The sequence below is a fragment of the Loxodonta africana genome, chromosome 12, assembly GCF_030014295.1.
Source record: "Loxodonta africana isolate mLoxAfr1 chromosome 12, mLoxAfr1.hap2, whole genome shotgun sequence".
In the NCBI taxonomy this organism is placed as follows: Eukaryota; Metazoa; Chordata; class Mammalia; order Proboscidea; family Elephantidae; genus Loxodonta; species Loxodonta africana.
Window position 1 is genome coordinate 37,762,186 of NC_087353.1, and position 230,771 is coordinate 37,992,956.

A 230,771-nucleotide genomic window follows, 5' to 3' on the forward strand; every position below is an offset into this window, starting at 1 on the left:
GATATCCAGTTATGCCAGCACCATTTGTTAAAAAGACTGTCTTTTCCCCCATTTAACTGTTTTGGTGCCTTTGTCAAGTATCAACTGTTCACATGTGGATAGATTTATGTCTGGATTCTCAATTCTGTTCCACTGGTCTATGTGCCTGTTGTTGTACCAGTACCAGGCTGTTCTGACTACTGTGGCATTATAATAGGTTCTAAAATCAGGTAAAGTAAGGCCTCCCACTTTGTTCTTCTTTTTCAGTAATGCCTTATTTATCTGGGGCCTCTTTCCCTTCCATGTGAAATTAGTAATTTGTTTCTCCATCTCAGTAAAGAATGTTCTTGGGATTTGTATTGGAATGGCATTAAATGTATAGATCGGTTTTGGTAGAATAGACATTTCTATAATGTTAAGTCTTCCTATCCACGAGCAAGGTATGTTCCTCCACTTATTTAAGTCTCTTTTGGTTTCTTGCATAAGTGTACTGTAGTTTTCTTTGTATAAGTCTTTTACATCTCTAGTAAGATTTATTCTTAAGTATTTTATCTTCTTGGGGGCTACTGTAAATGGCATTGATTTGATGTTTTCCTTTTCGGTGTTCTTTTTTTTTGGTGTAGAGCAATCCAACTGATTTTTGTATGTTTATCTTGTATCCCGATACTCTACTGAACTCTTCTATTAGTTTCAGTAGTTTTCTGGAGGATTCCTTAGGGTTTTCTGTGTATAAGATCAATTCATCTGCAAATAGAGATACTTTTACTTCTTCCTTGCCAGTCTGGATGCCCTTTATTTCTTTGTCTAGCCTAATTGCTCTGGCTAGGACTTCAGCACAATATTGAATAAGAGTGGAGATAAAGGGCATCCTTGTCTGGTTCCCGTTCTCAGTAGGAATGTTTTCAGGCTCTCTCCATTTAGGGTAATGTTGGCTGTTGGCTTTGTATAAATGCCCTTTATTATGTTTATAATAGGAATTTTCCTTCTATTCCTATTTTGCTTAGAGTTTTTATCATGAAAGAGCGTTGAACTTTGTCAAATGCCTTTTCTGCATCAATTGATAAAATCATGTGATTCTTGTCTTTTGTTTTATTTGTGCGGTGGATTACATTAATTGTTTTTCTAATGTTGAACCATCCCTGCATACCTGGTATGAATCCCACTTGGTCATGGTGAATTATTTTTTTGATATGTCGTTGAATTCTATTGGCTAGAATTTTGTGGAGGATTTTTACATCTACATTCATGAGGGATATAGGTCTATAATTTTCTTTTCTTGTGGTGTCTTTACTTGGTTTTGGTATCAGGGATATGGTGGCCTCATAGAATGAGTTTGGTAGTATTCCTTCCTTTTCTATGCTCTGAAATACCTTTAGTAGTAGTGCTGTTAACTCTTCTCTGAAAGTTTGGTAGAACTCTGCAGTGAAGCCGTCAGGACCAGGGCTTTTATTTGTTGGGAGTTTTTTGATTACCTTTTCAATCTCTTCTTTTGTTATGGGTCTGTTTAGTTGTTCTACCTCTGTTTGTGTTAGTTTAGGTAGGTAGTGTGTTTCTAGGAATTCATCCATTTTTTCTAGGTTTTCAAATTTGAGTATAGTTCTTCATAGTATCTGATATGATTCTTTTAATTTCAGTTGGGTCTGTTGTAATATCGCCCATCTCATTTCTTATTCGGGTTATTTGCTTCCTCTCCTGTTTTTCTTTTGTCAGTTTGGCCAGTGGTTTATCAATTTTGTTGATTTTTTGAAAGAACCGGCTTTTGGTCTTGTCAATTCTTTCAATTGTTTTTCTGTTATCTTTTTCATTCAGTTCAGCTCTGATTTTTATTATTTGTTTTCTTCTGGTGCCTGTGGGTTTCTTTTGTTGCTCTCTTTCTATGTGTTCAAGTTGTAGGGATAATTCTTTGATTCTGTCCCTTTCTTCTTTTTGGATGTGTGCATTTATTGATATAAATTGGCCTCTGAGCACTGCTTTTGCTATGTCCCAAAGTTTCTGATAGAAAGTGTTTTCATTCTCATTGGATTCTCTGAATTTCTTTATTCCATCCTTAATGTCTTCTATAATCCAGTCTTTTTTGAGCAGGGTATTGTTTAGTTTCCAAGTGTTTGATTTCTTTTCCCTGTTATTGATTTCTACTTTTATGGGCTTATGGTCAGAGAAGATGCTTTGTAATATTTCAGTGTTTTGGATTCTGCTAAGGCTTGTTTTATGACCTAATATGTGGTCTATTCTAGAGAATGTTCCATGTGCACTAGAAAAGCAAGTATAGTTGGTTGCTGTTGGGTGGAGTGTTCTGTATATGTCTACGAGGTTAAGTTGGTTGATCATGGCATTTAGGTCTTCCGTGTCTTTATTGAGCTTCTTTCTGGATGTCCTGTCCTTCACCGAAAGTGGTGTGTTGAAGTCTCCTACTATTATTGTGGAGCTGTCTATCTCACTTTTCAATGCTGATAGAGTTTGTTTTATGTATCTTGCAGCCCCGTCATTGGGTGCATAAATATTTAATATGGTTATGTCTTCTTGGTGTATTGTCCCTTTAATCATTATATAGTGTCCTTTCTTATCCTTTCTGATGGATTTAACTTTAAAGTCTATTTCATCAGAAATTAATATTGCCACTCCTGCTCTTTATTGATTGTTGTTTGCTTGATATATTTTTTCCATCCTTTGAGTTTTAGTTTGTTTGTGTCTCTAAGTCTAAGGTGTGTCTCTTGTAGGCAGCATATAGATGGATCTTGTTTTTTAATCCATTCTGCCACTCCCTGTCTCTGTATTGGTGCATTTAGTCCATTGACATTCAGGGTAATTATGGATAGGTATGAATTTAGTGCTATCATTTTGATGTCCTTTTTCGTGTGTTGACAGTTTCTTTTTCCCACTTGATTTTATGTGCTGAGTAGATTTTCTTTATATATTGTCCTTTCCTCATATTCGGTGTTGTTTTTGTTTCTGCTGAGTCTGTATTTTTCCCTTGTATTTCATTTTGATGAGTAGGATAGTTTGTCTCCTTTGTGGTTACCTTATTACCCCTATTTTTTTAAATTTAAAACTAAATTTTATTTCTTTGTATCACCGTATCTTCTTCTCCATATGGAAGGTGTATGATTACATTTCTTAGTCCCTGTTTATTATTTTAATGTTGTCGTCTTTTATATAATAACATCGCCGTTACCCTGTGTTGGGCTTTTTTTTTTTTTTTTAATCTTTGTTTTTTTGGATTTCCCTGTCTGGGTTGACTTCTGGTTCGTCTGCCCAGTGTTCTAGTCTTGGGTTGATACCTGATATTATTGATTTTCTAAGCAAAGGATTCTCTTCAGTATTTCTTGTACTTTTGGTTTGGTTTTTACGAACTCCCTGAACTTGTGTTTATCTGGAAATGTCTTAATTTTGCCTTCATGTTTAAGAGACAGTTTTGATGGATATATGATTCTTAGCTGGCAATTTTTTTCCTTCAGTATTTTAAATATGTCATCCCATTGCCTTCTTGCCCACATGGTTTCCGTTGAGTAGTCCGAGCTTATTCTTACTGGCTCTGCTTTGTAGGTGACTTTTCGTTTATCCCTAACTGCTCTTACAATTCTCTCTTTATCTTTGGTTTTGGCAAGCTTGACTATAATATATCTTGGTGACTTTCTTTTAAGATCTACCTTATGTAGAGTTCAATGGGCATCTTGGATAGTTATCTTCTCATCTTTCACAATATCAGGGAAGTTTTCTGCCCACAAATCTTCAACAGTTTTTCTCTGTATTTTCTGTTATCCCTCCCAGTTCTGGTACTTCAATCACTCATAGGTTATTTTCTCTTGTTAGAGTCCCATATGATTCTTAAGGTTTCTTCATTTTTTAAAAATTCTTTTATCTGATTTTTCTTCAAATATATTAGTGCCAAGTGATTTATCTTCGAGTTCTAGCTTCTACTTGCTCACTTCTGCTCCTCTGACTTTCTATTGAGTTATCTAATTCTGTAATTTTATTGTTAATCTTCTGAATTTCTGATTGCTGTCTATGGATTTTTCTAGTTTATTAAACTTTTCATTATGTTCCTGAATAATCTTTCTAATTTCTTCAGTTGCTTTATCTTTGTGTTCCTGGGCTTGTTCTGTGTGTTGCCTCATTTCCTTCCTGATGTCTTGAAGGGTTCTGTATATTAAACTTCTGTATTCTGCATCTGGTAATTCCAGGAATGCACTTTCATCTAGAAGATCCGTGGATTCTTTGTTTTGAGAGCCTGTTGAGGTGATTACGGTCCGTTTCTTTATGTGACTTGATATTGACTGTTGTCTCCGAGCCATCTATAAGTTATTGTATTAGTTTATGCTTGCTTACTGTGTTGTAGCTGCTTGCTTTGTTTTGTTTTGGTATACCCCTATGGGTTGCTTGAGTGAGCTAGCTTGATTATTTTTGCCTTTGGAGCTCTAGTGTCCTGTCCCCAGCTGGCTAGAGCTGTTATTAGGTATATCAGTCTAGGAGTCCATTCACTTTTCTTGTATGAATTCAGCTCAGTTTTCCAGGTTGCTGATCATCAAGTGTGTGGTACAGGCTCTGTCCTACAGTCTTAGAGGGGCAGGGGTGATTGGCGTATATACCGGTATCTGATTGCAGCAGGGGGTCATGCTCTGAACAAGGCAGGGGGCTGAGAACCAATCCCCGAGTGTCTCTGAGGAAAACGCAACCCTGTTCCCTAGAGTGTGCTGGTGGTTGGGTTCTGCAGAGGGACCATGGGCACCCAAAGTTTTTGGTTGTAAGGACTGGGAGGTACCAGTTATCTTTGGACCCCTGTCAGGGGTGGCTGGGTGATCTGAGTGGAGCTACCAGTCCTTAGGTCCCTGATGTGGGTAGGTGAGGACCTTGTTTAATAGACAAAGCAATGTTAGACGTCAAACACCCACCTCACCACCGCACAGCTGAAATGGTTGGAGTTTGCCAACAAGGGCCCATTCTCCCGAAATAGGCCCACACATTTCCATGCAGAAGGGAAAGGTGCTCAAGGTCCACGAACGGCTTATGCCTGGACAGGAGCCGTTTATATCCTGAGCTCCCCCAGTTAATGGAGCTAGCAAATTATCTTTTCCCCCCAGTTGCAAATTTTTTCCTTCCCCAAGGCCGGGAGGATGGGCTCTAGGTGCTCACCAGGGTCTATTTCAGGCCCAGGGATTCAGCCGCTGAAGCTGGCTGGGGGGTGGGGGGGCACGGTAAAATATACACAAGTACTTAGCTTTTGCCGAGAGCACCGTTTTCCTCAGGTTCTGGAGGTGTGAGTAGGCTGTGTGGCTGGCTGCTTCTTCCTGAGGAAACTGCGGCCCAACACTAGTACCAGCCCGCCGCCGCCGCTGCTGCTCCGGGATTGGTGCCTGAGGGCTCCCCGCGATTTAGGTCCGGTAACTCCTCTCCACTTCTGAACGGCCTCTTCCTCCCCCTGCCCCTCAGTTCATTGTCTGAGCTTGCCTTTGATGCTCAGGGCTCCCAGCTTGTCACAAATATACTCGTTTCACTTGTTTTTTTGGGTCTTTGTCGTAAAGAGGGCTCGACGGAAGCGTCTGTGTATTCTGCCGTCTTCCTCCATGCCATTTTTACAGTGTAGGAAAGGGACTTCAGAGCAAGGTGGCTATATATTAGACAGGGACAGTTTGATTATAAAAAACAGAGCTTTGCTCAAGCACATGCAAAAAAAAAAAAAGGAGAGGGGAGGGCTATGTATGTTAGAAGGCACCTGTGTGTCATGGAAGCCAAGGCCAAGAAGAAAGCCAAACTGCTTGGGGGACCAAGAGGCCAGCCCCTTCCTCTTCGGGACACATTGCTTCTTTTTGTGAACCTGCTTCATTTCTCATTCCCTGCACACCGGCTTTTTCATGTGGGTGCTGGGAAATGATGCCCCAGCCCTGCCTGGCTTTCTGAGCGAGCACTCAGAGGCTGCCCCACTACAGCTTAGGGATTGAGCCTCTGACCCCCTTAGCTTGGACCAGGTGCCCATTGGTGGTCCACTCAGCCACCACCAGAACGGCCCAAGACTCACTCACTGTCTACTTGAGGGTTGTGCCAAAAGGGATGGAGGTGGGACAGACAGCTCCCAAGTGATGGTGTCTATTCGATCTTTTCATAAGAGTATTGAGTTCATTAAATTTCAGACAATTACTGAATGATACAAGTTTGTACTGAGTTAATTCTTTCTTTGCAGACCTGAAAAGCTAACCTGTGTAGAAAAGAAACATCTGTCTGATAAAGAGAAAAAAACAACTGACCTAAGTCAGACTGCTTTCGAAAGGCAGTTTTATTTCTCAAAGCTCAACCAGGAGAATAGAAAAGATGAGAAGAAGGGTCAGGTGAGCAGAGGTCTGGGGGAGCAGGGGCCGGGACAGCACAATTTTGCTGCGCCCACAAGATAGTTACATTGACTCCAAAGTCCCAGCCATTGATGGTTTCCTCCTTCCCTGACAGGCTCTTCAGGGCAGTGGAGGCAGTAGGCAAACAAGGGAGTGAAAAAGTGGAGGCAGAAGGGAGCATTTGTTTTACTCAGAAGAAATGGTGGGATTGTTCTGGGCTTCGTGTGGCTGCATAAGTGGGCACCTTTGGCAGGGAGGCCTTATGTGAAGCAACTCAGGAAAGTAGAAGACTGACTGTACCATCACAGGCTGACTGTCTCCGCATGTGGAACTGGTGGGGAATCCTGGCTAGGGTGGAGCTGCCCCTCCTTTCCCTGAGTTTTTGCCTTCCTGCCATTTTTCTTCCATTTACTGCTTATGACATCCAAGCCAGACCAAAATTTCATGCTCCTTAGTTCAGCCGTAATAGGCGAGAATTTTTAAAAAGGAATTTATACTTAAAAAAATTAGAGGCAAAGTAATAATCCATCTATTAAGAAGGTATTTTGTAAACATGCAGGAATTTTCTGAGCACACACTTTTTTTCTCCAGAGCTCACAGTTTTGCTGACACAATTTACAACTCCCGGTCTGAGCGCATTTCTCTCTCCCTTCCATCCTCTCTCATTCACCCTGTCACCTGAGGCCTGGGGTTTAGGACCCTCCCAGGGCAGGCCATAGGGGGGTTATAGCACCCCCACTTGGTAGTGAGTCAGTTGATAACCTGCCCAGTAGATCTTTGCATTTCTCCTTTCACCAACTGTTTACACACACACACACACACAGGATGAGGAACTATTCCTTCTCTCTAGCTTGAAAACTTTGTTAGATATTTTTTGTGACCCAACCTACCTGATCCCATTGCTCCCCCCAGTCTCAGAGAGGAGAGGATTCTCCTCATGTGTTAAGTTACCACCACCTTGGAGTGTTTTCCTCTGAGCACAATTCAGTCTGAGAGCACAAGGGAGCCCCTTCATCAGCTCTTCATGTGGCTGTTGTCACTGTGACCCCTGTGTTGGTTAGCAGCTGAGCTCTTGAACACTATGCCACCAGGGCTCCAGCCTATGTTAGGGTCAGCTAACTGCTCTTACCATAGATACAAAAGATGGACAATGGCTTAACCTCAGACGTTTCTTTCTCGTACCAGCACTGGGTGGGTCATTAGGCCAGCAGGCTGTCCCTTTCACACAGTCTTCAGGACCTGGGATGATAGAACTTTTGTCACCTTCAGAACTTGGTTTCCAAGGTTGCCCTGGGGGACTTATTCCTGTCAGCCTAAAAAGGGAAGAGATCTTGGAGTTCTGCCCTGGGAGGTATATGTGGGCCAGCCCGGGGGGCAAATGTCACTGCCTCTCATATTTCACATGGCCATCTCTAACTGTGGAGCCCTGATGGTGCAGTAGTTAACAGCTCAGCTGCTAACCAGAAGGTTGGCAGTTCAAATCCACTAGCCGCTTCTTGGAAACCCTATGGGGCAGTTCTACTCTGCCCTATAGGGTCACTCTGAGTTGGAATCAACTCGACGGCACCGGGTTTGGTTTTTCTGCTTGGTTGCCGACTGTAGGGGGTGGGGGCACTGGCAAAGTAGTCCCTGGCTGGTCTGAGCACCGTGGCAGGGGGGCATGCATAGTTCTTTCTGCCGTCCATGGTGTTAGTACTATGTGGAGTCCAAAGATATTGAAGGCCTTGTCTGAGAGCTGCTGAAACCAGTGTGAGAGAGTTCGTTAGGAACCTGCTTGAAACGCAATGAGTATCTCAGCTCTGGGAGGAGGGCTGAGTGTGTGGTGGGATTGGGGGGCGGGGGAGGGAGTTCCTCCCTGCACCCATAAGCCCCCCTTCCCTACACCATACTCAGCAATTCTCTTCCATCAATAGGTCTTAGGAGCCAGACAGCAGAGACCCCGATCTTGGGCGGCTGGGGAACGCCATCGTGGAGGGGGGGCACAGTCTGTAGAAAGAAGAGTCATGACAGCGGAGGTCCTGGCGAAACACCTGGCCTCGCTGCAGGTGGGGGCCGGCCCGGGCAGCTTCGAGTTGTGCCATCTGTAAGGAAGGCGTCTGCAATAAAGCTTCATTGAACTTCAGCGTGCAGTAACGTGTCCCCCTCTCAAGAAGCCAAGAGATAGTTCAAGAAATTTCAGAAAAATAATAGCTACTGTTTATTGAGCTCCTGTTATCAAATCAACGGCACTGGGTGGGTTTGTTATAAACCAAGAACTGTGTGCGGTATCTGATATTCATTTAAACATTTTAACAGCAAGATCATATTATTATCCTCCAATACAGGAAGCTCAGGGAGGTTCAATGACTTGCCCAAGGTCAACCCCATGGCTTGAACATGACAGTGTTCTGTTCCAATTCTGGTCCCTCTGGTGCCAAAGCACACGCTCATTCCACTAGAGCACCACACAGTCTTTGTAATGCTGACCCACTGCTAAGAATTTGGGTCTCCTTCGGGGCGTGTTGTTCCCCTCAGCCCCCCACAACATCTGATCCCAGAGAGCATGGAGGGCTTGCTGGGGACTGCTCACCAGAGGGGAGGTTTCCAGGGCGTGTGGAGCACGTGTGCTCAGCCCCTCCCCTTGTCTTTTACCTGGTCCTTGAGGGTGTGCCTTCCTCTCCCTCCCCACACCCTCCAGGAAATCACCTCACAGTACAGCCAGGAGAGAACTTGATTTCTTAAGGAGTGGACCTGTGTTCCAAGGTCAAAAGGAGTGACCGGGGTTGCTGAGTGTTCTGACCTTAAACATTCTCCGCAGCATCATCAAAGCTGTTTGACTCAGATCTTGCAGGCCCCCAGAGACTGCAGTTGAGGTTGTCCTAAATCTGACCAAAGAACCTGAAGTATCTAGAGACAAAGAAATGGCATTAGCCATAGTTCATCCTAGTGAGAATTAAAGTGCTTGCACTTCTGTGAAAAGGATTGTTCTGTAGCTATGATCAGAACTTGTTTTAGGCATGCCTGGAAACCCTGGTGGTGTAGTGGTTAAGTTTTACGGCTGCTAATCAGAAAGTCGGCGGTTCAGATCTACCAGGGGCTCCTTAGAAGCTTTGTGGGACAGTTCTAACCTGTCCTATAGGGTCACTATGAGTCGGAATCAACTCGACGGCAACAGGTTTGGTTTTTTTTTTGGAATCCATGCCCTGGTGGTGAAGTGGTTAAAGCGATTGCTAACTGAAAGGTCTGCTGTTTTAAAACCACCAGCTACTCCGCAGAAAAGAGATGTGGCAATCTGCTTCCATAGATGTTTACAGCCTTAGAAACCCTATGGAGTCACCATGAGTCGGAATCAACTTGACGGCAGTGGGTTTTAATCCATCAGTGGGGCCCTGGTGGCACAGTGGTTAAGAGCTTGTTTGGTAACCAAATGGTGAGCAGTTTGAATCCACCAGCCGCTCCTTGGAAACCCTATGGGGCAGTTCTACTTCTCCTGTAGGGTCTCTATGAGTTGGAATTGACAGCAACAGGTTTGATTTTTGGTTGAATTCATCAAGGGCAGCCTCATGCTCTGAAAGTCAGCCCATCAGAGGCATACTCCCCGGAACATCAACCACACCTGCCTCCTCGTAGCCAACAAAAAACATACTTCCCAAACCCTACATAAGACCAACAGTTTGCTTTATTCAAGGCCAAGCTGTCCTTTAATTGATGTGTTTTGGTTTCAGATACTGAGTGCTGTCTCCTTTGACACGGTGGCATTTTTAGGTCTGTGTTTTAACCAATTAGTGCCCAGGATCGATATTGGGATGAGTAGGTGATGGATTTAAAAACAAAGATCTTTGAACCTACTGAACTATAACGTCCAGCTCTTCTTTGCCCAGTGATGATGTTTGTACAAAAAGAGGGGCTGTGGTGGAAGCCCAAGCCCTTGGGACACTGGATCCTTCCCATGCCTCCAGCTGCTCTGAGGAGACCTGCCCCTTTGGAATCAGGGTTCCTGCAACCTGAGGGGTTCCTTCCCAAAGACAGCTCTTCCTCCAGCTTCACTCATCACTCCGGGGACTTCATGTATAAGACCTTATTTTTACTAACGTTCCAAACACTTCCACATTTCAAAATTCAGAGGCTGAACAAGAAGCTGATAGGCATGGGGACAAAGAGCCAGGAGGAAAGATGGGTGCTTCTGGAGCCGGGGACCTAACGGATCTGCTGAGTGATGCTCACTCCCTGTGCATTTTCTTTACTGGGATGCTACCTCTGAGGTTCCTACTCAACAGGCGAGCAGAAATGCTCAGAAGGGTGAGTGTAGTTTCCACAGAGATCACCCACTCAAAGAAACTGAGGCCCAGAAACGTTAGGAAAAGTCGCCAAAGTCACAGAACAAGTTACTGGGAGTCATGACGGGCCCTGGGTCACCGACCCCCATCTCCGGCTTCTCCCACTGAACCAGAAAGGAGGTTTGGTTTCGTTATCAGCAGCCTCTGGGGTTTCCCTTTAAGAGCTTTGCACATAGAAAGTAAACCGGCCATGCTTGAGAGGCAGTTGCATTCATAAACTTACATTTTAATTCTTTCTGTACATATTGGCAATGACAAAGCTTAAAGATGCATGTCCTATGAAATACGGAAAAACAGGGAACTTACATAAATAATTTATACTTCAGAAAACTGAAAAATATTTTTCCACATCATTAGAGTTCACAGTATTTAAAGTAAATCGAGCTTTCCCCCTTAGATCTCAAACTATATTGTCTCAGCAGAGAATGATAACATCTAATCAGGAATAAAATGATCAAGTTTCTGGGTTTTATTCAGTGCAGAGTAGACACTATTTCAGTATCAGGCTGCTCAAGCGCCGAGGCCTCGGCATTTCGTCCCAATACTTCGCCTCCTGAGTGGCTGTGACCCAGCAGAGATCACACGCGGTGGAATGGCTAGCTACAGTGCGACCAAAACCACTCCACGATGGACACATTCAAGCAAGTGGTAACGTCCGTGCTCTGATGCCTCATTTCCACGTAATACTTTTGATAGCCCTGAAAATGGAAACCCTGGCATCTAAACACAACTGAAGGTGTGAACACTAATACAAGGCACTGTGCTATGGGTTTGGTTTATTTATAGGAAAGATCATATTTGCATAGATTGCTAGCGATTTAGTGCACAATAAAATAGAGGGTCCTGGCGTGTGTGGCATGGATGAAGCTGCGTGATGCTCCTTCAGCCCAGGGTGAGCACAGTCCGTCCCTCTCCAGCCCCAGCCTTGGGGGGCAAACCTCCTTGTGTCTCCCGAGCCCCTATAGGAGATTTTTTTGCTCAAAAAGCTGCAGATCAAAGCGGACCCAGACCTCCCCCGTGGGGACCTCGTGCAGCAGGAGTCGGCGGGTCGTAGGGCCTTTGCTGTCCTGTTCTGTTCGAATTTTTGCCACTGGAACTTCAGTACGACCCAGGAAATCTGGTGAATAAACATCACATGAGAGTCAAAAATCTTTTTTTTTTTTTTAAATATAAAATTGGAAAAAAACTACCACAGGAGAGGTGTCTGAAACAGGATTTATAAACCTTTCAAATCTCCTTCCACAAATACTTCTTAAGAGTTAATGGATGTTTGATATTGTGATGGTCACACCTAGAACGACAGCAGATTGATGTGGGAGCAAATGCCTATTTGGAGTTCAAGTCTCCTTGGACAGATGGATTCAGCACACGTTAGACATGTGCATTATACACGTTTCCGTTCACATGTGGCTCACGACTACGGCCAGAGACCCGAGGTACACCTGAGGAGCCATACTCAGTGGGCTGGGAAACACTATTTCAAATGGTGTCTCCCCAGAGATCCTAGCAGGAGCCCACCCCCTGTGGAAGCACACACCACTTGCTGCTCAAGTGAGAAGCCGACAATGGGTGCATGTCACTTCCCTTAGTGTCCTGGGGTAGCAATAAGGCTAGGCGCTCTGCATCTAGAGCCTGGTTCTTGAGTACCAGGGAGACATTTGTCCCACAGCCGAGTTATACTTTACCATCTGGAGAAAACTGGTCTCTGTCAAACATGGTGAGACACAGCACATCTTGGTAAAGGTCCTTAATAAAGAACTGGCAGTTAAAATTCCACTTGGGATTCAGCGTGTCCTGGAGGGTCCTGGTGGTGTAGCTCTGGGGGCCCATGCTGATTTCACAGTATGGGTTGCTCTTTCCTGAAACAAACCAAAGACATGTGGCAGGTGGAGGTGAAATGAGCGACACACAGGGCTGCCTGGGGTCCAAATAGATGCTTTACCTCAGACCACGGCAGCAGGGGCCCTGCCTGAGGGGTCATCCGCCCTGCGGTCTAGTAACACCTCCTCCACATTCCCTGGAGCGGAGGGAGTGTTCGGGCTCCAAGGCCAGGTCTGCCCCCACTCTGAGCCTGGGAAAGCAGAGTCCACCTTGCTTTGTGCTTTCTCGACTCAGAAGCACTCGGGAAGGCAGGTGCAGGGTCTTATCGGGGAAACACTGGTGTAATAAACTAGCATATCACCACTTTAGTGGCATTGGAAACACTCTGACTTTTTAAAAGCACCCCACCATTCCATGTTCAGAAGAGCCACCAGCAAAGAGCAGGGCAGTTGCCCTGTTTGTTGAATGAAAGAAGAATTTACCATTTGGTTTACAGGCTTTTAATTCTGTGGCTTCAATGACATGCACCATCAGACGCCCGATGCCGGAAGTCTTTTGAGAGCGGGCTGCGAAGGAGGAAGAGCAGTCAGGTTACTTTCTCCTTTGGGAATGGAACTAGCACAGCAATGGCGCTAAGCTGTGGACAGTCACGGTCTGTCTTCCTAACCAACCGCAACGCTGCTCCAGCCTCACCGGGCACTGCACTGGGCCTGATGGGCCAGCATCTGGCATTTGTGCCTTTGTCCAGCCCGTGTCACCTACTAGGAACATCTTTCCCGCTATCTTAGCCTGCTGGCACCCTACTCATCCTCCAAGATCCAGCTCCAATAGCCCCCCACCCCATCCCTTCTCTGTGTATCCGCCCTCCAGGGCTTAGGAGCACCCACCGCCTGCTGGGTCTGAAATTCTGGGTAATGTCTGTCTCCTCTGCCAGAAAGGGAGCCCTTGGAGAGCACAGGCTGTTTTTTCCATCCTTGTATTTCCCCCTCAGTAGCTCAGCAAATATTCATAAAATAATAATACGTTGTACTTGTTTAGCATTTAACAGCAGCTAGCATTTGGTACTTACTTTGTGTGAGGCATGTGCTAAGACCTTTACATATAATCTGTCCTGCACAGTTACCCTGTGAGGTAGCTCTTTATAACTTCTTGTTGCTGTTAGTCACCATGGAGATGATTCTGACTCACAGTGACCCCATGAGTGCAGACTAGAACTGCTCCATAGGGTTTTCAAGGCTGTGACCTTTAGGAAGCAGATGGCCAGGCCTGTCTTCCGAGGCGCCTCTGGGTGGGTTCAAACCACCAAACTCTCAGCTAGTAGTTGAGAGAAAAGTGAGGCTTAGAAAGAACTGCAATGTACTCAAGTCATGGAGTGTCTAAATGCCAGGGGCAGAGTTCAACATGTCTGTCTGATACCAAAGTCTATTGTCATAACCACTCACCACGATTCCAATTAAATGTGAACACTTCAGTTTATAAAGCAGTTTCTTTCACTTAAGACTTTATTCTACTTAAGGAGATAAAAAAAAAAATTTTTTTTTTTTTTAAGGAGGTACTCAAACATTTTTAATTTGGACACAAATCAGCCAGTAAACTCAGATTATCTTGGTAACATGAACCCTCAAGGGGTTTAAAAGCCAACAAAAGGCTACTTGGTGAGCTATCAATTTTTCAAAACTCAGGTCAAGTATAACCTTCTTTAAGAGATGTGGCAGCCTTCCCCCATTTGTACCCACCCATCTGCCACAGGACTTGGACTCAGCTCCCGTTGAAGGCAGGGCTGAGCTTTCGTCATCTTTGTGGGCCTAGTTAGCCCTAGCACAGGACCTGACACAGAGTAAGTAATAAATGTTTGAGAAATTGAATACATGGAAAATGCACAACAATACATACAGATACTGATGCTAAGCAAAAATAATATATATATAAAACTTTGATTTATATCTGACCAATTAAGAGATTACTGTATGCTTTATGGAATGATTCAATCACTGATTTTCAATAGCAAGCTTTTAAAGTACCATTAAAATGAGGTTCAATTAAGAAAAGCTGATTTACACATACCTTTTCAGGAGCATTTAACAAAATAAGGGAAACCTGAGTAAAAAAACATAAAGAGCTGCAACTACAGCAGCCAGGAACATGAGAGTGAGGACTGGACAGGGAGGGAAGACCTCATGGAGGTGGGCACTGGGCGGGGTTTGAAGATGGAGGCAAGGGGCTGGCTCGGCTGGGGGAAGAGGCTGGCTCGGGGAAGAGGCTGGCTTGGGAAAGAGGCTGGCTCGGGGAAGAGGCCAGCAGGGAAACAGGAGTGAAGAACTAGTGGTAGAGGATGAAGGACCGAGACTCTGACAGACAGGAGCTGCGGTGCTCACACTAGATGACATCCACGTCCATGTAGTTGGCGAGGGCTGGGGAGGCCCACAGGAGGTGGGACACAGCTGGGGGGCAGGTAGCGGCCGAGTCAGCTCTGCTGTCTATCCCACAGCAAGTGTCCTCCTCCAGGCCCATCCCACATTCACCCAGTGGGGAGGGCTGAGGCCGGAAGTGGACAGGGCCATGGTCTCTGCAGGACCCACCCCGTCTGAAGTCCTGCAGGGGGCTGGTTCTAACCCTCAAGGGCACTGAGTACCTTGATATGCCTTCTCTCGTTTCTTCTTTTCAGTGTCAATGTACTGCTCAGAGGCTGCTTTGATCTTCTGGACCCAGGCTGTCCTGCAGGAGAAGAGCACGCAGCCATTGGGCAACGTTCATAGGCACCTCATGGGTTCCACCAGGTGCCCCGGAGCTCTGTACGTGGGTTTCTCTCTTTTGCTAACTTCAGCTTTAACAAGTGTACTTTCCAACCATAAACCTAATATTAATTCAACTGGAAAGTTTGTTAGCTAATTAAGGACTAGTGGTTAAGTGCTACGGCTGCTGATCAAGCGGAGAAGGTCTAAGAGAGCTTCCTGACCGCTTACAAGACACTAGACACCTGCGAGGTGCTGAGGACACAGAGACAGAAGGTGCAGTTAGCCGCATAGCAACCACTCAGCACAAGTGGGTCCAGTCACAGAGAACTGTGTACCTGGAAAAGGAGCAGCAACTCCCTCAGTGCGGCGGCCCTGAGGCTCTGCCCTGAAGGAGGCAGGGCTGGCCAGGCAGAGAGGAGGAGGCAGGCATTCCACATAGGGGCCACCCGGAGGGCAGCCGCTGGGGGGGCGCACAGGCCCTGTGGGCAGAAGGATGGGGACTGATGCTGGAGAGGCACGAGGGGATGATCTGAAGCCAGGACAGGAGCTGTGTTTTCTCCTGAGGGCAGTGGATGAAGGGCAGCTACTGAGAGATTTTAGTAGGGGAGTGAAGTGGTTAGACCTGCCCTTTGGGAAGGTGGTGAGGGAGCACCCTGAGGAGAGACTGAAGCCTTAAGCAGGGAACGTGTTAGGAGGTGGTGAACCAGGGCATCTAAGCAAGGGTCCATCAGTGGGGATGGAGCAGAGGTGACTTGTTAAGAGAGGTTGAGAACATAGAATAGGACATGAGTACAGATTGGAGATAAGTTTTATGGCAGAAGGAGATGTCCAGGAGTTCTCAAGGAAGGTCACACGTGGTCAGGACTGACCTCTCATTAATGTTGTCTGTTCGGAGAGTGTAGACCCGATCAATGTGAGAAATGTGGAAGACAGGCTCATCGCTGGAAGGGTCTGTGGGCAGTTTCACCAAGACTTCATTCAGGAAAATGGGCTGAAAAAATTAGGGCCAAAACACAGGCTGTGAGATGGGCCAGAACACTCCACCCACCTGTGTCCAGAGACAGAAGTCTCTTTGTTCTGGAAACCCTCGCTGAGAAGCAGAAAGGGGTCTCTCTTTTAAGATCTTTCACCATGACAAAAGAAACTACTTCCGTTTTGTAAAAGTCAACATCCAGGTGGATTGGGTGTTACTGAACTGGGGCTGGGAGCCCTGAGTGCCCATACTTCGGATGTGGCAGGGTTTCCCTTGTGCACACTGACCCTTGACACTTGGCTTCAGATTCGATTTTCCAGAGAGCCCTGGTAAGAAATGTGGACACAGGTGGGGCCACGTTCACGTTTGTGACTCAGAATCTCTAGATTGCACCTTTCTTTGTGGGCAAACGCACACACGACTCAGTGCCAGGGAGAGAGCCAGAATCCAAAGCTGGACTCCCAGGGTATGGCCATCAGAGGGCAGTGAAAGCCCAATAACACTGGGGCGTCTCCGCTTGGGAAGTGACAGAGGAACTGAATCTGTCTTCACTGGTGAGGGGAGTTCCATGAGGACAGGAAAAGCTTGGGTAGAAGGAGGTCCTTAAAGTAAAGGCAAAACCTTGTTATGCCCCTGATGCTAATGCTAGGAAAGACATACTCACTGTCTTATACATTTTGAACTGGGCATTGGATTTAGAGCTGAAAAGTTTCTCAGAGCCCGAGGAAACAGCAAATTGCTTGACCATGTAGGTAAGAAGCAGGAAGTCATTGAAGAGGAATCCGTGCAGTTCCTTATTGCTCTTGGTCTTATATAATTTCCCACTGTGCAGAAGCTTCCGTGGCCCCAGGCAGTTGGTGAGGGAGTTGAAAATAAGTTGCTTAAAGAGAAGGAAACCATCACTTTATAACTCCTGGAAGCTAGAAGCCCCAATACAAAACATGCCAGACCCCCGTGAGAGGCCAGTGCCCTGAACCTGAGGGAACTGTGGTAGAATGGTCTAGTGTGTGGCTATAACTCAGTCTCCTGAATCATTCACCTTTATACAAAAGGTCCTTACATTTTTTTCTCTTATCTCAAACCAGCCCAGTGAAAATGGTTAGTTATACCCACAGAATACTGGTTCTACCAGCTGAATTCAAAGAACTCAAAACAAAAATAGGAACTCTTTACAAGAAAGGAAGATGACACCCCAAGAAGGGGTATCTTTGTCAGGGCAGGATGGCTGAGCTGAGACCCAGACTGTCTACACCAGGTGAAGGCCCGTCCTGGCTCCCACCCAGAACCTGCCCTGGTGGCATCCAGCCCTGTACCACAGCCTCACCTCAGCCAGACCTTCACACTGAACATGTGCCTGGATCCATTCCAGCCGGTCTGAATTTTCTTTCTCTCGAACTCCCTCATTCACTTGAGAGCAAAGCTCCTCTGCCCGCTCGAGGGCCAGCTTTAGAGAGGAATGGTCTACGTGACTCTCCGGGGTGTTCTCTAGAATCTGGAGAAGAGTGGGGCTGTATCACATATTGTTTCTTACACCCACCAAACCACCCAACCATTTGTCCATCCAAAACCCAAGTGCCTAGGATGTGCTAAAGGAGCCCTGGTGGCGCAGTGGTTAAAGTGCTCAGGTGTTAACTGAAAGCTAGCGGTTCAAACCCACCAGTCACTCCATGGGAGAAAAGACCTTATGATCTGCTCCTGTAAAGACTATAGCCTAGAAAACCCTGTGGGGGCAGTTCAGCTCTGTCACATGGGGTCATTATGAGCTGGAATCGACTCAATGGTACACAACAACAAAAACATGATGTGCTAGGTGTTACGTGAGGCACTGGAAACACAATGATGAACAAGAGAACAGTTTCTGCCCTTCAGAAGCCCACAGTCCCAGGAGTTCTTGGGGAGACAGGGACAGGTTACAGTTACAACATGATGTGACAACTGGTATAGGGACCAAACCAAACCACCAAAAACCCATTGCCGTTGAGTTGATTCCAAGTCATAGCGACCCCATAGGACAGAGTAGAACTGCCCCATAGGGTTTCCAAGGAGCGGCTGGTGGATTCGAACTGCTGACCTTTTGGTTAACAGCCGTAGCTCTTAATCATTGCACCACCAGGGCTGTTTGCTCTCTGACAAGGTCCTAGTAATGGGCCTTAGATTAAAGGGCTGCTTTTCCCCAGTAATTTAAGCAATGTACCCTCGAATGTAAACTGGCTGCCATTTTGAAAAGTGTGTTAACCTATTGAATAGCAATGGTTCATAACATTTTTTGGGTCACTGATCCTTTTGAACAATCTGATGAAAGCAATGAATCCTCTGTCTCAGGACAAACACAATAAAATCACATCGTCAGCATGTAGGAAAATACATTCAGTTCATTCTGAAGTGATTTCAAACCACTAATGCTACAAATGTAAATGGATAGAAGGCAAAATACAACTTCGTGTGGTCCCTCTAGAAGTTAGGTTGTCCTTCAACAGACTGTTCCTGCTTAGACTACACCTGCTCCTCACTTATCAACTTTCTTATTATCCAACATTTCACTTTTACAACAATAGTAATAAATCAACTGTCCAACTATTTTGCACATTAACGACATATGGCACTAATGAACATCAAGGTGTGAGGTGAGAGTAACACTAGCTATGATGATTATCTGTCAACTTGACTGGACTTTGATTCTCAGTGGCTTGGAAGTTATTTCATGATGTAATTTGACAGTTATGTGATGATGTAGTCATCCTCCATTTTGTAATTTGATGTAGTCATCCTCTGTTTTCACATAATGCCAATTTTTGCATAACGACCTAGTCTTTGGAAGCTAACCATGTTGGTAAGTGAAGAGTGGGTGTATTCACTCTAGTAGTACAGGTCCTTTAATGACAATTCCAAAATGCAAAAAAGCTCTGAGATCCCAAGTTTCTTTTCAGCACTCCTTTGGTAATAAAACCTGACCTGAAATGAAGAGATGCTACTTACAGTCTTTATTTATTCTACTTATTCATACATTTCACTATAGAAATAGTAATGTGTTTGATTATAGGTACTGCCCCATTCTCTACTGGGGGTGTTATATAATTTATAGTATTTGAATTATATTTTGAATTCTAAACACATCTGGCCCAAAAGGTTTCAGATAAGAGACTGTGGACCTGCACTGAAGAGTAGGTTTGATATAAGCATCTATAACATGAGGTGTACATCAACTTCATACAATGAAGACTTCATACAGACCAAAGGTTAGAGAATAATCAATAAAAACAACAGTCTTATGTTATTCCTATTGTTTTCTCTATAAGATGATTAAAAGCATATCAATTATTATCAGTGGAATAATACTTTGTAAAGTCTACTTTCTCTTTAGAACATATAGTGGGTTTAAGAGGCTCAGATTATTTAAATCAAAAAGAAAGATGGGTGGGCTTTTACAAGGAATGTTTAGTTCGCGAGTTGGAATGGGGTGTGTGAAGTGGACGATGATGAGCTCTGTTTAGGACATGCTGAGTTGAAGACTCTAGATAGGGTTGGACAGGACATCTAGACAGAGGTGTCCAGTTGAGACTGGAACCCAATGTTATGCTAATGGTTGATCTGCCCTACTTCTGGGTTCAAGATCGCTCCATAACTGGAGGCCTTACCCTGCCTAGACAGGCAGATGAATGACTCTGCAAGGCCAGAGGAATTTCCTGGAAGGGAGGATGATAGGCTACCCAAGTGACATTGATGCCTCTTTTATTTGCCCACTGCAAGGATTCAGCCCTTCAGGGCACAACCCCACCCCCAACGCCATGTATGCAAGAACCTGGTCCATCAGCAGTAGGCTCACGTTTGCAGTCACGCCATGTGGTAGGGGTGGGCTGGCTACTCAGGGGCTCTCTATCTGGCCACTGTGAGAATCCAGCCACCTCCTTGAGAATCTGGTCTTTGTGAACCTCAAAGGGTCCTGCTTCTAGGCCACATAGGGCTGCCCCATTTTGAGCACTCACACTTCTGATGAGGAGAGGGTAGCGGGTGATCCTCTGCATGGGCTTCAGCAGGAAGCTTGACAGGGGCATCCCTTTACATCGAGGGTCAGATGCCAGCTTCTGCAAAAGCAATTGAGAGGCTTGTAAAGAAATTATACCCCCAATTAAAACAAAGGAAACATTGGCCATACTCTTGACTTTGACCCCTTTTTAGATTTCTAATTTCTTTTAATAACTCAGGATCCAAATGATAGGTGTCAAATTAACAGCAGGAATATCTCACCTCAGTGCCAAACCCAGTGGATGCTTTTCAGTTCCTTCTTATAGCTTTCCATGGCCTATGCAATGATCAGACCCTCCTTTGCTTCTATGCACCACTCTCTCCTGGTGTCTTCCCAGCCCACTGGCATTCTCAGTTCTCTTCAACACACTCTTATCCTTTGCCCACTCTTACCTGCAGGTGCTGCCCAAAATTTCCAGCTGTTGAGTCTCAGCGTCTGTAGCCCAGACCCTCTCCGCTGCTCTACACTTGCCACATTACTCTCCTCACCGGGATATTCCAAAAGCACCTCAGTCTCAACACGCCCAAACACCAACTGCTCATCTTCCCTTGTCAACGCCAGCCTCCCCACCTCTATCCCTATCTGAGTTGGTAGCAACATTCCGCACCTGCACACGCACGTAGGAGTCAGCATGGACTCTATTTTCTCTGTCTCCTCCATAGCTCTTGATTTCCCACACTCTGCATCCCCACTGTCCCTACTTTACTAGCAACAATCACTCCCATTTACTGAGCACCTACCGTGTGTCAGGCAGTGAACGTGATAGGCTTTGCACATACTGTCCCTTCTGCTCTTTCTTCACTTGGCTAATTCATACTTATCCCTGAGGGCTCAGATTACAATTCCCCTTCTTTAGGCTCTCCCATTCCTCAACATCCCTCCCTTTTAGTAATCCTTTTCTGTGCCCCCATAATAATCCATGTCTATCTTTATCATAGAGTCCCTGGGTGGTGCAAATAGTTAACACTCTGAACTGCTAACTGAAAGGCTGGAGGTCTGGGTGCACCCAGAGGTACCTCAGAAGAAAGGACTGGTGATCTATTTCTGAAAAACCAGCCATTGAAAAACCCTATGGAGCACAGCTCTACTCTGACACACATGGGGTCTCCATGAGTTGGAGTCAACTCAATAGAAACTGGTACTGGTACCTTTATCATAACACCATGTGTGACCTGGGTAAGGCAAGCAGATGTATCATTTTTTAGGTGTTTCTATCCCCCACCAATCTGGAAGTTGTCAAATACGAAATGTAATGCAAGAAGAGCAATATCCTAGGCATTAATGAGCTGAAATGGACTGGTATTGGCCTTTTTTTGTTTTTATTGTGCTTTAGGTGAAAGTTTATGCTCAAGTTAATTTCTCATACAAAAATTTATACACACATTGTTAGGTGACACTAGTTGCAATCTTTCCTGTAATGTGACAGCACACTACTCATTTCCACCCCAGGTTTCTCATGTCCATTCAACCAGCTCCTGTCCCTTCCTGCCTTCTCCTTCTGCTGCTGGACAGGAGCCACCCATTTGGTCTCCTGTATCTGCTTGAACTAAGAAGCACACTCTTCATGAGTATTATTTTATACTTTATAGTCCAGTCTAATCTTTGTCTGAAGAATGGGCTCTGGGAATGGTTTTAGTTCTGGATTAACAAAGCATCCAAGGGCCATGAATTCAAGGGCTCCTCCAGTCTCAGTCAGACCATTAAGTCTGGGCTTTTTACGTGAATTTGAGTTCTGCACCCCACTTTTCTCCTGCTCCGTCAGGGACTCTCTGCTGTGTTCCCTATCAGGACAGTCATTGGTGGTAGCTGGGTACCATCTAGTTCTGGTCTCAGACTGATGGAGTCTCTGGTTTATGTGGCCCTTTTGTCTCCTGCGCTCATATTTTCCTTGTGTCTTTGATGTTCTTCATTCTCCTTTTTCCAGGTGGGTTGGGACCAATTGACGCATCTTAGATGGCTGCTAGCTAGCATTTAAGACCCCAGATGCCACTCACCAAAGTGGGATGCACAATGTTTTCTTAATAAACTTTGTTCTGCCAACTGACCTAGATGTCCCCCCAAACCATGGTCCCCAGGCCCCAGCTCCTGCTACTCTGTCCCTCGAAGTGTTTGGCTGTATTCAGGAAACTTCTTAGCTTTTGGTTTAGTTCAGTTGTGTTGACTCCACTGGTATTGTGTGTTGCCCTTCCGTTCACCAAAGATGATTCTTGTCTACTACCTATTTACTGAATTCCTCCTCCTTTCCTCCCCACGCTTGTAACGTTACATCAAAGAATATTTTCTTCTGTGTTTAAACCTTTTTTTTGAGTTCTTATAATAGTGGTCTCATACAATATTTGCCCTTTTGCGACTGACTAATTTCACTCAGGATAATGCCTTCCAGATTCATCCATGTTGTGAGATTTTTTGCGGAGTCATTTTTTTTTATCATTGCATAGTATTCCATTGTGTCTATGTACCATAATTTGTTTCTCCATTTGTCTGTTGATGGGCACCTACGTTGTTTTCATCTTTTCACTATTGTGAACAGTGCTTCAGTGAACATGGGTGTACATATATATGTCTATTCATGTGATGGCCCTTATTTCTGTAGGATATATTTCAAGGAGTGGATTGCTGTATTGTATGGTAATTCTATTTCTGGCTTTTTAAGGAAGCACCAATCGATTTCCAAAGTGGTTGTACCATTTTACACTGCTACCAGCAGTATATAAGTGTTTCAGTCTCTCCACAACCTCTCCAACATTTATTACTTTATGTTTTATAGATTAGTGATAGCCTTGTTGGGGTGAGGTGGTAGGTATCTCACTGTAGTTTTGATTTGCATTTCTCTAATGGCTAATGATCGTGAGCATTTCCTCATGTAACTGTGAGCCGCCTGAATGTCTTCTTTGGTGAAGTGTCTGTTCAAATCCTTTGCCCATTTTTAAATTGGATTACTCGTCTTTTTGTTGTTGAGGTGTTGCAGTATCTTGTAGATTTTAGAGATTAGACTCCTATCAGATATGTCATAGCCAAATTTTTTTTCCCAGTGTGTAGTTGTCGCTTTACTCCTTTGGTGAAGTCTTTTGATGAGCATAAGTGTTTGGTTTTTAGGCACTCCCAATCATCCAGTTTCTTTTCTGGTGTTTGTGCATTGTTAGTAATGGTTTGTATTCTGTTGCCATGTATTAGGGCTCCTAGTGTTGTCCCTATTTTTTTCCATGATCTTTATTGTTTTAAATTTTGTATTTAGGTTTTTGATCCATTTTGAGTTAGTTTTTGTACATAGTGTGAGGTATGGGTCTTGTTTCATTTTTTTTTTTTTTTTTTGTAGATGGATATCCAGTTATGCCAGCACCATTTGTTAAAAAGACTGTCTTTTCCCCATTTGGGAACCCTGGTAGCGTAGTGGTTAAGTGCTATGGCTGCTAACCAAAAGGTCAGGAGTTCAAATCCGCCAGGTGCTCCTTGGAAACTCTATGGGGCAGTTCTACACTGTCCTATAGGGTCGCTATGAGTTGGAGTCGACTCGACGGCAGTGGGTTTGGTTTCCCCATTTAACAGACTTCGGGCCTTTGTCAAATATCAGCTGCTTACAGATGGGTGAATTTATGTCTGGATTCTCAATTCTGTTCTGATGGTCTATATATCTGTTGTTGTACCAGTACTGGGCTGTTTTGACTACTGTGGAGGTATAATAGGTTCTAAAATCAGGTAGTGTGAGGCCTCCCACTTTATTCTTCTTCAGTAATGCTTTATTAATCCAGGGTCTCTTCTCTTTCCATATAAAGTTAGTGATTTTTTACTCCATCTTGTTAAAAAATGTCATTGGAATTTGGATCAAGGTTGCATTGTATCTGTAGATTGCTTTGGGTAGAGTTGACATTTTCACAACACTGAGTCTTCCTATCCATAAACATGGTATGTTTTCCCACTTTTGTAGATCTTTTTTGGTTTTTTGCAGTAGTGTCTTGTAGTTTTCTTTGTATATGTCTTTTATGTCTTTGGTTAGATTTATTCCTAAGTATTTTATCTTCTTGGGGGCTACTGTAAAGGGTATTGATTTGGTGATTTCCTCTTTGATGTTCTCTTTGTTGGAGTAGAGGAATCCAACTGATTTTTGTATGTTTATCTTGTATCCTGATGCTCTGCAGAAATCTTCTATTAGTTTCAGTAGTTTTCTTTTGGGTTCTTTGGGGTTTTCTGTGTATAAGATCATATCAACTGCAAATAGGGATACTTCTACTTCTTCCTTACCAATTTGGATGGCCTTTATTTCTTTTTCTAGCCTAATTGCTCTGGCTAGGACCTCTAGCACAATGTTGATTAAGAGTGGTGATGAAGGGCATCCTTGTCTGGTTCCCATTCTCAAGGATGATGTTGGCTGTTGGCTTTGTAGAAATGCCCTTTATTATGTTGAGGAATTTCCCTTCTATTCCTATTTTGCTGAAGGTTTTTTATCATGAAAGGGGTGTTGGATTTTGTCAAATGCTTTTTCTTTATCAATTGATAAGATCATGTGGTTCTTGTCTTTATGTGATGGATTACATTGATTGTTTTTCAAATGTTGAACCATCTCTGTATACCTTGCATGAATACCACTTGGTCATGGTGAATCATTTTTCTGATATGTTGTTGAATTTTATTGGGTAGAATTTTCTTGAGGATTTTTTCATCTATGTTCATGAGGGATATTGGTCTGTAGTTTTCTTTTCTTGTGGTGTCTACCTGGTTTTGGTATCAGGGTTATGCTGGCTTCATAGAATGAGTTTGGAAGTATTCCATCTTTTTTTATGCTCTGAAATACCTTTAGTAGTAGTGGTGTTAACTCTTCTCTGGAAGTTTGGTAGAATTCTCCAGTGAAGCCATCAGTTGCAGGGCTTTTTATTGTTGGGAGTTTTTTTTTTTTTTTAATTACCTCTTCAATCTTTTTAGTTATAGATTTAGTTTTTTGAACTTGGTTTGTGTTAGTTTAGGTAGGCAATGTGTTTCTAGAAATTTGTCCATTTCCTCTAGGTTTTCAAATTTGTTGGAGTACAATTTTTCATAGTATTCTGATTTTTTAAATTTCAGTTGAGTCTGTTGTGATATCTCCCATCTCATTTCTTATTCAGGTTATTTGCTTCCTCTCCTGTTTTTGTCAGTTTGGCCAATGGTTTATCAATTTTGTTCATCTTTTCAAAGAACCAATTTTTGGTCTTGTTGACTTTCAATTGTTTTTCTGTTCTCTATTTCATTTATTTCTATTTTTTATTATTTGCTTTCTTCTGGTGCCCGAGGGCTTCTTTTGGTGTTCTCTTTCTCTTTGTTAGAGTTGTAGGGTTAGTGTTTTGCTTTTAGCCCTTTTTTTGGGATGTGTACATTTATTGCTATAAATTTACCTCTGAGCACTGCTTTTGCTGTGTCCCAAAGGTTCTGGTAGGATGTGTTTTCATTCTCATTTGATTCTATCAATTTATTTATTGTGTCCTTGATTTCTTCTATAACCCAATAGTTTTTGGCAAGGTGTTGTTCAGTTTCTATGTATTTGACTTTTTTTCCTTGCTGTTTGTGGTATTTATTTCTACTTTTATGGCTTTATGGTCAGAAAAGGTGCTTTGTAATATTTCAATGTTTTGATTCTGTTAAGGGTTGCTTTGTGGCCTAATATGTGGTCTATTCTGGAAAATGTTCCATGTGCATTGGAAAAGAAAGTACACTTGGCTGCTGTTGGGTGGAGTGTTCTGTATATGTCTATGAGATCAAGTTGGTTGATTATGGCATTTAGATCTTCTGTGTCTTTACCGAACTTTCTACATGTTCTGTTCTTCACAAAAAGTGGTGTGTTGAAGTCTCGTACTGTTATTGTAGAGCTGGCTATTTCTCTTTTCAATGCTGTTAGAGTTTGTTTTATGTATTTTGAAGCCCTGTCATTGGTGCATAAATATCCATTATGGTTATGTTCTCCTGGTGTACTGACCCTTTAATTATTATATAGCACTCTTCCTTACCCTTTGTGGTGGATTTTGCTTTAAAATCTATTTTGTCAGAGATTAATATTGCCATTCCTGCTCTTTTTTGATTGTTTGCTTGATATATTTTTTCCATTTTTGGGGTTTTAGTTTGTGTCTGAGTGTAAGGTGTGCCTCTTGTAGACAGCATATAGACGGATTTTTTTTATCCATTCTGCTACTCTTTGTCTCTTTTTTGGTGCATTTCGTCCACTTACATTAATTGTAATCATTGATAGGTACGACTTTAGTGCTGTCATTTTGATTTAATTTTTTGTAGCGTTGACAGTTTCTTTGTTCCACTTAATTTTCTGTGCTGAGTCATTTTTCTTTATGTATTTTCTTTTCATTTTTTTCATTGCTGTTGATTTTGCTTTTGCTGAGTCTTTAAGTTTTTCTTCTTTTTTATTTTGATGTATAGGTTTATTAGTTTCCTTTGTGGTTACCTTAAAATTTACCTCCATTTTTTTAAGTTTAAACCACACTTTTATTTCTTGATATCACCTTAACTTCCTCTCCATATGAAAGTTCTATAACTATACTATACAGTCCCCCTTTTTTGTTTTAATGTTGTCTTCTTTTACATATTGACGTCTGTTTCCCTATTTTCACTGTTTTAGCTTTGACTTATTTTTGTGACTTCCATATCTGGGTTGACATCTGGCTGTTCTCTCCTGTGATCTAGTCTTGGGTTGTTATATGATATTACTGATTCTCTAGCTGAAGGACTCCCTTTAGTATTTCCTATAATTTTGGTTTTTACAAATTCCGTTAACTTCTGTTTATCTGGAAATACTCTAATTTCGCCTTCATATTTGAGAGACAGTTTTGCTGGATATATAATTCTTGGTTGGCAATTTTTTTCTTTCAAGGCTTTATATATGTCATCCCATTGCCTTTTGCCTGCATGGTTTTTCCTGCATAGTCCAAGCTTAGTCTTATTGACTGTCCTTTGTAGGTGACTTTTCATTTATCCCTAGCCACTCTTAAAATTTTTCTCTTTATCTTTGGTTTTGGCAAGTTTGATTATAGTATGTCTTGGTGACTTTCTTTTGGGATCTACCCTGTGTAGAGTTTGATGAGCTTCTTGGATAGATATCTTCTTGTCTTTCACAATATGAGGGAATTTTCCTGCCAACAAATCTTCAACAATTCTCTCTATATTTTCTATTATCCCCCCCGTTCTGGCACTCCAATAACTCATAGGTTATTCCTCTTGATAGAGTTCCACATAATTCTTAGGGTTTCTTCATTTTAAAAAATTCTTTTATCTGATTTTTCCTCAAATAAATTGGTGTCAAGTGCTTTATCATCACTCTCACTAATTCTAACTTCCATTGCCTCAATTCTGCTCTTATGACTTTCTAAAGTTGTCTAATTCTGAAATTTTATTGTTAATCTGTTCGATTTCTATTTGCTGTCTCTCTATGGATTCTAGCAGCCTGTTAAATTTGTCATTTTGCTCTTGTATAGCCTTCCTAAATTCCTCTATTGCTTTGTCTGTGTGTTCCTTGGCTTGGTCTGCATTTTGCCTGATCTCCTTCCTGATCTCTTGACGAGCTCTGTATATTAATCTTTTGAATTCTACCTCTGGTAATTCCAAGAGTTTCTCTTCCTCCAGGAGGTTTCCTGGTTCTTTGTTTTGGTGGCTTGCTAGAGCCATCACGGTCTGCCTCTTTATGTGATTTGACACTGACTATTGTCTCCAAGCCATCAATAAGTTATATTTATTTTATGTTGGCTTACTGTGTCCTAGCTTTTTGCTTTGTTTTGATATGCCTGACTAGACTGGTCATGTGAGCTACTTTGATTACTGGCGTCTTTGAAGTGCTCACATCCTGTCACCAGGTGGTTAGAACTGCTACTAGGTATGTGAGCCCAGGAGTCTGTTTACTTTTCTTGGGTGGATTCAGCTCAGGTGTCCAGGTGGTTGGTAACCAAGTGTGTGGTGCAGGTTGTCACCTACACTCCTAGGTGGGCAGGGCTACATAGGGGTGATTGGAGCATGCACAGGTATCTGGCTGCAGTAGGGTGTAATGTGCTAAGTAAGGTTGGGCGCTGACAGCTGCCCCTGAGTGCCTGGGTGGAGGCATGTCCCTGCTCCCTAGAACACGTAGGTGGGTGGGTTTTGTAGCGGAGCTTTGGGTACCCAATGCTGTTGGCTCTAAGGTCTAGGAGGCACCACCTATTCTCAGAACCCTGTTGTGGGTGGCTAGGTGGAGCGGGTAGAGCCACCAATCCTCAGACCCCTGATGTGGGTGAGGATCCTGCTTAACAGGCAGGGTGATGTCAAATGTCATGAATCTGCCACTCCCCGTTATAGCTGTTGCAGTTGAAAATATGCTGCAGGTATATACCCTGTTGTACTGTGCTAATGAGGGCCTATGCTGTTGAAATGGGCCCACAGAGGTCTAGGCAGGGGTGAAAGGCATTCCAAGTCCATGGACCTCTTATGCCTGTGCCTAGGCAAAGGGGCAGTGCCTGCTCTGAGTCCCCAGCTTAGGAGAACTCGCAGTTTCTTTTTTCCTGTTTGTTTATTTGCTCCATCCCCAAAGCTGGGAGATTGGCTCCAGCGTGAAGGGTCCCACTTCTGGCCTAGGGGGTGTGGCAATCGCTGAATGGAGCAGAGGGGAAGGGGGCGGGGAAGGGGGAAAGAGGCACTTCCTAGACTGGGAAGGGTTATTTTGATCCCATGTAGTAGGTTAAACACTTGCATTTAACTTTTGCAGATTGAGTGCCACTTCCCCCTGGCTCTGGAGACTTGTGCAGACTCTCTGCCACATGGTTTCAGGATGAAAAATGGATCCTGAGCACTACTGCTTGCCTAAGCCCATGTGCGCTAGTTGATCCACCCTGCAGGGTATTGGCCAGGTCAGGTGTGGCACTTCCTTGCTGCTTCTGAACTGACTCTCCCTCCCCCTGCTGCTCGGTCCGACTCCTCAACTTCATCTTTGATGTTCAGGGGTCCTAGACTGTCATATATAGTCAATTCGCCTGTTTTTTCAGGTCTTTGTTGTAAGAGGGATCATAGGAAGTGTCTGACTACTCCATCATCTTCTGGTATTGGCCATTTTGAATGGATAATCATATGATCTACTTTGCCAGGAATGACAAATTGAAGAGGAATGGTGTCGCATTTACCATCAAAGAGAACATTTCAAGATCTATCCTGAAGTACAACACTGTCAGTGACAGGATAATATCCATACACCCACAAGGACAACTAGTTAATACAAGTATTATTCGAATTTAGACACCAACCACGAATGCCAAAGATGAAGAAACTGAAGATTTTTACCAACTTCTGCAGTCTGGAATTGATCAAACATGCAATCAAAATGGATTCATAATTAGTGGTGACTGGAATGTGAAAGTTGTAAACAAAGAAGAAGGATCAACAGTTGGAAAACTAGGCGCTGGTGACAGAAAGTACACTGGAGATCACATGATAGATTTCTGCAAGACTAATAACTTGTTCATTGCAAATACCTTTTTTCAACAACATAAATGGTGACTATACACATGGACATCACCGGATAGAACAGACAGGAATCAAATCAACTACATCTGTGGAAAGAGACTATGGAACAGACCATCAGTTGCTCATATGCAAGTTCAAGTTGACGCTGAAGGAAATTAAAACAAATCCAGGAGAGCCAAAGTATGACCCTGAGTATATCCCACCTGAATTTAGAGACCATTTCAAGAACAGATTGGATACATTTACCACTAATGACCAAAGACCAGATGAGGTATGGGATGACATAAAGGATAGCACATATGAAGAAAGCAAAAGGTCATTTAAAAGACTAGAAAAGAAAGAAAGACCCAAATGAATGTCAGAAGAGACTCTAAAACTTTCTCTGGAACACAGAGTAGCTAAAGCAAAAGGAAGAAATGATGAATAACAGAGCTGAACAGAAGATTTCAAAGGGTGGCTTGAGAAGACAAAGTAAAGTATTATAATGAAATGTGCAAAGTCGTGGGGTTAGAAAACCAAAAGGGAAGAACATGCTCAGCATTTCTCAAACTGAAAGAACTGAGGGAAAAATTCAAGCCTCGAGAGTCTCTACGAGTTGGAATTGATTTGATGGCAATAGGTTTGGGTTTTGGTACCGGCAAAATATTGAATGATGCAGGAAGCATTAAAAGGAAGATGGAAGGAATACAGAGTCACTGTACCAAAAAGAATTGGTCAGAGTTCAACCATTTTAGGAGGCTGCATATGATCAAGAACTCATGGTACTGAGGGAAGAAGTCCAAGCTACACTGAAGGCATTGTCAAAAAAGGAGGCTCCAGGAACTGACAGAATACCAACTGAGATGTTTCAACAAACGATGTAGCACTGGAGATGCCCATTCGTCTATGCTAAATCTGGAAGATAGCTACTTGGCCAACCGACTAGAAGATATCCATATTTGTTCCCATTCCAAAGAAAGGAGGTCCAAAAGAATGTGGAAATTATTGAACAATATCATTCATATCACACACAAGTAAAATGGTTGCAGCAGTACACTGACAGGGAACTGCCAGAAGTTCACGCTGGATCTAGCAGAAGACATGGAATGAGCAATATCGTTGCTGATGTCAGTTGGATCTTGGCTGAAAGCATAGAATACCAGAAAGATGTTTGCCTGTATCTTATTGCCTATGCAAAGGCATTCAATTATGTGGATCATAACAAATTACGGATTACACTGCAAAGAATGGGAATTCCAGAACACTTAATTATGCTCATGAGGAAACTGTACATAGACCAAGAGGCAGTCATTTGAAGAGACCAAGGGGACACTGTATGGTTTGAAATCAGAAAAGGTGTCAGGGTTGTATCTTTCCACCATACTTATTCAATTTGTATGCTGAGCAAATAATCTGAGAAGCTGGACTATATGAAGAATGCGGCATCAGGATTAGAGGAAGACTCATTAACAACCTCCAATAAGCAGATGACACAACCTTGCTTGCTGAAAGTGAAGTGGATTTGAGGCACTTACTGATGAAGATCACAGACCATAGCCTTCAGTATGGATTACATCTCAACATGAAGAAAACTTCACAACTGACCCAAAAAGCAACATCATGATAAATGGAGAAAAGACTGAAGTTGTCAAGGATTTCATTTTACTTGGATCCACAGTCAACCCCATGGAAGCACTAGTCAAGAAATCAAACAACATACTGCATTGGGCAAATCTGCTGCAAAAGACCTGCAAGAAAGTGTTAAAAAGCAAAGATGTCACTTTGAGGACTTAGGCGCGCCTGACCCAAGCCATGGTATGTTTCAATCACCTCATACGCATACAAAAGTTGGACAGGAAGACCCAAGAAAAATTGATACGTTTGAATTATGGTGTTGGTGAAGGATATTGAATATACCATGGACTGCCAGAAGAACAAACAAATCTGTCTTGGAAGAAGTACAGCTCAAATGCTCCTTGGAAGCTAGAATGAGGGATCAGTCCCTGGAGAAGGACATCATGCTTGGTAAAGTAGAGGGTCGGTGAAAGAGAGGAAGACACTCAATGAGATGCATCAACACGGTGGCTGTAATGACGGGCTCAAGCATGGCAACAATTGTGAGGATAGCACAAGACCAGGCAGTGCTTTGTTCTGTTGTACATAGGGCTGCTATGCAACAGAACGACTAGATGGCACCTAACAACATTATCCCACACCAGGCTATTAACTCTTATTTGTGTCTATTCTTAATAGTAGTACATGATCTGATTAGGGTGCCAATACGCTAGGATGATCATTTTTAATGACTGAAAAATGCATTTTCCATAATTTACTAATCATTTCCCTACTGTTGGCTATTAAAACTGCCCCCTCCTTTTGGTTTTGAATATAAACGTGATGGCAACAACATCTATATACGTTGTTATAACAAGCATCTTTTGTTATGAGACTATACAAAAAAGAAAAAAAAAACCCATTGCCATTGAGTCTATTCAGACTCATAGCGACACTATAGGACAGAGTATATGAGACTATAAACTATTTTTTATTTATTTTCACTACTGTTCCAATTGTGACAACTTTTGACATCCCATTTGCTTTGTTATTGGATTATTATCGTTACTGATAGTGGGATGAAGTTTTTAAAAATATTTTACTATGCTTTAGAAAATAAATTTATATTTTTTAATTCTATTATTTAAAAAACATTAACATGTACTCACAATTCTGTAATTATGTAATGATTCTGATCAATGTTTAATTATTTCTATGATCTTGGTTCCTTTCTGTGTGTCTCCCAGTTCTTTTTTTTTAATTTTTATTAAGCTTCAAGTGAACATTTACCATTCCAATCAGTCTGTCACATGTAGGTTTACATACATCTTACTCCCTTCTCCCACTTGCTCTCCCCCTATTGAGTCAGCCCTTTCAGTCTCTCCTTTCGTGCCAATTTTGCCATCTTCCCTCTCTCTCTATCTTCCCATCCCCTCTCCAGTCAAGAGTTGCCAACACACTCTCCAGTGTCCACCTGATTTAATTAGCTCACTCTTCATCAGCATCTCTCTCCCCCCCACCGACCAGTCCTTTTCATGCCTGATGAGTTGTCTTCGGGGATGGTTCTTGTCCTGTGGCATCAGAAGTTCTGGGGAGCATTGTCTCTGGGATTCCTCTAGTCGCAGTCATACCATTAGGTATAGTCTTTTTATGAGAATTTGGGGTCTGTATCCCATTGGTCTCCTGCTCCCTCAGGAGTTGTCTGTTGTGCTCCCTGACAGGGCAGACATCGATTGTGGCTGGGCACCAACTAGTTCTTCTGGTCTCAGGATAATGTAGGTCTCTGGTTCATGTGGCCTTTTCTGTCTCTTGGGTTCTTAGTTGTCGTGTGACCTTGGTGTTCTTCCTTTGCCTTTGCTCCAGGTGGGTTGAGACCAATTGATGTATCTTAGATGGCCACTTGTTGGCATTTAGGACCCCAGGAGCCACAATTCAAAGTGGGATGCAGAATGTTTTCATAATAGAATTATTTTTCCCATTGACTTAGAAGTCCCCTCAAACCAAGTTCCCCAGACCCCAGCCCCTGCTCCGCTGACCTCTGAAGCATTCATTTTATCCCGGAAACCTCTTTGCTTTTAGTCCAGTCCAATTAGGCTGACCTTCCTTGTATTGAGTGTTGTCTTTCCCTTCACCCAAAGCAGTTCTTATCTACTGATTGATCAATAAAAAGCCCTCTCCCTGCCTCCTTCCCTCCCTCCCTCCCCCCTTTGTAACCACAAAAGTATGTGTTCTTCTCCGTTTTTTCTATTTCTCAAGATCTTATAATAGTGGTCTTATACAATATTTGTCCTTTTGCCTCTGACTCATTTCGCTCAGCATAATGCCTTCCAGATTCCTCCATGTTATGAAATGTTTCAGAGATTCGTCACTGTTCTTTATCGATGCGTAGTATTCCATTGTGTGAATATACCACAATTTATTTACCCATTCATCCGTTGACGGACACCTTGGTTGCTTCCAGCTTTTTGCTATTGTAAACAGAGCTGCAATAAACATGGGTGTGCATATATCTGTTTGTGTGAAGGCTCTTGTATCTCTAGGGTATATTCCGAGGAGTGGGATTTCTGGGTTGTATGGTAGTTCTATTTCTAACTGTTTAAGATAACGCCAGATGGATTTCCAAAGTGCTTGTACCATTTTACAATCCCACCAGCAGTGTATGAGAGTTCCAATCTCTCCGCAGCCTCTCCAACATTTATTATTTTGTGTTTTTTGGATTAATGCCAGTCTAGCTGGTGTGAGATGGAATCTCATCGTAGTTTTAATTTGCATTTCTCTAATGGCTAATGATCGGGAGCATTTTCTCATGTATCTGTTGGCTGCCTGAATATCTTCTTTAGTGAAGTGTGTGTTCATATCCTTTGCCCACTTCTTGATTGGGTTGTTTGTCTTTTTGTGGTTGAGTTTTGACAGAATCATGTAGATTTTAGAGATCAGGCGCTGGTCGGAGATGTCATAGCTGAAAATTCTTTCCCAGTCTGTAGGTGGTCTTTTTATTCTTTTGGAGAAGTCTTTAGATGAACATAGGTGTTTGATTTTTAGGAGCTCCCAGTTATCTGGTTTCTCTTCATCATTTTTGGTAATGTTTTGTATTCTGTTTATGCCCTGTATTAGGGCTTCTAGGGTTGTCCCTATTTTTTCTTCCATGATCTTTATCGTTTTAGTCTTTATGTTTAGGTCTTTGATCCACTTGGAGTTAGTTTTTGTGCATGGTGTGAGGTATGGGTCCTGTTTCATTCTTTTGCAACTGGATATCCAGTTATGCCAGCACCATTTGTTAAAAAGACTATCATTTCCCCAATTGACTGACACTGGTCCTTTGTCAAATATCAGCTGCTTGTACGTGGATGGATTTATATCTGGGTTCTCAATTCTGTTCCATTGGTCTATGTGCCTGTTGTTGTACCAGTACCAGGCTGTTTTGACTACTGTGGCTGTATAGTAGGTTCTGAAATCAGGTAGAGTGAGGCCTCCCACTTTCTTCTTCTTTTTCAGTAATGCTTTGCTTATCCGGGGGTTCTTTCCCTTCCATATGAAATTAGTGATTTGTTTCTCTACCCCCTTAAAATATGACATTGGTATTTGGATTGGAAGTGCGTTATATGTATAGATGGCTTTTGGTAGAATAGACATTTTTACTATGTTAAGTCTTCCTATCCATGAGCAGGGTATGTTTTTCCACTTAAGTATGTGTCCTTTTGAATTTCTTGTAGCAGAGTTTTATAGTTTTCTTTGTATAGGTGTTTTACATCCTTGGTAAGATTTATTCCTAAGTATTTTATCTTCTTGGGGGCTACTGTGAATGGTATTGATTTGGTTATTTCCTCTTCGGTGTTCTTTTTGTTGATGTAGAGGAATCCAAGTGATTTTTGTATGTTTATTTTATAACCTGAGACTCTGCCAAACTCTTCTATTAGTTTCAGTAGTTGTCTGGAGGATTCCTTAGGGTTTTCTGTGTATATAATCATGTCATCTGCAAATAGTGATAACTTTACTTCTTCCTTGCCAATCCGGATACCTTTTATTTCTTTGTCTAGCCTAATTGCCCTGGCTAGTACTTCCAGCACGATGTTGAATAAGAGCGGTGATAAAGGGCATCCTTGTCTGGTTCCCGTTCTCAAGGGAAATGCTTTCAGGTTCTCTCCATTTAGAGTGATATTGGCTGTTGGCTTTGCATAGATGCCCTTTATTATGTTGAGGAATTTTCCTTCAATTCCTATTTTGGTAAGAGTTTTTATCATAAATGGGTGTTGAACTTTGTCAAATGCCTTTTCTGCATCTATTGATAAGATCATGTGGTTTTTATCTTTTGTTTTATTTATGTGATGGATTACATTAATGGTTTTTCTGATATTAAACCAGCCTTGCATACCTGGTATAAATCCCACTTGATCAGGGTGAATTATTTTTTTGATGTGTTGTTGGATTCTATTGGCTAGAATTTTGTTGAGGATTTTTGCATCTATGTTCATGAGGGATATAGGTCTAAAATTTTCTTTTTTTGTAATGTCTTTACCTGGTTTTGGTATCAGGGAGATGGTAGCTTCATAGAATGAGTTGGGTAGTATTCCGTCTTTTTCTATGCTTTGAAATACCTTCAGTAGTAATCGTGTTAAGTCTTCTCTGAAGGTTTGGTAGAACTCTGCAGTGAAGCCGTCTGGGCCAGGACTTTTTTTTCTTGGAAGTTTTTTGATTACCGTTTCAATCTCTTTTTTTGTTATGGGTCTATTTAGTTGTTCTACTTCTGAATGTGTTAGTTCAGGTAGGTAGTATTTTCCCAAGAATTTATCCATTTCTTCTAGGTTTTCAAATTTGTTAAAGTACAATTTTACGTAGTAATCTGAAATGATTCTTTTAATTTCATTTGGCTCTGTTGTGATGTGGTCCTTCTCGTTTCTTATTCGGGTTATTTGTTTCCTTTCCTGTTTTTCTTTAGTCAGTCTAGCCAATGGTTTATCAATTTTGTTAATTTTTTCAAAGAACCAGCTCTTGGCTTTGTTAATTCTTTCAATTGTTTTTCTGTTCTCTAATTCATTTAGTTCAGCTCTAATTTTTATTATTTGTTTTCTTCTGGTGCCTGATGGGTTCTTTTGTTGCTCACTTTCTATTTGTTCAAGTTGTCGGGACAGTCCTCTGATTTTGGCTCTTTCTTCTTTTTGTATGTGTGCATTTATCGATATAAATTGGCCTCTGAGCACTGCTTTTGTTGTGTCCCAGAGGTTTTGATAGGACGTATTTTCATTCTCGTTGCATTCTATGAATTTCCTTATTCCCTCCTTGATGTCTTCTATAACCCAGTCTTTTTTCAGCAGGGTATTGTTCATTTTCCAAGTATTTGATTTCTTTTCCCTAGTTTTTCTGTTATTGATTTCTAGCTTCATTGCCTTGTGGTCTGAGAAGATGCTTTGTAATATTTCGATGTTTTGGACTCTGCAAAGATTTGTTTTATGACCTAATATGTGGTCTATTCTAGAGAATGTTCCATGTGCACTAGAAAAAAAAGTATATTTTGCAGCAGTTGGGTGGAGAGTTCTGTATAAGTCAATGAGGTCAAGTTGGTTGATTGTTGTAAGTAGATCTTCCGTGTCTCTATTGAGCTTCTTACTGGATGTCCTGTCCTTCTCCGAAAGTGGTGTGTTGAAGTCTCCTACTATAAATGTGGAGGTGTCTATCTCACTTTTCAATTCTGTTAAAATTTGATTTATGTACCTTGCAGCCCTGTCATTAGGTGCGTAAATATTTAATATGGTTATGTCTTCCTGATCAATTGTCCCTTTTATCATTATGTAGTGTCCTTCTTTATCCTTTGTGGCAGATTTAAGTCTAAAGTCTATTTTGTCAGAAATTAATATTGCTACTCCTCTTCTTTTTTGCTTATTGTTTGCTTGATATATTTTTTTCCATCCTTTGAGTTTTAGTTTGTTTGTGTCTCTAGGTCTAAGGTGTGTCTCTTGTAGGCAGCATATAGATGGATCGTGTTTCTTTATCCAGTCCGTGACTCTCTGTCTCTTTATTGGTGCATTTAGTCCATTTACATTCAGCGTAATTATAGATAAATAAGTTTTTAGTGCTGTCATTTTGATGCCTTTTCATGTGTGTTGTTGGCCATTTCATTTTTCCACATGCTTTTTTGTGCTGAGACGTTTTTCTTAGTAGCTTGTGAGATCCTCATTTTCATAATGTTTAACTTTGTGTTTGTGGAGTTGTTACGTTTTTCTTGGCTTTTTTCTTGAGTTATGGAATTGATATTCCTTTTTGTGGTTACCTTATTATTTACCCCTATTTTTCTAAGTAAAAACCTAACTTGTATCCTTCTATATCGCCTTGTATCACTCTCCATCTGGCAGTTCAATGCCTCCTATATTTAGTCCCTCTTTTTGATTATTGTGATCGTTTATCTATTGATTTCCATGATTTCCTGTTATGTGTATTATTTTGTTTATTTATTTATTTTTTAGAATTAGTCTTAATTTGTTTGTTTTTGTGCTTTCCCTATTTGAGTTGCGTTGATATCAGGACGTTCTGTTTTGTGACCTTGTATTGTGCTGGTACCTGATATTATTGGTCATCAGGGCAATCTCCTTTAGCATTTCTTGCAGTCTTGGTTTAGTTTTTGCAAATTCTCTAAACTTGTGTTTATCTGTAAATATCTTAATTTTGCCTTCATATTTCAGAGAGAGTTTTGCTGGATATATGATCCTTGGTTGGCAGTTTTTCTCGTTCAGTGCTCTGTATACGTCGTCCCATTCCCTTCTTGCCTGCATGGTTTCTGCTGAGTAATCTGAACTTATTCTTATTGATTCTCCCTTGAAGGAAACCTTTCTTTTCTCCGTGGCTGCTTTTAAAATTTTCTGTTTGTCTTTGGTTTTGGCAAGTTTGATGATAATATGTCTTGGTGTTTTTCTTTTTGTATCAGTCTTAAATGGGGTTCGATAAGCATCTTGGATAGATATCCTTTCGTCTTTGATGATGTCAGGGAAGTTTTGTGTCAGGAGTTCTTCAACTATTTTCTCTGTGTTTTCTGTCCCCCCTCCCTGTTCTGGGACTCCAATCACTTGCAAGTTATCCTTCTTGATAGAGTCCCACATGATTCTTAGGGTTTCTTCATTTTTTTTAATTCTTTTATCTGATTTTTTTTCAGCTATGTTGGTGTTGTTTCCCTGGTCCTCCAGAAGTCCCAGTCTACATTCTAATTGCTCGAGTCTGCTCCTCTGACTTTCTATTGTGTTGTCAAATTCTGTAATTTTATTGTTAATCTTTTGGATTTCTACATGCTGTCTCTCTATGGATTCTTGCAACTTATTAATTTTTCCACTATGTTCTTGAATAATCTTTTTGAGTTCTTCAACAGTTTTATCAGTGTGTTCCTTGGCTTTTTCTGCATTTATCCTAATTTCATTTGTGATATCTTTAAGCATTCTGTAAATTAGTTTTTTATATTCTGTATCTGATAATTCCAGGATTGTATCTTCATTTGGGAAAGATTTTGATTCTCTTGTTTGGGGGGTTGGAGAAGCTGTCATGGTCTGTTTCTTTATGTGGTTTGATATGGACTGCTGTCTCCGAGCCATCACTGGGAAACTAGATTTTCCAGGTAATCAGCTAAAAAAAATGCAGTCAGATCCCTATCTGAATTCTCCCTCTGGCTCCGGGTATTCGGATGTTAATGGAGCCGCCTGGGGAGGGTGGGGGAAGGATCAGAGAGCTAGGAGTGTAGCACCACCGAATATAGAGCTGAACACCGCGTTCACGCTCCGCCCCCTTCCGCCAAAATCCAGGCAGGACGGGTCCCCAGCTGGGACGCTGCTTTCCCTGCTCCGAGACCAGTCACTTCCTCCCGGGGACTTCTCCCTCCGGTGCACGGCACTGCTTGCGCAAACTGGGTGGGCGTTTCCGCACGAACGGGTGGGCCCGCCCCCAGGGTCTATTCAGGCGAATATAATTGGACCCCGCGGTCACGCCCCGCCCGCGTGCGCGCCCAAATCACAGCGGGACGACTCCCGGCTGGGACGCTGCTTTCCCCGCTCAGGGACCAGTCACTTCCTCCCGGGGACTTCCCCTTCCAGAGCGCCGCACCACATGCACGAATTGGGTGGGCGTCACCCGCACAACCAGGTGGGCCCGCCCCCTGGGTCAATTCAGGGTAATAAAATTGGACCCCGCGCTCACGCCCCGCCCGCGCATGTGCCCAAATCCCAGCGGGATGGCACCCCCGGTGGAACGCTGCTTTCCCCGCTCCGAGACCAGTCACTTCCTCCCGGGGACTTCTCCCTCCGGTGCGCCACATGCGCGGACTGGGTGTGCGTCTCCCCGCACGAACGTGTGGGCCCCGCTCCGTGGTCGCTTTAGGGAAATATAGCTGACCCCCCCCCCCCGCTCGCGCCCCGCCTGCTTCCCGCCAAACTCCCGGCGGGACGGCTCCCCAGCTGGGATGCTGTTCTCCCCACTCCCAGATCAGTCACTGCCTCCCGGGTGCTTCTCCCTCTGGCTGCGCTGCTATGCCGCCCGCGCCAACCAGCTAGACTTCCTCCCGGGATGGGTTCGGGGGGGAAGGGCTGGGCCCCCCTTCTGTGCCGTCTGCCCCCCTGGGCTCTGCCCCAGATAGGGCTCCGAAGGTCACCTGCCTGGTATGCTGGCTCCTAGTTCTGAAAATGGTTGCTGCCTGCCCGTATTTGTTCGTTTTCCGTCTCTAAGTCTGTGCTTGTTGTTCAGAGTTCGTAGATTGTTATGTATGTGATCAATTCCCTTGTTTTTCCGAGTCTTTGTTGCAAGAGGGATCCGCAGTAGCGTCCACCTAGTCCACCATCTTGGCCCCGCCTCTCCCAGTTCTTTTGAGGGAACTCCCTTATCCCTGGTGTTGGTGAAGAATATTGAATATACCATGGACTGCCAGAAGAACGAAATCTGTCTTGGAAGAAGTGCAGCCAGAATGCTCTTTGGAGGCTAGGATGGTGAGATTTTGTCTCACGTACTTTGGACATGTTACCAGGAGGGACAAGTCCCTGGAGAAGGACATCATGCTTGGTAAAGTAGAGGCTCAGCGAAAAAGAGGAAAACCCTCAATGAGATGGATTGACACAGTGGCTGCAAAAATGGGCTCAAACGTAGCAATGATTGTGAGGATGATGCAGGACCCAGGCAGTGTTCCATTCTGTTCAATATAGGGTTGCTATGAGTCAAATGGAAACCCTGGTGGCGTAGTGGTTAAGTGCTACGGCTGCTAACCAAAAGGCAGCAGTTTGAATCTGCCAGCGCTCCTTGGAAAGTCTATGGGCAGTTCTATTCTGTGCCTATAGGGTCGCTATGAGTTGGAATTGACTCGATGGCAGTGGGTGGGTATGAGTTAAACTGACTTGACAATACCTAACAACAACTCTTGTCCCTCACCACTGTCACCAACTGAAGTGTTCTGTCGTTGGTGCCTTCTATTGAGCCATTTTTGCACCCTTGATTGAGTTGACCATAAGAAAGGTAAGTATAACTAGCATTTATTCCATGTTTACTGTCTGCCAGTCCCTCTGCTGTTGTTGTTGTTGAGTGCCATTGGGTCGATTCCAACTCATAGTGACTCCAAATGAAAGACTAGAACTGCCCCTAGAGCTTTCTAGGCTGTAATGTTTACAGAAGCATATGGACAGGTCTTTTTCCCGTGAGCCACTGGGGGGTTCGAATGCCAACCTCTCCATTAGCAGCTCAGCACTTAACCACTGCAATGCCAGGGCTCCTTAGTCTCTGTGCAATTTAAAAGCATTCTCTGATTATCTGTGGCACACAGATGGGGGACTGCAGGCACCCATGTGTTAGGTCACTTGCCACAGATTACACAATGGGACTGGGTGGAGCTAGATTCCTACCTGGTAATCACAGTCTGTACCCTATTTTGTTCTACGCATGATGACAGGATGTTGCCTCCTGGGATAATCCTATTTAGTTATGAAAGACTCTTCTTTTAATGTAATGTTTAATTTTATTCATTGTTATCTCAATTTTTTTATTGTGATAAATATATATGTAATCAAACATTTGCCATTTCAACAACTATAATGTGTAAAATATATGGGGTTATAAGTTTTTTCATTTTTAATTAAAAACAAAAACAAGCCTTGGGGTCAGGACCACTTTTGCCTTATAGAATGGAATAGGCAGACTTCCTATTTTTTTCTATGATCTGTAACAGTTTTTATAATATGCAACAATCTAGTCCTTTATAATTGGAAAGAATTCGCCACTAATTACTTCAAATGAGGCCAGCGCCTCTTTTAGGGTGATTTTTTTTTTTTTTCAATTTTATTGTTTTAGGTGAAAGTTTACAGAGCAAATTAGTTTCTCATTCGAAAATTTACACACAAATTGTTTTGTGACATTGGTTGCAATCCCCGCAATGTGTCAACACTTTTCTCCCTTTTCACCGCAGGTTCTCCGTGTCCATTCATCCATTGTCCTGTCCCTTCTTGCCTTCTTGTCCTTGCTTTTGGGCAGGTGTTGACCGTTTGGTCTCATACACTTGATCGAACTAAGAAGCAGTTTCCTCACATGTGTTACTGTTTGTCTGACAGGCCTGTATAATCTTTGGCTGAAAGGTGGACTTCAGGAGAGGCTTCAGTTCTGGGTTACAGAGTGTTTGGGGGCCATAGTCTTGGGAGTTCCTCCAGTCTCTGACAGATCAGTATGTCTGGTCATTTTTTGTGAATCTGAATTTTATTCTACATTTTTCTTCCACTCTGTCCAGGACTCTGTATTGTGATTGCTGTCAGAGCCATTGGTGGGGGTAGCTGTGCACCATCTAGTTCTTCTGGGCTCAGGCTGGTGGAGGCTGTGGTTGATGTGGTCTGTTAGTCCTCTGGACTAATATTTTCCTTGTCTTTGTTTTTTTTATTCTTCTTTGCTCCGGATGGGATGGGACCAATAGATGTATCTCAGATGGCTGCTTGAAAGCTTTTTAAGACCCCAGATGCTACTTGCCGAAGTAGGATATAGAATATTTTCTTTATGAACTGTTACGCCAGTTGACCTAGATGTCCCCTGAGACTATGGTCCCCAGCCCTCTTTTAGGGTGATTTTCTCCATTTTTTCCTTAGTTAACAGTATCTTCAGATTTTCTATTTCTTATTGTAATTTTAATAAATTACAAATTTTATTAATGTTTTCTCACTTATTAGCATATACTTTTGAATATACCCATATCATTTAAGAAATATTTTTGTATCTGTTCTTGTTTCTACTTGTTTGTGCTTCTTCCTTATTTACCAGGATTCTATTTTATTAGTTTACTTTCTGTGCGTCATTTCTTGGATATATTGATACCATTTGTGCTCTTTATTGCTTCCTCCATTTTCCTTTTGGAATTTTTGTCTTCTATCTAAACAGCTTATATTTTATGCTTAATTATTTTCATTATTTTTATAATAAAAATATTAAAAGGATGCAATTACTTTTAAGTCATAGGGCTGTGACTGTATAATAGATCCTGATATACAGTATTTTCATGAGTAAAAAAATGAAAGGTATAAAAAAGGAAGAAAACATATTTTCCTTTCATTCCTCATTTTAATACTTGTAATAAAATTTTCTATTACCAAACAACATCAAAGAAAATGGCTTCTCAAAATCCGACATTCTATAAGATCTCATTGATGTATTGCTATAGGATATTGTTGATTACTAGAAGGATGTTATTCATTATATCTAGTGTTCTCTTTCTGAGTACAGTAACAGCTTTACTTTTCCATATCAACTGTTTGCTTTTCATTTATAAACATGGCACCATGGAACCAACCATTTCCTCCTCTTCTCATTGGTTTCTGAAAAGCTGTGATGATGTTTGTGGCACACCTCTAGTATACTCGGAGGACCACAAGATGTGTATTTTATGTATTATCCTAATTCCTGGTGTCATCGTTTTTATCCTACTCTCATTTCCTTTTGTCTCATTTTACTCATACATTTAAAATTTTTATTTTGTCTTGTTGCACTGTATACACTTAAGTATAATATTTTATATTCGTTCTGGAATAAGGTGGTTATAAATAAATACAACTTTAAAAATTAAGAAAATGCCCTTCTGGATATTTCTTTGGGAGTGTAAGACAATTGATTTAAGTAGGCACAAAAAACAACAACAAAAAAAAACCCAGACCTGTTGCCATCGAGTCGATTCAGACTCATAGTGACCCTATAAAAAAGAACAAAACCAAACCCACTGCCGTCAAGTCAATTCCGAGTCATATCAACCCTATAAAAAAAAAAGGTAAGCTTAAAAACAAAAAACACTTTGCTATTAGATGGGCAAAACCATGGTCCCAGAGTCGAGAAAAATCAGATCAACACCAAAGGCAACACAAAAGAATCAGAAAACTCGTCATATGTGTGTTTCCTTTGGAAACACATGGGGATACCCTTCTCCATTGCTGAGATTCTCCACCGTGCTAGTGTACCCCTGCCTCCTGGCCCAGAAAGGAGCTGCCTATCTACTATGCCTGCATAGATATCTGTGAAGCCCTGAATGGAATCACCTTTAAAAACTCTTTGAAGTCCGTGTCTTCATCTGTCTTCTGTTGTAACAGGGCTGCCCCATTCAGCTGACAACTGCAGAAGCGGATGTAAGCCTGCATGTGGGAGAGCTCGGCCGCCAGGATGTCCCCGATCATCTGCACAGGCATCTTCTCACCTCCTGTCTTCTTCCGAACCCGCAAGGCCCTGCAACCAACACACACTCTCATTTTGTTTGTAAGCAAATGTCCTTGGTAAATGAAGTATGGATTACCGTGAAAGGCTAAAGGCAGTGATGATCAATGAGTTACATAAAAACCTCTGGTGCTGGGAGAGAAAGGTGGAAAGGAAGAGCAGGCAGCTTAGGCTGAAAGCTGTTCTGGCCAAGCCAACCTGAGTCAAATATTGACAAAGAAGAATAAGAAAATGAATTCTATAGACTTGCATGTTTCTACCCCAAAAAAACCCAAAAAACCAAACCTATTGCCATCAACTTGATTCTAACTCATAGCGACCCTACAGCACACAGCAGAACTGCCCCCATAGGGTCTCTGAGGAGCGGCTGATGGATTTGAACTACTGACCTTTTGGTTAGCAGCCATAGCTCTTAACCACCCCACCACCAGGTTTCCTGGGTGTTTCTAGGCCTTTGGAATTGTTTTGGTTTCATCTTAGTTTCTCAGCAAAATTTCTTTTGGAAAATTCTAACTTGCTCTCAGCTGAACTGAGAAGGAAATATGTTGGGGGAAAAAAAGCAGAGGAGCCAGCGGAGGTCAGGTGTGGTGCTGAGATGAGCGGGCTGTCCTTAGGCGAGCCGCTGAGCACCCTCCGCTGAGCACCAAGGAGGGTAGAGATGCGGCCAGAGCTGTGACTGTGGAGGCTTCCCTCCAGACTCTGTCCTCACAGGCCTGAGGGACGGAAAATCAGTCCAGGAATGGAATTCCACATGGGGACTTAGAAGACTGACGAAGTAGTCTGGGCCATGAGCTGTAGCTTCTCTTCTGACTCTACCCTGCTTCCAGATTCTAGTACATTTTACAGCTTAAAATAATAAGTTAATATAGTATTTCTTTCCTGAGTTAATTTTTACTTTGTTTAATCAAAGTATTTTCTTTGTTATATCTCTTCACTTTCTTTAATAATTATGTATTTTATAGTTCCAAGGAAATTCATAAAATGAAAATAAAATTAAAAACCCTAAGGGAGCAGTAAATAGCTGGAAATTCCTTCACTCAATAGTTCCCTGCAGAGAGTGATGCGGGTCGAAGTGCCTGGTGTCAGGACAGGTGACACTCGAGACTCACTTCAGCAACTTGGTGTTGGACATGATGAGCTCTTTCCAGTTAACAAAGATCAAGGCCATTTCTCCTTCAGCAAGAAAGCCTGACTCCGCCATTCGTTTCTGGAAAACCTAAATTCGAAACACAAATGAAATAAGTTAGCTTAAGTATGAAATGAAATAAGTTACCTTAAGTATGAACACTTATCCCGTACTTGGTCTAATCCTAATAGGATCACGGTATTTCTAAATAAACGTATTTATGATTCCAATATTTTAAACTGTACTGTTCCCTACTTTTTGCTACTGGGGCTCTGATCAAGGCTGATTCTGAGGGCAAACTCAGTATTCTCCTCAGTAAGTGGCGATTCTCATGCCCTGTCTCACAGGGATGCTGTGGAGATGAAACAGAACCACGGAGCACCCACACACTGTAGGGCCTCAGAGTCAAGGAAGCATGGCTGCTGTCAGGCCGAGAGCCTCAGAGCTCTGGAGATCGTCCTTGAGAAGTTCACTGAGTGAAATGGAGCAATGGCTTGTGCTGCTCCCAAGACCAACCACCACACAGATGTGGATTTCAGAGGGCTGGCTAATTGAAGGGGAATTAATAACACCCTACATCTGTATTCCATATTGAAACCAAAACCTGTTGCTATCAAGTTGCTTCCAAGTCATAGTGACCCTATAAGACAGAGTAGAACTGCCCCCTAAGGTTTCCAAGGCTGTACTCTTTATGGAAGCAGATTATCACATCCTTCTCCTTCAAAGTGACTGGTAGATTTGAACTGCCAAACTTTTGCTTAGCAGCCAAGGGCTTAACCACCGCACCACCAGGGCTCCCTTCTGTATTCTATAGAACTTAAGAATTTACAAAGCGCTGACATGTACAGACAGGCATGTGTGTATACTCGTGTGTGAGTGAGCATGGGTGTGTTGTGTTTTCTAAATTACCTCCATAGTTAATGTAGGTGAAGCTAAGTCAGGTATTATTATCCCCAACTGATTTATGAAGAAATAAAGGCTCAGAGTGAACTGCTCAGGGTCACAAAGCTACAATACACGAAGCCAGAACTAAAACTCAAGTCTTTTTGATTCTAAGTCCAAGTTTCCACTAAACAACCAGGAGTCTTAGGAAATGACTTAAAAGCCTTAAGGAAATAATGAAGTTATCAGAGACAGCCCTTCTTGGATGTGATCTTTCTAAAATACACATGGCTATGTCCCTCTCTTTAAGAAACTCATTCGAAGGCTCCCCAGGCTGGGAGATAAAATGCAAACTCCTTATGAGGTTCCAAAGGCCTGTGTGATTGACCCCTTGCTGGCCTCACCAGCCTTACCCTCAAGTACTGGATACTCTAGCCACGCTAGACTCCCAGTAGGTCCCTAACTTCCCTTTGAACATACCTTTGCATTTCTATTTCCTCTTCCTGACAGAGAGCTGTCCTTGTCCTTCAAATCTCAGCATAAGCTTAACCAGGAAGCCCTGCCTGACCTCTCCTTCCTGGCCGGGTGGGCCCCCTTTCTCTAGGCTCCCAAAGCACCTGAGTTCTCCTCCCTCCCTGCTCTTACCTCACTGTACTTCACCTGTCTCTCTCCAACATGACTGTGAACTCGAGGGCAGGAGCTTTCTCTTCTATCTCTGTTCATGTCTAACACAGTGCTCTGTACATGGTAGGCTTTCGATTAATGTTTACAGAGTTGGCTGAACATGGATTCAAAGGAGGATTCAGAGAAAAGTGATATGAACTGGACCCACTCTGAACCCCTTCAGTTCCAAAATTGGACTTGGGACATCAGGACATTTCTATGAGAGTGGGCCCTGGAAAGACTGCCGCTCTGCTGTGAGGTTGCTACTGAAGGATAGCAAAAGTATTTGGGTGTTGATCTGCCCTTTTATTCACTCGTTAATTTACATGACTCTTTATTCATCAACCGTTTACCTGCTCTGTGCTAGGTTCTGTGAGGTATGCAGAAGTCAATAGGTGGTTGAGTCCTCTGGGAATTTCCATGGGGACAGTAATGAGAATGTCTTACCTGTGTACAGTGCTTTTCACCATAAACCCTGATCCTGACGTGACTCCCTGTCCCTCAGAGCATCTGTGAGGTGGGCAGAGTGGGTATAACCAACGTCCCAAGTGGTCACATTGACTAGCCTGAGGTAAGGCTAGCACTCGCCTCTGTGCTAGTGTGATAGATACCTTCATACTCATTTACAGTCCATAGGGATTGGAATCTAACCAGAGCTATTTTTAAAACAAAAAATCAAAACCAATTGCTGTTGAGTTGATACACTTGACTACTAAAGGTTGGTGGTTCAAATTTACCCAGTGGCATCACAGAAGAAAAGGCTGGCAATCTGCTTCTGTAAAGATTACAGCCAAGAAAACCCTGGGGAGCCGTCCTACTCTGTTTAACACATGGGGTCACCATGACTACTTTAAACCCAATCTCATTGCCAATCTCATTGCCATCGAGTCAATTCCAACTCATAATGACCCTACAGGACAGAGTAGAACTGCCCCATAGGGTTTCCAAGGGGCAGCTGTTGGATTCGAACTGACCTTTTGGTTAGCAGCCTGAGCTCTTAACCACTGCACCACCAGGGCTCCATAACTACTTTATGGGGTTAAAAAAAAACGGGCATTTCTCTAGGCCATCTGCTCTGGGCAGAGAAATACAGACATAAACACACCTAATCCATTCTGCATTTACAGGAAGGTCTACAAGGGCCAAACTGCGTTTTGGGGATTAAGGATACACAGTCCCTGCTCTCAAGGAGCTCGCAGCCTTGGGGCGGGGGGTAGGGAGAGATAGACATCATCAACAGGGAACTGCAGTATAGTGTACATGTGAGAGGGATGTGTATTCTGGGTCTGGATATCCCAGGCTTGCATTTAGAGTGGAGAACGAAGCAGGGAGGCAGACGCAGAAGGACAAAACCTCTGCTCCGTGCTGCTAGTGAGGTCACGCCCAGGTATATGTTGCACCTGCTGGGCCTGGATGGGGACACCTGTTCTCTTCACCTGGTTTATTTATTTAACTGCTCTTTTCACCAGAGGGCCTTAGCAAATTTAATGGGAACTAAAGGCCTTGGAAACAAAAGTATAATAGAAGTCTTATTTTGTTCACTCAAACACAAATCATTTTAAATACTACTCTAAACGAGGACAGCTGCCGTCAGCTCTGAGGCCACCAGTGACATTAACAGGCACAAACATAAACAGTAAGTGACATTTGGGAACTATTTCACTATTTGGTTTCCCAAACTGACACAAACATCGAGTGAGCACGTTCACTGCTTCACCACGTCTCTGGCAAGATCAAAGCTACGAAAACCCCAGCTGTAAAAAGAGCAGTCTAAGTGCAGTCTGGCTTTGGCTAAGCTTTGAGGTAGACAAAGCTTGCTCTAGTGCCCTCACACCCAACTTACACCCTCGCCCTTCCTTTATGGGGCTTCTACCACGCCCACCCTAGGCATCTGCCTGCCTCTGTTCTCTCTTTTCCACTCTGAATGACCACATCTGGGAGAAGAGCTGACGTCCTGATTATTGTTGTTGCTGTGAGTGATTTCCAGCTCATAGTGACCCTATAGGGCAGAGCAAAACTGCCCCATGGGGTTTCCAAGGCTGTAATCTTTATGGAAGCAGACTATCTTTCTCCTGTGGAGTGGCTGGTGGATTTCAACCACTGACCTTTCCATTGGAGTCAAGCCCTTAACCACTGTGCCACCAGGGCTCTGCTATCCTGATTAAAATCCGATCTGTTGCTGTCGAGTTGATTCTGACTGATAGTGACCTCACAGGACAGAGTAGAACTGTCCCATAGGGTTTCCAAGGAGCATCTGGTGGATTTGAACTGCCAACCTTTTGCTTAGCAGCCAAACTCTTAACCACTACGCCACCAGGGTTTCTGATATCCTGATTAAAGACTTTAAATCTTTAAACATTATCCAATGGGCAGAGAAAGCCATTTGGGGACAATATTTCCCCTCACTACTTGTGAATACACACATCGAACGTGAGCCCTCGCTTTGCCTCTGGGTGGAAGCAGCCCCTGGATGACACCCTTCTCCTGTGGCGACAGCAGTGTTCCTCAGTGGCTAGGTGCTCACCCTCACCTCTAAGACGAGCTGAAGGTCATCCATGTACCGCTCTTCGGTCTGGATCAGCTCGTGAATGTAGCCCTGCCTCTTCCTCTCAACTGGCTGCATGGTGTCCAGGGTTTGGAGATCAGCACACCCTACGGAAAGACAGGGTAGAGGGTTAGAATACTACTTTAGTCTTCTTTGTAGAAAACAGATGTTACCAGCAGATGGGCTGGGTCTGTAAATGTTGCTTTGCATGAAGGACACAGTTTTTAAAAGAGCATTGCTGACATCTGGGGCGCAGCAGCTCACGCGTGCTTAATGACTGCTGTTTAGTGCTCTAAAGCAGCAAACGAATGATGTAGCACTTCAACGTGGTCCTAATTTTTTTTTTCTGAGTAGTAATGACAGACCCAGGGGTTTTTAGATGTGGCCTCGATGTGGTCAAAACTGCCATCTGAACAGAGAAAACTCAGGAATGGGGGTCCCAGACCCCAGCCTCAGCTGAGCTGTGAAGAAACTATGCTATTCTCACCACCTCAAGACACTTTCCAAGTTATTAAAATGACTAAATGAATCAAACGCGCCAGACCAGCGTTTTCCAAAAGGTAAGTCATGAGTCGTAGGTAGATCAATAGAATCAATTTATATTTTTAAAATGCTGGCCAGGCCTGGCATTAAAAAATCAAAACAAAGTAAATAGATAGAATTAAATTGAAAATAGCAGGTGCACAGCATTGGTAACCCACTTGAATAAAGCACTCCTGATTTTAGATACACTGCAGGTGTACCTAAGGCCACACGTGATTTTGAGGGAAGTCACAAGCAGCCTCGCCTCAGTGTGGGAGATACCACATTCACTCTGGGTCAATTTACAGGCACACCATAGCTGAAGTGATATAATCCAAAAACTATTCAGCAAGGGGCAGAGGGCTTGCCTTATGGATAGTGACATGAGGATACCTCAAGAAGCCCTTCCTCAGGCAAAAGGCCGAAGCAGGGAGGTACCCAGCAAGCTATGCTACAAGGCAGCAAGTGCTATGTGCTGGAAGCATGGGAGAGAGGAGACGGAGGAAGTACAGAATATCGCTTTCAGCTGAGGAAATCAGGAAGGGCTCAGGAAGAAGGTGCAGCCCTGAGTAGGGCCTTGGAGGATGAGGAATGTTCTGAGGGACCTAGACGTGTCACTGGTAGTGGGATGGAACAAAGTCATGGAGAAGAAAACGCAAGGATCAGACTGGCTGGAGTGGAGGGCTTTTAAAGAGGGTTTCTCTTTCTGATTTTCTTAGCATTTTTGTACATTTTGCATAGATCCAGGCTTACAGGTAGTTCTGTTTTTTTTTTTTTTTTTTCTGTGTAGCCAACAGTTTTGACAAACTACTCGCACTATGAAAAGGCAATGAATGAGGCAGATTATGTGTGGTGTTACCGAGAAGAGGTCATGGTACCACTGTCATGTTCAAAATCATCAAGCTTTTCTGGGGGCTGCATTTCATTCTGTTCTGCCAGGGAGAACTGAGGGAATGAGTGAGCGTTTTGAATCAGTAAAGCTAATATAGATGTCTGGTTGACAAAGTTATTGGGTAGCAAGGGGAAATGTGATGGCCAGACACCAGACGTAACGGTCTTGATCATAATAAATCCAGCGCCCCCGAGACTGTCAAGTTACCAGGGGACTGGGATGAAAGCAATCAGGACAGTTTCTAAGATTACCATGCCTCTTACACTAGTGTTTTCTAAACCTTGGTCATGCAACATTCTACTTTCAAGATTTTTGCCACACCCATCTCTACTTTTATTTACTTCATTTTTTTTCTTGAAATGTTTGAGATTAAATGTCTGTAAAATCATGGACTTGATGTGCTGATTATGTTTCTTCTAATAGTCACTAAAATAAACAACTAGCGATAAGATAAAAGGAGCTCATCTGGACACTGTTTTTGTACCACTGCCTTGGGCATCCTCAGGATATGTGTATTCCACTTTGGAAAACCATGGTTTACATTAAAACCCACAAGCATCAGCCTCTTTATCTGTTCAGGAAAAGTGAACATAACCAATGTTACTGAATTGAACGTGTAGAAACTGATGAATGGGTATATGTTCTGCTGTGTATATTTTCACCAAAATTAAAAAAAAAAAAAGGTCTAATCTCTAAAATCTATAAGAAAATCCAACATCTCTGCAACAAAAAGACAAATAACCCAATTTAAAAATGGGCAATGGAAATGAACAGACACTTCAGCAAAGAAGACACTCAAATGGCCAACAGACACATGAGGAAATGCTCACGATATCTAGCCATCAGAGCAATGCAAATCAAAACCACAATGAGATACCATCTCACCCTGGCATTGCTGGCACGAATCAATAAAACAGAAAATACCATATGTTGGAGAGGCTGTGGGGAGACTGGAATTCTTATGCACTGCTGGTGGGAATGCAAAATGATACAACCATTTTGGAAGATGATAGGGCGCTTCCTTAGAAAGCTAGAAATAGAAATACCACATAATCCAGCAGTCCCACTCCTAAGATTATATCCTAGAGAAATAAGAGTCGTCATGCAAATAGATATATACACGCCCATGTTCAGTGTGGCATTGTTCACAATAGCAAAAAAGATGGAAACAGCCTAGATGCCCATCAACAGATGAATGGATAAACAAACTGTGGTACCTACACACAATGGAGTATTACGCAACGCTAAAGAACAATTATGAATCTGTGAAGCATCACATAACATGGATACATCTGGAGGACATTATGCTGAGTGAAATCAGTCGCAAAAGGACAAATACTGTATGAGACCACTACTGTAAAAACTCATGAAAAAGTTTATATACAAAAAGAAACAATCTTTGATAGTTACGAGGGAGGGGAGGGACGGGGATGGAAAAACACTTAATAAAAAAAATAAGTGGCAATTTTGGTGAAGTTGGTAAGACAGTGCACAATACTGGGGAAGCCAGCACAGCCTGTACAAGGCAGGGCCATGGTAGCTCCACAGACACATCCAAACTCCCTGAGGGACCAAATTGCTGGGGCAAGGGCTGTGGGCACTATGGTCTCAGGGAACATCTAGCTCCATTGGCGTAATAGAGTTTATAAAGAAAATGTTCTACATTCTACTTTGGTAAGTAGCATCTGAGGTCTTAAAAGTCTGTGAGTGGCCAGGTATCTAGGATACTCCACTGGTCTCATCCCTTCGGAAGCAAGGAAGAACGAAGAAAACTAAAGACATAAGGGAAGGATTACTCCAAAGGACTAATGGACCACATCTACTGCGGCCTCTGCCGGACTGAGTCCAGTACAACTAGATGGTGCCCAGCTATCACCACCAACTGCTCTGACAGGGATCACAATAGAGGGTCCCGGACAGAGCTGGAGAAAAATGTAGAACAAATTCCAACTCAAAAAGAAAGACCAGACTTGGCCTGACAGAGACTGGAGAAACCCTGAGAGTATGGCCTCCGCACACCCTTTCAGCTCAGTAATATGGCCACTCCTGAGGTTCACCCTTCAGCCAAAGATTGAACAGGCCCATGGAACAAAACAAGACTACATGGGCATACCAGCCCTGGGGCGGGGATTGGAAGGTACAAGGGAACAGGAAAGCTGGTAATAGGGAACCCAGGGTTGAGAAAGGAAAGTGTTGACATGTCGTGGGGTTGTTAACCAATGTCATACAACAATGTGTGTACTAACTGTTTGATGAGAAACTAGTTCTGTAAACCTTCATCTAAAGTTCAATAAAAAAAAAATAATAATAATAGGAATAACTGACACTGCTGGTGAGACTCTACTCCCCCCTCAGCCTTTGGACTCTCCTCTTGCTGGGGTTTCCTTCTGTATCTCTGCCTGTCTCCGGGCTCTCTGCTTCCCCTAAGCCAGCAAGTACCTAAACACGTTCCCAGCATCCCTGTCCTGTATGGTCAAATCAACCTGGATAATGTTATGGATTGTGCGTTTCTCTTGTAGGGTCACAGTGCATATTTGCATAGTAGGTTCGGAGAAATCCTGCATAAGGAAACCTGTTTAATTTGATTAATCCAGTGTTCCCAACACTTATTTGACCACAAACTCCCCCCTTTTTTTGCGGGGGTGGGGGTGGGGGAGTAGTATAAAACCTTTTGATGAACTAAAGAATTATGGTTTTGTGGATAGACTATACCCCTTTGCCATACTCCATACTTACTGTCTAGTACAGTAGCCATTAGCTAATTGTGGCTGGCGAGCACTTGAAATGTGACTAGTCCAAGCTGATATGTGCTGAAAGTATAAAATACACGAGGTTCTGAAGACTTAGTACAAAAAGCAATGTAAAAAAGCACATTAATAATTTTTATACTGATTACCAGGAGCCCTGGTGGCAGAGTGGTTAAGCACTCGGCTGCTAACTGAAAGGTCAGTGATTCAAACCCACCAGCTACTGTGTGGGATAAAGATGTGGTAGTCTGCCTTGGAAACCCCGTGAGGCAGTTCACTGTGCCCTATAGGGTCGCTATGTGTTGGAATCGACTCAATAGCAATGGATTTTTGGTATATTGGATACATACTGAAATGATAACATTTCAAATATAATGGGTTAAGTAAAGCATATCGTTAAAGCTAATTCATCTTTTTTTTTTTAACTTTTTAAAATGTAGCTACTAGGAAATTTTAAATTACATATGGAGCTTGCATTTGTGGGCTGCATTGTATTTCCATTAAACACCTCAAGCCAGCCACTATATTTTTATATGTTCCTTCCCTACACAAAAGGTTTAATGGTTTCCTGTTATTTGCAGAAAAAAAGTCCTAACTCAGTAGCAAGCAGTTCCAGTCTCCCTAGTCCAGCCCAGCCTGCCTTTCCAGCCTCCCCTTTGACCGTACCACCTACCTTTTAGCACCCCCACCTGGCCTAGGCTGTCTTCAGGTATTGTGGGCACTTTCCTCGGCTCTGCTTTTTGCTCCTGTGTTTCTCCCGCCTGTGGCCCCCTTCTCCACACAGGGCCATCTTAACTCATCCTTCAAGGTGCAGCTCACAGGATACTACTTTGCGGGAGCCGTTCCTACCCCTCTGTCTCACTTTCCCCTAGACCTGCCTCTCCTCTGTGTTTCCACTTGGCTTACTGCAGAATTTCTACTTTTTGTGGGTCATTTCCAGATAGGTGGTGATCTAAAAACAGTAGTAATAATAATAAACTCTCACTTTCAGGAACATCTAAAAGTGCTGGAAATATGTGATTGATAAAATATATATGCTCATCTGTGCTGGTCTGCACCTGTATTTTAATACGTAACACAACCTAACTCATAGTTAACCTGTACATAGTTAGTGTCTGTGTCTCTCACTGGAGGTTAGGGACTATGTCTAAGCAGTTCTGTAATACAAACTTGGCACAGTGTTTTCACCACTAAAGGTCAGGAAGTGTTTGATATATGCTAAGATATTGTGCTGGTCCTGGGCCTATGAGTCCCCAGATCTGTTTCTTACCTTTTCCCTGCAGTCTGCTGTGTTCAAGGAGGCCAGCCCTATTGGCTGTTTTTGGCTTCTGCCTAGGTTTGGCCACTGGGCAGAGGCACTGGCAGGAGACAGAAGAGTAGGAAAGGGGAAGTCGGTGTATCTCCCCACCCTTCTCTGCCTCAAAGGAGCTCTGGTGGCACAGTGGTTAAGTGCTTGGTTGCTAATTGAAAGGTCAATAGTTCAAACTCACCGGTCACTCCGCGGGAGAAAAGATATGGCAGTCTGCTTCCATAACAGCCTTGGAAACCCTAAAGGGCAGCTCTACTCTGTCCTATAGGGCAACAATGAGTCAGTATCAACTCAAGGGCAAAGGGTTTGGTTTGTTTTCTTTGCCTGGGGCTGTTTCTAGCAGGGGGTGCAACTATCAAGTACATAAGCCAACCAAAACAAAACAAAACAAAAAACAAACCAAACCTGTTGCTGTCAATTGCGACTCATACTGACCCTACAGGACAGAGCAGAACTGCCTCATGGCGTTTCCAAGGAAAGGCTGGTGGATTCAAACTGCCGACCTTTTGGTTAGCAGCCACAACTCTTAATCGCTGCGCCACCAGGGCGCCATATAAGCCAGTCCTCGCATTAAAGACTGTATTCTACTATGCAAATTACTTGTTTTCTGGTTAGACTCTGACTGATACAAACTTAAAAACAACAAAAACAGCACTGCCCGAAGCCAAAAAATGCTATCGACTTACTTGGTTTATTGCAGAATTTCTACTTTTTGTTGGCCATTTCCAGACAGGTGGTAAACTAAAATATAGTAGTAATAATAATAAACCCTCATTTTCAGGAATATCTAAAAAGTGCTGGAAATACTTGATTGGTAAAATGTATATGCTCATCTTTGCTTATAAGACAGAAAAGGAAATTCCAGGTAAAAAATGTGAAGAAAAACAGAGCGGGGGATATCATGGCTATCCTGGGTGGGGAAGGTGGAGCTCAGTCCTAGTGACTACGGGCCGGGGTTTTAATGCCGACACAGGGACTAGAGATGGGGTCCTGGTGCCACAATGGCAGAGAACTGGGACTGAGATACTGCAAAAAGGCCTCAAAGGCTGTGTCCTTAGTACAGAGCGGACTAGGAAAAAAATCCTCCCACAAGTACAGTAAGATGATAAGAAAGTTTTTCTCTCTGCTGGATAAAGAATGGAAATGCTGGGGTTGCACCGCACACAAATTTTGTAGTCCAAGAATTCCTGAACTGATAAGTCAAGGCAAAGATTGGTCCCTGGATGGTGAAACCCTCAGGCTGCTTTGCCAAAGAAAATGTACAACTGGTTTGGAGAGTCATGCTCACAACCCTGGTTCCATAGGATTTCCATGGAAACCTAAGTTTCACTAAAGATGAACTAAAAGTAAAAATTACAAAAAACAAGGAGCAAATCCACCATAAATAAAAAACAAGGATTAGAACCTCAAGAACATAAGATAATGAGAATAAAATCCAAAAGGAGATATAAAATAAGTATGTTTAATATGTACTCAGGCGCTCTGGTGTCGCAATGGCTAAGCGTTCAGCTGCTAACTAAGAGGTTGGCAGTTCGAATCTACCAGGTACTCCTTGGAAACCCTATGGGGCTGTTGTACTGTGTCCTATAGGGTCTCTATGAGAAGAACTGACTCAACGGCAATGGGTTTGGTTTTTGATTATGCATGCAAAAAGTATGTTAAAAGATGGCACAGGAGGAATGGGCAATGTTTAGTTCTATTATACCCAAGGTTGCCAGGAGTCGGAGCTGACTCAACAGCAATTAAAAAATGTTTAAATTATTAAATACATATATGAAGGCCTTAAAACTGTAAGTAGAAAGTAAGAGTCTATAAAGAAACAGAATAGGCAGATTGAAAAAAAAAAAAAAGACAAATATCATCATGGAAATAATAAATTAACAGATTAAGTAGAAGATTAAATATATCAGAGGAAATAACTAATAAGCCTGAAAACAGATCTGAAGAAATTACTTAGAATGCAGCACAGAAAGACAGATGCAAAACATACAATGGAGGTTAACAGACATGGAGAACAGAATGACAAAGTCCAACATATATCTAATGGAAGTTTAAGTGGGGAGAATGGAAAGAATGGGGAGAGGTAATATAGAGAATATAATGGCTGAGAATTTTCTAGAACTGGTGAAAGATGTGAGTCCTTAGATTCAAGAGAAATAAGGATTCCTGATTGGGAAAAAATAAAAATGAATCCATATCTAGACTGCAGAACACAAAGCAGGAAAAGAAATTATTAAAACAGAGAAACAAAAAAGTAGGATATCTACACAGGAACAACTAGACTGGCTGCATACAATCAATATGATGACAGAGGGCAGAAGACAATGGACTACATTCAAGGTGTTGAGAAAATATCCTCCAACTCAAATGTCAGCTCCAAGAGGGCAAGAATTTTTGTCTGTTTGTAATCTGCTATACCCCCAGTGCCTGACACATGGTAGGTTTTCAATACATATTATGGGATGCGCTCAGATTAACACTGAGCTGCAGGAAATGGGACATCAACATTAACTATAGGCGGTGGGAGAAAATGATGAAAAATTCCTGGCAGATAGGTTCTTTCTGGTAGACAGGAGGAATGGGAAAGAAAGAAAATGAAAGATCATGGCTACTATCAGGTCATAAGTTCCAGAGGAAAAAACCATACTTGTGGGAGGATGTTGAGACTGATAAACAAGTTACAAGTAATAGTTAAGAAAACCTTGTGTCCCACCACAATTGGGAACTACCATTCTGTTCAAGAACAAGAAGAAAAAAGAGAGACACTTAAGAAAGGAGAAGAGAGAAAGATCTGGGAAGATTCCAAAAGGTGAAGAACAGAAGACAATCTGTGATGACTAAATACAAAGAGGGCTTGTTTGGATTATGTCATAAAGTCCAGAAAAGTCCTTGCCCATTCTGAGAAGAGCAACACCATTGAACAATGCTATTCTTTGTATGACCAAATTAAACAGGCAGAGTGTAACATAATGGTTCTCAGTCTCACTGTCTTTAAGCTCAGTGAAAAGACTAGATTTTAACAGTAAATCCAGATGGCTAAACTGTGTGTATTTTCAGAAGGCTGCCTTTGATACTGAAGTTTTATCAGGGCACTAGAAGTCTACTAGGTATTTTATTTCGTAAAAGAATAGCCTTGGCAAACATTTACTGAGTACCAAGTACATGCCAGGTACCATGAAGCCATGGAAATTTGTGATTTTTTTTTTTTTGAAATTTAATTCCTAAACAATTTTGTAAATTCGTTTGTTCTGATGCCTGTCAAGTTCTGCATCATCAGGTGCTATGTTGGTAGTTTAAACAGAAGAAGTTCACGTGTGTTCTACTGCTGTAGGCCATTAGGAGCCAAAATATTCGGTCATCGGAAAATAGAAGTATTCTACAACGTCCGAAAGCAACTCCGTTGATCAATGCAAGTGGATAAAGAAAAATGTTATTGGTCTTATTTTTATTTCTGAGTCTACAGGAAAAGGTTATAAGCCTGAAAGACGGCAAAGACCTCCCAACGGTAGACAGATGTGCAGACTTCTTCCTCTTAAAATTGAAAGCAGTTAATATTTCAGGCTAATATTTATATCACCTTCTGGCCCATCAGAGTTATGTCGCTGATTTAACTGAGGGAATTAATGTGTTAATCAGAATGTAGAATATTAGGAAGAGATATCATGTAACAGTAGTTTGTTTGTCCAATACAGGCCTTCCAAGCTTAATGAGAAAAAGAGCTCTTACCAACATGTGTACAATGCTCTCCAACCTCTGATCAATCTCCTGAATAACTGATACAACTATGACCTCTACTATATAAGTATATAGAGAATCTGAAGGTTGGTGCTTAAGTATCTTACCACAGAATTTAGAGCTACCAAGTCCCTAAAATCAAGGTCTCTTGACTCAAGTCTTACACTCTGAAATGCCAGGCCACCTTAAATGGTACTTATGCTGCAATCCTATTTGAGGCAAAACACTGAGGACAGCGTGTATAAACCTGGTCTGGTATTACACTTGCCGAACTGAATTCTAGAGGAAAAAAGGGCTTTAAGATACTCTGAATGCCAAATTGCTCAAAAGTCCTGAAAAGTCAATAGGGTTTGTATTATCCTTTAACGCTTTTATGTCTAAATGATGTGATTGGCACCTTATATCTTAGAAACCCTTCCAGTCTGTTGCACATGTACTTAGTACCTGTATCTAATAGCCAATTTCAAAGTGCCCGATTATTACAGACTTGGGGCAATAGGGGTTTCCTATGCATGTACATTTTTCCTCAGTGTTACTAAACAGCCTGCTATAACCTGAATCTTCTCCAGTGGTAAGATCAAAAAGCCCATATTTTCAATTTGTTTATGACTACATAGGAGCCCTGGTGGTATAGTGGTTAAGTGCTCAGGTGCTAACCAAAAAGGTCGGCAGTTTGAATCCACCAGCCACTCCTTTGAAACCCTATGGGATAGTTCTACTCTGTCCTATAGGGTCACTATGAATCGGAATCGACGCAACGGCAACAGGTAACAGGTATGACTATATAATTGGATGCTTTGCCCCAGGCTGCTGGATTGAGGATGCACTAATTCTATAGCACTGCCTGACTCTGGTTTCATAGTGGCTAAAAGATGACAACTGGGGGCACAGGGATCACAGTGGCAGTTGTCCCTAGTACCTTGTGCTATAACTTGACCCTGGATTCATTTAGAACAGTTAATTCTCTTTAGCCTCTTTTCATTTCTACCTAAGTGATGGCTGATCTGCATTTGTGGTTTAGAGTAACAGCAGCTCCTGGTTAATGAAGAGCAGCATTGAGTGTGGTCAAGAGCATGAGCTTTGGAGTCAGGTCTGGACTTGAGTCCCAGCTCCACCACTTACTAACCCCAATACCCACACACAGAAAATGCTTAGTGCATTGCTTGGTATACAGCAAATGCTTCATAAATGCTAGCTGGACATTGAGATCCCTTTCCCACTGAGTTCACTCCGACCCGTAGTGACCCTATAAGACAGAGCAGAACTGCCCCATAGGGTTTCCAAGGTTGTAATCTTTATGGAAGCACTGTCACATCTCTCTCCTGCAGAGCGGCTAGTAGGTTCAAACCACCAACCTTTCTGTTAGCAACTGAGTGCTTTAAACATTGCGCCACCAGGATTCTATGATCTTACAACTGGGGAAGATTAGGAATATAGCAGGCTAATCAGTAACACCAAGGAAAAATATAGGATACCCCTATTGCCCTAAGACCACTGTAATGATCAGTGTACTGGATATGAACAGGCACTCTGAGACAGTGCTTCGTAAACGCCTCTCATCTGCAAGGTGGGTATTACTCTCCTCATACAGAAGAGGCTAAGGATCAGGGGTGTGAGCTGGTAGAATCAGATGCAAAGCAACCTTCCCACCACACTCATCACTCTCTTTGAAAGACCAAGTGGTTCTGCCTTTTGACCATGGCATTAAAACATCTATCTTTAAGCATGTCTTTAGTAATTTGTTCTTGTTTAAAACAAAGTTTAAAAAGTGATTATGAAGACAAATAACCCAATCCAAAAATGGGCAAAGAACTTGAATAGACATTTCTCCAAAGAAGATATACAGATGGCCAACAAGCACAAAACAAGATTCTCACCATGATTAGCCATCAGGGAAATACAAATAAAAACTACAATGAGATGCCACTTCACACCCACTAGGGTGACTATAATAAAACAAACAAACAAGCAAACAAACAAACAGATGAGAAAGAGAACAGGTGTTGCAAAGGATGTGAAGAAATCAGAACCCTCACCTGTTGCTGATAGGAATGTAAACCGGTGCAGCCACTTTGGAGGACAGTTTGGCAGTTCCTCAAAAAGTTAAACACAGAATTACCTTTTGCCCCAGCAATTCCACTCTCGGGTATATAAAAAAAAAAACCACCAAAAATATCCACTGCTGCTGAGTCGATTCCGATTTACAGCAACCCTACAGACGGAGTAGAGCTGCCCCATAGGGTTTCCAATCTTTACAGAAGCAGACTGCCACATCTTTCTCCCGCAGAGCACCTGGTGGGTTTGAACTGCCAACCTTTTGGTTAGCAACCAGCACTTAAGCACTGTGCCACCAGGGCTCTGATCCTGGGTATATACCCAAGAAAATGAACACATGTGCCCAAACAAAAACTCAGACATGAATGTTTATCACAGCATTATTCCTAATAGCAAAAGGCAGAAACAACCCAAATGGCCCTCAACTGATGCACAGACACAATGTGCTATATTCATACAATGAAAATTATTTGGCCAAAGAAAAGAATAAAGTACTGATATGTGACACAACATGAATGCACCTTGAAAACATTATGCAAGTGAGATAAGCCAATTACAAAAGACCACATGATTCCTTTATATGAAATGTCCAGAATGTGCAAACATATGGAGGCAGAAAGTAGATTAGTGGTTGTCTAGGGCTGGGGATGGGTGGTGAGGGAGGGATGAAGGATAGGAGGGTGATAGCTAAACGGTACAGGATTTCTTTTTGAGATGATAAAAAGTGATTGTGGTGGTGGTTACACAACTTTGTGAATATACTAAAAAATACTGAACTGCACATTTTAAATGCCTCAGATAGTTTTCTGGGGCCTGAGCAAATTACGGCACCACAATATTATGTGCCAAAGTCAGGGTATTTGTGGCCAGTCATGTCCAGCTTTGCTTAAATGGGGGGGGGGGGGTGACTTGGATGGCATGTGAGTTATATCCTGACGGCCAACCTATCTGCTACAAAAAAAAAGTGATTATGCTCAGCTTTATCCTTCTGGATACTATCCTTACAGATTCTCATCCTTGTTCATTATATTTTACCTTTGTTAACAGTCCTCTCTTCCCCCTCCTGTGTGTCCTGTTCCATAGAGAAAATGCTGTGCAGTCTCTGATTTTTCTCTTCTTTTCACTGCTGAGAGTAATAGTTGTACTCCAGAATGTTGCTCGTTTTTACAAAAATGGTGGCAATATTAGAGCAGTAGTGTAGTGGTTAAAATACGGACCCTGGAGCCAGACCACTTGAGTTTGAACCCAGCTCTGCCACTTACTAGCTGCGTAACTTTGGACAAGTAACCTCTCTGTTTTAATTTCCGTATCTGTAAAAAGATAATAACGAAGTAATACATTCAAGGACCTTAGAACAGTATGTAGCACTCAATAAACTTTAGTTGTTATCGTCAAGAGTAAGTTACCCATTACTCTTGAGTAGTTGTCCCTTTTGAAGTTTTGGCATCAGCCTCTTAACTTTATGAAATATTTTTTACAGTCAAGGCCAAGCATTCAGGCTTTTACTACTACCTTTCTTAGAGGAGTCCCATTACTTCTCCACTGCCAAATTAATTCACAGGATTTTTTTCTTGTCTCCCATGTGTCTATCATGAAATGCTGAAGGAGCCACTATAATAGCCTGGACCACCTTTAGCAAAGTCACTCAACAGAAGATTCACACATTCACCATACGCACAAATACTTACAAGGTATCTTTTTACTACAGCCGAAGTATTTTGCACAGGACTGAGGAAGACAACAAAGTAAGCAGGACCACTTGGAAGGAAACTAAAGAAAGATGATAAATAACAAAGCAGAACAAGACGGATGAAGCAGCCCAAGTACAACGGGGATTCACAGGAAGAAGCCGTCACACCTGCTTTGAACCTAGAAAATGACTGTTCCCCAGGACAAGGCCCTCTCTGCTGCTCCATAAACCTCTTTGGGATTTCTTGCTATGGTGAAAAACACTGTAAGAAATTCTTAACCCAAAACATGGCCCACACCACTGACGCATAAACACTGTAGGAACCAGGGCCTTCACAAATGCTGTGGGCCAGCTCTTGGCCAGGACAGAGACCTCATGCCAGCCCTTGCCATCTCTTAGATTGCACCAGCTACTTTTCTGAGGCCTAAGCAGATTATGGCACCATAGTATCTTGTGCCAAAGGTAGCATATTTGCAGCCAGTCATGTCCAGCTTTGTGTCTCATCCTTACAATCCTCAACCCCAAAGGGCAGCACCTGCCATCTCTCCATCCTTATTTCTTCCCTTTATTGACCCCTTTCCCCAATTCTTTTCATTATAAACAGTCCCCTATATCCTCAACTTTTTAACTGCATGGTTTAAAATCAGGAAAGGTGTGCACCAAGGTTGTAACCTTTCACCATACTTATTCAATCTGTATGCTGAGCAAACAATCTGAGAAACTGGACTGTATGAAGCAGAACATGGCATCGGGGTTGCAGGAAGACTCATCAACAACCTGCGATATGCAGATGACACAACCTTGCTCGCTGAAAGTAAAGAAGGCTTGAAGCACTCACTCATGAATATCCAAGACCACAGCCTTCAGTGTGGTTACACCTCAATATAAAGAAAACAAAAATCCTCACAACTGGACCAATAAGTAACATTTTGATAAACGGAGAAAAGATTGAAGTTGTCAAGGATTTCATTTTACTTGGATCCACAATCAACGCCCACAGAAGTGGCAGTCAAGAAATAGAACAAAGTATTGCATTGGGAAAATCTGCTGCAGAAGACCTCTTTAAAATGTTCAAAAGCAAAGATGTCACATCGAGGACTAAGGTGTGCCTGACCCAAGCCATGGTATTTTCAATCACCTCATATGCATACAAAAGCTGGACAATGAATAAGGAAGACCGAAGGAGAACTGATACATTTGGATTATGGTGCTGGCGAAGAATATTGACTATACCGTAGACTGCCAGAAGAACGAACAAATCTGTCTTGGAAGAAGTACAGCCAGAATGCTCCTTAGCAGCGAGGATAGGGAGACTTGATCTCATATACTTTGGACATGTTATCAGGAGGGATCAGTCCTTGGGGAAGGATATCAGACTTGGTAGAGTGTCAGCAAAAAAGAAGACCCTCAATGAGATGGACTGACACAGTGGCTGCTAAAAGTGGGCTCAAACCCAGCAATGATTATGCGGATGGCATAGGACGAGGCAATGTTTCATTCTGTTGTGCACAGTGTCACTATGAAGTATAAACTGACTTTATGGCATCTAACAACAACATCCTCAACCTCTTCAGAGAGTATGACCTAGACTCGCTCCTGCTTTCCCCAGGAAGGCTACTCACTCCCCTCCCCTACCAACATGCCAAATATCAAGTGCCAGAGGGAAGGAGTTGGCATCCTTTTGGTTTCCCATTGACACTTTCAGGCCATTACTCTTCTACATTCATGTAAAAGAACATTTTTTTCCTGAGGCTGTTGCTGTTAATCCATACTACCCACCAACCCTTCATTGCTATTATCTTCCAACCATTATCTTCTACCAGTGTCCCCTTCCCTTCTTCAATGCAAACTCGAGACCCAGCTCATGGTGGTTTTGCTAACTTTTAACTCCTGCCCTAACCAATCAAAAATTATTTTATACGTCAATCCAATAATCAAGTTTAGCAATTCCTAGGGAATGCTCTGGAATTCCAGGGATCCTGCCCCCTATTCAGAAACTCTGGTGGCGTAGTGGTTAAGAGTTTGGCTGCTAACCAAAAGGCCGGCAGTTTGAATCCACTAGCCACTCCTTGAAACCCCATGGGGCAGTTCTACTCTGTCCTATAGGGTCACTGTGAGTTGGAATCAACTTGATGGCAATGGGTGTGGTTTGGTTTTTGGTTTGACCCCTACACAACAACCCTCAGGACCACATTGTGGAATCTTGTCATTAACCAATTCTCCATCTTTGACATCTTAAACTACAATATTATATTATTCTACTTTTTGACCACAAGATGCTTTCTCAAGACCTCATTTTATTATTAACTGTGTATGGGCCTGATTCCCTCTTTCAAGAATTCTTCTCATTATAGCCTCTATCCATCAGCTGGAGTAGGGACTCAAGTTGAGTCATTTATCATTTCTGGTCTACTCTCTTTGCTTCAATGACACAACAATCTCTTTATTCTCTTAGCCCCATCTGCTTCCTGTCTCCATAGATTTCTTTTACTATTCAAACCATAACTGCTGATATCCTCAGGGATCTGACTTTCCTACTCTACCTTCTCCCAAAGTAATCTCATCTGCTTTGTTTCAACAACTACCAATACCCATGTCATTCCACCTCCCCATGTACACCTGATAGCTTGATTAAATCGGACTACCTGCTGGACAATTCTATCTACATGCCCTATAGGTACATTGTAGTCAAAACTAAACTCATCTTCTTCCCCCAACTCCTATTCTCTACTGCGGCTGGTGGCACTGGTATACTATCCTGTCACCCAAGGCATACACCTGGGAATCAAATTGACTCTTCCACGTACCCTCACATTCCATCAATCCCCAACTCCTGCCAATTTCCCCTCGCAATTTTTAACTGTTTCATTTCTCTTTTTTTCCACCTTCGCTGCATAACAGAATCACCTGGGGAGCTTTGACAAATACCCTGACCACATTGAAGACCATTTCAATTAGGACAGAGACATCAATGATTTTTAAATCTTCCCAGGCAATTCCAATGCACATCTTCACTCTTCCTGGCTTTGCACTTCCACTCTAGCAATACTGAAATACTTTTAATCAATCATACCTGTCCCCAACCTAGACTGTTGCTTGTCTTATCACTCTCCACCATCCCCCACACCCCTATTTGGTCTATTCCGACTTATCACATGGACCTGGTAGTAGCCTCCTGCAAGAAGTCTTCTCTAATTTGCCCACTGATGGTTGAATTACGTACTCCTCTTCTGTTCTTCCTTGGTGCCCTGTAAATCTCTTAACACTTTGGCTAGCATGCTGTTTTATAAATCGATGTATGGGCCTCATCATCTCCCTTAGCAATATGCTACCTGGGGCCAGGACCGGCTGACTCTAACTCATTTTTGTATCCCCAGAATCTAGCGCTGTGATTGGCATTATGTAAATACACAATACCATGTTAATTGAATGACTTCCCAGAGCCAAGGAAAGGCTTTTTGGAAAGAGTTGTTTACCCACTTTGGAAAGAGGTCTGAATGAACAGGTTGGAGTTTGAACCATATTTTGATTACTTCATTTGATTTTGATTACCAATTTCATTACTTAAGAATAATATTCTGCTTAACTCTGGTGTCCCCAAGCATTCACTGCAGCTTCTGCTATATTCTTATTTTGTACTTACTCTACATTTGCAATAAGGGTGAATTTCTAGGCTCTTTCCATTTTTTTAAGAAGAAAGTTGGGTAAAAATTGTTAATAGTGTAATAGTCTAGTATTATCCTAGATTACATTTTTCTTTAGTTTTGTGAGCAATAACATATTACAATCAAAACTTCTTTCATTTGTGAGATATATATGATTATCTTGGATCAAATTATCTCCATCTTAACCACTTGAAACTTTCTCTTGCTCTCTGTAATATAAAACAATTTGCTGGCCTATACCCAGAGACTACGATTAAGGAAAAATCAAAGACATTCAACCACAACTACATATAAAACCAAAAACTCATTGCCGTTGAGTCGATTCTGACTCATAGTGACCCTACAGGACAGGGTAAAAGTTCCCCACGGGGTTTACGAGGCTGTAAATCATTACAGAAGCAGACTGTCACATCATTCCTTCCCAGAGCTGCCAACCTTTCAGTTGGCAGCTGAATGCTTAACCACTGTGCCACCAGGGCTCCTCTGCTACACATACACAATTAAAAATGTTTTAAAGGATGCTTCAAAAGAAATACACAATACAAATAATGTAGTTTTGTGTCCTTTTAATAAACATACTTGCATAGTTATATTACAATTTTGTAAAAATAAAAACAAATTACCTCATGCCAAGCGTGCCCAGCATTTGCACAATCTCAGTACTTTGATAACTAGTTTTCAAGACACACAAAATAAAATTTTAAGGCAAAAAACAGCACTTTGCAACAATTTAATAATTTATTACATTACAGTAGCATAGCAGCATCCAATAATGCCACTTTAGGCAAGAGTCTCTCAGCATTTCCATTATAGATCCTATTTACAAGAATTTGTAACTTGGTAAAATTCACTCTAAGAAAACTTGGCAAATAAAGCTTTGGACTGGAATTGGCAGCTTTCTCTACTTTTCCTCCTCCTGGTTTCTTTGTTTTATACTACCAGTCTTCATATTGTATTTTAAACATTAAAATAACACTTAAACATTTTTTTTAAATAGTTGTATTTTTTAAAATGACTTTTTAAGATAAAGCATTAGAGAAACTATACAACATATAGGGTTGATTTAATATTTCAAATTTTCTAAAAATCAGCTTTGGTTTTAGAACTAATTTTTTTCATTGCTGGAAAAACCCATCAGATTTAACCATGTACTTTAAAAAGAACTATACATATATGGCAATTTTTAAATAGGTATTTTGGTTCTTTACCTCTTACAGGGTTAAGATTTAATCAGCTGTGCTCCCATTTTAAAATTCTGTGTTCCTGATGTACTCATTCACGCTAATGTGGCTGCCTAAGCAAACTTAAAGCTGTCTCTCATACTGAATGAGAAAAGAACAAGTATGTGGCTTCAATATGAGGTACTGCAAAGGACTGCATGCACTTTTACGAAGGACTTAGGTTACTTTATGTCGTACAATTTCCTTTATTTTTAGCTTTCTCTCAAATATATGACATAATACCTACACGAAGGGTGGTAGGTATTTCAGTACACACAGTAAATCTATTTTCCAGATTGACATTCAGCATAAATATGCTGGTAGGTGATTTAATCCATAGATACCTGATTAACATAGTATGTCCAAATTGATTACAGATGCCAAACTCTACCTGAATGTCATTCCGAATAATCTATATCTATCAGTGTAAAAGTGAAACGATTTCAGCTATAAAAGTACCTTTGAAATAATCAGTGTATTAGGTAAGTCCACATTCAAAATTAAAAGAAAAAAGGTTATATCAAACCATGTGGCTAATTAACAGTGTTCTGATGTCTAATCTCAGGGTTTAAAATGGATTTAAAGTAACTGCCGTTAATCTGAACTAGAGGGTGCAAAAGCAGAAAGTTCAGAACATATGAGGCAAGATTGGGTAATTGCACAATTTGGAAGAGTCAGTTGAATTCACAAGGACCCAATTTAGCACTGTCTCCTTCAGTGACTGCAGGCAAATCTGTTATTCCACTGTAAAATGGTATTATTGCTCTCCTACTAACGTCATCTTTTATAAATGACGCCAAGTGCCATAAATTGAGGCGGTCCAATGACTAGAAATCTCCACCCAAGGGAGTACACATCCGTCCCAATGATGTGAAGTGCTTTTGCAACACAGACATTTGAACTTTGTGATGTTTTAACTAAACTGTTGATTCTTTCTCAAGTGTCATGAAGTTACGATTTAGGCAAAGTATGGCTGAAGTAACAATCCATTCATAATGTGTAGGCACATTAACATAAATATTGCACAAAATATGCCTCTAACTTAAAGTTGGAGGCATAAAAACATATTTCACTCTTCTTAAAGAAGTCTGTGAGGAAATAAGACTGATTGTATGTACACTTTTCCTGATAATACTTTGACATTCATGAACAGTAGATTGCACTGCAGTTTGTAAACATTTTAAATTGCATAAACTTCTCTTATTTTCAAATAAAGTTTAATACTGTCCACTAAAACTCCTTTTTGTTTCAGCTAAGTACACTCATATTTATTCATTTATAATAATGTGTACTACATCTTTAATGTGTTTTCCATTCAAGAAAATGAAGTAAAATCCTATGTCAAAGTTGCCAATGTAGTTGAAGAACAGGTATCAGCCAGAGAACTCTGGATGATAAAATCAATCTTGCAGCCTAAAGAGTCTTCGTGGACAGAGTGGAATGCCCACTTTCACAGCATTTTCCTCGCTGCAAATGCATTCTTGACTAGAGTCTGTATGCCTGCTTCAGGGGGACTTAAACTCTTCAAGAATTCCTTTTGATTTCTACTAAATACATTAAGAAGAATGTCAAGCAATGTCCTTTGTTACCTGGGACATATAGTCACCTGATGAGAATATAAAATAGGTAACATGAATTCTGACTTTAAGCTGTATTATACACTGTTCTGTCTAAGCTAAGGAAGCTTTCACACCTCACCACCAACCGTGGGAGCCTTTCATTCCACAAAATATCAGCCAGTTTTGGTCGTCAGTGAAGAATTAGCATGTGACAGCTGCTGCCCAGAATGCAGTCTCTTCGTTAGTCCAGAGCACTGAGACCCTCGGGGAGGCAGCACAGCACAGGCACACTCTCGGACAGTCCAAAGAGACTGAACTGCCCACTCTGACACACACGTGCCAGGGCAGGTCACTTTCCTCTTCTGTGAGATAAGAAAAGCTCCCAAAACATGTTGGTGCTCTTGACCCCCAAACCACAGAAAATAGAGAAAAGGTTATTTCTAGTTCTTGCCCTTGAAACAAATCTAAATATTGGCACTCACAGTGGCTTATTAGAAAGTAATAAACAGCATGTATTTGGGGTAAATCATGTATGGAGCCAATTAAGAGTTCACTGTGATTAGGATTAGATCAAACATAATAGCAAAACATGAGCAAATTTCATCTGAATTCTGTAATGAATATACACGTTGCAATAACGTTAGAAAAGCACAGCGGCCCATTCCAAACCAGCAAGCATAGCTTGTGCAAATAGTGGGTCTTTGTGTGTTTGAACTCCCACCATGTAAGGGCAAACTCAATACGCATGCTAATGACCTACAATTACCAAATAAAAAGGAGAAAAATGCTAAAGGGCGCCAGAGCGAACAGCAGGGAAAGCCACACAAAGACCCACTATCCTTTAACTTGTTACAAGTAAATTTTCACTGTAAACTAGAAACACAAAGAAATAATCACAAGTGGCTCTAACATCCGACGGAAGTAAACGAATTGTGTAGGAGATATTGGGTCAGGGCTGCCTGCCCTGCCTCCACGCTAGAGTCAAACTTGGATAGTGGGTCTCTGGGGTGCTTTCACACTGGAAGACAACATGGGTCCTAAAAAAAGAAAAATGAGGAATAAAATGAACATAATGTAAATTAAGTAGATGAAAAAAAAACCTGACTAGTAATAACATGCAATAAGGAATTACTAAAGGCAAGAAAGCAACACCAACTAAACAAATTGGTCTGCTGAAATTCTCAACCTTTAAAAATTGTTCTAATTATATAATGAAATGAATATTTAGAGGGCCCAAGAACCACAAATGATAATTTAAAATTTAACCAGCTTCACTGACTCATACAAAGATTACCAACAGCTGATTCATTTCTAAAGCTCTAGTTGGTACAACAAAATATCTCAGCTCAATTCCCAACTTTGAGGATTAAGCATTTTCTGAACCAAAGCCTCTGTTAAAGTTATAGGTTCATATAAAGTTAATCTGAGTGAATTTCATAGCTGCCAATACAATTAACTCTATTCTTCAACTTTTTCATTCTCGTTGAAAGCAATTATGACTCTTCAATTTTTGATGAGTAAATACTTCAAGTAAACAAAATCGGTACTCCTTGCTCTCCCAGGTGATTTAAATAATTGCTTTATATAAACAATTAACTTTCTCAGAGAAACCTATTTGACAATTGTTCTCAGAATCATAGAATTGAGAGATCTTTTATTCTAGGATGGATGACAAATCTTTGGTCATTATTTAGGCAAAGCAATACTCAGTTTTCAGATATGATCAAACCAATTAAACACACATACACACACACACCCCAGCAAAAAACAAGGTCATAAGTATGTTTTTGGTAATAGTTTTATAACAAAGAGAAGTTTGAAACTACTCCTATTTTGAAATAACCTCTTGAACATTCTATTTCTTCAGTGTGCAATATGTAAAACAATCTTGCAAAAAACTGGTTATTTCTTTCCCACTACCCTCCGGCCCCCATCTCAACACGTGCCTTTCCGACAAACTGTTAAAATTTATCCTTCAGGCTTCCATTCAAATACCCTCTGTGAAGTCTTCCCCAACAGGCCCTTCTTTTCCCAGTTGGACTTGGGGGCTCTTTCCCCAATATGTATTTGTCTACCTCCACTGTAACAACTGTATTTATCTGAATATCTGTTCCCTCCTGGACTCCAAAGCTACTTCAGAGCAGAGGCTGTCTTTTTATCTTTGCATTCTTAATACTCAGTACTAAGTACACAGTAGACACTCAAAGAATACTTACCAAACGAATAAATTTCTTAATGGTGGCAGAAACGTTAACATAAAATCCAAAATACTATAGAAGGTAAAATCTGAAGTATGTGGGGAACTTTGTTGCTTTAAAATCATTGTGTGGGTCAGTAATGACCCAAAGACTGCTTTCCCTTTTCTATTTATTTCTAAGTTTCAATACTGCCATTTCCTTGTTTTACTTCAGGAATGGCTTGAAATTGGCTGGTCTTCCTATCAGAGCTGTGCTATCCAATATGACAGCCACTGGCTACAGTGGCTATTTATATTTAAATGAATTAAAATTAAACATAATTCAAAACTGAGTTTCTCAGTCACATTAGTCACCCTTCAAGGGCTCAAAAGCTACATGTGGTTAGTGAAGATACAGACCATATCCCTCACTGCAGAAAGTTCTATTGGATAGCTGTTTAGTGTGGGTACCTCATCTAGGAGGACGACTGAGGCTCCCTGCCAGTTCTACCCACACTAAAATGGCAGATAAAGCATTCTTTGTCCAAAAGTAACTTCCATGGCAAATGTATCTTGGGGTAACTACTGTAATTCATGTTTACATTTTCTGTAACATCTATGTATCAAACGTTTATTGATAACCTACTATGTTATTTCTTTTAAAAATAAAAAGATATCACTCAATTACCTTTATGAGTAGGTTACTTTCCTAGGAGGCTTTTACTGTCTTGAAGGGGATTTCTCTAGAATAGTGACTTTTAAATTATCCCCAGAGGGGAACTTGAAAGGACTGTCATAGAAGAAGCAAAGAAAAGGAAGGGAAGCCCTCAGAGCATGGTCCTTGCTGTCCTTCCCTTTAGAACACCTTTCATCTATTCTTTATAAAATTCCTTATTATTCAAGACTTAATCGGAAAAAAGTATTCTACCATTGGAAAACAAGACAGAAAACAACAAAACATCTGAAAACCATCATTTTAGATCATTAAAAAAACAAAAACAAAAACCCGTTGCCGTCAAGTCGATTCCGACTCATAGCAACCCCGTAGGACAAGAGTAGAACTGCCGCACAGGGTTTCCGAGGAGTGGCTGGTGGATTCAAACTGCCAACCCCTTGGCTAGCAGTCAAGCTCGTAACTAACCACTGGGCAGCCAGGCCTCCGATTTGGGATCATAGAAGCTATAAAAGCCAAGTGTACGGACACCCTGGAATGGCTCCAGGGATCATAAGTTGAAGATCCTCCTGACCTGGCAGGTCTGAAAAGCATCTTCTCTCAGCTCCAAGAAAGGGGTGTTAGGTATTTGTAAGCAATCACATGCACTGGCCAGCACTGTAAACTGCCAAACCATCAGCAGAACTTAAAAATAGCCATTCATTCATTAGGCAACCAAGTTGTTAGCATTTTTCTTACCACCTCTCTTGGAACCCAGAGACATTTTTGGGAATGTTAAAATCATGAAATACTAACTCCTCCCACCTTCAAAATGAGACATTTAGTTTTTTTATCTTAAGGGAAATTTTCTCCCCAGGATCAGAATCAGCTTTATAATCTCTAAATCTAAATCAAGTTTATAAATTTAAAAAGTGAAAAGAATCTCCAACCACTGTTTATTCTCTAATTTATTATTAATGCTGTGTTTACTATTAAATATAAGAAAGGCTAGGTAACAGCCAAGAGAGAATTTTATATAATACTAAATTTCACTCTTGGAGGCCTGGACCCTTGTTCTAAAACTGGTGAATGAGATCTTGATTTGGACACTTCCTGTTGCATGAGATGGTTAACTAAAAATCATCTAGTGAAAGTTACAAAAACAGCAGTTTTAAACAGGTTATTTAATTTTATCCTACTCCAGACGACATGTAAATATGCAGGAGATGAATGAGAAGGTTGCAAAATTAAAGGTATTTTATACTAATAGGATTAAAAAAAATTGTGTGTGTGTAGGTGTGTGAATAGGGTAATTACTAGCTATTTTTTATTAAGCTGAAAAAGACACTAGATGCTGAAAGACGGTGATGATATAGGGGGGTTGCAGTGTGGATTACTGTCAGAGCAAAAACTAACCCATAGGAGAAATTATACATATTTTTTAGATGAAGTTTAATAGTAAGGTCTGAAGCTAGGGAAAAGTATTTAAAATAAAGGTGTATAACTTCAGGTCTTGTAAAGTTTCATTTTGTATTTTCTAACTTTAAACATTAATACACATTTGCTATGAACTATTGTGAACTAAGTTTAAGATCTGATCCAGAATAGTAATAAACACAGTGCTGAGTATTCAAGCTTTTCACGCTAGTTGAGATGTAAATAATTTGAAGGTACTCACACTGTTGACTTGGATCTGAGTCTGTTGTCATCTTAACATAGTTTGAAGGAAAGAGACCAGTCACTCCACTGATTTCCCCTTGCCACCAGTCAGGATCATCTTTGTTCAAAACGTTAATAAGTTGCCCCTTGGAGAAATTTAGCTCATCTTCATTATTTGCCACATAGTCATACATAGCGATCACTTGACATACTACCAGAAAAAAAAAAAAACACACATACACAAAATAAAAAATTAAATTAATTATTCCTACAAGGATCAAATTTTAAATCTCCCCCTAGGGTTTAAATTATATTTTAATAATAAATATTAAAATTAGGCTAAAATTTCCCTTCTGAGCTGCTTTTCCTTTCTCCTTTCCCTATTCCTTGTTTTACAAAAACAAGAATTTCCCAACTACAGCTAAGAACCAAAGAACTGCTTCACTTTTCCTAAGTATGATGGTACAGCAATTTTACTTTGAAAAATTTCAAGAAGCGAAGTGGTTCAAGTATCAAGGAACAATTGGCTGTTTTCCACAAAGAACTTTTCAGAAAGGAAGTTCTTGGTGGTACACTACTTTTAGGAAGAGGTAAGGAAGAGACTTTTAATATTTTCCAAAGAGCTTAGTTAATATAAAAAGAGTTTTTGTTTTTGTTTTTAAATTGTGCTCTGATGAAGGTTTACAGAGCAAATTAGTTTTAATTAGTAATTAATACATATATTGTTTTGTGACATTGGTTGCCAACCCGGTGATGTGTCAACACTCTCTCCTTCTTGACCTTGGGTTTCCCATTTCCATCTGTCCAGCTTTCCTGTCCCCTCCTGCCTTCTTGTCCTTCCCCCTGGGCTGGCGTGCCCATTTAGTCTTGCATGTATGGTTTGAGCTACGCGTATTACGGTTTGTTTTATCAGCCTGTCTAATCTTTGGGTGAAGGGTGAGAAGTGGTTGAGTTTTAAACAGAACTGCTCAAAGATGAAATACAAGTTAACCCACTTCCATACCAGGATGAAAAGCAGGTGTAGTTCTTTCATTACTTGGTCCCAAAAGTTTAACATGGCTGGCAGGAAACCATCCCTTCTGTCGCTTTTTTCCTCTGGCCTAGAAAAGTAGCAAAAGGAATACACGATGGAAAGGTGAGATGAAAAATAATTATGAAGGCATAAGAACCAATTATTGAGACCTAACTTCAAAGTTAGGAAAACCCTGGCCAACAATTTGAAGACTCCTTACAAGATGCACCTCAAAGTGCTGCTAAAAAGCTGCTGAAGGCATCTATTTGGAGGCCTTATAGGCTCAGGGTTCTCTGAATACTTCACACAAATAACCTAAAAAGACCTGTCTAAAGTTTGCTGGATAAGCTCAATCAACCATTAAGATGGTACAGCCCAATTGTAAATACATTTTGGGGCTTTGTTAAAATTAATGAGGTAGTCATAAATAAAAATTTTGGGGAGCCATGTTTGCAACTTAGTTGGGTAAACCTTCAAAGCAAATCATAAAGTGGAATTTTGGAGTTAAGATGATGTTGAGACCCCCCCCCCAGCACACTGTTTTTTAAAAACCCTAAGATTCTGATTTATAAGAATGAAGCTGTATTTGTTTTGCATTACAATTACATTACTGACATTATGTAAAAACACAGCTACTCTTTGTTGTTGTTGTTGTTAGGTGCCATCGAGTTGGTTCCGACTCATAGCGACCCTGTGCACAACAGAACGAAACACTGCCCCGTCCTGCACCATCCTCACAATCGTTATTATGCTTGAGCTCACTGTTACAGCCACCATGTCAATCCACCTTGCTGAGGGTCTTCCTCTTTTCCATGGACCACTGTACTCTGCCAAGCATGATGTCCTTCTCCAGGGACTGATACCTCCTGACAACATGTCCAAAGTATGTAAGACGCAGTCTCGCCAGCCTTGCCTCTAAGGAGCATTCTGGCCGCACTTCTTCCAAGACAGATTTGTTCGTTCTTTTGGCAGTCCATGGTATATTCAATATTCTTCGCTAGCACCACAATTCAAAGGCGTCAACTCTTCTTCAGTCTTCCTTATTCATTGTCCAGCTTTCACATGCATATGATGTGATTGAAAATACCGTGGCTTGGGTCAGGTGCACCTTAGTCCTCAGAGTGACATCTTTGCTCTTCAACACTTTGAAGAGGTCCTTTGCAGCAGATTTGCCCAATGCAATGCATCTTTTGATTTCTTGACTGCTGCTTCCATGGCTGTTGATTGTGGATCCAAGTAAAATGAAATCCTTGACAACCTCAATCTTTTCTCCGTTTATCATGATGTTGCTCATTGGTCCAGTTGTGAGGACTTTTGTTTTCTTTATGTTGGGGTGTAATCCATACTGAAGGCTGTGATCTTTGATCTTCCTTAGTAAGTGCTTCAAGTCCTCTTCACTTTCAGCAAGCAAGGTTGTGTCATCTGCATAACGCAGGTTGTTAATGAGTCTTCCTCCAATCCTGATGCCCCGTTCTTCTTCACATAGTCCAGCTTCTCTTATTATTTGTTCAGCATACAGATTAAACAGGTATGGTGAAAGAATACAACCCTGACGCACACCTTTCCTGACTTTAAACCAATCAGCTACTCTACCTCTCATCATCTTTTGGCCCTCAAATGCTTTTTAGACTTAGCTAATAAGGAAATTTTAGGAGGGAGGAACCCTCTTCCTGGATGAAAACCTACGCAACAACTTTCTCTGTTAACATTTTAGGGGAAATGAACTGGCCACCACATCTGTGTTTGTACCCCTTTCTTTGCACTGCTGTTTCAAAAACCTAACACCATAAGGGGCAGTCTAATGGGCAGTATTTTCTCAGCACACAGCCTAGAGGCTATACTGCAGGCCTGGGGCTACCCCAGGCAAAGAGAATGCTTTCCTTTACGAAGGTAACCTGTGGTTTATTAAATAAATTGTGTCTTTAGAGAAAATTATTCTTTAAATTGTTACTGATAACATTAACTCAAATGTTGAACAGGAAAAGACTAGAGGAAAACATACACTAAAATGGTAATACTGCTTACCTCTAGGTGGTATGGCCATCCAAAACAAAAACCAGACCCACTGCCGTCAAGTCGATTCTGACTTAAAGCGTCCCTACAGGACAGAGCAGAACTGCCCCAGAGAGTTTCCAAAGAGTGCCTGGTGGATTCTAACTCCTGACCCTTTGGTTGGCAGCCACAGCACTTAACCACTACCAGGGTTTCCAGTATGGTTATAGGCAATTTACAATTTTTATTAATTTTATTATTTTTTAAATGAGTACATATTACTTTCATAGTAAAACTGATAAATGCTATTTAAAGATTCATTACCTGTAACTCCCCCTGCCACCATCCACTTGCATTTTTCTTTAGAATTAATATTAACTGGCCTGGTGCAAGGCTAAGTTGTTCAGAACCAGAAGCCACATATGCTGAAGTTACCTGAGCAATCTCTGAAAAGAAGAAAATTATGAAGAAAAGCAAGAGATTGTGAATTTAAGACTATATATAAAAAGCAAATATTTTAACATTTTTTCAGATCATTGTTATACATACCAGGTTTTTTGTTTAACGTTCCAGATTTGCTAGCACTCCCAAAACTCTAAAAGGAAAAAATACCATATTGTTCTATCATTTTTGCAACAATTCAGATGTAAAAGTATAAAGGTTATTAGGAACTAGATTTCTAATTCTCCTGATTTTTATTTCTTTAAATAAAGATCAAAATGACAATTAGCCTCATAGTAACCAAAGAGGTTATGAATTTAACAATTAGGAGATCAGTCTACTAACAGAATACACTATGTACAAGTAGCTGATGGCGGCATCGATGGCTCAACAGGAATAGCTCATTTTCTGAATCTTTTCTGCATATAAAACATCCAGGCCTAATATACCCATTCAGCAGTCAGGATCAGCACCCATGATATATAACATGTGTGTCCTAAATATGTTATGGCATGATGTGAGTTTTGCCTTTCTCTAAGGGACCCTGACTGGTCTACTGCCCCTGCTTCCTAGGAGGTGATGTCTTTTTTTTTTTTTAAACCATGTTCCCTCCCAAACTGACTGAACCTGACCTGTAGTTTGCAGGTATCCTTGAGACCCTTTCAGGGAGTCCATGAAATAAAGGCTATTAAGCTGTTATTTGCCTCTTTCACTGTGCTGAAATTTACAATGGTGGGTAGAATTGCTGGTGCCTTAGCATGGAGGCCTGGTAGCACAATGGTTAAAAGCTTTGGCTGCTAACCAAAAAGTCAGCAGTTCTAGTCCACCAGATGCTCCTTGGAAACCCTACGGGGCAGTTCCACTCTATCCTATAAGGTCGCTATGAGTCGGAATCGACTTGATGGCAATGGGTTTTAGCATGAGTCATGGAAGTGACACCAAATTATACTAGGAGTCACAGTATTCATCACCACCATGCACTCACAACAAAAAAGCCACTTTCACTTAAGAATGTCCTTGATCAAGCAGTAAAAATTTTATTATATTTTCATCCTCAAGAACACATCTTTTTAAAAATTTGACTAAATGGAAGTATTTATGAAGCAATTTCTGTTGCATATTGAAGAACAATGTTTGGCTCGAGAAAAACTACTTGTGTGATTAAGTTGCAAGGTGAACTAGGTTTTTTTTTCAGGGAACAACATTTTTACTTGAAAGAATGACTTACAGACTATTCAGACTTGGGACGTGGCAGACATTTTCTCAAAAATGAATGAAGTAGTCTGTCACTTCAAGGAAAACAGCTAACAGCATTTGTTATCAGTGATAAAATTCGAGCTTTCCAGTGAAAATTCAAACTTAAGAAAATTTGTGTCCACTACCATGAGCTTGGAAACCCTGGTGGCATAGTGGTTAAGTACTATGGCTGCTAACCAAAGGGTCGGCAGTTCGAATCTGCCAAGCGCTCCTTGGAAACTCTATGGGGCAGTTCTACTATGTCCTATAGGGTCGCTATGAGTCAGAATCGACTCGACGGCACTGGGTACAATGAGCTTGACAGCTTCTTGGTACTAACGACTATTCTGATGAGATCAGTGGTGATACTGACAAATGTGATTTTTCAATAATGTATAATGAAATGTGTTGACACGTGCAATATCTATATAATTCAACAATTCAATATTTTTTAAATCACAAATGAATGATCTTATCACACCCTAATGGGTAAAAGATTCTTTTAATGTGCAAAATAGGCCAGTAAATTTTAAAGTAACTATGAAAAGTTCATGGATATGGCTTCAGATTCCATGTTGCAACTCATCTGTAACAATCTATCACTTGTCAAGTTTTGGTGCAGTAAAATCAAAGCAGAATATCCACAGATATCTGAAATGTTACTAATATTCTTCTCTATTTTCTCCCATGTGTGTGAGATCAAATTTTTTTCATGTACTTTAACCAAAACAATATATTGGAAAAAAATGAATGCAGAAACAGATGTGAGAATATAGCTGTCATCAATTAAACCTGACACTGCAAAAATATAGAACAATGACATTCTTCTCACTAAACTTTCTTTTTTGGGGGAAAATAATACATTTTCAGTTGTTTTTCATAAAAAGTCAGTTACTTATGTAACCACATGATGGTTTTAATGTTACTTTGAAATGAATTAATAAATACTTAAACAATTTCATAGTTTTAATTTCTAATATGATAAATATCACTAGATATAACCCATATTCTCTGAGGTCATCAATAGTTTTTAAGATTGTAATGAGTTCCTGAAATAAAAAACTGCACTACACCACACTGGTGGTGAGGTAAAAAGAAGCAGGAACTCAAGAGCATAAGGTGAGTCCCATGAATGTCAGAGCCTATTGTGAAGGTTTACAAGCTCCTTCAAGGTGGTTCTTTGTCAGCCTTGCTAGATCTAGAGCCATGCCCTAGCTTCAGTTATCATGACCCAGCCCTGACTCTTGTTCTTAGAATTTCATGAAATCCTCTCCCACTTATTTCTCTATAACTGGATTCTAGTAAGCCCTTTTTTTACTGGAACTACCTTCAGTACTAAGGAGTCCTGGTAGCACTTGGCTGCTAATCAAAAGGTCAGTGGTTCCAACCCACCAGCTGTTCCATGAGAGAAAGATGTGGCAGTCTGCTTCTGTAAAGATTACAGCATTAGAAATCCTATGGGGCAGTTCTGCTCAGAATTGACTCTATTGCAATGCGTTTGGTCTACCTTGAGAAGTTTATTTGTAACCAAAGGAGCTGGAGAAAAACCACACACTCTGTTGTAAGTATAAATCTTAACACGAATGGAAAGGTTTTTTTTCTATATCAAAATAACTCTACCTCTTGATCTTTTGCCTTAACATAATTTGATGGAAAAATTCCAGTTCTGTCTCCAATACTTCCTGCCCACCATTCTCCATCCTTCTGGGTCACCAATATTTCTTCACCTTCGGTGAAAGTCAAATCTCCAGGCTCTACACTTGAATATGAATAAAGTGCAATATACTCTGTAGGGAACAAACCAAAGAAACTAATTTTGGTTGTAAGATTACAGAAGTGAAAAAAAAAATTACATTAAGAGCAAATTGACAAAATCACAACAATTTATCAATCAAACGTCCTAAAGGGGTATATAGAAAAAGTTTCTTTGTAATATTTATGATAAAGTGTACCCTGATTTCAAATCCTACTTAGTGATCTATATGGCATACTGTAATTAAGACATAATTTTTAAATAATTCAGTGCACTGAAGTTTCCTTATCTCTTAAGCATCTATAATCCAGACATATTATAACAGAAAAACAAAAACCTTCGTGCTATCTCCTTGCAACACTTTTTATCTATAATCTTATTTATTGAGCCAGTCTACAGTGAATTTTTATAGCCCTGGCTTTCTAAAAGTATATATTCAATATTCAAATGAAATAGACAGGGAACAGATTTTTCAAACCTCACTTTAAAAAACTGAAGACACAGAAGCAAGGAGAATAACAACTGTGTGAAGTGAGACAATCAGTAGCTCAGCTGATTTCCATCTAATTAAAAAATGCCAGAAGCTTACCTTCTCCACCTGTATAGGCTGCAGAGGTAGGTTTCTTATTTACAACTGCATACACAGCTTCTGGTCTGCCAAATAAACAAAAAATACAACAAAACAAAAAACATACAAAGAACAAGAAAGGTGATTTGATGTATGTAGACGGCAGTGGTTTTTTTTTGTTGGTTTTTTTTTTTTAAGCAGGTATTAGCAGTGTATTCTTCCAGGGCTTTCCAAAATTATTCTAAATATTGTTTCAGTACATAGACTGGAAGTTAATTTTTCGTACACAAACACTGCTGGACTAAAAACGGCCTAATCATAAACTTCTAAAATTTTAAATATATTAAAGTAATTTAACGTCATTTGTAAAGAGTATTTCAAATGTGCGGTATTTTGCCTTTCTTAAAAAAAAAAAAAAAAACCTTCCAATATCTCAGAGAGCCTCCAAGAGACATGAACACACCAGTAAATGGGTAGTCTTTTGGTTAAGCTCATATGGGGCTTGCCTTGCTTTAGAGAAAAACAAGTGCAATGTATCACATGTAGCCACCACCATCTGTCAGTGGAGGCTTGTGTGCGGCTATGATCCTGAACAGGTCTTAGCTGAGCTTCCCGACAAAGATGGACTAGGAAGAAAAGACTGGCAATCTACTTCCAAAAATCAGCCACTGCAAACCCCCTGTATCACAACAGTCTAATCCACAACCAATCATGGATTGGGCAGCATTTTTTCTGGGGAGCATGGGGATGCTATGTGTTGGGGTGACAGGACAGAAGCTAACAACATTAAAAAAAATAATAAAATAATTTAAAAAATTATCTCAGAATGTGTATAGCGTTAATTTCCATTTTTAACAAAGGAAATCATTTTCAAAAATCTGGAAGACTCTCATGTTTAAGAACTAAGTATCTGTGGGTTGTACCTGAGCAACCCAGACCTATGGGTAAATTATACAGTGAAATGGTTTTCAAGTAAGTAGAAGTGGAATCCTACTATAACGTGGGGCCACAAACAAATACCCTGCCTTGTTTAGTGTTAAATTCTCCATTACTTCAGGTTTTCAAGTTATCTGCCTTACCTGTTAGAAGAACTTTGGTAACTGAATGAAGAAGGAAATAAGTACTATAACACAGCTAAGAGAATGGAGAAGAAATGCCCTTAAGCCTTTTTAAAGCATTTAAACTTAATCTCTTTATGCCTAAATACCCTTTTCTGTAAAATGTCATGGAGGTTAAATAATTCCTACAGAAGGCCTAGCTTCAGTTATCACAGGGTCAGCTCGCAAATGCCCACTTTATATTCTTGTTACTGTCCTTACCCACTTCTAAATCTAAAATTCCATGTCAGTCTGAAAAGTTTCTGCATTTGAACTTAAAAATTTATACACAGAAATAGCATCAAAAAAAACTCTTGAAGATTATTTAATCTTTTAATTCAAATTCATTCAGTTAAGAAACTGAAGACCAACTAGGTTATTCTATACAGACTGGCAAAAATAGCTGAATCAGAACTCAAGCCTTCTGATTTCTAAAGACCAGTCCCTTTCCATTAAATCAGACTGCTTTTCTATTTAGATCAACTTCCCTACAAAACACAAGAGATGGCTATATTATAGCATTTATTGTATTGTATTAAAGATACCTGACACTACTACAGACTGGGAAATAAAGGCCAGGGAACTTAACCTATTCCTTTTTTGTTTTTTGTTCATTTGAAAATTCATTCATTCATTTGCTCCTCCCTCATTCATGACATAATTGAGCAGATACTATGTACTAAGCAGTATAGGAGGCATGGAAACACTACAAAACAAACTAGTAACACTAACAAAAAAAGACATGGACCTTGGCAAGGGATACGGGCAAGAAAGTAAGTAACTACAGCACAGTGTGCTGTGAGCAATAAGAGATGTGTGTTCAAGGAACCCTGGAGGCCCAGAGCTGGGAATGCCCCACTCCAGTGGAGGAGAGGCCCTCCGTAAAGATTTATGGAAATACTGACAATTTATAGTAAACAACAAGGGAGAATGCCTCCAAAGGAAATAAAAAATAACTTAACTAAGAAAGGAAAACATCAAAAAAATTTAAGTACTCTGACATTCAAACTCAAGCATACTATATATGAGTACTATGGCTGACTCATTAGTGGAAACACCAACACCCCCACCTCATGTAAATACCCAAAGATGCTTACTCTTCTCTCTTGACTTCACTCCCTGGGATGATCTTGACGTAAGATTTTGGAAACCACCCTCTTCCTCCATGTACCTCCCCAAACCACCAATTTTCTTGCTGCTCCAAGACAGTAATGATGTCATGTTTTGAGAAGTTCAAGTGGTTATCCTTCTTTGCAGTCCAGGAACAAAGGGCCTGTGCTTTTAAGTTTTCTACAACCTGTCCCTGTGAATAGAAAAACACACACACACACAAAAAAAGACAACAGTAACCATGATTTCTGTTTCCAAGTACATAACATATATGTTCAAAGAGCAGACCAGTTTGGTGTGATAATGACTTATTATCAAGGAGGCTTAAGATAACCTTATTCCACTAACCAACTTAAAATTGTATCTCAGACAACCATCTGAGTGGACTTCTGTTAAGTCAAAGACAGACTGGCCACTTACCACTCAAGGAAACATCTTGACATTAAACATTACTGTAATGAATGTAAATAGTGGGTACTCAAGCATTGTATTCATAAATCCATCAAGAAACAAATGGAAAAGGAAAGAGTTACTACAAATCTTTTTCTGTCCTTCAGCTCTTAACTGCAGCTGATGCAGTTTAATCCATCAGGATTGGAGATGGGGTTGCGCGTGGCCTGTCTCCAATTTCCTGCCTTTCATGTCTTCTTTGTATTCTCACTCACTCTTCTCTTTCCCTCTCCTCTCAGAGGAAAAGGTGTTTTTGTTCTGTTCATAAGGCTAACTTCTTCACCTGTGCAACATTTGGTTAAGTCCTCCTCTTGAATCTTTAACCTTTCTCCACTCTCTACTCTAAAGAAAGAATGATGTTAAATTTGCTTTCCAATTTCACTGCCCAACCCAATTTTAATTTGGTTTCTACACCCCTCATACTACTGAACCTCTTCTTGATAAGATCATTGATAATATCATAACGGCCAAAGTCAAAGGCTTCTTCCAAACCCTTATTCCCCTCATCTCTGAACAGTACTGGTATCACTAAAATCCTTGTTGTTCCCAAAGCTCACTCTCTGATGACTTGTGGCTCCTCTATTGTCCTGCCCTTTTCCATTTCTGTTCAACATGATGTCTTGAAATAATCTTATTTATGCCTATGACTTCTCAAATCTTTATCTTCAGTGTAACTTAATCTCCTGAGCTCCAGACCTGTAAATCAAACTGCCTACTGAGTCTTCCCACCAGATTGCCCCTAATATAGGTATATCAGGCCAAAAAATGTTATCATTTTTAGAACTCACCAAACCCACTCCTCCTGCATTTCATACCCAAGACGAATAATATTCCCATCCTTTCAGTTGCCCAAGCTAAAGACACTGAAGAGTTAACTTTAACTCTAACTTCTTCCTCATGCTGCTGCTCTATATTCAATGGGTTACCTATTTTGTGTCAATTCACACAGTATGGGACAAACGCTCTCTTAAATTCATCTCCGCCTTTATATTCTCATTACTACGGCCCCTCGTTCACACCATCATTTGTTACTTTGCTATTGTAATATCCTCCTTTACCTGGTCTGCCTCCTCTTCTTCCTTCTGCCAATCTGGCCCCTGCACTGCTGCCAGAGTTATCCTCTAAAGTATATACCTCAACTCTTAAAAACCTTCAGGGCTTCTACTGCCACACTGTTCAGCGTGGTATGAAATGCTTCACAGATAAACTGCACCCCTCTCTCCATGAACCCTGTACTACAGCCAGTAAAACTAGCTGCTGTGGAGTCAGCCGTGACTGATGGCGACCCCACGTCTTTCACAGTAGAACTGTGATCGCAGGGTTTTCAGTGGCTGTGACCCTTCTTCCGAGGTGCCTCTGGGTGGATCTGAATTATCAACTTTTTGGTTCACAGTTGAGCACTTAACCATCTGCACCACCCAGGGACTCCTTCTTGTACTATAGCCATACCACAAACAATTCTTGTTTCCTGCAAACACCTCGTGTTAGCACGCCTCAGTGACTTTGCACAAATTATTCTTTCTTTAGAATAACTTTCCTTCTCTGCTTGGTGAGATCTTGTTTATCTCTGAAGGTCCTGCTCAAATATCTTGCCTTTTGCAAAGCTTGCTCCAATTCCAATAGACTGAACGAGATGCTCTCTCTTTTGTATACTTCTTAGCACTTTGTACATATCTTTATTGTAACACTTCTCACACTTTACAGTTACTTATGTATCTGTCTCCGTTATATTATGAACTTCTTAATGGCAGGGATTTTTACTTGTTTTTCCTTAAACTTCTAGCACACAGAATGTCTGGAATCTATGGTCACTCAATAAAGACGTTTTGAGTGAAGGTGAAATCTCTAGGACTCTAGTCTAATGACATCTGCTATTTCTTTTTAATTTGTTAGTCTAACAATATTTAGAATGCTTACGTCTAAACCAGATGCTGAGTATATGTGACAAAATTCTAAGTCTCAGGCCAATGATTTACTTAAGACAAAAATAAAAACAAACCTCAATCCCAAATCTCTTATCTCCTGCAATAACTACAAATGAAGAATATTATCAGATTTGTAAAAATGAAATTTTGAATTTAGATACCTTAGCTGCCAACAACTTGGTGCTATAGAAATGATTTGTTGCTGAGAAACCTCTAAGTAATAGTAACTTCTTGAACTTCATGTCACAGGTAAATGATATGAACAGAAACTAAATGCCACAAACTCTGGTTAAATGAATGAATGACGCTTTTGTACAAAAATTTCATTCTATTTTATGTACAAGAGAAGCAAATTCAAATAATAAAATATGCAAAAATTAAAAACATACCTGTCCATGAATAGGTGAGACAGATCCAGGGGACACAGTACGAGTAAAAGCTGATTTTTTCTGCCATGATGTATTAACAGTTAGGTTTGAAAAAGATACATTTTGATAATCAGTCACTGATGCTGGTTGATTTGAAGAAAGTGGTCTGTAAATGTTAACACCTCAATATAAGTATACTTAATTTTTTTTTTTTAATTATAGGACCTAATGATATATTACCAATTTATTTTTTTTTATGTAATATACACTGTATTAAAACATATAGAATGGTGGAAAAAAAGGACTCCATGAACAAACTATTGGCCTAGGTGTTTATTTACTAAATTTCAATATTCAGTTTGGAATAATAGGTACTCTTGAAGAGCCCAGACAGATTACAATATCATTAGGCAGCAGGTTGACATGAATATGTATTAGGTATCTAATACATTTTTATTCATCTGCAGAAGTTGTATAAACTCCACTGGTAGCTAAAAACTTACTCAGAGGAAGTTGAGGTAGCAGGTAAAGACAATGCAGGAGGAACTAAGGCCTTTTTAGGAGACAAAGCTTTTTCACTTGATGAAATTTTTTCTACATAGTTGCATGGAAACCAGCCAAAATGTCCTTGAAAACTACCATAGAGCCAACCAGGCTCCCCTATGGTTTTTTCATCAACCTACGGAAACAAAAAAAAGGGTTAACAATGCTCAGAAATCCACACATGTACCTTGGAAAGAGATGCGGACTACTGTACAGTATCTTGATTTTCAGAATTCAGCTCACCTAACTAAACAGGTGAGGCATTTTCTACAAATTACTTTTTTAAATTTTATTCAAGTTAATACATGAGAATACTTTACAAAATAAATAGTATTATAAATGAGTTATGATGGAAAACAATTTTCCCTTTCCTCATGGCTCCTTATGTCCTGATTTACACTCCTAAAGGTTAACTTGCCATTTTTAATCATTTTTTCTGTATTCTCTTCTGTATTTCTAAATAACATACTGCATTTCTTAATGTTTTTCAATTTTTGACATTATCTACTAGCTTTCAGTTAGGGAATATGAAGATATAACCCTTTTTAACTGCAACCTTTAATTCTACAAATATTGTTAAATCATATTTTTGGTTACATTATACTCAATGTTTATGTTATAACTATATAAACACTCCACGTCTGAGTCATGCAGTGTTTGCTCATTACATTTCCTTTCTTGTACACTTTTTATTTTTCTATAGTGAATAATTACTTTGTTTTTGTTTAGCTTTCTCTGTTCCTATCACAGAGTCTTCTTGAACACTCTAACAGAAACTATAAAGCCACTCTGAATGCTATTTTCCACCTGGTGAAAACCATCAGATAATTGATCAGTTCCATTTCCCCCCCCGACATTTCCCTTCTACAGTCTGACATCCTCCTCCCTCTTCACAGTATCACTTCCTCTACTACTTGGTCTTTCGTCCCCCTTAAGCACTGATGCCACCTCATGTTTCAACATTGGCTTTCTTGCCTCATGCTACACTTCCTAAACAGCCCACTCAACTTCCACCGTTTCATCTGTTCCCTATGCGTTAATGAATCCAAAAGCTCAGAACTGACTTCTTCCCAAAGGGACATGCCTGTACTTTTAAGTATTCACAGGATATTTTTAACTGGATGTACACAGGAACTTAGAATTCAAGTCTAAGACTGAACTTGTTTTCTCCCCCATCCACTCCTCCTAAGTCACCTATATCTGTTTTTCTTACCACCAAAGACTTACGCATTCTAAATAAAAAATCTCTGGCTCTTATCACTCTTTCATTACCACATCCAAGCTCTATTGACATCGCCTCTAAAAGCTATCCTGAATTTGTTCTCTTCTTCTCAACCCCACCAGTGATAACTTACCTCAGGCACCTTTCATTTCACTCCTAGATATAATAATCTTTACTCATTCTTCAGGTTTCTGTTAAGTGTCCCCAACCCAGGACACGGTTATCTCATATTTGCTGTCACAATCAGCATTATTACATTGCATTATTTATTTACATGTATCTCCTCGCATTTGTCTGAGTCCCTTTTTTGATCTACACTGTCTAGCATAGTACATATGTTTAATTAGCTGAGTGAATACGCCAATTATGTACCTGTTCTCCACTCCATTTTCCATACTTTTCCAGAATGACCTCTTTAAAACCCAGATTTGACAGTGTTATGTTAAAATAAGATAGAATTTTTATAGAAAGTCATCCAAGACACACTATGATTTTTAAAACTGCTTTTTTGTGACATATAATGAACTTCATATATATAAGATATTAAATCCACTGGTAAGAATAAAAAATGGAAGGAAGAACTACTTTGGAAAATAGTTTCACAGTTTCTTTAAAAGTTAAACATACCTTTACATTTATTATCAATTGATTTTTGATAAGGGGGCAAAGATAATTCAGTAGGGGAAAGAATAGCCTTTTCAACAAATGGTGCTTGCAACAACTGGATAGCCACATATAAATGAATGAAGTTGGATCCCTGCCTCACACCAAACGATTATGTGACATTCTTTAAATGCACCTGGTGCTCTTACACACCTCAATGCTTTTCTTTAAGCTATTCCTTCTACCTAGAATGTTATGAGATATAAGGGAAAGAACACAGACTTGGGAGTTAAAAGAATCGTGTCTCAGTCTTAGCCATGCTACCTAACCCTCTTCTGGTAAAAGGTAATAATTATTACTAAAGTCTGTTTGCTCATCCATAAATCCTTCCTCTGGGTTATTTTAAGAATTTAACTGAGAATATTTATGAAAGTGCTTAGTAAACTGTAAAGCACTAAGGAAGTATAATCCCTGTGAGGTCCTCCTCCATCCTACCCTTGGTGAAAACATTCCTCAATTCTATTTGGTTGTATTATTGCTTCTCCTCTAGGTTTCCTTAGCACTTTGTATTATTATTATATTTTGTATGATTTTGCACGTTTCCATTTTCTACCTAGACTGTGGCCTCCTTATCCATATTTGTATATCCTCAGCAGGTACACGGTACAAACTCAACAAATATTAACCTAAACGGGCTATTCTAAATTAAGTACACAATAGGCTCAAAGCTTAATCAATAATAAATGGGTTTATTATCAGGGCAACTTCATTTACATTTATGGTAAATAACTCTTTTAATGTTATGTGTCTGGTTATTTATTACATCATGAATGAGATATTGAGAAACTTCCTCAACTAGAGCTGCTGTGGTTAAATTACATACTGTCATAGCCATATAACTACCACAAAATGGTGTTCTGAAATAGAACAAAAGAAACCACTGATGAAATATTATCCTTAAGTAAGCCTGGTTTTAAATAGCTAAGCCAGAGCAATAAAACACAATAAATCCTAAGGAAGTTATACAACTTAAACTATCCCAATGCTGCAGAATGCTCAGCAATATACTTGATTTAAATTGTGGTCTTGAGTCCAGGAATTGCTATAAGGTATGAGTACTGTAAGGTGTAAGTATTGTAAGGTGTGGCTACTGTACAGTATAAGTATTGTTAAGGTATGACTGCTGGCATTTAAACACTAATTTCCTCCTCTGTCTACAAACTTTTAAAATATAACTTCTATTATACTTCTACTTAATAGCTGCAACCTTATCAAGAAAAATAAGCTAGTTCATTTATTCTTTATCTTTTTTATTTTATTGTGCTTCAGGTGAAAGTTTACACAGCAAATTAGTTTTCCAATCAATGATTCTTACACAGATTGTTCCGTGACACTGGTTGCAATCCCTGCAATGTGTCAGCACTCTGCCCATCTCCTCCCTGGGTTCTCCGTTTCCATTAGCCCAGCTTCCCTGTCCCGCCCTGCCTTCTCGTCTTTGGTTTTGGGCAAATGTTGTCCTTTTGGTCTTGTATAATTGATTGTTCTAAGGAGCACATTCTTCATAAGACAAGTGTTATTGTTTATTTTATGCTGTTGTTAGGTGCTGTCAAGTTGGTTCCTACTTACAGAACCCTACGTACAACAGCACAGAATACTGCCTGGTTCTGTGCCACCCTCACACAATTGTTGTGCTTGAACCCACTGCTGCAGCTACCATGTCAATCCATCTCACTGAGGGTCTTCCTCTTTTTTGCTGATGCTCTATTTTATTAAGAATGATGTCCTATTTTATAACCCTATTATTTGGCTGAAAGGTGGCCCCTGGGAGTAGTGTCTTCAGTTCCAAGTTAGGAGATTGTCTTAGGCAACAGTCTGAAGGGTTCCTCCAGTCTATTTCAGACGAGAAAGTCTGGTCTTCCTTTTTCTTTTTAATTTGAATTTTGTTGTCCATTTTTTATCCATTCTAACCCTGACCTTCTACTGTGATCCTCGTCAGAGTGGTTGGTAGTGGTAGCTGGGCACCACCTAGTTCTTCCAGTGTCAGGTTAGAGGAGGCTATGGTTTATGTGGGCCATTAGTCCTGTGAACTAATTGTTTCCTTGAGTCTTTGGTTTTCTTTGTTCTCCTTTGCTCCAGGCAGAAAAGGGTCAACAGTTGCTTCTTAGATGGCTACTTGCAAACTTTTAAGACCCTAGACACTACTCACCAGGCTAGGATATAGAACATTATCTTTATGAACTATGTTTTGTTAGTTGACCTAGGATGTCCCCTGAGATAGTTCATTTATTATTAAGGGTTAAGCTACATTTTTTTTTCCTAATATGGGGTCAATTTTAACCAATTTCATATCTGTCATTTATAGTTATAATTAGTTTTTAGTTGTCAATTTACATAGTGAGTTAAACTAGAAACTTTCATATAAATTTTCACAAGCCTGGGAAAACTATTTAGTACTTCAAAAATACCATTAACAGATTAAAAGGACAGAAAGACATTTCCGGATGTCATGGAAAATGTGGCCAAGACTCAGTGGAATTTCTAACTTTTTTTACTTTCACACTTCCTCTGCCACTTTCATCTATTAAGTTGATTAGACCTTGTGTCCTATCTCACCAAGAATACAGAAGCCCTCAGACTTCACCTTCTCCCTCAGCCAAATTTACTTATAATCACATCCATTCTTTCTCCTCTAGTCTTTATCATTATCTAGTTATTCTGTTATTATCATTACCTAGTTATTCTACTTCTCTCCCTGTGCTGTAGGATCCTCTGGACTTTCCAAGAATCTTCTTCATCTCCATCTACTGGTCAGAACAGGGAAGCATGAGGTGTCTTCTGGAGTGCTAATATGTTATATATATTGATCTGAGTGGTAGTTTCACAGATATATACATACATAAAAATTCTTCGAGCTATACACTAAGGTTGTATACTTCACTATAACTAAATTATACTTTAATTAGAAAAAAACACCTCTATCTATTATTTGGAGCCCTGACGGTACAGTGGTTGAGAGCTGTGGCTGCTAACAAAAAGGTCAGCAGTTCGAATTCATCAGCTGCTCCCTGGAAACCCTATGGGGCAGTTCTACTCTGACCTATAAGGCTACTAGGAGTTGAAATCGACTCAATGGAAATGGGTTTGGTTTGGCTTGGTAATCAATTATTTATTCTCTTTCCAGCATCATTAAACCTTTCCCTCTCTGCAGATCTTTTCTATCATTATTTAAACTGCCCAAGTTTTAGCCAAGTGAGGGAAAAACACACATACATACACATACACAGAACAACCTCTCTCAACCCACGTTCCTCACTGGTCATCGTTCTCTCTCTCTTCTGCCTTTCAAAACCAAGCTCTTTTAAAGAGTTTTAAATACTTACTGTCTCCTCTTCATGTATCACCATTTACTCCGTATTTCACTAAAATCAGACTTCTTCCCCTACCACTCAAATGACACTGTTCTTCTCAAGGTCAATAATAACCTCATTGCTAATCTAATAAATACTCTTCAGTCCTTGTCTTATTTCAAAGTGCACTGCTCTTCTTAAAGTTCCTTAACACCAAACTCTCCTAGTTTTTCTTCTACTTCTGGTATTTCTTCTAAGTCTCCTCTCCCTCTAATAATCCTTGCAATGCTGATGTTTCTCAGGAATTACGTCCTCAATTTTTTTTTTCACTCACTTTATTACACCCTGTATCTTCAATCTTTACTACTCGAATATCTTCTATTACCGTCAGAGCACACTGATGACATTCAAATGGCATCCTCAGCCCAGATCTCTGCCTGAGACCTCCAGATATCTAACCATTGCCTGGATATCTCAAACTCATCTAAAACTGATTTTACTGTCATTCCCACTTAAACTTCCTCCTTCTCATTTTCCTCTCTCACTGAATGGTGCTATCACCAACCAACTTGTAAAAATCACGAATCTAGTAGTGCCCCCATGAAATCAGCCTTCATATCAATAATTCAGCAGAAGAATACAGGCACCCAAGAGACCCCAGCTAACTTTACATTCCTGCTGTCACTGCCACCAGGTTGCCAGCGCTGCTCTAGGGCCATGAGAGAGGGCATTCTAGAGCTGGTGACAGTCGACATCTTTGTTTTTACCTTCCTTCCCTTGCTGCTTTAGATTAGTTGTATTTCTTTTTCATTGGGCTATAAAGCTCTTTAAAGGCAGAGATTGTATGTTTTCCGCCACTACCTCTAGCTTAACATAATTGGCCCTTAACAAATATTTGTTGAAGGAATAAATGAGAGACATAACCAAAAATATAACTAGGTTTTTGCCTCAGACATGCCCAGAGACAGGCTGCATCTCTGTATCCTCGGATTGGACCAAACCAACTAGATGCCTTGGAGTCAGTTCAGACTCATCGTGACCCCAAATGGGCTCCACAGAGCTTTTGATGGATGATCTTTGGGAAGCAAATCAACGGGCTTTCTTCTGAAGTGGGCTCCAACCTCCAACCTTTTGGTTAGCAGCCAACCGCACATCCTTGGACACTATTTCACTACCATTAAGAATCAGAGGAAGAATAGCAGAGACTGTGGACTGAGGCTGGCTGTAGAAGAGACTCATTCCTCAGCTCAGGAGCAGCAGTGGAACTGTCTGTGGTGGCAATGTCAGCAGAAGAAATATCTGGTTGAGAATTATCTTGGGAGTTTGAGTTGACAGTTCTGGTAAATTCTATCCCCAGTAAACCCTAGTCCAAGTAACGTTAAACATTTGCTACTAACTGAAAAAATAAAGGAAAAGCACATCAAACTGGTGAGACAGTGTAGGAGAAAAAAAAGCACTGGTTGGGTCTTCTGGGTCATATTACCTGAATTTACCAAAAAGAGAACTGAAGCAGAGATTAAAATCCAAGCTGTTGTGCTTCCAAAGCCTGTACTCTTTTCAATATATCATACTGGCCTATCACCATGATTCCCTGCATCTTCCCCAATCCATCCATTTTACATAGTCTGTGATCACAAAATAAAGACCTCTTGTTCTAAGGGACAAGTGGCTTATATTCAGTAAGGGCTGCAGAGCCTAACTCCTTCAACTCTTTAACAGTTTCCAGAAAATAACCAGCCCAACAAAACTTTATTGATAATTTATTAAAATAACAAATCATACCACATTTTATCACATGCTAACCTTATTAAGGTTGGAAAGAATACTGGATTTGGAAATCAAACAGCATGTACTTGCATCCCACTCCACCACCATGATGCTGACAGCTATAATTTGTGTAAGTCTGAGCCTAAAACCTAAAAAACCAAACCTATTTCTGTCGAGTCGATTCCAACTCACAGTGACCTTACTGGACAGAGCAGAACTACCCCCATAGGGTTTCCACGGAGCAGCTGGTGGATTTGAATTGCTGACCTTTTGGTTAGCAGCCTTAACCACTGCGAGCTTACTTATCTTTAATATGACAATAACTGTCCTATATAGCTATAAAGTATGTTGTAAAGGCCAAATACGATATTTCAGAAATATTTTATAAAGATAAAGCACTACATAAAATTATTAGAGTCAATACTGTTATTATGGAAATATATCACATTGTACTCAGCTTATTCATAAGAAAAATGACTCAACTTCGTTTCCTACCTGTATAATATCTCCAGAGTTAAAACTCATCTCGTCATGACTCCTTGCTTCAAATGGGTATAATGCTCTATAATTCACCAAAGCACAAGCTGTTCCACCTAAAAGAAGATAATTGTTATTATTTGCTGCTTTCATGCATATACATCTTTGCTATGACCCAATAATAAAGAGCTATTAAAGTCTAAAAGAAAAAAATAAGCATCTAACAGTATAATGATAATTTATTTGCTAAAGTCTTGCTAGGATTGAAATGCCTTGAATAGTCATATAATCGATATAAAAGCAAACAAGTCAGAGGCAGTAAAACAAAGACTTGATATGTAGGAAAAACCATGCAGACGGATCTAAAGGAAAGCTCAGAAGAAGTGCATGTTTGAGCTGTACAAAGTGCTGATCAGAATAGGGAAGAAAAGCACAAAAAGGGAAGGCATAAACAAGATCAGCAAGTAAACAGTGTTGACTGAGGTATACCAAAAACAAAGTATAACTTCTGAGGAAACTTTAATGTGCAAAAACTTAAAATTTTCTTGTTGTTTCATCAAAATAAACAGATTACTTACACTGGTTTTAGTCAACACCAGTTGAACAAAATATTTAAAACTATTATCACCTCAATTATTAAAATCATGTCAGGGTCTGTTCACAGGTAGAGAGGGCTGACTACTGTCTTTTCTCCATGATGTTTTAAGATTTCTACCCTCATTCTGTTCTAAAGCCTATCCACTTGCCATCAAATTTAATTGAGAAAAAGGTTTTTCCTGACTCTAGGATTAGCATCTTTCTTTTTTATTTTCTTAAAAATTTGTTCGCCCCTCAGGGAAAAAATAAACCATCTTTATTTTTTCCTTGTTGCTTTTGTTGCTCTGTCTCAGAAAAACCATAGCTACTATTTTTACCCTTAGTTTGTTTCTCCTCAGCTTTCTGTTCCTGTTCTTGAATTTTCTCTTGTATTTTTTTTTCCTGGAGTTGCTTTTGTTTTTCTTCTTCCTCTTTTCTAAGACTTTCTTTCCATAAGTTTTCTTTTCCTTGTTTTGCTTTCCTATATAAAAGAAAAAGAATTTGCACAATATCCTAAAAACAAAGTTTTACACAAAATAAGAACATAATAGAAGATCTGGTTCCTGACCAGCTGGAAAGCTAAAAAAGAGGCAGTAGTACAGGAATGGGGAGAAGGGGATCAGGGATGAAGGGGAAAACCAATCAATCAATCAAGAGAGGGGCCTAGAACAAATTGATGGTGGCAGTGTGCCATGGCTGGGGTGTACAACCAACAACTTTCCCCACCCTCAGATTCCCTCCTACAACAACCTTCCAAGCCCAGAAGAACAAGAAAAAACAAACAAACAAGAAAAAAAAATCCCAGATGAAATGAAACCTCCGAGAAAACAAAACTAAAAATTCTATCTAAATTTCCTTCCCTTATCTCCAGATTTTGTCACAAAGACTACTCTCCATCTCTTATTCCCACTATTTTATCTAATCCCTGTTTTGGGGATGCAGTCATTGTGGAAACAGGAAATACTTCTGGGTCAATTACTTACTTTTTATACTATCACTTTTCATTAGCTAACAGAGCATTTTCCTCTATAGGTCCCTGTTTCTGCACATGTCTCTATGTCACCTGACATAGCTGCAGTTTGGTTTCTATCTAGTCAATGTGATCTGTGATCAGACTTTATTATTTTGGTATTAGAACTAATGCTCATTATAGTTTTTCCTTGCATATATTTTTTAATGAACCTTACTCAGAGGCAGAGCTGCTACCACCCAATTTAGCACCATCTCCAAGCCTCAGCAGCCAGTGGAGACTGTGCCTCATATATCCCTAGGATTTGTAGCATGTAGGGCCCACCAAGATAGAGACCTTGGCTTAATTCTATATCTCTATTCCTATAAATTCCTGAAGGAAATTTGGAAATCCTGGATAATTCTCAAAATGTTAGTTCACTTAGTCATCAACATTTTCTCCTCATCCCCCAACGTTTCTAACTTTCATACCCCTGGTTCATTATTCCATTACTAGCTCCCTCTCACCCCTTTCCAAACCTCTTGTATCCTCTATCGCGCTACACACAAGGCATCATCCAGAAGCTCTCCCTAACAAAATCTGGTTCTCCCTCAAGAACAGTGTTTCTCTTGCAGCCCTTTCTTAATTTCAATTTATATTGCTTTTCTCAGGTAACCTCCTCTCTGGAACTTTCCCTGACACCCTTCCAAGTCTACGATGAGCCAATCTAGTCTTCATTTGAATCCCGCAGCACTACAAACACCACCACTATCAGAGTACTTACCACATATTTACTAGGATAAAGACTAGAGAGTTAAACAGGATATAAATCGGGTTTTGGTAAAGCTTCTTATGCAAGCGTTAGTGGATGAGAAACTGGTCCAGAGTCAGAACATACCTCGGAGGCTGGGCATAGAGGGCAGAGAGGTCACATCTACAATGTGAAAACCTGACTATCATCTATAGCTTAGGACAAATACAACATAAAAGAAAAACCTTAGGACAAGAAGAGAAAAGACCTGGGGAAATGGCCAAGCAAACCGAGAGATAGTAAGAAGACCCAGCTCTGTAATGATTAGATCCTACAGTAGGATAGTATGTGAGGACAATAAGTAAAATGAAAATATGTATTATTATTATGGTCTGTTAGTCTGAAATGAACTGTGGGCAGTGATGAATAGGTATCAAGATACTTGCGTGTGTCCACAGAAAATAAAATTTGAAGGGTTCATTAAGAAAAACTAAAGTTGGTGAATTGGGTATTTACAGCTCTGCATTTCCCTGAGCAGTGTTAAGTGTCACAAGGTAAGTGGCATATAAAAGCTTACTTAGTTAAAACCTCGCTGTCTGTACTTCCGTATTATTCCATTATCTCTGGTTAAAGCCCACAAAAGTAGGAGCCTTGGAGTAAACAGTATACGGCTTTTCATTTAGCTGTGAATCCCCTACCAGGATTATGAAAAGTCTAGGAGCATGGAGTAATCCAGAGTCTATCTGGATCACAGCCAATAGCAGCCAGTCAATAAAAACTGTGTTGGAAGTGGCTATTTCAAAGCTATTAGGTATAGAGGCCTGCTTTATGATAATGAGAAGCCCCAGTGGCACAGTGGTTAAAGTGTTTGGCTGCTAATCGAAAGGTCAGTGGTTCGAACTCACCAGCTGCTCCCTGGAGAAAAGATGTGGCAGTCTGCTTCCGTAAAGATTTACAGCCTGGAAACCCTATGGGGCACTTCTACTCAGTCCCATAGGGTTGCTATGAGTCGGAATCGACTTGACAGCAGTCAGTTTGGGTTATAGCAATGTTTCCTTCTTGCCTCCCCAAGAACTATTAGCTCTTTCATGGACAGTAATCATCCAGTCTTCTCTAAGGCAAAGGAATGTTGGTTCACCAACATTGTTAACTGACTACAGTAATTTCTAACACTAAAGAACTAGACAGAAACAGGAATATATTAGAAAAAAGATCTTACTGACAGAAAAATGTCATGCAAAGTCACAAAATGGTTCTAGGATTTAGATACTGTAACTGTCTTTATGTTTCCCTGCTATAAATAGAGGCAATTTGATATATGTCTAAGTGGTACAAACAGAATTACATTAACCGGCATTCTACACTTAGTCTTTGTTTTCATAATCTTTCAGGAAACAGTAATAGATTTACTACAGGGAGATAGAAATGAGGACTTGCTGTGTGCAAGACACTGTAGTTGACTTCTTATCTATATTATTTTATTTAATTCTCATAGTCACACATGAGGTAGGCATTAACACTCTCTATTTTTCAGATAGGAAAACTGAGGCTCAGAGGGGTACAGTGACTTAAAGTCACTCAGGTAATAAGTGGTAAATCAAAAATTCTAATCCAGTCCTTATTTTTCACTAATGGAACATAAAACTGGGTACTACTGTAAACTCAGTCCCTAAAAGAAAGACTGAACTTTTATATTTAGAATCAAATTAGTATCTTAGGAAAATCCCTTTATTCCCCCTAAATTGTCATAGCCAAACTAAAGATTGTTGTTGTTAGCTGCCATCAAATCAGCCTCTGACTCATGGTGACCCCCATACACAACCGAATGAAATGCTACCAGGTCCTGTGCCATCCCCGTGATCAGTTACAGATTAGACCACTGCGATCTGCAGAATCTTCACTGGCTGATTTTCGGAAGTAGATCACCAGGCCTTTCTTCCCAGACTCTCTTAGTCTGGAAGCTCCACTGAAACCTGTTCAGCAACACAGCAACATGCAAGCCTCCACTGAGAGACGGGTGGTGGCTATACATGAGGTGAGCTGGCTGGGAATTCAACCCCGGCCTCCTGCATGAAAGGGGAGAATTCTACCACCGAACCACCACAGCCCCCAAACTATAGATATGGGCAATAAAATTAGAATTTTAATAACAATATAGTATAATAAATTTATCAGCTATATTACCTTGCAGCATCATCTTCTAGTTTTTTTTTCTGTATCATCTCTGACCTTTTTCTTTCAATTTCCTTCAGTTTGTCACGTTTGATCTTGTAAAGTTGTTCAAGGGCTACCTGTTGTGTATTGTAGCTTTCTCTCAGTTCCTAAGGAGAAAACAAAAATAAATGTGTACACAAATGATTTAAATGCTTTTGTCATATGTAATAACATGGCATTTGCATTACAAAACAAAAAATCTTTTTCTATAAAAATCTTAAAGCACATTAAACTAAATTAAAAAGATATTAAAAATTTTAAATATCTGGATGATAAAGCAAAACAAAACTTGAGTACAATAAATTTCAGCCATATATCCACTGAGGACAAACACACGTTAAAATATTCTACTTCTTATCAATTCATTTCTAAGGAACATAGATCTTTAACAAATTAACTCTGATTTGGTTCTTCATTTTCAATGAAAAAGCAATCCATTGTAAGTATGGGGGAACGAGTTGTTTGTTAGAGCATTTAAAGGGGAATTTTGTTCAATCATGCTTTTGACGTATATACTATAATTAAGTTACTTGAACTAAATATAAAAGCAATTACTAAATAATGTAGTTCAATATTAAAAATGGAAAAGATAATGTCTGCCTAAAATCATGACCAGAATGAATGAAAATAATAAAAGTATTCCAAACAGGAATAGAAGTAATTTCTTACTGAGTATCTAGTTCTGTACTAAGTGCAATAAAGGATTCAAAGGGTTCCAGTCTAAAGTTGTCTTGACTACCAACCAAGTCTACAGTCTCTGCCTTCAAAGAGTTTAGAATCTCCAAGTGCCTAACCAGACACTTACAAACTACCTCTTTAGTATCCTTCCTTTCTTTGGGAAACCAATCTCCCTTCCTCATAACCAATTATGATAAAATGAGGTATGCCTATATTCCTAAATAGAATATAGGCATACCTCATTTTATCATAATTGGTTTCACTGCATTTCGCAGATACTGCGTTGTTTACCAATTGAAGGTTTGTGGCAAACCTGCATCAAAGAAGTCTACCTGCACTATTTTTCCAACAGCATGTTTTTACTTCATGTCTCTGTATCACATTTTGGTAATTCTTGCAATATTTCAAATGTTTCATTATTATTATATCTGTTATGATGATCTGCAATTAGTGATCTGTGATTAGTGATTTTTGATGTAACTATCATGATTGTTTTAGGGCGCCACAAGCCACGCCCATATAAGACAGTGAATTTAATCGATAAATGTGTGTGTGTTCTGACTGCTCCATCGACCAGCAGTTCCCCTTCTCTCTCTCTCTCCTCAGGCCTCCCTATTCCCCAGATGCAGCAATACTGAAATCAGGTCAATTAACAACCCTACAATGGCCTCTAAGTGTTCAAATGAAGAGTCAAACATCTATCACTTTAAATCAAAAGCTAGACATGAGTAAGTTTAGTAAGGAAGGCATGCCTAAAGCTGAGATAGGCTGAAAGCTAGGCCTCTTGAGCCAAACAGCCAAGTTGTGAAAACAAAGGAAAGGTTCTTGGAGAAAATTAAAAGTGCTACTCCAGTGAACACACAGATGATAAGTAAACAAAATGGCCTTACCAGATGGTACCCGGCTATCACAACTGACTGCTCTGATAGGGATCACAATAGAGGATCTGGGAACTGAGCTAGCAAAAAACATATATCAAAATTCTAACTCATAAAAAAATACAGTCTGGCCTGACAAGAGACTGGAGAAACCCTGAGAGTTTGGTCCCCGGACACCCTTTTAGCTCAGTAATGAAGTCACTCCTGAGGTTTGCCCTTCATCCAAAGATTAGGCAGGCCTGTCACGGATTGAGCTGTATCCCCCAAAAATGTCTGTCAGCTTAGCTCGGCCATAAGTCCCAGTATTGAGTGACTGTCCACCATTTTATGTGATTTGCCTATGTGTTGTAAAGCCTATCACTATGATGTAATAAGATGGATTAGTGGCAGTTATGAGGTTTACAAGATTAGATAGTATCTTAAGCCAATCTCTTTTGAGATACAAAAGAGAAAAGTGTACAGAGAGACGGCGGATGTCACGCCACCAAGAAAGCAGTGCCAGGAGCAGAGTGTGTCCTTTGGACATGAGGTTCCTGCGCTGAGATGCTCCCAGACCAAGTGAAGACCAAGGGAAGAGCTGACAGAGAGAGAAAGACTTCCTCTGGGGCTGACGCCCTGAATTTGGACTTGTAGCCTACTACGCTGTGAGAGAATAAATTTCCCTTTGTTAAAGCCATCCATTTGTGGTATTTCTGTTATAGCAGCACTAGATGACTAAGACAAGGCCCATAAAACAAAATGAGACTAAAGGGGCACACCAGCTCAGGGGCAAGGACTAGAAGGCAGAAGGGCACAGGAAACCTGGTAATAGGGAACCCAAGGTTGAGAAAGAAGAGTGCTGACATTGTCATGGAGTTGTTAACCCATGTCATAAAACAATAAGTATACCTGTTTAGTGAGAAGCTAGCCTGTAAACCTTCATCTAAAGTACAAAAAAAAAAAAGAAGGATGCAGAACAAAATTCTAAGTTACAAAAAAAGACCAGGCTTACTGGCCTGACAGAGACTGGAGAAATCCCAAGAGTATGGCCCCCGGATACCCCTTTAGCTCAGGAATGAAGTCACTCCTGAGGTTCACCCTTCGGCCAAAGATTAAGCAGGCCCATAAAACAAAACAAGACTAAAGGGGCACACCAGCCCAGGGGCGAAGACCAGAAGACAGGAGGGGGCAGGAAAACCGGTAATAAGGAACCAAAGGTCAAGAAGGGAGAGTGTTGACACATCATAGGGTTGTTATCCAATGTCATAAAACAATATGTGCACTGTTTAATGAGAAGCTAGTTTCTTCGGTACACATTCATCTAAAGTTCAATTTAAAAAAAAAGAAAAAAATTAAACATACATCTACAAAACAAAACAAAACAGCCTTACTGCTAATATGGAGTATGTTTTAGTGGCCTGGATAGAAGATCAAACCAATCACAACAACCCCTTAAGCCAAAGCCTAATCCAGGGTAACGCTCTAACTTTCCTCAATTCTATGAAGGCTGAGAAAGATGAAGACACTGCACAAGAAAAGTCTGAAGCTAGCACAGGTTCGTCCATGAGGCTGGAGGAAAGACGCTGTCTCCGTAATATAAAAGTGCAAGGTGAGGCGGCAAGTGCTGACGTAGCAGGTGCAGCAAGTTATCCAGAGATCTAGCTAAGATACCTGATGAAGGTGGCCACACCAAACAACAGAGTTTCAATGTAGAGAAAACATCCTTATGCTGGAAGAAGATGCCATCTAGGACTTTCACAGCTAGAGGGAAGTCAATGGCTGGCTTCAAAGCTTCAAAGGACAGGCTCTCTTTTTAGGGGCTAATGCAGACGGTAACTTTAAGTTGAAGCCAATGCTCATTTACCATGCTGAAAATCCTAGGGCCTTCAAGAATTATTGCTAAATCTTCTCTGTCTGTGCTCTATAAATGTAATGACAAAGCCTGGATGACAGCTCATCTGTTTATAACATAGTTTACTGAATATCTTAAGCCCACTGTCGAGACTTACTGATCAGAAAAAGATTCCTTTCAAAATATTACTGCTTGTTGACAATGCACCCCGTCACCCAAGAGCTCTGAAGGAGTTGTACAAGGAGATTAAAGTTGTTTTCATGCCTGCTAACACAACACGCATTCTGCAGCCCATGGACCAAGGAATAATTTCAAGTCTTATTATTTAATATATTTCGTAAGGCTATAAAACCAAAAAAAAAAAAAAAACAACTCAGTGCTGTTGAGTCGATTCCAACTCAGTGACCCTATAGGACAGAGTAGAACTGCCCCACAGAGTTTCCAAGGAGCGCCTGGCGGATTTGAACTGCCAGCCCTTTGGTTAGCAGCCGTAGCACTTAACCACTGTGCCACCAGAGTTGCCTCATAATGCTACAGCTGCCATAAATAGTGACTCCTCTGATGAATCTAGGCGAAGTAAATTGAAACCTTCTTGAAAGGATTCATCATTCTAGATGCCACTAAGAACATCTGTGATTCATGGGAGGACGTCAAAATATCAACATTAACAGGAGTTTGGAAGAAGCTGATTCCAACTCTCATGGGCGACTTTGAGGGGTTCAAGACTTCAGTGGAAAAAGCAACTGCAGATGTAGTAGAAATAGCAAGAGAACTAGAATTATAAGTGGAACCTGAGGATGTGACTGAATTGCTGCAATCTCATGATAAAACTTTTTATGGATGGGCAAAGAAAGTGGTCCCTTGAGATGGAATGTGCTCTTGGTGAAGATGCTATGAACATTGTTGAAATGACAACAAAAGATTTAGAGTACTATATAAACTTAGTTGATAAAGCAACGGCAGGGTTTGAGAGGGTTGACTCCAATTTCCAAAGACGTTTTACTGGGGGTAAAATGCTATCAAACAGCATCGCATGCTACAGAGAAATCTTTCATGAAAGGAAGACTCAATCGATGCTACAAACTTCATTGCTGTCTTATTTTAAGAAATTGCCAGCCACCCCAACCTTCAGCAACCAGCAGCCATCAACATGGAGGCAAGACCCTCCACCAGCAAAAAGACGACAATTCACTGAAGGCTCAGATGATGGTTAGCATTTTTCAGCCATGAAGTATTTTTTTAATTAAGGTATGTACATTGTGTTTTTAGATATAAGGCTACTGCACACTTAACATACTACAAAAAAAGAACTCCACTGCCGTCTAGTCAATTCCAACTCATAGCCACCCTATCGGACAGAATAGAACTGCCCTATAGGGTTTCCAAGGAGAGGCTGGTGGATTTGAACTGCTGACCTTTTGGGTAGCAGCCAAGCTATTAACCACTGCGCTACCAGGGCTCTAATAGGCAACAACAGCAACAAAAAACGAAATCCGCTGCCATTGACTTGATTCCAACTCATAGAGACCCAATAGGACAGAGCAGAACCGCACCATAGAGTATCCAAGGAGCACCTGGTAGATTGGAACTGCTGACCTTTTGGTTAGCAGCCATAGCACTTAACCACTATGCCACCAGGGTTTCCCATGTAGTGTAAATATAACTTTCACATGCATTTGTATGACTCACTTTATTGTAATACTCACTTTATTGCAGTGGTCTGGAACCGAACCCACAGTATGTATCTCCAAGACACGTCTGTAGTGTTTTTTCTGGGTCTGTCAAACTCAGAGCTCTTCCCACCCCCACCCAGGGGTGTCATTTAATCTTACCTCCCTGGCCAGAATGATTGGTCCAAAGGACAGAGAGATGACCAAACCTGGGCAGGCTCCTTTCTTGGAATTTAGATATATCGATGAAAGGAGAAACAGGCGTTCTCTTTCTTTGAGATTATTAAACTGGGGTAACAGAAACCTGGATCTACCCCACTAGGATGTGAAGCCATCAGTGGTAGGAATGAAGTCGACATAGAAAAAGGAAGATTATAGGTAGAGGCGGGGGAGGGTCCTATGGGAACTGAGCGTTCAATTTCACTCCTCAATGTCCTAGAAACTGTCCCTGGCCAGCAGCTCCTCTACTGATCCAGTCAGTGGCCCTGGTATTCTTCCAACAACCACCGTCCTTAGCTTAACTATTCTGAACTGGGTTTCTTTTACTTGGAATCTACAGAATCCTGGACAGAAAAGTATAAAAAGGAGTATAAATGAAGAAGGAAACAAAACAAAACATGTACAACTTAAAAGAAACCAAAAGAGGCTTTGTAGCAAAGGATAGAAGGTTTTAGAAAAAAAAGTTTCTGGCATCCACCCACACACAACAACAAAACTCCAAACCATAACAAAACCAAACTCTATTTCTCTTCAGAAATAAAACGTTTTATATTATAGGTTGCTACAAGTCGGAATCGACTCGATGGCAATGGGTTTGGTTTTGGTTTTATAGGTGAAGCCTTTTACTTGAAATGGTAGATCTATCTGCTACGCTGTACAGCAATTATGACCAAAATGTCTCAGCTAAATCCTTGCAAATTAAGCCAATAACAATAATAAAGCCGTATTCCTAGCAAATGCTTCACAGCTCTCAGCTTCTATGATTTTGTTTCTTTGTTGCATCTTTCTCTACATCCTACTGAAAAGCAGAATACAGTAGTTACAATCTATGGAGAGGCACTGTGGTTTCGCCATAGATCCAGAAAAAGACCCCCAAGATTTCAATCAGGGTCAGCCAGTGAGAAGCTGTGTAACCTGCGGAACTTACTTTTCATTTCCTCATCTGTAACATGGGGTGGATAACGGTACGTATCTCACAGAGTTGTTGTGAGAATTCAATGAGTTAATACAGGTAAAGCGCTCACAATAGTGCTGGGCATATAGAAAATTCCCAGTAAGTATTAGGAAGCCTACTAGGAGCCAAATTAACGTCCCGCAACTTGTCTCGGCTGTATGGTCAGTCCTCCAACTGCTAAAGATACTGCTTAAGATACTGCTCCAAGTCTTCCTTTACTAGCCTCATTCTTCCAGTGTCTAGAATAATAAGTTTCCTTATGCTCACATCGCATTCTGTGCATTTCTCTACTATAATCAGTATTTTCTGGTTATATGACTGTCTCCTCCACTGGAATGAGTTTCTTGATGACAGAAGTATTCCCAGATGTATCTCTCATCAAGGCATCCCCAGTCAACAGAGAACCTGGTACACTGTAGATATTTAATAAGTATTTTATAGGGTGAATAAAAATGCATAAGCCATAGTCTGTGCAGATTAACAAGGTTTGAGGAACACCCCAGGCTGCCGAAAACATTTCCCCTGCCTAACTTTAGTGGCCCTACAAATTCCTATCATTAGACTCACTCTTCTGGGTTAAGACACTGCTTCCAGGAGATCCTGGTTAAATATACAAGTTGACTAAGAAAAAGTAAACCAATTAGCACTCAGGAACAGTTTTTCTTGGTCTTAGTAGAATGACAGAATCAACTGTGGAGCTTTTTCAAAATAAAGTACAATCCCTAGAGTTCTGATTCTTTTTCTTGCCTACAGTGCTGGTGAGGGCCTCCAGGACAAGGCTGGATAGAAATGGAGAGGGCATACAATCTTGTCTTGTTCTTGATCTTAAAGGAAAATGTTTTCAGTGTGGATATCATCTTTTTCAGGTTAAGGAAATTCTCTTCTATTTCTAGTTCTTTCTTCATTTAGAAGATCCCTGGATTCTCTGTTTTGAGAGCTTGTTGAGGTGATCATGGTCTGTTTCTTTATGTGACTTGATATTGACTGTTGTCTCCGAGCCATCTGTAAGTTACTGTATTAGTTTATGCTTGCTTACTGTGTCATAGCTTCTTGCTTTGTTTTGTTTTGATATGCCCAGATGGGTTGCTTGAGTGAGCTAGCTTGATTATTTTCACCTTTGGAGCTCTGACGTCCTGTCCCTAGATGATTAGAGCTGTTATCAGGTATATCAGTCTAAGAGTCCATTCACTCTTCTTGTATGAATTCAGCTCAGGTGTTCAGGTAGCTGATCATCAAGTATGGGGTACAGGCTCTGTCCTACAGTCTTAGAGGGGCAAGGGTGATTGGAGTATCTACCGGTATCTGATTGCAGCAGGGGGTCATGCTCTGAACAAGGCAGGGGGCTGAGAACCGACCCCCGAGTGTTTCTGAGGAAAGTGCGTCCCTGTTCCCTAGAGCGTGCAGGTGGGTGGGTTCTGCAGACAGACCATGGGCACCCAATCTTTTTTGGTTGTAAGGACTGGGAGGTACCAGTTATCCTTGGACCCCTGTCGCAGGTGGCTAGGTGACTTGAGTGGAGCTACCAGTCCTTAGGCCCCTGATGTGGATAGGTGAGGACCCTGTTTAATAGGCAAAGCAACGTCAAACATCAAACACCCACCTCTCCACCGAACAGCTGAAATGGTTGGAGTCTGCCAACAAGGGCCTATTCTCCTGAAACAGGCCCACACAGGTCACTGCAGAGGGAAAAGGTACTCAAAGTCCATGGACAGTTTATGCCTGGACAGGAGCCACTTCTGTCCTGAGCTCCTCCAGTTAGTGGAGCTGGCAAATTATCTTTTCCTCCAATTGCAAATTTTCTCCTTCTCCAAGGCCGGGAGGACGGCTCCAGGCGCTCAACAGTACCTATCTCAGGCCCAGGGAATTCAGCTGCTGAAGCCAGCTTGGGGGTGGGGGCGCGCATTAAAATAATATGCAAGTACGTAGCTTTTGCCGAGAGCGCCGTTCTTCTCAGGTTCAGGAGGTGTGAGTAGGCTGTGTGGCTGGCTGCTTCTCCCTGAGGAAACTGTAGCCGAATGATAGTACCAGCCTGCCGCCGTGGCTCTGGGAATGGTATCTGAGGGCTCCCCACAATTCAGGTCCAGTAACTCCTCTCCGCTTCTGAACGTTTCTTCCTCCCCCCTGCCCCTCTGTTCATTTTCTAAGCTTGCCTTTGATGCTCAGGGCTCCTAGCTTGTAACAAATATACTTGTTTCATTTGTTTTTTCGGGTCTTTCTTGTAAAGAGGGCTTGCTGAAAGCATGTCTATTCTGCCATCTTGGCTCCGCCACCTAGTTCTTTCTTTTTTAATCATGAATGGATGCTAAATTTTATAAAATACCTTTTCTGCATCCAATATGATGAGCATACACTTTTTCTCCTTTAATCTTGTTTATGTGGTAAATTATAATAAAAATTTTTGTATGTTAAACCGTTTCTGCGTGGCTTAGCTAAGTCCACTTTGCCATGATGGCTTATTCTTTTTATGTATTTCTACATTTGACTTTTTAACATTTTGTTTAGAATTATTGCCTGTATGTTAAATTGGCCTATAATATCCTTTCTCACACTATTCTCAGGTTTTGGTATCATGGTTATGATAGCTTCATGTGATAAGCTGGGGCATAGTCCCTCTTTTTCTATATTCTGGAGCAGTTGTGTAAGAAACACTGACTTGTTCCTTGAATGTTAGGTAAATCTCGTAGTAAAAACTGGCATTAAACCAGTTGCCGACTCAGATTTCAGCTCACTGGGATTCCATGTGTGAGAGCAGAACTGTGCTCCATAGGGTTTTTAATGGCTGATTTTTTCAAAAGTAGATCACCAGGCCTTTCTCCCAAGGTGCCTCTAGGTAGACTCGAACCTCCAACCTTTTGGTTAGCAGCCAAGAGTATTAACCATTTGTACCACTCAGGGACTCCAATCCCCAAATTAGCTAGCCTTATTGTCATATGTCTAAGTCAATTAACTCATCCTCACCTGCAGAGGTACCACTAACTAGATTATCTCAGAACCCTGGGAGCATATGGTAATAACATAGTCCACTAGTGTAAGTCACAACTCCGGTGTTGACAGACTACTTTTCCTCAAAGGAAAAGCACTTTTCCAATCATTATCTAGAAGTCAACAATGGTGACTTCCCAATGCACTGAAGGTACTTTGGATATTCAGGACAACCTCTTCCATAATAAGAACAACAAAAAATATTTGTATGGCATGTAACAGTTCACAAACCATGTTCATATATATTCCATCTCATTTGACCATCACAGAACTCTGAAAGAAGGCAGAGCAGATATTACTGGCTTTATTTTGTACATGAAGAAACCAAAATTTGGAGGTTAAATGATAGTTACACAGCTAGCAAGTGGCATAAATAGGACTAGAACTTGGATCTCCAGGCCAGTACTTTTCCACTGTCCTTAACTGCTAAAGACAGGATAATGTATGAATTTTCTTAATAGAATAATGGTTTCTCAAATGTCTCATCCTTGAACCCATTAGTTTTGCTATTTATTTTGCTATAACTTGACCAAAAGTACAAGAATTATCATCAATCCTGTACATGTATATTACAGGGTCCCATAAAATATAACTAAGACAAATAATTCTAAACAGTATACTTCTGTTGTCATCGCAAGTAGCCTAAAGGTGTGATTGCCCCAGATGCTCTAATGTCCCCAGGAACCACAGCATGAGAACTCACTGCCTGCCCTCCTCCCAAGACCATCAGGACCAATTCCATCTCGCCTGCCAATAGGCCTAGCCTTTCTTGTCATCCTTTATAGTTAATTCTTACCCCTATAAAACAAAACAAAACCCATTGCCGTCGAGTCAATTCCGACTCATAGTGACCCTACAGGACAGAGTAGAACTGCCCCATAGGGTTTCCAAGGAGCACCTGGTGAATTCAAACTGCCGACCTTTTTTGGTTAGCAGCCGATCTCTTAACCACTATGCCACCAGGGTTTCCTTCTTACCCCTAGTTCTGTTTATTTCCCTAATCTGACCTAACCACTCCTCCTCCTCTCCTTAAACCCCTCAACTACCCTAGAACTCCATCTTTGTGATCAGAAAACTCCCACATATCTTCAAACTCTTCTCTGAATGGAAATTTCTCCTTACCTCCTTCTTTGCTGATCCTTCAGGACACTGCTCTTTCTCCAGTACTTTCTCAATTTATCATCACACACTCCACTTACATCAGGGTTAGGGGATAATTCTACTATTTCTTTGGTCTTTATTTCCATCTCCAGAATATTATTCTCCTTAAGCCCTACTTTTCTGAGGCTCCTGACATCCAGCAATAACACCACCCACCTTTTACTATTATCTAGAGATCTCCTAGTCACTGATCTGCATTCACTCACACTAACCATTTTCCACATCTCTGACATCCAGAGATGATCCAATCAAAACCAATCCTCGGGCTGCTCTCCTCATCAATGACCTTGTTTACTCCACTTAATCCATCGTCCTATTACTACACCATGGATCTTATCACCATCAGAAGAAACACAGCTATCATCAATTGAATATCTCATTCTTCGAACATATATTCTTACCTGTCAAGCTTTTTTTTTTTAACCTAATACATCTGTTTCAACAGGTTTTTAACTTTGTTGAGACCTCCATCTGTTAACCCCATCATTCTTTTTTCACCAGCACCCTTCCTCTCCTCAAATCCCTTCATGTCAGCATTCATCTTTATCATGATTCTTTTATCAAGGTGTGTAATTCCTTGTCCCTCCCTCTTTGCCCATGTCTATCAAAACCCCAAACAAATATGAACCTATTTCATCAGCCTTCTCCGTGCTCACACCTAAGGAGCTAAACACTGGCGGAGAAAAAAAAAAATCACACAATTAGACATGCTGTTTTCAATTTAAGTTCATGCCCTCCAACTTCAAATAGGTGTTCAACACTGTTTAGTACCTGCGCTGTTTTCCTTTATCAAAGCTAGCTCTTGCCGTCTGAAATCTCTATTCCATGCCTACTCCTCTTTCCTTAAACTTCCTAATCTTCTATCCATTCTCCTCATTAATAGCTAACAGCCTTGCCTCATTAAGCCATTAGACTGGAACTCCTCATTCTTCCAACTACAAATCAATAAAACTTCCTGGATCTGCACCCATCTTCTGGTCTAGAATGAGGTTATTCTATGTCCTCCACTCCGCTGGAGGAGTCCTTCTAATGGTCCAACTTACTTCTGATTATAAGTCTAGAAGTTGTCAACTTTCTGCTTTCCACCAACAAATTTAACCATATCCACATCCATCTTCTTCCAAAATGTTACACTGGAAGAATGTACCATTTTCATTTAATCCTTAAACCTATGCTCTGGATTCTATCCAAATTTGCTTCCCCGGGGTCTTCACTCTATCAATTCTCTCTCTCTCTCTCCTGTACGTTGTTGTTGTTAGGTACCGTCGAGTAGGATCTGACTCATAGTGACCCTGTGTATCACAGAACAAAACACTGCCCAGTCCTGTGCCATCCTTACAATCCTTGTTATGCTTGAGCCCACTGTAGCAACCACTATGTCAATCTACCTCGTTGAGGGTCTTCCTCTTTTCCGCTGACCCTCTACCAAGCATGATGTTCTTATCCAGGGACTGATCCCTCCTGACAACATGTCCGAAGTATGTAAGACGCAGTCTTGCCGTCCCTGCTTCTAAGGAACATTCTGGTTGTGTGTTTCCTAAGACAGATTTGTTCATTCTTTTGGCAGTCCATGGTATATTCAATATTCTTTGCCAACACCACAATTCCAAGGCATCAATTCTTCTTTGGTCTTCCTTAATCATTGCCCAGCTTTCACATGCATATGATGTCAGTGAAAGTACCACGGCTTGGATCAGGCGCACCTTAGTCTTCAAGGTGACATCTTTGCTTTTCAACACTTTAAAGAGGTCCTTTGTAACAGATTTGCCCAATGCAATGTGTCTTTTGATTTCTTGACTGCTGCTTCCATGGCTGTTGGTTGAGGATCCAAGTAAAATGAAATCCTTGACAACTTCAATCTTTTCTCCATTTATCATGATGTGGCTTACTGGTCCAGTCATGAGGATTTTTGTTTTCTTTACATTGAAGTGTAATCCATACTTAAGGCTGTGGTCTTTGATCTTCATCAGTAAGTGATTCAAGTTCTCTTCACTTTCAGCAAGCAAGGTTCTGTCATCTGCATGACACAGGTTGTTAATGAGTCTTCCTCCAATCCTGATGCCCTGTTCTTCATCATTTAGTCCAGCTTCTCGGATTATTTGTTCAGCACATAGATTGACTAGGTGTGGTAATAGGACACAACCCTGATGCACACGTTTCCTGACTTGAAACCACTCAGTATCCCCTTGTTCTGTCCAAACAACTGCCTCTTGATCTATGTACAGGTTCCTCATGGGCACAATTAAGTTTTCTGGAATTCCCATTCTTTGCAAGGTTATCCATAATCTGTTATGATCCACACAGTCAAATTTCTTAGCATAGTCAAAAAACACAGGTAAACATCCTTCTGGTATTCTCTACTTTCAGCTAGGATCCATGTGACATCAGCAATGATACCCCTAATTCCACATCCTCTTCTGAATCTGGCCTGAATTTCTGGCGGTTCCCTGTCGATATACTGCTGCAGCCGCTTTTGAATGATCTTCAGCAAAATTTTGCTTGCATGGGATATTAATGATATTGTTCGATGATTTCCGCCTTCGGTTGGATCACGTTTCTTGGGAATAGGCATAAATATGATCTCTTCCAGTCAGCTGGCCAGGTAGCTGTCTTCCAAATTTCTGGGCATAGACGAGCAAGCACTTCCGGGGCTGCACCAGCTTGTTGAAACATCTTAATTGATACTCTGTCAATTCCTGGAGTCTTGTCTTTCACCAATGCCTTCAGTGCAGCTTGGACTTCTTCCTTCAGTACCATCGGTTCCTGATCATATGCTACCTCTTGAAATGGTTGAATATCGACTAATTCTTTTTGGTATAATGACTCTGTGTATTCCTTCCATCTTCTTTTGACGCTCATGCGTCGTTTAATATTTTCCCCATAGAATCCTTCGCTATTGCAACTCGAGGCTTGAATTTTTTTCTTCGGTTCTTTCAGCTTGAGAAACACCGAGCGTGTTCTTCACTTTTGGTTTTCTATCTTCAGCTCTTTGCACATGTCATTATAATACAGCCCTTTGAAATCTTCTGTTCGGTTCTTTTACTTCATCATTTCTTCCTTTTGCTTTAGCTACTCAACATTTGAGAGCAAGTTTCAGAGTCTCCTCTGACATCCATCTTGGTCTTTTCTTTCTTTCCTGTCTTTTCAATGACCTCTAATGTCCCTCCACAACTCATCTGGTCTTCTGTCATTAGTGTTCAACGCATCAAATCTATTCTTGAGATGGTCTCTAAATTCAGGTGGGATATACTCAAGGTTGTATTTTGGCTCTCATGGACTTGCTCCAATTTTCTTCAGTTTCAGCTTGAACATGCACATGAGCAAATGATGGTCTGTTCCACAGGCTGCCCCTGGCCATTTTCTGACTGATGATATTGAGCTTTTCCATCAACTATTTCCACAGATGTAGTCGATCTGACTCCTGTGTACTCCACCTGGCAAGGTTCATGTGTAGAGTTGCCATTTATGTAGGTGAAAAAATGTATTTGCAATCATTGGTCTTGCAAAATTCTAGCATTTGATCTCTGGCATTGTTTCTATCACCAAGGCCATATTTTCCAACTACTGATCCTTCTTTTTTGTTTCCAACTTTTGCATTCCAATCAACAGTAATTACCAATGCATCCTGACTGCATGTTTGATCAATTTCAGATTGCAGAAGCTGATAAAAATCTTCAATTTCTTTATCTTTGGCCTTAGTGGCTACTGCATATATAATTAATATAAAAAAAACTCTTTCCACCTCTTCCTTCTTTGAGGTCTCTTTAAAGTGTTTTTTAAACTAAAAAAAAAGTTTTCCTTTGAACTCACGCTCTCTTCTCACTCTAAGAGTTGTTTATACTCACTCAGCCACTTCCTCAACTCACATTTATTCCTGATCCACTGTGATCAGCTTCTGCTCATCACTCAACTGAAATGGCACTTTTAGCAAGATCTCCAAAGGTCAAATTCAATGGACAGTTTTCAGTACTATGTTAATTAAGCTCTTGGTTATCATTTCACAATGATGAATACAGAAGGCCTCCTTTCCCTTCTGTAACAACAGTCTCCTAACCACTCTGGCAATGTATGTTTCATCCCCCTTTAGTTTCCTAAATTGCCTCTGATGAAAGTATCAATAAGCAGTGAGAGGTTGGAAGGCAGGAAGCAGAAGGAAGAAAGTAAAACAAGAGACAAGGATAATCTGCTGGCCTGTGGAGAATCAAATGCTAACTGAAAGAATCGGACTTAAGTGAGCTTATACAGTCCACAAATCATCAAATCTAATTTTACAGGTGAATAAATGTGAATTTCTGTACAATCTGTGGTAAGAGGTCTAAGATCAGATAACCTGGACATTCATGCCACTAACCATGAAAGCTGAAATTTGGCAATTCTGTTGCTACCATTCTTTCCAATTTGCCCTACCTTTGCTTTTTTTTTTTTTTTTGCTTAGGTGACAAACGAGCTCTCCTTATCATACTCCTGATTTCACTGTGGTGTGTGTATGCAACTGCCCTACTGTCATCAGGTTTAATACCAAATAGAAAGAATACTCAAAATTTACTAATGTCAGCTAGTGGTAAGTATAAAACATCTTTCTTTAAAAATATTAAAGTAAGAATTTAGTCCTTTAAGTACTCTGTGTATTATACATGGCAAAGTAAACTATTTATATATATGATTTATACATTTATCTAAAGTGCAAGTTTCTCTAAATGGAGACCCAGTCACTAGATCTAACTAAAGCCATTCCTGCATTATTTAATTCTTTAAGAATTTTCTTATAGCAGCATTAGGAAACAGCACTGTATATATTCAACAGAATTTTGCTCTAGATTTCAGGAAGTCTAAGTGTTGTTTTAAACAATGATTTTCAGTGAAATGGGGAAATGACTTACTGTCATGTCCTCTTAACTTTCCTCTGAATTGAATTAGTGATCATCCCATTGGTTAACCCAACACCCAGAGAGGCTGTTAGGGAACCAGTTAATATCTCCAAGTGTCTTAGGCCCACGAGGAAGGTTACTTTGGGCAACCTTACTAATTTCTGGCATTAGACTCAAACAGGCAGTTAGGCAGCAGAAGGATATTCAAGCAAGCAGAAAGAAAAAAGGTCTACATTGTATATGTTATTTCAAACAAAGATACTCAGATAAATGCAAAGAATAGTCTAGTTAAACAAAAAAGAAAGAAAATGGTAAAGTAAAAAAAAAAGGAGCTAGATATTAGAAAATAACCTTAAGTAAGAGGAAGAGGTTGTTGAGACAGCTTAGCAGAGACAAAAGGCACTGAAGAATAGAGTCATCCATATTCCCACACTGCAAGATAAGGCAGATAAAAAGCCAATTAAACTATGCACAGATTTTTAAAAAAATAATGTAGGAAAGATAACTTGGCTGGCTTTTCTGTCCATCAATGACAAATGATTTTTTTTCTTTAATTTTTTTTTTTTTGCACAGACTATATGCTTGTAAAATGTTATTAACATTATTCATCTCAAATTTATCTTCCTTCAATGAAGACACCATGGTCTCTTTTCTTTATCATGCTACTTATTCTATCATTGTCGTTGATATTAGTCTAAATAAATCAGCAATATAAAAGCCATATGAAAGACAGCTGCCTGAAAAGCTATGTAATAGTTTTTCACTGAATACTTTATACTCAGCAAAAGAATAACTGACACTATTCCCAAATTTGTATTACGTGCTACGGTTTTTAGCTTTTTTTTAATCTCCTTTCATAGGTATGGCTTAAATATACAACTAACAGTACACAGAGTAACAAATCTACAAGCACGTTTTATGTTTCAGACATCCGCTCTGCCATGGCAGGAAACAATACATCATGAACTTACTTTCCATGCAAAAATTTAGAGCGCTAATCATGCTTTGGTTTTCACTGATCATTGCGTTATTTCACAAAGCTTAATTAAATTGTAACAAAGAAACAACTATAAAAAGAATTTAGTATGTTAAAAGGAGCCTTTACCACCTCAACTCTTTTAGATTGTCCATATTTCCCAGTTCAGAATGTTGGCTAAGATCATGCTGGCAAAGCTCAGTTCTGTAATACTGACAAAGGCAATTCTTGAAATGTATAGATTCTAATAAAAGCAGCACACCATCATCAAAAACTGTAAACTCGAAAATGATATGTTTTGCTATATAATACGACATCTATAAGATCTACAGAGGACATTAAAAACAATCTTGCAATTCTGGTACAGTTGAAACTGTAAAATAATTTATGAAAATGTCCTACTTATAACAATAAAAGCTTTAAGTTATTCATGCTATTAAATCAAAATAAGGAAGATTAGGTAGCTAACTAAAAATGAATATAATCGGAGATAAATACCTTTAGTTGATTGTTAAATGAGTCCATTTCTGATAGTTTAGATGCAGTTTCTTTTTCAAGAGCATCTAATTGTTCTTTAAGTCTTTGGCATAATTCTTCCTTTTCTAATGATTTTTTATGAAGTAAACTGATCCCTGAATCTGAAATACGAACAGACAATTTACATTTGGGGGATGTTCCCATGTGATTACCAGTAACTGACATTTACTCCCTGGTCAAACAGGCAAAACTTGAGAAAGAAAAAGCTGTACATGCACACTATGGACTAGCGGAAGAGAAAAAAAACTCAAGTGTTCACTCCCCCTTCCCAGATGATATCCTAGGAAGAACTTCATAGGCAAACTGTTTTAAGCATTGGTTTTATACATAGAAGACCAGGGTCTGAAATGAAGATCCACTTTCGGCAAGGCACTTCACCAATCTGATCCTTAATGGGCATCACAACACCACCTCATTAATATGAGACGATGGATACAAAGCCATTAGTAGAGAGTCCAGCCCATAGTAAGTACCCAATACCAGCTATTGTAATAGCCCTGGTGATGCAGCAGTTAAATGCTCAACTGCTAACCAAAAGGCTGGCAATTCAAACCCACCAGCCACTCCACAGGAGAAAGATGTGACAGTCTGCTTCCAAAAAGATTACAGCACTGGAAACCCTACCTCACAGTTTTACTCTGTCCTATAGGGTCACTATGAGTTGAACTGACTCAACAACAACAGGTTTGGGTTTTTTATTGTTATAATAGCTTTTTATTTATTCACAGCACTCCCAAGTATAAGGAAATATTCACAGCAAAGTCTCAATAAATACTACTACCCGGATTGTTCAGCAATATTTAGTTTAGGAGGTTAAAAAACAGAGGGCAGAGGTAGGCCACAATGGCAGAATAGTCACATGCTTCATGTTGTCCCTCTTAAGACACAGGCCCCCAAAAAACGAGTGAATCAGATATATATGACAACCTAGGAACCCCAAGCATCAAAAACAAAGCTGAAGAATCATACTGACAGAGAGACAATTCAAAAACAGCAGCAAATGAGAATTACGGATCGCCAGAGTCTTGTCATGAGAACCTGCACAGCACGGACATGCTGAGGCAAGCAGCAGGACCCTCAGTCAGAGCCCACCCCACCTGGTACAGGTAAGCAGGACTGACTAAGCACGCACCTCCAGAGTCAACATGGAGTGATACCAGATGTGGGAAATTTAAGTCTACGAACCAAACCCCAGTGTCTCCTGCCAGAACGCCATCAGCCGAGGAGTACTCCCTCCCCCCTCACTCATCCTCCTCTCTGCTCTGTCATCAGTCCAGTGGCATTCAACACACCATGTCCCCTAAACTGGGAGCTCATGGCTCCAGTCTGGAGATGCCTGCCCCTTCACCCAGCCACTGGTACAGGGGATTCACAGGCTTGCAGCACCCTCCATGCCCTCTGATCACCCACATCACCACCCTGCTGGCCAAGGCAGCACAGCACATCCACATTGGGACAAGGTACGCAGTGTTCCCAGCTGGAGCCAACTTCACCTGCAGCAGCCAAGAAGGAGCTACAGACCTATAGCACTTGACACCGCTCCACCCCCTAAGCCAGTAGCTGTACGCCCGGTCCAAGGCGCCCACCCCTTTGCCCAGCCACTGGCACAGGGAGTCCATGGACTTGTAGCACCCTCCATAACCTTCACTCACCTGGACCAATGCCTTACTGGCCAAGCCAGCACAGCATGTGCACATTGGGACAAGGCATGCAGTGTTCCTGGGTGTAGCCCACTTCACCTGCAGCAGCCAAGAGGGAGCTACAGATCTGTGGCATTCGACACTGCCCATTCCCTAAGCCAGCAGTTCTCGGCCCAGTCTGTGGCATCTGCTCCTTTGACCAGCCACTGACACAGGGGGTCCATAGACTTGCAGCGCACTCCATCCCCCCAGATCACCTGCACCAGTGCCTTGCTGGTCAAGCTGGCACAGCACGGCCACATTGGCACAAAGTGGGCAGGGTTCCCCACCAAAGCCTAATTCACCTGCAGCAGCCAAGCGCGAGCTGCAGACCTGTGGCATTCACCACTGCCCCGCACCCTAAGAAGGCAGCTCAACCACCTAAGGGCTTGCAGTACTACCCACTCCATCTAGCTGTCCAAGATGGCAGCCTGAGGCCCAGTACTGCCCACCAATTCTTCCAGCCAACAGCACCAGGCACCCGAGGACTGGCTGTACAAACCCCCCATGATGCGCTCCAGTGGACAAGGACACACCCTCCAACCAGGCACCCACGGGTAGCTGACAGCCCTGTGTTGCCCCCCGCATTGTGCCCCACTGCAACCAGAGACTTGTGCCCACTCTGAACACACCCACGCAGCCCTGCCCACTCAGGACTATAGGTGAGAGTCTCCGCACCACACACCTGGTGACCGATGACCCAGGCACCTTTGACCCAACCATCTGGCAAGTGGAGGAGCACACACACAACACCCAACCCAATGACCAGGAGAACAACCCCTGCACCTATGGCCCAGTGACCAGCAAGACAGTGTATAACCTCACCAAAACACCATATCCTCAGCAGCTCGCAAGAACAGCAAACAGGAACCCATGCTCATATACCTAGCAGCTGCTCAGCCCACCAATGTGGCCAGATTAGCAACCAGATTAGCACACGTGCCCAGCCTACTCAGATATATCAAAACAAAACAAAAACTCAGGATGCAGTAAGCAAACAGACAATAAATAAATAAATATAAAAGTTTCTTGACACCTTGGAGACAACAGTCAATATCAAATCACGTAACATGGCTCCAGCAAAAGAGCAAAATAAAGAACCAGAAAACCTTCTGGAGGAAGATAGGGCAATGGAACTACCTGATAAAGAATTCAAAAGACTAATACATAAAGCTCTCCAAGAGATCAAGAAAGAGATCAGGGAAAACATAGAAAAAACCGAGGAAAACAGACAAAGCAATAGAAGAATTCAGGAAAACACCACCAAACAAACCAATAGAATAAAATAGGCTACTAGAAATCATACAAAAAGAGCAACTAGAAATCCAAAAGATTAACAATAATATTTCAGAATTAGACAATTCAATAGAAGGACACAGGAGCAGAAATGAGACAATGGAAGACAGAATTAGTGAGACTGAAGACAAATCTCTTGACACCAATTTGAAGAAAAATCAGAAAAAAGAATGAAAAAAGCCTAAGAATTAGTGGGACACTACTAAGAGGAAAAACTTATGTGTGATTGGAGCTCCAGATTGGGGGTTGGGGTGCAACAGTAGAAAACACAGAGAGAATTGTTGAAGATTTGCTGGCAGAAAACCTCCCTAATATGAAAGATGAGAACATAACCATCCAAACTCAATGGACCCCATAGATGAGAGACCCCAAAAGAATGTCACCAAGATATATCACAATCAAACTTGCCAAAACCAAAGACAAAGAAAGAATCCTGAGAGCAGCTATGGAAAAATGAAAAGGAGGACCAATAAGACTAAATTTTGATTACTCAGCAGTAACTATGCAGGCAAGAAGGCAATGAGAAGACATATATAAAACCTTGAAAGAAAAAAAAACTGCCAAGCAAGAATAATACATCCTGCAAAACTCTTCCTCAAATATGATGGTGAAATTAAGACATTTGCAGATAAACAGAAATTAGGGGCTTTGTAAAAACCAAACTTACAAGAAATATTAAAGGAAGTCCTTCAGTTAGAGAACCAACAACATGAGACAGCAACCACAGTGCAGGGCATGGGATAGCATCAGACAGGTACCAGCCTAGGTAAAGAACTCTCAATAATAAAACAAAGCTAAAAGACTTAACCCCAGGGAAACAGAGCTGTCAATCTGTAAACGATGACAATGTCAAAATAATAAAAGGAGAACTAAATGGTATAGGTCTAGAACTTTAAAATGGAGAGCAAGCAAGGCAATATCAATAAAAGACTGGTTCAAGCTTAGGAAGATAAGGATGAATTTCAAGGTAACCCAAAGAAAGTTAAAAATTAAAAAAAAAAAAATGGGCAAAGGATATGAACAGACACTTCGCCAAAGAAGATAAGCAGCTAACAGAGATATGAGGAAATGTTCATGTTCGTTAGCCATTACGGAAATGCAAATCAAAACACAATGTGATACCATCTCACCCCAACAATACTGGCACTAGTCAAAAAAATAGGAAATAATAAATGTTGGAGAGGTTGCAAGGAGATTGGAACTCTTATGCATTACTGGTGGGAATGTAAAATGGTACACTATAGAAAACAATATGGTGCCTCCTTAAAAAGCTACGAATGAAATACCATAGGATCCAACAATCCTACTCTTAGGAATATACTAGAAAAATAAGAGCTGTCCTATGAATAGACATATGCACATCTCTGTTCACTGCAGCACTATTTACAATAGCCTAAAGATAGAAACAACCTGATTGCCCATCAACAGATGAATGAATAAACCATGGTACATACACACAATGGAATAATATGCAATGATAAAGAACAACAATGAATCCATGAAACATCTCACAACACTGATGAATCTGGAGGGCATTATGCTGACTGAAATAAGCCCATCACAAAAAGACAAACACTGTATGAGACAACTATTACAAAAACTCAAGAAAAGCTTATACAGAAAAAAGCATTCTGTGATGGTTACAAAGGTGGGAACAGACAGGGAGGGAAAATCACCAACTATACAGTAGACAAGTGTCAACGTTGGTGAAAGGGAAGACAACACACAACACAGGGGGAGTCAACAAAACAACCAAGGTAAAGTAACAAGTTTACTAGACACATCCAAACACCTTGAAGGACTGAGTTGCTGGGGCTAGGGGCTGGGGATCATAGTCTTGGGGGTCATTTAGGTCAACTGAAAAAACACAGTTCATAAAAAAAATTCTACAACCTACTTTGGTGAGTAGCATCTGGGGGTCTTAAAAGCTTGTGAGATGATGGCGGAGTAGTCAGACACTTCCGGTGATCCCTCTTACAACAAAGACCCAAATAAACAAGTGAAGTGATTATACATATGACAAGGTAGGCGCCCTGAACATCAAAGGCAAAGTTAGGAAATCAGACTGAGTGATACACGGAGGGAGAGACGGTTCAGAAGCAAGGAGTTGCCTGACCTTACTCAGCGGGAACCGGCGCCCCTCAGGCACGATACCCTGCTGTAACCGTGGCAGGGCTGGCGGTAGTATTTGGGACATGGTTTCCTGAGGGAGAGATAGTGAGCTGCACAGTCTACTCATGCCTCTGGAGTCAGAGAAGAACAGCACTCTCAGCAAAAGCTAAGTACTTGCACCTAATTTATTGTGCCCCCAGCCCCCAAGCTGGCTTCAGTGGTTTTTGATTTCCCTGGGCCTGAGATAGGTCCTGCTGCACACACTAAACTGTTCTCTTGGCCTCAGAGAAGGAATAAATTAACAATCAGGGGAAAAGATAATCTGCCGGCTCCCCTAAACTGGGAACTCAGGGCAGAAGTGGCTCCTGTCCAAGCACAATGGTCCGTGGACTCTGAATACCTTTCACCCCTGTATGGAACTGTGTGGGCCCATTTCAGGAGCTTAGGCCCTTGTTGGCAGACTTCAACAGTGAAAGTGCCTGAGATCTGGCTTTAATTGTTTCAGCTGTGTGGTGAAGAGGCAGGTATTTTTTTTTTTATTGTGCTTTAAGTTAAAGTTTACAAATCAAGTCAGTCTCTCACACAAAAACTTATATACACCTTGCTACACACTCTCAATTACTCTCCCCCTAATGAGACAGCCCGCTCCCTCCCTCCACTCTCTTTTTTCCTGTCCATTTCTCCAGATTCCAACCCCCTCTACCCTCTCATTTCCCCTCCAGGCAGGAGATGCCAACATAGTCTCAAGTGTCCACCTGATCCAAGAAGCTCACTCCTCACCAGCATCCCGCTCCAACCCATTGTCCACTCCAATCCCTCTCTGAAGAGTTGGCTCTGGGCATGGTTCCTGTCCTGGGTCAATAGAAGGTCTAGGGGCCGTGACCACTGGGGTCCTTCTAGTCTCAGTCAGACCATTAAGTCTGATCTTATAAGAATTTGGTGTCTGCATCCCACTGCTCTTCTGCTCCCTCAGGGTTCTCTGTTGTGTCCCCTGGCAGGGCAGTCATCGGTTGTAGCCAGGCACCATCTAGCTCCTCTGGACTCTGGCCGATGTAGTCTCTGGTTTATGTGCCCCTTTCTGTCTCTTGGGCTCGTAATTACCTTGTGTCCTTGGTGTTCTTCATTCTCCTTTGATCCAGGTGGGCTGAGACCAATTGATGCATCTTAGATGGCCGCTTGCTAGCGTTTAAGACCCCAGATGGATAGGTGGGTTTTTGACATTTGACACTGCTTTGCCTATTAAACAGGGTCCCCACCTACCCACATCAGGGGCCTGAGGACTGGTCGCTCTACCCACATCACCTAGCCACCTGGGGCAGTGGTTTAAGGAAAAGTGGTGCCTTCCAGTCCTTACAACCAAAAGCACTGGGTGCCCATGTTCTAGCTACAGAATCCACCTACCTGTACACTCTAGGGAACAGGGACGTGGTTTCCTCACAGACACTCGGAGGATGGTTGTCAGCCCTGCCTCGCTCAGAGCATGACCCCCTGCTGCAGCCAGACACCTGTGCCTACACCAATCACCCCTGCCCCTCTAAGACTGTATGACAGCGCCTGTACCCCACATACCAGACACCTGAGCTAAATCCATACAAGAAAAGTGAATGGACTGCTAGGCTCATATACCTGGTAACAGCTCTAGCCGTTCGGCGACAGGATGTTAGAGCTTCAAAGGCACAAATAATCCAGCTTGCTTATTCAAGCAGCATATCTGAACATACCAAAAGAAAATAAAGCAAGAAGCTAGGATACGATAAGCAAACATAAGATAAATAAATACAGTAACTTATAGATTTTTTTATAGATGGCTTAGAGACAACAGTCAGTATCAAATCACATAAAGAAGCAGACCATGAACATTCTGCATCCCACCTTGGGGAGAGGCGTCTGGGGTGTTCAATGCTAGCAAGCAGCCATCTAAGATGCATCAATTGGTCTCAGCCCACCTGGATCAAAGGAGAATGAAGAACACCAAGGACACAAGGTAATTACGAGCCCAAGAGACAGAAAGGGGCGCATAAACCAGAGACTACATCATCTTGAGACCAGAAGAGCTAGATGGTGCCTGGCTACAATTGATGACTGCCCTGACAGGGAACACAACAGAGAACCCCTGAGGGAGCAGAAGAGCAGTGGGATGCAGACACCAAATTCTCATAAGACCAGACTTAATGGTCTGACTGAGACTAGAAGGACCCCAGTGGTCACGGCCCCTAGACCTTCTATTGACCCAGGACAGGAACCATGCCCAGAGCCAACTCTTCAGAGAGGGATTGGAGTGGACAATGGGTTGGAGTGGGATGCTGGTGAGGAGTGAGCTTCTTGGATCAGGTGGACACTTGAGACTATGTTGGCATCTCCTGCCTGGAGGGGAGATGAGAGGGTAGAGGGGGTTGGAAGCTGGCGAAATGGACAGGAAAAGAGAGAGTGGAGGGAGAGAGCGGACTGTCTTATTAGGGGGAGAGCAATTGGGAGTATGTAGCAAGGTGTATATAAGTTTTTGTGTGAGAGACTGACTTGTTTTGTAAACTTTAACTTAAAGCACAATAAAAATTAAAAAAAAAAAAAAAGAAGCAGACCATGACTGCTTCAAGAAGCTCTCAAAAAAAAAAAAAAAGAATCAAGGTATCTTCCGGACAAAGAGGTACTCCTGGAATTACCAGAGGTAGAATACAAAAGATTAATATATAGAACTCTTCAAGACAACAGGAACAAGATCAGGCAAAATGCGGAATAAGCCAAGGAATGCACAGAAAAAGCAGTTGAGGAAATTAAGATGGTTATTCAAGAGCATAATGTAAAATTGAATAGGCTGCAAGAATCCATAGAGAGACAGCCAATCAGAAATGGAGAAGATTAACGAGAAAATTTCAGAATTAGAAAACTCAACAGAAAGTCAAAGGAGCAGAATTGAGGAACTGCAAGGCAGAATTAGTGAGAATGAAGATAAAGCACTTGGCACCAATATATTTGAAGAAAAATCAGACAAAAGAATTTTAAAAAATGAAGAAACTTAAGAATCATGTGCAACTCTATCAAGAGAAATAACCTACAAGTGATTGGAGTACAGAACAGGGACGGATAACAGAAAATACAGAAAGAATTATTGAAGATTTATTGGCAGAAAACTTCCCTGATATCCTGAAAGATGAGAAGATATCTATCCAAGATGCTCATCAAACCCCACATAAGGTAGATGTTAAAAGAAAGTCACAAGATATATTATAATCAAACCTGCCAAAAGCAAAGATAAAGAATTTTAAGAGTGGCTAGGGATAAATGAAAATGACAAAGGAGAGCCAGTAAGAATAAGCTCAGACTACTCGGCAGAAACCACGCAGACAAGAAGACAATGGGATGGCATATATAAAACACTGAAGGAAAAAAACTGCCAGCCAAGAATCATATATCCAGCAAAACTGTCTCTCAAATATGAAGGCGAAATTAGGACATTTCCAGATAAACAGAAGTTTAGGGAATTTGCAAAAACCAAACCAAAGCTACAAGAAATACTAAAGAGAGTTCTCTGGTTAGACAATCTTATCAGATATCAACTCAAGACTAGAACACAGGACAGAGCAACCAGGTATCAACCCAGATAGGGAAATCACAAAAATAAATCAAGATTAAAAAACACTTAAAAGCTTGTGTGTGGCCATCTAAGATACATCTATTGGTCCCATCCCATCCAGAACAAAGGAGAATGAAGAAAGTCAAAGACACAAGGAAAGGATTAGCCCAAAAGATTAAGGGACCACATGAACCACAGCCTTCACCAGCCTGAGCCCAGAGGAACTAGACGGTGCCCAGTTAGCATCACTGACTGCTCTGAGTGGGATCACAATAGAGAGTCCCAGAGCAGGATAAAAATACAGAACAAAATTCAAATTCACAAAAAAAGATCACACTCAGTGGTCTGCAAGAGACTGGAGGAACCCTTGTGACTATGGCCCCTGGACACTCTGCTAGCTCAGAACTGAAACCACTCCTGAAGTCCACTTTTCAGACAAGGATTAGACAGGCCTGTAAGACATAACACATGTGAGGAATGTGCTTCTTAGTTCAATCAAATATATGAGAAATCATATGGGCAAATTCTGCCCAAAAGCAAGACGAGAAGCCAGGAAGGAGCAGGAAAACTGAACTAATGGGCATAGGGAACCTCAAGTGGAAAAGGTGATAGTGCTGTCACATTGTAGGAATTGCAACCAATGTCACAAAACAATACGTGCATAAATTTTTCAATGAGAAACTAACTTGAGCTGTAAATTTTCACCTAAAGCACAATAAAATTAGAAGGAAAAAAAAACCCTCAAAAAACCAAGGACTTTGTTTTATATTATATTTTCTTACATATTTAGTCAGGGATGGAGAAACTAAATGGAAATATATGATACAGATTACATGACACTAAATTAAAACAGCAGTATTACTACCTATTTAAATACATATCTTTAAACTTTATGATGTTTTTAAAAATACAAAATTTAAATATGGAAGCACATAGGGTTAAAGAAAAAAAAGTTCCCCTTCACTTCACCCCCAGTCTATTTACCTTTATGCATTTATATTTAGATATGTACATATTCAACTTTTATTTTTATGGGGTTTTTATGGGATCATATTTTCTATACAACTTTGTAACTTGTTTTAAATTTAGGAACACATCTTATCAATCAAGACATACAGACCTAGCTCATTCTTCAAAACTGCTCCATGGCAGTCTATATTGTAGCTATTTCACACTTTATGTCATCATTCCCTTTCTGACTGACATTTAGGTTGTTTCTAATTTTTTACCATTACATAAAAATGCTGCAATATTCCTGCATATCCATTTTAATGCACATATACAAGTACTATATGAGTATTGTATAAGGTCACTATGAGTCAGAATAGACTCAACTGGCAACAGGTTAGAAAGTGAAAGAATTGTTCTGTAAGAGGACATGCACACTATAAATTTTAACAGAAACTTATTGAAAGCCCATCCTTCTCCCATTGATGTTAAATGCCAAGGTTTTTTTTTCCTAAATTGCCACTTACAGAGGGCTGTTCCTAGACTTTCCATTTTCTTTTCATTGTTCTGTGTTTCTATTCCTAATTAATAATACATTGTTTTAGGCACTATAGCTTCACATGCTTTGATATCTGGTAGGGCTAGTCTCCTCCTTTCACCAATATGATTATTTTTTAGACATCTTGTCTAATCTTGCAGTTTTCTCCTCAGGAAGAACTTGTAAATTATCTTGCCAAGTTTCATTTAAATAAATCTGAATAAAACTGAACATATGGATGAATTAGGAGATAACTGACCTCTGTATAGTATTGAGCTAGTTCATTTAGGATTGTAACATGTCTCTACTTATTCAGGAATCTTTTACGTCTGTAAGTAAAGTTTTATAGGTGCATATTCCTTGTTTTTCATAACAATGAGAATGTTAATGTAAATGAGCTCCCTTTTCCATCATATTTCTAATTAACTATGTTTAATACATGGTAAAGTCACAGATTTTTATGTTAATTTTGTATCCAGGCAATTTGCTAAAATCTCCTATAATTCTAATAGTTTTCCAGTATTTCCACATATATTTAAACATTAAACATTGTGCTATGTACACTGTCAGGTAAAGAAGGACAAATAACGTATGGGCTGTATTCTCGAATAGTTCAGAGTCTAATTAAGTCAGGGAGACGGACAAAATTTTAACAGAAATAATTATTCATTTTTAGCATTCTCCAAAATGAACATACTAGTAATGGGTGTTTTAACCCTGAATTTAATTATGTATATAAGCACTCAGTTTTCCTCGGCTGCATAACGGGAATAACAACCACTACCTCACAGGGCTGTTGTAAAAATTAAAGGAAACAATGCGCGAAAACACCTAGCACAGTGCTTGGCACATGGCTGAGAATCTGAAATGTTAAGTGCTATGAAGAAGGGAATCTGAGATGCAGGGAGCTTTTCATATCCCAGACAAAAGCTTCCTATTTTGAACTGGACTATAGCAAAAGAATAAGAGCTGAAATGGGTAACATTCCACAAAGAAAGAGTAGTTCCATCAGGTCCCCCAACAACACATAGTCCACATTCCACTCACAATCTGAATAGTAACAACAGTGATGAGGATGATATGTTTTCTGCCACTGCACAGATCAGGAGGATTGGTTCATCCTGCCTGGAATTCCTACGGATGAAGCAGGTGCAAGGGAGACTAAGAAGAGACATGAACAGACTACATGGGTAGAAGGTGGTAAACATAGTAAGTTCACAAGGGTAAACTTTACTATTCTTGGTGTTTTTCTCATGAGAAGGGCACTTCATTAGCACAACATTCCCGGTTTCCTTCTACCCCTTCACTACTTGGTGAGCTACAGGAGAAGGACCTGGCATGCACAGCCTGGCACCTTCCTATCTCCTAAATTCTTGGGACTGAAATGCCCATTAGGAGCCTTCAGAACTCTGTTTTATTCACACACCCCAAGTTTTACAAGACAGTTCTAGTACTTGCAGATAAACCATACTCTCCAACACCAGCTTTATCAATAACGATGTGAAATTTTGGTTTCCCATATGTCCTGCTCCTTTGCCTTTATTTCTTAATTGGTTCAGAACTTCATCAAAGAAGGACACTATTACCTCCTAAACAGCCGACAGTGTAATAAAGAGCACTAGGATGGAAAGACCAGCAAATACTCAACAGGAGACATTTAGGATATTTTAAATAGCCAGTTCTAACAGGACATTTGCAGATTTACTTTTAACTTTTTGTTTGCTACATTGTTACTGGCATGCTATCCAATGTAGAGATTCTCTTTTTCCAGTTTTCTGGTTGGGACTTGAGTCAAGAAAAATGTTACATCCCCACAAATTACCTTGGAATGTTTTGCCCCAGTGGTGTTGGCCAGCAAAGTTGGTAAAATCCACTGTCTGAACTACCGAGTTAGATGATCTAAAGGGTCTGGAAAGGGGTCAGCACTCTCTCGGGCAGGCCAGTGCTGTACGCGCCCACCCTAGCATCCCACAGGCTTGGCCCCAACGGGAAGGGCTCTACCAGAACAGGCTCTCTACAATTAGTGCAGAGTTCTGCCAAAATGCACATGCAGTCTTGGGGTAGGGCCAAATTTAGATATTACTTAATGACAGTCTAACATTTTATTTGGCTGACATTTGAATTACATAAATAAAAATATTATCAAAATAGAAAGGTATACCAGAACTTATTACTTATGCCATTGTGCTAAAATATGGGCCTAAAAATGCTGTACCATCTGTGATAATATTTTCATATTTTTAACTTCTAGGCAAAAAATGACACTGATGACAGAATACCCATTTTTTAAAGTAACAGAATATGACTGACACAGTCACTCAGCAAAGAGTAAAAGAGGCAAAACAAACCTTAGAGACTTACCAGGCGTGTTATCAAGCTGCATGTTTTTAATTCTTTCATTTAATAACTGCTTCTCAGGTACCAAATACATAAGCTTATTTTGATATTCCTTATAAAAAGAAAAGGTAATACCTGATTAAATTCTGTAATGTTTACCAACATTCTTTGAAAACTTAAAAACATGACTTAATCACTCTTGAAACCTAGGAATGTTATATAACTGTAAAGGGCTTACAACTTATGCATAAACTAGAATGAAATTACATATGACTAAAAATACAAATATTTACACATAACTCCATTTATGAAAGACTGGCTGAAACTAAAAGATGCTGAAAAGAGCTTCTGTAATTGGGTCATGTCTTGACAAATGTGAGGTGGGACAGGCACGGAGGTGCCTCTGGCCACACCACCTGCACTGAATGGTACATATAGATAGGCCGTGACCCTCTGTAACAAATGAGAGTATCCCAAAGGGGAACTAAAATGCAGGGATAGCTACCAAAGCAGGTTTAAATCAGGTAAGAAATGTTATTTGGCTTTTGTCTATCCTGCTGTAACAAAGTGAAGACTGATAACTGCCAGTCCATACAGTAAGAAAATTTGGGAAGGAAACTCTAGAGATGCAGAATGCTTCCAGAGTCCCTATTCTGCAAGCAATAATACTAAACCAGATCCTATTTCACAAGTAAAGAGCAAAATTACCAGGTCCTTGAGTGATATATTCAACATTCACGCCACAATTCTTAAAAGAATAACTTTCAGTCAAAATTTCCTAAAATTATTAGCAATGATCATATTTTAATATATAAGGATATACACATTTTATTAAAGAGTTAAAAATCAAAGTGATAAACTTGGCTTTACGTATAAATACTAAGCAGAAATTACCCCAGGGGGCAGAGGTTTAAGGGGTCAATATGTTTCCTGGTAGTATATACAAAATTGTGTTTGTTTGCATCCTTCTAGGAAGGAAGTCCATCAGAGATTCAACAAGTTCACAACCCCGAAAGTGAAAAAGCACTCTACTAGGCAGGGCTGTTAATAACTGCACGCATTTAAGTACATTCAGCAGCAAAGGACTAACCTGAAGTTCTTGTTGAAGTTGCCTGATTTCCATAATTTCCAGGTCACACTGTTTATCCAGAACTTCAATTTCAGTCTTTTGTGTTTGCTTTCGGAGTCGGACATCTTGAAGTCGGCCTGAGATCTGCTGATGTTTGCTATTCTATCGTAAGATCATATACAGTAATATAAATGCCAACAGGAAATGTTTGGATCAGGAGAATAATATCTTTATTTAGCAACATTTTTAGAATGCACTGATCATTCATACTCAGTCTGAGGTAAATGTCTAAAATTAAGTAGAGTATATTTTAGTTATGTCTGTTAAACTCAATACAGTTATTGGCAGGAAATACAACCATTCTCAAAGCACAAGCGCCTGTATGTTAGGATGAGAAGACACAAACATAATACCCTGAATATTTTTCTGAATTCAGCATTTACAAGGCATATGAAGGCATTAATTTATAATATCACTGAGCTGTAAGGGTGTCCAGAGGTGCTATGCAAGCATTTTGCAAAACCCTACAATAGTTGTGAAGAACTCTTTGGGAAAAGACTTTGCTATGGCGTCAGGCCCGTGGTACTCTAGGATGGTAACACAATGGTATGTCCTATTCAGATCCTTTAAGTCTTTTCACTTCGTATTTCAAACAAAATCTTTTAATGACTTGGCCCTCTGGAATCTGTTATGTAAAAATTGGTAAGTCTAGTAGCTAATATTAGCTAAGTACCACAGACTTAAAGAACTGGAAGGAATTTAGGTTGGTAGTTTTAAATCACTTTTCTTTTTAGCAAAGAACACTTTTTTTCTCTCCTCAAACAAATCTTAGATAAAACCCCCAATAAAGTAGGTAAACATCAAGTTTCCCCGCTTTGAAACTGCAGGGGGGCCAGGGGGTTGGGAGAGAGTGCCGCCTGGGCTTCCCCTCTCCCGCCTTCTTGTTATCTTCCATCTTCCAGAGACCAGTTAGAAAATAAAATTACTGAGTGAGCGCAATCCTTTATTTTTCAGACAGCCAAATTTAAGCACGGATAAGAAAAATGTCTTGCCCAAGAGTACTCAGTGAATCAGCATCTGAACTGAAACTACAACTAAATTCTCAGCATTTTGAGCCCCTATCCTTTTTCAATTAACTATACTGGCCTGTCTGTTAAAAGCACATATGCAAGTATGAATACTGAATTAAATGCACCATTTATTTATGAGATATTTTAAAAACAATGACATTTTCAACAGGTAACTCTGACTTCTCTCAGATAAATTTCACTTAAACTTTAGCCGTACCAGTGCTTCCAACTCAAGATGAAGACTCTTCTTTTTGGAGTTTAACCTGACAATTTCTTCCTGTTCTCTAGTTCTTTGATTGAGAAGCTCCTGTCGACGAATTCTCTCCCATTCTAAACGACGTTGTCGTTCAAGTTCTTGTTTTGCTGCCTAAAAATAACGAATTAAATTTTAAATTAAAAAATTTTCATCATTCAAAAACTGATGGAATAAAAAAGATGAAGGCTAGACAGTTTTCAGCACTTAATGGACTTCAGTGCTAGAGGGTAACTGGGCACACCTAGTTATCAATGGAGACCCTGGGTGATACAAACGTTAACCACTTGGCTTGATTAACCTCGGTGGGAGGGTCAAGACCACCCACAGGTGCCTGGGAAGAAAGGCCTGGAGATCTACTTCAGAAAAGTCAGCCACTGAAAACCCTATGGAGCACAGCGCTACTCTGACACATGTGGGGTTGCCATGAGCAGGAACTGACTGAATAGCATCTGGCAGTACTGGTGTTCATCAATGGAACTAAGTTAAAGATGTCCACAAAAGTGGATTCATTCATCGAGACTTTTTTATTGTTTCACTGGATCATCCTCTCGTTGCAGCTACTTTTTTTTTTAATAAGCAAAAAGACGAAAGCACAAATATAAAAGGTTAATAAAAATAATTACATTTCTATTCTGGTATTAGGGAAGAAAAAAACTTCTATTTACATTATTTCAGTGCCACCATAACTTACTGTGCGCCACCCTGGTCCTCCTAGGGACCCCACACAACATTATTTATCCCAAAAACTTGTGCAAGACCTCCATCTTGATTCCTTTCTAGATCTCTGACTCCCCACTCTCATCTTTCTGCCTCTCCAATTCCTTGGCCTCTTATTCTGGGTCCTAGGCTTGCGTTCTTTATTTAATGATATGCTGGGACTGATCCCTCCTCTGGCTTACTAACGTTAATCCCTCACTCAATTCAAATTTGCCATCAGTCTGCCTCTGACTGAGATATCACCTGAAAAGATGCTTTCTCTACTAGTTACCCACCTGAAAACCTCTCATGAGCAAGGACCCTCTGCCCTCCACCAAAGAAGATTCGGATTTGTACAGGATAAATAAGAATGGAATAACGGAGAGGAAAAAGCACAACAAAAATTCAAAAACAGTCATTTTTAATCAAATGAAATATAGTTACTTACTAAGTGTAATGGTTTTCTTAGAAAATAATCTAAAAATCACCTCTCGTCTTTCTATTTCTTTTTTCCTTTCTTCCTCCCGCTGTCTCTCCAGTTCCCTCTGTTTCTCCAGGCGTTTTTCTAGTTCAAGCTGTTTCTTCCATTCTTGTTCTTGCAGTTCTCTCTGTTTCCGTTCCCACTCTTCCTTTTCTTTCTGGGCTTTGCGCTCTGCCTCCCTCTGCTGCTGCTCCATCAAGGCTTGGCGTCGCTTTTCCAGTTCCATGTTTCCTCGCTCATAGTTGGCTTTCCACTTGTCCTCAAATGTAACTGAGGAAGAGACATTGTACACATTCTCACACATTAAGAAGCAATAATCTGGTCTCAACGTCCTCACGCCTTGTGTTCACCTGAGTGCAATTACTCTGCAGACACCTCTCTTAAGGATAATCTTAACTCAAAGGTAAATAGGAAAATATTTACTTTCTAATATTCATTTTAAGAAAAGAAATATCTAAGTTTGAATCCATCCAAGAGAAATAATTTTACTGTTCTTTAAAAAGAAAAAAAAGAAAAAAAAAATTTTTTTTTCTTTTTACCAATAAAAATACTTCTACAACTTTTTTCTCAGCATTTTCTTCAACAACAAGAGCTATGTGGCTATACATTTGTTTTATTTAATGTATTTCATTAACTTTTTAATATTTTAAAACATCTGCATATGCACTTTTTCAAGCAATATTTAAATCTATGATTAAAGCGAAAGAGGCAATCACAAAGTTTGTTCTAATGTTGCGACCTAAAGTGAGAGAAACAGTTTAACTTGGATGGCTACACTCAAGCCAAAATACATTGTCTCTTCTTCCTTCATATTGTTCTTCATAATTCTGACTAACTTAATTTTATGGATGCCAATATCCATCTCATCCATCAAACAGTTTATCTGGCGTATCATAGAAAGTATTTTAAAATATGAGAATTTAAAAAGTTCATTTACATTTCAGGTAAAAGTTAAGAGAACTCACTATAAGTGTACAACTTAGACACTCAACGGTACCTGGTAATTTTTTCTGAGGTTCCTCTTCTTGTATTTTCTGATATGAAGGCAGAGTTCCATTAATGGAATCAAGTTGCTTTCCTCCTCTTGGAAAAAAAACAACAACCAAATTCAGCATCACACAGTCTGGGAATGTTTAGACTAGACCAGAGTCTGATGAAAGCAATGTGACATTTAGAGATATTTAAACACAGTATGGTCTGCAGTACAATGTACAGCAGATATGGGTTCTGAAGTCAGGCAGATCTGGATTCAAACAGGGTTCAGCTAATTCCTATTCTCGGCAAGTTTATCTGACTCTTATAATCAGCTTCCTTATCTATAAAATGATAAAAACACACCTACTTCTAACACATAGTCCTTTCCAGTGTAACTCATTAAATACTAAGATCGAATGGCAGTGTAAATATCTAACTCTAATCTTCCAGTGTAACTCATTAAATACTAAGATCGAATGGCAGTGTAAATATCTAACTCTAATCTAGAGCTAAGGCCTCAGGAAATGCCAAAGTTATAATCACGTCTGCCAAGTGATCAAAACCACACCTCTTCACCTCCAGAGACACTCACCTTAAGGATGGAGGCACAAGCTCAGGAGGTAAAGTGAGCGGAAGTGGCTGTCCAGCTTTGGCCATGTCAGTGAGGTGCATTGCCAGGATGAACTCTTCAGCTTTTAGCTGTCCATCACCATCAATGTCAGCCAGAGTCCTAGAGAAAATTAAAAAATCCAGAACTTAAAAGAGGAAGAAAGCCTAACTGGAGTAAAACATTGTCAGAAGAGTTCAATATTTTATTTTAAAAATAAAAACGATGACAAAACAGCTGGGCTAACGAATTTTAGTGACATGTAAATAGCCACAGAAAAGTGAGTTAATTTTTACCCTCAATGTTTCATCCCAAGGTAGAAAGAAAAAGCTTTTGAAATAGAAAGGGAAATATCGTAGAGTCAATTCCAACTCATAGTGGCCCCACAGGACAGAGCGGAACTGCCCCACAAGATTTCCAAGGCACTGGGTTTTTCTGCGTACCAGAGCGGACTGTCACATCTTTCTCCCACAGAGCGACTGGTGGGTTTGAACCACGAACCTTTCAGTTAGCAGCTGAGCGCTTACCCACTTGTGCCACCAGGGCTCCCTGATTCTCCATGGAAGGTATTATATAAAAATAAGTAACAGTTTCACTTGTAAAATAATTAAATGCCAAATTCTCAAGAACAACATTTTGCAAAATTATAATTGCTTTCAAGGTCACATTAACTTTCCAGTGGCTGCTTTTCTGGAGCATCTTTGAGTCACAAACTTTGATGGAAACTATATATTGGGAACCCTGGTGGCACAGTTAAGTGCTACGGCTGCTAACCAGAGGGCTGGCAGTTCGAATCCTCCAGGTGCTCCTTGGAAACCCTATGGGGCAGAATCGACTCGACGGCACTGGGTTTGGTTTTTGGTTTTTATATTGCCATAAGTCCAAATCAACTTTGGTGGCAATTACAACAACATGTCTTTCTTATAATAAATGACTTATAGTTAAAAATTATAATTAACCAACAAACTCACCAAATAGTAGCTAGCTGAGTTTGAGAAAGATTTGACTGAAGAAGGGCATTTCTAGCTTGAAAACCTGATGAGTGGGAAAACCATAAAAAAAAGAAAATCCATTAGCCTTCTTTAAAGTCATTCAAATCTAAATAGTTGTATCTACAAATTAACACTGCTGCTATCCCAGAAACTTTTTTTTAATAGTATTTTTTAGAGCAGTTTTAATTTTTCAGAAAAATCAAGCAGCAGTACAGTGAGTTCCTACACATCCCTACCCCCCAACCACACGCGCGCGCGCATACACACACACTCACACAGAGTTTCCCCTACTATTAACATCTTTTATTAGTGTGGTATACAATTGATGAACCAAAATTGATACATTATTTTAAACTAAAGCCCTTAATTTACAACAGGATTCACTGTTTGTGCTGTACAGTTCTATGGGTTCTGACAAATACATAATGTCATGTATCCACAATTACAGTATCATGCGGAAGAGTTTCACTGCCCTAAAAATCCCCTGTGCTCCACCTAGTCATCCCTCCCTCCCTCCGTCTCTCTGGAACCTGGACAACCACTGATCTTTTTACTGTCTCTATAGTTTTGCTATTTCAAGAACGTCATGTAACTGGAAAACATAGTGTGTAGCTTTTTCAAACTGACTTCTTTCACTGAGCAATATGCATTTATGGTCCCTCCAAGTCTTTTTGTGGCTTGGTAGTGCATTTCTTTTTATCGCTCAACAATATTTCATTGAATGGATGTGCCACAGTTTGTTTATCCATTTACCTACTAAAGGTCATCTGGCTTGCTTCCAAGTTTTGGCAATTAATGAATGGAGCTGCTATAAACTTCATTTGTAGGTTTTTGGGTACACGTAAGTTTTCAACTCATTTGGGTAAATACCTAGGAGCATGACTCGTGGATCAGAATTTGTAACATCCAAAAAATTTTGCGAGGTATACAGCATCCAATAGTAATCAGAACCAACACAGTCCCTGCCCCAAGGAGGTTAAGATCCAGATTTAGTAGAACCAAGTGCTCCCACATGTCCTGTCAACAAGATAACAGTGCACAACAAGTGACAGACATGAAGGATCATGCCACCAGGCACACAGTGTTAGAGGCTAAGCTCTCGGGCCTTCTTATACCCCCGGTGCAATCTGAAGCACAGCTTCCAGAACATCTTCAGGTTTTCTCTTAGCTCTCTGATAGTTCCTTTGATTCTACTTTTCCTCTCCTAAATGCTATTACTCCCACATCTTTCCTGGGCACTCTCTCCCTGTTCCTACCCCTTTCTATGGCCTTAAATGGTACCTAGAGGCTGACGATTCCCAGATGCATAGCCCCTGCCCAAAACTTCAGGTTTCTATATTCAACTCAAAAATCTACTTAAATGTCTCACAGGCATCTCAAACCAAACACATCTAACACTCTTCTCTCTCTTAATTCCCATCCATGGTTCTCTTCCCAATTTTCACCCCAAACCCCTCCTCCCTCAGCCTTCCCTTCTTTATGCGTGACATCACTTTCACCCAGCTGCTCAGGCCAGAAACCAGGAAGTCACCCTTGATCTGTCCCTCGCCTGTACACCCATATGCAACATCAAGCCCTACAGTTCTACATCATTGCATGTCTGGGTCCTTCTCATCTTATCTGTCTCAATTTAATGTCATTTTCTCAGAAAGGCGTTGCCTGCCCACCCAATCATTCAATATACTTCATGATTGTTTCCTTTATGGCTCATATCACAGTATATAATGTAACATTTAGCATTGCTGGGTGGTGCAAATGGTTAGGTGCTCGGCTGACAACCAAAAGGTTGCAGGTTCAAGTCCATCCAGAGATTCCTTGGAGGAAAGGCCTGCCAATCTACTGCCAAAAAATCAATCATGGAAAACCCAATGGAGCACGTTCTGCACACATGGGGTTGCCACGAGTCAGAGTTGACTCAACAGCTACTCAGTTGGTTGTTTTAACGCAAAATTTATTTACCTGTTTATCTACTTTTGTGTTTCCCTCATCATGCTAATAATTTCTACTAAGACAAAAACCTTGACAGCTTTATTCACTAATGTATACTCAATGCCTGGCACACAGACACTTAATAAATATTTACTAAAGAATAAAGTTATAATCCAAAATTCCCCTCTATCTAAGGTGCGGTGGAGACTTACATGACAGCTGCTGATAATAACAGCTAACATTTATTGAGTGCTTACTATGTGTTACTGCTCAACTTCTGTTCTCTTTCTGTAACAGGTTCACGATCAGTAATGTCACTAGCAGGGTAACGATCACACAGAGGGCCGAGGAATATATTCCAGGGCAGAAAATCACTGTCTGCTTCAAGCAGCCCCTCTTGGTGAGCTAGTCTATGGCTTCCTGATCCATAAATGAATTCATATTGCTTCTCTAGAGATGCTGTCTAGCCAGTAAAGCAGGTGCAGCACCTCCTGCCCCAGGTGACTGAGCTGCTTAAGGAGAAGAGTAAGCTCCTCCTCTGGGTTCAGCCTGAGTCGTGGCCTGTTCACAACAACTCTGCACACAAGACTGTAGTCTGCCAACTCTTCCTCAGCAACAGCTCCTACTACCAAGCCAGCACTAATGCAGCTAAACCCATGCTTCACCGAGCTTTGAGAACAGAGGACTTGACGATCAGATCTATATATACTACTTAAAACAAACAAAATACTGTGTATTATAACGTGTAGTTGAATGTTTAAATTGCCTAACTTTTACTCCTTATCCATCCTATTTTCTCATCTGGCCATTTAATAGAAATTACATAAGGAAAAAACTGGAACGAGCTCAAAACCTTACCCAGCTAACTAATCCTCAGTAGATTTTACACAACAAGTGAGATTTGAGGAGGTCTTTTTTTGTGTGTGTTACAGGAGTCCTGGTGGCACAGTGGTTAACAACTTGGCTGCTAACCAAAAAGTTGGCAGTTCGAATCCACCAGGTGCTCCTTAGAAACCCTGTGGGGCAGTTCTACTCTGTCCTATACCGTTGCTATGAGTTGGAATGGACTTGACGGCAACGGGTTTGGTTTTTGGTTTTGTGTTAAAAGGAGTATTCTTCTAATAAAGAGCAATAGAAGGCTACTTTGACCTGAATGGGGTTCAATAATTAATGTCTGACATCTTGAACGAAGACGACTGAAAGTAGATCCTTTATCATTAAGCAAACAGAGTGAACAGGAGAAAGAAGAGATGGAATGTAAATGGTTAAGAGCCTACTGGTAGAGGACTTTAAATGTGTGCAGGCAAAGTGCGAATAATACAAAGGGCAACAGAGAGCCAGCAAAGCACCTAGTATAAGAAAAGCTCACTTGAGCATGCTATATTCTTGGTCTACCAATCCTGTGGATATCCTATTTCCTCTGCCTGGAATGCCAGTTCCTCCATTCTTTGCCTGGTAGTCTATTTACCCTCTAAGACCCAGCTCAAATGTCACCTCCTCTGGGAAACCTCCCTTACGTCCTCAGAGTTAGTCGCTTCCTCATTTGTATTAATCACAGCCCTGTCAAAGCACTAATTGATTACTGCGATTATATGAGCTATAACATGAACTCTTCAAAGGCACAGACCATGTCTTCCCCTTCTTTGCATTCCAGGGCCTAACAGAGTGCACAGAAAACATCTGGACTCCATAAATACTTGAGTTAGTGAATTAATCTAAATAAGTCAATAACTGAAGATTTAGGCAGAAGAGGAGAGGAGGAACAAAAGAAAGAAAATTAGATCACTATCTGGTACATTCACCGAGCAAAGCATAAACATGTAAGTCCATACATATCTGGGGCTCATGCTTAAATTCAGAACACTGGGAATGACAACTCTTCTCAAAGAAAACCCTGCCCTTAACCTATATATATCTTTAGCCCTGTAGGTCTCAGGAAAAAAAAAAAAAATTCTCTGAAAATAACACAACCACAACCTTCATACAACATGGCGCACATAAAAAATTATATTAGGGGATCATTTCCTCATAATTAGAGTCCCCATTAAGGTTCCTGGTAGCACAAGTGGTTTACACTCAGTTACTAACTCTAATACCAACTGAGATGTTTCAACAATTGGAAGCAGCACTGGAAGTGCTCATTTATCTATGCCAAGAAATTTAGAAGACAGCTACCTGGCCAACCGACTGGAAGAGATCCATATTTATGCCTATTCCCAAGAAAGGTGATCCAACTGAATGCAGAAATTATCTAACAATATCATTAATATCACATACAAGCAAAATTTTGCTGAAGATCATTCAAAAGTGGCTGCAGCAGTATATTGACAGGGAACTGCCAGAAACTCAAGCCAGATTTGGCAGAGAACGTGGAACCAGGGATATCACTGCTGATGTCAGACGGATCCTGGCTGAAAGCAGAGAATACCAGAAAGATGTTTACCTGTGTTTTACTGACTATGCTAAGGCATTTGACTGTGTGGATCATAACAAATTATGAATTACATTGCAAAGAATGGGAATTCTAAAACACTTAAGTGTGCTCATGAGAAATCTGTACATGGACCAAGAGGCAGCTGTTCAAACAGAACAAGGGGTACTGCATGGTTTAAAGTCAGAAAAGGTGTGCGTTAGGGTTGTATCCTTTCACCATACCTATTCAATCTACATGCTGAGCAAATAATCTGAGAAGCTGGATTATATGAAGAAAGGGACATCAAGATTGGAGGAAAACTCACTAACAACCTGTGTTATGCAGATGACACAACCTCGCTTGCTAAAACTGAAGAAGACTTGAAGCACTTACTGATGAAGATCAAAGACCACAGCCTTCAGTATGGATTACACAGCAACATAAGGAAAACGAAAATCCTCACAACTCGATCAATAAGCAACATCATGATGAATGGAGGAAAAATTGAGATTGTCAAGGATTTCATTTTACTTGGATCCACAATCAACACCCGTGGAAGCAGCAGTCGAGAAATCAAAAGATGCGTTGCATCGGGCAAATCGGCTGCAAAAGACCTCTTTAAAGTGTTGGAAAGCAAATACGTCACCTCGAAGACTAAGGTGCACCTGATCTAAGCTATGGTGTTTTCAGTCACCTCATATGCATGCGAAAGCTGGACATGAATAAGGAAGATCGAAGAAATATTGACGCCTTTGAACTGTGGTGTTGAAGAATACTGAATATACCATGGAGTGCCAGAAGATAAATCTGTCTTGGAAGAAGTACAACCAGAATGCAAGGATGGCTAGGCTATGTCTCATATACACTGGACATGTTATCAGGAGGGATCAGTCACTGGAGGAGGACACCATGCTTGGTAAAGTGGAGGGTCAGTGAAAAAGAAGAAGACCCTAAACAAGATGAATTGACACAGTGGCTGCAACATTGGGCACAAGCACAGCAACAACGGTGAGGACGGTGCAGGAACAGGCAGTGTTTCGTTCTGTTGTGCATAGGGTCACTATGAGTTGGGATTGACTCAACGGCACCTAACAACAACAACTTACCCTAAGGTTGGCAGTTTGAACCCACCAAGTGGTTGTCATCCAAGAAAGCCCCAGCAATCTGCTTCTATAAAGATTACAGCCAACAAAACACTATGGAGCAGATCTCCTCTGTAACACATGGGGTCGCCATGAGCTGGAATCAACTTGATGGCAATGGGTTAGGGTTCCCACTGTCCTTCGTATCCTAACACAAAACCACCTTTGTTTATACTCTATGCTTATAGTACATACGTAAAATGTACTAATCTTAACTAACACCCATAACAAGATATAGAATGCTTCCAGCATACCATAAGGGTCTTCGCAGCAAAGGAACTACAAAACTAATTTCCATCACCATCAATTAGATCCTCCTTTTCATCAGCTTCATGTAAATGGATTAAATACTATGTGTTCTTTTATGCCTGGCTTCTTTTCAGTCAATACAGTATCTGTGAGATTCATCCATGCTGTTACATGTATCAGCGGTTCATTTGTTTTTCTTATTACTGTAAAGTATTTTCTTATATGAATATACAATTTATTATCCATCCTCCTGTTGATGGATATTTAGGTTGTTTCTATTTTTTGGCTGTTTTGAATGAATTTGCCATGAACATTTCTGTACGTGCCTTTTTAAACCACTTTTGTTAATCTGAAAAAGAAACTTCTTCAATGCAATGATTTTTTCAAACAGTGGTAATTGTGACCTTACATTAGTCTCAAGTGTGTTTTAATACAATATTTCACAGATTCTAAGATGCCATCAATTATGGCACACTATTATTGTATAAAACACTAAGAAAGAAAAAAAACACTGCCAATAAAACTATGATACAGGGCTAAGACACCGAAGACTGCAACACACATCTCAATTTCAGAGATACGAAAATGTTTTTTTTTTTAAGTATGACTTAAAAATATATCTTGTTTCACATAGTTTGATTAAAATGTTACAGAACATTTTAGTTACTATGTAATATTTGATACCTACAAAATACCATATATATAATGTATATATAAGATATGGAGTGTAATAATAAAATAGTCACCATGAACCCAACCCCCCCCTAAGAACTAGATCATTACTAATGCCTTGCAGTTAATCTGTGTGCCCTGACTTTATCTCAGTGCCTTTCCCAGAGCTCTGTGTGCATAATTACCTAGCTCAAAAAATTTTTTTCATCACATAATCATGTATCCTTAAAATACTGTACATTTCTGTGCATCAATCAATTCCAAAAGACTTATTCTCCCTTGTCCCACTTCACAACTAGGGTCCTCATACTCCTGTTTCACAGACTACGTTTCATTTTCCAAACATGGCTGCACTCTTTGCTCTAGAATATCTTCTCTGTTCCCGCCAATGCCCTCGCCTTCAATCTTTATCTGTTCAAATCCAACTCTTTCATGATGGTGCTTAAATGTTCCCTTCCTGTACTTTATCTGATCTTCCATTCTACATTCCCTAGCACTTTAAAGCTCTATTATTTTTAAACACTTATTTTACTCTGTCGACAATCATAATTCATTGCTGAGAGAAGAGTGAGGGGGAAATTAAAAGGTAGAAACTCTACTTGCCTATTATCCTCCATTTATATCCCTTTTGCTGTCCTCAAACAATTAGCAGCTTGGGTAATGTTCTAGACAAGACTCAAAGGTTCTACAGGAAACTAAGGTCAAGTCTTGTGGCCACATTTTGGCTGCAGCATTAAAGGGTGAGCAGTGCTCACCTGAGGTTTTAGCAAGGCCAATCAGAGAAAAGGCCCAGCCTCTTCCCTGAGAAGGGACAGTGAGCTGAGGCTTAGTTCCACACACTCTCCCTTGTCACCCGAGGTTTTCCATTCACTGCAAAGCTTGCAGGGTAAGGGCTGATCTTCTCAAGGGAGAGGTGTCTCTTCCAAAAAGCTGGGTGTGTATCTGGGTATTCGACTTGATCATAAGAACTTTGAAGAAAGCAATCAAGTAGTATTTATCTTTGAACTCTTATACAACTTCCAATATTCGCATTTATCAAATGTCTGCTAAATTTTTTGGATGCTAAAACTTTTGATCACTACAAATTCAAATAAAGGTTCTTCAATAGAGTCCATATAAAAAGCTTTACCTCTCTCATACTCTTAAGCACTGTATGCCACTTACCTGAGAGGTATCCACTCATGCTTTTGTCAAGACTATTAAATTTCTGCCGATATTTTAATCTTGAAGGCTGAGGAACTGCCCACTCTGAGGTTCCAGTCTTGGGCGAGTTCCCTGAGAGTGAAGCAGTTGAGGAAGTTGAACTGTAACAAAATTTATTTTAAAATTTTATTTAAAATTTATTTTAAAATTTTGTTACTAAAAATAATAATTAAACTTTATAAAGCAAAGACATTAAGAATCATACCTAACAGAATAGTAATTGCTTTTGTATTTGATATTGAAAAAAATTTATTACCCTTATTCTTAATAAAGCAAATACCCACATTAAGCATAGAACGCCAAAGCACTACCATATACCAAGAACCTACTATGTTCTGGGACTTGGATTATGTTAGGGCCCTTCAAACATTACTTCTAATCCTCACGACAAACTTAAAGATATTATTATCTCCGTATTTCAGATACATAAATTACAGCTCAGAAGTGCTAAGACAATTTGGCCAAAGTCACACTATCAATGAGTGTTCAACCTAGGATAAGAAAGTTGTTCTTCTGGGTCAAAGCTAACACTCTTTGGACACAGCTTTAAAGAGTATCACAGTGATTTGTATAAGGGATTATGAATGAACACTTGATACTTCTGTGTATTCTGCAGTTTAAAAGATACCCAATCAGCAGAATTTTCTCAAGAAAGAAATTAACCTATATAATAATTATGAGATATTTTGGTAAGTATATTCATTTTTAAAGGAATAGTTCAAAGCTTGGGCAAAAAATTAACAAACTTAAAATAATAGCAAAACACTTTTACTTTACATAAAATATGTTTTTCAAAAGTAAAACACAGACATTTGAATAATTCTAAAAATTAAAAAAACGAGTTATAAGTAGTAACTTTACCTTAAGTGCTTATATTTGGCCATTGTAAAGTAAAGCCTGGATAAGCTCAGAACTTTAAAAAAGAGTTATTTGTTAAACACTCTCACTGAAAGAAAAAAGGGGAACTATTTTTTTTTTTATTAAGTATACATACATACCTGCTAGATCCTAAATCAATCAGAGACTGGGCCTTCTGTATACTAGCACCACCAAATCCTCCCATCATCAGACTATAAGACGACGTATGAGGCAATGCTGAGGGAGAGAGGGGCAGATGAGAAAAACTTACCAACAGCACAAAGTATGAAAGAAATGTATATCTATTTGGACACAAATATGATACAGTTTTGTTTCTTCATATGAAATACTGACTTATTAGGCATAAAGTACTTACTTGCAGAAGAATAAGGAATGGATAAAGGCTGGATGAGACTGACGGTTCCATTTGGTAATGATGATGTGCTACCAGAAGGCACTAGGGGAGCAGGCATCCTTAACGGAGGAAGGGTGGTCCCTGAAGTCGCAGAGGACAAGGACGTTGTTATAGGTGCAACTGGAGGCAATGACTGAGGAATGGATAGATTGGGCATGCTTCCCATTCCTAAAGCAAAGCAGAATACACTTATCAATGCTGGTAAATCAATTATAAAACACATGCCAGAAAACAAGCTTACAGTGCAGTTATGTAGAGCCTCGTGTTTCTAAAAACATTATGGGTTTGCAAACTATCTGTTCTTAGAAAATTCACTAAAGTAGCTTTGACCCAGATATGAGGTATATAAACTACGGGTTTTAATACCAATATCATGATCTACGTGAACCAAGAGAATTTCTAAGGAGTTGGAAATTCTCTTCTCTCACCATGAATAAAACTAAGCACCTTTTGCTAATTAAAAATTAGTGTCCTCAAAGAAAATGTATTAAGATTATCAAAGATGATGAATGCCACTAAGTTAGTGAACACATGTGCATGTGCATGCAAACATACCCCCCCAAAAAATATGTTCTAATTACAAGACACATTAGGAGACCCATTTACGCACATGCATTATTTGCAGGAAAAAAACACACCACAAAAATTTCGTGTGATTCAAAGACAACTGCTTAAAAGGAACAGATAAATGATGACTGTTATTCGTTTACTAACTGCTGAATACAAAGTACAGTTTGTAAGTATAATCACACAATGATTTGGTAATTACAGAGCTCACTCCAACGGTAAAATAATTTAGTATTTTAAGATTTAATAGCTGGAATGAAAGAACATGTTTCATTTACATAGAGATATCTAACTGAATGTTCCATTCAAAATGAGTGCTTCTCACATACAAGATACTTTACAAGAAATTGGCTAATCAAAATCAGTGGAAAACATACCAACTAGCTGTCTTTGATGAGAATGTAAATGAATTAGCACAAAGTCAACAACTTTTGGAACCTTTAACTTAAAGAAATTTCTATTTAAATATAATTTAAAATTACTTACCAAATTAAACCATTTCAAGTGAGTTTAAAATTGTTCAAATTTTTTCTAATGTTACTTATATAGAGCATGGAGAAAATTAATTAAGAATGGTACTCAGAATCGGCTATAAGTAGGGTGACCATATAATTTATCACCCAACTGGGATTTGTGAAAGGGGACACTAACTGGAACAGACACCAGGACAACAGCTAGGTTTGGCAATATCACAGGGCTGTCTCTGGAAAGCTGGGACCCATGGACACCCTAGCTATGACACTGAATTTAACGTTTATCTATCTCAGACATGAAAAGTAACTTGGAGTCTGGATTGTCATCTTGGACTAACAAATCTTTCCTAACCTCTGAATATTATGCCTAGGAATCAAGCTTAACTATTGAATGTGGCAAATTAACGTAATAAATACAGTACATACCAAAACGAGCAGAAATTAAGGGAGAGAACATGGGAGGCTGCTTCATAATAGGAGGGAGAACCACAGGCAACTGCTGGCCTTGAAGCTTTAGCTTGATGAGTTTCATAGCTATGGAGAACTCTTGCTGGTCCATCTTACCATCCTTGTTCAGGTCTGATAAAGCCCTAAAAGGGGAAGGAGGTGGGTATATTCGTATGTGGGGGTGATGGTAAGAAAACCAACATTACTTTTGAGGTTCGTAAAAGAAAAACAAGGACAGAACATTCACATGCAGATCATCACTAAGTTTAAAAAAAAAAAAAAAACCATGCATACAGACACACATACACGTATCTATACGAACAAAAGGCTAAAAACAGTATATTAAGAAATATTGAACAGAGATAGTACCTAATAAAAGAATCTAGAAACGTTTGAGATGAATTCCACCAGTGTGGATGGGGAGATATTATTCAAAAGTATAATAATTCTAAATTTAATTTATTCTTTTGTTCAAATATTTGCTGACTGCTTGCTACGCTGCCTGGCACTTTGCCAGGAATGAGACTATTCCATGTGTAAAAGAGATGGGGCAGAAATTGTTATTTATTGTGGCTATGTTAAAAACTAAAATCACAGACATTACAGAGATTACAGAGATTAATATTTTTAGGAGCAGGGGAAGAAAGGGATAATTTGGGGTTTACAGATGAAATAAATGAAACTAAGAAATAAGAGAAAGAATATTTTGAAATTCTACCTAACTATAAAGAAATGTTATGCTACAGATATGTATATACCTTCTTGCCTCAGAAATTCCAAAGTAATTAAAAATCTGTCCTACAAAACAAAACCCCAATTATTTTCATTTATTCAATCAAATTTATTTTCCAAAAAACACAAATAGTCAACAGCAACGGACTACAATTAAATAACAACTTTCTTTTTAACAATGTAGGTTCATCTAGAAAACACTTTACCATATTTCAGCTAAAACAGGAGCTGGCAGGCCTGACTGTAAGAAAAAGGTACGTGCTTGGTCACCTGAAGGTAAGAGAAACAAAAACCAAGTAGCACGTCAGTAAATGGGTCATTCCAATACTATTAACTATAATCATGGGCATATGCTATCACTTTCTTATACTTTTTGTTCCAATCATCAAAGAATAAATGAAACAGAACTATAGGCATTGACATATAAATATATATACACATATTAGAATATTCACATTTCTAATAAATCTCAAAATGCTTTAAGACAACAAAAGTCACAACTAAGTTATACACATTAATCAGTGATGAAATATTACACTATAAATCTTAGCTCTAACACAATAATTAGGTCTTATTTGATAATATTCCTAGTAAATGAAATTTGTGTTAAAATCCCATCACAGAGAACACTATTCCCTAGAAGACTTCTACATAAGAAAGTACCATGTGAGGAGAGCCGGTTCTCCAGGCGTCTCTCACACTGCTATATGTCTTGCTGGGTAGGCTGAGGATGTAAGATTCTAACTGCATTCCACCTGAGTCAGATCTCACAATTGGGTTTGCAGCAAGCAATCCTGAGAGAGGAAGAAATGTCTCCCCCTGGGACAAGGAGCAAGCTTGCTTACTGCTTGCTACAAAATGGCAGGTTCCCTCAAGCTCAGTGTTCCTTCCCTGTAACACAAACCTACTGGGCTCTCTACAGCACCCCCAAAGGGCTTGGGGAACAAGGGGATCAGAAAGAAATATGCTGATACTAAAGCTGCTAGCTGTGCCACAAGTAATAAAGTCCTTTGTCTCTGACTCAGGAATCTCGGGTATTCTGCCAGCATCCATGAAACAATAATAGGTAACCTATTAACTTTTAAACAGGGTAGTCAAAAATTACCTCAGAGGCCCAAACTGTTTGTACTTGGCTGCTAACCTAAGGTTGGTAGTTCAAATATACCCAGCAGTGCTGCGAAAGAAAGGCCTGGCAATCTGCTTCCTTAAAGATTATGGCCAAGAAAACCCTATGGAGCAGTTCTACTTTGTAACACATGGGGTCATCCTGAATCAACTCCATAGCAACTGTTTTTTTTTTTGGCGGGGGGGTCTTAGGGTAATCAAAGTCCAGCCCTGATACCAAGTAGTTATTACTATAGAAGTACAAATAACATTAAACTATAGTGGTTAACGTACCAAGGAGCCCTAGTGGCATAGTGGTTAAGCATTCAGCTACTAACTGAAAGATTGGGGGTTTAAATGCACCAACCACTCCGTGGGAGAAAGATGTGCAGTCTGCTTCCATAAAGATTACAGCCTTGGAAACCCTATGGGGCAGATCTACTCTGTCCTACAGTGTCGCTGTGAGTCAGAATTGACTTGATGTCAATGAGTCAGGTCAACGGCCCTAGGTAGCATAAATGGTTAAGCGCTCAACTACTAATTGAAAGGTTGGTGGTTTGAACCTGCCCAGAGGTGGCTTGAAAGAAAGGCCTGGCAATTAGCTCCTAAAAGGTCACAGCCTTGAAAACCCTGTGAAGCATAGTTCTACTCAAACACATGGGGTCTCCATGAGTCAGAATCAACTTGACAGTAACTGGTTTGGTTTTGGCTTTCAGCGGCTAACAACACATTCCAAAGTCAGGCTGAAAAATTCAAAGCCCAGATGAAACACTAACCTACTTTGTGACCTTAGGCAAATTACATAACTTCGCTAAGACTCAGTTTCACCATGTGTAAATACAGACAACAGCAGCATCTACCTCACAGGGGTGTTGTGAAGCTTAAATGGGAGGATGTATTTAGCACAGCATCTGGCATTCAGTACAGACTCAGTAAATGTTGGTCAGTATAGTTACTATTATTGTAAATAAAGCATTATGGTGCTTTGGCACAAAAATAAGCTTTATTTATAGAAAAAATACGAAAGATATACCTAAATTAATCCACTTTTGGTTTGGTTCTTTCTACAAAGCAAGGGCTATTGTTAACAGTGTTCAGTGTAGCCTCAAAGACAGAAAGCTAGCATTATGAAAAAAGATTCGATATATATTTCTACTAGATTACAATACTGCTGATCATTACACTACTAATTGGAACATCTTAAGAGAATACTAATAAATTTGCTTTAAAAACTAAAGTCTCAATTACCTTATGAAATAAACCGAGAACATTCTAGATGTGATGTTAAAATGTGAAACTGGATAATTAAACTGAAATTATTGACTATCATTTGGGATTCTGAAAAAGATTTTCCATATACCAACTCTAACACCCCAAATTAAGATAGTTCCAGGAAAAATAAATTAGTATTTTTTTAATTAATTCTAGGATTCTGATTGATATGAATTTTATCACTTTAATAATGCAAATCTGATGGCAGTCAAATTAAAACTACTTCTAAGAGACATGAAAAGGAATGTAATTCATAAACAAATTAAAAAACAACAATCAACCAACCTGTTATGTACCCTCCTGAAGGTTTGAGGTTATCAAACTGCTTGTCATGCTTAGTCCGCTCTTCAGAGGTAATAGCCCACATGTTTGGCCCTCCTAAAACATAAGAGAAAAACAAAGAAACTACAGAGTATGTATGAGCATGCGCAAAATACAATTCTAAAATGTAAGTATGAACCACAAGTGTCCATTTAATGACAGGACTTCATATCTGAATGGACACAAAAAGTACAGCTTTATCATAACCACGCATGGCATGGCCATCAACATCTACTGAACAATTACTATATACCACTCACTATATATTTTTTATATACAGGCAGTGAGATAAATACTGGCAATAAAAAAAATGAATAAAACGTTTTCATCCTCAAAGAACTGACATTCAAGAAAAAAACTACTAGCATTTACAGTGCTAACCTGTGAAGGACCTAAGCAGAAGTAAATACAAAAAGCTATACTAGAATCGGAAACCCTGGTGGCATACTGGTTAAGTGCTACGGCTGCTAAGCAAAGGGTCGGCAGTTCAAATCCACCAGGCGCTCCTTGGAAACTCTGTGGGGCAGTTCTACTCTGCGCTATAGGGTCGAAGTGAGTCGGAATCAACTCGACGACATTGCGTTTTTTTCTGGGTACATTAGAGTCAGAAGCCAACAAGGATGAGAAAAGAGGAAAGGTAAGATTAAGAAAGTACCTTGAAGCTTGGCTTGCATTTTGCCTGTGAAGACGGTAGGATAACGGCATTTCAAACAGAAGGGGCAAAGCACAAGAAGTAAAGGCATGTTCAAGATTTTGCAAGTACACTAAGTAGACTAATAGCTAAAGCACCATTTGAATGTGAGAAAGTGGTAAGAAGTAGGTTGGCTGAAATTAATTATAAATGGTCTTAAAACATTATGCTCAAATGTCTCAACTTTACCCATGAAGTTACGGACAGACATCTGGTATTTTTTTATATGTAAACTTTTTAGTTTGAAATTCTTTTAGACTCACTGAAAAGTTACAAAGGTAGTACTGAGAGTTGTTACATACTGTTCACCAGTTTCCACTAATGTTGACATCTTGCATAAAACAAATTAACAATGGTACACTACTACTAAAAAACTAGCTAAATTAAATATCTCTCCTCCAGCAGTAGTGGCTGATAAACCCCAACAAAACTAGACTCTTTGGGTATTGGTGACAGTACAAGTCTCTGTGACTAATGAGTCTGCCAGTTGTGGCAGCTGGCAAAAAAAAGCAGCCGCTACCTGGAGCACTCCTGGGGTCTGGAACTAGTGGATTCCCTGACACTGCTACCAGGTTCCCTTTTGAAAAGTAGCTATTAGCTGGCTGTTGAGCTCTCCTTGAAGCTAAATCGGTGATGCACAAAGGCCTAGAGACTCTCCCATCTGATATTCCCATGTTGGGATGGGTCAACTTGAATTCCATGGCTAAGAAGGTATAATCAGTCGTCACTTAAATTTATGTTTATCAAATGGAAATGGCATATTCAAGAACACAGCTGGCCTGGCCCCTGGCATCTTAGCTTTACATGAAAAAGTAGCAGCTCTGAAGGGAAACTTTATCCTTAGCTCCACTGTCTAAATCAAATCTATGGGAACAATGAAGTTCTAGAGGTTCTCCTCAATGCCTGGGGGGCCTGGTTCAGCTGAAAGCCAATGGTGTCCTCTGCGCTGCAATGGCTGCTCAGCCTCAGAGCTAGCTGTGCAGAACCAAAAGCAGACATGGTCATTGTGTTTACTCGGCAGAGCCCAGATTCTTGGGACACTGCCAATGGCCTACCTGTTTGGTTTACCACTTGGAAAACTACAGACTGACAAAGATTAAAGACATGTTCTTTGGAGCTGCAAATTGAAAACAGTTTTTGTCTGGGTCACTCTTGTAGATAACTTTACCCATGGTAAAGGCCTTTTTTTTTTTTTTTTTCTTTTGCCTTTCAGAACTGCCCCCTGGAGCCTTACTTCCCAAGGAAAGTGCCCAGGTGCAGCTCTTCTAAACTGTTTTAAGTCCCTTAGATTTAAGGGACTGCTGAGTCTGCCACACCCCCCACCAGGTGAGTCTGACCACCATTACCGCTACCCTCACCCAGAGTCTATCAGGAACATCAGCCTGGTTCCTGCACCTTCCATGCATATCCCCCTGCAGATGTCTTCTTCACCCCCATTCTCAGTAATGGATAAATTCCACCTAGTTGGTGATGTGGGCAAACAGGACAGGCTGAACTAACTGCCCCCAGGCAGTCCTCCCAATAAGAAGGAATGTTGTTGTTAGATGCCATCCAGTTGGTTCTAACTCATGTATAATAGAACAAAACACTGCCTGGTCCTGTACCATTCTCACAATTGTTGCTATGTTTGAGCCCATTGTTGCTGTCATTGTGTCAATACATCTCATTGACGGTCTTCCTCTTTTTCACTGGCCCTCTACTTTACCAAGCATGATGCTCTTTTCCAGGGACTGGTCCCTTCTGATAACATGTTCAAAGTACGTGAGACAAAGTCTCTCCATCCTCACTTTTAAGGAGCATTCTGGCTGTACTTCTTCCAAGCCAAATTTATGAGTTCTTCTGGCAATCCGTGGTATATTCAATATTCTTTGCCAACACCATAATTCAAAAGAATCAATTCTTTGGTCTTCCATATTCACTGTCCAGCTTTTGTATGCATATGAGGCAACTGAAAATACCATAGCCTGGGTCAGGCGCACCTTAGTCCTCAAAATGACATCTTTGCTTTTTCACACTTTAAAGAGGCCGTATACAGCAGATTTGCCAAATGCAATACATCATTTGATTTCCTCACTGCTGCTTCCGTAGGTGTCGATTGTGGATCCAAGTAAAACAAAACCCTTAACAACTTCAACGTTTTCTCCATTTATCATGAAGTTACTTATTGGTCCAATTGTGAGGATTTTTGTTTACTTTACGTTGAGGTGTAATCCATACTGAAGGTTGTAGTCTTTGATCGTCATCAGTAAGTGCTTCAAGTCCCCTTCACTTTCAGCAAGCAACGTTGTGTCATCTGCATAACACAGATTGTTAATAAGTCTTCCTCCCATCCTGATGCTGCGTTCTTCTTCGCCTAGTCCAGTTTCTCAGATTATTTGCTCAGCATAAGAACTGGATAAATATGGTGAAAGGATACAACCCTTTCCTGATTTTAAACCACACAGTATCCCCTTGTTCTGTTCAAATGATTGCCTTTTGGCCTACGTACAGGTTCCATATGAACACAATGAAGTGTTCTGGTAAACGCATCCTTCGCAATGTTATCCATGATCTGTTAACAATCCGCACAGTCAAACGCATTTGCATAGTCAATAAAACATAGATAAACAGGAGCCATGATGATGCAGTGGTTAAAGCACTCGGCTGCTAACCAAAATGATGGTGGTTTGAACCCACCAGCTGCTCTGGGAGAAAGATGTGGCAATCTGCTTCCATAAAGATTTACAGCCTTGGAAACCCTATGAGGTAATTCTACTCTGTCCTACAGCATCACAATGAGTCGGAATCAACTCTATGGCAATGAGTAACAAGGACTAGACTCAATTATTCAAACTAAACTGGGACTACTAAAGTTCGGCAGCCATACAGGAGGCCACTTTAGAGACAGTGTCAACCTGTACTCCCTTTCTGATGTAGGTCCCAGTTGTGGGGGCTTCAACAATTCAGGTGTGAGCAATATTTTCTTTTCCAAGTATACAGTGTGTGCCCTTGAGATTGTACTTCTGCTACGGACAACAGGCTTTAACTTGTCTCCCTCCCAGAAACACAGTAATATGCACCTTAGGGACAGTCACAAGAGACCTTCAAGTGTTTAAGGAAAAACCTCATTGGCCCTGAAAGGCATTCAGGTCAGCCTCAACTCATTGGTCAGAGCTGTTACAGAATTACCCTAGATTTCCTTGTTGCAGGCCAAGGTGGAAGGTGAACAGTTGTGGTACCTGGATTAATGCCTCAGGTCAAGCAGAAAAGTCAACACACAATTTAAGGAGAAAGTCATTTGGTTTAGTTTATGGGACCCTCGAGAGCACAGCTGAAACTACAGCAGGGTGAGACCAACCTGATGCTTGGAGCCATTAAGGGTAGCTTTAACTAAACGCTGCAGGAACCAAATCAAACAGATTTGGTCCCAGCCCTGGTCAGATCAGAGTGGCCAAATGAGTGATACACTAATGGGAAAATTTGCCGAAAGCCAAGATAGTCTAGAAAGAAAAGACTGTTGGGAAACAATTCTACTGAGCCTCTCGTATTTCCGTATGTCTTGTGAGTGAAAGCACTAAGAGGGCTTTCGTCCCAGATTATCTTTTCAAGGATGTTTGTATAACAAACATAGGGGTTTCTTAAACTCAAGGTTCCTCAGTTACGACACAAAGCCACTGAGTACGCAGCATCCACCTAGGCCCACCCCACGCTGCCCTCATGGGGCTTAGCAGGCAAAGGGAACTAACATGCACGTGAAACTCATGCTACCTGCTATGTCATGAGTAATAAAATCCTCTGTCTCTGATGAAAAATACTTGAAACTCAGTAAAATCTTAGTCCCTTCATGGTTCTTGATCTCCTTGGATCTATTTGATGTTTTCATCATTTTGGGGAAATTCTCAGACAATTTCTTCTGCCCTTTCTCTTTCTCTTGTCTTCTATTGGAACTCTAATTACACATGTTAGGCCATTTGATGGTATCAATTCTAGGACACTTTGTTATAATTCCCTCCACACACTCTTTTTTTCTCTTTGTATTTTAGTTTGGGTAATTTCTATTGACCTATATATATATATTTTTTTTATATGCATACTCATTAGTCCTTTCCTTGGCTGTGTTGAGGCTACTAATAAGTAGCCTGAAGGAACTTTGTATTTCTGATTTTTTTTACTTTTAGCATTTCTATTTGACTCTTCCTTACAGTATCCACCTCTCTGCTAAAAGTCCCATTCTGTTCATGCTCACTTTTTCTACTAGATATTTTCTCTACTAGATACATTAACATATTCACTGTAGTTATTTTAAAGTCTCTGCCTGATAGCTTCAATATCTAGGTCATTTCTGAGTCTAGTTCTGTTCATTTTTTTGGCTCTTGGCAACTGCTTTTATTTTCTTGTGTGTCTAATTTTTTGAATGCCAAATATCATAGTAAAGACTGAGGTAAACAGTATTTATGCCTTGAAATGGGCACACCTCTTCTGTCAGGCCATTAGTGCAGGATATTGAGTCAGCTGATTCAGCTGGGTTTTATCGTTGTTTTATTATGAATATCTTCAGTGCTTTAAATCCCTCTAGGAGTGGGCAACTGTTGTCCTGTATTAATGCTGGGGACTGGGGTTTTCTCAGCCCTCCTCCTCCAGCTTTCATCCCTACCTGCACCACTGAGGTTTTCTGTCCATGCTGTTGCCTCTCTTCCACTGGTAGACTGCTGTTGCTTATTATTCCATCCTGGGCCTGGCTTTAATTGAGGATAGGCAGTGTTCTCTGTCGTTCTGATCCACATTCAAATCTTAAGCAGGCCCTGTGTACCTGGACCTGGAGGGGTGGATTTCTCGGTATTCCTGCTCCTCCTCCCTGTAATATTCAAACTCTTCCTTGTATCTGTGGTTGGTCTTGGGAGGGCCTCTCCTGCTGTTCCCCCTGTAGTAAACCTATGCTGAATACTAAATATATTAGGCCCAAGAAGATTTCTTTCCCTTCCTTCAGTTGTAAGGAATCCCTAGGTGGCACAGTTAGGCACTTGACTACTAACTAAAGACTGGCAGTTTGAATTCACCCAGAGGTGCCTTGCAGGAAAGGTGTGGTGATACGTTTCTGAAAGATCACAGCCGTTAAAAACCCTATGGAGCATAGTTCTATTCTGAAACACAGGGGGCCACCATTAGTTGGAATCCACTTGGTGGCAACTGGTCTGGTTTTGGTTTTCTTCAGCGGGAAAAGTTTTTCTTTTACCATTACTCTAGCAACAATGTATCTTTTGCCTGTGTCCTTAGATCAGTAGTGTTTGCTGACCCTCTCTCAGTGGCTTAAGGCTCTTATTTAGTAAGAGAAAAAGGATCCAGGCAAGTACATGATATATTGTGCCTGTCCCCCACAGCTCCCTGTAACACGGAGGTGGAGGCTCTCCCTGGTCTTCTGCATGGCCCCCAATCTTTCTGCTGAACACCCAGTTGATGCTCACAGAAAAGACTTTGGAAGTATATGAATTCCCCTTTATCTGTGGTAACCAGTTATTCTAGACTGACATGCTAGCCCTTACTTGGCTTCTGGTAGTTCATTAAAATTTTAACTGATTTCTTCTTATCTACTTGTATGGTGTGTGGATGGTGCCTCTTCCACCCATGCTTACCACAGGTGAGACAATTGTGTATTCTGTCTCTCCTTGGAGGACCTTGTCCCTCTGATTAATTTGTATAACTTGAGGGTTTTAAACTAAGTTTTCTGATAGGCTCAAGGAAAAATTATTTTGTAGTTTATCTGCCTTTTTCTTATTAGGATACGAGCCACATCCTTTGCAACTATCTACATCCTAAGTGGAAGCAGAAATTTCTTATTTTTTCTTTAAAATATAGAATTAGGGAAAAAGTATAAGATTGACGACACTTTCGACAAAGTCCTAGGCCTTTTACCTAATTTAGCTAACAGAAAGATATTGTCTAAGTCTTAATGCAGCTTCTGGTTGTGTTAACATTAGTATAGTGTCTAAAAGAATGAAAGCAAAAATCCCAGTATGATACCAACATCATTAAAACAACATTTAAAAATATAATGTTCGTCTTTTTAAAAAAGGTTAATTTGTATAGATTTTATAAATTAAATATACTCACTGCAAAAAATTTCAAAAAAATAGAAAAGCATAAACAATAAAGATCCTCCATAATTTCATTATTAGCATATTTTCGTATATATGGATATTCTATAATATGTTCATTTTACATAAAAATTTATTACACTATTTATATTATTCATAATTATATCTGCTAAACATCTTTCTACTTTAACAAATATAGATCTAGGCCAGTGTTTTTAAAAGTATCGTTCGGGGACTCCTAGGTCCTTGAGAACCTTCCAGAGGGTTGATAATATCAAAAGTAGTTTCATGATAAAAACAAAAAACCCACTGCTGTTGAGTTGATTCCAACTCATAGAGACCCTATATATTATACACAGTAGAACTTCCCCATACGGTTTCCAAGGAACTGCTGGTGGATTTGAACTGCCAACCTTTTGGTTAGCAGCCTGAGCTCATACCCACAGTGGAACCACTGAGCCACCAGTAATTCTACGTCACTACATAATACACCAGTAGTATTGTGCCCCCATAATACTACATCATCTGCCTTTTCACTCTTTGAGTCATAAATATACCATGGAGTTTTCCAGAGGCTGTATGACATGATATTACAACAGACTGAATGCAAATCCAGATGAGAACTCAGCTGTCTTCTACTAAGTGATACACTAAAGAAATCTGCAAAAATACAAGACAATTCCACTCTTCACCTCTTTTTTTATTATTATTATTGTTTTGGAAAGTGTAATTATTTTTTATAAAAATAATTTATGATAACATTAGCGGGTTTACTGTTTCTTTAAATGAATCAATAAATATTTAACATTTTTCTTATTTGCAATTCCTAATATGACAAAAACTGACAGATATAACCTACATTTAAAAAAAAGGCTTTTGGTATCCTCAATAAAGTTTAAAAGAGCAAAGGAATCCTGAGACCAAAAATTTTAAGACCTGCTTATCTAGATTATCAGTTTCAATAGCAGTCAGTGTAGCAGTCTAATGTCATAATTTACTGGACCTACTGGCTTACTGGAAAGCTTGGTGGCACAGTGGTTACAGCTACGGCTGCTAACCAGAAGGTTGGCAGTTCAAATCTACCAGGCGCTCCCTGGAAGCCCTGTGGGGCAGTTCTACTCTGTGCTATAGGATCATTATGAGTCAGAATGGGCTTGGTTTTTAGGTTTACTGGCTTACTTATTACTATTATTACTTAGGCCATTTCCAGTTTTTTTCTGTCATAAACAATTCAGCACTGAATATCTTTTAAATACTTATTATCTCAATAAATTTGAAGAAATATTATTGCTCGGTCAAAACACATACACGTTTCAAAAATTGATACATTAATGTGGTAACAATTTATATTCCCATCAACAGTGTATAAGAGCACACTGTTTCTCCTTCACTGATGTGCACTATCACTTTTCCTATACTGTGGCACTAAGGGGCCAAAAAGAAAAACCCTTGTTTTAATTTTCACTTACTAGATTACTAATGCAGTTGAGAATTTTAATATGTTTATTGGTTACTTAAAAGTTATCCTTACAAATTTCCTATTAATGTCCTAAAAAATAAAAACAACCCCACTGCTGTCCAAGATTCACGGTGACTGACTCATGGTGACCCCATGTGTTGCACAGTAGAAGAACTGAGCTCCATAGGGTTTTCTTGGCTGTAATCTTTATGCCCTTGTATTATGACCACCTGACCCAGACCTGCTGTAAAAATGGTGTGGCAGGGGCATCCAACCTCTAACTTCACAAGAGGGAAGGAGAGAATCAAGATGAACAGCCCAAAGGTGATTCTTATGCGATAGAAGTCAGACATGCCTCCTCCCCGCAACCTTTTTACCAATTCCGACACCAACCATCCCTCCCACGGCACTCTCTACTTTTCTGGTGGGTTTAATAATTCATTGTAGTGGCCACACAGAACTCACAGACCATACTCACAGATACAGGGTTTACTAAGGAAGTAACAGGTTACAACTCAGGTTTAGGAACACTCAGGATACAGTTCTTCCATCAGGACAGCCGCTTCTCAGCTGTTGCCTATATGCAGGTCTCCGCCTAGGCCTTGGCCCCTTGGCCTGGTTTCTGCCCTGCTCAGGCAAATGTTACAAAGCTCTTTTAGCTCTTCCGGTAAGTGCTCAGATGCACACCACTCAACCAGTAAGCCTCAGCCTGAAGGCACTCAGCTCTAGCTCTGTGGGTCAGCAAACCTAGCTCCAGGGGCACCCTATACCGCCAGAAATCGTCCTGCTCAAGGGCACTTGGCTTTCTCACTCTGTTGGCTGGCAGGCCTACAACGTGTCTCCTGACGGTCTGCTGACAGTCTCCTGGTTCTGCTGCCTCTGCTGCCACCATTTCTCTGCCACTGCTCCTAGCTGTCTCTTGCCATCTCCACTGTCACAGCTCTCTCTCTCCAACTCCTGGGTCAAGGCACTTTGCAGCGTAGGGATCCCAGTTCCAAAAGATGTGCTCTGCTCCCATCTCTTCTTCTTGGTGGTAGTCAGGTTCCCTCCTCTGCTCTGGAATTGGCTCTCTTTTAAGCCTAGCAGGATGGCAGAACTGACCAATCCCCTTGTCAGGGTTCCATACACCTTAGTTGCATGGTCCTAGTCCCACAAGGGTGCCATGCACCTTTTTTACACTATTAGCAATCCCCTTGGTGGGCTACAAGCACCTCATTTGCATAGCCCCACCTAGTCATTTGGTGGGAGTTACTAAGACTATGGCTAGAAGAACCCTGTTAGGTAACTCACTATACTGCAATAATGTACTATAAAAGGTTTTAAAAACACTGATTACCTAACAAATTTTTTAGGTAAAAAAATGTAAACTGTGTCACTAACATAAACTTATTTAATATTTAATAACAGAAAAAACAACACAAAATATAAAAGCCAAGGATAAAAGAAAAAAATTTTTTTTTTTTTTTTGTGCTGGTAATATATTCTATCTCCAGAAAGGAAATCCTTAAGAATTTCACGACGCACATCTCACCCTGGGACCTGCATTCCCTTACTTGGACTGCCATTCACATCATCCCCCTCCCACTTCAAATATTATCTTTCAAGTTCCATGGCAGGTGTCACTTCCTCCAGGAAGCTGTTCCTGACACCTTCAGGTTGGATGAACTGCTTTCTCCTCTAGATTATCAAGAGACTTCATGCTTCTACAGAGCACTTAGAAAGGTGATGTAAATGTTTTCTGTCCATCTGTCCCACCAGACTGTGAGTCCCTCGAAGACCGGAGCTTTTGGTACTTATATCCCCGTTATGAGTCGAAATCGATGGCATTGGGTTTATTGGGTATCCCCAGAACCAGCAGAGAGGCCAGCACAGAGCAAACACTTGAAATGATTGATAAATAAATATGTGTATGAATTACAGAAGTGAGTAAAGAGATGCTTGGAGGAATATAAAAGGCACTTACAAATCTCTTTCTTGTTTATCCCACATATATTTTATACCAGCTCTCTGAAGAGGTCTTTTATAGCTCTACACAACCAACATGCTAATGAACATCTATACTTAACTTCTGACTACCTTTTCAGTTTACTCAATTTCTCAATTTCTACCAATAAGAAACCAAACACGTTTAGGTATATAAACTCATACATATATGCTCCTATAAAGTATAAAAATCTGTCTTACAAAGTTGTTTCCAGGAATCTATAACACTGAAATGCAGGTACCCGCTTTAATTGTAAACACCAGGATAGATTTAACAAGTTTTTCTTAGCCCTAAATGACTGGATAAAAAAAAAAAAACCTAAAAACATTCTCTCTTAAACAGACTTTTTAAGATGAAAGTTAAAAATAAACAGATGTAGTTTTGAAAAAATAAGAACCTAAAATAGCTAAACCTACACACTTTCTACATAAAGAAGCAGCACATACATTGTTAAAAAAAATTACTGGGTTTATCAGTTTATTACAAAATAACTGGATAAATCTGTCACGTTTCCTGAGACTACGAAGGAAAGATAGTGTTGCAAGGGAATTGATTTTCTACTACCCACTACCCACTGCTTACTGTATGACTACAAAAACATGATGACAATGATAAAAAAAAAAAAACCTAAGAATGACAAATCAGCTGCAAAAGACCTCTTTAAAGTGCTGAAAAGCAAAGATGTCGCCTTGAGGACAAAGGTGTGCCCGACCCAAGCCATGTTGTTTTCAATCGCCGCATATGCATGTAAAAACTGGACAATGAATACGGAAGCCGGTAGCACTGACGTCTTTGAATTGTGGTGTTGACGGAGAATGCTGAATATACCATGGACTGCCAAAAGAACGAACAAATCTGTCTTCGAAGAAGTACAACCAGAATGTTCCTTAGAAGCAAGGATGGCAAGGCTACGTCTCATATACTTTGGACATATTGTCAGGAGGGATCAGTCCCTGGAGAAGGACATCATGCTTGGTAAAGTACAGGGTCACCAAAAAAGAGAAAGACCCTCAACGAGATGGACTGACACAGTGGCTGCAAGAATGGCTTCAAGCATAGCAACAATTCTGAGGACAGTACAGGACAGGCAGTGTTTCGTTCTGTTGTGCACAGGGTCACTATGAGTCAGAACCAACTAGACGGCACCTAACAATAACAACAACAAGAATGACAAAGATGGAGGCAGTAACATTTATTGAGACCTTACTATATGTCAGAGACTTTACATGTAGCAACTTACCCTACTACTACCCTAAAATTTACGGTATTTTACAGATAAGTAAACCGAAACTCACAATGGTGAAAGGAGCTTGCTCAGGGTCACAGCTAATAAGAGGCAGAGCTGAGATGAGAACTCAGGTAGCCTGATTCCAGAGCCTGTATGCTGAGCTGTCTAACTGCAGAGTTGTTGTAAAGACCACATGTGATATGTAACAAACCAAAAAAAAAAAAAAAATGATATGTGATATGTAACATATATTAAAATAACACAAGATGTTATTTGTCATCTATTAGATTGGCAAAAAAAAAAAACAGCTAACAGTTAATGAAACTCCCCTGTGCCAGGTACTTTTCTAAAAATGTTTCAATTAAGTCCCATAAGAATCCTATGAGGCAATCATTATTACTATTGTCATTTTTTCCAGGGGAGGAAACAGAGGTACAGAAAGATTAAACAAGTAGCCAAGATAAAACAGTTGATAAGTGTTGAAGGCAGCATTGGAACACAAGCTAAAACTCTGCCATGAGGGTAATTAAAAAGAAATAGACTTACACATATACTGTCAACTGACTTTCAACAATGCCAAGACGATTCAATGGGGAAAGGGAAGTTTTTTCAACAAGTGGTGCTTGACATCCATTAAAAAAAAAAGAACTTCAATCTTACCTTGTACCATACACAAAATTTAACTCTAAATGGATCACAGAACTAAATATAAAAGCTAAATTATGCAACCTGTAGAAGAAAATCTTTGTAACTTTTGGATTAGACAATGACTTTTTAGGGCACAAAAAGTACAAACCATAAAAAAAATCTGATAAACTTAACTTCATCAAAATTTAAAACTTATGCTCTATTAAAGACACTGTATTAAAAAATGAAAAGTTACAAATTGAGAGAAAATATTGGCAAAATATCTGAAAGAAGACATGTATCCAGCAAATGTAAGGAACTCCTCAACTCAATAATAAGAACACAAACCCCAAACCCTCCCCCAAAACTGGACAGACACATTGACAACATAGGGTTGTCAACTAAGCATGTGAAAAAATATTCAATATCATTGATCGTCGAAAAATACAAATTAGACCACAATGCGGTATCATTACAAACGTATCAGAATGTCTGAAATTAAAACAACTGACTGTGCCAAGTTGCTGAGCAACTGAAACTCTCATACATTGCTGGTGGAAGCTGGTGGAAACACAGATCAATACAGTCACTTTGAAAATCAGTTTGGCAGTTTCTTATAAAGTTAAATATACATTTACCATGTACCACTGCAATAGCACTTTTGGGTACTTATCAAAAGTGAAATTAAGACACACTTTCACATAAAAACCTGCCCTCTGATGTGTTATAGGAGCTTTAGTCATGAACACCAAAACCTGGGGAAAACCCAAATGTTCCCTGAAGGTGAATGGTAAACAGATTGTGGTACCATTTAAACAAATGACCACCACTAAGCAATAAAAGGAAAGATGCCTGAAGCAATATGAATGAATCACAAAAGTATTTTGCTAAGTCAAAGACAACCAATGCAAAACACTACATATTATGTATTCCATTTAGAAAACATTTTGGAAAAGGAAAAATTATAGGGGCAGAAATCAGTATTTGCCAGGGGCTAAAGGTGGGTGAAAGGACACCAGGGAACTTTTTAGGTGATGGAAGTGTTGCATATCTTGACTTACACAATTGCATAATTTGTCAAAACCCATCAAACTACATGCTTAAAAAGGGTGAATTATATCCCAATAAGCCTGGTTTCAAAACAAAACTACAAAGCATGAATATACACCTGCCACATAAAAGGTGCGCAATAAATCAGTTTCCTTACCTCAATCCCAGGGAACAATACGATTAAAGAAAAACCAAAAATGAAATACCTTGACGCCTTTATATTCATTCATTCAACAAACATTTATGGGGCACTAATCTTTGCTGAAGGAGCCCTGGTGGCACAGTGGTTAAGCGCTCAGCTGCTAGCCAAAAGGTTGGTAGTTCGAACCCACAGCCGCTCCACCTAAGAAAGATGTGGCAATCTGTTTCTGTAAATACTACAGCCTTAAAAACCCTGTGGGGCAGTTCTTCTCTGTCCTATAAGGTTGCTCTGAGTCAGAATCCACTCAACAGCATACAACAACAATTCGTGCTGGGCACTAGGGGTTTAAAAATGAATAAACTGAATTCCTTAAAGGACCTCAAAGACTTTCTAATATTTAAAGGACTCCACCTACCAAGAGAATCAGACACAATGATTACATATTATCAAAATTAATATTATTTATAGAATAAAAATATCCCAAAGCACTATGACTCCAGAAGCTATTTTTAAGTAGAGTTCAAATGACCTACAAATCTGGACCCTTCAAAGGAATGACCATATTAAAATATAAACTACTTGCACCAAAAATTTTCCAGAAAGAAAAAGTTCAGCAGAAATACAGAAACCATAAATATAATTCAAAAGTTACTTTTAAAATAGCTGATCAGATTCTGGCTTCTTTTTTAGAATATATCACTAACTGCACTTTTAAAAAGTCAACCATTTCTTACTGTGAAATTTCAAGTAAAACATCTCCCAATCAGTCTATATTTATTTGTAAGCTTTATAGAAAGATGAGAAAAAACTAAGTTTTGGCATTGATGTTTAATATTTCCTTTAAAAGCTAACAACCCTTTATGTTGTCTGATTATCATGTTACAAAATAATTAAAATTCTATCCACTTCTTCCAACTCATCACAAAGTTGAGAATGGTATTTTCATAAAAATTTCTGTTAACTAAGATTGTTCTCATTTCATCACTAGCTGGGTCTGTCAAACATGTTCTTATGGTGTATAAGAAGGAAAAATCCACACTGGCAGAGTATCGCCTAGATGCTAGACTGCATACAGTGGGTAGCTCCATCCTGCTTTTATATATAAAGAAATAAGGTTCCTCAGCGGTATTCAAACGTAACTCTGAAAGTACATTATGCAAACATGTTATCTCCTACTTGCATATTATAAATATTAAAGGGCATCAGAAATAGTCTGCATCGGTAAATTTGCCCAATTCAAAATAGCAAATGATATATGAAAAGAGAAATAATTTTGTTAAAAGTGCTAAATGTGAATAGTTACAGGAAGTCAAGTAATCTGCTCATCTACTTCTCACTCATCTTTCCCTAATTTCTGCCTTGTGTATTAAGCTCTAAACCAAACCAAACCAAATCCATTGCCATCAGGTCGATTCCGACTCATAGCAGCTTCAAAATGCATGTTGGTTCCCAGCACCCCAGACCATTTTTCATTCTATGCCTTTACTCTCCACCCCTTTTAGTCTAAGCTCATACTTCCCACCACTCTCCTTCCAATGTTCTCCTCTCCATCTTTTATATAACTCTGATTCATTCTCTACAACTCCGCTTAGACAGTATCTAAGCCACTTTGACATCCCCACACCCCCTCCTACCCATTACTCTGGGTACCACTTCTTGGTGTCCCATAACTTCCTAGGCATTCCTGTATTATTCATTATACTTAACACACTATGTTAGAATTATCTACTTATATTTATCTGTCTTCCCCACTAGGCTGTGAACACCTTGAAAGCAGGGGCTGCCTGATTCATCTCTGTACCTCTGCACACCTCGTATCTTCCTACCTCAGAGTAAGGTACACAGAGCACTCAAGGTACTTTTATTGAATGACTGAGCAAATACATGAATGAAGAAGACAAAGGGACCATTAGAGAGAAGGGATTATAAGCACACAAACTAACAGTGGCAACAGGGAGATGAAGGAGAGAGATGTAAAAAACAATCAGCATGGTTTAGAGATCACTGGACTGTGTGGCCTAAGAAGGAGGAATAAGAGAGAGTCAGGAATTTATTCCCAGGTTTAGTTTTACTGCAAGACAACTATGATTAGAATAATAAAAGAAATCACTATTCTGTAAAGAGGATTACATTCGAACATAAGGGTCGGCAGTTTGAATCCGCCAGGCGCTCCTTGGAAACTCTATGGGGCAGTTCTACTCTGTCCTATAGGGTCGCTATGAGTCGGAATCAACTCGACAGCACTGGGTTTGGTTTTGGTTTACTCAATGATATTGTAGTTAACTATGTTCTATAAACATAATGTGATGTAAACGGCTTATTAATGTCCCAAGCACATAGAAGACACTCAATAAATGACAGTTTTTATTATTGTTTGTTGTCCCAGTGCTAATTTAAAACTCTAAAACACAACTGGGATATTGGCCCAACTACAGCTTTAGCTTTATTTAGGTGGTTATGACGGAGGTCCTTGCTAGCTGAGGGTAACAGGTTACCAAAAAACACCCCGCGGAGTCTACTTAAAACACACAAAAATTCATAGGTAGTAGTATAAAAATTAAAAAATGAAACTGAAGTGATGAGAATAAATATATTTTATCTTATATTTAGCAACATTTGCTGGACCTACGATTATCTACTAATTCTTAGAACTAACAAATAACAACTCAAGTGTTGCTTATGACTACTTTGCTTTCTTTCCTCTGAATCTTTATAATTGTGGGGACTTGAATAATAAAAAAAAATACGGTACAGTACTACATCTAATTCCACAGGTTCAATGTTTAATTTCGTAACTATACAGCTGAAAACAGGAATGAGTTCTAAAATCCTAAAAAGCAAATAAAGCTCTAAAAATAAAATGCCAATTTTTGCTCTTAAAACCATTGGCTCTTCCTGCTCTTTCCTACCACATATTAGGATTTAATTTTACTTCTTATGCCAATAATTCATTTTTCTAAAACTTAAATCTCTCAAACACAATTCTGAGTCTTAAAACTTCAGGTATACAGCATGTATTTTCTTCCTTAACATTGTACCGATTTGGTCTTAAGACAGAAATACGTCAAAAAAAAAAAAAAAAGATGTGCAATTGATCAAATGCTTAATGTGTAACAAAACAGAATTGCTTTGTGAAGGTGGAATTTTTTTTAACGATAACCTTTAATATTAATTTTCAATTTAAATGTTCTGAGAATGTAATGACTTATTTCCTTATATTCAACTGTAACTGTAGCTAATGAAACTTACCACAATATTAAGAACACAGAATCTTAGATTTCTTTAGAGATTCAAATATATAATGCATTTCCTCAATTCTAGATGATATATACAGTAACTTAAATACATATTAAGTGTGGTTAATTTGTAAGAAAAAAAAATTCAAACTGGAATCAAAAACTTTAAAAACTTATTTTTGAAATTACCTAAAATTTTGTTTTAAAATGTTTCATGTTAAAAATTATGTTTGTAGGCAATTTGATTACTTTTGTAACAGAAAAACTTAAACTAAGTTTATACATACATTACTGGATGAATCCACACTGGCGTAATCAGCTTACAATCATCCCATGACATCAAAAACACCTTTAATATTCACCGCATAGCACTCTGTTTTCTGTCCTCCAGTTTTATTCATCAAACACAATATACCGTTAGGTTATTCCTGACTATTCAAAAGCTGGCACATATTCCAGATGATACTGCAGAAGGCGCTTATAGAGAGTCATGGAATTTACTGCACAGTAACATCTAATAGAAATTAATGCAGTGCTCTGAAAAACTATCAAACGTTTTCAACAAGGATACCTGAGTTTTGTATTTATAAACTTAAGGAAAAATATGTAAGTATTTTATAACCTCTACAAAAAAATCCCCATAATCTCTTTATCTAGTGACAAGCACAAAGCTGCTTACCATTCATAGTTGTGGGAAACTGAGCCATCATGGTCCTAAAATTTCCTTGCTAGCTCTCAGCCATCTGCAACATAAAAACATTGTGCCATTAATAATACAACAAGGGCAGATCACAGCTTAGCACACCCACTAAGCAGAGGGAACGTCTGTCCCCTTCAGCTCACACTTGCAACAGAAAACAATGCAGAGCTTCTGCCACTGCTGAAAGGCAGAATTTACTACATTTGGGGAAGGGTAGCGGATTTTGTTGGGTAACAGTGTTGCTTTAAAAATAGAACCATTTAAAAGAAAAACAGCCACATACTTAATACCACATATTGAACAGAGAAACCCTTGGCATGAACCAACATCCTTAGAGAAATTAATTTGGGAGGAGGAAGGGCCGCTATAACTGGTATACAGAGAAATCAACTGTATCAATTAAATATACAACATGGAAGATCCACTTATCTTTCTTTTTTAAAAAATCCCCAAATAAGAAAAATAGCCAAAATAAATGCTGTGCAGCATTTAAACAGGTTTATAAAATTCTAGTCTGAAAGTAATTATTAAAATACATATACATATGTTTACCTAAGAATGTGCCGGCCAAGTGCTTTACAGTGGGAAGAAAAGGGATTCTGGAAATCAACAGCTCTGGGTTCAAATCCCAACTCTGCTATTTTCCTAGCTGTGACCATGGAAAAGTAGTTTAACCTTTTTGAGTCTCAGATTCCTCATCTGTAAAAATACTTCCCAGGAGTATTTTTTTTTAAGTATTTAGCATAATCTAGTATTTTTTTTTTAGTATACTGCTTGACACATAATGGGTGTTGTATAAATGGTTGCTATTTTGCAAACAGCCAGAAAAGGAGAGTACAATATAATTTTGAACTCTAAATTCATTTTTTTTTACTGTGAATAACTCAAAATTTAAAATTTGTTCCATGAATCTTGAGGGTAGGACTAGTTAGGGAGAATGAAGGCCTAGCAAATTTATAGTAATGTATCGAGTAACTGTAACCAGAGATCACAATATTGCAGTAAAACACTACTCAGTATCTCATCCATTTGCTCAAATCATTTAAATTTATAAATTTTCAAAGCCTAAGAAAAAATTTTTTGCACAAGTCATTTTAAAGAGAGAAAGTATAAAGAGTTGCACATGGTGGTAGAAGATTTCACCACAGAAACTGGCTGACTAGCTGCCAAGAAGTATTTCAGGTACCAATCATTATCTTAGTGAATTCTGTATGTGCCAAGATCCAGGCCTCAGCTTTACTGACCCAGAAATTTGACTATATCAGTATCACTATCAAGAGCAACTCACATTAACAGGCCTACCAAAAAAAAAAAAAAAGCTGATATATAAAGCCAGTTTATTTATTTGCAATAGAAATTTAATAACTAAGAAAAGCAACAGCAGCTTTTCTTCCTATTAAAAACAAACCCAGTTGCCAGAGAATCAATTCCAACTCATGGTGGTACCATGTGTTTCAGAGTAGAACTGTACTCCACAGGGTTTTCAATGGATGTGATCTTTTTGAAGATCTCCAGGTCTTTCTTCCAAGGTGCCTCTAGGTAGGTTCAAACCACCAACCTCACTGTTAGTAGCTGAGCCCTTAAATGTTTGTACCACCCAGGGAGCCTTTTCTTCGTAAAGACCAAACTACACCATCTACTAAATTTTGACCAGATCACTGTTTGGTGAGCAAAGAGAGTTAATTGCGATTAGAATGCATAATGGGATCATGCATCAATAATATGATACATCTATATACACAACAGGGATAAGCCAGGACTGGGTAACAGGATGGGTTAACCTCCTGTTTTACTCTTTGATTCCTAGTTTTCTGTATGCTGCTACTATAAGCTTTACTGCAATGGCACCTTAGATCCATTACCACACTTCCACTTCACCTGTCACTATAATCTTCCTAGTAGGAAATTTCACCCATGGACAGGTCTGTTTTCTTCAGGTATTTGAGTTGTTTACAGAAAAATAATACCTAAACCAGTGGTGGAATGATAAGGGACTCCTAGAGGAAGTATTGTGTTGAGGCTTAAAGGATGAGTAATAGTTAAAATTCTCACACTAAGAGCCATGGACTTGAACATTTAGCTAATGGGGAGTTTTAGAAGTTTTTAAAAAGAGGGACATGGTCAGATTTCATATAAGAGAGACAACAAACTGTTGTGAAGAAAAGGACAAGACAGAAGGAGGGAGATCCATCAGAGAAGAGGTGAGTACCTCATCTAAAAAAATGGCAGCGGGAAGCGGAGCCAAGATGGTAGAATACACAGATGCTTCCCGCAAGCCCTCTTTACAACTAAGACCCCAAAAAACAAGTAAAACGAGCTTCAAAGGCAAGCTTAGAAAACGAACTGAGGGGTAGGGGGAGGAAGAGGACGTTCAGAAGTGGAGAGGAGTTACCGAACCTGAATCGAACGAAACCCTCAGGCACCATTTCCGGAGCCACGGGGGCAGGCTGGTACTAGTGTTCAGTTGCAGTTTCCTCAGGGAGAACCAGACAACCAAACAGCCCACTCACACCTCCGGACCCAGAGAAGAACGGCGCTCTCGGCAAAAGCTAAGTACTTGTGTATATTTTAACGCGCCCCCCAACCCCCAAGCCAGCTTCAGCAGCTGAATTACCTGGGCCTGAAGTGGCACTGATGAGTACCTAGAAGCCATCCTCCTGGCCTTGGAGAAGGAAAAAATTTGCAATTGGGGAAAAAGATAATCTGCTAGCTCCACTAACCAGGGGAGCTCAGGACACAAGTGACTCCTGTCCAGGCATAAACCATCCATGGACTTTGAGCGACTTTCCCTTCTGCATGGACATGTGTGGGCCTATTTTGGGAGAACAGGCCCTTGCTGGCAAACTCCAACCACTTCAGATGTATGGTGGAGAGGTGGGTGTTCGATGTTTGACATTGCTTTACCTATTAAACAAGGTCCTCCCCTACCTACATCAGGGACCTAAGGACCGGTAGCTCCACTCAGGTCACCCAGCCACCTACAACAAGGGTCCTAGTCCTTACAACCAAAAACTTCGGGTGCCCATGGTCCCTCTGCAGAACCCACCCACCAGCACACTCTAGGGAACAGAGACGCGTTTTCCTCAGAGACACTTGGGGGTCGGTTCTCAGCCCCCTGCCTTGTTCAGAGCGTGACCCCCTGCTGCAATCAGATACCGGTATATACGCCAATCACCCCTGCCCCTCTAAGACTGTAGGACAGAGCCTGTACCACATATTTGATGATCAGCTACCCGGAAACCTGAGATGAATTCATATGAGAAAAGTGAATGGACTCCTAGACTGATATACCTGATAACAACTCTAGCCATCTGGGGACAGGACGTCAGAGCTCCAAAGGTGAAAATAATCAACTAGCTCACTCAAGCAACCCATAGGGGTATACCAAAACAAAACAAAGCAAGCAGCTACGACAGAGTAAGCAAGCACAAACTAATAAAATAACTTATAGATGGCTCGGAGACAACAGTCAATATCAAGTCACAAAGAAACAGACCATGATCACCTCAACAGCCTCTCAAAACAAAGAATCCAGGGATCTTCTAGATGAAAGTGCATTCCTGGAATTACCAGATGCACAATACAAAAGTTTAATATACAGAGCCCTTCAAGGTATCAGGAAGGAAATGAGGCAATATGCACAACAAGCCAAGGAACACACAGATAAAGCAACTGAAGAAACTGGAAAGATTATTCAGGAACATAACGAGAAGTTTAATAAGCTGGAAAAATCCATAGACAGACAGCAATCAGAAATTCAGAAGATTAACAATAAAATTGCAGAATTAGAAAACTCAATAGAAAGTCAGAGGAGTAGAATTGAGCAAGTAGAAGCCAGAATTTTTGAACTCAAAGATAAATCACTTGGCACTAATATATTTGAAGAAAAGTCAGATAAAAGGATGTAAAAAAATAAAGAAACCTTAAGAATCATGTGGAACTCTATCAAGAGAAATAACCTACGAGTGATTGGAGTACCAGAACAGGGAGGGATAACAGAAAATACAGAGAGAATTTGTTGGCAGAAAACTTCCCTGGTATTGTGAAAGATGAGAAGATAATCTATCCAAGATGCTCATCGAACTCCACATAAGGTAGATCTTAAAAGAAAGTCACCAACACATATTATAATCAAATTTGCCAAAATCAAAGATAAAGAGAGAATTATAAAAGCAGTAAGGGATAAACGAAAAGCCACCTATAAAGGAGAGCCAATAAGAATAAGCTTGGACTACTCGGCAGAAGCCATGCAGGCAAGAAGGCAATGGGATGACATATTTAAAAAATTGAAGGAAAAAAATTGCCTGCCGAGAATCATATATCCATCAAAACTGTCTCTTAAACATGAAGGTGAAATTAAGACATTTCCAGATAAACACAAGTTGAGGGAATTCGTAAAAACCAAACTATAACTACAAGAAATACTGAAGGGGGTTCTTTGCTTAGAAAATCAATAATATCAGATATCAACCCAAGGCTAGAACACTGGGCAGAGCAACCAGAAGTCAACCCAGACAGGGAAACCCAAAAAGAAAAAAGTAAGAGTATTAAAAAAAAAAAAAAAAAAAGGCTCAAAACGTTGTAACAGAGATGTAATTACATAAAAGAAGACAACATTAAAATAATAAAGAGGGACTAAGAAATGTAATCACACACCTTCCATATAGAGAGGAAGATACAGCGATACAAAGAAATAAAACTGAGGTTTAAATTTAGAAAAATAGGGGTAAATAATAAGGTAACCACAAAGGAGACAAACTATCCTACTCATCAAAATAAAATACAAAAAAAAAAAAAATAGAGACTCAGCAGAAACAAAATCGACAACAACAAATATGAGGAAAGGACAATATATAAAGATAATCTACTCAGCACATAAAATTAAGTGGGAAAAAGAAACTATCAACAACACACAAAAAAAGACATCAAAATGATAGCACTAAATTCACATCTATCCATAATTACCCTGAATATAAATGGACGAAATGCACCAATAAAGAGACAGAGTGGCAGAATGGATGAACAAACAAGATTCGTCTACATGCTGCCTACAAGAGACACACCTTAGACTTAGAGACACAAACAAAAACTCAAAGGATGGAAAAAAATATATCAAGCAAACAACAATCAAAAAAGATCAGGAGCGGCAATATTAATTTCTGACAAAATAGACTTTAAAGCCAAATCCATCAGAAAGGATAAGGAAGGACACTATATAATGATTAAAGGGACAATACATCAAGAGGATATAACCATATTAAATATTTATGCACCCAATGACAGGGCTGCAAGATACATAAAACAAACTATCAGCATTGAAAAGAGAGATAGACAGCTCCACAATAATAGAAGGAGACTTCAACACACCACTTTCGGTGAAGGACAGGACATCCAGAAAGAAACTCAATAAAGACACGGAAGATCTAAACGCCACAGTCAATCAACTTGACCTCATAGACATATACAGAACACTCCACCCAATAGCAACCAACTATACTTGCTTTTCTAGTGCACATGGAACATTCTCTAGAATAGACCACATATTAGGTCATAAAGTAAGCCTTCCCACCAAACCAGCCCACTGCCATCGAGCCTTAGCAGAATCCAAAACACTGAAATATTACAAAGCAACTTCTCTGACCATAAGGCCATAAAAGAAGAAATCAATACCAGAAAACGCAGGGAAAAGAAATCAAACACTTGGAAACTGAATGATACCCTGCTCAAAAAAGACTGGATTATAGAAGACATTAAGAATGGAATAAAGAAATTCAGAGAATCCAATGAGGATGACAACACTTCCTATCCGAACCTGTGGGGACACAGTAAAAGCGGAGCTCAGAGGCCAATTTATATTAGTAAATGAACACATACAAAAAGAAGGGCCAAAATCGAAGAATTATCCCTACAACTTTAACAAATAGAAAGAGAGCAACAAAAGAAACCCACAGACACCAGAAGAAAACAAATAATAAAAATTAGAGCTGAACTGAATGAAATAGATAACAGAAAAAGAATTGAAAGAATTAACAAGACCAAAGCCTGATTTTTGGAAAAAATTAACAAAATTGATAAACCACTGGCCGAACTGACAAAGGAAAAACAGCAGAGGAAACAAATAACACAAATAAGAAATGAGATGGGCAATATTACAACAGGCCCAACTGAAATTAAAAGAACCGTATCAGATTACTATGAAAAACTGTACTAAAACAAATTTGAAAACCTACAAGGAATGGATGAATTCCTAGAAACACACTACCTACCTAAACTAACACAAACAGAGGTAGAACAATTAAATAGACCCATAACAAAAAAAAGAGATTGAAAAGGTAATCAAAAACTCCCAACAAAAAAAGCCCTGGTCCAGAAGGCTTCACTGCAGAGTTCTATCAAACTTTCAGAGAAGAGTTACCACCACTACTACTAAAGGCATTTCAGAGCACAGAAAAGGACAGAATACTACCAAATTCATTCTATGAAGCCACCATATCCCTGATACCAAAACCAGGTAAAGACACCATAAGAAAATTATAGACCTATATCCTCATGAATGTAGATGCAAAAATCCTCAACAAAATTCTAGCCAATAGAATTCAAAACCATATCAAAAAAATATTCACCATGACCAAATGGGATTCATACCAGGTATGCAGGGATGCTTCAACATTAGAAAAACAATGTAATCCACCACATAAATAAAAAACAAGATAAGAATCACATGATTTTATCAATTGATGCAGAAAAGGCCATTTGACAAAGTTCAACATCCATTCATGATAAAAACTCTCAGCAAAATAGGAATAGAAGGAAAATTCCTCAACATGACAAAGAGCATTTATACAAAGCCAACAGCCAACATCACCCTAAATGGAAAGAGTCTAAAAGCATTTCCACTGAGATCGGGAACCAGACAAGCATGCCCTTTATCACCACTCTTATTCAACATTGTGCTGGAAGTCCTAGCCAGAGCAATTAGTCTAGATAAAGAAATAAAGGGCATCCAGATTGGCAAGGAAGAAGTAAAAGTATCTCTATTTGCACATGACATGATCTTATACACAGAAAACCCCACGGAATGCTCCAGAAAACTACTGAAACTAATACAGGAGTTCAGCAGAGTATCCGGATACAAGATAAACACACAAGATCAGTTGGATTCCTCTACACCAACAAAAAGACTATCAAACACAAAATCACCAAATCAATGCCATTTACAGTAGCCCCCAGGAAGATAAAATACTTAGGAATAAATCTTACCAGAGATGTAAAAGGCTTATACAAAGAAAACTACAGTACATTTCTGCAAGAAACCAAGAGAGACTTACGACAGTAGAAAAACATACCTTGCTCATGGATAGGAAGACATTATAAAAATGTCTGTTCTACCAAAGGTGATCTATACATTTAATGCAATTCCGATCCAAATCCCAATGACATTCTTTAATGAGATGGAGAAACAAATCACCAACTTCATATGGAAGGGAAAGAAGCCCAGGATAAGTAAAGCATTACTGAAAAAGAAGAACAAGGTGGGAGGCCTTACTTTACCTGATTTTAGAACCTATTATACCACCACAGTAGTCAAAACAGCCTGGTACTGGTACAACAACAGATACATGGACCAATGGAACAGAATTGAGAATCCAGACGTAAATCCATCCACATATGAGCAGTTCATATTTGACAAAGACCCCAAAACAGTTAAATGCGGAAAAGACAGTCTTTTTAACAAATGGTGCTGGCGTAACTGGATATCCATCTGCAAAAAAATGAAACAAGGCCCATACCTCATACCATGCACAAAAACGAGCTCAAAATGGATGAAAAAACTAAATATAAAATCTAAAACGATAAGGATCATGGAAGAAAAAATAGGGACAATGTTAGGAGCCCTAATACATGGCATAAACAGCATACAAAATATTATTAAGAATGCAGAAGAGAAACTAGATAACCGGGAGCTCATAAAAATCAAACACCGATGCTCATCCAAAGACTTCACCAAAAGAGTAAAAAGACTACCTGCCAAACCAAAACCAAACCCGTTGCCGTCGATTCAATTCTGACTCATAGCGACCCTATAGGACAGAGTAGAACTGCCCCATAGAGTTTCCAAGGAGCACCTGGCAGATTTGAACTGCTCACCTTTAGGTTAGCAGCCGTAGGACTTCCAAAGACTTCACCAAAAGAGTCATAAGACTACCTACAGACTGGGAAGAAGTTTTTAGCTATGACATTTCTGAACAGCGCCTGATCTCTAAAATCTACATGATACTGCAAAAACTCAACTGCAAAAAAAGAAATAACCCAATTAAAAAATGGGCAAAAGATATGAATAGACACTTCACTAAAGAAGACATTCAGGTAGCTAACAGATACATGAGGAAATGTTCACAATCCTTAGCCATTAGAGAAATGCAGATCAAAACTACAGTGGGATATCATCTCACTCCAACAAGGCTGGCATTAATCCAAAAAACACAAAATAATAAATGTTGGAGAGGCTGTGGAGAGACTGGAACACTTATACACTGCAGGTGGGAATGTAAAATGGTACAACCACTTTGGAAATGAATTTGGCACTTCCTTGAAAAGCTAGAAATAGAACTACCACATGATCCAGCAATCCTATTCCTCCAAATACATCCTAGAGAAATAAGAGCCTTTACACGTACAGATAGATGCACACCCATGTTTATTGCAGCACTGTTTACAATAGCAAAAAGACGGAAGCAACCAAGGTGCCCGACAACAGATGAATGGATAAATCAATTGTGGTATAGTCACACAATGGAATACTACACATCGATAAAGAACAGTGAGGAATCTGTGAAACATTTCACAACATGGAGGAAACTCGAAGGCATTATGCTGAGTGAAATTAGTTTCAAAAGGACAAATATCGTATAAGACCACTATTATAGGCACTTGAGAAATAGTTTAAACTGAGAAGAAAACATTCTTTTGTGGTTACGAGAGGGGGCAGGGGGAATATGGGAGAGGGGTATTTGCTAATTAGATAGTAGATAAGAACTACTTTAGGTGAAGGGAAAGACAGCACACAATACAGGGGAGGTCAGCACAATTGGACTAAACCAAAAGCAAAGAAGTTTCCGGAATAAACTGAATGCTTCGAAGGCCAGCGTAGCAGGGGCAGGGGTCTGGGGACCATGGTTTCAGGGGACATCTAAGTCAACTGGCATAATAAAATCTATTAAGAAAAAATTCTGCATCCCACTTTGAAGAGTGGCATCTGGGGTCTTAAACGCTAGCAAGCAGCCATCTAAGATACATCAATTGGTCTCAGCCCACCTGGATCAAAGGAGAATGAAGAACACCAAGGACACAAGGTGATTACGAGCCCAAGACATAGAAAGGGCCACGTGAACTAGAGACTACATCAGCCTGAGACCAGAAGAACTAGATGGTGCCCAGCTACAACCGATGACTGCTCTGACAGGGAACACAACAGAGAACCCCTGGGGGAGCAGGACAGCAGTGGGATGCAGACCCCAAATTCTCGTAAAAAGACCAGACTTAATGGTCTGACTGAGACTAGAAGGACCCCAGTGGTCATGGCCCCGAGACCTTCTGTTGGCCCAGGACAGGAACCATTCCCGAAGCCAACTCTTCAGACATGGACTGGACTGGACAATGGGTTGGAGAGGGATGCTGGTGGGAAGTGAGCTTCTTGGATCAGGTGGGCACTTGAGACTATGTTCACATCTCCTGCCTGGAGGGGAGATGAGAGGGTGGAGGGGGTTAGAAGCTGAAGAAATGGACATGAAAAGACAGAGTGGAGGGAGAGAGCAGGCTGTTTTATTAGGGAGAGAGTAATTTGGAGTATGTAGCAAGGTGCATGTAAGTTTTTGTGTGAGAGACTAGCTTGATTTGTAAGCTTTCACTTAAAGCACAATAAATAAGACTCGGTGAGCAAATATAGAATAAATCGCTGCAATATCTTAGTGATGGCTCAGAGACAGCAGTCGATATCAAACCACATAAAGAAGCAGACCATGATTGCTTCTACAACTCCCCAAACTAAAGAATCAAAATCTTTCCCAAATGAAGATACAATCCTGGAATTGCCAGATGCAGAACATAAAAAACTAATTTACAGAATGCTTCAAGGCATCAGGGATGACCTCGGAAATGAAATAAGGCAATCTACAGAAAAAGCCAAGGAACACACTGATAAAGCAGTTGAAGAACTCAAAAAGATTAAAGAACATGGTCGAAAAATTAATAAGTTGCAAGAATCCATAGAGAGATAGCATTCAGAAATCCAAAAGATTAACAATAAAATTACAGAATTAGACATTGCAACAGGAAGTCAGAGGAGCAGACTCAAGCAACTGGAATGCAGAGTGGGAAATCTGGAGGACCAGGGAATTGACACCAATATAGCTGAAAAAAAATCAGATAAAAGAATTAAAAAAAATGAAGAAACCCTAAGAATCATGTGGGACTCTATCAAGAAGAATAATTTGCGTGTGATTGGAGTCCCAGAACAGGGAGGGATAACAGAAAACACAGACAGAATAGTTGAAGATCTGTTGGCAGAAAACTTCCCTGACATCATGAAAGACGAAAGGATATCTATCCAAAACGCTCACTGAACCCCATTTAAGATTGATCCAAAAAGAAAATCACCAAGACATTATCAGCAAACTTGCCAAAACCAAAGATAAAGAGAAATTTTTAAAAGCAGCCAGGGATGAAAGAAAGGTCTCCTACAAAGGAGAATCAATAAGTTCAGACTACTCAGCAGAAACCATGCAGTCAAGAAGGCAATGGGATGACATATATAGAGCACTGAAGGAGAAAAACTGCCAGCCAAGGATCATATATCCAGCAAAACTCTCTCTCAAATATGAAGGCGAAATTAAAACATTTACAGGTAAACACAAGCTTAGAGAATTTGCAAAAACCAAACCAAAGCTACAAGAAATACTAAAGGAAATTGTTTGGTCAGAAAACCAATAATATCATATACCAGCACAACACAAGGTCACAGAACAGAACATCCTGATACCAACTCAAATACGGAAATCACAAAAACAAATTAAGATTAATTTTAAAAAGAAAAAAAAAACACTCAAAACAGGGAATCATTGAAGTCAATATGTAAAAGAACAGAACAATCAAAAAGAGGGACTAAATACAGGTGGCATACAACTGCCATATGGAGAGGGATACAAGGCGATATAGGACAATACAAGTTAGGTTTTTACTTAGAAAAATAGGGGTAAACATTAAGGTAACCACAAAGAGGTGTAACAACTCCATAACTCAAAATAAAAACCAAGAAAAACATAACGACTCAGCAAACATAAAGTCAAATACTATGAAAATGAGGAACACACAATTTACAAAGGAAAACGTCTCAGCACAAAAAAGTAAGTGGAAACATGAAATTGTCAACCACACACAAAAAAGGCATCAAAATGACAGCACTAAACACATACTTATCTATAATTACGCTGAATGTAAATGGACTAAATGCACCAATAAAGAGACAGAGAGTCTCAGACTGGATAAAGAAACACGATCCATATATATGCTGCCTACAAGAGACACACCTTAGACTTAGAAACACAAACAAACTAAAACTTAAAGGATGGAAAAAAATATATCAAGCAAACAACAAGGAAAAAAGAGCAGGAGTAGCAATATTAATTTCTGACAAAATAGACTTTAAAGTTAAATCCACCACAAAGGATAAAGAAAGACACTACATAATGATTAAAGTGACAATTGACCAGGAAGATATAACCATATTAAATATTTATGCACCCAATGACAGGGCTGCAAGATACATAAAACAAACTTTAACAGAACTGAAAAGTGAGATAGACACCTCCACAATTATAGTAGGAGTCTTCAACACACCACTTTCGGAGAAGGACAGGACATCTAGTAAGAAGCTCAATAGAGACAAGGAAGACCTAATTGCTACAACCAACCAACTTGACCTCATTGACTTATACAGAACACTCCACTCAACAACTGCTGTAAAGTATACTTTTTTTTCTAGTGCACATGGAACATTCTCCAGAATAGACCACATATTAGGTCATAAAATAAACCTTTGCAGAATCCAAAACATCGAAATATTACAAAGCATCTTCTCAGACCACAAGGCCATAAAAGTGGAAATCAATAACAGAAAAATCAGGGAAAAGAAATCAAATACTTGAAAACTGAACAATACCCTGCTGAAAAAAGACTGGGTTATAGGAGACATTAAGGAGGGAATAAAGAAATTCATAGAATGCAACAAGAATGAAAAATTTCCTATCAAAACCTCTGGAACACAGCAAAAGCAGTGCTCAGAGGTCAATTTATATCGATAAATGCACACATACGAAAAGAAGAAAGAGCCAAAATCATAGAACTGTCCCTACAACTTGAACAAATAGAAAGTGAGCAACAAAAGCACAATAAAAATTATTGAAATAAAATAAAACAATGGCATAGAAGAAATGATGAACTGGAGAAACAGTAAAGGGTTTAAAACAGGAAGAACTTAATGACTCTGGAAACGGGAGGATGCGGTAAAAGAATAAAAAGACACGATTCTCAGAATTAAAGTTTGCACAACCGGGAGAACTGTGGTGTGCCACCAGCTTAAAAAGTGAGTGCAGAAGGCAGTCTCACAAATCAAGTTATGACTACAACTTCCTCAATTAATTATAGAAATTCTACAAACAAGTTTAACACTTTACTTCCCAAATTTTAAATTATCACAAATAATGTTAATCCAAAATAAACTATATGCCAGCAAGGAATCTTTAACTTGCAGATATGCAGTAGCAAGAACCCCTATTTTATTAGGTCTCTGTGACTGAGAGAGACAATTTAAAAATTTGGGAGTAAATCTGCCCAAAGCACTACATAAAACACATTGTATAACACTGTACAATGGCATATGTTACCAAAGACTGCTCGAACAACAGAAATTACTGACTTCAGAAGACAAGTAAGAAATAGGATCCCATGGTCACAAGTCTTAATCATATCTAGGGCTAAAATATACACAGCATCTGTCCTGGACCTCTGGTTGGTCATCATGTATTCTGTGAATATAACATAATATGACATAGTAAATAATGCTCAATAATCACAGACATAATCCTGAGATAAAACCAGAGAATGAACCAAATAATATAACCGGCAGGGAAAGCAAATCCCTTGAGTAAAGTGAAGGTACTGGTATTACAGAGCATTTTTCTTCACCTGGTACACAGGATTTAAGCCACCCACCCACACAGACACCATATAGTAACAGCTCTGGTGGCCTACTGGTTAAAAGTTCGGCTGCTAATTAAAAGCTCGGTAGCTTGAATCCACCAGCCGCTCCTTGGAAACCCTATGGGAGGCAGTTCTACTCAGTCCTATAGAGTGGCTGTGAGTCGGAATGGATTTGACAGCAATAGGTTTTTTTTGGTTTGATACACGTATATTTCAACGATTATGGTAACATCTGAATAATCTGTTGGAACCTACAAGCTTTTAAACTGGCTTACAACATTTCTTACCTGTTACACTTACATCAATTCCCTTTGCCCCACTGTGGAATAATTATCTCATGCTTAACAATTCCAATTGTTGATTCCGACAAATTGAAAATTTAGTTGATTGGTTCCTACAATACTACATACAATCGTAAGTGTTTTTATATGGTGCTTGCATCCCTCTGTCACCTGGATCTAGGAGGTTCTCAGCACAGGGACCCTGGGTCCAAAGGAAGTGCTGTGCCGTGGTCTCTTCTTCTTGGTGGTACTCAGGTCCCCCCATCCTCTCTAGGATGGCTCATTCCAAGCCTACTGGGATGGCAAAACTCGCCATGTCCTCACAAGGGTGCCATGAACCTTATTTGCATAATTAGTAAGCTATCCAATCCCCCTGGTGGGCCACAAGCACTCATTTGCATAGTCCCAACCAGTCATTTGGTGGGAGTTACAAGACCATGGTGAGAAAGGCCACATAAAAGCCATCCACCTGTACCGCAAGGTGCCAAATATTACTAGGCATCTTTTACAATATTGATAATTCTCACAATATCCCAGAAAGGCAGATGATATTGTACTCATTTTACAGATGAAAAGACTGGGAAGCTAAATTTCTTGTCTAAATTTAGTTTGTGAGTGATGAAGCCATGATTCAATCACAAGCCTAATACTAAAGCCAATGAACTACCCATGGGCTTTATACGCCTCTTCTACTCTTAAATGAGAATAACAGTTAATGATGGGTGGATCACAGATTCCTGAAAGCAGGAATGTTGGGAGAAGGGAAAGAGGCCAGCAATGCCTCCTAACCCACAGGTCTACACCAAGCACATACATAATTTTTTTTTAAAGTTGTTGTTGAGTCGATTCTGCCTCATGGCAGCCCCATGTGCGTCTGAGTGTAACTGTGCTCTGTAGGGTTTTCAACGGCTGATTTTTCAGAAGTAGATCACCAGCCTGTCTTCTGAGGAGCCTCTGAATGGACCGGAACTGCCAACCATTCGATCAGCAGCCCTGCACATTACATATAAATTACAAACAAAAAACAAACTCATTGCTGTCAATTCCAACTCATAGCGACCCTAAAGGACACAGCAGAACTGCCACATAGGGTTTTCAAGGCTCTCATCTTTACCGAAGCTGATTGCCACATCTTTCGCCCAAGGAGCGGCTAGTGTGCAGGCACCATACACTGTACTTTTACACAAATAACATGCACCCTGTGTGTTTGTTTGCTAGCTGCACCCTTCCCCTGTGAGACATCCTCCAAGTGCTGCCATGCCAATCCTCTTCCACATGTTGCTGGAAAAAAATTATGAAAATACCTGATGGGTTGAGGGTGGAGCTAGCAAACAATGGCAGAAGGCATGCACTATTTTCATAAAAGTACAGTAATACAAAATTCCAAGCCAACCTGTTTGTTTACTGGCTGCGCCCTTTCCCCACAAGGCACCCCCACGAGTGCTGCCCTGCCAATCCTGTTTCACAAATTGCTGTTAAAAAAAAACAAAATTAGCATAGTACACTTACAAAAATACCTCGTGGGGGGAGGGCAAAGCCAGCAAAGGAAGAAGACATGCATTATTTGGGTAAAAATACAGTACTATAAATTCCAAACCAACCCATTGCTTTTGAGTGGTTTCTGACTCATAGTGACCCTATAGGTCAGAGTAGAACTGCCCTCATAGGGTTTCCAAGGCTGTAATCTTTATGGAAGCAAACCACCATATCCTTCTCCCGCGTAGTGGTTGGTGGGTTCGAACCACTGACCTTTCAGTTAGCAGCCGAATGCTTAACCACTGTGCCACCAGGGCTCCATATAATATAAATTATAATTAGAATGTTAATATTTCCTTGAAGACATCAGTGGTTCAGTGGTTCAATTCTTACTTCCCACGCATGAGACCCAGGTTTTATTCTCAGCCAATGCACCTCATGTGCAGCCACCACCTGTCAATGGGGACTTATGTGTTGCTATGACACTGAACAGGTTTCAGCGGAGCTTCCAGACTAAAGACTATGAATAAAGGCCTGGCAATCTACTTCCAAAAAATCCATCAATGGATCACAACGATCCAGATCACAACAGTCCAAAACACAACCAATCATGGGAATGGCACAGGACCAAGCAGCGTTCCGTCCTGTCGTACATGGGGTTGCCATGAGTTGGGGGCCTACCTGACAGCAGCTAACAACAACAATTGTTCTTTACCTTTTGGTGTAATCCTCTCAAAGGAAAAATAGGGTGACAGCACCTCCCAGTTACATGCCTGATGCCTGCTTCAAGAATGGGTAATTAGTCAGCATCTAACAAACACCCCTTAGACGTGGTAACATGTAATGATGGGCAATTTTAGCAGTTTGTAGTTAACCATATAATTAGCCCCGGTTTTAGAATATCCATGTGGAGATTATCCTACTCATTATAAATTGAGAACTGGCATTGTTCCCCTTCTAGAAATCAAGGCAATATACTTAGTAGACAGGCAAAAAAGACTACTTTGATTTAATATAATCCAAATATAATTTAGAGAAACCAGAATTTGGAGAATGTGGAAAATACATTTATACTAAGAGAGAGAAAAGCAGGAATGCTAGAACAGCAATAGGAAATCCTTCTACAGAGGGTCAATAAGCCTACTCTCTCCACAAATTAAAATTAATTATAGTCATTATAAGTAAAAAGTAACTCAATTAAGATTCGGTTTTTTGTTTGTTTTGCACAGAAGTATAGAAGGAATGAATCACAGTAATTATTTCATCCCAACCTCAGTTTTGAAGATGGGAAAACTAAGAGAATTGTACAAGTTCCCATAGTGAGTGAGTAGCAAAACTGGTCCCAGAACTGGATCTCTTAAGTACAAGCCCAGTGCTCTGTTTTTAAGTTTCCCAAGCTTTCCTGATTATATCACCTGGGAAATTTACTATTCTTAGAGATTGCCAGGCCCACTGTTGGGAGACTTGGGGGATTGAGATCAGCAGTCATTACATGAATGAGGACAACAACCTCCTAAAGTGGTCTCCCTGCCTTGAGACCCTTCCACAGAGCTACTAGTTTTTTTTCCCCTAGTAGCCTCTCTCTTTCCTCCTTAAATTCCCCCACTGATTATATGTTAAAGTCCAAACTTCTTAGCATGAAACATGGGACGCTTCAGAGTCTTACCCCCATCTACTTTGCCACGTTCATCTGTAGACATCTTCTGCTTGAAAAGTTGGTCCTAGGTACACCAACCTTTTCTTGAAACAGTCTTACTTTTTTCACTTCCCTATTCTTTTGTAAGGTCCCTGTGTGGCACAAATGGTTTGTCTGCACTCATTTACTAAAAAAAAAAAAAAAAAAAGGTTGGCAATTCAAACCCACCCAGTAGCACCATGGAAGAAAGGCTTGGCGATCTGCTTCTGTAAACATTACAGCCGAGAAAACTTCATGGAGCTGTTCTATTCTGACACACGTGGGGCGGACATGAGTCAGGGTTTTTTGTTTTTGTTTTTTTTAATTCCTTTGTAAGAGCTATTCCCTTGTCATCCCCACCATACTTTCTTCTGTTCTTCAATCCCCAACTCAGATGTCATCTCTTCTTTGAGAGACTTCTATCCTCCCAGGAGGTTTGTCACTATCACCTAGGTATGTCCAAAACATTTGTTCACCTCACAATAATTTATCACACTGTTTTTCAATTACTTTTTACCTGCCTACCTGTTTCACATGTCCTGGTCAGAGATCATTTTTTATTTACCACTGTATGCCTAATGCCTAAACCAGATCACACAGACAAAAAAAAAAAAAAAGCTCAATAAATATTTGCTGAACAAATGAACTGGATAAGTAAATAATATGGCTGAGGCATTACGAAGGAAAAGGAAAGGAAAACAAAGCAGGGGAGGCAGGAAGACAGGCAATGTTAACTGCGTACACTGAAAAGAAACTAGGAAGAAAGCATAGCAGGCTCCAAATGACTTCCCTGAAATGCTGCAGGATACCGGAGCAAACTGTCTCCCCCAACATGTCCTTTCTGTAACTTGGTGTGTTTTTGTTCCTTCTTCTTTTAGATATACTTTGAGAGATAAAGGGGCCCTGGGAACCCAATGGAAGCCCTGGTTGCATAGTGGTTAAGTGCTATGGCTGCTAACCAAAAGGTCAGCAGTTCGAATCCGCCAGGCACTCCTTGGAAACCCTATGTAGCAGTTCTATTCCGTCCTATAGGGCTGCTATGAGTCGGAATCAACTCAACCGCAATCAGTTTTTTGTTTTTCTTTTTGAGAGAAAAAGGCTTATTTCCCATTGAATTCTGAAGGTCTTACATTGTAAGGAGGAAGGCTTGAGTTTTTCAAATATACTTTGAATCGTGTTGTTTGGTTTAAATAAACTTGGATAAGGGTCTGACATTCAAACGCAAGATAATCAAGTTCTTGAAGGTGTATTGTATAGAACTTTCTCCAGTGTCTCCTCCACTTTCAACCTGTGCTAGGTACACACAGCCAGCTCTCAAAATGTACTTTCTGATTTAAAAAAAAAAAAAAAAATTTTTTTTTTTTAGTTGGGAAAAATATGTGCTTCATCTAGTTCCCCAGGAGATCAAGGTCAGTTTTACATGAGAATGACTGCAGCAAAATTGTTGCTTCTTTATAATTTCCACAGTAAGATAAAATCTACAGAGTGTAGATATTCTCCACATTTGCTCCCCGTCTACCATTTTCTTTTATTCATCCATTCATTTATTTATCAACATGAATAGGTACTAAAAAGGATTTGAAGAATGCTATAGGAACCCAGAGAATAGAACTAACACTACTTGGGAGGTAAATCAAAGTACAATATGTCACAAAAAACCAAACCCACTGTCATCAAGTCAACTGTGACTCATGGCAACCTTACAGGACAGAGTAGAACAGCCCCATAGGGTTTCTAAGGAGCAGCTGGTGGATTTCAACAGCCCAACTTTTGATATGTCACACGAGATACGTCACACGAGAGAGAATATTTGTGTAAGAATTATCAAACTCGAGGTCAGTGGCAAAGCACGTGAACTCCTAGTGTTCCCTGAGTATTGTGTATAGGTGTATGGATAGGCCCTGTTACAAAGAAAGGCAAAGTTTCTGAATCTAAGAGAAGGATTGGTTAAAAGAAATAAACTATAACAGTCTATCCCACGAGTCGGAATCAACTTGATGGCAACAGGTTTGGTTTTGGTATTTAACAACTGAACCATTTTTAGTCAGAGACAGTGTGACTTGAAAGGGCTGTGATTTCAAAGAGCTCATTTAGTCTTAAGAGTTAAAAGAAACCTTAAGAAATCCAATCGTTTTTAACCACGCTTCTAGGAGCTCTAGAAGTTTCAAGTAGGTACAACAGAGGTGGGCTAGGGAACAGACATGGAAGGGTGGGAATGGAAATCAATCTCAATGAGAGCAGCTCTGTTTTTTTTTTTTGTTTTACATATTGAGGCTTCTACACAAGATTTTAATGATTTAAAAAAAGGTCAAACAACAATACACCGAATTCCATCCCCTTCATTTTAGAAACGATTAAATAGAAGCCAAAGAGATGAAGTAACTTGCCAAAGTCGCACAATTTAAGGAACAACTGTCTGTCATACTACGGATTTTGGACTTCACTGTTCAAGTCACTGTTGTTGTTGTTGCTGTTAAATGCCAGTGAGTTGGTTCCAACTCATAGGAACCCTATGTACAAGAGAACGAAACATTGCCCGGTCCTGCGCTATCCTCAAAATTATTGTTTCGTTGTTATGCTTTGAGCCCATTGTTGTAGCTACTGTGTCAGTTCACCTTATTGAGGGTCTTCCTCTTTTTCTCTGTCCCTGTACTCTACCAAGCATGCTGTCCTTCTCCCAGGACTGATCTCTCCTGATAACATGTCCAAAAATCTCAAACACAACAAATTTACAGAGTAGAAAGCACAGGCAAGAGAGGAGGGATGGACTTGAAGGCCCACTCCTGACACTGTCACTGTTAACAGTTTGGTACACATCTTTCCGGATTTCCTTTATGCACGTATAAAAACCAGCTGCCGTTGAGTCAGAAATCCGAGCCCACGCGTGTCAGGGTGGAACTGTTCTCCACAGGGTTTTCCATGGCTGACTTGTTGGGAGCAGACCACCAGGCCTTTCTTCCATGCATGTACAAACACATACATTATTTTTAAAACAAAGTAAAATTACTCTATGCATAGTATTGTAAATTGCTTTTTAGTAAACATATCACGGATGCTGTTTCATAGCAATATGTAACAGAATAATCATTATTATTTTAAACAGGTATTAGCATTTTACTGGAAACCCTGATGGCACAGTGGTCAACTGCTACGGCTGCTAACCAAAGGGTCGGCAGTTTGAATCCACCAGGCGCTCCTTGGAAACTCTATAGGGCGTTTCTACTCTGTCTTATAGAGTCACTATACGGATATAATATTTATCTCCTATTGATGGACATTAATGTTGTTTCTAGTCTTTTGCTTAACAGACCATTTAGGTAGGATATACTTCTAGAGGTGGAATTAATAGGTAAAGGGTATGAACATTTTATACTTTGATGCATGTTTCCAACTTGCTTTCCAAAGCTTTGGTACCATTTCACACTTCTAATGGTGTGTAAGCACACTTGTTTTCTGTACGAGCTTGTCAATACTTAGTATAAATAATTACCTTAGAGTCTGCCAATCTGATAGGTTAAAAAAAAAAAAGATCTTTAATTTGCAATTGATCATTAGTGAACTGGAATCTTTCATATATTTAATCATGTATATTTTTCTCGTATGAATAGCCTATTCCTTTTTTTTTTTTTTTGTCATTTTTTACACTAGAGCTAACCAATGGAAATATAATGCAAGCTGCATATGTAATTTTAAATTTTCTAGTAGCCACATTAAAAAGTAGAAACACGTGAAATTAATTTTACTAGTATATTTTATTTAACTCAATATATATAATATTACCATTTCAACATGTAATCAGTGTAAGAATTTGTTAATGAGCGATTTCACATTCTTTTGTTGCTTAACTAAGTCTTCAAAATTCAGTGCCTACGACACACCCACAGTACATATCAATGTGGACCAGCCACATTTCAAGTGTTCAGTAGCTGCACGTCACTAGTGCCTACTGCACTGGCTAGTGGGGTTCCACAGAATCTTTTTCTTACAAATCTGTGGGAGCTCATACGTCTTCCCCTTCTGATGTTTCTAACTTATTTATATTCTTTTATTATACAAATAATACGGACACACGGTTTTTATAAAGACTTCAAATAAAACAGAAGTATTAATAGCAAAGCAGTTCTTTTAAAACCAGTTCTTTGGGGAGTGAAGGGTGGAGTGTTAAGTGTGACAACAAATTAATCCAGCTTCAGAGAGAACCAAATCATGACTCGGAGACATTTGTATCATAAGAGCAGTAGAGCAGAACAGTCCCCACATCATGCTGGGAGGCATCTCACCTTTACCTCTGTCAAAAATACTTCCCATGCCATCTAGGAACAGGGCTTTTGAAACTGTAGTCATGACTCATTAATCCAATGCCGTCGAGGTGATTCCAACTCAGAGTGACCCGACAGGACAGAGCAGAGCTGCCCATAAGGTTTCCAAGGAGCAACTTATAGATGAAAACGGCCAACCTTTTGGTTAGCAGCCCAGCTCTTAATAATCACTGCGCCACAAGGGCTCTAAGATAGTGGGCCATAAATTCAACTTGATGGATTATGACTCGTATTTTTAGCACTTTCTCTTTAGACTACACAATATCAGACTATATTTACATTGTAAGAGAAAGTATTGTTTTGCAAAATGTTTGTTTCAGAGGGGTGTGTGTGTTTCTGTGTGCACCAGGTTACGTTGAGGGTCATTGTCAAAATATTTTGAAAAAAACACTGATCTAAAAGATGCCTGTCTTAGTTCTGTCCTCTGAGTTTCAGATCAACTGCCTGTTGCCATCTCTACTTAGACATCTTAAAGGAAACTCAAACTCAAAAAATGCCCATAACCGAATAAATAATCTCCCTAAAGCCTGTTTCCCCCACGTGTCTCTCAGTTTGCCATACTGTGGGGACTTGTGTGTTTGCTGTGATGCTGGAAGCTATGCCACCGGTATTCAGATACCAGCAGGGTCACCCATGGAGGACAAGTTTCAGCTGAGCTTCCAGACTAAGACAGACTAGGAAGAAGGACCCGGCAGTCTACTTCTGAAAAGCATTAGCCAGTGAAAACCTTATGAATAGCAACAGAACATTGTCTGATGTAATGCTGGAAGATGAGCCCCCCACGTTGGAAAGCACTCAAAAGATGACTGGGGAAGAGCTGCCTCCTCAAAGTGGAGTTGACCTTAATAACGTGGATGGAGTCAAGCTTTCAGAACCTTCATTTGCTGATGTGGCATGATTTGAAATGAGAAGAAACAGCTGCAAACATCCATTAATAATCAGAACCTGGAATGTACGAAGTATGAATCTAGGAAAATTGGAAATCGTCAAAAATGAAATGGAACACATGAACATCGATATCCTAGGCATTACTGAGCCGAAATGGACTGGTATTGGCCATTTTGAACCGGACAATCATATAGTCTACTATGCTGGGAATGACAGCTTGAAGAGGAATGGTGTTGCATTCATCGTCAAAAAGAACCTTTCAAGATCTATCCACACACCTACGAGGAACACCAGTTAATACGACTATTATTCAAATTTACGCACCAACCACTAGGGCCAAAGATGAAGAAATAGAACATTTTTATCAGCTGCTGCAGTCTGAAATTGATGGAACCTACAATCAAGATGCATTGATAATTACTGGCGATTGAAACACGAAAGCTGGAAACAAAGAAGAAGGATTGGTAGCTGGAAAACATGGCCTTAGTGATAGAAACAATGCCGGAGATAGAATGACAGAATTTTGCAAGACCAATGACTTCTTCATTGCAAATACCTTCTTTCACCAACATAAACGGCGACTATACACAGGGACCTCGCCAGATGGAACACAGAGAAATCAAATTGACTACCTCTGTGAAAAGAGATGATGGAAAAGCTCAATATCATCAATGAGAACAAGGCCAGGGGCCGACTGTGGTACAGACTATCAACTGCTCATATGCAAGTTCAAGCTGAAACTAAAGAAAATCAGAGCCAGTCCACGAGAGCCAAAATATGACCTTGAGTATATCCCACTTGAATTTAGAGACCATCTCAAGAAGAGATCTGATGCATTGAACGCTAGTGACCGAAGACCAGACAAGTTGTGGAATGAGATCAAGGACATCATCCATGAAGAAAGCAAGAGGTCATCGAAAACACAGGAAAGAAAGAAAAGACCAAGGTGGATGTCAGAGGAGACTCTGAAACTTGCTCTTGAGTGTCGAGCAGCTAAAGAAAAAGGAAGAATTGATGAAGTGAAAGAACAGGAGATTTCAAAGGCCCTCTCGAGAAGACAAAGTATTATAATGACAAGTGCAAAAAGCTGGAGATGGAAAACCAAAAGGGAAGAACATGCTCAGCATTTCTCAAGCTGAAAGAACTGAAGAAAAAATTCAAGCCTCAAGTTGCAATAGTGAAGGATTCCATGGGGAAAATATTAAATGATGCAGGAAGCATCAAAAGAAGATGGAGGGGGCGGAGCCAAGATGGCGGACTAGGCAGACGTTACCTCGGATCCCTCTTACAACAAAGACACGGAAAAACAAGTGAATCGATCACATACATAACAATCTACGAACCCTGAACAACAAACACAGATTTAGAGACGGAGAACGAACTAATACGGGGAAGCAGCGATTGTTTCCAGAGCCTGGAGCCAGAGTACCAGTCAGGTACGGAACAAGCACAGAGACCTGCTCCACCCCCCTGAACTAACCCCGGGAGGGGGACCAGCCGGTTCCACGGGCGGCGTGGGATGCAGCCGGTAGGAGAAGTCCCCGGGAGGCAGTGACTGATCTTGGAGCAGAAAGAGCAGCATCCGAGCCGGGAAACCGTCCCGCCGGGATTTGGACTGCACGCAGGTACGCCATAAACACGGAGAGTTGCTCCACCCCCTGAACTAACCCCGGGAAGGGGACCAGCCGGGTCGCGCGGGCGGCGTGGGACGCAGCCGGTAGGAGAAGTCCCCGGGAGGCAGCGACTGGTATTGGAGTGGGGAGAACAGCGTTCCAGCCAGGACACTCGGTCGCGGCACAAGCACAGGGAGCTACTCCACCCATCTGAACTAACCCCGGGAGGGGACCCACCTAGTTCACGGGGGCGGCACGGCCACGCGGCTGGAGAGACGAGAAGTCCCCGGGAGGCAGCGACTGATTTTGGAGTTGAGAGTGCACCGTCCCAGTAGGGGAGCCTTGACGCTGGGCGTGGGGCTGGAAGCGGAGGATCTGACCGTGACTCCAGCGGGCCAGACCCCCTGGGGGCAATCTCCACACAGCCAGCACACATAGGCGACGCGCCCGCGGGAATCTCAGATATAACAGTCATTCCAAGCAAGACAAGCAACTCTGGCTATATTCTGAGGTGCTACTCTCCTATCTCTCTGTTCCCTCCCCTACCCTTCCCAGGCGGCTTCATTAACATCTGAATAGCCTGAGCCAAAGGGAGAACTCTGATAGGGATCTGACAGCAGTTTTTTTTTAGCGGATTTTCTGGAAAAACTAGTTTCCCAGTGATGGCTCGGAGACAACAATCCATATCAAACCACTTAAAGAAGCAGACCGGGACAGCTTCTCCAACCCCCCAAACAAAAGAATCAAAATCTTTCCCAAATGAAGATACAATTTTGGAATTATCAGATACAGAATATAAGAAACTAATTTACAGAATGCTTAATGATATCACAAATGAAATTAGGATATCTGCAGAAAAAGCCAAGGAACACACTGATAAAACTGTTGAAGAACTCAAAAAGATTATTCAAGAACATACTGGAAAAATTAATAAGTTGCAAGAATCCATAGAGAGACAACATGTAGAAATCCAAAAGATTAACAATAAAATAACAGAATTAGACAACGTAATAGGAAGTCAGAGGAGCAGACTCGAGCAATTAGAATGCAGACTGGGACATCTGGAGGACCAGGGAATCAACACCAACATAGCTGAAAAAAAAAAAAAAATCAGATAAAAGAATTAAAAAAAATGAAGAAACCCTAAGAATTATGTGGGACTCTATCAAGAAGGATAACCTGCGGGTGATAGGAGTCCCAGAACAGGGAGGGGGGACAGAAAACACAGAGAAAATAGTTGAAGAACTTCTGACAGAAAACTTCCCTGACATCATGAAAGACGAAAGGATATCTATCCAAGATGCTCATCGAACCCCATTTAAGATTGATCCAAAAAGAAAAACACCAAGACATATTATCATCAAACTCACCAAAACCAAAGATAAACAGAAAATTTTAAAAGCAGCCAGGGAGAAAAGAAAGGTTTCCTTCAAGGGAGAATCAATAAGAATATGTTCTGACTACTCAGCAGAAACCATGCAGGCAAGAAGGGAATGGGACGACATATACAGAACACTGAAGGAGAAAAACTGCCAGCCAAGGATCATATATCCAGCAAAACTCTCTCTGAAATATGAAGGCGAAATTAAGATATTTACAGACAAACACAAGTTTAGAGAATTTGCAAAAACCAAACCAAAGCTACAAGAAATACTAAAGGATATTGTTTGGTCAGAGAACCAATAATATCAGATATCAGCACAACACAAGGTCACAAAACAGAACGTCCTGATATCAACTCAAATAGGGAAATCACAAAAACAAACAAATTAAGATTAATTAAAAAAAAAAATACACATAACAGGGAATCATGGAAGTCAATAGGTAAAAGATCACAATAATCAAAAAGAGGGACTAAATACAGGAGGCATTGAACTGCCATATGGAGAGTGATACAAGGCGATATAGAACAATACAAGTTAGGTTTTTACTTAGAAAAATAGGGGTATATAATGAGGTAACCACAAAAAGGTATAACAACTCTATAACTCAAGACAAAAACCAAGAAAAACGTAACGACTCAACTAACATAAAGTCAAACACTATGAAAATGAGGATCTCACAATTTACTAAGAAAAACGCCTCAGCACAAAAAAGTATGTGGAAAAATGAAATTGTCAACAACACACATAAAAAGGCATCAAAATGACAGCACTAAAAACTTATTTATCTATAATTACCCTGAATGTAAATGGACTAAATGCACCAATAAAGAGACAGAGAGTCACAGACTGGATAAAGAAACACGATCCATCTATATGCTGCCTACAAGAGACACACCTTAGACTTAGAGACTCAAACAAACTAAAACTCAAAGGATGGAAAAAAGTATATCAAGCAAACAATAAGCAAAAAAGAAGAGGAGTAGCAATATTAATTTCTGACAAAATAGACTTTAGACTTAAATCCACCACAAAGGATAAAGAAGGACACTATATAATGATAAAAGGGACAATTGATCAGGAAGACATAACCATATTAAATATTTACGCACCCAATGACAGGGCTGCAAGATACATAAATCAAATTTTAACAGAACTGAAAAGCGAGATAGATACCTCCACAATTATAGTAGGAGACTTCAACACACCACTTTCGGAGAAGGACAGGACATCCAGTAAGAAGCTCAATAGAGACACGGAAGATCTAATTACAACAATCAACCAACTTGACCTCATTGACTTATACAGAACTCTCCACCCAACTGCTGCAAAATATACTTTTTTTTCCAGCGCACATGGAACATTCTCTAGAATAGACCACATATTAGGTCATAAAACAAACCTTTGCAGAGTCCAAAACATCGAAATATTACAAAGCATCTTCTCAGATCACAAGGCAATAAAACTAGAGATCAATAACAGAAAAACGAGGGAAAAGAAATCAAATACTTGGAAAATGAACAATACCCTCCTGAAAAAAGACTAGGTTATAGAAGACATCAAGGAGGGAATAAGGAAATTCATAGAAAGCAACGAGAATGAAAATACTTCCTATCAAAACCTCTGGGACACAGCAAAAGCAGTGCTCAGAGGCCAATTTATATCAATAAATGCACACATACAAAAAGAAGAAAGAGCCAAAATCAGAGAACTGTCCCTACAACTTGAACAAATAGAAAGTGAGCAACAAAAGAATCCATCAGGCACCAGAAGAAAACAAATAATAAAAATTAGAGCTGAACTAAATGAATTAGAGAACAGAAAAACAATTGAAAGAATTAACAAAGCCAAAAGCTGGTTCTTTGAAAAAATTAACAAAATTGATAAACCATTGGCTAGACTGACTAAAGAAATACAGGAAAGGAAACAAATAACCCGAATAAGAAATGAGAAGGACCACATCACAACAGAACCAAATGAAATTAAAAGAATCATTTTAGATTATTATGAAAAATTGTACTCTAACAAATTTGAAAACCTAGAAGAAATGGATGAATTCCTGGAAAAACACTACCTACCTAAACTAACACATTCAGAAGTAGAACAACTAAATAGACCCATAACAAAAAAAAGAGATTGAAACGGTAATCAAAAAACTCCCAACAAAAAAAAGTCCTGGCCCGGACGGCTTCACTGCAGAGTTCTACCAAATTTTCAGAGAAGAGTTAACACCACTACTACTAAAGGTATTCCAAAGCATAGAAAATGACGGAATACTACCCAACTCATTCTATGAAGCCACCATCTCCCTGATACCAAAACCAGGTAAAGACATTACAAAAAAAGAAAATTATAGACCTATATCCCTCATGAACATTGATGCAAAAATCCTCAACAAAATTCTAGCCAATAGAATCCAACAACACATCAAAAAAATAATTCACCCTGATCAAGTGGGATTTATACCAGGTATGCAAGGCTGGTTTAATATCAGAAAAACCATTAATGTAATCCATCACATAAATAAAACAAAAGACAAAAACCACATGACCTTATCAATTGATGCAGAAAAGGCATTTGACAAAGTCCAACACCCATTTATGATAAAAACTCTTACCAAAATAGGAATTGAAGGAAAATTCCTCAACATAATAAAGGGCATCTATGCAAAGCCAACAGCCAATGTCACTCTAAATGGAGAGAACCTGAAAGCATTTCCCTTGAGAACGGGAACCAGACAAGGATGCCCTTTATCACCGCTCTTATTCAACATCGTGTTGGAAGTCTTAGCCAGGGCAATCAGGCTAGACAAAGAAATAAAAGGTATCCGGATTGGCAAGGAAGAAGTAAAGTTATCACTATTTGCAGATGACATGATTATATACACAGAAAACCCTAAGGAATCCTCCAGAAAACTACTGAAACTAATAGAAGAGTTTGGCAGAGTCTCAGGTTATAAAATAAACATACAAAAATCACTTGGATTCCTCTACATCAACAAAAAGAACACCGAAGAGGAAATAACCAAATCAATACCATTCACAATAGCCCCCAAGAAGATAAGATACTTAGGAATAAATCTTACCAAGGATGTAAAAGACCTATACAAAGAAAACTACAAAGCTCTACTACAAGAAATTCAAAAGGACATACTTAAGTGGAAAAACATACCTTGCTCATGGATAGGAAGACTTAACATAGTAAAAATGTCTATTCTACCAAAAGCCATCTATACATTTAACGCACTTCCGATCCAAATTCCAATGTCATATTTTAAGGGGATAGAGAAACAAATCACCAATTTCATATGGAACGGAAAGAAGCCCCGGATAAGCAAAGCACTACTGAAAAAGAAGAAGAAAGTGGGAGGCCTCACCTTACCTGACTTCAGAAACTATTATACAGCCACAGTAGTCAAAACAGCCTGGTATTGGTACAACAACAGACACATAGACCAATGGAACAGAATTGAGAACCCAGACATAGATCCATCCACGTATGAGCAGCTGATATTTGACAAAGGACCAGTGTCAATTAACTGGGGAAAAGATAGCCTTTTTAACAAATGGTGCTGGCATAACTGGATATCCATTTGCAAAAAAATGAAACAGGACCCATACCTCACACCATGCACAAAAACTAACTCCAAGTGGATCAAAGACCTAAACATAAAGACTAAAACGATAAAGATCATGGGAGAAAAAATTGGGACAACCCTAGGAGCCCTAATACAAGGTATAAACAGAATACAAAACATTACCAAAAATGATGAAGAGAAACCCGATAACTGGGAGCTCCTAAAAATCAAACACCTATGCTCATCTAAAGACTTCACCAAAAGAGTAAAAAGAGCACCTACAGATTGGGAAAGAATTTTCAGCTATGACATCTCCGACCAGCGCCTGATCTCTAAAATCTACATGATTCTGTCAAAACTCAACCACAAAAAGACAAACAACCCAATCAAGAAGTGGGCAAAGGATATGAACACACATTTCTCTAAAGAAGATATTCAGGCAGCCAACAGATACATGAGAAAATGCTCTCGATCATTAGCCATTAGAGAAATGCAAATTAAAACTACGATGAGATTCCATCTCACACCAGCAAGGCTGGCATTAATCCAAAAAACACAAAATAATAAATGTTGGAGAGGCTGCGGAGAGATTGGAACTCTCATACACTGCTGGTGGGAATGTAAAATGGTACAACCACTTTGGAAATCTATCTGGCGTTATCTTAAACAGTTAGAAATAGAACTACCATACAACCCAGAAATCCCACTCCTAGGAATATACCCTAGAGATACAAGAGCCTTCATACAAACAGATATATGCACACCCATGTTTATTGCAGCTCTGTTTACAATAGCAAAAAGTTGGAAGCAACCAAGGTGTCCATCAACGGATGAATGGGTAAATAAATTGTGGTATATTCACACAATGGAATACTACGCATCGATAAAGAACAGTGACGAATCTCTGAAACATTTCATAACATGGAGGAACCTGGAAGGCATTATGCTGAGCGAAATTAGTCAGAGGCAAAAGGACAAATATTGTATAAGACCACTATTATAAGATCTTGAGAAATAGTAAACCTGAGAAGAACACATACTTTTGTGGTTACGAGGGGGGGAGGGAGGGAGGGTGGGAGAGGGTTTTTTATTGATTAATCAGTAGATAAGAACTGCTTTAGGTGAAGGGAAAGACAACACTCAATACATGGAAGGTCAGCTCAATTGGACTGGACCAAAAGCAAAGAAGTTTCCGGGATAAAATGAATGCTTCAAAGGTCAGCAGAGCAAGCGCGGGGGTCTGGGGAACATGGTTTGAGGGGACTTCTAAGTCAATTGGCAAAATAATTCTATTATGAAATCATTCTGCATCCCACTTTGAAATGTGGCGTCTGGGGTCTTAAATGCTAACAAGCAGCCATCTAAGATGCAGCAATTGGTCTCAACCCACCTGGAGCAAAGGAAAATGAAGAACACCAAGCCCACATGACAACTAAGAGCCCAAGAGACAGAAAGGGCCACATGAACCAGAGACCTACATCATCCTGAGACCAGAAGAACTAGTTGGTGCCCGGCCACAATCGATGACTGCCCTGACAGGGAGCTCAGCAGAGGACCCCTGAGGGAGCAGGAGATCAGTGGGATGCAGACCCCAAATTCTCATAAAAAGACCAAACTTAATGGTCTGACTGAGACTGGAAGAATCCCGGCGGCCATGCTCCCCAGACCTTCAGTTGACACAGGACAGGAACCATCCCCGAAGACAACTCATCAGAAATGAAAGGGACTGGTCAGCGGGTGGGAGAGAGATGCTGATGAAGAGTGAGCTAATTATATCAGGTGGACACTTGAGATTGTGTTGGCAACTCTTGCCTGGAGGGGGGATGGGAGGATAGAGAGAGAGGGAAGCCGGCAAAATTGTCAAGAAAGGAGAGACTGAAAGGGCTGACTCAAGACGGGGAGAGTAAGTGGGAGTAGGGAGTGAGATGTATGTAAACTTATATGTGACAGACTGATTGGATTTGTAAACGTTCACTTGAAGCTTAATAAAAGTTATTATAAAAAAAAAAAAAAAAAGAAGATGGAAGGAATACACAGAGTCATTATACCAAAAAGAATTAGTCGATATTCAACCATTTCAAGAGGTGGCATAAGATCAGGAACCGATGGTACTGAAGGAAGAAGTCCAAGCTGCTCTGAAGGCATTGGCAAAAAACAAGGCTCCAGGAACTGATGGAATATCAACTGAGATGTTTCAACAAACAGATGCAGCGCTGGAGGTGCTCACTCGTCTATGCCAAGAAATATGGAAGACAGCTTCCTGGCCAACTGACTGGAAGAGATCCATATTTATGCCTATTCCCAAGAAAGGTGATCCAACCGAATGTGGAAATCATTGAACAATATCATTAATATCACACGCAAGCAAAATTCTGCTGAATATCATTAAAAAACGGCTGCAGCAGTGTATCGACAGGAAACTGCCAGAAATTCAGGCTGGTTTCAGAAGAGGATGTGGAACCAGGGATATTATTGCTGATGTCAGATGGATCCTGGCTGAAAACAGAGAATACCAGAAGGATGTTTACCTGTGTTTTATTGATTATGCAAAGGCATTCAACTGTGTGGATCATAAAAAACTATGGATAACACTGCAAAGAATGGGAATCCCAGGACACTTAATTGTGCTCATGAGGAACCTTTACATAGATCAAGAGGCAGTTGTTCAGACAGAACAAGGGGATACTGATTGGTTTAAAGTCAGGAAAGGTGTGCGTCAGGGTTGTATTCTTTCACCATACCTATTTAATTTGTATGCTGAACAAATAATATGAGAAGCTGGACTATATGAAGAAAAACAGGGCATCAGGATTGGAGGAAGAATCATTAACAACCTGCGTTATGCAGACACAACTTGGCTCGCTGAAAGGGAAGAGGACTTAAAGCATTTACTAATGAAGATCAAAGACCACAGCCATCAGTATGGATTACACCTCAACATAAAGAAAACAAAAATCCTCACAACTGGACCCACGAGCAACATCATGATAAACGGAGAAAAGATTGAAGTTGTCAAGGATTTCATTTTATTTGGATCCACAATCAACAGCCATGGAAGCAGCAGTCAAGAAATCAAAAGACTCATTGCATTGGGTAAATCTGCTGCAAAGGACCTTTCGAAGTGTTGAAGAGCAAAGATGTCACCCTGAAGACTAAGGTGTGCCTGACCCAAGCCATGGTATTTTCAATCACATGATATGCATGTGAAAGCTGGACAATGAATAAGGAAGACCAAAGAGGAGCTGACACCTTTGAATTGTGGTGCTGGCGAAGAATACTGAATACACCATGGACTGCCAAAAGAACGAACAAATCTGTCTTGGAAGAATGCGGCCAGAATGCTCATTAGAGGCAAGGATGGCGAGACTGCGTCTCACGTACTTTGGACATGTTGTCAGGAGGGATCAGTCCCTGGAGGACATCATGCTTGGCAGAGTACAGGGTGAGCAGACAAGAGGAAGACCCTCAACGAGGTGGACTGACACAGTGGGTGCAACAATGAGCTCAAGCATAACAACAATTCTAAGGATGGCGCAGGACCGGGCAGTGTTTCGTTCTGTTGTGCATAGGGTCGCTATGAGTTGGAACCGACTCGAGGGCACCTAACAACAACAACAACAAAGCCTGTTTATTTTCCAGTGTTCTCACAGAATGACATCATCATTATCCTACCAGGTGAACAAGCCAAAAATATGAAGAATCACAATCTCCGAAAAGTACACTTCAGAAAACCTATTCAAGTTTAAAAGAAAGTGTGGGGGGGCGGGGGTGCAACTTGGGATCTCACTTCATAGTTTTGTTGTTGTCAGGTCAGTCCCAAATCACAGCAACCCCAAGAGTAGATCTGCTCCATACAGCTTTCTCGGCTGCAGTCCTAATGGAAGCAGATTGCCAGGTCTTTTCTCCCACAGTCCCACTGGGTGGATTCAAATCACCAACTTTAGGTTAGCAATCAAGCGAAAACCATCTACACCACCTAGGAAACTTTGCAGCTTAAAAACCCATTGCCATTGAGTTGATTCCAACTCACAGTGACCCTATAGGACAGAGTAGAACTGCCCCATAGGGTTTCCAAGGAGTGGCTGGTGGATTCGAACAGCTGACCTTTTAGATAGTAGCCCAGCTCTTAACCACTGCACTACCAGGGCTCCGTCTTCACAGCTCAGCACCTATTGAAGCAGCTTATCCCACTATAGTTGCCCTCTGTTGATCTGGCAAGCTAAACTCACCAGATTCAAGGCAAGCATGTCTAATGAATTCCTAGAGAGAAGGGAGGCCTCCAGTTTTTCTAGATCAGGTTACCCGTTCCAAGGTGAAGCTGACTGGTAATTCAGACCAATGATAATATATTGTATGGTCATCAGTGGACAGACCGGAATATGGCAAAGGATAAGCTGCCAGTTTCTCATTCAGGAAACGTTAGGGTGGCAGGCACAATTGCTGAGGTACGATGCTAGGATTAAGGCTCAGTTGTGGGGACAGAGCTTCATTCTAATAGAATGAAATCTAGAATACTATCTTTACAGCCTGAAGGTTAACTTACCTTTCAGGAAAACTAGCTACTCCACAGAAATAGGAAAAAAAAATTTAAAGACAGTAAAAGATAAAATTTCGGTAAGAATTCAAATAATGCTATAGCCAATGAGATTAACAGCTAAAAACGTTGAAATCAGAGGAATAAAAGATAAATTGCTAAAGTCAGCCGATAAAATTTAAAAATTAAAAACTAGGTAATTATAAATAAGAGCAGTTTAAAACAAATTATTTTAAGTAGAAATAAAGACCAGGTGAGAAAAATAAAAATGAGGTCAAACAAGAATCCCTAAGGTAACAGAAGGAAAAGTAAAAGAGAATTTTTTTTTTTTTTTAATTAAAACAGCCTATATCACAGCAACAAGAAATCTGAAATAATCAGGATATATCAAGTTGAAAAAACAGGGGGAGGGGGAGGGTGAAACGGATAAAAACAAAACAAGTAGTAAACCTAGGAGAAAGTGAGGGACAGAAACAACAAAAAAAAAACTCAAAAAATCTACTTAGAGGCAAGCCAGTGATAACAATACTTCCTTAAACTGTATGTATAGAGAATTCCTCTGTAGTCACATACATGTTAAGACAAGTTTCTTAGAAAAGAACTACAGAATGCTCCAGCATTTCATACACAGAAAGCAGCCCCTGTGTGTTGTAAAGATTACCATGAATCCAACGCCCAAAATGTGGAGATGGATCCAGTCCCCACATTCCCACTTCTCCATCCTCGTCACCAGCTACCCCCACAGCACTCTCTCTCTCTGACCCGACCACCGAAAGCTATGTCAGAGCTCAGACGTTAAAAGAACATAGTCCTACAGACTGCCAAACAGGCAGACGCCAGCCACAATTTAGGAGCGTCCTCACGACACCCCAACCTTCCGAACTCCTGGCCAATTCGGAGCTGGTTTCCTACTACCCCTTCAGGATACCAGCCATAAGCCTGGGAGTCCACACAACACCCTTTCTGACCTGCTGGTTCCCACTGACCCCTTTGGGTTCGATAATTCACTGGAACAGCATACATAATTCACAGAGAATATACCCTACTTACAGATTTATTACAACCAAAAAGGATATAAAGCAGGGTGAGGTCTGGGAGGATTCCCAATGTGGAGCTCCCATCTCCCAAGGAATGCGCTAGCCTCTGGGGAGCAGTTGTTCTTGCCGACCAGGAAGCTCTCTGAGCCTCTGTGTTCAGGGCTTTTATCAACCAGTCCTGCATGACAGGCTAAATCATACCTCCTGGGAGGCCAAGGCTAGCTGTTATTGGCCTCCCAGGTGAGTCTTTTCTGTTCTGGCGAGTCCCAACTTGCCAGCATAGATTCTCAAGTGTGGTCTGGAAGTCCTAGACCAAGGCACCCCAATTACTCCATTGGTTACATCTCCAGAGCCACAGACAAAAACCACTTTTCTTAGGGTAAAGCTAGGTCCTTTACCCACACCTTGTGTTTCAGAAGCCTCAGACTTAATAATGTTCATACCACTTACACATATATAAAAAGAAATGTATACTGCAGCATGATTAAAAAAAATTTTTTTTTTGCTAGCATGATTAGCATAGTAAAAACTAGAAATCACCTATGTGTTCACCAATAAAGGCTGGGGTTCCTGGGTGGCACAAATGGTTTGCAGTCAACTACTAACCAAAACGTTGGTGGCTCGAACCCACCCAGAGGCACTGCAGAAGAAAGGCCTGACAATCTGCTTCCATAATGTGGTACAGTGAATTACTTAATATGGTCCTTCTAGCCATAGCCTTTGTAACTTCCATCAAATGACTGGGTGGGACTATGCAGATGAGGTGCTTATGGCCCACCAACGGGACTGGATAACCTGCTAATAACAATGTAAATAAGATACACAACATCCTTGTGGGGGTGGGATCATGCAATTAGGGTATATGGAGCCCTGATGAGGGGATTGGTCAGTTTTGCCATTCCACTAGGCTTAAAATGTGCCATTCCCAGAGGTGACAAGGGAGGATCTCACCACCGCCAAAAAAGAAGAGCCAGGAGTGGAGCACGTCCTTTGGATCCAGGATTCCTGCACTGAGAAGCTCTTGGAACCAGGTGACTGAGAAAGAGAGCTCTAACATGGATGACAGAAAGCAGCAGCAGAACCAAGACAGAGAGGGAGAGCTGAAACACTGGAGACTGGAAAGAAATGGCATGGTGGGTTTCCCGGCCCACAGAGCAAGAAAGCTGAGATCTTCAGACATGAGGCTTACTGGTGGAGTCGAGTGCCTCCAGCCACTTATCAGCAGAGCTAAAAGAGCTCTGCAACATTTGGCTGAGCAGGGCAGAGGCCAGGCGGAAGGGCCAAGTGCCAGAGAGAGACTTGCCTGTAAGCACACCTGAAAAGAGGCTGTCCTGATTGAAGAACTGTATCCTAAGTATTTCCTCATCCTGAACTGAATTCTGTTACTTCCCTAATAAACTCCATAATTGTAAGTATGATCTGTAAATTCTGTGTGGCCACTGCAATGAATTATTGAACCCAGCAGAGAAGTAAGACAGTGCCGCGGGAGGGACAGTTGGTGTCAGAATTGGTAAAGATGGCGGAGAGAGGAGGTATGTCTGACTTCTGCCTCATAGGAATCAGCCTTGGGCTGTTGATCTTAATTCTCTGTCCCCCTTGCAAAGTTAGAAGAGGTTAGACTCCCACGCCATGCCATTCTTACAGTGAAGACTGCAGCCAAGAAAACCCTATGGAGCAGTTCTACTCTGTAACACATGGGGTCTCCACAAGTTGGAACTGATTTGACAGCAATGGGTACGGGTATGGAAAAAAAATAAAAGCTGGTTTAAAAAGCTATATATGGCCATATCATGGAACACATACAGCCACTAAAGAAATGAGGCAGGTCTATCATGTACTGATATGGAACATTCAAGAGATTAATAAAGGATTAAAATATAGAATTATATGTGTAATACGCTACCATTTAAAAAAATGAAAAGGAGATACACATACACACATGTATAAACCATACCATAGACTATTTCTGGAACAATACACAAAAAATTTGGTAACTATTTCCCCCAGGCGAACAAGGTAAGAAAAAGAGCTATTTTTCACTATATGCTTTTCATACAGTTTGCGTATTTTATTGCTTTTTGTATGACCTACTCAATAGATACATTTTTTTTTTTTAATGTCCATACTCTTTTGACCAAAATATTCTACTTTCAAGTCTATCCTAAGGAAATAATGAGTTAAAGGCAAGAACAGGGCAGGAAGCAACAGGGTGGGGTTGAGATGGTGAAGCATAATGGTGCCTCAGAATAGGAAATCTGACTAGTTAAGAATCAATGAGACTTAAATTGGTAATCATTTATGCCTTAAGCTAGGTGGCACGTGCCCAAGAACTATAACTTTTATTTTTTTTCTGAATGTCTGAAATATTTCATTATAATTTAAATGCTGAATAAGAAGGTAAAAAAAAGGATCAGTGAGAACTGGGGTAGTGTACAAACTGGAGGAAGTGAACAGAATCTCTGAAACTTTATTGTTGAATAGAGGTGAAAACTTTCATGAGAAAACCCCTTTAACTCAGATGTTGTTGTTAAGTGTCGGGGAATCAGCCCCCAACTACGGAGGCCCCATGCATAACAGAATGATATGCTGCCCAGTCCTACACCATCCTCATGATCAGCTGTGATTCAGACCATTTTGGCCCACAGAGTTGATTTTCAAAAGCAGAATGCCACGTCTTTCTTCCTCGTCTGGCTTAGACTGGAAGCTCCACTGAAACCTGATCAATGTACGAGCCTCCACTAATGTATGGGTGCTACTCTTATTTAAAAACATAAAGTCTTAAAAACAATTTGTGCTTATACCTGGATTTTTAAAAGGCCGTAGGTCTGAGTTTAAAAAATAATTATGGTCTATTTTCTCTTGACTTGATACCAAAGAAGGGGCCCTGATGACACAGTGGTTAGCACTCGGCTGCTAACCAAAAGGTTGGTGGTTGGAGCCCACCAGCCACTCCACAGGAGAAAGATGTAGCAGTCTGCTTCTGTAAAGATTTACAGCCTTGGAAATGCTAGGGGACAGTTCTACTCCGTCCTATAGAGTCACTATGAGTTGGAATTGACTCAACAGCAACTGGCGTGGTTTTTAACACCAAAGTGGATTCTATGTAACTGTACTTTCCACTATTTCTTGGTTTAAACTTTCTATTTTGGCCAATTTAAACTCAGGATAGCCCCTGAATAACCTAAGGTTATTTCTGCCTCTAAGGCTTTGTTTCTATCTCTCCTTTGGACACCAGCTTAGAGTGTATTCAAGGAATAGTGAGTGTGGCTGGAGTTTAGACTGAAGAGAGACGGGTACAAGAAGGAGGGAGTAGATGGAGACGACAATAAAAATAAATCCGGAAAGGTAGGCCTGGACTAGGTTGTCAAGGGGCCTGATTGCCAAACTAAAGAGTTTGGCATCGACTCAAAAGACAACAGGAACCCCTGGAAACTTTAAAGCAGGATTTGCAGCAGGATCTAACAACAGCTCTGTGCTCTACCAGATCAACACCCATACTGAACTTACAAATGCAGAGAGTTTGCAAGTCCATTCACGGTTTTGAATTAAAAACGAAGTGTCTACTGGGTAGATTAGATTACCTTTAAAACTCCACATCAATTCTAAAATTCTGCTGTTCCATTTAATCACACCAGCCTTTTATTGCTCAATTCCCATCAGTAGTGTCCCCAAAAGTGGCCCTCCACCACAGAGAAAAGCACTGCTTTTCCAGGGATGCGGTTTCATCCGTGGACAGCTCAGTCTGACAAAAGTTCTTTTCATCATGACCCCAAATCTTTCTCCCTTTAGTCTCAACCCTCTGAAGACTGGGAACAGCAACATTTACTGAGTACCTCCCAGGTGTCATTTATATAGTTCCGACATTTTACCTGAGTAAGCTCATCTAACACCTAAGGAAGCTCATTTAATTTCATAACACTAAGGAGCAATTGTTCTTGCTCCCTTTTTCCTGTTGAGGAAATCACCTCAAACAGATTAGGTATCTTAATTCAAAGTCTGGCAACCTGAGTAAGGATTCAAACCCAGGTCTAGCTAATTCTAAAAGTTTTCACAATAACTCCTCCCACTTAGGCTAGAAAAAGTTTCTAATTCATTTTGTGCGCAACAGTTAGTTCTTCAGATATTTTAAGCTATTTATCATCCTTTTTTTTTTTTCTTTTCTTTTTCCTCTCCAATCTCTCCTACCTCTATCCCGAAGCTTCAGTTTTCTAGGCTAAGTGTTCCAAGTTTCTTCCAGCGTTCCTCCTATATGGCCTGAACTCCTTTACCCTGTTAGTTCTTCTCTAAAAAATGCTGGTCTGCCTACAGCCTATCAACATGAAAACACCTAGAAATAACAGAGTTCTTCAAACGTGAGTTTCACTAAATTGTTACCTGGGTAAAGCAAGCATGCACTAAGTTGCCTAAGAGGAAGAAAAATAAATTAGATAGCAGCAAATGTGCTGAAGATATAAAGGGGTGGCTTATTATCTTTGAAATTCTGATGAGACCTGACTGAAAACAAACTGATATGGCAGCTTTTCAAAAACTACGTCCCAGGGGACTAGAACATTAATTGGTATTACATGAAAAGAACTTGACCAATTGCAAAACATTTGGTTAATCAAGTTTCTTTATTGCAAGACTTCAAGCTTTTAAGAGGTTAATGTGCACTACGAGTCACTAAGATTGGGCCATAACATGCTGCAGTTCCCAAAATCATCTGATCCCCAAATCCTTTTTCGCAAGGAGCATCTCAAAAGACCCGTGTTCCATGCATACACTTTAGATAATATTGGTGTGTGTGTGTTAGAATACCAAAAGAATAATAACCAAAACACTGTCCTCGCTATTGCTCTTACTCTGTGGATGAAGGCTGAGATGCACTGAACTCAACAGGTACCAAAATCATAAAAAATTCCAACTACTATTCTTTTTAGCCTCAATTCAACAGACAACAAGGATGGAGGATGAGACAGGTCAAGTACTGAAAGACTATCGCCAAACTGCTCAAAACAAAGGAGTAAAGAATTATACATTTCTGTGAGGGAAAGAAAATCCAGAAGATGGAGCATCAGCAGCCAGAGAAGCTGTGGGCAGAGGAGGGGATATGAGGTGATGGTAGAGGGAAAGCACTAATGGTAATGGGATGCCTCAAAAATAACTAAACACCTGCTGAAACAGATATCCCAAAGAAGCTGTTGAAGGGGGAAAGGATAAAAGAGTCAGCCCCTATGAACAAAGTGTGGGCTGACATTTGGGATTTGACATGTCACCAAATGTGAAAACCTGCTATTTTTTTGGCTGCTTACTCTCCACTTGTCATTTTGCTATATCTTTTACATATACTGCCCTGTATTCTTGGAATCGACTCGATGGCAGTGGGTTGGCCCTGTATTCTGGGAAACCCTGGAGGCATAGTGGTTAAGAGTTCAGCTGCTAACCAAAAAGTTAGCAGTTCGAATCCATCAGGTGCTCCTTGGAAACACTATGGGACAGTTCTACTCTCTCCTATAGGGTCATTATGAGTCAGAATCAGCTAGACAGCAATGGGTTTGGTTTTGGATTTCTGGTCCTGTATTTTTACCCTGCCAAGTAAGTATTATGATTCCTATTTTAAAGATAGGGAAACTGAGACTTAGCAATATTAAGGTACCCAGGGACACTCAGTAAGGGAGATGGAATCTGGACACACATCTGTGTGATCCCAAAACCCACTACATGTTATATATTTTTTACTCTTAACCTATGTTAATATAGTATACAGGAGTATATGAGAACTCTGTACTATCTGCTCAATTGTTCTATATAACTGAAACTGTTAAAAAAAAAAAAAAAAGTCTATCAATTAAAAAAGCAAATAGAAGGTCCCTGGGTGATGGAAATAGTTAATGCGCTCGGCTGCTAACCCGGAGGCTGAATGAAGGTTTAAGTCCACCCAGAGATGCCTTGGAAGAAAAGTCTGGTGATCTACTTCCAAAAAAATTAGCCATTGGAAACCCTATAGCCCAGTTCTACTCTGACACACATGGGGTCACCATGAGTCAGAACGACACACCAACTGGTAAAGGCAAAACATGTGCCTCCAAAATTGGCAACATTCATCCAAAATAAAATGCCCTTTGACCCATTTACAGGAATGCATGTTTTAAAAAATCCAACTGGAATAGGGGGTGGAAAATGAGACTGGTGAAGAACAAGCTTCCTGGATCAAGTAGACACATGAGACTATCTTGGCACCACCTGTCTGGAGGGGAGATGAGAGGGCAGAGGTATCCAGAAGCTACCCGAATGTACACGAGAGAGAGGGGAGGGAGAGCAATTAGGAGTATATAGCAAGGTGTATGTAAATTTTTGTATGAGAGACTGACCTGATTTGTAAATATTCATTTAAAGCACAAGAAAAAAAATCCAAAAAAGGAATACAGAATGCGAAGATGCACATTACAGTATTATCAATATTAGAAAAAATACACTTAAGTCATTTTATTCAATTTAACGGGGAAAGGGACAATAAGCTATATTTACTCACAATATTATGTAGCTACTACAAATGAACATTTCAAGGCTATAAACCCTACTGCCATCGAGTCAGTTCCGACTCATAGCGACCCTATAGGACAGAGCAGAACTGCCCCATAGAGTTTCCAAGGAGCGCCTGGCGGATTCAAACTGCCAACTCCTTGGTTAGCAGCCATAGCACTTAACCACTATACTACCAGGGTTTCCTCATGGGGGAAACTGGTCTATAAATTGTCTTTTTTAGTGGTGTCCTTGCCTAGCTTTGGTATCAGGGTTATGCTGGTTCCACAGAACGAATTTGGGAGTATTCCTTCCTCTTCTATGCTCTGAAATAGTTTCAGTAGTATTGGTATGAGCTCTTATCAGAATCTTTGTTAGAATTCCCCAGTGAAACGGTCCAGGTCAGGGCTGTTTTTTTTGTTGGCAGTTTTTTTAATGACCTCTTCTATTTCTTCTTTTGTTATGGGCCTGTTTAGATTTTCGACCCCAGTTTGTGTTAGTTTAGATAGGTAGTTGTTTCCAGGAATTTATCCGTTTCCTCTAGGTTTTCCAATTTGTTGGAGTATAATTTGTTGGAGTATTATATTATGATCACTTTTATTTCAGTTGGTTCTGTTGTAGTATCATCCATCTCATTTCTTATTTGGGTTATCTACATCTTCTCTTTTTTTCTTTTGTCAGTTTGGCCAGTGGTTTTTCAATTTTACTGAACCACCTTCTAGTCTTGATTGTTTTCCTGTCTTCTGTTTCATTTATTTCCACTCTGATCTTTATTTCCTTTCTTCTGGTAGCTGTGGGCTTCTTTTGCTGCTCTTTTTCTATTTGTTCAAGTTGTAAGGGTAAGGTATTGATCATGTCTCTTTTCATGTTTTTTGATGTGTGCATTTATTGCTATAAATCAGCCTCTTAACACTGCTTTTGCTGTGTCTCAAAGGTTTTGGTATGTTGTGTTTTCATTCTCAATGGATTCTAGGAATTTTTTTAATCTCATTTTTACTTTCTTCTATTACCCAGTGGTTTTTAAGCACAGTGCTGTTCAGTTTCCAAATACTCATTTTTTCTTTGTTCTTCCTGTTATTAATTTCTTATTTCAATTGTGTTGTGAACTGAGAATGTGCTTTGTATTATTTCAATATTTTTTAATTTACTGAGGCTTGCTTTGTGGCCTAGAATATGGTGTATTCTAGAGAATGATCCACGTGTGCTGGAGAAGAATGTGCACTGTGCTGCTGTTTGGTGGAGTGCTCTGCACACATCTATAAGGGGTCAAGTTGGTTGACTTTTTTTAGATCTTCTGTGTCCTTGTTGAGCTTCTTTCTAGTTGTTCTGTCCATTGTCAAAAATGGTATGTTAAAGTCTCCTATTATTGTACACCCAAAATAACCCAGTGCCGTCGAGTCGATTCTGACTCATAGTGACCCTATTATTGTAAAAGTATCTATTTCTCTCAGGATTTGTTTTATGTATTTTGGAGCTCTGTCATCCAGTACATAAATATTTATTATGGTTATGTCCTCTTTGTACACTGATCCCTTAATCATTATACAATGTCCTTCCTTGTTTCTTATGATGGAATTTAAAATCCATTTAATCAGAGATTAATATTACCACTCCTGCTTTTTTTGGTTTATTTGTTTGAATTTTTATTGTGCTTTAAGTGAAAGTTTACAAATCAAGTCAGTCTCTCACACAAAAACTTATATACACCTTGCTACCTACTCCCAATTGCTCTCCCCCTAATGAGACAGCCTGCTCCCTCCCTCCACTCTCTCTTTTTGTGTCCATTTCGCCAGCTTCTAACCCCCTCTACCCTCTCATCTCCCCTCCAGGGAGGAGATGCCAACATAGCCTCAAGTGTCCACCTGATGCAAGAAGCTCACTCCTCACCAGCATCCCTCCCCAACCCATTGTCCAGTTTTTCATTTTTTTTGTTAATGCTTGCTCGATATTTTTTTTTTTCCATCTTGGATTTTTAACCTATTTATGTCTTTCTATCTAAAGTGTGTCTCTATAGGCAACATATTGATGGGTGATTTTGACGGGTAATTTTTTTTTTTTTTTAATCTATTCTGCCACTCTGTTCTGGGACTGGTGTGTTTAACCCATTTACATTCAGTGTGATTATCGATATAAATTTATTGCTGTCATTTTGTTATGCTTTTTTTTTTTTTTTTGGTGGTGTTGATGGCTCCTTTGTTCCGTGTAATTTTCTGTGCTGAGTTCTTTTTGTTCATTTCTTTTTTCATTTCCTTTCTTTTTACTGATTTTGTGTTTACCGGGTCTTTTTAATTTTTTATTTTCGCAGGTAGGTTTCTTAATTTTCTTTGTGGTTAAAGTTTACCTTTATCATCTCATGTTTAAAACAGTCTGCCTTGACTTCCTCACCCTATGGAAGTTCTATAACTACATCATTTGTTTGCCCTTTGCATTAAGTCGTCGGCAATTTCAGACTACATCTCTGGCTCCATTTTCAGCTTTGTAGCTTTATTTTAATTTTGAGAGTTCTCAAAATTTGGGTTGGTATCTGGGTGATGTTGTCATGTATCTTAGTCTCAGGCTGCTATCTGATGTCGTTGGTTCTCTGACCAAAGGATTCCTTTTAATATTTCTTGTAAGGTTGGTCTGGTTTTTACAAATTCTCAATTTATGTTTATCTGGGAATGTCCTAATTTTGCCATCATATTTGACCGACAGTTTTGCTGGATATACGGTTCTTGGTTGCCAAGTCTTTTCCTTCAGGGTTCTAGATATATCATCCTATTGCCTCCTTATCCGCTTGGCTTCTGCTGAGAAGTCAGAATCTTATGGTGTCGCTTTGTATTCAATATTTCATTTCTCATGAGCTGCTCTCAGAATTCTTTGTCTTTGGTTTTAGAAAGTTTGATTATGATATGTCTTAGCGACTTTCTTTTGGGGACCTATCCTGTATGGGGTTCGTTGAGCTTCTGGGATAGAAGCCTTCTTGTCTTTTATGGTATCAGGGAAGTTTTCTGCCAGCAATTCTTCAAAACTTCTATGTCTTTTCTTGTCTCCTTATGTTCTGGAATTCCAATCACGAGTAAATTGTTTCTTTTGATAGCGTCCCACATAACTCTGAGGCTTTCTCCATTTTTCTTTTTACTCCTCAAATAAATTGTATCAAGGAATTTGTAATCTATTTTGCTGATTCTTTCTTCCATCGATTCATTTCTACATCTTTGTCCTTCCACTGAGTTATCTATCTCTGATATTTTACTGTTAAGCTTCTGGATTTCTATTTGTTGTTTTTACGGTTTCTAATTGCCTGTTTTGTCATTTTGTTCTAGTATTGTTTTCCTGAATTCCTCAGAGTTTTGCCTGTGTTTTCTTTGACCTCTTTGAGGATCCTATATGTAAGTCTTTTGAATTCCTTATCAGGTAGTTCCAGTCCTGTTTCTTCCTCAGGAAGATTTTCTGTCTCTTTATTTTGGTCACTTGCTTAAACCATCTTGTCCTGTACCTTCATATAATTTGATATCATCTGCTGTCTCTGAGGCATTAAGGTGTTATTTACTGATTGACTGTACGTTTGTTTGCTTTGTCTTGATTTTTTCTTTGGTGGTAACGGTGCTGAGTGGTCTGGGTCTCTCCACAGCCCTTGTGGGACCAGGAGATCCTTCCAGGTTTGTACCGGCAGTCAGTGCATCCACCGGACAGCAGGAGAGGTTGTCTTCACAGCTACAGAGTAACAATGCTACCCAAATGGATAGGGTAGGCCCTCTGAACAGGCACGAATTGGTGTCTCGGTAGATGGTGGGAGACCAAAGGGCCTCAGTGCGTGTGGATCAGCCTACAGGAACTGGCTGGTGTAGGATAAGTGCTGCTGTAGCCAGGTGGTTGGTTGTTCACACAGGGAGTACATGTTTATTGTTAGAGTCTGTTGGGATGCACCTGGCAGTCACTGGTGAAGGAATGTGCCTGATAAGCCATGCCAGGTGGTCTCTGGAAGAGTGCACAGGGTTGCATCTGCTAGTTGCTGGGCTAGGGCATGGGGCACACCTGTTGGTTACTGGGCAATGGTGCTGGGTGCACTTACAGTAACTGTGCAGGCTTCAGGGGATCATGCTGGTCACTGGGCAGCAGACACAGAGGTGCTCTTATCAGTTGCCAGGCTGTAGGTACAATCACACTGGTCACCGAGCTGCAGGTGCACTCACGTCAGTCACTGTGTAGCAGGTACACTCCCACTGGTTGCCAGGCTGCAGGTGCACTCATGCTGGTCACCAGACTTCAGGTGTGCTCTCTGCATAGTCATCAGGCTGCAAGTGTCCTCTTGCTGGTAGCTGGAAAGCAGGAGCACTCCTGTCAGTCGCTGGACTGCAGGGATGCTCCTCCCAGTCGCTGGACAGTGGGTACTCTTCCACCAGTTGCCAGACTGCAGGCACACTTCTGCCAGTTGCTGGGAAGCAGGTGTGCTCCCACCGGTCTCTGGACAGTGGGTGTGGGCCTGCCATCTCCAGTCATGGGTGCTGGGGTTCTCCTGTCTGGCTGCCCAGATGACTAGGGTCCAGCTCATTTAGATATGGGGGGAGGGCACACAGAGGCTGGCTGGGTGGGAGGTCTATCATTGATATTCTGCGGTTTTACTATTCAGTGGGTGTTTCCCAGCCAAATGGTCAGCCTCTGCTGCTGGCAAGTAGACCCTTCCCCAGTTCCTGGCTCCCTCCCTTCTCCGTGGTTGGCAGACCTCTGGAGCTCCTGTCCCACCTTCCTGCACTTTCCCCTTTTTAGCTCCGCCTTGTGTCCTGCTCATCTTGTTTTATTCCAGGTTTATTTACACATCATCTCTTTCTCCTGTTTAGAGTTCCCCTTTCTGTGCTCGTCACCCAGGAACATAGCCCACCTTATCCCAAGATGACCACCTGTGCCGGGCCAGGTGGCAAGGCGCAGAGGATCTGTATCTCTCCACATCTGCTGTTTTCTTTCCACTTGGAGCTCAGTCTAATTCTTCATCTTCCCATTTCATATTTACGGTTCCAAGGTTGTCATCTGTATCTGCTTTACTTGGTTTCTCAGGTTTTTGATATAGGGGGATGTTCTGGTGCATCAGTCTAAGTCACCGTCTTCTCTTTTGTTTCCCCCTATATTACAGGTTTCCTCAATCAGCATGTATTACTTTTATAAGGAAAAAAAGTTGAATCACTTAATGAGAAATAAAGTTTAAAGGGAAGAGAAGTTAGAAAAATACTTACACTAACAAATAAATTGGATCTTTAATATATAAAGTGTTCACGCCATGGTAGCTCCATAGATACACCCAAACTCCTTGAGGGACCGAATCGCTGGGCTGAGGGCTGTAGGGACCATAGTCTCAGGGAACAACTAGCTCAATTAGAATAAAAGAGTTTATAAAGACTATGTTCTACATTCCACTTTGTTGAGTAGCATCTGGGGTCTTAAAAGCCTGTGAGCAGCCATCTAGGATACTCCACTGGTCTCGCCCCTTCGGGAGCAAGGAAGAATGAAGAAAACTAAAGACATAAAGGAAAGATTAGTCCAAAGAACTAATGTACCACATCTACCAAACTGAGTTCAGTACAACTAGATGGTGCCTCGCCACCACCACTGACTGCTCTGACAGGGATCACATTAGAGGGTCCTGGGCAGAGCTGGAGAAAAATGGAGAACAAAATTCTAACTCAATAAGAAAAGCCCAGACTTGCTGGCCTGACAAAGACTGGAGAAATCCTGAGAGATGGCTCCCAGACACCCTTTCAGCTCAGTAATGAGGCTACTCCTGAGGTTTAGTCCCATGGAACAAAACAAGACTAAAGGGGTGCACGAGCCCTGGGGCAGAGGCTGGAAGGTGGGAGGGAACAGGACAGCTGGTAATAGGGAACCCAGGGTTGAGAAGGGGGAGTGTTGACAAGTCGTGGGTTGCTAACCAATGTCACGCAACAATGTGTGCACTGTTTGATGAGAAACTAGTTTGTTCTGTAAATCTTCATCTAAAGTTGAATTAAAAAAAATATATATATATATATATATATAAAGTATTCACTCATTCTTCTTCTAGACCAGCAGTTAATATGCCTCAAAATTAAGTAAGTAAACTAAGAAAAGAATGTCTTATATCAAAGATACCAGCAGTAGCCATCAGGCTTTAACCATTTGCACCACCCACCAAAAACCAAACCAAATCCACTGCCGTCGAGTCGATTCCAACTCATGGTGACCCTATAGGACAGAGTAGAACTGCCCCATAGCGTTTCCAAGGAGAGCTTGGTGGATTCGAACTGCCAACCTCATGGTTAGCAGCTGTAGCATTTAACCACTACGCCACCACGGTTTCCCAAGGTTTCCCAAAGACAGAGAGCAGAAGTCAGAAACCTAACTAAGGCTGGAGAGAAAAGGAATGGAGTTTCATCTAATCAACAGTGTTCAAATATCTAAAGAATGTATTACACCCAGGGAATGGTCTCAGTCTCCAAAGACAAAAGCCTCAGGGTTTATTCTCTACAGAGTTGGAGTAGACTCCACGGCAACTGGTTAAGATTGAGTCAGGGCCCTCCAACTTCTCCAATTACATTAGAAAAAAAGGATAGAAGTCAGAAGAGAAATTTAACCTGGGTTTTTCCAAAAATCTAGAGAAGGATTTTAACCCTGTTTTTTCTTTTTAAGAAGGATCTAGATGGAAGATTCAAATATTCCAACACTAGAAAAGATATACTGGGGTGAAAAATAAAAAAACTAGTGAGAAGGAGGGATTTATTTCTTCAAGCCTTCCCAGAGGCAAGGTTAATAACCTTGAAAATCATTCTAAATAACTTGCTACTCCCAGAATGGGGAACTTGCAAGTACCTGTTTTTACAAAGTTTTACTCACTGGGCCCCTTCTTCTATCTCTCCTTTCTCACAGGCTGTCAAAGCCCAGTTCCAAAGTTACTTCCTCAGTGTAAATTTCTCAATTTCATATACCTGTGCTACCACCCAAGTCTGTCACACTGTGGCAGCTTACATGTTGCTATGATGCTGGAAGTTATGCCACTGGTATTTCAAAACCAGCAGGGACACCCATGGTGGGCAGGTTTCAATGGGAGCCTCCAGACTAAGATAGACTAGGAAGAAAGGCCTAGAGATAATTAGCCAATAAAAATTTTAAGAGTCACAACTGAATATCCTCTGATATAGTGCTAAAAGATGAGCCTCCTAGTTTGGAAGGGACTCAAAATGCATAGTGGCCATATCAATAGACTTGAGCATACCAACAACTGTGAAGATGGTACAGCACTGGGCAAAATTTCTTTCTACTGTACACGGGGTCACCGGCAGTTGGCAGTTGAGCAACTAACAACATACTTGGGAGGCTGACTCCCTTCTCCACATTATCAACATCACAATGAGCATCTTTAATTAAAATCAACAAACATTTGCTGAGTCATCAGGTGTATAAGGCATTTATGAGATGTATAAGACTAGGGAATACAGAGCAAGAAAAATTAGAATTCTATATAAGTGCTACAGGTGTTAAGAAAGGAGATGCAGATGTAACTTTGCCTTAGGGAATCAGAAAGTTGTTAGATGAGCAATCTCAGAGGAAATGACTCCTAAACTGCGTAATGGAATAAACAGTAAGTAGCAACTGGCCAGACTAGGAAGAGATTTGTAGGAATGAAAATGGGCAACAGCACAGAGAAAAGTCTGTATGGGGCTAATAACAGCACCTACCTTATAGGGCTGTTGTAAGAACTGAACGAGTTAAAAAATGTAAAGCACTGAAAATAGTGCTACACGTGGGAACTATGTTATTGTTGTTGGGTGACAAATAGCAACCCTACTGGACAGAGTAGAACTGCCCCATAGGGTTTCCAAGACTATAATCTTTACGGGAGCAGATCACCAGGTCTTTTCCCCTGTGGAGCAGCTGGTAGGTTCGAACCACCAACCTTTCAGTTAGCAGCCAAGTGCTTTAAGCACTGCACCACCAGGACTCCTTCAAGGAAGCTATAACCCATTGTCTTCAGGTCAATATCGACTCATAGCAACCTCAGTGCTATATAAATGTCAGCTATTAACATTACCATCATCAAAAGATCCATTAACAAAATGAAGAAAGAAACTTGGTGGAAAACTGTACCTAGATGGAGAAGAGTTACTATTCTCAATGTGTAAAGAATTCTGAATAGAAATAAACAATAGATGAACATGCCAATAAAATGAGAAAAGGGCAGAGCTGAACATTTCTCAAGGGGAAAAAAAAAAGTGTAACCTTATTAACACTCACAGAAAAAAAAAAATAAAACAAGATATTCTTTATCAAATGACCAGATTAAAAGAAAAGCCAGTGTTGCCAAGGAGGTGGGGAAACAGGACTGGTTTTACGTGGTGGGAGTACACTTTGGTACTAAAGAATCTTTCTAGAAGATAGATTGGCAATAAGTTTACATGGGCCTTAGGAAGTATTCATACCTTTTGATCCAATAATTCTAGAAATCTATTCTAAGGAAGTAATCAGAGATGTGAACACATATATGATTAACCAAAGAAAAACCAAAGTAAATCATAATTTCTAATAAACTATAAACTATTTTAATGTTCAAGAAGCAATATGGAGAAGCAATAATGATTATCAGCACACGACCTAGAATTAAACTAAGTTCACATCCTAGGTCTACCACTTACTAGCAGTATATCTTGGACAAATTACTAAACTGTCCCTACTCAATTTTCTCAACAGTAAAATAAATAGTAATAGAACAGCTCTTATTGAGAGGCTGAAGACTAAATGAGTTAAAATATTAGAACAACAACAACAACAAAAAAAGCAAACCTGTTGAGGTCGAGTTGATTCTGACTCATATCATTCCGCCAGGACAGAGTAGAACTGCCACATAGGGTTTCCAAGCCTATAATCTTTACAGAGGTAGACTGTCACATCTTTCTCCTGCAGAGCAGCTGGTGGATTCAAGATGCCAATCTTCTGGCTAGCAGTCAAGCACTTAACTGCTACATCACCAGGCCTTCTTAAAATATGTAGTATCTCAAAAAGTACCTACCAACCAGTCACCTTGGAGTTGATTCTGACTCATGGCGACCCCACCTGTCAGGATCAGAGTAGAACTGTGGTCCACAAAATTTTAGACAGCTGCTTATTCAGAAGGAAATCCCCAATGCCATCAAGTCAATTCTGACTGATGGCAAACCCACTGGACAGGGTAGAACTGCCCCTTAGGCTTTCCAGGGAGTGGCTGGTAGATTTAAACTGCCAGCCTTTTGGTCATCAGCCACAGCTCTAACCACCAGAGCTCCAGAAACAGATCACGAGGACTTTCTTTCCAAGGCACCTCTCGACAGACCAGCACCTCCAACCTTTCAGTTAGCTGCCAATCGCGTTTACTGTTTACACCACCCAGGGACGAAAAAGTTAACTAGTACCCAGCAAACGTTCAATAAATACTAGACATTATTATTAACATCCAGTAGCAGGGCAATATTATTTAGCTGATAAAAATTATACTGCAGATAAAACTATGTTTTTTCATAAATGCAGTAAGTTAAAAACCAGGTTACATAGACTGCATAATATAATTCCATTTTTTGCAAGGAAAAGACAAGGAGGGTAATCAACTAAAATATTAATAATGGTTATCTCTGGGAAATATGACTATTAATGACTATTACTTTTTCCAAAGAGCCCCAGCGGCACAAAGGTTACATTCTTGGCTGCTAACCGAAAGACTGGCTGCTCGACAATGATGCATCTGTGAAACATCTCACAACATGGAGGAATCTGCAGGGCATTGTGCTGGATGAAATAAGTCAATCACAAAAGGACAAATATCATGTAAGAGACCACTATTATAAAAACTCATGAAAAGGTTTACACACAGAAAAAACAATCTTTTATGGCTACAAGGGAGGAGAGAGGCAGGGAGGGAAAAACACTTATTAGACAATAGGTAAGTGGTAACTTTGGTGAAGGGTAAGAGCACACAATACTGGGGAAGTCAGCACAACTTGACCAAGGCAAGGTCATGGAAGCTCCATTAAAAAAAAAAAAAATAGGCACATCCAAATTCCTGAGGGACCAAATTACTGGGCTGAGGGCTGGGGACCATGGTCTTGGGAGACATGTAGCTCAACTGGCATAACATAGCTCATAAAGAAAATGTTCTACATTCTACTTTGGTGAGTACTATCTGGGGTATTAAAAGCTTGTGAGCAGCCATCGAGGATACTCCACTGGTCCCACCCCATTTGGAGTAAGGGAGAATGAAGAAAACCAAAGACACAAGGGAAAGATTAGTCCAAAGAACTAATGGACCACAACTACCACAGTCTCCCCCAGACTGAGTCCAGAACAACTAGATGGTACCCAGCTACCACTACCAACTGCTTGCTCTGACAGGGATCACAATAGAGGGTTCCGAAGAGAGCTGGAGAAAAATGTAGAACAAAATTCTAACTCATAAAAAAGACCAGATGTACTGGTCTAACAGAGACTGGAGAAACCCTGTGAGTATGGCCCCCTGATACCCTTTTAACTCAGTACTGAAGCCACTCCTGAGTGGCCCATAAAACAATAAAACATGTAGCTCAACCATGTATACAAGACTAAATGGGTCCATCAGCCCAGGGGCAAGGACAAGAAGGCAGGAGGGGACAGGAAAGCTGGATGAATGGAAATGGGGAACCCCAGGTTGAGAAAGAGAGAACACTGACACGTTGCGTTGACAATGTCACAAAACAGTATGTGTATTAATTGTTTAATGAGAAATTAATTTGTCCTGTCAACCTTCATCTAAAGCACAATCAAAAAAAAAAAAAGAAAGAAAGATTGGCGGTTTGAATCCACCAGCTACTCCATGAGAAAAAGAGATGGCAGTCTGGTCCCATAAAGATTACAGCCTTAGAAACCCTATGGGGCAGTTCTACTCCGTCATATAGGGTCGGTATGAGTCAGAATCAACTAGACAGCACAAAACAACACTATTTTCTTCTTTAAGTTTCTCTGTAGCTTTCCAATTTCCTACAATGAACATACACCACTTAAAATAATAAAAATGGTATAAATAAAAAGTCAAAAAAAAAAACCAGAATTTAAAAACAAGCATAATACAGCATTTCTTTATGAAAAAAATTCAAAGAAAAATCAGTTAACATCTCTATTCTAAACCATCTGAAAAATGTCTACTCTAGGCTAATTATTTTGTGCTTGAGGATTTTTTTTTTCTGGCTTAGGTGACTAGAACACACAAATATTCAGATCCACTGGGTGCAAACCAAATAATACGAAAGTGATAAACATTTATGTTAAATAGAGTGGCATGAAATACTTAGTGTCTTACTTTATGTTAAGGCTACCATTTACTTATGAAATATGCACAGTAATCTCTCCCCAATCTTGAATTCCTTAATAATAATTCTGAGTAAGGTAAATTTACTTCTCTCAATTACTCCCAACACACACTTCCTATCCACATTTGTTGCCTTTTCTCTATCACGCTGATCAAATTTTTAACTTCTAGACATTTTATTATCTGTCTTCCCCCTTCCTGAATATAAGCGCCACAAGGGCAGGGAGTTTCGCGTATTTTGTTCCTTGTTTATATGCTCAGTGATTGGACCACTTCCTGACATATTGTTGTTACGGTTAGTTGTCGTGGAGGCGGCCCACGGCAACCTTATGTTTAACAGAACAAAACCTTCTCCATCTTGTACTATCTCCATCATCTGTGATATGTTTGGACCCATTGTTAAAGCTACTGTGTCAATCCATCTCACTGAGGGTTTTCCTTGTTTTTTAATGACCCTCTACTTTAACAAACATGATGTCCTTCTCTAGAAAGACTGGTCTTTCCTGATTATATATCCAGAGTAATCAAGATGAAGTCTCACCAATCTCGTTTCTAAGGAGCATTCCGGTTTCTTCTATGACTGGACAGGCACTCGATATTTGTTTAATGACTGAATGAAAGAATGAATTTGATACCGTGAATTATGAATAAATTCTACTACACATAATTTTTTAGAGGAAAAATGGTAGTTAAAAAAAATTTTTTTTAGAGGAAAAATGGTGGGTAGGACTATACAAAAGAAAGTTACAGCAAACAGCAGGAAAAAAAAGTCTCTTTTTTTTACCCGATGAAGTCATCCTTGCTCCAGTGAGAATAGTATTAATGGTGGATTTAAGAGGACTTGAAGCATGTGCTTTTTCAAGATGGAATCATCATCATGCTATAAACACTATAAAAACCAGGTGCTAGAAAGTAGTATTCAGAAAAAGTTTTGGGTTACCTGTATTTAATCTAAATGGTTCTTTCCATCTTAATCATCCAAATTATTCAGCAATCTGGGACCTAGTTGGATCCCTGGATGGAGAAATCAGGATAACTGAACCAGACATTGGAAGGGAAGAAGGGTGGACAGGAAAAGCCTTCCAAAATAGGATGTCTCTGCAGCAAGGCAAAATAAATTTATAAGCATTTCACTGAAACTTCTTAGCAAAGAGAAATTCTTCCCTGGGTTAGAAACGGAATGCTATACATCCATTCCCTGTCCGTATCATTCCCAGCAAAATTCGCCAATCTTTTGAGGTTCTAACTTATATCTACTAAAAGCTATTTCATGCTCACTAAAAAGTAAAATCACCGAACATTACATGGCCTGTAAAATTTATTAACTAGACCTATTCAATTCTTGTATTTGAGTGATTCTTCAAAATGTCACAAAGTCTTGTTACAAGGTAGACTTGGGAAGGAAGGGTGGTAGAGTAATGATGAGAGGAGTATTCAAAGACTTATGCCAATAGGCTTAAGCAAAAAAAAAAAAAAGAGAGAGAGATGATAAAGCAAAGGTTATCAATGTCCTCCTAATGGCCAGTACAAACACTGTTTGGTCCTTACCTATCTGGACCTCTGCAGTGTGACACTGTTGACCATTCTTTTCCAATATCAACCTCTCACTAGTCAAGTATACCTCACACTGAAAAACAGAAGTCATTTATTTAAGCACTTAGATTCAAACACTTGGAAATGATAATCCAAAGCACTAGCTTCTTTTACAAACATACGATGTTTTCTTCCTTTGGAATATACGTATATTCCTATCATAAAAGCTGTTGGCTCCATCAAATATATTCCTAATTCATAGTTAAATACAAGCTTCAAGTTTAAAAAATATATATACACACACACATATATATCCCTGTGTTTTATTGGCCATGCAAAGGCATTCGACTGTGTGCATCATAACAAATTATGGATAACATTGCAAAGAATGGGAATTCCAGAACACTTAATTGTGCTCATGAGCAACCTGTACATAGATCAAGAGGCAGTCATTCAAACAGAACAGGGGGATGCTGTGTGGTTTAAAGTCAGGAAAGGTGTTCATCAGGGTTGTATCCTTTCACCACAACTATTCGATCTGCATGCTGAGGAAATAATTCAAGAATAGGAAGACTTATTAATAACCTCTATTATGCAGATGACACAACCTTGCTTGCTGAAAGTGAAGAGGACTTAAAGCACTCACTGATGAAGATCAAAGACCACAGCCTTCAGTACGGATTACACAACATAAAGAAAACAAAAATCCTCACGACTGGACCAATGAGCAACATCATGATAAACGGGGCAAAGATTGAAGTTGTCAAGGATTTCATTTTACTCGGATCCACAATCAACACCCATGGAAGCAGCAGTCAAGAAATCAAAAGATGCACTGCATTGAGCAAATCTGCTGCAAAAGACCTCTTTACAATGTTGAAAAGCAAAGGTGTGCCTGACCCAAGCCATGGTGTTTTCAATTGCCTCCTATGCATATGAAATCTGGATGATGAATAAAGAAGACCGAAGAAGAACTGACGCCTTTGAATTATGGTGTTGGCGAAGAATATTGAATATACCATGGACTGCCAAAAGAACGAACAAATCTGTCTTAGAAGAAGTACAACCAGAATGCTCCTTATAAGTAAGGACAGCAAGACTACGTCTCACATACTTTGTATATACTGGCAGGAGGGATCAGTCCCTGGAGAAGGACATCATGCTTGGTAAAGTAGAGGGTCAGTGGAAAAGAGGAAGACCCTCAATGAGATGACACACTGGCTGCAACAATAGGCTTAAGCATAACGATTGTGAGGATGGCACAGGAGCAGGCAGTGTTTCCTTCTGTTGTGCATAGGGTCATTATGCGTTGGAACTGACTCAACGGCACCTAACAACAACAACAACCTAATTTAAAAAATTAAGAGGACTATAAAGGTAGATTCTGTGTTAAGAGATAGAATTGGGAGTCAGTTCTCTCACTCTATCTTCTATACATTTTATATGGATTATTTTGATAGAAAAAATTTAAATTAGGGCAAAACATAACTTTTTATTCTAGTCACTGGATAAAAATCAAAGACAAAAAAAGGACTAAGGTAGTTCAGTTTGAGGTTGTTCATTGAAGCAGGTTGAAATAATAATAGGAAACATTTACTGATATACTGAGCAACAGTGATTGTGCTAACTAAGCACTTTATATTACACACAACAACACTGAGCTAGGTAGTATTATTATTTCCATTTTACAGGTGAGGAAACAGAAGCTTAGAGAATTAAAGTCACTTCCCCAAAGTCATACAGTTACATGGCATTGGAGGTGGGACCAGGAGGTCTAATTTGAGAACTTGTGCTCTTATCTGCTATACTTATGATGAAAATAAATACAATTTTAATTAAGATTATCCATACTTTTTCTAAAATGACTACACATTACTGTAGGAAACATAAAATTGTTAAATGTCCACTGTCTGGTAATATACCCCTCAATATCTACGATAACCACTGCTGAACAGATTGCTACCTTTGCCATGGCTCCACAGTAAATAACTAAATCATTCAGAATACTGATGTAGTTCTGAAATTATTTTCTAAATGAATCTCTTAAAATACTCTACATTCTGCAAATGAAATATGCTGCCTTCTTTGAGTTCTGAAAAATAAGATTACTTCTTGATATAGTCACAGTCCTATTTCTGTTCAGTTTCCTCCACCCTCCCCCTTCTTCCTCTATGCCTTCATATCCTTTAAGACCAGTTCAGTTCCTCCTTCTCAAGGATACGTACATGTACACTTTACCCAATGGGACTCTAACATTAGTCTCTGCAGTTACAGGATAGTACAAAATCAAAAATGAACTCAAGTAGAAAATACATCATATCTGACGCATTTTCAGCTACAGAATTCTAAGCATTCTTAGTTTTCTACTTCACACTTGGAACTTTGCCCTTAATAATGGGCACACAAAAAAGTCTACCTTTTTTTAGCCTTTCTTCAAAAAGTTTTTCCACAATTTTTTTAATCAATTAGGTACTGAAAAGACCAAAATAGAAAAAGATGAAACAAGCAAAAGCATTGTTACATGGTAATAAATATATCACATTTTTAGTAATGTAATTCTGAACCATTTGCAGAGCTTTTTAACATAAAAGCTTTACAATTAAATATAGTCTATAAATAGTCTATTACTTATCTTCAATGGATTAATATGTACTTTCATTCATTCACTGAACAAACATTTACTGAATGCCAATATAACTTTTTTTTTTTTAACCAAAATGATTATCACCATAAGGCCATAAGCCTTAAGGTTATTAGAAGGACCTTGGTTTTAAACTTGGCTCCTGTACTTACTACCTGAGAAACCTGAAGTAGCCAGTTAACCTCCAGGTACTTCATTTCCTTTATCTATTTAATGGGAAGCCTTATAACTACTCTCAAGGTCTTTGTGAGCCTTAAATGATTATATAAGGCATTGAGCATAGGGTCTAGCACATAGTAAGTGCTCAATAAAGGACAACCATGGTAACTATAATACTGAAGAAGGTATAATTGAAGGAGTTGGCTGATGAATGTTCTTTTATCTTGCTAGAAAGATGGAAATTTGTGAAGCTCAACATATTAACAAGATTAAAACTAAAAATCCTTGAGGTTGTGTAAGAAACTTTCCACTTTTTTTTTTTGAGGTATATTAAGTACGTAGGGTGAAATCACTAAAAAATAAAAACAAGAAAGAAAAAAAGAGCATGGATAAAGAAAATCTTGGATATTGCTGAATTTGGGTGATGGATGTATAAAACCCAAAGCAAACCCATTGCTGAGGAGTCGATTCTGACTCACAGCGGCCCTAAAGAACAGAGCAGAACTACCACATAGGGTTTCCAAGGAGCACCTGGTGGATTTGAACTGCCGACCTTTTGGTTAGCAGCCAAACTCTTTAACCACTGCGCCATTAGGGTTTCCGATGGATGTATAGAGGCAGTAAATTTGTGATAATGCAAATTAAAAAATATATAAATTCCAATCCCTAGGATGTGTTAAACACAGTCCCGCATATTCAGTAGAGATCTGGATTTTAGCCTCAACACCGACAAGTAAGGGTCAAGTTTTCTCTGACTAGTTTATCTTCACTATAATTTTTTTTTTTTATAAAGGTGAGCAAAAGGAATAACTACCTGTACTTGAAGGGAGAAAAAACTACAAGCTTCTCAGCTGCTTACTAATGTTACACCAGCAATACACATCTTTTTTTTTTTTTCAAATCCTTGAAAAACATGAAATACTGTTTGTTTTTAAATTACGCTTCTAAAAACTACTTCTACTTTATTTACTTTTGAAATTACAAGGGAATCATAGGCACAGCCAAAGAAACCTAAAGGTAAGCACATCTGACTTGCTATCTTTAAAACACCATTACCAATGTGTGTAAAGGTTTTATGTAATGCTTCTAGGTTTCTTTTAAATTTTATCGCTGATTAACAATATAGCAAACCAGTACAGGAAGGGAGGCAATACATTTTCTTGAGAGGCTTAAGAAGCATAAGAAACAACACAAAATTTCAAGTCACACCTTGTCTATTTCTGGGTAATCAAGTGTTTTTACTAAAACAAACTAGAAGCATTTAGCAAAGCAACAATCATTGTGTTAGCCTAAATTTCCATCATAAAGCTGTTGGCTCCATCAAATATATTCCTAATTCAGAGGTCAATGCAAGTTTCAAGTGAAACATATTTGCCAGCCGCAATCATTCAACGATAAAGCACGTTATGAATATATTCAAACACAAACACCTTTCCACAGTATGTAAAGCTATCTGCAGTTTCAGCTTCGGTTTCCCCAATCACTACCCACATGCAGGCGTCTTTTTTATTTTCTTCAATAAGCAATAAACTTTACTCCGGCCTAAGAGATTCCATCTCTCCGTGCTTCCTGTATACCCTGAAAGTCAACAACCCCAAAGTCAAATTTTAACATTTCTCAACTGGGTTTAAGCGAGCGGTGGACGCCAAGCATCGCCCACTGTCCTCTCGTGACTCGGGCTACTCTGACGCACCGGGATGCGGTTCACCTGACATTCCACACCAACCATTCCCAAGAAGGAAAACCAACTCCGCGAAAATAAAATGGGTCCCCAAGGAAGCGTGCGCGTGCCCTTACGGGTTCTCCTCTGCCTGCACCCCGAAAGGGAGGGGACCACGCCGCTTCCGACCCTCGGCGGCGTCCGCCACCTGCCAGGCGAGAGCGCGGCCGAGGACCGGGGCTCGGCCGCCAGGAAAGGAGCAGCCTGGCCCTGGCCATCACGGCGTCCGCCCTCGCCCCACTGCGGGGGCAGGAACCCCGGGCCGGAGGTTTCCGCCCGGCGCGGCTAAATCCGCCAGGGGCCTAGCTCGGTGGCCGCTCGGGTTTCTACAGACCCGTCCCTTTCGTCAGGGGCGGGCAGCGACCTCCCAGCCCAGCCCGCTGAGCCTCCCGGGCGGCGGGTGCGACGGCGCCCGCACCGGCCCCGCGCCCTGCAGCAGCCTCGGCGAGTGGCTCTACCTACCTGGCGCCCCCGCCGCGCCTCCCGCACGTCACGGCGCGACCCTGCGCTCCTCGGCACCAGCAGCGCGGGCGCAGGAGGAAGCCAGGAGACCTTACTTGGCCGCCGCCGCCGCCGCCGCCCGGTGCCTCAGCAGGCCGCCGACAGCGAACCTGTTGCGCAGCCTGTCACGGCCGCTCGGGCTCCGCCAGCGCCGCCTCAGCCCCACAACAACATGGCGGCCGCGGCCTCCGCAGGAAGCCGGGGGGCGGGGAGGTAGGCGACGGGCCGGGCAGCTGAGTGCCCGCCCGCCGCGGGGCACCAACTCCCCCACCCTCGGGAGCCCGAGATTGGCCCGGGAGCGGCTTCTCACCCCAGGGCCCCGGCGCACCGGACCCCGCGGGCTTGATCCGGGAGTGCTCTGCTCTCCCCTCGGGGAAGCCCCGAAGCCCCGACCTGGCAGCCCCTCCTAGAGCTGCGACGACCCACCTGGCTCCTCCTCCCCGAGGTGACATGCTGAGGTTGAGTGGTACGCTTCCTGCCATAGCAGACCCCGGGGTTTGGAAGGTACCAAGCGGAGGGCCAGGCCCACAGAGGGCTCTGCCTGCGACCTTCTCACTTACCGAAGCGTTCCTTCACTGATCTGGGAGCACGAATTCCCTAGGAATGGGAGGCTGAGGAGTGGAAGGGAGGTGGTTCTCACCCTTGTTCGAAGGTCTAGTACAGGCCTCTCTGACCCTCCTCAGGGACCTTAGATACCCAAGGGCAATCCATTCAGCGTTCCTCACCCTCCTCCAGAACACACACAAAAAAACGAGGAACATTCCCTGCCTCCACGCACACAGGAGAGCAACTCCCCCCCCCCGCCCCCGTATACGCTTACCTTTAGAAGAGTCTCTCACCCCAAACTCCCCTGCCTGCAAGCCTGCAGAAGGTGAACATTGTTCCCCAGCCCTTAGCTGACTGACAGGTCAAACTCAGAATTTCTTTTATCTCACTTTCAAGCTCCTAGTCTCCTCACAAAAGACCAGACATCTACTCAAGACACCACCATGTACCAAGCACTTCTTCAAGGGAAAGGCTTTCTATTGGTAAAGGGTAAGAGAGGGAGTCAGTGGTTTTGGGGGGCATAAAAAAATGGGGATTTATGACCCAGTTTTTTGTTTTGTCTTGCTTTTTGGCTTTTAGAAGCAGGGTTGGGGCTGGTCCAGAGTACTAAACTCATACCCCCTTGACTTGGTACATGAGAAATCTGTGTAGATCAAACTGATCCCTTGGCTTTCTTTCATTCCTTACCAATTGGGACAGGTAGCAGTGTTGGCTTGAGAGATATGGCTCCAAAGCTCAGACCTATTTGAACTGGCCAACTGATTCATGTGAGGAACTTAACAAATATTAATGATGATAAACAGGCTTTTCCCAATCTCACACTTAGTGTTTTCCCAACTCTTCTATTAGGAACTGACCAAGACCTGACAGGCAGGTCCTGAGTTTCAGTGACACAGAGAGACGTAACTTCTTTGTATCAATCTATGAGGTCCCTTACTTGCTGGAGACAGGTTTGTCTCCCTTCTGCAAACGAGCCACCCGGGGTAGGCATAGCACTCTTGAGTACATGGTCTAAGTCCCAAGGCAGACAGCAGGAATTAATTGTGTTACTCTCTTTCAAAGCCCATTCTCAAGAGTGTAAGCCTCAGAATCTTCTTCAGCGTAGTGCTCCAGAGAGACACTACTAAATTGCTAGAGTTGGCCTGTGAGATGAAACCTATTTTTCATTCCTGATAGGCTGATAGCCAATTTCTATTTTCTTCAATCATTTGATCAATGTCAATTGTGTTTCTGGGTTCTGAACCTGGTGCAATTCGACCTGAGTCTCCTTTCTTGCTGAAAAAAAAAAAAAGAAAAAAAAGAGGTGTTAAATCCTCAGTAGGACACGTTTATAAAGAATTAAAGAGAAAGCATTAAAAAAATCTCCCTAAAGGAGACCAAAAAGGTAACAACCTCTGATAGAAATCAGAATCCTGTATAAAACTGGGAGCCTACAGTACAAGATACTGTAGGCTCCCAGTTTTATACAGGCGCTCCTTGGAAACTCTATGGGGCAGCTCTACTCTGGCCTATAGGGTCGCTATGAGTCGGAATCGACTCAACGGCATTGGGAGTGTTGGGTACAGTATCTTAAGCACTAAAACAACTATATCCCAGGATTCCATTCAGAATTTTGAGCTCAATGTGTCCATCGTATCCTATTCCATCACAGCCCCAAATGTAAGACCTTTACTCTTCTATACTGTCTCACACATATCTTCCTGCCAAGAACTTCAGGGGTGTATTGGACAATATTAAGAATTTGTAAGTAATTAGGGAAAAAAAGAAGTAAGGATTTTCAGGTTTCTGGGTAGGCCTGGGTGATGATAGTTCTATTAGTCAAGGTAAGAAATGGAATATAGGAGGAAAAGCACAGTAGCCAAAAAAACATTCTTCATGCTCGTTTTGCAGCTTCCAGATTGTGATAGATTGAATTGTGTCCCCCCAAAATATGTGTTGTAAATCCTAACCTCTATGCCTGTGGTTATACAGTAATCCCATTTGAGAATGAGTTGTGTTGTTAATAAAACAGGATTAGTATAGGGTGTATCTTGAGTCAATCTCCTTGAGGTATAAAAGAGATTAAACAAGCAAATGAGAGCAGAGAACTTTCAGCCTACTAAACTGTGAGAAAATAAATTTGTTTGTTAAAGCCACCCACTTGTGGTATTTCTGTTACAACAGCACTGGATAACTAAGACATGGATCATGATTTTTCCACTTCCATATAAAAGTCCCTTCTTCTTTGAGGCTACAACACCAGTTACACAATCCTCTACCTGTCCTCATCCATATGGTTTACCAACCTCCTGGGTGCTCCTATACATTCACCAAGAATTTCAGCACCTAGAAGTCCTCTCCACCCAGTGCCTTCCATCATCCTTAGTGCCTTTTAGTATTCGTGATTCACGTAGGTGATGCATCCACCATCCCAGTTCCTTGACTTCCCCTTCACCGCATAGAGCAGATCTTGGAACTGTATCTGAATTCTTCCCTTTGGTATTTCCCAAATCCCATCCCCGACCCCTTGTTCACCTCAAGCACCAACTGATACACTAAGTCTTACATAAGATGTGTAGATGTACCTGTCAAGGCTAAAGAAGATTAGTGATTAGTGTACAGTGAAAAGGTTAGGAGGGTCATTTTCCCAGGTCTGGAAACCCTGGTGGCATAGTGGTTAAGTGTTACGGCTGCTAACCAAAGGGTCAGCAGTTCGAATACACCAGGTGCTCCTTGGAAACTCTATGGGGCAGTTCTACTCTGTCCTATAGAATCGATATGGGTCAGAATTGACTCGATGGCACTGGGGTTTAGTTTTTTGTTTTTTTTGCCACAAGCTAAGATAGATTCGTAGGCTTGTTCCTGATAACCTAACTTTTATCATGGAGGCGTTTTATCTCAATCCATTATCCTTCCCCACTGTGTTCCCCTTCTCCAACTATACTATCCTATGTTCTATCAGTCTCCCCTTCTGTTAGTTTTCAAGGATCCCATCATTCACTTCCTCCCTAACCAGTTTACCCTCAGAACCCACAGTGCTAAGAAGTGAGAATATATAGCACAAATAATTCCAAACTTCCAGCATCCCTGAGGTTAAATAATTTTCCAGTTTTAAGAAATTTAAATAATGTATAAAGAAATTAAGAGGAAAAGGGCAACAAATATGGTCTTTTGATTGACCCAAATAGTTATTACTTTTAGTGCTTTTTGTTCTTTTCCAAGAATTCTCGTTTCCACCTGGCGTTATTTTCCTTCAGCCTGAAGAACTTCCTTTGCTGTTTCTTGTAGCTTACCGGTCATGAGTTTTCTTAGTTGTATTTTATCTGAAAATTTTGTTTTGCCTTCGTTCTTGAATCATATTTTCACTAGATGCAATATTCTGGGTTGACAATGGGTTTTTTGTTTTGTTTTTTCTCTTTCAGCGTTTTAAAGAGGTTGTTGCATTCTCTCTGGCCTCCATAGTTTCTGTTGAGAAGTTAGCTATCGATTAGGTTACTGTTCCCCTTATGTAATATGTTATTTTTCTCTTGCTGCTTTCAAGATTTGCTCTTTAACTTTGGCTTTCAATAATTTGACTATGCTGTGCCTCAGTGTGGTGTGATAGATTGCTTTTATATGGCCATTCTTTTTTTTTTTTTTTTTAATTGTGCTTTAGGTGAAAGTTTACGGCTCAAGTTAGTTTCTCATAAAAAATTTATGTGACCCTAGTTGCAATCCCTGTAATGTAACAGTACATTCCTCCTTTCTACCCTGGATTTCTCGGTCCATTCAACCAGCTCCTGTCCCCTTCTGCCTTCTCATCTCGCCTCTGGACAGGAGCTACCCACTTAGTCTTATGTATCTACTTGAACTTAGAAGCACACTCTTCACGAGTATCATGTGTTTTCTTTGTCTGAAGAGTTGGCTTCAGGAATAGTTTTAGTTCTAGGTTGACAGAGAGTCCAGGGTCCATGTCTTCTGAGGTTCCTCTAGTCTCAGTCAGACTATCAAGTCTGGTCTTTTTACTGGAATTTGAGTTCTGCACCCCAATTTTCTTCTACTCCGTCAGGGACTCTCTGTTGTGTTCCTTGTCAGGGCAATCATTAGTGGTAGCCAGGCACCATCTAGTTCTTCTGGTACCAGGCTGATGGAGTCTCTAGTTTATGTGGCCCCTTTTGTCTCTTGGGCTCATGTTTTCCTTGTGTCTTTGGTATTCTTCATTCTCCTTAGCTCCAGGTGGGTTGGGACCAATTGATGCGTCTTAGATGGCTACTTGCTAGCTTTTAAAACCTCAGACACCACTCAGCAAAGTGGGATGCCAAACATTTTCTTAATAAACTTTGTTATGCCAGTTGACCTAGATGTCCCCTGAAACCATGGTCCCTGGACACCCACCCCAGCTACACTGTCACTCAGAGTGTTTGGTTGTGTTCAGGAAATTTATTAGCTTTTGGTTTAGTCCAGTGGTGCTGACTTCCCTGTATTGTATGCTGTCCTTCCCCTCACCTAAGATAATTCTTGTCTACCATCTAGTTAGTGAATTCCCCTCTCCCTCCCTCCCTACCCTTATAACCATCAAAATATATGGCCTTCTTTGCTGTGGTCTTGTAACTCCCACCAAAAGACTGGATGGGACTATGCAAATGAGGTGCTTGTGGCCCACCAAGGGGATTGGATAGGTTGCTAATAATGTAAACAAGGTGCATGATACTCTTATGGGGGGACCATGCAAATAAGGAGTATGAAACTCAATGGGGGCATTGGTTAGTTTTATCATCCTGCAAGGCTTAAAAGAGCCAATTCCAGAGCAGAGAGGGGGACCTACTATCACCAAGAAAGAAGAGCTAGGAGTAGAGCATGTCCATTGGACCTGGGATCCCTGTGCTGAGACCCTCCTAGCCCCAGGAGACAGAGAGAAAACAGTAACACCAAAGATGGCAAGATGGCGAGAAGCAGCAGCAGAGAAACAACAGCAGAACCGGGAGACCAGCAGGAGACAGCACAGTGGGCTTCCTGACCCACGGAGTGAGAAAGCTGGGTGCCCTCAGGCAGGAAGTTTGCTGGCAGAGTAGGGTGCCTCTGGGCACTTGGTGGAGCTAGGTTTGCCAACCCAAAGAACTAGAGCTGAGCACCTTTGGGCTAAGGCTTACTGGTGGAGTGGGGTACCCCCAGGAACTCATTGGCGGAGCTAAAAGAGCATTGTAACACTTGCAGGGGGGCTGAGGTCCAGGGAGAGGCATGCCTATAGGCACAGCTGAGAAGAGGCTGTCCTGATCAAAGAATTGTGCCCTGAGCATTCCTGAACCTGAATTTGTAACCTTTTACTTCCCTAATAGATGGTATAACCATGAGTATGGTCTGTGAGGTCTGTGTGGCCATTGCAATGAATTATTGAACCCAGCAAAGAAGTAGAGAGTGCTGTGGGAGGGATGGCTGGAGGGTGGAGGTGTGTCTGACCTCTGCCTCATAGGAATCAGCCCTGGGCTGTTGATGCTGATAATAGTTCTCTCTCCCTCTTTTGAAGTTAAAGCAGGTCAGATGCTGGCGGCTCCAAGCCATTTTTTAATTCACGATGGTCTTTTTTTTGTGTGTTTAGTCTGCTTGGTGTTCATTTAGAATCATGAATCTGCAAATTTATGTCTTTTATCAAATTAAGAGAAATCTCAGCCATTGTTTCTTCAAATATTTTTTTTCAACCCCATTCTCTCTCTTATCTCCTTCTGGTATTTTAACTATAGGTACAATTGACTGTTAGATGTGCTCCCACAAGATAGCAGTGTTCCTCCATGGAATACCAGAGAAAGCTGGTGCTACCCTTTCTGATCCACAGGGCATCTGGAGGTGGGGGTGGCGAGTGCTGGGAATCTACTCCTTTTAAAGCTGTGCCCCTTTATCTTCTATCTTTGGTAGAAGTTAGTGTACCCCTTAGCCTCCCCACTGCTGTCAGCAGGTGTGCTTTCCAGCCAGGGTATCTTTTCTAGTTGCCTGTAGAGCAAAACAACCTAACATTCTCCCCATGCTACTCCTAAATGCATGTGTGTGTGCACAACCGCGTGCGTGTACACGCACACACACACTGGTATACAGTCACATTGATCCTATTCCTTCTGAGAAATACATGAAAAATTAGGCCTGTCCCTTTCTCAGTTTCTTTCCCCTCTTAAAACCCATAAGAAAGAATAGATGTGTTGATGGTGGTCCTTTGTGCATAAAAAACTAAAGTCAAAATCAGTCTGGGAAACCAGGCTGAGGTTGCCCTAGTATTTGATCATAAAAGTAGATGAAAATCAAACCAGGAGTAGGGGGTCAGGATCCAGGGAAAGGCCTGGCCTTCATTTGACATGAATTTGTCAGTTCATTAATTTGACATTTATTTTCATTCAGCAAGTAGTTATTAAGAGCCTACTGTGCAAGGAAACTGGAAACTGGAAGCCCTGGTGGCATTCGAATCCACCAGGCACTCCTGGGAAACCCTACGGGTCAGTTCTACTCTGTCCTATAGGGTTGCTATGAGTCGGAATCAACTCAGCAGCTACGGGTTTGGTTTGGTTTTTTGGTGCAAGGAATCTAGGATGGAAATGGAGGTAAGGCAGGCACATTGTAGGGAGCGGAACCCATGTCATGGAACACTTTGTGTACAAACTATCGAGTGGGAAACTAGTTTGCTATGTTCCAGCGAACAATCTTAGAATAAAACTGTAATGCTCCTTAGAAACAAGGATGGCAAAACTTGTCGTGCTTACATTGGACACATCATCAAGAAACACCATTTGCTAGAAAAAGACAACACCAACGATCTTTGGTGTTTCAGCCCACTGTTGTGGCTGTTGTGTCAGCCTCACTGAGGGCTTTCCTAGTTTTCATTGATCCTCTACTTTACCCAACATGTTGTCTTTTTCTAGCAAATGGTGTTTCTTGATGATGTGTCCAATGTAAGCACGACAAGTTTTGCCATCCTTGTTTCTAAGGAGCATTACAGTTTTATTCTAACATGGAGATCACGCAGGACCAGGCAGGCTTCATCCTGTTATACATAAGGTTACCGTGAGTTGGAGCCAACTCAATGACCATTCACAATAAAACATGGAAACAATTTAGCAAGGACACTGCCCTGGTCGAAAGCAGCTGAGACTGGATTCAGAGGTATGGTCAAGGTGACAAATTTCTCCTTTCCCCTTTGTCTCAGCTTCTTGATCTCACAGAGACCCTATCTGGAGCTCTGGAGCAGGTGAGAAGCAGAGAAGAAGTGGGAATGGGAATGACACAAAAGGAAAGAAGAGGGAAGGGAAATTCCCAGCCCGAGGAGGGAAGGCAAGAGTGTTCTTATTATCAGGCCAGTTGTACTGTGCATAGGAGTCCTGGTGGCACAATGGTTAAAAAAGCATTCGGCTGGTCACTAAAAGGTAGGCAGTTTAAAGCCACCAGCCGCTCCAAGGCAGAAAGATGTGGCAGTCTGCTTCAGTAAAGATTTACAGCCTTGGAAGCCCTATGAGGCAGATCTACTCTGTCCTATACAGTCACTATGAGTCAGAATCGACTTGACAGCAGTGGTTTTTCGTTTTGTATCATGCATAACTTGAGACTCTGGCTTCAGGCCTAATGGTACCGGAAAGGCAGCACCAGGCAAGCTGGAGAGGGGAAGTTACCCCAGACTTGGCCTTGGGCCAGCACTGCAGGGTGGAGTCAAAGGCCAGACTTGGGCGAGGCCCAGGAGGCCCAGGACAGGACATGCTCATTCATGACTGAAGCACCAGGGGCTTCCAGTCTGGCAGGTGTAGCTCAGCAAAAGGGAATCCAGCCTGGATTCAAGAGTCAGACGTGCATCCTGTCTGGCGGATCTGCCCAGCTGTCTGTTTAGTTCATTGTTGTTGTCTCCAGCACCAGGAGTGATACCAGTTCCCTTCTTTCAATAACCTAATAGTTATGCAGCATTTTATACTTGACAGAGTACATTTATTATTTCATTTAATCCTCACGACAATCTGGAGAAGTACAGTGAAGTTCTGTTTTGATCATTTAACCTTGGTTGGTATGAGGAAAGAGAGGTAAAATCAGGTGTCAGCCTTGTGTGTATATTGGGAAATTTCCCATGCTGAGTTTTTGTGATTTTTTTTCCCCCATCCCTTATAAATAGAGCATCACAGGCCAGGCTATTC

The 230,771-nt window shown here is 40.4% G+C and overlaps 1 protein-coding gene across 10 annotated transcripts; it reads right to left on the reverse strand.

The window, feature by feature from the left end:
- Window positions 1–3,151: 3,151 nt before the first annotated feature.
- ITSN2 (intersectin 2) lies at window positions 3,152–222,690 on the reverse strand. Of its 10 annotated transcripts, none has more exons than XM_064295093.1 (39): window positions 222,672–222,690; window positions 163,683–163,746; window positions 146,480–146,572; window positions 144,025–144,088; window positions 143,066–143,229; window positions 141,561–141,767; window positions 141,325–141,421; window positions 140,288–140,427; window positions 132,698–132,761; window positions 131,712–131,849; window positions 131,142–131,227; window positions 130,152–130,414; window positions 128,929–129,078; window positions 127,663–127,803; window positions 126,597–126,684; window positions 114,053–114,192; window positions 97,307–97,443; window positions 93,761–93,903; window positions 92,865–92,962; window positions 85,391–85,566; window positions 84,909–85,053; window positions 82,132–82,337; window positions 79,959–80,023; window positions 79,237–79,403; window positions 76,489–76,534; window positions 76,264–76,385; window positions 73,939–74,035; window positions 72,955–73,146; window positions 49,040–49,161; window positions 44,948–45,054; window positions 43,667–43,850; window positions 20,128–20,226; window positions 17,469–17,636; window positions 16,809–17,024; window positions 16,041–16,162; window positions 15,069–15,151; window positions 12,919–13,002; window positions 12,301–12,474; window positions 3,152–11,732 (listed from the first exon to the last, which is right to left on the reverse strand). In XM_064295093.1, the coding sequence occupies exons 2-39, from the start codon at window positions 163,711–163,713 to the stop codon at window positions 11,575–11,577; spliced, it is 4,977 nt and encodes a 1,658-aa protein (XP_064151163.1). In that variant the 5' UTR covers window positions 163,714–163,746; window positions 222,672–222,690; the 3' UTR covers window positions 3,152–11,574. The 10 variants fall into 10 exon arrangements, 8 of the variants coding, with proteins under 8 accessions (XP_064151163.1, XP_010590263.1, XP_064151162.1 ...); XM_010591961.3 differs by lacking the exon at window positions 222,672–222,690 and adding an exon at window positions 222,538–222,558; XM_064295092.1 differs by lacking the exon at window positions 222,672–222,690 and adding an exon at window positions 222,073–222,192.
- Window positions 222,691–230,771: the final 8,081 nt, after the last annotated feature.

Coding starts and splice junctions, on each gene's coding strand:
- ITSN2 (XM_023550474.2), bottom strand. CDS start 146,561: ATGTGGGCTATTACCTCTGAAGAGCGGACTAAGCATGACAAGCAGTTT. Junction 132,762..140,287: donor CATGAGTGGATACCTCTCAG/GTAAGTGGCATA, acceptor CCCACTCATCAG/GTTTTCAAGCTAGAAATGCC. Junction 113,011..114,052: donor CATTTAACAATCAACTAAAG/GTATTTATCTCC, acceptor CTTATCTTGCAG/TGTGGGAATATGGATGACTC.